This window comes from Kryptolebias marmoratus, linkage group LG12 (assembly GCF_001649575.2).
Source record: "Kryptolebias marmoratus isolate JLee-2015 linkage group LG12, ASM164957v2, whole genome shotgun sequence".
Lineage (NCBI taxonomy): Eukaryota > Metazoa > Chordata > Actinopteri > Cyprinodontiformes > Rivulidae > Kryptolebias > Kryptolebias marmoratus.
The window spans coordinates 7,953,071-8,236,583 of record NC_051441.1 but is presented as its reverse complement, the minus strand read 5'-3'; the positions used below and the strand labels follow the sequence as shown (position 1 = coordinate 8,236,583).

At 37.7% G+C, this 283,513-nt stretch overlaps 22 protein-coding genes across 39 annotated transcripts in view; 14 read left to right on the top strand and 8 right to left on the bottom strand.

Moving 5' to 3' along the window:
• The window catches only part of adgrl1a (adhesion G protein-coupled receptor L1a), an 85,811-nt gene extending 36,302 nt beyond the window's left edge, over positions 1–49,509 (bottom strand). For 4 of the 6 annotated variants that reach the window (XM_017425360.3, XM_037978812.1, XM_017425362.3 and 1 more), the window contains exons 1-4: positions 48,800–49,509; positions 13,572–13,757; positions 1,575–1,788; positions 258–367 (exon numbers count right to left, since the gene is read on the bottom strand). In XM_017425360.3, the coding sequence (XP_017280849.1) occupies positions 258–367; positions 1,575–1,788; positions 13,572–13,641 (394 nt within the window). In that variant the 5' untranslated portion in view covers positions 13,642–13,757; positions 48,800–49,509. The other 2 variants (XM_017425361.3, XM_017425363.2) reach the window with 2 other exon arrangements.
• A 53,198-nt stretch (positions 49,510–102,707) lies between these two features.
• LOC108241274 (adhesion G protein-coupled receptor E1) lies at positions 102,708–110,752 on the top strand. Its single transcript, XM_017425303.3, has 19 exons — positions 102,708–103,045; positions 104,474–104,554; positions 104,784–104,930; positions 105,017–105,169; positions 105,277–105,423; positions 106,081–106,203; positions 106,326–106,369; positions 106,462–106,566; positions 106,813–106,966; positions 107,165–107,287; positions 107,367–107,557; positions 107,656–107,820; positions 108,163–108,357; positions 108,578–108,795; positions 108,907–108,967; positions 109,061–109,152; positions 109,388–109,556; positions 109,641–109,736; positions 109,921–110,752. The coding sequence occupies exons 1-19, from the start codon at positions 103,015–103,017 to the stop codon at positions 109,960–109,962; spliced, it is 2,337 nt and encodes a 778-aa protein (XP_017280792.1). The 5' UTR covers positions 102,708–103,014; the 3' UTR covers positions 109,963–110,752.
• A 213-nt stretch (positions 110,753–110,965) lies between these two features.
• On the top strand, positions 110,966–114,953 carry ptger1c (prostaglandin E receptor 1c (subtype EP1)). Of its 3 annotated transcripts, none has more exons than XM_017425424.3 (4): positions 110,968–111,552; positions 112,371–112,422; positions 113,467–114,384; positions 114,536–114,953. In XM_017425424.3, the coding sequence occupies exons 3-4, from the start codon at positions 113,479–113,481 to the stop codon at positions 114,758–114,760; spliced, it is 1,131 nt and encodes a 376-aa protein (XP_017280913.1). In that variant the 5' UTR covers positions 110,968–111,552; positions 112,371–112,422; positions 113,467–113,478; the 3' UTR covers positions 114,761–114,953. The 3 variants fall into 3 exon arrangements, with proteins under 3 accessions (XP_024863617.1, XP_017280913.1, XP_017280912.1); XM_017425423.3 differs by having other exon boundaries at positions 110,970–111,552; positions 112,321–112,422; XM_025007849.2 differs by lacking the exon at positions 112,371–112,422 and having other exon boundaries at positions 110,966–111,552.
• A 203-nt stretch (positions 114,954–115,156) lies between these two features.
• Positions 115,157–123,788, top strand: slc27a1a (solute carrier family 27 member 1a). Of its 2 annotated transcripts, none has more exons than XM_037978589.1 (13): positions 115,157–115,554; positions 115,847–116,014; positions 116,109–116,503; positions 116,938–117,105; positions 120,655–120,724; positions 120,840–120,931; positions 121,026–121,135; positions 121,247–121,456; positions 121,541–121,667; positions 121,795–121,932; positions 122,291–122,403; positions 122,510–122,656; positions 122,774–123,788. In XM_037978589.1, exons 2-13 carry the CDS (start codon positions 115,848–115,850, stop codon positions 122,852–122,854), a joined length of 1,818 nt encoding a protein of 605 aa, XP_037834517.1. In that variant the 5' UTR covers positions 115,157–115,554; position 115,847; the 3' UTR covers positions 122,855–123,788. The 2 variants fall into 2 exon arrangements, with proteins under 2 accessions (XP_037834517.1, XP_017280910.1); XM_017425421.3 differs by having other exon boundaries at positions 115,164–115,554; positions 122,239–122,403.
• On the bottom strand, positions 123,785–126,584 carry trim35-13 (tripartite motif containing 35-13). Its single transcript, XM_017425422.3, has 6 exons — positions 126,131–126,584; positions 125,269–125,364; positions 124,945–125,175; positions 124,823–124,845; positions 124,614–124,732; positions 123,785–124,531 (listed from the first exon to the last, which is right to left on the bottom strand). The coding sequence occupies exons 1-6, from the start codon at positions 126,530–126,532 to the stop codon at positions 123,993–123,995; spliced, it is 1,410 nt and encodes a 469-aa protein (XP_017280911.1). The 5' UTR covers positions 126,533–126,584; the 3' UTR covers positions 123,785–123,992.
• A 1,794-nt stretch (positions 126,585–128,378) lies between these two features.
• vac14 (vac14 homolog (S. cerevisiae)) lies at positions 128,379–131,761 on the bottom strand. Its single transcript, XM_017425286.3, has one exon. It carries the CDS (start codon positions 131,588–131,590, stop codon positions 129,218–129,220), a length of 2,373 nt encoding a protein of 790 aa, XP_017280775.1. The 5' UTR covers positions 131,591–131,761; the 3' UTR covers positions 128,379–129,217.
• A 444-nt stretch (positions 131,762–132,205) lies between these two features.
• Positions 132,206–134,884, top strand: LOC108241313 (zinc finger and SCAN domain-containing protein 21-like). Its single transcript, XM_017425349.3, has 4 exons — positions 132,206–132,652; positions 132,758–132,876; positions 133,525–133,630; positions 133,715–134,884. Exons 1-4 carry the CDS (start codon positions 132,370–132,372, stop codon positions 134,692–134,694), a joined length of 1,488 nt encoding a protein of 495 aa, XP_017280838.1. The 5' UTR covers positions 132,206–132,369; the 3' UTR covers positions 134,695–134,884.
• A 356-nt stretch (positions 134,885–135,240) lies between these two features.
• On the bottom strand, positions 135,241–140,501 carry LOC108241291 (zinc finger protein 225). Its single transcript, XM_037978694.1, has 8 exons — positions 140,115–140,501; positions 139,916–140,009; positions 139,725–139,827; positions 138,900–139,580; positions 137,192–137,623; positions 136,769–136,896; positions 136,581–136,686; positions 135,241–136,495 (listed from the first exon to the last, which is right to left on the bottom strand). Exons 1-8 carry the CDS (start codon positions 140,405–140,407, stop codon positions 135,747–135,749), a joined length of 2,586 nt encoding a protein of 861 aa, XP_037834622.1. The 5' UTR covers positions 140,408–140,501; the 3' UTR covers positions 135,241–135,746.
• A 264-nt stretch (positions 140,502–140,765) lies between these two features.
• Positions 140,766–143,057, top strand: pgls (6-phosphogluconolactonase). The gene is made up of 6 exons (XM_017425342.3): positions 140,766–140,897; positions 141,186–141,456; positions 141,542–141,649; positions 141,736–141,837; positions 142,400–142,540; positions 142,779–143,057. Exons 2-6 carry the CDS (start codon positions 141,193–141,195, stop codon positions 142,923–142,925), a joined length of 762 nt encoding a protein of 253 aa, XP_017280831.1. The 5' UTR covers positions 140,766–140,897; positions 141,186–141,192; the 3' UTR covers positions 142,926–143,057.
• Positions 143,058–143,672: 615 nt separating this feature from the next.
• Positions 143,673–149,986, top strand: colgalt1a (collagen beta(1-O)galactosyltransferase 1a). The gene is made up of 12 exons (XM_017425298.3): positions 143,673–143,999; positions 145,890–146,000; positions 146,089–146,206; positions 146,723–146,857; positions 146,941–147,145; positions 147,229–147,348; positions 147,533–147,609; positions 147,734–147,840; positions 147,937–148,069; positions 148,150–148,277; positions 148,373–148,579; positions 148,672–149,986. Exons 1-12 carry the CDS (start codon positions 143,737–143,739, stop codon positions 148,937–148,939), a joined length of 1,872 nt encoding a protein of 623 aa, XP_017280787.1. The 5' UTR covers positions 143,673–143,736; the 3' UTR covers positions 148,940–149,986.
• A 361-nt stretch (positions 149,987–150,347) lies between these two features.
• On the top strand, positions 150,348–163,551 carry LOC108241353 (GEM interacting protein). 2 transcript variants are annotated; one of them, XM_017425428.3, is made up of 21 exons: positions 150,348–150,635; positions 151,947–152,037; positions 152,558–152,648; positions 152,783–152,822; positions 154,795–154,920; positions 156,455–156,519; positions 156,680–156,787; positions 156,889–156,969; positions 157,313–157,474; positions 157,632–157,769; positions 158,221–158,411; positions 158,625–158,716; positions 158,809–158,871; positions 158,992–159,075; positions 159,163–159,305; positions 159,388–159,564; positions 159,657–159,794; positions 159,937–160,136; positions 160,281–160,602; positions 161,050–161,152; positions 162,261–163,551. In XM_017425428.3, exons 1-21 carry the CDS (start codon positions 150,593–150,595, stop codon positions 162,878–162,880), a joined length of 3,078 nt encoding a protein of 1,025 aa, XP_017280917.1. In that variant the 5' UTR covers positions 150,348–150,592; the 3' UTR covers positions 162,881–163,551. The 2 variants fall into 2 exon arrangements, with proteins under 2 accessions (XP_017280917.1, XP_017280918.1); XM_017425429.3 differs by lacking the exons at positions 150,348–150,635; positions 151,947–152,037; positions 152,558–152,648; positions 152,783–152,822 and adding an exon at positions 153,584–154,553.
• A 79-nt stretch (positions 163,552–163,630) lies between these two features.
• lmx1al (LIM homeobox transcription factor 1, alpha-like) lies at positions 163,631–178,706 on the top strand. 2 transcript variants are annotated; one of them, XM_017425432.3, is made up of 9 exons: positions 163,631–164,097; positions 165,893–165,981; positions 166,628–166,817; positions 175,856–176,088; positions 176,678–176,841; positions 177,004–177,081; positions 177,175–177,295; positions 177,381–177,536; positions 177,698–178,706. In XM_017425432.3, exons 2-9 carry the CDS (start codon positions 165,921–165,923, stop codon positions 177,853–177,855), a joined length of 1,161 nt encoding a protein of 386 aa, XP_017280921.1. In that variant the 5' UTR covers positions 163,631–164,097; positions 165,893–165,920; the 3' UTR covers positions 177,856–178,706. The 2 variants fall into 2 exon arrangements, with proteins under 2 accessions (XP_017280921.1, XP_017280919.1); XM_017425430.3 differs by having other exon boundaries at positions 163,632–164,203.
• A 1,002-nt stretch (positions 178,707–179,708) lies between these two features.
• On the bottom strand, positions 179,709–180,930 carry LOC108241355 (coiled-coil-helix-coiled-coil-helix domain-containing protein 5). The gene is made up of 4 exons (XM_017425433.3): positions 180,798–180,930; positions 180,436–180,576; positions 180,180–180,331; positions 179,709–180,014 (listed from the first exon to the last, which is right to left on the bottom strand). Coding segments are annotated over exons 1-4 (324 nt in total). The 5' UTR covers positions 180,800–180,930; the 3' UTR covers positions 179,709–179,985.
• Positions 180,931–181,208: 278 nt separating this feature from the next.
• On the top strand, positions 181,209–190,940 carry atp13a1 (ATPase 13A1). The gene is made up of 25 exons (XM_017425246.3): positions 181,209–181,723; positions 182,706–182,795; positions 183,069–183,332; positions 183,434–183,589; positions 184,051–184,120; positions 184,225–184,331; positions 184,427–184,556; positions 184,696–184,751; positions 184,870–184,996; positions 185,142–185,279; positions 185,416–185,536; positions 185,688–185,845; positions 186,163–186,338; positions 186,418–186,528; positions 186,659–186,784; positions 186,873–186,981; positions 187,096–187,289; positions 187,525–187,621; positions 187,717–187,901; positions 188,352–188,466; positions 188,558–188,754; positions 188,884–189,026; positions 189,920–190,031; positions 190,136–190,279; positions 190,363–190,940. The coding sequence occupies exons 1-25, from the start codon at positions 181,370–181,372 to the stop codon at positions 190,471–190,473; spliced, it is 3,591 nt and encodes a 1,196-aa protein (XP_017280735.1). The 5' UTR covers positions 181,209–181,369; the 3' UTR covers positions 190,474–190,940.
• Positions 190,941–191,087: 147 nt separating this feature from the next.
• On the top strand, positions 191,088–196,628 carry LOC108241281 (kinetochore-associated protein DSN1 homolog). The gene is made up of 11 exons (XM_017425313.3): positions 191,088–192,990; positions 193,158–193,194; positions 193,285–193,543; positions 193,632–193,705; positions 194,010–194,082; positions 194,180–194,261; positions 194,361–194,417; positions 194,553–194,624; positions 194,727–194,874; positions 195,693–195,780; positions 195,883–196,628. The coding sequence occupies exons 1-11, from the start codon at positions 192,956–192,958 to the stop codon at positions 195,963–195,965; spliced, it is 1,008 nt and encodes a 335-aa protein (XP_017280802.1). The 5' UTR covers positions 191,088–192,955; the 3' UTR covers positions 195,966–196,628.
• A 1,729-nt stretch (positions 196,629–198,357) lies between these two features.
• pbx4 (pre-B-cell leukemia transcription factor 4) lies at positions 198,358–225,882 on the top strand. 2 transcript variants are annotated; one of them, XM_017425407.3, is made up of 9 exons: positions 198,358–199,168; positions 206,598–206,671; positions 218,026–218,270; positions 219,084–219,274; positions 219,424–219,559; positions 219,813–219,969; positions 221,261–221,331; positions 222,209–222,295; positions 222,826–225,882. In XM_017425407.3, exons 1-9 carry the CDS (start codon positions 198,984–198,986, stop codon positions 222,913–222,915), a joined length of 1,236 nt encoding a protein of 411 aa, XP_017280896.1. In that variant the 5' UTR covers positions 198,358–198,983; the 3' UTR covers positions 222,916–225,882. The 2 variants fall into 2 exon arrangements, with proteins under 2 accessions (XP_017280896.1, XP_017280895.1); XM_017425406.3 differs by lacking the exon at positions 221,261–221,331 and having other exon boundaries at positions 198,376–199,168.
• Positions 225,883–226,008: 126 nt separating this feature from the next.
• Positions 226,009–231,142, bottom strand: lpar2a (lysophosphatidic acid receptor 2a). Of its 2 annotated transcripts, none has more exons than XM_017425263.3 (4): positions 230,985–231,142; positions 228,773–229,525; positions 227,963–228,225; positions 226,009–226,124 (listed from the first exon to the last, which is right to left on the bottom strand). In XM_017425263.3, the coding sequence occupies exons 2-4, from the start codon at positions 229,521–229,523 to the stop codon at positions 226,098–226,100; spliced, it is 1,041 nt and encodes a 346-aa protein (XP_017280752.1). In that variant the 5' UTR covers positions 229,524–229,525; positions 230,985–231,142; the 3' UTR covers positions 226,009–226,097. The 2 variants fall into 2 exon arrangements, with proteins under 2 accessions (XP_017280752.1, XP_024863638.1); XM_025007870.2 differs by having other exon boundaries at positions 230,973–231,105.
• Positions 231,143–235,287: 4,145 nt separating this feature from the next.
• brd4 (bromodomain containing 4) lies at positions 235,288–253,564 on the bottom strand. Of its 5 annotated transcripts, none has more exons than XM_017425393.3 (19): positions 253,490–253,564; positions 245,661–246,054; positions 243,571–243,708; positions 243,339–243,474; positions 242,904–243,244; positions 242,368–242,751; positions 242,148–242,276; positions 241,514–241,744; positions 241,194–241,423; positions 240,374–240,705; positions 240,123–240,218; positions 239,634–240,017; positions 238,687–239,484; positions 238,487–238,587; positions 238,237–238,387; positions 238,007–238,137; positions 237,727–237,896; positions 236,963–237,215; positions 235,288–236,761 (listed from the first exon to the last, which is right to left on the bottom strand). In XM_017425393.3, exons 2-19 carry the CDS (start codon positions 245,886–245,888, stop codon positions 236,696–236,698), a joined length of 4,299 nt encoding a protein of 1,432 aa, XP_017280882.1. In that variant the 5' UTR covers positions 245,889–246,054; positions 253,490–253,564; the 3' UTR covers positions 235,288–236,695. The 5 variants fall into 5 exon arrangements, with proteins under 5 accessions (XP_017280882.1, XP_017280878.1, XP_017280879.1 ...); XM_017425389.3 differs by lacking the exon at positions 253,490–253,564 and adding an exon at positions 248,136–248,788; XM_017425390.3 differs by lacking the exon at positions 253,490–253,564 and adding an exon at positions 248,136–248,788 and having other exon boundaries at positions 238,237–238,384.
• A 932-nt stretch (positions 253,565–254,496) lies between these two features.
• On the top strand, positions 254,497–256,522 carry LOC108241282 (protein PET100 homolog, mitochondrial). The gene is made up of 4 exons (XM_017425314.3): positions 254,497–254,622; positions 254,823–254,909; positions 255,019–255,051; positions 255,448–256,522. Exons 1-4 carry the CDS (start codon positions 254,596–254,598, stop codon positions 255,535–255,537), a joined length of 237 nt encoding a protein of 78 aa, XP_017280803.1. The 5' UTR covers positions 254,497–254,595; the 3' UTR covers positions 255,538–256,522.
• Positions 256,523–258,527: 2,005 nt separating this feature from the next.
• On the top strand, positions 258,528–267,332 carry stxbp2 (syntaxin binding protein 2). Of its 2 annotated transcripts, none has more exons than XM_017425250.3 (19): positions 258,528–258,609; positions 260,617–260,666; positions 260,748–260,829; positions 261,334–261,410; positions 261,520–261,595; positions 261,736–261,839; positions 261,979–262,127; positions 262,225–262,309; positions 262,730–262,860; positions 263,023–263,130; positions 263,521–263,578; positions 263,677–263,742; positions 263,919–263,999; positions 265,004–265,145; positions 265,304–265,410; positions 265,525–265,623; positions 265,715–265,800; positions 266,421–266,578; positions 266,691–267,332. In XM_017425250.3, the coding sequence occupies exons 1-19, from the start codon at positions 258,573–258,575 to the stop codon at positions 266,747–266,749; spliced, it is 1,755 nt and encodes a 584-aa protein (XP_017280739.1). In that variant the 5' UTR covers positions 258,528–258,572; the 3' UTR covers positions 266,750–267,332. The 2 variants fall into 2 exon arrangements, with proteins under 2 accessions (XP_017280739.1, XP_017280738.1); XM_017425249.3 differs by having other exon boundaries at positions 266,418–266,578.
• A 240-nt stretch (positions 267,333–267,572) lies between these two features.
• Positions 267,573–274,926, top strand: LOC108241243. Its single transcript, XM_017425261.3, has 13 exons — positions 267,573–268,059; positions 268,723–268,800; positions 268,966–269,122; positions 269,295–269,449; positions 269,675–269,845; positions 269,939–270,077; positions 270,190–270,359; positions 270,450–270,599; positions 270,754–270,901; positions 270,979–271,067; positions 271,397–271,579; positions 271,736–271,774; positions 271,883–274,926. Exons 1-13 carry the CDS (start codon positions 268,009–268,011, stop codon positions 272,318–272,320), a joined length of 1,968 nt encoding a protein of 655 aa, XP_017280750.1. The 5' UTR covers positions 267,573–268,008; the 3' UTR covers positions 272,321–274,926.
• A 1,642-nt stretch (positions 274,927–276,568) lies between these two features.
• The window catches only part of LOC108241321 (myosin heavy chain, fast skeletal muscle), a 7,476-nt gene continuing 531 nt past the window's right edge, over positions 276,569–283,513 (bottom strand). The window contains exons 2-26 of the mRNA XM_017425359.1: positions 283,240–283,313; positions 283,068–283,155; positions 282,872–282,989; positions 282,663–282,786; positions 282,425–282,561; positions 281,971–282,226; positions 281,482–281,724; positions 281,201–281,377; positions 280,959–281,104; positions 280,766–280,856; positions 280,268–280,657; positions 280,047–280,173; positions 279,851–279,969; positions 279,579–279,775; positions 279,311–279,494; positions 279,052–279,217; positions 278,733–278,857; positions 278,290–278,598; positions 278,006–278,209; positions 277,793–277,918; positions 277,528–277,698; positions 277,319–277,423; positions 277,136–277,231; positions 276,884–277,015; positions 276,569–276,696 (exon numbers count right to left, since the gene is read on the bottom strand). Coding sequence (XP_017280848.1) covers positions 276,679–276,696; positions 276,884–277,015; positions 277,136–277,231; positions 277,319–277,423; positions 277,528–277,698; positions 277,793–277,918; positions 278,006–278,209; positions 278,290–278,598; positions 278,733–278,857; positions 279,052–279,217; positions 279,311–279,494; positions 279,579–279,775; positions 279,851–279,969; positions 280,047–280,173; positions 280,268–280,657; positions 280,766–280,856; positions 280,959–281,104; positions 281,201–281,377; positions 281,482–281,724; positions 281,971–282,226; positions 282,425–282,561; positions 282,663–282,786; positions 282,872–282,989; positions 283,068–283,155; positions 283,240–283,313 — 3,923 coding nt within the window. The 3' untranslated portion in view covers positions 276,569–276,678. The remainder of the gene's footprint in view (positions 276,697–276,883; positions 277,016–277,135; positions 277,232–277,318; positions 277,424–277,527; positions 277,699–277,792; positions 277,919–278,005; positions 278,210–278,289; positions 278,599–278,732; positions 278,858–279,051; positions 279,218–279,310; positions 279,495–279,578; positions 279,776–279,850; positions 279,970–280,046; positions 280,174–280,267; positions 280,658–280,765; positions 280,857–280,958; positions 281,105–281,200; positions 281,378–281,481; positions 281,725–281,970; positions 282,227–282,424; positions 282,562–282,662; positions 282,787–282,871; positions 282,990–283,067; positions 283,156–283,239; positions 283,314–283,513) is intronic.

The window sequence follows — 283,513 nt, the reverse complement described above, 5'->3', positions numbered from 1 at the left end:
CAGCCGGGAGTAAGAAGAGAAGGACAGGGACAGAGAGAGAAGGTGAAGATGAGTGTTTGTCTTGTTTTGTTCTTATTGTTTTGAGAAAACCACAAGAGCATCAGTGTGTACATGTGAGTGCAATGTCATTTCTTGAGGGTTTAGGGGAGTCAAAGAAGGGGTAAGAGGTTAAGATAGAGGCAGGGAAGGGGGAGAGGTGATGAATGGAGTGAGAGGATTGGGGAGGCCGGAGGAGGTGAAAGGGTCTCAGTACTCACTGTAGGGGACACACTCATACTGGATCTCCAAATACTTGTAGGTCCCTGGGCAGGGGTCTGGGAACACGTCCGACCCCGCGACCACCACACACTGAGTGCGATTATTACACCTGAGAGATGAGGGGAGGTGGGGAGAAAAGAGAGAGAGGAGGGGGGAGTAAGCGATAAAAAATGATGAGTGCCATTGTAAGAAAGACAAAGAGGAGTGGTTATAAAAGAAACATCTTCAGGCTCTGAAAGACAGAGGGAATGGTAGGAAAGGGAGTAATTTCACACTACACTAGATCATGTGACAGCTGCACCCGAGGGGAGGAGGGAAACAGGCAGGGAGGGAGAACATGGGGAAAAGGAGAGGGATCAAGGATAGAAAGAAGCAAGGAGGGAGGGAGGAGGCAGAGACTGGGTGAGTGACGTAAGAACCTCCCCTCCTGGGGGATTGTGAGTGGGAGCAATTAGAGGTGAGAGAACAGGGAAGGGCGAAGGGGGTGATGTGGGGTTTAAAGGCATATACTTTAAACTACACACTTTGGGAAACATTTACATACACATTACTTCTACTTTTAAACCACATTTCCGTATGCCATCTTATGTTTACAGACCCTGAGCAGCACATACACAGAGGAAACGATTCTCTTTCGCATCCATTCAGTCATTCTCAACATATTTCTTATCTAGCTTTGAGCTTTTCTCCCCTGTGCAGGCTTTGCCTCCCTTCGTATCTCAAATCTCTTCTGCATCCTCTATCATCCCATCCTTTCTGGAAGTCTTTCTCCTTCCTCTAGCCTCTCAATGCTCTCCTCCACCCCCTGCTGCTTCCCTCCCTTGCTTACTTGTGCTCTTCTCAAGCTAGTACCCTGAGCCTCCATTACATGTGTGATGGATAGCTGGGAGAGGGCTCCCATTGATCTGAGCTCTGAGGAAGAGGATGCTGAGCTTAAACATGGAGAGCAACAGCAGGAAGCCCTGCAAACGCAGCTGCAACAACCCCCAAGCATATGTGTCCTCATACACCCACACTTGCATGTATCACATACGTGGCTAGACTACTGTTAACATAAATGTTTTGCCAAAATTCAAAAGTATAATGCACAGAAAATATGTTCATTAACTAATTAGGAATAGCTTTTTTATAATTTATTGCTTGAGGGGCTGAATTTACTTCAAAAAATATAAATGTCCAAACAATACACTACAGATTAAAAAAGCAGGGAATTCTGGAGGGATTATGCTGTGAAATGGTATCTTCTTTCTTCTGCCAATAACAGGCTCTGACACTGCACAAACACATGCACAGGATCCAAACAGATCAATAGTTACCTCTGTGACATTATCTTGAAGGCGTCAGGCAGGTAGCACTGCACATTCTCCATCTGAAAAGGGTCTGCATCACAGATCTTGTCATCAGTGCGGCCGTAGTTGGCCGTCTCAATCATGATGACATCGCTTCCAGGGCAGCGCAGCTCGATTGGGTAGCCTTCACATGCCAGCTCCCGTCGCATCAAGCCGAAGGGCATCATTGACCGGCCCAGAGCTAGAAACGAAAGAAGGAGAGAAGGAAAGATATTGATTATTCAATAAACCCTAATACTTATAGGAGGCATTTTATTATTTAATCTAATTGCAAATATTAAATATAGTGTTGGGCAGGTGGAATGAGAGTGGTTTCCTTTGTTCTCATTTCAAGCACATATTGGCTTCTCTAATGATTTGTCTTCCCTGAGTAGTAAGATTTCCGTACTGTTGATGCACAGCCTGGCCATTCAGTTTCCTCATTGGAACATCACAGACCACATATTGGTATGAAGGATTTGCAGCCAAACCAGCTTCTCCAATGAGATATTGCACCACTTGTGAAACAAACTGTGAGAGTTTCAAATGTTAACAAACTCCTACACACAGCCAGGCAACAGCTTACGATACTCATCTGAACACCACAGAAGAACAACGTGTCCTTCCCACTATTCTTTGTCTATTCCACCTCAACAAGGCAACAGAACCGAACATTTGGATTCAGCCTTAGTGTGAGAGGAAGTACTAGTATAACAAAAAAAAAGAAAAGAAAACAAACAGAATTATTGTCTTTGCAAACTTTCACCTTTGCTTTGTACACCATTTGCATACTCATCACTAGCATTCAGCCCTCTGAGAGGAATGTCAATGTGCTGCTGTGGCTCTGTGAGGAGAAGGGTCGGCAGGGACAGAGAGGTACTCGGGGTTAATCGCTGAGCCAGACTGAGAGGCATGAAAGAGGGCTTCAGAGAGGTGCTGAGAGAGACACTCGTTGTCTCTTCAGCTCGCTGTATAACTGCTTGCGATGTAAGTGCTTTTGCATCCAGGCGCACACACAAAAAATAACAGAGTGGCTATGAACATCCTTTACAGTGCAGGTTTAAGCACAGGAGCAAAAATTGAATATAAGTAGAGACACTGAGTGATGTGGAAGTGAAGGTTGAAGAACAACAAGTTTTTTTTTTTTTTTTAGGTGAGTTTCATGCCAGAAACTGTGAGAGCTGCTGTCTGTGGTGCTGAAATGACTAAACTTGTTTGAGAAAATAAAATCTCAAGCATTGGAGCTGCATCTGAGACTGTTAGGTGTAGAGCTGTCCGCTGTGCTGAAAGACCAGAGGGCTTTGACTGAGATCTTCTTTGCAATGTCAGTAGGTAGGACGTGGAACACATTGGGCTGGCAGCGGGCACATTGTCAAATCCAGACAGTAAAGGCCTAGCTGCACTTTAATAAGGCAGAAGTTCTATATAAACTGGGCTTTTCAATGCACAGCACCTCCCCCAATGACACAGGCTCGGCAGCAGACAAGGACACTGAGTCAGCCCCCCTCTCCCCCATTACTGTTAGTGCTGAAATCCACAGAACGGTGCTAGTTTTCCTTCCTGAAACTGAGCTAACAGTGCTTAAGTTTCAGACACTGTCCAGTCAGGAGGAGCGTCCATCTGAGTTAATGTCAGTGTCAGTCATTTCAGACATGAAACTGTGCAACATGATTCACCGCCATTGGACTTGCTCATATTTCTAAATGCCAGTCATTTATGCAGTAGGGACTTCAGTTCAGTTGTGTAACTAATGCCATTAAGGCTGAATGACTAGCACAGAAAGACTTCAGATCTTTTATGCCTCGCCAGCATGCAGTGCTAGTGCCAAATCACAAAGGCCTTGATGCAAAATCGCATACTAATTAAAGCACACGGAGATGCAAACAGCAGGCGAGGCCAGACAAACAAGTCCACACTCAAATGCAAAAACCCACACAAGCAAATTAGCACATACACAGACATACTGGTGTGCATGTTCGCAAACAAATGCACACATACAGAGACAGGCACACTTACATGTACATACTGAATGGTGATATCACAGTGGGATTACAATGCGTAGTGCCAGTGTGTGGCCTTGTTCTCCTAACCACCCTGCAGTGTAAATACACAGCAGAGTAAAGCTGGCCAATGATTAGAACCATACAATGAGCCAAGAGGAGAGTAAAAGTGAAGAGGGCCACCAGGAGTGATCACTCTTAGTTCACTTATAATGCTAGTATTAGCTCATCAGTTGAAGCCTTAATATAGCATTTAAGCTCAAACTGTGAATATTGTATAATACATCTAATATATCTTATAATGACGTTACATATTTAACCATATATATTAAGCTACAACTGAGCACAAACATCAGTGAGCCACAGCAGTTCAAGGCAGCAGCAACCATAATAACTAGTCTATTTCTGGCACAGCTGCAAATCCCTGCTTCTGCCATATTGTATTGTGCTTCACACCTGCATATTTCACATCTAAGCAAACATCTCTTGACAACTTGCAGGACTAAGGTGGATTTCACACTGTAAATACAGTCAGATGCACCTTACATTTATGCAGCGATTTTTGAATTGTGTATCTGTAAAACAGGATGGAACTGAACTTGCAGAGATTCAGTGTTTGCATGTGTGTGTAAGTGTGTGCGCCTGTGTATGTGTGGGGGGGGTGCTTGTGCATTCGCGTGTGTGTACAGTGAGTGGCAGCCAGATGGCCTGAGGCCTAGCTGGAGCTGCGGCTGGCTCTGAGCTGAGATGAGATGAGCAGAGGATAAGCTTGGACTGGCCATGGGCTACGACTGTCCTTCACTCTGCAGGAATCCATTAAGGTTTCCGAGTCTCTTTAACCAACAGACACACTCACATACACACACTTGTAGCTATTTAGCATTGCCTGTCAGACACAGTAGTTGAATGACAAAGCCTTTTTTTCTCGGCGGGAGCCATTTGTATAGGTGAATATAATCACTTGCAGTGATACCATGACTCATCAGCATAAGTCATTAAATCCACAAGAAACAGTTACCAGTTGTCATACAGACAAATAAAATGAGGCAATTGAAAAGAGTAATCACACAAGCTGATTTGCATGAATGTGGTGGTGTGCATGAGGCAGAGGTCACGTGCACATTCACGCACACACCACTGATAGAAGCTGGGTGTCTCTCCAGGGCAGCCGGTGTGAGGGGTTGAAGTGGCTGGCTTCAAAATAGGGGCTCCATACAAATTAGGAGCAAGAGAGAGGACTGATTGGATTTAACTCATTATCCTCACACAGTAATTAAAGCCTAAGGCTCAATAGATGCTTGGACCATTAGACAAGAACATCATTTTGCTCAAGCCAGAGAAGTCTTTGTTCACTTTTTTATTTTACCATTGATGGTCTTTATGTGTTAATCTCATGCACACAGGTGCACACACACAAACATATGTGAAGAGTCTGTATAATTGATAAGAAAATGCTTGCATCAAAGAGCCTCCACCAACAAATACATTTTTTAAAAACTGTTTATTTAGTTGTTCATTATAGTGCCAGAGAAAAGTTTTTAAGCTCTTTTGAATTTTAATTTCTTTCTTTCTAGACAAAAACAGAACACATTTTGTGTTTTTTGATTTTATCAATAATAACGTAAGAAACTAAAATAACATTTTGACAAATATATTCACCAAACACTTGGTCAAAGAACTTTGGATGACAGCATCTGCCCCAAACCTTCTTGGAAAAAAAAAATCACAAAACTTGGTTCTCTTTTCCTTTGTTGGTTCATTTCTTTATTCCTGAAAAAAAAACATTGAATTGTAACCAGAACATTACTCCACAGCCAATTTTAGTTTTACCAAGGTGATCCAAAATGATTTGCTGGGTTTAGATCAAGACTACAGCACCATCGCATCCTTTTTTTTTTTTCAATTAACGCAATTTTGAAATTAAAAAAAAACAATGCAAATATGGGAAAAAAGAACAGAATAGATTTTGAGAAGAGCCTGAAACAAAATAAAATGTAGAAAATTGAAACAGTGAACATTTTGTGTTAACTCTGGATGTCAAGACTGAATAGAAAAGATGACATTTTTAATACTGATAAGTTTATAGCAGGAAAAGACAAAGATTTATCTTCACTGAAACATTACAAAAAAAAAACTTTATATCATCAGCTTTCAAGCACTAAAGCACCATATTTTCTACATCTTTTACAATCTGACCCAGGGCCACATCATGTTTGAGACTTTAGTGTGTAATCTTTGTTAGTATTGCAGGTTGCAAGAAACCTTGCAAAAGGAGACTGTACTTGTTGTACTTTATGATCCTGTGACTGACTTGCTAACAATCAGACTGTCTTTTGGGAGACAGTGTGATCAGCGCCTCTTAGCCTCTTTTCCAACAGTCTTCTCTTACTGCCAACCACTAGCACAGCAAGCAAACGCAGTACCAAAGATAATTTTCATTGAACAGTGTTGATGGCTAATACTTATATATTACTGATATAAATACTGATAGGTTGGGCTCAAATTCCTGCACTTTCAGCTAAGAAAAAATAGTAAAGAGTTTTTAATCTTCTATCCTCCTACATATAAGACTTAAATACAGAAACTACACTGCATATGTGTTCATATGACCTCATCATTAGCACTAGCTATGAAGCTAACTCCTCCCTGGCTTTCAGGTTTCTTTCTAAAGATGGCTAAGAAGAGGTTTCAGCTATGGGAATCCCTCTCTGGCTGAGAATCATCTAGACCAATTTCCACAACACTTTATCAGCTTAGCGCTGCATCTTAGCGACTCACTTAGCACTGCGAGTTAGTGTAATGACTCGCTGGAGCATGGCCTGTCACCACGGACAAGCTGAGGCGGTGCGGCCAGAACTGTCACATTCAGGCAGCCTTTAAGCTGAGAAATTGTGACAAAGTGACACTCTGAGATAAACCTAAAGGCCTGACATGACGGTGAAGGGGCTGGGGGCTGTTTGAGCTTGTGGGATACTGTGTGTACATGTGTGTATGTGTGTTTATGTCTGTGTGTACGGCTGGGACAGTGTAGCACTGGCCTCAAAGCTGGGATCCTATCTCATCTCTGACTCCTTTGCCTGTCTGCTACAGGCAAAGTAGAAGATGAGATGAGGAGTGACTGTGAGGGGAGTCACCAGCTTTGCTATAAGGTCAGAACACAAAGCAGCACCAAAATGACACATTTCCACTCTGATGGAGCTGAGTCAACCTAAACACACAGGGCAGAAGAAATGGAAACAAATGAGAAAGGGTAACAGTAGAAAAAAAGATAGAAACTGTCAGACAAGAAATTGGTGGAATATAAGAATAACACCGTTCTTTGTGAGTGCACAAGGTCATCATAATAAAATAATGGGACAGATAGATTGGTCCAAGTAAAGTCCTTTTATTGTTTGGCTTTTCTCAATACCAAAAGCTTCTTTATTTTTCTTTAATTAGCACAGCCCTCTAACTGAACTGATGTACAGAACAGCACACAACATTACACCATTCATGTAGGAGAAATAAACCCACTGGTAAAAAGTTTAAAAGTATAGACACACCCCAAATGCAAGCTATTCTCATTACATTTACAATTCTTGCAGGCATGTATGTGTGTATATATATATATATATATATATATATATATATATATATATATATATATATATAGAGAGAGAGAGAGAGAGAGAGAGAGAGTACAAGCCCTAAATCTCATCTATCCTCAACCTCAGAATTTCAGTGTGTGTTGACAAACTTTGCTCTGGGGGCAACTAGCGGCTAAAGCAAAGAGATTAAGATGGGCAGTTAAAAAGCCACTGAGACTTGGAACAACACACTCACACAAAGTTGAGTGGGAAGACGAGACTGGACGTGCTCATACTGTCAAACCAATTCATTGCTGGTTCTGGCATCTAATTATGCAATAAAATTGCCTCAATGGGGAAAAACAGCATAGCCATAAATAAAAATCAGCCTGCCTCAAAAGTAGGAGATCCACCCGGTGGAAAGTATTCTCTATTTCCCCTGGGAGGGAGATATGCTACAGGCCCTGCACAACTATGTTCTTTTCTCAGTTTCCAGCACATTTTACAGGAGGCAAGCCGGCAGACAGTGAGTCAGACCTAGATTCATATAGATTCATGTAAACATGGTGGTGGATGGTGGTGCAGGTGCTGCAAGGAAACAGCCATAGGGTTGGTAAAGAAACAGAGCAGAGGCAGAGAAGCAGACTGAAGAAAGTGAGGAACACAGTGAGACAATGAAAGAAACAAAGGTGATGAGAAAAGGAAGGAAAGTGAAAGATAAAGTGTGGAGAAAGAGAGTGGGATAGCAGTTAGGAAGATTTGTGTGCATATGGAAAGGTTGCAACTTGCATCCTGAGACTTGTTAGGAAAGATGAGTGTTGAAGCCCAGCCCAGCTGCTGCATTAAACACTTAATTAACCTTCTTATATACTAAGCAAGAGCTTTGGCAGTGTGGCCAGTTTGTACTTCTGAGTTTATTTTTATGTGCATGCAAGCCGATCAATCTTTTTTCTTTTGTTATGTGGTTATGTAAACTTCTTTCATTTTTTTCATAGGTATTAAATATAAATGTGTTCAGATGTTAAACCCCTCTCAATACCTTTGATGCTTGTATGGCATTTTATTCAGCCACAGCGCAATGAACTTTGTGTTTTGTCTTTTTCACCTCAGCACCATCCCTCAATCCCTCATCCAATTTGATCCACCTGCGAACGCTCTCATTTAGCCTCCCCAACCATCCTCTGTTCTTCCAATGTCTTAATATCTCTTTTCATTCAGACTCTTCAGTTTCACTTTGCCTATGCTGTACTCACTGTTTTACCAGCCTTACTATTCTGATCCATGCCTCTCTTTCTATTTTCCCTTCCCCTTCTCTGTACCCTCTTTGCCCTTGGCTGCCAGCTTCAAGCTGCTGCTGGTAATTATCAATCTACAGTTCACAAAAAAACATAACAGGCTATTGCACATTTTCTTAAGCACATGACATACTTAACACACACATATATATGCACACACATTCAGACTGATAGTCTCTGATACACACACAGTCCGTCATGACTACAAAGTCTCAGTTCCACAGCAAGATCAGGAGAGAAAATGCAGCAGCTATCACAGGGCTGCACAAACAGGAACACAGTCCCTATTTTTTTCTGTATGAGCTTGTTTGTGGTGCACAAATCAATGTATACAAACTAGCGTGCCCCTGCACATACACAACTACAAGCAAACACAAACAAAATGGACATACGCACACTCACACTAACACTGTGAACGAATGAATAAACAAGAAGAGCACAACCCATGTAGACAAGCACAGACACATGAGAGCGACCTGCGTCATCTTCAAAGGGAGGCGTTCAGAGAACACACCGCCACTCCACCCCAGCCTCTCCCTCCTTCAGCCCACCCACCCCCTACTCCCAATATATGTTCAAAGGCCATCCATTAACCTTTCACTCACGCAGGCCTCTCTGTGATCTACTGCTCCCAGCCAAGGGCTTTGAAGAGCACAGAAACCCCAAGCACTAGGGAGGTGGCAAACGAGGGATGAGAGAAGACTGTAAGAGGTAAAAGAGGGTGGGAGGAAAGAGAAAAATGACAATGACAAGAGAAGCTCGCTATTAACAGATGGTATGCAGGGGGTAAGGAAAGAAAAACAGAGCAGCTGGGAGGAGGCAGGGAGGTTGATCACAAGGAGGGAGGCTGAATAGAAGTGGGGTAAAGTGATAAGCTGGGGAGGGCTGGAAAAAGCTAAGCAAAAAATGGAGTTAGCAAAGATAGAAAGAAGCGCCACAAGAGAGATAGAAGGCCAGTGAAACGAGGGACTGGGGGGATATCTCAATGCAAAGAGGGGGAGTAATAGCTGAGGTGTTAAGGGAAGAAACAGCAGAGAGATTGGATGAAAATTAGAGGTGAGTGTTCGGAGTTGGAGAAGTGAGAAGCACTGACTGTTGCTAATGGGATGTGGAAGGAACAGAAGCTTGAAAACACACAAGAGGCAAGAGAGAAAAAAGAAAATTAAAGCTTTACAGCAGCTCTTTATTGCAAAATCCAGATGATTTGCAATATTCACAAGCCCCTTGATTGGTAATTAGTGTCTGTAAAGCCTTTTGGTTTCAGCTTATGAAAGGGAAATACCATAGTAAACTATATTTAAAGGTCAATTTTAGAACAAATGAAAGTTTATATATGTCTGCAAGAGCCTACATCCAGGCAGATATGTAAGCTTTTGTCTAAAAACAAAAAGAAATAAACTGGTTTGTATTGATTTAAGTTTTATCACTTGGTTCCAGTGTAAGCCATCTGCCATCTGATTGTACCATGTTATTTAATAAAAAGAAATTCAGTTTTTTAACAACTGTACTTACTATGTGAATTCAATACTCTGATAATGTCAAACAAATAATTTTTTAATTCTAAGATCAAATTATATAAAACTCATTAGAACATTTTTTTAAGCTAAATTAAAGGCCTAGCATTCCTCAAAAGAATGCACATTGCCTGCTTCTTTTTTTCAGAGTTTTAAACTAAAATCATCTCATGCTGAGAAGGGACAGAGTTGTAGGCATTTTTATTAAACCTTGTAACTGACAGCACAATATCATGCAACACTGAGATCTCATATAATGTTGGGGATGACTCTAAGCCACTACTACATCAAAACTCAGTTTCAGCAAAACTGACAGAGTTGATCAGTTAGCATTTAGAGTATGTGCTGGATGTTGGATTTTTATCAATGTACATCCATTGATTAGTTTCTGAGAATTTCACTAAAATACATCAACTGGTTCATGAGATATTCTGCTAACATTACAGACAAATAAATATACACAGACACAGGCAAAAACATTATCACCAGCTGGTGACAACAGCAACAGTGGCAGGTGCTGCAGGAAAGAAATGTGAGAAAAAAAAAGATGTTGACAAGTGATTTTTAGGCAAACACAGTTTGTCATAATCTTAACATCAGTGACTTATTTGAAATAATTGATTTTTTTTTGGCGTCATCTGATTCCGATCAACAAATGCCAGGAATTTGAGCGGTTTTACTGACATGCAGAGCAAAGAGAAATCTGCAGCAAGGAGTTCATGAATACCTACTGAGGTAATACAATATGCTGTTCAGTAAATTATACAACAAGAAACCAGGTGCATGTAGCAAAGCTTCAGGCATAACTGCTTTATCGGCTTTTCTGAAAATATTATAGCTACAAGCCTGCTGGAGATTCAGTTCTTATGCATTTGTGAGCAGGTCGCAGGTATGAAATGATAACTTTAGTATTATAGCATTCCAAGACTGATAGTTCTCTCTTTCTCTTCTTGATAAGATTCGATACTGAATGTTATTTTGGGTCAGCATTTTTCAGATCTTCTCTCTGAATTTTAAATCTACAGCTGAGCAGGCCTGCAAAGGCATAGTTAGTAACTCCTCATTTGGCCCTCTGTGACAAATAGCTGCCCATTCCTGCCTTATAGAGAGCAAAATAATATGTTGAGATCAGTCTGCATCCAGACATTATGTCACCATCCAAGGACAGTCGAGAGACTGGGCACTTTTTTGAGAAGATGTGTAAAAACAGCTAGTCTCCCTTCCTTAAATAATAGCTGCTGTTCAGGGAACAGGCACAGGAGGGGAAAAAAAAGCTGGAGAGAGGAGGGGCAGACAGATAAAAATGTCTGCCTGTGCACTTAAGGGCCAGGGGCCTTTCCACACGACTGATCTTGGAGCAAAGGCTTAAATACAGGAGAGATGAGAACAGATTCAACCAGTCAGCTGGCACTGGCATCAGTGTATGAGTGGCACGCACACAGCTGAACATGTGAGCATGTAAGTACTTAAACCCACAAACCTCTTGCATGTACATACAGTAGCACTACATCCTGAACGTGAACATATTCAGTTTTCTGAATACTGTAATCAGAAATCACAGAGTGAAAAAAGGGACCTACAAATAGCCTTGTAATGCTCTGGCTGCCTTCACTAGTGCACATAAATACAAACGCTAATGCTGTTGCTTTGCTAAATGAAAGTTCTGTGTCGGGACTTCATCACATACAGCACAGCTGCCTGCAAAGCCTGCCACATTAGGCAAGCCTAATGGGCTTTCAGATCAACAGCACAGTATATGAAGGAGGAGGAGGGGTATGTTCTTAGTTGGAATTCAGTTCGTCAAGGTATGTGTGTCACTCTCTGAGGAACTCTGTCAGAACACAGGGGTGAAGGGGGCTTGGGTATAGATACCACTGTGATTATGCGCTTTTTTTCTTATACTTAGATTAGTTTTTATCCATTAATGAAAAAGCATATTTTGCCTCCCAGAGCTCTTGCATTTCAAAGAAAAATAATGAATTACACACTTTTTAAGGGGATATATTTTCTGCATGTGAGACAAGGCTTATGGGAAAGAGCAGTGAAGAAGAATGTGTACTAAGCTCATGCTGATAAGGGATATTTGCACTAAAGAGCTGTTTTAAGAGGAGAATAAATGCGTGAGACTTGGGGGTAAATATTAGAATGTGCAGAGAGGGGTTAAAGCATGGCAGATTAGTCGGCACACCAAGGGAGAGCAGGAGTACACATTAGACAGTGAAGCCATGTGTGATGCTCATGTAGGTTTCCAAATGAGCTTTGATTAGTCTGAGACTGATTTCCGCAGTTCTCATCACATCAAAACCCAGCTCTCTTCCTTTAGGATCTATTTCCCTTGTCTTCTTTTCCATTCCTCTCCGCTTCTCTTTGTCACACTACAATAAAGAGAATGAATTTATGCCAAACTTCGACTGCCAAAATTAGGAGCACTAAAACAGTGTGGGTGTGCATCAGCATGTGTCGATGTTTATTAGAAAAGGAAAAGAAAAAAAATTAATTTCATCAAACCAAATGCTGTGCCTGTGCTTTGGGGATAAATACAGATAACAGTCAATTGATTATTAATGCATTATTAATAATCCCAAAGTGCCAGGTCACACAGATAGTTGTAGGCTTATCTTCGCATAAATACGCCAATAAAAACAATGCCAGCAGCCAATTATGTGGAGCAGAAGGTATGCTAAGAAATGCAGCCAAATTAAGATGTAAAGAACAGCATTTACTCAAATTAGAAATTAAGCCAAACACATTTTAATGTTTTCCTCTATTTTGCACATCCTTCAATTCATCCTTTGTCATCACCAGCCACTCCATGTGGTGATGTCTCACCGAAGCTCCTCCTCCTTATTCTAGCTGTCCATCACGCAGCAGATTGTTGGCACTGAGCTGACTGAGAGCATACAGCAGATGGTGTGCTGCTATCTGTGTGGCAGGCCACTAGCAGGACACTCAACAGCCCCTCCTTTTTCATCCTTCCTGCAATCACTGCTCCTTTGCTCATACACATCTACAAAGCGCATACACACACACCCACACACCCTCTAGCATCAGTTCAGCCCAACCAGGTCACCTGCTGCCAAGCTTACAACGGCCATCATACACAGAAAATGCAATATCTCATGGTACATGGCACATTCAAGGAGGTCACACATATGGCACCATTACATGCACGGATTCCCTCCTATTCGCTTGCCACGCTTCAACTAACATCAAGATGACAAGAAATTTTATTGACATTCTCACATGCACTTTCCACCTCACACCACACTTTCTCCCTCTGTCTACTATAAGAGACAGTTTGGTTAATCAAGTGCAGCATTTCTAGCTCGGTCAGCAAGTCAATATACTTACAACCTTCATCAAATAGCTAACATATAAATATTACATTCTCATTTGCAATAATCCAGTCAGAGCAGCTACAGGGAACAGTGAAACCAACAGAGGCTTATGCCCAACATTATGAGCTAGCTCAGTAAATCAATACGTAGTTATGCACATTAGAAATACAAATAGTGATGAATATATGCAGTATAGACTCTGAGTGCAGACAAACACAGTGGTTTTACTTCTTCATAAATATAGAAGCAACACAATGCATAAAAAAACCTACCCTGTGAGGACGGAGCAATGTTGCTAAAAGCCACAGCGCACGTGAAGATGATCCAGATCGTAAGAGCCATGTCTGAAGCTGAGCAGAGGGCAGAGCAAGGGATGGTGCTAAAGCTCAGAGGTGGTCAGCAGGCACAGGTGAGTGGACTGGCACTTTCCTCAGCTTACACCTTCCCTGAGGGTGACCCTGCAAGCAAAGTGGTTAGAAATAGCACAGAGGTTACGAACCATAAAAACTTAAAAGCAACTACGTAAATAAAAAAAGAGTTATTCTGGGGCTCTTTTATTTTCCCTTGCTTTCTCGGTGCTCAGAACCTGACTTTTACTGCATTTAACAGTACAATATCTGATAACTCTGCAATGCGCATAACTTCAAGGCTCAAAAATGCTATGGCATGGTCGACGTTATATCAAGGGAGAAGAAGAGAGAAGAGGAGAAAGGAGAAGCTCTTCTTATGACGGTCAAGTAGAATGATCAGGTGGCACATCTGAGGCCATTTTGTGCAGGATGTGAGGGAAACAGCTGTTGACACTACCAGCTCATCACTCTGAAGTGTTTGGATGCTTGATTCAATCAGACATGCTACATTTGTTGGGAGCTATTAACATAGCTTTATTCATGGAAAAAATACAAGTCTTTTGTGGGTGTTTATGAATGTGTTTGCAGGAATGGACACATAAGGATGTGAAACAATGAAAAGTGGTTTCTCAGTCCGCAGTGCTGTAGGACTCAAACATCTCATTTGCTTAATAACATAAATCACATTTTGAAACTTGAACTCTGATCCTTTGACAGTGGAACCAGCGGGGGTTAAACCACAGAAAACAGAGACAGTGTTGTTATAACTAACACTGCTCCTGCTGAGCTTAGAGATGAAACAGACAGATGAATCTGCATGTGTGTGTTTGGAGGTGAACTTGAGTATGTTCCTTTATTTAATTATACAGCATGAGGGTAAAAGATATGGTGCAGACATCCCCATACACATAAACACAAATGTGATTCATCTGAGTACAGACGGTTTGCTGTATAGCAAACTTATTGCATGAGTTATGTTCACAGTTTAAAATCTACAAATTTCTGCTAAATCTCATAAAATTATATAATTTGTATAAAAACAGAACACTTCAGTGCAAGGGAATCTACGGTAGTGCACAATTATTTAACCCTGAACCAAACATTACCTGCAATTTTTACTTTCAAATAAAGGAAGATCACATTTAATAGTATTTCACTAAGATCATTGTTTTTTAACCTATTAGAGGAATTGTTCCTACCACCTTCACAATTTAAATTGACTTCAGCATAGGTAATATTTTAATTAAAGTTGAATTTATACTGTTTGTTTGTTTGTTTTTGTTTCTGTGCTTAATCAATGTAGAAATCATTCATCAGTTATTACATTTTAATAAATAAGGCCTTGCAATTTAGTGAAAGACATCTGTTCACAAAGACTGCAATTTAATTAAAGCATGAAAACATAAAAAATAATTAGTAATCTTTCTGAGATCTTTTATATTATTGTAAAGTTACAGTGATACAGTTTTTACCAACATGTTCTGTTGCAGTGAGTACACAGGTTGTTGAGTTCTTATGTGAGCAAATATCTGTGTCTAAGTAATTTAGTAGATAACTTTATATAGAGATGCCTATTTAAATTTCCCGATTATTAGCAGTCCTCACTTTGGAGGAGGGATTGGTTTCTTTTACATTCATAGCATGATTTAAAAATTATTGCAGTGGTTCCCAAACATTTCATCTTTGGATCCATAAAATGATTAAAGTGGAAACTCACAACCTCATCTATTGCTGATTGAAGTTAAAAACACTGGAAACAAACCAGTTAAACAAGGGCAGATTTACATTTTTCAAACAAACAGCCTCAACAAATATTTGACTATTTTTATCTACAACTGTTTTTGACTTGTAACAATTGTGGCAAAATTATGCTATTAGCAATCGTTGTAAAAGTGAATTGGGTTCTGGAAATCATATCAAGACACCCACACATGGCTGTTTCCAGACCTCCAATTTTGGGAATCAGTGGATTATTGAATCCTTGTTTTGATTATTGATTGTACTCAGTAATTTACTGCATAACAAAAAGCAAATTATATTGTTCTTGTGACAAACTGTCACGATAATAAAAGAAAAAATAACAAAGTAGGGTCATGCAATGATCTGATTTTTGCTGGCAATTTGTACCGATTCACATGATATTCAGGAAGATAACCCCTCGTGCATATCAAAACAATATCTCAGTTAAATTTCAAGCAATGAGCAAATATGAACATTTCATAGTGAACTAGTAAAAATTTGGATCACATTCATCAATTCTTTTTTTTACAGTTTAATACCTAGAAGACACCACAGTGTACTTAAAAAAGTGAACTTGATGCAAGTTAGGTTGTTTTTAAAAGCCATTAAAATTCTTTGCTCAGTTTCAATGTTTCATACATGAATGGGTTAAAATCCAACTGTAAAAATATGTACCCAAAATATGTTTTTTGTACTTCATATAACTTTACTTTGCATTTGCAGTAGTGACTACATTTTCTTTCTGGCATAGCAAAGATGTTATTCCTGAATTACTGAGTGACTCTCCCCCAAATCTTTATCATCATCCCTGATTTGGCTTTCCCTCAACCTCTGCAGCCCCTCCTTTTTATGACCTTTTCTGATATTTAACCTCCTCCCCAGTGGCAATGCCAGCCTATATTCACCAACCTGCCTGGGTGTTACGGCATGAATTAGTACGTTGGATGTTGTAAAATACAAGCAAGACAGAAAGAGAAAGATGCAGACAGCAAACAGCAAAGAAGCAGAGAGAAGGAAAACTGAAGAACAAAGCAGACTGCAGCAGCTGTTCTTTGCATCAGCATTTATTTCTACGATATGCTCAACACAGACACACACACACAGAACCTCAGAACTGTCGAGCTTCTGCCGTAATTTCTGTTTGTTTGTGAATATTCCCTATGAACAACATCTGAAAGAAAAGGACATGCTAAGAGAAAGGAAAAGCATAAAAGCACTAAACAGACGTTTTCCTGTCACAGTCTTTACGCTAAGCTTACCTCTTCTCTCCACCCGATCTGGCTTTAATATGAGTGGTAAAAAGAGATTTATTCTTATGAAGTGACAGTCATTTTTTTTCTTCTATAACTTATGTGTTATTACGAATAAAAAATTTTTCTTTTTTCTTTTTTTCTTTCTTTATTTTTTTCTCTCCTTTCTTTTGACTGTTGTTCTCTGTACTTTTCAACAATAGCCCTCCTGTGGTCTCTAAAGATGAGGACAGTCAGGGAAAGACAGAGAGCAAGGGGGGGAAGGCAGGTTGGAAGCTGAAGGATGGGAAGGGGAAAAAAGTGCATGCTGGACAAATTGATCCTATTTTGTGACAAAACGCAAGCTGGCAGTACACAAGATTCAACTTCATAGTGGAAGGCTGTGAGAACAGGAGGAATGATGGGAGGGAGGAAAAGTGAAAAGGCCAAAGTGAAGGAAAAATGATAAACACAAATGTCAAGAGAAAGGAATGAGAAGAGGAAGAAATGAAAAATGAAGGAAGCACATGGGCGGCCCAAGTAACTAACAGACATGGAGCAAGAGGACCAAAGGTAGTAAATAACAATAAATGCAATGTAGGGGAGATATTCTGTGTGAAAAGAATAAATAGTCAAGAATGGAAGGTGAAATGGTCAAAAAAAGACAAGAGAGCAAAGCAAAAGAATGTTAAAAAAAACAGGAAGAAAGGGAGAAAGTATTTCTTTCTTTTTGTGTTTGTGAACCAGACTGCCTCTGGATGAAGAAGTCTCAAAGTTTAGGAATCTCTAGGGAGTGTGAGATGGGTGTCTTCGCCCTTCATGTTCTCCTCACTGGAGGATGTTGGATGCCTGAGGCCAGAGGGTGACCTTTTACAATGATCACATCCACTATTATTATCATCAATGTTTATCTTCTAATAGAGCAGAACGTCATATTCCTACCAGACTAGAGTCCACAAAATGTAGTATATGGAACTGTGATTTCACGGCGCCAGTGGAAAGGTGAAAAAGGGTGAGTGGGGGGCGAGGTGGGAGAAAGCCAAATGATGTCCTGTTGTATCAAGACAAAGAAAAACATGTGGTTGCCTAAATGGACTGGCAGCAGAGTAACAATCAGGGACATCAGTCTGTCATCTTGTTTCAAATGCTTTATTTTCTTGTGTTCGTCATCAATTTACAGGCTGCCTTGATCCAAAGCAAGTAACCTCATTATCCTTTTCTATTGGATCATTACGATAATCACCACAATCATTAGAATCTGTTTGCTTTAGCAGACATGCTTACTGAGAACAGAGTGTCACAAGTCCCTTTTTTAATGCAGGGTTTGTCTGAGGGGAGAGGGGTGTTGCTATGTGATGTGTGTATTTGTCATAAAAAGCACTTATGTTAACCTCATCACTTAAATCATTTCTGTGCAGAAGAAAAAGGCGTTTAGAAACATTAACCAAACAGAATCAAAAGCTAGAGAACAAGGACAGCTTTTGCTGCATAATTGGAAACACTGGTGCAACTCTCAGTGCTACAGCTTCAGGCTTTATTTCTTCATTTTCGCCACATTCTAGAAAGCCAAGACAAGTTCTGTTAAATGTGAGTTGACTTTGTTTATTCGTGTTGCTTGCTGTACTAACACTGCAGTTTTTAAAGTTAAAATTCTACAAACAACATCCCCGAAAATATTTTATAGTCATAAAATGCTTTGAAAATACTAACAACTTAATGAGCATTTTGGTGCATTTAAAAAGGAGAGTATGTTGTGAGAAATCATGCAGAGCAATGAGAGGCAGTGTGTGAATTAGGAAAACACAATCCCAAATGTATTCAGTTGAGAAAACACTTGATTTAAAGATTTGACAGTAATAAATTTTGACGGTCAGTTTCTTCACGCAAAAATAAGTCTTTGCATCTCACAAAGATGCGCCAGCACTTCCCATGTTATTAGGATTGATGTTTATGCCTCAGATGTTTCAACAACAAATAGTTGGTTCAGTAGCAAAGCTCCCGCTATGAAGGAAATGATTGCCTCCCAGCAACCGGCACAGTCAAGCATGCAAAACTGAATGGCAATCATTCACTTGCAAATCAGAAAGTCGTGCAAACTGCTGCATTAAATGTTTGTAATCAAGTAAAAAATTTCAATTTAAAAAGACCTGATCTTAAATTAGAACAAAATGAAAACAGCATTTTTTTTTAACTTTGCACAGTTAAGATTTGGTAGCAACCATGTTCCAGACAGATACTATTTCAGAGAAAAGTATTTATAGACTTAGTCAAGGAAAGGCTAGTAATATTGTGTCGAGTACAATGAAACAGCAGAGAATGACTAAAACCTTTGCTTTGCCTGGGGGCCTCTAAGTAATTCTCTCTCTGACTCATCAGTGCTGAAGCTTTGTCACACCTGATACTCTTTTGTTCTCTCAAGACTTAGGCAAGAGGGAGCAATACGAGAAAGTGTAACAATAAATGAGTAGGAGATAGAATAAATTAATTAGTTCTTCACCTCTATAAAAGTAATCACCCACAAAAGTGTATATAATTATCCTACTTTCCATTAGAAAAGTAGCAGACATATCATGAAATGTCATCACCATCATCGTCTAGAATCAAGGTTTGCTGAGTGGGAGGCTGTGTTTTTGCTGTCAAACTTGCGTTTCAGGATTCCAAGACATGACAATCACTCTTAAGAATTTAGTGATTATTTAAAATAGACTGATTGAGGATTTGAGCTTAACATAAATCAGTGTGTTGTGTTCATAAAGATGTGGATCATATCAAACAAATTAGTCTGGTAAGAAAAAAGTTGTTTGTTCATCACAGTTCTAATAATTAAGAGAAAATATAACAATAAACAGAACACAAAACCATTCTACTTTAGTTTGTAATGACATACAACTCAGAAGTTATGCTGCTGGCAAAAAGACTGAATTACTGACACTGCAGAAAAATATTTGAATCAACCTTGGATAAACTTGTGGCCTCACAACCCCATCACTGTTGTCCTCCAGTTTGCCCTGCCTATCGCTAATCTCCCTAATCCTTTTTTGTACGGCTATCGCTAGCAACAGCAACATAATAGCATTAGATATTATTCCCTCACAACAACCAGATTCTATTACATTTGCATTGATGCTCAGTGGCCCACACGGTCCGGGCCATAGTGAGAACAGATAGCCTGCTGTAATGCTAACACTAAAGGAGTCACTCAGGATGGATAATATTGTTAAGCTTGCAACAACTACAGAAGCACATTCAGGTCAGATCATCCCAACATTTCTCCATTTACTGGGGTAGGTCAGTTAAGGCCACAGCTCTGGTGTGGTAGTATCTTGCTGGCTGCAGCAGCAGGGCTGTTTAAATAATGACACCATTGTGCCGTCTCTGTGCAGATGGAACATCAGAGCTCTTGTAATGGCCTGTGTATTAGGGCCAATGTGTTTGATTACTGACTCAGGGAGAGCAGGGATAGGATGTATAGTCAATAGGGAATAAGGCTTCCTCCAAAAGAACAACCCAGGGAGAAAGACCTATTTGAAGAAACAGAAGGAAAAAGTGAAGAGACCAAAAAACAGGCAAAGACTTTAATGGAAGTGTGCTTTAAGTGAATGCAAATGAAATGAGGGAATCTGCAGAGCGGCAGAACACAGTGGAAGGATATCAAACAGGGAAAGGGTAGCTGCCAAAGAGGTAAAGGCAAAGGGAATAAGAAGGAAATGGAGAAAAAGCCACTCTCACTTTATTCAATAGACACTCTTGTACATTTTTTTTACTGCTTTGGTATCTGCCCTTGGATGCAGCTCTCCATAAACCCCAACCCACACAACTCCTCATCTCTAGAGTCTACTCTTTGACTACTGTTATCATTTCTGAAATAGTTGTAGCTCTTAAAAAAGTCATTGTACCAATAAAGCGGACAATAAAGAGCCTAAAATTCCTGAGTGACAGCTACACGTGCTAATCAAGCAGCTGACCACAAACGCTATAAAAACAGTACATGAACAATAAAGGTAGTGTGATCATAACTACTGAGCCAGTGAGAGCAGCAGATAGTATCCGGGTCTACAGAATCTCTAGTGTGGTCAGTGATTTATTGTGGCTGTGGAGAGCTTGTCAGTGTTCATTATTACTGATCCAACAGGAGGTAATGCCACCACCCATCAATGCTTGCCCTGTGATGCCTGCCACAGCTGCCAGAGGAAGTGACCTTAGCACCCACCTGTCTTTTCACACAAACGTTGGTTGCAGCCTTACTCTAATGAGCTCTAATGCCTTACAGGGATAAAACCTCTGACCCAACATTGCATTCATATCTTGCCCATTACAAACCAGTGGAAATCATAAATTAATTCACTGTATTTTTTCTAAATAGAACCAATAATGTTATTCCAAGTATAATAACTTAATGTTTCTTGGACTGGATTTTTTCTTTCTCTTCTCTTTTTGCCTAGTGCTCCTTAACCTCAGTAAGTTTAGATGCTCTCCATATCAGTCAACCTGTGCTGTCAACTTTGTCAGCATGAGCTGCGTCACAAATCAATGAAATGAAATGAATAATTCACCATGACCATTAAGCCTAAACAACAAGAGTGAGAACTGCCTGCTCTGACATTAATCTTATGAACCGCCAGCAATGGATTATGATACAACATGATAATGTTATGAAATTGTACTCTCCATTGAAGTTCCCTCCCACCCTTTGCACTGAGCTGTTCCCAGATGTCACTTGGCTGTGACTGGCAGGCTGCCACCCCATGAGCCTGTGCACCGCTAGGCCCAGCTAGATCCATCTTCATTAAGGACAGACGCACTGTGAGTTGTGTATGTTATTATCAGTGTCTATTAATCTGAAAGCTCCAGCAGGGCAACCCCTGTCTCACTGTTGCAGTACAGCGTGCAATAGCAAAACAAACACTACCCAGCACTCATCCTTTCCAGACATTTCTTTCTCTGATTTTGAGTACAAAAGCAGAACAAAAAATTTGGCCATAATGTAATGTCATTCTTAAGTAGAGACGACAGACACTAATTATGCGGAAAAAAACTAATTCATATCTGTTTAACTATCATTTGGATTCACTGGAGGCAAACTGTAAACACCACCTCCTAAGTGATGGTGTACACAGTGCTAAGATGCACATGATCATCGCTTGCAGCATTCATGCACAGACACACACACATGTACACACACTAAAGAGCCCACCGGGGCACCACATGTGATGTTGACCCAGTTTAGATCTGTGGCACAAAGTAGAGCAGGGATTCAGAACAAAAAGAGACAGTGACATTTAAAAATAGGATGACATTCTTTTCATCTCATTGCTAAAACTCTTACAATGGAGGTACCCATTTTTGTGTTAAAGGCAGGATCAACTAATTATTCAGTCATATCTTTAACTTGCCACTTTTGACACCAAGACCGTTTATACTCACATATCGGGTTTTTTTTTTTTTGTAATCTTAGTGAATGTGAATTAGTCAAAAGGAGCCCAGCCAAAGAATAGCAAAATTCCAATCTCAGTATTGCAGGATCCTTATGAGGTAGTTCTATTTTATAGTTCATAGAGTGTAAAAATAGTGAGTTTTTTCATCTTAGCCAATCTTTTGTTTGGTAGAAGGTACCAAACTTCTGATGTGTTTTCTTTTACAAGAAAATGTCAGTGTCTCATTTCTTTTTTCAGAAAGATAATTCACATAGTTTGAATTTATAACACAGTATCTCCAGTACTATTTTTAGCAACTCGAATGTCAGAGCCTTTTTCTAGAAAACTAGGTAGTGAATGATCCACATGTAGCTGAAGCCTTTAGATTGTTAGTGCATTATGATGATTCTTTGTGACCTTTAATTTGAAAGGGCATTAATTCAGTCTCTCACAAGTGTATCTGGACTTTACAGATTACCCTGTTTAGGCCAAGTTTAGCAATTCAGCTAAACACTAAAAAAGTGTAGTCTATTGACCTTTCACAGATTTCTTTGGAATAATTCAGACAATTTAGCTGTCTAATGCAGAAGTAAAGAGCAAACATGTCTATCATTTTTTAAAGAAATATGTCTGACTGACTTGTGTTCACCAAATGTGTGTGAGTGATGTATCTAATTTGATAGTACTGACCCCAATCTGCCTGCCAAGGTTATCCAGCTTTAGGATGCAGAGTGGCCAACTGACACAGCAACCCCAGATGATCTGCCCCGACTCAAAAACATGGTTGTCAGTTAGTCTTTTGCTCTACATTTCTGTCTACCTTGGTCAAACACACATTAATAATTTTGAACTCACTCCCTACCCCACCCCCACCCCTCCTTACTGCTCATACATACAGTATAGATGTGTAGCCATTTAATTTAACCTAATTGTGCTTCTAAAACTGAAACACACCAATGTATTCACTATTACATGTAACTTGAAAGCACTGGATCAGCAACAGAAAATGCAGTGAAACAAAACAGAAGTGGCAATAAAATACCTCCACTACATTTATACTATAAAATGTAATTAGGTATCAGATAATCAGCAAATGGCAGCTTCTGTGTTTTTCTGTTGCTCAGCTGCCTAGGAACAACACAGGTAAGACACATGTGTGAACAGTGAACTACAGTACACTCAGTGAACCTCAACATACAGGAAATTTGTAACATCGCTCCAGGAATAATTTAGAAATTTACTCAATTTTTACCCATCTGATTTGGCCTCCTTTTTCATATAATCAAGCAACACAACAATAGTTTTACTTGGCTTTTTACTGGTAGTGATCTGTGCTTGATTTACTTTTTATGTTTTTACAGTATATTTTTCTTTGTTGATAATCTTTGCTTCATTTTATAACTAATTTGTACATATAGCTTTTTTATATTTGATCTTTTTGTATAGAAACTTTTACATAAATTTATTTATTTTAGTTATATTCACTCCACCATCTTGACCAACAATCCCTGGAAGAAGAAATGCTCAGTCCCAATTGAACCTCTTTGGATAAATAAAGGAAAAATAAATACAAATAAATGAAATAGGTCACTGTTTTTTGAGACAGTTACAGACATGGAAAGCTGGATATTGTTGTATATTTGTTAAGCCAGCAGTGTAAACAAAGAAGAGAATCATCCATAGCACCTTGCATTCTTTCTGAGAGGACACACTGTGCTCCCTTGTTTGTTTCATTATAAATGTATAATGAGAAGTTGTCTTTGAAGCATTACAGCAGAGTCTGTGAAAGGTGCTGCAGACTGAAGCTGAGCTAGCATACACCCATGTGAACCCAGAAAACACACCCGCAAATTCACGCATGCATTCATTGCCCATACAAGTGTGTATTTCTGAGCTGACATGCATGCTAATGTAATGATTATACCTTGAGAATGTAACCCCCTTCACATATTTAAACAAAATAACATAACAAATACTGTTTTTTTTTCTACTTTTCCTTTTCAGTTTTTCTTCCTTTGAACTTTCATGTTTTTTTTTCCCCTTTTTTTTTCTTCATATCCCTGTAGGCCTTGGTACATCAGTTCATCGACACATTTTCTTGTGGTCGGTGGTCTCAGTGGAGCCTCCCATTTCATGTGACCTTTCTCCCTTTTCGCTCAGGGAGCCTCAAGCGTCTGGTCACTCTGAATCTCTTCCTCTGCTTGCTTTTGTTCTGGTAAAAAGATTCAGCAGGAACAGGGAATGGAGCACAAAAAGGAAGATGAATCAACACATCTCATGGCGCCCACTGCTGCTATCCAAGTGAAGGATGGTACTGTTTGTACTTACTCACCTTATCACCCCTCCCCCCTCTACATATCTTTCTTCAACCTTCTGCACCCCTCCCCCTGCCTCAGACTGCTCTCTATCCGTCTCTCCATAGTCCTCATCCTGTTTTCACATCATCATCATGAGATCCCAGTTTGCTTCATTCCCATCAATAATTAAAGCGTTTTTGACTGGGTGAAAATAAATAACGCTCAGCCAATCAAAGATGGACTCACAGGCATTCCACCAGCTGTTTTCACCAATGAGAATGAAGCTTTGGAGGCTCAACTGAAATAGGAAATGAATTTAGAGTCTTATCTTACTGAATGAAAGAGTAAATTATTCAGGTGGCACTTAACTTTTGCTGCAAATTCTTTCTAAACCAGCCCTGTTTTTGCTCTTTAGGGGAAACTAGTGCTTCAACAAAAACAATGTTTTTTTTTTTCCCCCAACACAGAGGAGGATTTAAATTGCAAATAGAAATTCACTGACAGCAGCACTCAGTCATAAAGTGAAACACCCTTAAAGATAACTAAACACATGCAAATGAGCTGATTAGCTGAGTATGCAAATTAATTCATTATTTCTAGCAGGCATTTATATGTTAATTGATACAGTGGTTTACTGCAGATTAATCATATATATTATACACTGAGTATAGAAATAATCAACTGTAATGATGTAGATGAAAAGATGAAAATAACAATTAGATGCCTTTAAAAGTCTCTCTCTATCTTACTGATCTGACACACGGCACTGACCCAAATTACAAGTTAAAGAAATCTCATTCTAATGCTCATGTGACTCTGATCAGAGTTTGTCTCAATACCCACACCAAAGCTGAGCACTGGTTCTGCATTCAGAGCAGATGGGTGTGGAGGGAGAGCTGCTAGCTGTAAGCTCTGCAGATTTCACTCCCCTCTTCTTCTCTTCTACTGTCTCTCAGCCCCATTGTCTTTTGGCCTTCTGACCTGTGTAGGTCTCACGTTCCTGACTCTTCTCTCAGCAAGCAGCCGATCGATAGATGGCTCTGACTTTACCCTGACTCAATAACCTTTCATGCACATTCTCTTCCTCAAAGGAGGGAGTGTTCTTCTGTGTGTTTCAGAGTAGGTTCCAGTAGGAGGAGGCAATGTCTCTGCCTGTGCTAGTTTGTGCTTGTGAGGCATGGTTTGGGGCTTTTTGTTGGCAGAGCTTTTGATGTGTGTGAATGTGTGTGTATGTCTGCCAGCTTCAGTCTCTCACCCCAGGGCCTAGAAGTCACGGCAGTGAGAAAACAGATTGATTTCTCCTCTCCTATGCACAAACAATTAACTACACAGCGCTCAATTAGACACATGCTGCAGATGCCTCTAGCCCTTGCCTTGACCTGGGATCTGTATCCTGCAAACCAACCTATAGTACTTTATCCCACCAACAAAGCTTTAAAGGTGTGGAGAGAAGGAGCCAGCCAGGTATGTGTTTATTTGCCTGGCTTTAGCAAAATGAGCTCATTCTCTTCATTTTGTCATCCTAGGATTGTGTGTCCGAGCACAAAATGTGCCAAGATTATCTTTAATGATGTCGATGGTGTGCTGTTTCATTATCACTGGCTGTTCACACATTGCTACACAGCTTGCGTTGCTAGCTGAGTAAGCAGAGTTAAGATGCTAATTTAAAAGCAGGGGAATTCCAGTGGAGCGTGGAACTTTCTGTATCAGCCGCCCCATGTCCACCTTGGGGAGCCATATTCACGTAACACATGTTGATCATCCAGTATAGGACAAACAAGGTTGTCATCCCCCCGTCAGCTTTCTGTCACTTCTCATTTTGCCATGTGAAACACTCCAGTGAGCCTGCCTTTCTCTGAATTGCTCTCTCCTTTTCCTTGAGCCCAGACATTTGTCAGAATTTTAACCGTGTCCTCCTCCTGCATCAGTAAACCCAACACTGTTAGTCTGATGCCTCAAAAAAGATGCCTTTTGGCTATGTCTATCCAAGGAACATAATGTATGCTCTGTTTAGCATTTTTGAGTCTAATCCTAGGGTCTGACTAATCCAAGTCTTATAAATGCCATATTTTAATTTTAGTTTACCCTTTCAGCAAAAAAAAAAAAAAAATCAACCCCAAAACAAAACAAATAAAAAAACAGTCAACAACACATTGAATGATTTTTTTGTCATGTCTAGCTTAAATGTCTTAAGGCCTTTGTCTCGTTGTAAAGCCCACTCTGTAGGGATAACTGGTTAACCAACTAATTGGATAAGTATAAGAGGGATAGAAGGTGGAATTAACTAGTTATAGTGATCACAACAACCCATCACTACTTTTATTTGGTGAAATCATGTGTCCAAACTAAGAGACTTGCTTTAAAATTTTAGGCAAGTTTGATTCTTTTTCTAGACAATATGTTTGACATCACTGTATAATATTATCACTTATTGCATCGTCATCACAAATGGGCTTCTTTCAAGAGCTTGCTAGGGCTAGGAGATAAACAATATAACCAAAGAGGTAAGATTTGCTGATAGGAAATTCAGCAAGTGTGTTCTGTTTCCTGTCTGATGCCCTGCAGAAGGTCTTTTGGTAGTGACACTCATTCTATATGACCTCTCTCTTTCTGTTACCCATCTACCCACCATCCCTCTGCCCTGCAAACGAAAAGTGATGTGAAATCTGGGAACACTACTTCTGTGGGTCAGGGTCATGGTGACACTCTGGGCAGCTGAGACCTGGCTTGCAGTCTTGGAGACTGTTTAACAATAGAAACTCATTCAAATGGAGAAAAAACTGACAAAGCTGTCAATCAACTGGATATAGTGTACTCATCTCCCAACTCGATGTCTACCAACTCAATGCCCCCATCTACTAGGTGAAACAAAGAGAGAAATTCTACATTTCTCTACTGAACATTTTCACTATAAACTCCTTAACCAAAAGCTATAGATACTAGACTATTAAACCACAAAGAAAAAAGTTGCTTTTATATAAGCCAACAAAGCCTGCTTGTCAAGAAAGAAGCACAACCACAACACTTCTCTTATCTAAAGGCACACAAATCCTGACAGCCTGGTTTCAGTTACAGAGCATTCTCGTCTCCAGCACAGTTCAAAAGCCAAGAACATCATAATCGGCTGACGCTTAAATAGCTGTGGCCACGTAGTATGCACAGACACTGCTTCACCCGTACAGAGGTCCAATGTGATTCATGGCATTTACTTGTCCCAGCTTCCATGAAACCCAGATCTCTTTTGTAATGTCATCACAGTCAGGGCCCTGATTGGTCACCAGATGGCTGCCCTGATTGGATTCTAGCCCAAACTGTGCAGACTGAATCACTGGCTCAGTGCTACTCTGGATGCTGATCCAGCCCACCTGCACTGCCCAGCAAACATGCAATGTGCACAAGACACAGTCTTTGCAATCGTGAACACGTACACAAAAGCAAAGACATACTCGCAGAACAAGTATAAATTATGTTCAATTAAACATGTCCATTCATAAAAATGACTCACTTAACTGCCAATAAATACACCTTTCACCACTCAGTTCATCTTTACCTTTATAATGCCTTGTCAATTGATTTTAAATCACCCCTTTTTGAAGATTATGGCCCTTTAAAATCTAAGTGCCCTTGTTTAACTTAGCTTAAATGACTTTTCCTTTTTGCTTCGTGGGTTAGGCCCTATTTCAAGAATTCTGAGCACTGTCCTGGGAGACATAAAGCGTATAGAAAAGCAAGGGCATTCAGAGAGAGAGAGAGTAAAATGCTGGCTGGGCTATGTGTTTATCTCTAAGTGTATCAAAGCTTTTAAGAATGTATCTACTTTCAGTCATTGCTTTTGTTTGGCTACATGAAGCAATCACCAACTCTTAAGTGCAGGAATTCTCTTTTAAATATCGCACAATGCATGTTAGCTTCTACTCAAGCCTTGAGAGGCAACCCTGTGTCTCTCTGATTGAGACGTGAAACCAGAGCTGTCTTTATTCCCTCCCCTTTCTGCATTCCCAAAGGGATGCCTGCCGTGTGCTTCTCTAAAGATACACATACACACCAAACACAGTTCCCTTGGGACAGCTGGAGGCATTTTGTTGTGTCCAGCTATACAAGATCTCCATTCCACTTCTGGTTAGATCCAGAGGTGTTTAACATTTTTTTGAACAGTGGTATTGCTCTGGTGTGTTATTCCAACCAAAAAAAATCTTCATATAAATTTCAATTCACTGTTTGATTTATGTATCTTTTATCTTTTTTTTCACAAACTTCTCAGTTGTATTGGCAGACTGGTCAAACACTTGCATCTGCAGCTTTATCAAGCTGTCCAGAAGTGAGGAAAAGAGATGCCTAACCTTCTCATAAGCCCAGAGAAATAGAAGCACAACATTTGGCAGTTGGACAGACTCCCTACTGCACCTGTGCCTGTTCAGGCAGCTCAGTGTTTAGCTGAGGCTGCCTGCTGCCCCAGGGACAATGAGAGAGGGTGGAAGGATGAACCGAGGATTTGAGAAGAAGACTTGGACACTGTTTTCCACCCTCCGTGCCAGCACTACGGGTCGAGTGGACCAAATGTCTGCTCCCTGGCACTAACAGACAGCTGTTTGGTAAGCTGCCTTTGGGCCAGCTCCACAAAAACATACAGTATATCAATGAATGTGAAGAGGAACGTTTTGTCTTACATATCCATCAACTCTTTTTCTCTTGACTTTAAAAGAGACAGTGTAAAATGATGGGTTGTACAAAGGAAGGCTTAATTCAATTTATGGCCCTAGATAGTTGTATAAACTATGTAAAAAAGCATAAAGTATAATAAACTGTAACTGTTATTTGCATGTGTTTTGGAAAAGTATATCCATATACATCATCTGGCTTTACACTTCAGTGCATGCTGCTGCGGCTTCCGGTCCTCATCACACTCATTCCCCAATGTTGTCATTACAACATTACAAGCATCGAAATTTTGAGAGAGACTGTCCCTCCAGGTGCCAAACACCCTCTTACTCTACCCTCAAATATTTGAGAAAGCTGGTGATCACACCTGTTCCCGCTTCATCTTTGGATGTGGTAGTCACGATGAAGGGAATAGCACTGAATGTGTTATCTGCTTAGGAGCTGTGATGCTGTGTTTCTATGGCAACCCTCCACCCGATGTTACAGTCATTTTCATTTTGCTGTTTTTTGTGTTTTTTCCCTACTGCCTATTCTACAAAACAGTCTGGGTCCTGATAAAAGGACAAAAACAAGAATGAACTGTAGAAATCAAGCCTATAATTGAGCCAAATCAAGTAAAAAAAAAGTCTAATAATAAAAAATCAACTCTCTGATTCAGGCACCTGATATTGTTCTGTAAATGTAGCCTATAATTTTTCCAAGTTTTTTTATTTAGTTGTTAGAAACAACAATGACTTTGATAATGGTTATGGGCTCTTCAATACTTGTGTTTAGAGCACATTATTCACAAAGCAAAATTTATTACACAAATCCATTCTCCTATGACTAACAGCTATGTTTACCTAATTATGCACAAAACAGACATTCATCAGGGTGGCATTTGTTTATGCCCATGTTTTATCTTGAATAAATGAATAAAAGAGCTGGTGGTAAGACAGTAACACCCTCCCTATGGAGCACAAGGCCCTGAAGGTGACAAATTATTGCTCTGATCAATGCAACACATTATTGATTTCCTAATGACAATCTCCCTTTATATGATGATCTGCTTGTCTATATCATTATTGCAACAAGTGGCATTAATGAGCTCTGATGTTCCTGTTATCTTGACCCACATATACTTTTAATCTTTAGCACCTTTGAATTTTGCACCTTAATGCACAGCAAGCTCTCACGCCCAAAAAGGGAGATTCCATGCATGATGTTCCATTAACTTAATTCGATCATTAAATGTGGAAAAAAAAATAACAACAGCAAAAGGCAAAAGTATATGTAGTATCATATGCATGGTTACAGAAAAGGAAGACTTGTTAGTGTGGAATCTGTGGAAGAATGATAAACTTGCTGACATTCCATACAGGGGGGATATGTTGAGCAGCAGAAGGAGAGTCAAGATGAGATGGGACATAAAAAAATTGTACACTATGCATATCACTTTCCTTCACTTCCCTTCAGGCTCTGGGGGCTTTGCAAAAGAGAAGTGAAGGAGAAAGAAAAAGTGGATGAGAGTTAGAGATGTGAGTCTGGCCAAACTCTGAGGCTACAGAGGGCTGAGGGGGCGCCTGGGTGCAGACAATTACCATACAAACTCCTCTTTTTTTTGTTCGTTATAACTCCACCATTGCATGGAAACACAGATACAGAGATACTGAGGATGTAAAACACTGAGTAATGGAGACATGAGGATTAAAGAAAAGAAAGAGAGCAACACAGAAGGGAGGCTGATGGGAAAAGGTAAAGTGGAGGAAAGGAAAAAAGGGGTGAGGCTGGCAAATGAGTGCATAAAAGAGTTGTAATTAGCCTAACGAAAGCAGAGAGTGACAGATAGAAGAAAATAGGAGTGTTGAGGGGAGGAGGAAAATTTTGGTCCCAAGAGCTAGTTTGTGCACCAAAATAGATTGAAGGAGAAACAGAGCGTACATGGACAATGGAAGGTCAGAGATACAAATGTAAAAAGAGACAGAAAACAGAAAGTGGGAACTGTATGAGAGTTATAGGGCTTATGGGCCTTGAGAAATAACTGAGGGGAGATGGCAACACAAAGAAAAGGTGGAGCTGATGAAGATGGAGACAGGGTGGGGAGAGTGGTCTTTAATCAAAATGTTTTTCAATTAATTTTACAATTAAGGCGCTGCTCATTAGCTTTGGCACACACAAGAGATGGCACTGCAGTGCTACGCATGTCATTAATATAATGATGACAGATTGGTTGTCCTATGGGACTGCTTTGCTCTGAGGCAGTTGGGTCCTCCAAACATCATCACCTGACAGGCATGACATCACCTAACCTCACTCAATATGGCTGCCAGTGGTACTAGGAACTTAACCACTGAACAACAGCTACTGCTCACCTAGTTGGATACCCCCCCCCCCTTTTTTTATCATGCAAACTAAAATATACATCTAAAAAAGCAGTAAATAAGAAAAAATGGGAATAAAGCCCACACTTTTAGGGAAAAGTGTTCAAGGTTCACATGTGTTATAGAATCATACTGCTTTTTGTCCTCCAGACAATCAATCAACTGAGGACCATGGATTGTGCACATAAATTCACACACACATACCACACACTCTGCTGGAGCCTTACTCTCTTATACACTGTTGTCATGGAAACCCCATTAAGGGAGGACAGTCAGGCAACAACTCTGGTAAAATCAGCCTGTCTCTCTTTTACCTCTCTCTCACTCGTTCTTTCACACATATACACACACCATCCTTTTCTTTCTCTGCCAGCCATTTCTATTTGTCTCCCTCCATTACTCTCTCTTCCTCACCCATTGTCCTTCCCCTCTTCTCCTTGCACCACCCTTGACGCACCTCTGTCCATGTCCCTCCATTACTAAACTGTCTTTTCCTCTTCTTCTGCCTTCATGCCTTCCATTTCTTATGGTTAATGTAAATATTCCATCTTGCCTATCAAACCTTCAGTGTGTTTACATCTAACTTTTGCTTGGTCATCATCTATGGACATCCCTGTCAGTCTCTCTTTTACTTTTTTTCTCTTTCACCTAACCAGCTTTAAAGTCATAGAATAAATTTGTGATTGAGGCAGCACCTTTCTTTTTGTGCCCTCTCCAATTAAAGGGGAGATTTACAGGGAAGCCAGTCAGAGGGCACCCTTGGAGGACAGCTTTAATAAGGGCTCTGTGCTGCACAACGCTTTTTTCCATGTTCTCTCACCTTCTTTTTTAAGAGTATGCCTTGCCATTTAGCACTTGCAGGGACAGGAGACAGGAGAAATGGGTCACATGATAACCTCTCCCTAACAGGAGCATTAGCGACCCAAACAGTAGAAGCAAACCAACCAAAAATGATCAATGTTGAGTATCTGGGACCACAATACACTTAAAATACTCAACTAAAAACCTTCAAGTTCATGAACTGTGACTGAGCTGCCACATTTGTTCCAGCAGCCATCACATTTATTTAGTTTACTAACTGTTCTGGACCCACTTAAAAGTTTTACAATTTCATTAAGTTGATGACAGGCCCTAACAAGTGATGGCTTGTTGTTTCTATGCCCAGTTCAGATCATAGAAACACCACCATCCTCCCTTACTTATTGCTGTAAGCGCTTGTCTCCCTGGGCCACTTGTTTACCTCAAGTTAGAGCATCAAGCTGTATCCCTCAAAATTCTTGATCCACTCCAAGCCACTTGATGAGCCAGATAACACAGTATGGTGGAGAGCATACACTGAATCCCCCCCAGAGAAATAACCTGCAGATATGAGTATATATGGGAGGAAAGCAGCAGGCCTCTGGGCTAGCAGTTCTCCTGCATGATGGGAGTGAAAACTAAAGGAAGAGAAAATGAGAATTTGAAACACTACTGGGAAAGCCAGGAAAGCATATGCCTCAAAAAAATGAAAGGATGGAAAGAGCAATTGGACGGGTAAATTTTATTAAAGGAGGTAGAAAAAGAAAACAAGCAAGAGAGAAAGTGGGTGGAAGGATGTTTGGTGATGAAAGTAGAGAAGGAGAAACCAAAAAAAAAAGAATCTGTCTCTACTTTACATGAATGTTTCCTGGGAGAGACATACCTTAAGCTCTCTCACAGAAAGATTTTTCTAAAGTCTCATGATAATTTGTAAGTTCAGAAAAGTTCAGATGCATTTATGTTCTTAATAGTCTTTATATGTATTATATACTGACAGAGCTTGTGCCTAATTATAACACTGAGATGTCCTTGCTTTAGTTTGCTTTTACTCCTGTAGTAAGCTTGTGGTTGTGCTCAGCCTTTGGTGAGATGGAGGGTGGGTAGTGGACACAAAGATGATGGAAAACTAAAAGTAGGTTTTATATTTAGCTCCACATACAATCATTTGGGAGACCACTGAACATTCAAAAGCACTGCTTAATACTACCGGTGCGTACTATTCATATGCACAAAGTAGTTGACTCCGGGCACAGATACGGTGTTCAGGCCAGCAGCAGCTACAGCATGAGAATTGCCTCTCAAAATGGAGGGGAGCAGAGTGCTCTGTGTTGCAGCATGGCTGTTATGAATATTTGAAGCAGCCATATCACTAGGCTCCTGGTTGTTGCTCGAGGGGGAAACATGGACGCGGGAATAGAGTGGTTGGCAGTAAAGAGAGGCCGAGTTGGAGCTGAGGGGGGTGGGGGGTGGCAGGCAGTGGCAGAGGCAGCGGCCCATCCTGAGGCTGGCAGCAGGCAGCTCAGTGAATGAAAGCAGGGCAGGTCATGTGTGGGTGGGGAGGCGGGACTCTCCTGCTGCTGAGACAGATGCCACGGTTGTTAGGCTTAATTTCTTCTGCCAAGCACCACCCAGCACTGGCCAAAAACAAACTCAAATGCTTGTGGCCAGTGTGAGTGTCTGTATGTGACTGTGTGTGTGTCACTAGAGAAGGAGCACTGTTTGATTCGGTATCAGGCTCTAACAGAAGCACACACAAGCAGAGTGGTAATCGTTTACTGTTCAATTCCGACCACCTTCTTCCTCTGTTTTCTGAGTCGCTTTCTTAGTCCTATCTCCATTTCTCACCATCAATCTTCCTGACTGTTTCTACTCTGTCTTTCTCTCTCCATCTTTACTCCATCTTTTCTTCTGCAGCAAAGCAGGCTCCCGCTGCAGTGAAAATAAATAAATAAATAAAAATCAACTGACTGGATAGGGGCACAGAGACTGGGAAAAAGAAACACAAGTGGAAGATAAAGAAAGAGTGGTGTGGTCTTCAGCTCAGTGTTGCATTATTGTCTTCGGTTGATCTGATCTGAGCAGATTACAGGAATGCAATACTCACAAATCAACGTTCTGCCTCTTGAGACTCACACCCTGTCAGTCGAATGCATACACACCACACAAATGTGAATGCTCACACACAGGCGCACAGCCTAACTTGAGTTGACACCTGCACCTGTGGCCCATCTAGTGTTTCTATAATCACTACTCTTTTTACTTAATGCTGCATCTACCTCCAACTGTTGTGTGCTCCTTGTCAAGAGACAATGCCCATGCAGCAAGACGTAATTACCTCTTAGCTAATAAGTTGTCAAATTAATCCAGCAGTTGAAAAAGACAAACTCTAAAAGCTCAATTCATTCTGCTCATTTTCATTTTTTCTTTGCACTCCTTTCTTGTCTTTCCTCAGCCCATCTGGGCTCAATTATGATAGGATGTGGTCAAAGCTTAAGCCAAGGCCACTGTGATATTTTTTGCCACTTTACTTACACAATAATTCAAAAATTGATTATGTCCCTGGTAAACATAAAGAAAAAGACAGCAGGGAAATCAGAAAATAAAACACAAAACATTATTCATCTGAAACCCCTAATGCCACTCAGGAAACAAACACACACACACACTTCTCAACTCCCAAGGACAAATGCATCATACATACATTCTTATACAGCTAAGGACAAATTCAAGGCATCGCTTAAGCTTTCAAACCATGCTTTACTTACACACAAACACATACACAACCACCACCACCACCACATTCATTTCATGTACTGCACAGCAGGTCTAGGATGCCGATCCATAAACATTGATTCACACTTCAACAGTTCTTATTCATTTATCTATTTACTCATTCATTCACTTATAAGTTTCATGTCAAAGAAGTTTCAGCTGCTGTGGCTGACGTCTGATAATTGATTGACTGGAGCAGTATTTTTATTCTTATTTATTTTTAACTTATTGGACACAAAAATGTATTCTACTTCTTGTAGAAAAGCTTACTTTTTCTAGCATCAATCAAAAACAGTCACCATCTCCTGCTGTATAATGTACTGAGATACTGATATTTTTCAGTCTGAGAGATGCCAGTGTAAGACTTTCTTTAATAAATCTAAGCAAAACTCTGGAACAATGGAAATACAAAGCCTTAAAAAGTTTTTTTTTTTTGTATCACATGCACATCACATGACAAGTTCTACGATTGCCACCACACAAACAATTGAAATCTCCCTCTATTACACACACACACACAGTGTTAAAAGCACAACCCAAGCTAGTCATGCCGTCTGGGTGGTAGACAGGCGACAATGGTGAAAATTAAATTCTATTTAGAGCTAATTCCATTTCCAACCTCTGCTGCGTCTCAGTGCTATTGTGACGGTCAAAGAAATCTGTCCCAACTGCTCCATTGCGGGAATTGATGGTGAAACACGATGCAGCATAAATAATGAAGCTTGATCACCAAGAGACATACCCTAAAAGAGACTACAACAGGGTCAAACAGGACCGCTGAAGCCAAAGATGGCAAAGAGGAGGTGAGAGAGACAGGCAAGCAGCAAAAAAGTGAAAGGCTGGTAGAAAAGAAGCGACAGTGAACAATGTTTGTGCATTCATGCCATGCAAATTCTTCTGACATTTCATGGGCAGTATTGTTTTGCTGCTAACGTTACACGAGGGTGAGTTGGGGTTAAGTGTACCACAGGCTGTACGGGACAGACAACAGCAGCATCATAAATGTCCGCACATAAACCCACTACCACTGTCAAAAACACACACACACAAACACACATTAACAAGTGAATATATCATTCTTGGAATTGAAAGTAAATTAGTCAATGGAATTCTTAAAAAAGCAGATATGAATCCTCTTTTTATTCTCTATCAACAGCTCCTTTTTAATAAAGCAATAAGATTATTTTTTGCTCCTTGTCTTATGACAGTAAATATACTTATCTATTACAAAACAAAAAACAGCTCCTTTTTTAACAAGTACAAGGTAAAAGGTATGGACAATTTTTAAGAGTTCAGTCTGAAGTAATATTATTACTCTGAATTTTGTCAATGAGTGATAACATGAGGCAAGGATAGAAGACCTTCCCTGAAAAATGTCACAAGATAAACCTACTTGCTATAATTGCACAGTTTAGGAAATGAGGTATTCAAATAGAGAAGTTTTTATGTGCTAAAGAGACTAGAGAGAAGATACATCCAAAATGATGCAGAAAAGACAACATACTGACACACAGAAATAAATATGCAAACACCATCCACCTACTTTTCCTATTTACATTAATTTCACATCCAACACAAAATTCACATCCAATTTTACCGTCAGTTCACGTCCAAGCTGGCACTTAGATTTAGCCACTTGTGCATGCAGTTTGTATTCACAGGTCAGTGTGGTTAAAGCTGACACTTTCTGTCAACACACCCATCACTAACCCTCATTACTCACTCACTTAGTCTCCTCCATCATGCCTCACTCATTCATTTGCCGGCTCACTCACATGTGCACCATGCCCACACAATCTGCATGCACATGCAAAACTACACAGTGATCACCCACTCGTTTGCTTCACAGTTTGTTCATTTGTTCAGGCCTTCAGTTGCTTACAATATTCTTAGTCATTAATTTGACATTTTTTGACTGACCCATCCGCTTGTGTTCTCATCTGACCCTCTGATTTTTGCCACCACTCCTTAGTCACACGTGTGCTCTTTCATCCTTGAGTTCCCTCAACTTGCTTTTTGATAACCATTACACACTTTATTTTTCAGTTTCTTCCTTTTTTGCTTATTTCTGTCACACACATTTTCTCCTGTTTATACCACCCACTAATTAACCCTTTGGTTGACACCGTCCCTCACTTCTCTGTTCGCCCTCCATAACTCTCTCCGGCCAAGACGGCTGTCTCCCTCTCTGTATAGATTGTTTCCATTCCAATAGACGATTTAAGAGCTCCTTTAAGTGCTAATCAGGTTGTCATCCGTGCAGCCAAAATCAGAGGCTTGATAAATAAAAGCTTGTTTCTGTTGGCTACCCGCTCACTGTGTTTAAATAGGTGACACTGGAGTGCATTCTAAGCACACCAGATCGATGCCAGAACCCCTGGGGTCCCATGAAACAGCGAACAGAGACAAAGCTTAGCGCTCAATAATAACGCAAGGGTAGGCTGCTTGCCCCCTGTTTTGAGAGGATGTCTCACTTGGCCAATACTTCATTCTCTCACTTTTTTGTTGTTGTCTCCTCATCACGACAGGCAATTTCAACCCAACAGTTATCCAAATTGCTAACTGGTGGTAAACAAAGAGACCTAAACCCTTTATTTTTCCACATTACACAGAAGATTAAGCTGTTGTGCTGATGGAATCAGCAACCATTCTCATCTTCTCTTCCTAACCAGCACACATTTTACTTTCCATTTATCCCATCACATCCCACTACAGCCAGGTTGTTACTAATCTCTCTTTTGCAGTAAAAGTACTTGCCATCACCTGAAACAGCTTCTCACTTTACCAAACCATCATCCACCAGGCATGCCATGTCACCAAAGCTTGCACTACAGCATTCACCACATCAGCAAACACACACTAACACTGACCCATGCATCCAAACACAATGCCCTTTTAACTCTCTTCAGCACTCTTTCTCATCTCACCTTCTGCCCACTTACAGTTCTTTTCATGAAAGCTCTACAACTTGCAATGACAGTATAAAGGTCCATTGCTTCCTCTGTGGCTCTTTTCCCTCACTTTGATTTTCTGTCCATCAAGGGGGCGTGGATTAGTGCTCTCTTGTTTATCTGCTCGTCAGTTTTATCTATCTATCACTAAGCCATCCACAGTGCGGCAGCGGCCTCAGCACTGCATTAATCCCCTATCAGCCAGCCAGCCATCCATCACCCTGCTGTCTATAATGTCAGATCCATCATCTGCCCATCTGTCTCACACTGCCCATCCTTTGAGTTGATCTCCTCGGAGAGCCCCACCAGCAAGTCACAGAGGGTGGAAGGAACAGCCAGGCAGGAGGAAATTAGAGGAAAGTGCAAAAAACACAAAAGAGGGGAGAGACTAAGTGAAGATTATACATCTCTCTTCCTTCCTTCTCCCTCACTCAGCCAGTATCCTGCTGAAAGCACTCTCTTCATGTCAATACATGCTTATTAGATGTTGTATTTGTTTCCTCGTAATTTGTTTGTTTTCTTCGCTTGCTAATTCTACCCAGTGGGAAAAGAGCCAGTGGTGGGAGAGATCGCTGCAAGGGACGAGGGTCATAAATCCCATATAAAACCTTGATGTTGTGAGAAACCCAGCCCCCCCTCCCTCTCCAGCATGTTGGAGCAAAGAAGGGATATTGTTTAAAGCCTCGGGCTTTAAAACAACTCAATATCTGGGTTCATCTGGGGTCATTTGTATTTCCATCCATATCTGCTTGCATCAAAAGGTGAGTGAGGGTGGGCACATGAGTAGGGAGAAGGTGAGTGTAGGCCAAATGTAAGTACATTGGCAGAGGAAGAGAAGTCTTCACAGGTGCATGTAAGAGCAGGGTGCAGGGGCAAGAGAGTGTAAACAGGAACATATTAGAAGCATCAGTGAGTACATAGACATTAAGGTCTGTAAACTGCAAATGGTAGTCAAGTAAACAGGTATGTATGAGGGCTGTGAACCATAATTATTTAGACTAGCTAAAATAGTCTTTGAGACCAGTGCAAATTGCTTAAAGATTAAAAGATAAAAAACAGAAATGCATTTAGTGTTCATCCATTCCAAATATTATTACAAAGAATCCACATCCAACTTTTTTGAAAGGGGAGGTTAAAAATTAAACATATAAGTTACAAAAAAAATACATTTAGGTAACTTTATCTGAAACGGTTAGTCAAAAAAACATTATAACCTATTTAGTGCAACAAACCACCCACATCGGATTATACACAGTTTGCAGCTAGTCCTACTGTTCAAATGATTTATATGATGTAAAGCAGTAAAGCAAAACAGATCAAGGAAATTGAACAAACTTTGTATCAGTTTTTTTGTGATGAGTACAGAGCCACACAACAGGCTCTGTCACTTCAAGCTAAAACACAAAAGCCAGTTTGCAGTCGCCAACAACAAATGTGTTTTCCTATCTTTTTCTTGATTTTTCGACAATAGTTAAGTGTTTGTTTTGTGCAAAAAGACACTGCTGTTGTGGGAGAAAAAAGGTTAATAGTATTGTTATGTTCATGTGTGCAGAGTGAAGAGAGATTAAGAGTTTTGTTATTGCCAGGAGAACACTGTACCAAAACAGTCTTGATAACAAGGAGTGTTGTGTGAAATGTTATCACTCCACCCGGACAGCTGGACCAAGCTGATCTAGTGAGAATGTCCGGGATACTTTCCAGAACTCTTAGGAAAGTTTAGAAATAGGTGTCAGATGATTATGTAAGTCATGGAATGATCAGGATTGGGTGGAATTCTCACATATACACCAATGCAATGACTGTCTTTAAAAATGTTCCGTCAGAATCCGACTGTGGGATTTTTGAGAATGTGTGAGTACTTGACTTTCTCTGAAATGAATCCCCCGTGTTGGCTGGAGAAGAGAAATCTGTGTCTGCCTCATTATTTCTTTATAATACTTTGCGTCTGCTGAACCTCCCCTTCACACTGTACAAAAAATTTTAAAATAAAATGTTTAAACCAGCGTATATTGCAAAAATTGTTTTTTAATTGATAAAGTTTCTGTTGTTATTTTTTTACATGGTTGAGTTTTCTCACAATTAATACGTTTCTGCTGTCTTGACTTTGCTTCTAGAATTTATAAAAGCTTGAAAGATCTTGTGAAGCACACAGAAAAACAGTGCTACAGTGGTGCTGACCATTAATAATTTATAACTGATAATCTTCTTGTTTTTAAATCTAATAATGTTGCAGAGTTGTGCTATATCTAAGGTTGTGTCATAACATTCACAGGTTTTATTTATTTATTTCTTATCCCAACTTTTGGGCATTTTGAACTTTCATCTACATGCAAAGACTACAGTATTTCATGCTACTAAATTATCAAGCAATTTTGGAAAATTAGAATGAATCAATGACTCTGAAAGCAATGATGACATGTAGAGGTGAAAAAACTAATAAAAATGTCTGAAACAAGAACAACGAAAAGCTTAGAATTTTTGCAAATGTTTTCTTTTGGAGCAACCAGAATTCTCAGAAGAATGTGTTTTATTTGGAAGGTTTTTATACCCTGACCTCATTTCAGTTGTAAGCAAATAGAACAAAAAATAAACTCAACTTTCCTTCGGTGTCTGATGCATTTAACTTGACTGCTAGACTCTCCAGTCCCCTTGATCTGACTTTTTGGCCTGTTAAAATGGGAAAACGTTCTTTTTGTGACAGTTTTAAAAAATGCTGTGAAACGATATGCCTGTAAGTGGCTATTTTCATGTTCATGTTCAGCTGTGTCCTAAAACACAAATCAATTTAATACTCCTTGTGACAGTTTAATGTCACAGCATTTTTTTGTAAACAGAACAATTGCCATATTGTACATGGACACACCAGTGCCCAACTGTGGTTTAGCAACTTTGAAGGTCCTTTATTAGTGTGAAGTTTAAACTTTTATCCAAGCAAATGCTCCTCAACTAGAAGCAGTTGAATCAGAAGAGACAGCTGTCAAAATGTATCCATATTCATTTTGAGTTAGTTCTAATTAGAAAACGTCTCTCCCTCTTTTTGCCCAATTTTGCAGATACTGCTCAATAACCACGCTCCACTCTTACATTATACAACAAGCAATTACAGCACTTGTAGCTGGTACAAAGTGACAACTCAAGTGACACTCATTCATGCACAGTCACCATGCATGCACATAATGTCATTACAATGTATCTTTGTGTACATTTGTGCATGCATGCAGGCTTATGTGTGTTTTAATGTTGAACATTTATTTGCTGAGACTGCATGGGATTTTTCATTTTAGAACACACAGTAGCAGAATTGTATGTGCAAAAAATAAGAGGTATAAATTCTAATTTCAGCAATTCCAATAACTGGGTGACAGGTTTGGACCATAACAGATGTGCAACCAGTAAAGCAAATACACAGAAAGAGATAGATACACAAATAAAAACACCTGCACAGTCTCATAAACACATGCCTACCATTTTTAGCAAGCACTGAATTAATCAGCTCTTAGACAAATAGCTGAATAAATACTGAAGATAAGCAGATCAATATTGTAAACTCAATTCATTTGAGTTCACAGAGATGTCAAATTCCACATAGTTCCATAGCACACTGATTAAACTGGCACCACATTAATTCAGTAAATCAATAAAACCAATCTGTCAAATAAATCAAGTCGCATGGATGACTGCAGCCAATTGGAGGGCAAGAACACATTAAAATTCCCTTGCTCCAACTGCATATCTATGTCAAGCAGGCAGCACACTGATTTGCTGTGTGGATTCCACAATTTGTTGAATGAAAATGATTAATCCAAGAAACAATAACCAGGGTGCCAAGAAGCCACATGGTAATTCTATAATGATCAAAGTCTCAATTAAATCCTCTCCCATTCTGCTCACTAAAAGCCTCTGTGGCAGCAGAAAATGTGCACGCATATTTTTGGTGGGCAATTTATGATGTGGTTGGTGTCTTCTGATTTTTCTTGGAACTGCGAGGGGACTGAATTAAGTTGGTTTTAGGTGTGCTTTGTGGTCAAATGACATTATAACTTGGAGTTCATGTTTTTACACTGATAGCACTAAAGGAGTGTGTGAAAAGTAATCATTTTTAGATTATAAGCACATTTATTTTGAAGAAAAATGTGCTAGTGTATTCTGTAATGTGGCTTTTCCCATCCACCATCTATTTAGGCTTTCATGGTTATTAAGACAATTTTTAAACATTCTACTTTTTAAACTTGAAAAGCACTTAAAAGATAAAAAAATTCTACAGGGTTTCAAATTTAAAGAAACCATATATCTACAGAAGGTTAGGTAAACGCAATAGATAATTTATGCAGCAATTACCTATCAGTTACTGTCAAAACACTAAGTCAGTGAAAATAGCTGCCTGTTTTAACTAAAAAAACAAAAAGAATTGTCCATTTACTGTAGTGAGATGGGATATGAAAGCATTCCTATTTCTACATTGGAAGAAAAAAATTTATAATTCCTATCTCTTTAGCTCCCCAACACTGCATGGTACACTGTATGTACCATGCAGTGTTGTATAATATTAACGAAAGGAGTGTGCATTGTTTAACAGCTAAAAACTGAGTGGATTTTATCTAGTTGTCGGAAACACATCAAATAAATGCAAAAAGGTTTAAATCACCTTTATACAGTTACATTATGTCATTGTTTATAGTTTGTTCTAAGCTGACAGGTGTAAATGATAAATTACACAATTGCTTTTCATAACCAATACCACACTGACTTGATTTCATCAAGCAAATATTAAGATTTTTCTACCAGACTCTGGTCCCTAATCTGCTTCTCCCTCATGACGGAGCTTATTGTGCTGTGTAGCGCAGAACACAGATTCATTTGATGCATTTGCTGCACAAGTACCAAGGCTGACATTAGGAGAATGATACTGTGGACTGAATAAAATAACAGCAGCAAAGGGCTAATGTGTTGTTACATTCATTTACTTATGTGCACCGTGTTAGAGAGGTGATTCTATGATATGGTATGTGTGAGTGGTATTTTCCTGTGGCCTGTGTCCATATGAGCAGAGGAGCAGAGGGCATGAGGATTTGAGAGGTGCAGCACTGTGTAGTCTCAGGTGAGATGTGCAAAGTCCCAACATAATTATAATCCTTAATTAATCCAACCCGGATGTGCTCTTTCTTTTTCTCTCTTCAAGTTTATTGCTTACAGTATTTATGGACTTCTTCCATGATAGTGCACCTCCTCCTTGTCTAATCTGGCATCTGTCTACTTTATACAGAATGCTCTAGGTGTTTTTTGCAGCTGTTTACGAATATACGTGCTCTTTTCCACCTCTTGCTTGGAACTCCATATCCCCTCCCCTCCTCCTCCTCCTCTACCTCATCTCTCTTTTTTCTGTCTGCATCCTTATAACTCCCATCTTGGCAAAGAAGAAAACAAGCAGCTTCTTTTGGTCCCACACCTCTTCTCACACCTCACAGCATGGAACAAAAGATGCACAAACACAAACATGCACACACCAGTCCAACACCATATACTCCAAGGAGGTGCTGCTGACACAAATTTGAACCCACTGGAGCCATCCTCGGCGGGATGACACAGGTGAGTTTCAGGTCAACATCGCTGTTTATAGACACATCTCCAAGTCTACTGCCTGACCAGATATGCTGATAGACAAAAAGTAATTAAATAATTGAGTCCGGGGCTCTGTAACAGGCATATAGAAAGATTGTACAAGTAGAGGTGTAATAAAGAAACATTTTTGTCCTGAAGCAGCTGATGAAAAGTCTGCACATAGCTCTAAGCTGGAGGTAATGAGGATAAAGGTGTCAGTATTGACACTGGTAAAATGAGAGCACCAGGTGTAAGGAGAAGTGATGGCTACCGCTGCCATTAACACTCAGCCTCCTGCTCTGTCCATTTTGGACGAGCCAATTAGAGGGGTTCATTCACCACTCCCGTCTGCACCCTCAATCACGCTATCAGAAAAACATAAGGATTGATTGGGCAAGCTATTAGGTCAATTGATCCCTGCTTCCTTTCATCTGTGTGCTCCTCCCTTTTTAGATGGACAGGTTGAATGTGGAAAGCAGTTCCAATTACCTGAAGACAGAGCTTTAGGTTCCTTCTCCTCATCTTTTTCTTTATGCAAAGTACCTTTTACTCTCCCTTCCACCCCTTACAGAGTTCACTACCTGTAAAATAGTTTTAAAAGTTTTTCAGTTGTTGCTCATTTCCCATGAATATTTTAGTTGTCTGCATGATTGCATTTATTGTCAATTTATGGAGACTGGAATTATCTCATGGATTTAAAAGCACCGTGCCATCACACACCTTTTCTTGAAACTGCCATAAGAGATTTCCTAAAATGCCATACAACCTCCTCAGCAAGATTACACTGATTTGTGATCATTATCCTTTAAGTGCCTTAAAAGTCCAATCTTGCCATTGGGGCTTGAAAACCTCTTAAATACATGTTAAAAATGAAGATGGGCAAACAAAGCGAGCTGGTAACTGGATTTTCAAGTTGCTTTTATAACATTAATAAAAAATGAGACAGGCTCAAGTAGGTTATCAAAGCAAACCATTAAAAACACCCTCAAAGATAACTGGTTAACAGATTTGTTCCACATAGACTTTCTCTGCTGTGCCTATAATACAAAGACCAAGAGATCATTTTGTAAAGTAAAATGTAGACTTTTATGATTTGATTGTTAAATCTACAATGAGAATTTTTGAAAACTACCACAGTCCCATTTTCCTGAAAACTCTGTGTAAAACTGAATGAAATGGTGGCGAGGCTGATTGGGCACATTGATTGAGCATAGCTGCATCTTTTCACTGCTGTACACCAAGTTGTCTCTCAGTCAATAGACACAACCCAAATACAGCCGGCACTCAATCCAGTGTGTTGCTACATGGGCCAATCCAGTTAATTTAACACCCACTCCATTTATGAAAAAGAGTCCTCATCGATTTTTTTCTGTGCATGTGCTCTTGTTGCCCCTGTTCATTTTCGCCATCCCGGCGCCTACACACGCTCAAGGTTGGCAGCATTGAATTGAATTAGCATGTGGTAGAGTTCCTGTAAAACTGTCTTCAAAAAACCCACACCTTCAGACCTTCTCCGAAAGCAACGGAGACCACAGAGCTGATAAGCTACAGATACAGACTTCTGCATGAGTGGATGACTACATTAACATAGGAATCTACAGCACAAAGGCTATGAGCTGCAAAATGGGCGTGCATTGGCCATTGCTTTTACACCTCATTGCCACAGAAAAGACAGTTTCTGCTAGGTGTCCAGACCTCTCCGTTCTGCTACTGCACTCTCTTCTCTTCGTCCTTCTATTTTTTTTCCTCTTCTTAGTCTTTTATTTCCAACCCATTACATATTTGTGCTACCAACATGCAATCTAGCATTTAAAGGGAAAACAGCCAACACATTACAAATAGCCTTGGTAAACATAATTGGGTATTTTTGATTGCAATAATGAGTCCAGCAGTGGCTGTTAAAAACCATTTCCAGTGTGTTTTGTTAGTGGTGGTAAAACAGAGAATCACAATAACTGTCATTATAATCATAATGGCTTTTCAGTAAGGACGAGTCTTATCATACTGGTGACAACTACAGAACCGCCAGTGCCAGGTAAACAATGCTGCCAACAAAGAGAAGGAGTGAGGAAAAGCTACCGGGCACAACACAATAACAAGCTTTTGGGTCAGTCGGAAAAAAAAAGAAAAAGAAAGAAAGAAAAACTTCCCGGCAGAGACAGAGCATTTTGACATTACAAAAAAGGGCACAAAAGATCGCTCTATGCCCAGGCACTAGAGATATTCAGGTACACACTATCTCATGGGATATTACAAAAATAGTCATGCGACCCACCACTGCCACTTTTTTCACTGCATACCTCCGCCCAAATGAGATGGAATAGGCTGAATCGACCTCTCTAATCACAAACTGCAATGATACCACAACAGACATTTGAGGGATTTTGTGTGCTATGTAGAAATTAGATTAGGAATAAAGGTCAAAAATACCCACTGAGGTACAATTCAATCTTGCAAAGGTTTGTTTTTCAATAATACTCTTCAGTTATGATGAATCTATATGGACCATGGGCATGATAACTCACTATGGACTATAATATAATACAGGCAGACTGGCATGCCAGGCTTGTAGATCTAATCGGATATTAAATCTGGAAACCTTTCATCATCAAAAGGCAACTGGAGATTAAGTCAACAAACAGAATATACTGTAGTGTGGCTGCAGAAATCCTCTGTTCGGTACTGTTACAAAATATCCCCTAATCAGCCCGTCCAGGAGAATGGAGATAATATAAAGGCAGAATGTGTATGTAGTAGAGGGTGTGTGGATGTTAAGATCACATCTTATAAACTTGAATGAACTAATATTTGCTGATGAGTATGTGCAAAAAAAAAAAGTTGAACTGAAATCACTCCATGCAAAACGTTTGCAGGCTTGAGTAATTGACGATTTTCATGTTGTGTAATATTTTCTGGAAGAAATTGCTGTTTTTCATCATGCGCAGGCAGTATTTATTTGCCAAATCAGATTTACCAAAGCGCAATTTTTTTGTACAAATTCTTTATTTTTGTCATTTCTAAAATTTTCTTTTTTAATGAAGACTGAAACGATAACATTTTAACTGCTTGGTGATTGGAGGGACAAAATAAAAATTTATTTTAAAAGTACGATATACAGATTTCATGAACTCACAAAATCATGAATTACCTTTTCTCCTCATCTTTGATATCATTTGCTTACTACAGCCAGCTCTAACCCTTATGAAGCTACAAAATACCACACATTCACGAATCAAAATCACAAATCTTTACGTAGAATTAAAAACCAACAATTTTCTGGCTTGTGGTATTCAATACATGTTGCTATGGTCAACAGCAATGGAGTAAAGAAGCACATTTTGAGTGTCAAAATGGTACTGAAATAATTTTACGTTTAAGTGAATGGTAACATTTTAGAACAAGCACAGATATGCAGAGAGTGTAAAACTTTATAGGTGTCCTTCTGACACTCATATCAGCGCCTTGTCTCTCTGCTTATTTTCTGTTACCTAAGTAATTTTGTCTGCCTTGTCAAAAAGCAGTAGGGGGCACATAAATATTCCATTAAAAAGAAAGCAACAAAATGAAAAGTAAAATGCAACAAAGAGTATTTGTGTGTCCCTTTTTGCTTCCATGTGTGCATTTTACACACATAGTACTGTACGTGAATATACATCTGCACTGAGAACGTATTTCCTAAGACTAAACAATGAAAAATCTAAATAGTTGTTTTTTATGTGTACAAAGGTCATCTGAAAGGTTTCGAGTACAGCATTTTTCCCCAAATGGCTCTTTTTGTATACAAGTCATTATTAAATCCTGACTACAACTCTGAAGAGCCTCCAAACACACCCACTAAAATAAATCAAATTATGATTAGTAACTTGTAAGATATCTGATGATCATTAATGCCATGTTAATATATGACAATTATTCAACCGCTGAAAGGCGAGAATAATTTTTCTGATGGTGATGTGACACACAGACAAGGGGGAAATAAATCCTTCTGTCTTCCTGGGGAGTGTGTTTGGCAGTAAACCAATTCCAAGCCTGCCTTCTTGAATGCCCAGATAACACAATCAGACAGTTGCAATATTGCTGTTTTACCACCTGAAGAATTTGAATTTCATTCAGCCCCTTCAGAATAGCAGACATGCCAATTTTTTCCCCAAAATTGGCAGGACAAACACAATGCACCCCAGTGAAATGAGGAAAAAAAGCCTTATAGGCTGAAAATAACTGTTTTCAGAGTCTGTGCAATTTTATCATGATGGCACACAAAGACAAATGTTCAATTTCATAACCACCACACAATACAGGTAGTTGTTGCCTTTTTATTACGCATTTATTATTAAATTGGGAATTAGTTCAGCATAGTAATATTCTAATGGCGACTCAGTTTTCATAATATGAACCCAAAATGAATATGGAGTCACCTTTGATCAAATTTAGATGTATTAGGATGTTTCTCCAGGCGTGGTTTTAATTTTGTGGAGAAGAGATATGAAGAATGAAGCTATCAAAATGGCTTTTTTTTTGGACACATATTCTCTATTTTTGATTTCAGAAAAGTTTGAAGGCTTTAAATACTTCTGGGGCTTTTTTCAGAAAGGTCTGCTCTCTGAAAAGAAGCCAGCCTACAGGTAATGATTTGTAGAGGTGCCGAATTATTGGTGTGGGATTGAACACAGCAGTTCACTGTGGGACTGTACACTTCGCTCTGCTGCGTTTATTCCTCTAAAGCTCAATGAGATGCTTAATTTCTTTCTCTATCTGAAGGATCCTGTGCTCTCATAAAAATAAATTGAGATAATAAAACGACAAGTGTGCAGATTTTTTTTTTCTTTTTTTAAATCTAGTTTTACCATCCCGGATATTTCAATCTTTTCTTTTTCTGATATGGATGAAGGAGTTTATCAGTAATAATTAGAGCTACTGCAGGAATAATCCGCATGTGTTTTGGTCAGCAGCGTCTTTAGGACAGGCTGACTGTCCTTTCTAATCCTAAAAAACTATATATTTCAATAGAATCGTCAAAATCGTGTTTCAGTGCCGATGCGCAATGAATGGGCTCACAAGCGACTTTATTCCTATTTTGGACATCCAGTGCGCATTTTAAATACGAAGCGAGTGCAGTCGACGCGCAAAAAGCATGAACTCCATAACTGTCAAACCATAAATTATTAAATAAATAAATGGGATTACACGCCTGAACACCTCACGGAGGCTGATAGGGGACACATGGTCGGTTGGTGCAGAGTTCGTGTTGTTATTGTCGCTGTTGGTACAACATAATGCAGGCTATGAAAGAGCGCATAAAATTAAAAAATAAAAAACTGTCGCTCGGTCTTACCTCGATTCCTCCAATCTCCTTCTCCTTTGCTGCTCAGTGTGTCTCATTCATTCTCGTTTCCCTCCTCAATCGTCTCCTTTTCTTCCCCTTCGGTTTTCACTCGTTTTCTCCTTTCTGGTGCCGTCTTCATGCGGATGCATAAGAATTAAAAATTTAACAGGCTGTTATCTTACAGTCAAACCGAAAAGAAAAAAAAATACAGAAAACAAAAAGGATCCACCTGACTAAAAAATACGACAAAAGCAGTGGCGGAAAATCCTTAAGGACAGGACCAATTGTGACGAAAAAGCGCCCGTCTGGGCATCAGGATAAATAACAGCGACGACGCCATCGTCCTGGTTGGAAACAACGATGACAGTTACAAGTTACAGCAACACTGACGACGACTGAAATGTTAAACTACAGAGGAGCATTCACTAAACCGAAGTAGTAACCGTGCTGTCCGTCCGTGGCTGGTTACAAGGTGTGCGTGTGAGCAAACGTGCCACCCTCGCAAAATGTCTGCATGCAATGCAAATCAGACTCTTCAGCGTCTGATGTGCGTCTCTTCATGCTTTTTCTCCAAACTGTCCACTCGTCACCTGTCTCTGGCTCGACGGTTTGAGATCACCCGTTTAAATTAGGGTACTACACGGGTCATATGCGGTTGTCTTGTGCGTCCTGACGCACAGAGCAGCTCACTGGTCTCTTTCCCCTCTTTTGTCAGCAGGCAGCGCACGCTCTCATCAGGACCGTTCACATGGTATGTTCAACCTCAGCAGGTCTACGTGAGGCCTATTACAAATATGACATTATGTCTTGTATTTCACTGAACTAAAAGCGTAAAGATGATTTCGAAACAGCTTCTCAGTCAAAGTTGAAGCCTGATGCGCCACCATTACCTGTTTACAAGTTAAAAAGTAGGGTTTTTTTGTTTGTTTTTGTCACGTGGTTTGTCAAGTTGCTCAGGAACAGAACGCAAAACGCCTATATTATCGGTGACAATTTTACTAATGCTTTCTCATTACTTTTGCACGTCTCTCCTCAAAAATAAATAATTAACAACTGCAATTTTAAATGAAATGTAGTCTGTACTCTAACGCAACAAGTTGGTTTTGCAGCGTCATATTCAACATTTCACTTTGTTTCCTAAAAAGTATCCATACCATAAAAAATAACATTATTTTCCTTGTGCCTGCACCAAATATGGAAAAGCTGGAAGCTATTAAGCTTGATACAAAGACGGAGTGCAATACTCAGAGTCTGAGGGTTCATTTCTGTGAGCAGAGAAAAATTGTTTTACCAAATCCAATCATTTTTGTACTGCAGACTCTGTGAATTAAGAAGTCAGAAATCAGCCAGTTTACTACAGTTAGGGAGTCATCTAATTGCAATCATTTAACAACAGTTAATTGTAATTAGACCTGCAGATTCTCCAGCATATAACATGAATTTACATCTAACTGGCTTCCTTAGTTTTATTTTACCTGCTATATGTAGTGTTTCACTTCAGAAGCACACTTGCTAATGAAGTGCTATGAAATACTGCAGATAACATTTCAGGCTAATGTCAAAGGGCTCCCACTAAGAATGAGCAATGTCTTAAACACCACAGTTTTCTGCGCTCTCCACTGTCACAGGTGGATTTTTCAAAAGATCATTTTTCTGTTTCCTCCCAAAGAGACACGAGTGGTTGAAAAATCAAGACAGATTGCTGCACTCTGCTGAAGTAGTGGCATAAGTTCAGCTGATCTCCAGGATGTTTTACAGGTGAGATCAACACAATATAGTCATTTGCGTAGTAAAACACTGCAAACAAACTAAAACTCTACTTTAAAACATGATTCAGCTTTGTGCCAAATGGAAGACAAGTGAGTTATGAAAGTTGGAATTTCTTGTACTGGACATGTTTCTTTTCAGCCTGTCGAACAACTTTCTAAGTTGTTAGTTTTCTCACTTACAGAAGCAGCGTTTGTCTTATTTTGTGCTAAAATGAAATGACAATTTAGATTGATGCTATGGCTCAAATTCACTAATAAGTCAGTCAGCTTGCTGCATTTGTTGGTAAAGTAAAGCTAATATTGTTTTGTTTGTTTTGTTTTTTCTAAAAACAAAGTGCAGATACATTAAATTATCCACAAACTGCAAATAACATAAAATTACACAAGAAAAATTCTAAAAATTTATGAAACTGCATGTCCTAAGTTCTTATTTCACCATTTGTTATTCCTTGTATCACATTATATATTTCTATATGCTGCCATACTTAAAGTATTTATAACATCAGTTGACATCAGCATTATGGCACAAAAAAGATTACAAAAGTGAGTAGTTTAAGTGTAAAGAATTATACTGTTTTAACCTGCAGTGATGCATACAGATGGAGAACATTATGAATACATGTAGTACAAGATGTTTTATTGCAACATATAACAAATATGAACCAGTTAAAGCAAAACTATGCAATTTCTGACTGAGGTAAATGTAAAATGGATTGAATTAGCAACAAAAAAGTGTGTGGTTTCAGTCAGTAGTAGGATTTAGTAATGTAGGCTTTTATGAGATGTGTGTGTGTGTGTCCAGTAGTTTATGAAAATAAATTGAAGCTAAATTATTCAAACTAGCTTCAGATAGGTGTTACTGAGAATGAGATGAACCTGCAGACTTAAAGAGTCATCTCTGTAATGTTTTACTGTTGCCTCACACTTCCAGACAATCACAACAAGAAGTTGATGTAGATGTTCCACATATCACATATGGAGTCTTTCAGAGAACCCGCTTTTGTGCTGATGTCCTACACCAACTGATGAATAAAAAAATGTAAGTAGTTATTGTCCAGTAACCTCTGTTTAGGAAAGTTTCCTCAGTCTCACTTCGAGGTGAATTTCTGCTTTGAATCTGTGTAAACATTTAAGAGCACAGTTTTAGTGTTACATGGTTTAAATCTGTAAGTTTAAGTCAATACAAATGATTTGTTTAAAAATTTCATTTCAAATCAGCGTAATGATCATTTTGAATGAATCCAGACAGTCTTTTGTCTCCAGGTGAACAAAGGGTAAGCTACGCTGCCAGATGAAATTATTTAACTTCCATATCACATGCAATTATTGCACCAGTGCGCAGAGCATGTTGCAGTTTTTCTTTCCACTCTGAAAATGATTTTGTCAGTTTCTATTATGATAGGTAATGTTATGTTCTACTGAATAGGTCCTACATGCCTTTGCCACTTGGCCCTCTGTCACGCAGCAGCTACTCTGTTTTACTGCTCGCAAATTTAGCCAATTGACCTTCATGGCTGTCTTAGTCATGGTGTCAATAAACAGGTAGCATAATGGCATAATGTAGTTTGTGCTGCATGCAGTTCTCACAATCTACTGATATTTCTTTTTAGTATCAGAGGTAATTCAAGCAAAATCAAAGTGCACTCTTAACAAACTTCATCACTCACTGGACACTCTGGACCATAAATAAATAAAATTTGAACTGATTTTAAACCTTCTAGTCATGTAAAGTCAGAGGAGTTGTTCATCGTTGCCCTGGTCTCTTAGCAACAACAGCAGTGACTACAAATGAGCTCATTGGCCTACTAAACATGAGCATGGAAGCTTTGCAAACACTGCACCCTCACTATTTAAAATGCTTTACTCACAAAGAGGCATATCAAATAAGCTTAAAAGTAAATAAACTTCAATAATGATTTCTTATTAGAAAGAATTGTTTGAAAGCGGATACTGCATTTTTACTTATAACTTTCTCATTGTCTGAAGAAGTTATAATAAACAGATTAATTTACAAAGCAGCAGATACCTAAGTTCAGCTGTTTTCAAAAAGAAAATAGAATTCCTTTTCAAGGCACTACATCATAATTACTTTCCTGCTTTTGCTAAAATAAAAAGATTGTGTGTTTAAAATAGTCTGTGTAGTCTTGTCCTGTGAATGAAGAACTAAATAAAATTATTCGGCATTAACCATGACATGAAAATTGCAGACGCAGATAAATGCCTTTTTGTTCATTTGTGTTTCAAGTTGCATTTATATTCTGAGTACACCGATGTCCTGCATGATAAGGCAGAGTTGATCAACAAAGCATCGGTGGGCTTGGTTGGCTGAATATTTCTTTTCCTCTGAAATGGAAAATGGATTCATACAGCTGGCTTATTCTAATTTGTTCTAGCTCATGTTTGATTAATGCCATTTTTTTCTAGTCAGAGCAGCTCATGTTTATGCGGCATCATTATTCACGTTACACCTTACCATATTTGTAAATAGCTCCAATTTTCAGTTATACAGCTTTTTGTTTCGTACTGATTGACAAATTACCTCCTTTACCACAAAACACAAAACCAAATCTTTCTTTTTTCAAGACTTCTTTTGAATTATATTGCAGAGAATATATGGCAGAATTATATTTGCATGATTTGTAGTTGAGATGCAAATATAATTTCATGTGAAACACCAACTTATACTAAAATTTGGAATGCATTACTTTAAAGTCTATTTGTTTCACACAAAGCAATGAGCCCCATGTGTTAACCCATTACCTGCATGTTCTGCATTTACAGTAGAAGGCCTGTAGGTGTAGATATTAAACACAAAAGCAGAAAAGAGAAACATGCAGCATTCCCAGCTCTGAAATGGGATGAAACCAATATAAGGGGTTAAGAGTACAGCAAAACCAAACAGATATCCTCATTTGGGGCCTGCAAAGTGTTGTTGCAACAAATCTGCTTTTATAGCAACCTGTGACCACCAGAGCGTTCTTCTCGTCACTCTGTCTCCATCACGATGTTCGGAGTAAATGCAAAATTTCAACATTTTCAAAAACCGCATGCATAAAGAAACCCCCACCACTTTACTCCCTTTCTCCCCTTTTCCCTCTCTCTTACTCTTAATCTTTTTTTTTTTCTTTTTTGCCGGCTCCAGCTCCGCTTCTCTCTTTTCATTTTGCAATATGACATAGTCCATTATCTGCTCTTAGTACTAATTGGTGTATTAACGCCATGCTGTGGGTGACACAGTGAGACACAGGAAGAGAGAGCATGTTAGAGAGACAGAAAAAGAGAGAGAAAGGCAGACGCAGGATGAATATGGATGAGGCAGGAGCAGGGTGGGAGAGAGGCTCTCGGGGAAGCAGGCAAACAGTGAGAGAGAGAGAATGGGAGGCCAAGGTAAATCTTTTCAGCTGCACAAGTGGTTAAGAGCAGCACGGCAAAATGACGAGTGAAGGGAAAAAAAGAGTCCATCCTGTAATGGCTTGTTTTGTTTTTTTTTCTGTTGGCCTTCTCTGTATCCCTTTCTATCCTGCTCTCACAGTCACCACTTTCAACCCAATTATCCACTCTCTGCCTGGCGCCACTGGCAGCATATGGAAATGTAAATTACAGGCAAGATTTTTTTTGAAAGATGTGGAAGGTAAGCAGCTCTTGAGGATGGGAAGAGTAGGAGGAAGAAATTGAAGAGATGACAAGCAACTGAAACTGAGTGTCCGTCTTTAGACCCAATAGCTTGTTAGTATTGCTAGAATGCAGTTACCCAAAGTCACCCACTGTAAAAAAAATAAAAATAAAATAGTATACTAAAGGAGATTCACTTACTGCAAGAGATGAAATTGTAAGCAGTTTAAATGTAAAATTCCTAATAATTAACAATAAAGTTTCACATTTATTAATATTGAAACCGTATTTGACTTCTACACTTTAAAACCTTCAGAATAAGCAGTCAGCCACTGCCAAAGTTAGCAATAGTCTACCAGACGTGTTGGCTTCTTTTGAGTCAAAAAATGTAGGTGGAGGCAGCATTTCTGCTTTTTAGATGTTGAAATATAATACTTCTAAGGGAAACTTTGTCAAAGATGCTCACCCTGTTGGGAAAAAGTCCAAAAAGAAAATGTTTTCATGACTGCTACTCGTAATGAAAAAGAAAACTAACTAAATGCACAAAACGCCAACTTCTGAATGTTGGAAAATGTCATTTAAGTCGCTAACAGCTTGTATGTACCATAAGGTGAAGCTTTTCTTGTTACACGCTCTTATAAATGTGCTACATGTTCTTCAGCTGCTAAACAGTCTGTCTCAGCAGACATTGTTTATTTTGTTCAGACAACTGTATGTTTTTTGTTTAAAATTCCAGCAACAATTTTTTAATTACACTGTTGTTGTAATATGTCCTACCTGCAATTCAGTGTAAACATTTAAACAGTCCAGTTTGTGGCTCAGTGTTACTATGAATAGATTAGAGGGGATTTATAAATTGTGTCCTGCTTTTACCTCTTTCTTCTTGGTTAAACTGTTATTCAACTAGATTTTTGCGCTCCAGCACAATAAAAAAAAAAAAAAGATTTGAAACTTGAGGAATTGCCTCTGCAGATTCCTTAACGGTAAACATTTTATCTCCTCACTGAACACAAAGTAACTTGTCAACTGTAGTTGTGGCTTTGGTAATATTAAGACTTTTAGATCCCATTCAGATAATAAAAACAAATAGTTTGTGGTTAGATCACCTCTCGTGTATTGAGGGAGGTAAAATTATGAGTAATTGCATATAAATATTCTGAAATAGCATTTGAAGTGACAATACTGCCAATAAAGTACAATAAAGTGTTTACAGATTTACAACATTCTTTACTACTGAAACTCAGCCAGAAACTCTAAAGTAATTTTGAGGATTTGCATTTTTATGTGGGTGTGAGTGTGGGGTACATGGATGTGTGTGTCGCAGTTCTGGGCTTAAGGTGATCTGCTTTCTCCAGTGTGTACAATTAAACAAAAGAGGAACAATATTTGTATATATTTTTTTTTTTACTTTATTTTTCACAAATAAATAATTCCTTTTAGTGCTTTAAAATCTCACCCTCAGTCTTATAATGTGAGGGTGAACTTAAACAAATTACTACAAAAAAAATGACGTAAAAATGTTCAAACAATTATATACTCCAAATACATAACTTTATGTCAGCTGCTGAAGTCATTCCAGTCATTTTTACTCATGTGATAACAGACTTGTAAACTGTGAACTAGTTCATTATTTGCATATAAATTGTAACTAAACAGGTCTATGCAAATATAACTGTACATAGTTATATTTGTTACAACTGTTATTTGTGCAGAGTACATAGAGTACAAGCTCTGTCCATGGAAGTGCAGTTTTTAAATTTGGGCTTCTTCACTTTATTTACAAATAAAAATATAAATGATAAGTTTTGAAATTGAATGAAAAAATAACATACAGATATTTGTGAAGCATATTTTAAACAGATTTGAATGAAAACATATTTGTTTCATTCAACACAAAGTTTAATAAAAAGACTTTTTAGAATGTGCATCTGACATTTTATGAATTTCAGGACATCTTAAGCCTGCTGTTATAGTGCTGTTGGCCATGATCGAAATTGGTTATCATAATTGAAATATGAATGTGTGTTTTTAGGTCTTTTTATTGTATATGATGCAAGTGGGGCATAATTTTGCAATAAATACCTTCACGTAGTCAGGTATTTACATTAAGGAATGTAATTTTATCTTTGACTAACACATCATTTTTAGGACGCAGCATTTTTTATCAGATTTTCAAAAAAAAAAAATGCTTCATACATAAACACACTTTGATTCTCGGGGTCACACTTACGCAGGCTCAGTGCCAAATTCACACATTTAACTCTATGCAGTGACCCCAGCATCCGACTTGCACCACAGTGGCGCACTCTCTCTGTGCTTGAGGGGCTTTTGAGTGCAGTGCCAGGATGTATGCCCTCCGGCTGGTGAATAGCTGCTGAAGCTCAGGATACAGAGATCAAAGCTGCTCGTCTTCTCTCACACATGTGACATTGAGACATGTACAGGCTGATTATTCAGATAAGCAGATCCTCGGGGGTGTAGGCAAAATAGAGATGAGTGTTTTGTTCATTATCATTAAGATCTCTCTTTTTCTCTGTTCACCTCTCCTCTCTCCACATGCTCATATTCCACCCCCGCAGAGCTGATGAATCCAACTTCTCAAATCTGCAATTTGCTCAATTATTTTCAATTATCCCGCCATTGCTGTTTCTATCATTCCCCTTGGTTCAATTTTGAACCGAAATCACTTGTTGATTGGCAGCAAAGCCTCATTAGAGGCAGGGGGAAAACTTTAACCTTTGTGGTAATTACTGCTGATTCGTGTCATCATACAGATATTTTACAAGACCTCTCCACAGAAGTTTAAACTCTATGTTGATTTATGTTCAGTTTCACTGCAAAGTTACTTGTCTTATCCACTACATTTAAAATGAAATCCAACGCAGGTTGTTACCGTTTACAGAACGATATACCAATATATACCTTCCGATTTCAAAACATCCCCATAGCTTAATCACACTTTCAAAGACAGTGTTGAGAAACAGGATGATTTTCTATCTACCAAGTGGCTCTTATCTGTGTGCCTTTAGCACATTACCTTCAAGGTAGCTCTGTCTCAAGGCTTTAGAAAAACTCATTAGCAATGGGCACAGGAATCAATGATGAACTGCTATTGACAACGACAAAGAGACTCACAAACTCAATATACCTTCAGCTGTTTTGCTGTTCTATTTTGTTAAACCTTTCACAGTAGCTCAATGCAGAGTGGTGCAGATAAAATTAGCTTCCACTTATATTTTCATTCTGCTGTGAATCCATGGTTATTATGTTTTAGTTTTGCGTATATTGATCAATTAATTTGTTTATTTGGCAGCAAGTAATGGAAATTTAAAATGTGACCATGCTACAACTTCTTAGAAATATTTTTTAACACTCTTACAATACACATATAGTAACTTGCACATCATGATAGCTCTGCAAAATAATTCAAAGTGACACATTTGATCCTGTTACAGGAATACTTTAATATAGTTTTATCTTAAGGAACATTGACATCTTAGAAAAATGCACCTATTTTGGCTGTGTCTGTATCACATACACTTGTCAGCATGCTAGTGTGCTTCAAATATTTGAGATTAAATACAAAACCTAAGAAATAATGTTCTTGTTACTATCCACTTTTTACTATCCATTAAAGTCCAGTAAATTCATTTCAGGTCATTATATAAAATGTTTAAAATTACATAATTTTAATAAAAGTACAATGGTTTTGTGCAAATTTGTGAATATTTAGTTTAAAAAGGTTATCTACAGATTTTTCCAGGTGTAGCCTACTTAATTTTGTGACTTTTCAAACATTGTTAACAGATTTAAACTCAAATCTTTTTCAACAATAGAAATCACATTTAAAAAAACGGGTCACAATTCAAACAAAATTTCATGTAGTTTTATGCAGTAAAGAACATGTCAACAGCTGTGAATATTCCATTTTTGGAAGCAGTATCACTATGAATAAAGAACTATGTAAAGTTTCGTTTCTAACATATAATCATAGTTAGCAATTTTGATCAAGATTCTTATATTTAGCTGTTCTCACAGATGTGAAGCTGAAAATTGCTTTTCTCTACCTAAAGTTTCAGCATCTGGTGGGAAAAAAATGTTGATTCTTTACACTCCTTACTTTATCTCCTTACTTTAATATCATTTTGTCATAGACTGTTGATGTGGAACAGAGCCATTGACTTGCTTTGTTGTTTGTGATAAGTGGGCTGCCTATGCAAGTGGTGGTTACTCAAGACTCCCCTAACGACGTTATAGACCTAATGAGTTTTAATTGGGAGAAGATCTTAACTTGAAGACCTAATTGCATCTGATTAAAGACAATATTAGTTTTGCTGCTGGCAAATTGGTTAGGGAGGATGGGTAAAGGGGTTTTGGAGGGGATCACTGGTGTCCTTTTGGAAATTGTGACTGTAGCTAAAAACGTAATAAAGGGATGCAGAAAGAAAAGGCCAGGTAAACAAATATTCAACAGCGACAGACAATAAATTGATGCTAAAGAATGGGATGAAGGAGAAGTCAAAAGATGAGGAGGAGCAAGGTTAACAACTGGTGGAGAGCATGGACCTGACCAACAGATTTCTCTGGAGTGGCACACTTCTGATCATTGAAGAGAATTTGTAGTAGAATTTATGTAAATTTCAGCAGTCAAAGCAACATATGAAAACTTGAGCTGCTATTCAAAACTATGAACCGGTGTTCTCATCTACTAAGCCATCTATCTTTGCAGACTTGAGATGTAATACCTAAATTAGCTTTATTTCCTCCATAGCTTTCTGGCCTAATTCTAAAAATATGGTCATATCTCCAGTGAATTACATTAGCCAGCGTTTCTATCTCAGCTAAGTTGGCCTTTTTGTCCTTTAATGCTGGAGGACTTGGCAAGATGTTTCTCTACAGAATCAGACTGAAGCGCTTCAACATCACAACAAAAACTCCCATGTTGTTGAGGAAGGTTTTTTTTTTCCACTGTCAGAACATACTCTTGGTCTTTAAAGTGAGATTTTAAAAAATGTAAAGTTTTCATTTAGATGGCTGATTAAAAATTGTAAATAAATGCACCAATCCGAATTACATAACCGTACATTTTGCACTCCACCATACAAATGGAAAAAGTACTTGCGCTCATATCCTTGCAACCAAATATTGATGCAAATAAATACTGAAAAACACACACACTGCATATTCCCTCTTCAACATGCCCTGTATCGATGGTGATTTAAAGCTTGACTCAAGAGAGAACAGTAAATTATGCGTGTATGAGGCTTCATTTCCTGCTCTTCTTAAGCACTTTCTTAATTGCCATTCTCACCTGAGCAATTGTATAATTTCCTTTATTTTTCTCCTCCTCTGCCCAGAATATGAGTCTATAATGAGCTGTGGGTGTCCCACAAAGCTAAGCTCGGCGCCTTGAAATAGGTTTTACTAATTTACCAATTAGTCATAAGATACAATTAGTGAGCAAGTTCCCTAAGTCCATGACTGCCCCCACCACTGGCCTCCCCACTTTGATTGTTCTATCTCTGCAGTGATCATCACTCCATCACTTGGCTCGTCCTCTCGTCCTGCTTTGTTCAGCTTTGCTACAAAAGCGAGGTCCCACCTGCACTTTGGATATTACTCTAACCCTATGCGCCTCAAAGGGAATCGGTGAGGGAGTGGGAGTGTGTGAATGTGTCTACGTCCGCAGCTCTGGGTTTCTGTTTAAGTGCAGCTGGGACCGGCTCCACTGACCAAGAGGATGAGAGTTAAAGGAGGGAGGGGGGTGTCTGGAGACAGGAAAACTTATGAGAACTGAGATAAGTTACCAAGTAGCAGAGTGAAAGTTTGCTGGAGGTGCAAATCTAATTTATGGTTGGAGAATAGTGTGTTGTTTCTCTCCTCTATTCACTCAACTGTTAGAACTAAACCTGAGGACAAAAAGAATAGATATATATAACAACAACAACAACAACAACAAATTTCTACTCTGAAGTCCTGTTTGGTTGGTATTATGCTGTGTGTAAAGCTCTGGGTACACAGCGTTCAATATCCAAGGGGTCATTTGTCAGTGTCTTTCTCTGTATGAGGAGAGTTAATTTTTTTATTGATGTCAACAAGCCATCCTATATGGGATTTCTAATATCTGCAGTGAATTCCTTCCCATTTTCATCATATTAGTGTTGGTTGTTTGCATACATAGCTGTGAGTGAGTAGGTGCAAGGTAAAATAAAATTACTGATCGCTTACAGGGGAAATGGGCTAGATAAACTGTAATGTAACGGCTAGGACATACTAATTATTTAATGTAATGCCATAATTACATTTATTTAAAAAAAAAGAAGTCTAAAGATAATTTCAACTTTTATCAAAGTCCAGAAGCGCAAACTAAATGGTTGTATTATTTGACATCTAAAATGTATGAATATTGTGAAAAAAAATGTTAAAAATAGCAAAACAAAAATATTTAAAAGAAAAAACATGATTCATTAGGTTTACTGGGATACATACACAATTGTACTACTCATAAAGGATCCAGTGTACACAAAACTGTGATCAGGTTTTCACTCCTGCACCTTCTCAGTTACCAAAGAATGAGGCTGGAGCTTTTGTGTTGATTGCTATTGGCATGGAGGGACACTTAAAGTGCGATCACACTAAGCGTGTTTGGAACACCTTATTGAATCTGTGAAACATTTTCTCTGGGCAGAAATATTGGAATTTCATCTCCAAATAACAAATATTTGTACTGAGATTGTGGAAAGGCTTAGGAACAGTTTAAACGAGACAATATCTTATTTATACACACACAACGACTCAACAAGAACGTGGTTTCATTTTTGAGTTTAAGGAGCAGATTATTTCTGGAAGTTTATATGTGGGAATTTCTGCTGATTGCCACATCTTTATTTACTTCATTGTCTTGAGGAAATGTTTCAAAAACAGATCCATCCATCCATCCATCCATCCATCCATCCATCCATCCATCCATCCATCCATCCATCCATCCATCCATCCATCCATCCATCCATCCATCCATCCATCCATCCATCCATCCATCCATCCATCCATCCATCCATCCATCCATCCATCCATCCATCCATCCAATTTTTGACCCAATTAATCCTGTTCAGGGTCCCAGTGTACCTGATGCTTATCCCAGCAGTCAAAGGTCTCGAAGCAGGTACACCCTGAACTGGTCTCAGTCCATCTATACAGACAACCACACACACACACAAACACACACACTCACACCAATTTAGAATCTCTGTTATAATTTGCATGTTTTATGAATGTGGGAGGAAATCGGACTGCCCAGAAATAAAAGAAATACTTTGTTCTTAGTGTGACTGTTTCACAACAACAGCCACCTCATACTTTGTTATTTAAAATATATAAAGTCACATATTGTATATTGTAAAAATATGAAACAGTACCAAAGGAAAATGTTTGTTTAAAATATCTGAAAATAATATGAATTCCAAAAAACAAAACAAAACAAAAAAAAATATTAGATAAAATAAAAGTATGCGCAAGAAAATAATTTGTTATAATTTCTTACATTATTTCTGAGAACATCTTAACTCTATGAATCCAGTGTGGGATGCTGCTTCACAAGCACATTTATGTAGAAAGTATAGAAAATGCAAACATATGAAAGATTTTTGGTAATAAATAAGCACTTCATTAGTAGTATCATAAATTGTGCTACTCTTCATTTAAAAAATTAGCAGGGAGTAGTCATAGAATCTCATTAGAAAATACAATTTAGAAATGAATCAGGCACCTTGGAAGTAGCTTAAAATATGCCAGAAATCTTCATTTTCATCCATATCATTTTATTGTATTTCATAAATGAATTAGACATTAAAGAAAAAACTTGAGTTATTGGCCTTCTTAGTGTTTGGTTTGAGATTTTTGTTTCTTTTGAGAAAAGAAGTGCTGCAAATGAAATGTTAAACTTATGAAAAAAACAGATCTTTCTCAATAGGAATGATTTTTTTGGTTGTTTGTTTGTTTGTTGTTTTTTACCAGGATGACATGGTACTTTGTTACATGATACATTTTCCTTTAATTTATCACCCATCTTTAGACTTGCATAGTTCTTTATGTATTTAAATTTAGCAGATTCTAGTGTTGGTTTGGTAAATTCTCCACACCTACAGCTTTTTTTAACCTGATCAAAAATGCATTTTTATGTTATTTTATTTTTATATTTAACGTAAAGGTTTGCCAAGACATTATTTTTTTTCAAGGACTTCAGTCCAGCTCCTTCAGTTTGAGAAAGCATAGCATTAGCTGCACTTTCATGTCAGTTTCACTCCTGATCAACACATTTAATGTAATTCTATATGAAGTCTTCAGACTCAAGAAGTCCCAGAGCTGTCTTCTTCAATTGGAACTTAAATAAGCATTTTCCAACTTTATTTTGATAAAGGAAGACAGCTGGGTGTTGCTGGCATGCTACAATTACAGTTTGGCTAGTTTTACAATATCAATGTTACTGTCTGCTTATTTTTTGTAACACTTTTCTGCTCAACACGAGCCTCAGAAATAGAAAAAGTAAATTTAGTGAGGGCTGTTTAAAGTTGTGAAAAACTCAGAAGGAACCTGAAATCTCTAAGATGTAATAATTGCAGATAGTTTAGTCAGAAGAGTTTAAAGGAAAAAAATAAAAGTTATTTCATCGATGCATACTAAGTGTGTGCAGTTATTTACTTATTTGTCTGAGTTTTTAGCACAATTCTTTTTCAGCTTTTCTCTCTCTCCTTCTTTGTACCTTCCTCTCTCACTCACTTCCTCTCAGAGGTTCATTCCCCTCATGCTAATGGACAACTACCCGCAACCCCCCTCCCTCCATGTCTATCTAATCAAAAATCAATTAAAAACACCTCGCCGCCAAGTCTCCAGAGCCAAGCCTTGGTCGAGGGTGGAATAGAAACGATTCCCGCACCTCTTTCTCTCCCTTTCACAATCTCTCGTCTCTCTTACTCGCTTCCTCTCCCTCCCTCCTCCACCTATGGTCTCCCGATCTCTCCCCCAAAGCTCCGCCCTCCTGTCTACTGGAAGTTGGCAACATGATTTACGAGAACGGAGAACTTAATTTATATATTTTTTTCCTCTTGCATCCTCTCATTTATTTATTAGATTTTTCTCCCAGCCGCCTCTTCCTGTCTCTGGTGTGGAGGGGAGGAGGAGGAGGATGGAGGGAGAGAGAGGATAGGATTAGATGGAGAGCGGTCTCGAGGCAGACCAGTAGACTGGCAGGCCTGCAGACATGGAACAGATCTGTCCCACACTTAATGGCATTAGTGCCGTCCCTGAAAGGGGGAGGGGTGGCCAGCAGGGAGACAGGCTAACATATTAAAACTGCTTCTATACCAGACGTTTGTCTACTCCACTCAGACTTCAACTTTCACTCCAACTCTCTTGCTTTCTGGGTGCATTTGTGTGTCCATTTCTTTGTCAAAGCAAAGTGCTCAGCTGAGATGTGCTGCTCTTTGTACAAGCCAAATTAATCTGTAATTTTTCTATTTTCACATACAAAACACATGGATCCAGGCAGAAAAACTTTCCTCTTTGTGTCAGATGCAAATGGACGTTAGCTCAAAAGCTAAAAGGCCTCACAATGAAAGCTACACATTTGTCTCTGTGTGGATAAAACTGCAATCCCTTCTTCCTCTGCACTATCCCCTCACCTCATTTACACTTACCCTTTTCCCACCAGGACGTTACACATCCTCCCAATCTGTGAGACTTGTGTGTGATTAGTGAAGGATTGCTGACTGTCAGCACACCTTCAAACACTGAATTCAAGCAGTGAGGCAGACTTAGAGCCTAAAATTACCCTCTAAAACCTATTTTGGTGTAGCACTCTCTTGTTACTTCTGTTGCTGGGGCTTTGGGGAAATGTGTACAGGTGTTGGACAAGAGCTTAAAGGAAGACAAATACAGTAAAAGGTGGAAAGTCTGAGTCAGCATTAAAACACCATAGACAGAAAAGAGAGTCAAGGCAAAGAAGAAAGCACTCTCCTTAAACATGCAGATATCAAGTGCAGCGGCTAGGGAAGAGGAAGTTGCACAAGAATGCAAGAGGACACTGACAGACAGGTGGAGCCAACATGCTGTGTCTTTTGATGGATGAAGCACTGAGTTAGTAAATATACATGGGCCCCGCCCTCCGGCTTGTTCAGCTGTTTCAGCACAGCCCCGCGAGGATAAACGCGGGGGGATTTTTCCTCGCTTTTAAGAAAGGTTAAGCCACAACAATATTGTTGTGGATCATGAAAATATAAAGAATACGTCCCTCTGTCAAGCGAGTTTGATTTATCCATCTTCCCTTCAGCCAGATGAGGAGGAGGAGGAGGAAAAGCAGGGACATGAACAGATTGGCAGACACTAACAGCCCGGGGAGTGTTTTCTCTTTATCTCCATGTCACAAAGGCCACCCCAGGTACTGCAGATGTGTCTGGGAACAGCTTTAGAAAGAGCTATTGATCCTACTGAGTACTCCAACTGTATATAGCTGAGCTTTGCCCACATCCCTGCACCCTGAGGAAAATTATTCAGGAACAGGCCGTGCTAAAGGTCACCCTCTGATGGAGATGGGGAGCTACAACTTGCTGTACATACCTATGTGGTTTCTTAACAAGCCCACATTATTATTAAATCAATCCACCTACTTTTATTGTAAAAAATCAAATAGAAGTGTTCACATTATCATGAAAAATGGATGAGAACAACAATAATCACGATTACATTATAATAATTGTTGCTTTAAAAAATACAAACAGGAAGTTACTTGCAGAACTCAGCAATTATCAGCGTGATTTATCACTTTTACAGCCACCAATTTTATTTTATGTATTACCAAATTCTACCTGTCTTCTTTTCAGACTTTCACATTTTTCTACATCAATTTTATGCTAACATGGAATACATTGATTCTGAATAATAAAAAAATACTGTTTCTTCTATTATTTGCTTTTTCTGGGTCTCAGCAGCAAAAGATTAATACCATCTGTATGTATTATACAATGTAAGATTTTAAATTTGATTTGTATGCATGAAAAAACTTTTTCATTTACATTTACTATCTAACAAGATTCACCGAGGTACTATAAACTGTCATCAGCATATCTCTACAAAATTTCATAAAAGTTTCTTTTTTTTTTTTTTTGAAAATTGGCCCTTGTTGAGTAAATACATTTTATCTCACATAGATGACAAGGAAGGATGTTTTCGTTATCGCATCATAAAAATACTTTAAAATTTATTATGAAAATTGTAAGTTATTTTATTTATCTTCCTTGTTTCTAAGTCATTACTTTTAACACTGGACACTGAAATGTTTTATTAGATGCTGTTTTATGAGCAGCTGTATGTGTTTAGCCTGCAGTTAATTCCGGATGGGAGTGAATGTCCATTAAATGTAATCTAGTTTTTCAGTGCAGTGCTCAAACCGCAACTTCAGAGAATTGGCCACCGATGAAGACATCATCCATCATCCCACATACACGCTGCCAGAACACTTGGAGATAAATATGGAGGCTTTTCAAGTTGTACCTGTCTTGGTGAAACCACACAATCATAAACCCACATAGAGTTAGCATTTACAGACCCGTAATTTTCATCTATTTCTACAAATCAAAAGTATAACAAAAATCTTTTTATGGCTTTTCATCAAGCAGTTTCCAGCTCTGTCAGCAGAAGCTTTTATCCTGGGACTATTTCACATCTTGAAAGCTACTGTGACATGTCTATTTGTGTGCATGTATGCAAGCATCTCCACCCTGTTTCACCTCTTCAAAATATAAAAAAAACCCAAAATGATTCACACAGAAATTTGAGTTCTTGGTTTGTAGAAATAGTGCTTTTAGAGTTGATCTGGCCAGTACAGTAGAACACTTATCCCAGCATCAACAGGGCTGCAGAAAAGGAACCGCCTTAATTGAATTGCTGAAGCTCTAAAAGGTTTTTTGCACATGGGTTCCTCTGCAGGCTGCTCGGCTCCAGGGCCAGACTGGCACTGAGGCCTGACTGCCAGGCGGACTGGCTGGACCGACTGATAAAGTTCAGATACTCTTTGGTGTCTTTGTTAGCCGCCACGAGTCTACGGGTAAGATGATACTAAGAGGCTTTGAATATGTGATTGAATCAGTAAATACAATTGACAGACAGAAGCAGAAGCTCACAGATATACAACACCCACACCTTTTTCAGTCTAAAATGATACAGTATGCAGATAATCTGCCATGTGTACTTACACACACATGCACTTTTAGAAGCTGATTTGATTTTTTTTTCTTTTTTACTAAGTGTACACCTACACACAAGTCCTTGGACTCACAAAGAGGATTCATCTATCAGTGGTTTGCTGTCCCCTGAAGCAAGTGAGAGCTGCAGCAGACATTGATCAAACTGACTTCTAACATGAAGAAGTTCAAAATCACACTTTTCAAATCCCTTTACTGCCAAAAACCTTCCACTGCTGAAATAAAACCAGGCCCACATGCACATTATCACAGTCTGCACACACACACACAAATGCAAAAAAAAAAAATTCTATGCACACATTTATAAACTGTGAGTATGTAAAACATAATTCTTTCATTTTTTTAGCTTATACTTTTACAACAATGGCATGTTTCTTACACATTCAAAGGATGAGTAAATGGGGAAAATAAATTCAGTGATTACAATTTTTTATTTATTTATTTATTTTTTTCAGAAACAGCAAAATCAACCAATTTTCTCAGTTTGGAAGCTGAAACCAAACACCCTTTTAGCTGCTTTTTGGATAAAAGCATTTGAACGCTCAAAAAATATAAAAATTGTGCTGAAATGTAAAAACTAGTTTCAAATTTAACCTGATATGTTGGCCTTTGGAGCACAAACCTTTTCCCCATTGTACCGAAAAACTCTAATAATTTCAAAAGCAAACAAAAATGTTTCTCTTCCAAACAATGACTGTTTGTCTAATACCAAATTCAAGGAAGTATAGCATATTTTTGCACAACAGCTCCAGAGTTATTAGCCTTTGTTCAAACTGTTTTGCATATTCAGCCTCCCTTCCAGCCCACATAGATGTTAATGCACTCCCACACAAACAGATCGGTGTGAACAGGGCAAACATATTTTCCATTTTTCTTTCTGTATTTCTCTCTCTCTCTTTTCTCTCTCTCTCTCATACACACACAGTCTTTCACTGCTAAAACTTGCTCATATCACACACAGCTAGGCATGCATATGTCCATACACATAAAAAAGTGCTCAAAGTCAGTTTTGTTGTTTTTTCTTCCTTTTTTGTGTGTGTCACTCGCAACCACCTCTCAGTGTGCTGGATCAGCTGAAATAGGATCCATCTCTCAGATCCCTCTGTACTTTTTGCCCATACTGATGTAGTCTGATCTCCTGTCAGTGAGACGGCCTGCAGGGAGAGAGTCAGGGGCTTATAGCTCGGCCTCCAGAGACCATCTCAGCCAGATGCTCAAAGAGCTGGAAAGCAAGAAAACAACAGCCACTACAGACAGTCAGGGATATCATGCGACTAGGGATGCTACGCTGTATACTCCTGCTGCTTAAGGCGGCTTTAAATGACATCTCCACATGGCTCACATCTGGCAAGTCACCAGTGTTTTGACATGAGGCCAATGTAGTATAGTGACATGCCTTGGGACAAGGGTGCATGCTTGCAAACACAAGTTTGAATAGACATGCATGTTTTTAGTTCTTTTTGGCAAAGGTGTCAAAAACAGCAGGCTGTAAACAGACTATTGTCTAAGCAAATCTACTATACACTGACCGACTGTTGCTGCATGAGTCATGGTCTGTGTAGTTTCTGTGTCTAGTTTAGTTACCTTTATAATTGTATATGTATTTATGCAGTTTATACTTAAGTTTTTGTTTTGAATTAGCTAATCTTTAGCCCTAGATCATTTGGTTTTTCAGTTGCTTGTGTTTCATGTTTGACTCCCAGATTTGTTCCTTCACATACCTGGTTTTAGTTCATAATCAGCTGGTTTGTGGTTCCCATTATCTCATAAAAGGCAAGTGGACAGTTATATTTTTACCTGTGGCTGTTTGTCTGTTACCAAAATATCTCATGAACTGCTGGACAAATGTTTATGTAACTTCCGGAAAGTAATCATTGAATGTACATTTGCAACTGGTTAACATCTGGAGTCAGTTCAGTACAAGATGGACACCAAAGCTTATTGATGTTACCCAATACAATATCTATAACTCAGTCAACTGTGCTCCAATTTAATGTGGTTGTAGCATACACTGAGCGTGACATCTCGCAATATTGCTTGATATTGGGCTTAACGTTATTTTCAGGGTTTGACCAAAACAACTACAACTTGAACATTTCTCAATAAAAGAGGATCTTAATCTAAATCTCTGGCATTAAAGGCAGCGGGTGATATGCATTCCTTTGAGAAATGCTAGGCCTTTAATTTAATGGTAGTTTTCAATTACTTTTCCTTGCCTGCTGCCTTTGCATTTGTTTCTGTCTTTTTAATAACGTTCAAAGGAAACTATAGCTGCAGCTTTTACTCTGTAGCAGCTGGCTAGCAGGATGTGTCCCTCAAAATGTAAAGTCTTTACAGCCTCATTTTAACACTTGTATTATATAAACTGTGTTTTGAATAACTTAGTGGTAAAAGGTTTGGATACACCAATTCTATCACAAAGGTGAGCTTGTGTGTTTATATCTTCAACATGCTTGTTATTGGATTAAATGGGTCTACTGCAATCCTGTAACCTCCAAATGTTTATAAAAGGAAATAAACAATGTGGAATATTTTATTACAGAACAGAGGTCGAACAGCTGGTGAGATGGTGCGAAGACAACAATCTGTCCCTAAATGTCAACAAAACTAAAGAGTTGATTGTAAACTTCGGGAAACAAAAGGCTGAACTTCGCTCTGTGGAGAGGGTCAGCAGCACAAAACTTTCTTGAGTTTACAGCACTGGAGATGTTTCTTGGACTCTCAGCGCCTCACGCTCAGACAAGAAAGCTCAGCAGAGGATGAACTTCCTTAGGAAGCTGAAGTGAGCGAGAATTCCCCCCTCCATCTTCACCACCTTTTCCTGAGGCACTAATGAGAGCATCCTGACAGGCTGCATCACTTGTTGGTACGGTAACTTAATTGACAGGAAGACTCTGCAGTGTGTGGTGGGAATGGCTGAGTGAGTCATTTGGGTCTCACTCCCCACATTGAAAACCATTTTCAAGGAGGGATACAAGAATAAAGCCCTTGGTGTTGTGAGAGATCCCTCTCACCCCAATATCTAGATATCACTCAGTCACACCAAGAACCAGACTGTGCAACAGTTTTATTCCACAGGGATTGAGGCTATGTTTCTAAGTAACATAAACAATACTTTTTGATCTTTTTTTAGTTTTGTTTTAATAGATGTTATACATGAAATTGACAAAACAAAAATACTTTGCACAAGACTTGATTGATACTTGACTAAAATATTCAACAATATATGACAATTTTTGGAAGTGAAACAACAGCTAATATGATTGCAAAAAAATGCAAGTTTGTTTTTCCTTTTTATACAGAGGGCATAGCAGAAGAGACATTTTCTATCATGACAATGTTGCATAAATTTCGTCCTGCTCCCATGTTTTGATTTGTTTTGTTTTTCTTCAGGAGAGAGGTACTCTTTTTCTAAGGGGGCTTCATTTTCCTCTTTTTTGGCCCAATTTTACAACTTCTTCCATGAGAATGTGTAAATATAGAATTATGGTAAAATTGATTGTTGCTCTCTTCTGTCCAGCGTGGCCTTCCTCCCATTAATCTCCTATGCTTGCAGAAGTAGCTTAAAAATCCATCTGGGGCCATCGCTGCAGACAATTGTCTGAAAGACTCATTCTATCCAAATTGAATTAAGATCAATGTGGAGCATACACAAGCAAGAGCATCATTAGATCAAGAGATGTAAGCAAAGAGAGGGACAGTGAATGAGAAGGAGACAAATTGCAGCTGATTACGCTACTCTTTTTCAGACCATCAAAGGAGAGCCATGTGAATCCTTTTTCTTTTAAATCTATTTGTAAAATGGTTTTTTTGCCACATGTGCATGTTGTTGGCTTTTCTCACGTTTTATACAAAAGCACGAGCTACAAATTTGCATCAAAACTTTCACAGATTTCCAAGAGCCTATTGAGCCCTGCCTTGCACCTTCACAGTCTTGATATATGCACCACTTTCTCTTTGCAGAGCAGAAGATGGCAGAACAAAGTAAGAGCAGGAAGATGGAGGAAGTGACTGTGAGGCGCATGCAAAGACACAGCTGGTGTGACTGGGCTGCCTGAGTGAGAGAAAGATGAAAGGAAGAAGGAAAGGTGCATTACAGGAAAGCTAAAAGCAGGTCAGTGACAAATGAAAGCACAAGGTGACCGGTAAGTCTGTCAGAGTTGTAAAAGGTAGAAATGTGTATAAGAAAAACATACTCCAAAGCCTAATGAGGAGTCAGTGGAAGATTGTAGGTGTTAACGAGAGTTGGTGGACAGGAGATGGAGAGGAAATACCTCGGAGAAAGCAAAGCTAAAAAACAGCAAGGACAGGGTAGGCGAGCGATTTAAGTAATTTTGAAACTGATACAGTTTGTGGGCAGAGGAGAGTTGTGTGAGGGGGTTGAGCAGGGGGAGAAGAGATATGGTGTGAAAAAGAGATACAGAGAGTAAGATATGAGAGAGCGTGAGATAGAGATAGATAGGACGGCCTGGAGTGAGACAGTTATCGGCCATGATCGATCAGGCCGGCTGATGCCAAATGGGGGGTGTAATGATGGGTAATGATATGAGCCTGAAGAGCAAGCACAGTGTGTGCCTATGAGTGTGTGAGTGTGTATTGGATCCATCACTACACAGCATCTCACACTTTCATTAATAGATCCAATTCATCGCACCTTGCAGAGATGGTTTAATACAATCCCCCGCAAAACTCTAAGTATGCTGCACATACATGTCACAACTACATTTTCACATACTTCAAGATTTCTTTTTATCTGTCATTGTCTCTTTTCTGAACAAAACTATAGACTCACTCACTTTTAGCTCTGTGTTTCTTGCCACTTTTAATGTGCCACCGCACCCCCTCATCATCATCATCATCTGTCACTTTCTTCTCTCTCCATCATTACTTGTGTATTTCTCTTTCATCCAGCATGAATCTCTGTGAATCGTTTTTTATCTGTTGTTGGGTTTTTTGTTGTTGTTGTTTGTTTCAAAGCAGCCCATAAACACATATTTCTTCAAAGGACTGCGGCATTCCAACTGTTAATGCACACACTATGCCAAGCTATGCAAACATGTACACAAGCATACACAATAGCATATTTTTCTGTACACTCTTGTAGACCTACTGACTCTGAAACTGTTTCCCCAGCAACATGAAGTGAGTAAGGAAAATGTATTCTGTTATAACTGCAGATGATTAACATTATCGTGTTCTGTTCTAACATCAATATCTAACTCATCTCACACTCTTTTAAAGGCAGATCAGAACTGACTGTGATCTGCTCAATAAAATAATTCAGAAGCCACTGGATGAACTTTGATTAAAATAAGCAACACATTTGCTTGAACAGTAGTTTTAGATGGATGTCATGCAAAGCTACACTGACCAACTGAATATTTATATAAATTCATGACCACTGGCTTCATTCACTGAATGAACAAGTCTGTGGCCATTGCTATAGAAACCAAATCCAATGCAATTCAGAAATTTTGCCCAAGATAACTTCTTTCGGTGCCAGCTATTTTCAGAAGATAACATTTACTAACTGTACTGACAGTTCCTTAAAATCAGGCTGAACCAGTAAATAAAAAAGAGTAGAAAAGCTGCTCCATCTTTATTTGCATCTTCATTCAGCACAGCTTTACTGAAACAGATTCAGCTGAGAGTGATTAAATACCTTTTTTGCTGTTGTTGTTGTTGTTTTAATGTTAGACCGATGAAGTTTAATTAATTCAGGTGAAGTAAATAAACTAACCAGTTATTTTTCATACCTTTATGTGAGATGTTAATCTTTCACCTACCATAACCTATTTTCAAAAAAATGTGAAGAGTAAAACGTTATAAATAAAATATATGAAATGATTCAATAAGGACTAAGGTATGGTTCAATGTATGCTCCGCTTTACGCACACCATGTCACAGTTTTCTAATTGTTATATACCTTTTCTGTGCCGTTCATCACCATCTGTTATACAGTTCCTAATTTTCAGTTGTGTTTTACGAGCTCATTGTCCTGTGTCATGTGTTGTCATGACATCTTGTCTCATGTCATGTTTTAAGTCTTGTCATGTTCAGCTTGTCTATCTGGATTTTATGTTTATGGACATTTTGCCTTGCAGCAAAACTCTTGTTTGTTTGTTTTTTTTAATAAAATCATTTTCCTTTACTGAACTGCCTCCAGGATTATGCCAGCTTTTGAGTCTTCCACGAGCATACAAGTGCTATTTTCTTTCTTGAATATACAGTAGTTGGACAAATAACTTAATAACAGTGGTCTTACTGCTCAGTTTGCTATTAAGCTGTCAAATGACAGTCATAAGCACTCGTGTTTTTGAAACAAAGACTGTGAATAAACAGTTATTTGTAAGTCTTATTAGGAAAACAACACACATGTAGCCAGAGTATGTTACCTTTTGACAGACTGCAGGAAATAAGTGTGTATTCCACTGGGTGTTCAAATTTTTTTGGGGTGCTTAAAAATGTAATTTCAAGACAAAGACTGGAACTCAAAGTGACTCAAGAGAATAACACTTTGCAGATTTAGTGGTATAATATAGTGGCAGTAACTTATCTGTACTTCTAACAAATAATACATATATTTTATATTACTTTGTGGCCCGTGTTCTATTATTTTTATTTTTATTTTTTGGATTGATACATCTGAACCTAACAGCTAAAAGAAATTCAGATCTCATTTATCAAACCAGTTGCTAAAAACTGTTATTTGTTTGTCTCAGATATTTTTCACGCAGACCCATCTGTCAGTTTGAACAACTAAATTTTCAGTCATATTATATAACGTGATTTGTTGCAGATATTTTACAGCTGATAATTCAAATGATGATGACTTTTAGATGACAGCCTGCCGAGGACTGAACACCAAGCATCGGTCCATTATCTTTTCTCTAACTCCACCTCAAAACTTCGCAAACTGTGACTACAAAAAACACTCATGTGGACAAGCTGGCAGGGTGTGAGGACGAGGAAAATAAATGAGAGGGAAAGTACGGTTAATGAGAAATGCTATTTTTACTGTTTTGATGTCCCCATCCACATAAGAACACAGCTCAGACAAAAACAAATTAGAGATGTTGACTGCATCCAAAAGACATTAAAAACATATTAGCACAACAACCATTTGAGACTGTGTCAATACACATGCACATGAGGTGTTCGTGTGTCTGCATTTCAAATTCAGGAAAAGTATTTTCAGTGTTTTTCTGAGCACTTGTCCACACTAACTGGCATTATGCATACAGTATCACTGAGAGCCATTGCCCCTTATGGCTAATATTAGACAAAATATCAACATAATGATATCACAGTTTCTGCATGGCTAGATGACTCAGAGGCATGGTACTATGATTCATTTCCTTGCTGAAAGATGTATAAAATACAGATAAACCATGTTGACATGGTGATTAATGCATGCAGAAAGATCCAAAGGCACTTTGCCTAACTTTTGAAAGTGATAGTCATTGTCTTACAATGCACTCCTCAGGTAATATCTGTCCTCTCATAATACAATAACTGCTGGTTGGGAAATGGATGGAGAAACAGAATCCTGTGGGAAGATTAAAATGCAAAAAACATAAAACATCAATACTCACAAAAAGGAAAAAGCTTCAAAAATTGTCCAATTACAACATTCTTACATGAACCACAAAACCACAATGATTCCATCTTGCTGCAACACCTTTGTCTCTTCTTGCTTGTCACTGCAGTTGTGCAGAAAGATGGAATTTTTAGCAAACTTTGCTTGTTAGAAACTGTTGAATAAATAAGCAACCACCACTCTGCCTCTATATTTGCATGGTTTTGTAGCAACACTTCAATTTTGTTTTTTTGCAGCTGGGGTCATACAAAAAAAAGGAAACCCAGAAACTTACTGATTCACTCCTACACTGATTCCACATCTGGTCAGAAAAATTATTTCAAAAATCTGTGATTTCTCACAACAGCCTCCAAAAATTTTACTTTTTCGGATTAATATATTTTTTTTCAATACACTTTAACTAAATCTTTTGACAAGGAGCCCAATATTAATTCTAATTTAATGTAATTTGTTTGCAGCATAGCTTTTTTGTTGCTGTTTTGTAAAAAAAAAAAAAAATTAATAATTTTTAAAATGTTTTTATTTTCATTATTTTCATAAAATATTATAACAATAATTATGATGTGTCTTAAGTGCTCTATTAATACATATTTGTGATGAGTTGCATTTGGTCAGTACTTAGTTAATCTGTTGTTGTTGATGTAGCCTAAAATAAGACAAGTGCTTTCTGATCAAACCATATTGGATGTGAATTTATTTTCATAACACATATTACAGCTCAGTCATTAAGCATTTAAAAATATCATCACTTCTGTCACTGTTTTATCTGATTAATTTGAGATTAATTAATTAAACAGTTCCAGCAGTATATCTAATGATTATTTTCTGAGACTTTTAATAAAATTTGTCCAGTGGTTTATCTATGTGCTATTTAGCCAACAGACAGATAAACAAACCTATGCACACACAGACACAAGCAAAAGCATTATTGTCCTTTCACGTTCCACAGCGGGCAATAATTATGGAGGGATAAATATATGGAAGAATCCTATAACACAAAGTGGAAAAAGAAGCATGCAAACAAGAGAAAAGAAGAACGGCAAAGGAACAAAGGAGAATGGCTGCATGGTATTTATAACATTAAGAGTATGGTGACAATAAGCACTTAAACTGTGTTTTATTGGAGAAAATAGGAGACAGAAGAAATTGCTAAAGATTGGATAAAATGAGGAAAACAGAAATGGCTGTGATAACTGACCACTGACTCTGGACCACAGTCAATATATCTAAGTGGATTTTAGAGGTTCCGTGAAACGAGAAAGGCTCCGGCATGCCCACAATAGACTCACACAAAGACACACACACATGCAAACACGCACACACCAAAACAAACAAACTCTGAATTGGTTTAATTCTACCGGCTGGGTTTGAATGTGAGAATAGAAAGTGACATAATACTCACAGTGCTACAGTTTCACACCTGCCTGCAGCTTCATTGGGTAGGTGGGGGCAGCAAGGTTGCAGGCTGCAATATTAAACCATCAATCACCCCCTAAATTAGGCATTTTACATCACACAAGCACTTACAGCTCTCCCTCCCTCTCTCCCACAGGTGGGGCCCAAGCCAAGGGAAAAGAGATTACATCACAAAAGCAATGATGGTGCAGCAAGACCCATGAATATATTACACCATCATATACATGCACAGCATGGGGGAAAGTAGCAAAATAATAAATCACAATGAATATTATTGAATCAAGAAGTTATTTCTTTACTCTAAGGTACATGATGTATAGATATGTGCTGAAATCTTAAGAACAGCATATAATCGTTGCAGGTGGATTTAGACTAATCATAGAAAAATAGGAGCAAGTGATTTGCATTAGCAGTTGCTCACATCTCATTGCACAATCCATTTGTTTTCTTTGTTGACCTTAAACTCGTACAGAAAACTGCTCATTTCAATCAACCATGGCGGACGAGACAGCATCTTGTCCACTTTGCTGTTAATGTTTTAATTACAAAAAACATCTGGTGTAACAATGAGGCGGGAAGCTTATTAACAAGCATGAAGAACAAGCAAAGAGATCAACAGAGGACAGAGTGGAGGGGAAACATGAGGTTAAAGCAGAAATGAAGGAGGATGAAGAATACGGGAGGGGGAGCAGGCAAAAAGAAACAGAGGGTGAGGGTAAATGAAGCATGGAGTTGCATTTATTCCAATTAACTACTGCTGGGGTCTTGGGTGTGAAGGTAGAAAGTGTCCACCCCCATTAACCGTGTTTACTAACATGCCTGCTGATTACAAGCTGGGGAGAGAAAGTAATTGCATATCTCTGCTCTCTTTGCAAACATGAAAAAGAAAACTCACGCAGAGAACCACAGAAAATCAGAATATTTTATCTCTAGCTCCCTCCAGCCCACTCCACATCTTGTTGTCTCTTACCAACCTTTTTTTTAGGGCTTCCTAACTCTCTCTCACCAGATGGCCAACATCTGCAAGTTTAAGGTAGAATCATCCCATTATTAGATTATCAGTCAACTTCTCGCCTTCCTTGTCTGACTTGCCCTGTGTTTGGTAGCAGTAGTAATAGAGGTAATTACCCTGGCTCCATTTCGGTTCCACAGCACAGCAGGCTGTGGCAACATGATGAACTCTGCTGCTTGGCCACAATCTCCGATGCTGCAAAGAATCAAACTTTAAGGTCTTGCACAACTCGGACAGCACAGAATAAGATGGTATTTGTCTGCACTTTTGAATGGACTGAAGAAAAAAAATCCTATATGCAAAGAAGTGATAGAAAGCCTCTGGATATTTTTCTGCTGTAATTTTCACTTTGTGTTCATTCTGCAAGTGTTTTCCCAAGATCGTATATATAATGTGGTTTCAATGGGATTTGCTGGAATCTAGTCTTATGGCATTGCTGAGATAAGCTGCCCGTGGGCGAACATACTGCTGCTCCTCTGACCCTCCAATACAAAATGATGTAACCTCTGCAACCCAGGATTGCAGCTAACACAAGGCAATAGAAGAGCAAACAATCAAAAGCATGGGGCAAATGTTAGTTTCTTCCAGCGATGGAGAAGGACAAATAGAAAAATAGGGCAGCATATCTTCACAAAACCAGAAAGACAGAGAAAGAGAGAGTTCATTTGTTAGAACAAAAGGCCCCAAGCAAGTGAAAAGAGATGATAAATACCAAATATAGAGTTCATATGAATGAATGAACAGATGACAGGGAGACTTTTCTTTCACTAGAGAATGAACAAACATTTAATCTTTAAACAAAGAGTCTGTAATTTGCGAGTGAAAGTTGCATATTCTGCATTTTTACATCTCAAGTTGAGAAAACAGGTGACAGGAGTGCAACTAAGTAGTACAAAGCAGTTGATACATTTTGGTAGCAGGGGACGCACTCACATCTCTGTACAAATAAGAAAATTAAGAAAGGCTGAAGACCTGGTAGAGTTATCCTTGCTTCTTTCATTTTCTTTGTTTTTCCATCCTCTTTTCTGGCTCTAACCTCTTTCAGCCCCTCTGTACTTCTGTCAAAATCAACACAGCGTTCTAACTCATCTGAAGAGAGACACCTAGTGGTGCAGAAGGAAACTCTGATCTGCACTGACCCTGCACAACACTTTAAATCCCAACTAACTTTACCTCATATCATCACCATTATGCTTTCTCCTCTCTTAGGACCCTCGACAAGGCCAAATTAATCAAATCAAACTGAAAACATGGGGAGAGGGAGTTAAGAAAAATTGAAAACAATTATAGATTAGGTGCTAAGTTTTTGTGGCTGATCACGTTGGTGTGTGCAGTAAATAGAAGACTCAAATTACTGGGTAAGGATGATTAAAAAGCCCCCCTCAGGCAGGTGGGGTAATTATAAATCAATTACAGTCAGATTGCAAAAAATACTTTTGGAGATGTCTAATAATGACAGGACTCAAAATTATGTGTTTTCATCTCTGTTGTTTCTTGTTAAATAGAAACAAAAAAAAAGTTTATTGGTGTAAAGTAATTTCAGCTTCAGATAAATGATTTTAACATTTCAAAGAACTTTATATCACATGAACAGTTAGAATTAAAGGCCTTGCATTTCTTGAAGAAATACATTTTGTGCGCAGCTTTTCACAGTAGGATTATAGACTAAGCTCATCTTGATGATGTCGCTTTAGTTAATTTGTGCAAACCTTGGAAATAATAATAATATGTGCACGCTCCTGAAACATCTCATGTAATCTATTACCTCTTGGAGTATGTGCTGTAAATGAGTACAACCACATCAAATTTCAGCTCAATGTCAATAAAATTTATTGTGGTTTAGCCATTTTGTGTAGGGTAAAATCAGTTAGCTGTGGCAGCCATTTTGAATTGGGTTGAGTCCAGAAGTTATTCAATTGTAGATGTACAGCCAATAGTTATGTACTGAAAGTTTTACTGAAATCCATCAAGTGGTTTATAATATAGTTTGCTAACTATACTGAGACCAACAATTAATGCCATGTTTTTAAACAAAGATGTTGCACAATGTGTTGCACTAAGAGTATTTGTTGTGAAGAATGCTCAGCTACTACCACAGCAGCAGGCAATAATTGGATTAGTAAAGGGTCTCTTGAATGCCTAATAACACTACTAAAAATGTGTAGGTTATCACTGGATCCTTTCCTGTACTTGTCTTAGCTAAAAGATGTTACAGAAAATCAGTTGAAGTGATAATCAAGCCATTCATTCCCAGTCAAAAATAAAAAGACAATCTGCCATGACTTCTCAGTGGACTTCTCTGATAAAGCCAGACAAGGTGGTATTACAATAGTGAACCCCATTCAAAATGGCTGCAGTCAATCCATCATGGTGTTATCTCAGAGGAAGGGGTGTATTAACCAGGGCCCAGACAACTATAGGCATGCGTGGATGTATAGGGTGGATAGCAGAGCTGGCTGTCATCCCTCTGGGCTGATTAATGAGGAGCTCTGCCCAGTGTTTAATGTGTTTAATATGGGCCGCTGACGAGGCCGTCACACTGACGGAACCCACCCGTCGTGACTGATGAAGTCACATGCATCTCTCCTTTTCTGGGTTTATTTTACAGGTTCAATAAAATTGAAACACATTAAAAGACAAAACCACGCCTCTTTTGCCTTTCAGAAACTCTACCCTATTCATCAACATGCAAGATGCACTTTATGAACATGTGTCAGTCAAAAAAGGCTGTTGCTGTTTTGTTTAGATGCATTCAGATGTATTAGGTGCACAGCATGTGAACACACACAGGCTAGTTGCCACATACAGGACTGTGAACCTGCTTTGATTCTTATAGGAGTGGAAATTTGGGCCAACTAGAGATCTCAATGCATGGAGTATTCTAGGAAACAGAGCTTTCTAATTGAAGATTGAAGATACTTTTCTTGGTGGAAAGCTTGCTATTTGTTGTAAAACCCTTAATAATCTCCCACTTTCTATCAGATCCTTCTCATCCTCCACCTTTCTGCTTTTTGTCTGTTTCTTTCAGCCAACCTTAATATATACATATATAAATTTATTTTTTTTTATTTCAGCTATCCAACTCCCACCTGCTAATTTTCACTTCTTTCTGTCTTTCTCTCTCCCTCTCTATCCAATGCCTTCCCACTTCTTCTCAGCACAACTCCATCTCTTTTTTCATCTATCACCTCCTCTGCAATGTTCTCATTTAATCATCCCCTCAAGAAATACATTCACTTGTGAACAGCCGAGCTCCTATTAGATCACATATTCTGTTGTTACAGCTGTTATCATGGCCAATTTAGCGCTCTCAGGGAGTCCAGGGGCTGCCACGTACACAACAGTTCCCTTCAGGAAATGCACACAAAGATGAAGGGAGGCTACAGCCAAATGCATGCAAGCAAAACGGTAGCATGGAGCAGCAAATAGCCAAAACAGAACCATATGTGTTTACTTTTTCATCAAAGCAACACGGTGCATACAGTTGCTTCTATACACTTTTCAGAGCTTAGGCCTAAAAAATTTTTACCAGGTAGCATTTAGGTTCACTCATAATTATAACTGGCCTGGTTAAGAATATTTTAACTTATGTTTACCAATGTATAAAAGACTAACATATAAAAGGACATATAAAAGGAACTAACATGTTTTGAGAGGTGTTATCTGTGGGGCTAAAATGCTGCCTGTGTAAATTTACATCATTGTGTGAGTAAGACTAAAAATGCTATTTCATATTTGAGACAGAATGGCTTATGTTCACAGAGGAGAGGGTTAAACTTCAGACGAGGCAGGTCCAGATCAAGTGGGAGCTTGATGGAGGTGGGGCAGGCTAAAGGGTGGGGAGAAACTCAGTCTCTGAAGATGGAAACAATGAATTATGAGCTCTCTGAGAGATTTCATTTGTCTTGAGGTGTTTAACTAGAGAGCAGTTTATGTCAGGATATAGGTTTTATTTGTGTTCCTTTTTGTATTTAAGGTTGTGTTTTTTGTGTGTGTGTTTCTGGTTTGGGTTTATTGTTTCTTTTATTTTGTCATTTGGTTGTCTTCATGTTTAGTTTTGTTTTTGTTCCTTGTGTCTTTGTAATCCTGTCATCATTCACTTGTCCTCAGCTTATCTCTTGTTTGCCTGTCACGCCCATCTACACCTGCCCCAAGTTTTGTAATCACTCACCTATGCCCACTTCCCCTAATTACCTTCTGCCTTTAAATCCTGGTCATCTCTTCCACTTACTCCCTGGTCTGTTGTCACTTTAATGTGCTGTCTGGTTTCCCCTCGTGTCTCGCATTCGTGTCTTTGCCATCTTGCTGTTTGGACTTTGTTAATGTTTTGTCTTTAGTTTTGGTTTGCTGCCTTGTCAGCTTTTGTATTTTTTGATGTTCTTTTTATAATAAATGAGTTTTTGCCTGAAGCTCATCGTGAGTCATGGGTTCTCTCCACCACACCTTACAGTTTAAAGTCCTTATGAACAGAATCCTAAAGATTCTGGTCCCAGTCCTCCTATTAAAAGCCATAAAATTTTAACTATGTTTGGGTCTTTTTAAATTAGCTACATTTTGATACACATCCTTTGCACTGCGAGTAAATTGAAAGACAGGCAAATCATACCTACTGCTCAGTGTTCTAGCCATCAAAACCTCATCTGTACATTTATTTAAATTAAATACCAAACACACACATGCAGAGAAAATAGCAACAAATGCACACAATCATAACATCATACAATTATGTACAGTTGTATGTGAAAGTGCAAAGTAGCATAATTAAATCAAATAAAAAGAATAACATTTTTTAGAGGCAATACATATTCCAGTACATGGTTTATAAGTGACTAAACCATACAAGTACATGGTTGAGCAAAGACTGTTTTGTCCTCAGTTCCCAAATGATGTATCATAACAATAATCACTGTCAGGTCCAGAATGAAGGTGTTTCTTTCAGAGAGAAGGATGAAGGTGAAACTCTGGTAATTATGCAGCTGTAATGGAGTTGGTGCTGAGTGAAAGCCTAATGAGCTTACTGAGTCTACCATTGAGAATTGATTCCTGGGAAGAGGAAAAAGGTAAAAAAAAATGCTCGCTTGCAACAGGGAGCCACTGGAGGTGAGCATGTCTTTATTGTTGTGCACTTTATTGACATGGAGCTAACGTGTGCTAAAATTCTCCTAGAGCAATTAATAATTAAAGGCCCACAAATCTTTCTCATGAAATATCCTGATCCAAACCTTTCATCGTACTGTCACCTTCCAAGAAGAAGGGGTCTAATCACACTCTCAATGCATGTTTGTGTGTGTGTGTGTGTCGGAGGGGGCTGCTGCCCGCCCGTGTGTCTGAGTATCTCACTTTGGAAGCACTGCCTTATGGTACAAAATAAGACAGAACTGTCCTTATCATTAGTGTGAACCTAGTCTGCAGCAGCTGTCATGAAGCTGCAGCAGAAGAGGATGAGAGGCACTTAACCCTGAGAGCAATGTAAATTAATCTGACCTCTCTTGCTGCCCTAAGACACATGAAGTCTTTTGTTGTGTGCACATGCGCTGTATTTGTTTGTGCCACAGTTACAGATCTGTGTATGGGTTAAGGTCAATGTCTTTGTATTTATTCTGAGTTTTTCTGAAATTAGAGTCTAATACTCATTCAGCAGCAGTACATTTTGCATAAAGAACCAACTCCTTATTTTTATTATCTTTTAGAAATGCATGTAAAAGTTGTAACATCACCTTTTCTTTTTCACCTCCAAAATTTTTGACAAGTATTTTAGTGTGGTATTTGAGCTTTCTTTCAAATTTCCAGCCAACTGTAGACAAAGCTTTCAGAGTAAATTCTCAGGCACACTTTATTCACTAAGTGATCTCAGTATTTTGCCATTTTCTTTTAGTTTTTTTTCCCTTGGTCCCATCCTATTTGCCTCACACCAACAATGTTTATCCAATTTACTTACAATTAGAGAAGGAAAAATGAAAATATTTGTTTTGATTAAAAAACTATGCAATGAAGGGAGTGATTCCGGATGGCAATGACCATATGGACTCTAGTAATACAATTTTGCCAAGTAGGCTAGTAACAGATGCCACAGACCAGTTTATTTACCCTGGAAGTAAAGATCCAAAGAAAACTTGGTCCATTCTTGTAGAAATTAGCTCAAATTTGAGAGACAAGGGAAAAAAATCAAATTTTTTTCAAGTTTTTTTTCTTATTATGCGTTTATGAAGGATGACTAATTTTCATGGCTTAATTAGTGCAGTCTTAATGCTACAGTATATTGACAAAGCTGGCCATAAATGGTTTTAGATCAATAAGGAATCAATGATTATTCTCTTTGGTGTTGTGAATTCTGGCTTTTAAATATTACTCAGCTAATTCCCTGTCTGCTTGTCCTCTTTTAAAACACAAGCCCTCTTGTTACGTGTTACTTGTTACAAAATAACAAAAAATAAATGGAGCTACAGGGATAGGGAACAGTATTTTAAATTTTGCTTTCACATTTCAGTTACAAAGACTTAAAAACCCTGTTCTCAAGCCAAAAAAAAAAAAAGAAAAAAGCTAATGACACAGCACTATTAGTTTTCACTGTTTTGTATTTTGCATGGTGATGTATTACCTATTTACAGGCTACTTCTGTTGGATATCTAGTCTAATTATCCACCTTATTCATCTCACTTGTGAATGTACTGTGGAGCTTCGTTGTTTATTTTAGTTACAGACTGCTGTGAATCAAAGGAGTGGGAGCACTTGGGGGAGGGAAGTGTGTTGATTGTGTGGGAGAAGATGGGTTTTGTAATGTTGTGGTTGCCAACAGAGGTCATAGTTTATTTAAAAAGACCTTTAAATCAGCCCTCTGTTGCCTGAGGAAGAAAAACTATTTACCATTATACTGTGCAGTTCTTTTTGCTGTCTCCATATGAGCTTTTTTTTGATAGGGTTGCTATTGTAAATGTGCATTAAGAAATGAGACTGAGACACAAAAATACAAATTAGCTTTTGCATAAGCAGTCCCAATGTCAGAATGAAGTGACATCACTGTGGCAGCACCTCAGGCACAATGGAGTAGAGTGTTATTTCTGTTAAGAAGTGTAGAAACACTTGAGGATGGAGGCCATCAGAAAGCCTGCAGAGCCTAGTTCACACATTGAAACATGGAGCCACAGAGGCGTGTTGCTATAGAAGCAAGGGCAGATTTTACAAAGGGACATTACACATCTACACACTAAAGAACTGTTCACTTAATGTGCTCCTCAGGGACTGGTTCACTTCTGCACATTCTATTTACCCCATCCTTCTCTCCTTTTCAATCTTTGTCCTAACCTGTCTATTCTCTTTTCCTCTATTTTGAGGGAGCAGGTGTCTAAATCTGTGGAATAAAACTGCCTCTGGTGCTTAGGTGTTGAATATTTCATAGCCTTTTTCAGTGTGAACATTTAAAAAAATGTTTACAATGTCATTCACTTTCTTTTATTCTTACATATGGATATTTATTTATCCCATTTCAGTGGATGTGCAATGTTACTTGCAAGAATTTACTGTAAATATACAAATTGACCTTAATAAATGGCAAACAACACAATTTTCCTCACCTATCCAAAGAAACCACTTCAGCAGCAGAACTGGAGAGTGACAACATGAACCGTGACATTCACAGTGTTTCAAATTTACATTGAGGTTATTTAATAGTTTATTTACAAAACACAGACCATTAAGGTTTTCGATGTGGGTGTGCCAGGGCAAAACATTTATAATGACAAGAATGATTAAATGAACAGAGACACAATGAATATTAATCAGAAAGGGAGCAGGATGAAACAGCATTAACAGTCTACCCCCATGCTGCTTTAAGAAAGCAAAAATATACCAATCAAATAAAAAGCCTTTTTGAAAATGCAATTAAACAGTGGCCAAGGCTTAATTAGGTTGCCTGTAGATACCATTGGATTTCATTAAGGATTTTATTGAATCTATCCTGCATTCTCAGTTAGACCGTGACCATGTGAAAATAGGCAGTTTAACCCACAGTTTAACCCGTGAGTCAAAATGCTATTCATGTGCCATTTCATTTCACCATTTACAGAACCGCTTTGCCTCTTCAGGTGTACTACACTCAAGCTCTTGGATTCGATTCCATCTAGCAACTTCCATTAGGGCAGCGCAGGGGGAGGAGAGAAACGACAGCAAAGACAGGAAAGAAGGATGAGGTCTGTTTGATTCAAAAGACCTCATCCTTCCTGTTTGAGTCAGACAGGCCCAAAAATTTCCAGCCATGCATCATGGCAACCAATAGGACCTCTGTGATTGAGATCTGAATGAGACAAAAGGGTCATGGGGTGTAGCCAATCTCACACAAGGCTCTGGGTCACTCATTGCTCATTGATTGGTCAGCAGGAGCTGCAGCGCCATTTTACAAAGAATATATATATATATACTATATAACAAACAAAATCCTGCCGAAAACAGAAAAAAAATACATAATTACATTTTAAATAAATTTTTAGTGGAAATATATTTTTATCTGTAAAAGTGCAATATTAATGTTTTTTCATTCAATAATTTACCACAATACTATTGTTTATTTCTTTGTAATAATGTGCAAACATCCATCCATTTTCTTTACCCGCTTCTCCTTTCTGGGTCACAGAAAGCTGGTCCTTATCTCCATCAGTCTGCAAACATTAGTATTATTTTATTTATTTATTTTTAATTCTGATACTGGAGATACAGGATCGGAACAAATGACAAGAACTAAATTCTGGTGTGTTTCAAAAACAAAGAAGAAAAAACACTAACTCATTTCTCATTAAAAGGCAATCAAAGATTAATGAGGCATTTAGCCTAAATCAAGCCTGATGAAGATATAGCCAACTCTTTGAGCATAATATTACCAGAATTAATACAGTTATCATTATCTTTTCAGGGTATATTTGCTCTGTTTTTTAAATGAAATAAAGTCACACCATATTTAAGCAGGTACAAAGAAAATGTTATAATAAAGAAACACTTGTGTGTTTCATAAATTTTTGTGCAGTTAATTTTATTGCTACTAAACCCTTAGTGAATTTTATTGCTTTGCAGTTTAAAAGCTTTTTTATGACAAGGTGACACATATTTAACATAAGCAGTTTTTCCTCAGACCCATAGTGCATCACCTGTGCCCTTTACATGGTTAATTATACTTATGGTAAGTAAGACAAATTAAATGACGTTGCTTTCATTGCTCCATACTAATTACTTTAGTAAGCCAGATGCTAATTAGTCTGATTACAACCCATATGGTTAGTTTTAATTCATCACAAAGCTGGCATGTATGGTAATCAAATTCAATATGACAAGAAATTATGTTTTATAAGTACAATACCTGCTTCCATTAACCACAGCAGACACAAACCTGCACATTTAGAATGCCTGAAACAACACTTCTGATTCAATCAAATTAAATTTGATTCAGGTCACAACAACAGTTCTCTGCAACTCCAAGAGGTGAAAGAAATCAGACAGACCCAAACAGGAATCTTTAAAAGCACACAACCTGCAGAGACAGAGGTCAGCCATGTTAACTGGATTTTAGGAAGGAAGACCGGATTTATACCCTGCAGGCACACCACAAGACCACCAGCTGTGGCAGCACTCAAGAAGTAACAGCAAACACCACAGGAAAACACAAAACAATATAGAGCCAAGGACTGCCCTACTTTTTGAACTAAGTTAGATGTAAACTGACTGAACAACAAGTGAATTATTGAACAATTAATAATAAATTAATCATTCCATCACTGCAGTGAAATTATTTTTACGTGCTTTATGTGAATATCTTCTTTGAAATCTTCTTATTAGTAAGACAATAGTGCTAACCACGAGACCACCAAAGCTACATGCTGAACTAAAAAAAATCTGTAGAAAACAAATACAGCATGCAAGTCCTGAACTCCTATTTTCTTTACATTTTACTTAAATTTTACTTCTTTAGTTTTTAAAAGTGATATAGAGCAATTTTTTCCCAGTTTGTTGAATGTTTTTTTAGTTTGTCTTTGGACATTGACTGCTTTTTCAGTCCATTTTCAGCCTATTTATTTCAGCCTTTGTAACTACATTAACTTAACAAACAACTTTACACTGACCATATAAAAATCTTTCAAGCATAAAAAGGCACCTAACCAAACTGATGGAGCTGTGTTTTTGAGCAGCATGATATAGGCTCATTGGAGGCAACCCAAATAGGTGGGTCAGTGACACATCTATGATGTCTCAACATTTCTCAAACGTAAGTGTCCCAATAATAACTTTTAGGCCTCCAGGTTTACACTGTAAGTGGAAATGTTTTCAATAGCCAGGTAACGTGCTGCCTCCTGTTCAAGCAGAATGACCTGAAACACAGAAGACTGACAAATAGTAGTTGTGGAAATACTCTGAATTATTAATTAACCAAATAGCTTTAGCAGTTATTTTGGTGTGCATTGGTTTAACCTTTAATGAATTGTTGCACTAACCATCATCGCCAGAAGCAGAAACAACTAAACTAATGATTGGTGCTTGAAAGTAAAATGTAGTCACCTGATTTTACATAAAAAATTATTGATTATTTAAGCTCTGTTCAGAATGTAATGCAAATGAGTATTGTAAAATAATGGCATCATGCAATGCTAACTTTACTCATGGGGGAGGACAGAGATAAGTGGAGCAAAATGAGAGTCGAGCCACCTTGGACTTCAGGGCTAAAGCTTAGTCCTCGATGAAATCAGGCCAAATTAGGCAGTAGATGGTGCAATCAGGAAGGCTCTAAGGGGCCCTGGTTTGAGGCTCTGGTTCATTTCCCTGCCTGAGCCTCAGTTCTGAACACCATAGCTCTAATTAATGTTATGCAGATGCCTCCACATTTCAGACAGAGAGCAGGGCAAGACATGAGGGATACATGAGTAAGGAACCTCTATAATTACTGGGTTTTAATGTGTAGTATGCAAACACTGATTATGTGTGCTAACCTATGTTGAAAAAAAAATGGACATCAGAATTTTTTTGGACATTTAATTCGTATTCATCACTTTTAAATTCTTTGTATTTAGTGTTTAGCATGTTATTTTGTCCAGCAGTCATACTTGACAGTCACCTATACCAAAACTATTCTGATGATCAGTTTTCTATAAATCTCAGTCAATTTAAATGATTCCTAACATAAAGCATTCAGGTTTCTGCTGTGTCACGGTCGCAGTGTATTCATTTTTTTTTCTTATGAAGCCATGGGAGTGTAAAAGTAGTTGCCTTTTCAGGGTTTAAGGTGCCTGTTAATCCCCTGCCTCTGTGGTTATGGAGGTAAAACACATTTTCGTGCTCATGCTCTGTAGCAGGCTGCACTGGTGTGTAGCTCAAGCTACAAGCAACAGGGAAGGGAAGATTCAGCTATTTTTTTCCTTGGAAGTGATTTTTTTCAGTATTGTGCTGTTGGATGCGTGTATTTTGGGGATTAGTGACTTAATCGACCTTGTAATGGGGAGATCAGGGTGGCATGCAGGCATGGAGAGAAGTGCACGCACACATGCTTTTACTCATATATATATTGTACTCTCTCATGCACAGAGTCTTATTCAGGCAAACACAGTTAAGCACAAAAATCTGTGCATTCTTACTTTATTAAAACACACACACTCACAAACACATGCTATCCTTTATTTCATAGACCACCACACCACTCGAAACTAACTACAACATCTTCCTATTAAAAGGAAATATATACTTCACACATACACACACATTCACACTAATGACCTCATACGTCTCCCCAACAGCCCTAAAATGTACATGTACGCCACATAGTGTACCAGAGCGTATTGGATTCCTTATCACTGCTTCTCCCCACTGCTCCCTCTGTTAATATGCTGTGGCTGTACGGGTACATTGTACTGCAGACCGAGGGCTCTCCGGGGGGTCAGTGTATTGTCTCAGTGAACAATGAGCACTCTGGCTAATGCTTCTGTGGACTCCAGAGGTCAGACGTGTGAGTCACTCCCTCCATCTATGAATTTCCTACACTATATGTCCATCACTCTCTCTCGTTCTCTCTCTAACTCATTCTCTCTCTCTCTTTCTCTTTTCCCTGGAGGGTTTGTTGGTTCTGACTGGTGTGGTGGTTGGTGTTTAGGGAGTGGAGGGCCAAAGGTATGGGAGTAATCTGTGTGTTATCTCATATCAGTGGCAGACATGGAATCCAGTGCAGCACAGCTGATAAGAAGAACAAACAGTTGAGATCATTAGAGCGAAGACATTGTGTAATCACCACTTTAATCTCCCTCTAATCCCAACATCTCCAACCAGCCAGGGGCTCCAAAGCACACGGGCCCATGCAGCTGTCCAAAACCCAGGCATACACACAAAAACTCCCTACACACTTCCATACGTACGCAACAAACTCATACATACACAAGTGGTATCACTGAGGTAACAAGAACTCTCACAAAGAGGAAACCCAGTCAAACAGTACTAGCGAGCTCGCACACACAAGCATACACACACTCACACACAAGCCAACCATTCCATTTTTTTTTTTTTGTTTCTAAACTAATAACAAGCTGGGCGCACATGGCCAACCCAGAGGAAAAAATCAATACTCTCTCAGACAAAATCAAGATTTCTTTCATCCTTCTATTTTTTTTCTTTTCCTTTCTCCCATCACTCTGTTTCCTTCTCCCCCACCCCCCACCCCAACTCTCCTCTTTCAAAATCGACATCTGCTCCTTCTTGATCTCGATGGAAGTCCTTGGAGCACCAGGCACTAGATACTCCACAGGCAGAACTTTGGTGATACTCAACCTCCAAGGCTGATCGATTAAAATAATAAGATATTTTCCCAGGATGCTCATCGTGTCTCTATGACCCACATCTTTGCCCTGGCCAAGTCATTTCCCAGTTCATCTGCGTATAACAAAGCAAATTGTTGCAACAACAGGTCCAGCCTCTATATGTGCTTCAGAGGAGCTTCTACATCAGCATCAGATTGCTCAATGCTCAAGAAGAAAGGACACTACAACAAATGATTGGCTGGGACTAATGCTTACAGACGGTGATAAAATACTCAGACCTGCTGCATAGCCCGTACTTGCAAATGCATACAGTGGACAAAACAGAAAAGCACAAGGGGCTTTAATGGGAGAAAAAAAGTAAATAGGATAGAGAAGAGAATCAAGAGCTTTAGACAGGCTGAAATCCATCCACGCTGGTGCATTTTCATCTCTAATAGGACAAATAAATGGAATATCTCTGTTTTAGAGCTTTTACAGATGGACAATAAAAGAAATATACCCAAGCAGATCGTGATTTTTTTTTCTTTGGCTGAGAAAGATGTACAAGAAAGATGGAGATAGTTTGTGTTTTCTGCTGGCTGCATTGACTTCATTCTGGCAGAAAAAGAGAGGGGATACACTAGGGCTGGGAAGCAAAGAAGACAGGCAGATATAATCCAGCATGTTATTTTTCTGTTTTTCTCCAGAGCTTTGGCACTATCAAAATGCCTTAGTAATGCCAGCAAAGCCTGTTTGAAATTAATTTAACTGACAGAGGTAGCCAGTGAGACTAAGATGGGGAACAGTGTCAGAAAGGTGTCAGGACAGGGAAAAGGAAAACCCAGTACAACTACGGTTTTTAAAATATATAGATCCCTCATTTTGTTTCTGCAGTTTGTTTTATTTATTTGAAGTTAGAGGCTTAATGAGATCCCAGCGGTACTCCAATAGCTAAGCATGAAAAGAAGGAGAGAGAATGCAGGCAAGCAAATGAAATGGAGAGAAGAGGGTCTATGAATCAGATTATTAGAGAAGGTACTGGTAAAAGAGAGAAAAAAAATCTCACAACAGTGTGAAGCTTGTTGTAAAGTGTGTTACTGCTTTTCTGTAAAGTTGCTTTGTCTTTGTTATATGCTCGTTCTGATAGATGTACATCAAGTCTTGGGAAAAGACAAGCAGATGCTCAGCCAGGCTGTTGTATGCTCCAATGTAATGAAGCCCAGTGCAGATTGCATACCTCAACACTGGCTGAAAGAGATTGGCCACAGCGGCACGGCACCCAGCCAGCTCTTTGTGCCTAGTGAAGGAATGAAAAACAGATGCCCCATAAAATGCCCTGGCAGGAGGGCTGTGTATTGATGTATTTGCTGTATTTTCTGTCTCTAAACAATGCTGTATTACTTAAATATGCACTATGTTTGCATAATCATAAACTGGTTAAAGAGAAAGAGTGAAAGAGTGTTTGTGTGTTATATGATGTGTATCTAAGCTTCCACGTCTATGTGCAAATACTGTTCAAAAACCATGCAGTACTTGAAAAGGCTTTTTTAAGCCTTGCTGCAGGTTTTAAGTGTGTATGATCAAACTCCATGTAGTTAATTTTTAAGGATTTGCAGGTATTTCTTGATTAATTAAAAAAAAAAAAACGATAATCCTTTACTTCTGCTTGGCAACCACTTATCTGAAGTACAGAATGCAGGTGAGGTGTGCTGAAGAGACATCAACATTGGATTAAAATCCGAGTAAGACTTGCAATGACTCATAAAGTCAATTTGTTTACATTTTCAAGTCAAGTTTTACTCTGTGGAAGTGTATGCCTTTTTGCTATATGTCTTTTAATCTCTTTTTTTCTCTCAAGTACCAAACATTTAATTCTTAGATAACATCCTTCTCTTTTTTCTTATTTTTTCCTTCCATGCGCTCATTCCCTTCACCATCACCATGTTTCTTTGCAGTCACATAAATGTCAAGTTCTCAATTTCTGCAGGCTTCTGTTAAATTTCCTATACTTCATATTGTTAACAAGTGAGTGGAGAAAATGGTGGAGATCTTTCTGTATGTTTTAATTTGTGTTTGTTTATTTATTTATTTGTAGCCATGGTAGGCGGGGGCACAAGGGATAGTGAAACAGTAAGTGTGACGAATTGAGGGAAAGGTTGAGGAGGCAAGCTGTGTGTCGATGACGAGAGGAGAGGAGATGAGGGCAAAGCAGAGGGGGGGACAGTCTGTGAAAAAATGCAGAGTCGAAGGGTTAGGAAGAGCAGAATCAGCACTTATGCAAACACTCTGAGAAGCTTGTCACACACACTGCCACACACACACTCGCCTGTACACAGCCATCCAAGGAGTTCTGCTGTAACGCTGTTATGAATACCTTCCATATCAGGATGTCATACTGGGCAGAGTTGGCTCTTAGAACACCGACTCCCTGTTGCGCTGGGAGGCTATTACATGGTCTACCGGAGCTCGACTAATAACATGGACCGGATCAGCCACTTCCCACTTCCTCTTCAGATCATCACGTATCACAGAAGCTGGGGCATTTTACCACCCACTCATGCCAGAGACCTTTCTCAACCTTAATCCCACAGACAGAAACACATACATCTGCACAAGAGAACTAGTCTTTTTCTTGAGTGAATCGCTTAACCTTACTTACAATGTATTCCATAAAACATAAATCAACTGTTGCCATCAGTTAGTTGGCGATCATCCACTGTCAGAGTTTTGTAGGGCTTTGTTTGCCTGTTTGTTTCTGTTAATCTGTTTGAATAGCTGTAGGGGGCTTTCCAAAAGCACTTCCCATTGAATTTACTGTCTTGGTGGCTGAGCACACATCTGTCTTTTCCTCAAACAGAATTCACACCCAAATTCATGGTCCAAATCCTTTGTGCATAAACAGCTTTAAAACCCCTATCCCCGAATCTTTGTTTAATAATTGTGTGGGTATTCATGTTTGTGTGACTCAGGGTGTGAGCTGTTTGCTACTGTCAGCGAGATATTGTATTTGCCACTGAAATAGTGAAATGGTTTTTCTGTTTGTGTTTTAGGCTGTGCTGCACATCAAATTGTTCTATTGACTGAGCTGAGCAATTAAAAGTGATTAAACATGAAAATCATGTTTAAAGCAGTGTGGTTTTATCAACACTCATGATTTTGCAATTGTATCTCACTTTTACGTCTCTGATTAATTTTCATATAAGAGGTGCATTTACCATCAGTTTTAAACATGATTATCATAGTTTACTTGAGTAAACATAAACTTAAAATGGAGTAGAGAAAAAAAAATCACATAAAGGTGGTGATTTGCCTGTTGTCTGCAAGATGAATGTAAAAATCTGTATTAGAGATTAATAAAAGTACAAATGGTTAACAAACAAAATCTTGGTTGTAGGGACAGAGGAAACCGACTGCAGCCTGAGACTGGATGTACAGAAAAAGTACCTCAGAAAGACAGTAATCGCACACCATTAAAGGTGTCACAAGCACCAAGCTGTATGGCGTTGTTGCAAACGGTGGTGCACTTACTGTCAAATGCATTTTTACTGGGATTGAGCGTTTTAAATGAAACACATTCGTGGGCACAATGTCTGTCACTCTGCCTGTCTGTCTGTCTGTCTTTCTCTACGTCTCACACACTGAGACACTGAAGCATATACACACATATTCCTGTCAAGCCCCTCCCAAGCCTCAGTCTTCCATTTTTTCCCTCCATCAATTCAGTGACATCCAGCAGTGGGCCATGACATTACAGAAAAACAAAGAAAGTGAAAGAGAGAGAGGGTGTTAAGAAGAGGGGGAGAATAGGGGGACATAGCAGTAAAGAGGGAAGAGGGAAAAGTTTAAAGACAGGGTTAGGAGGGCAGGGGCTTAAAGAAAAAGACTGAGAAGGAACAAGTGGTGGACTCATTGAGATGTAAGTAAGGGACTTGTGAGTGATTTCCTCAATGTCATGAGGCAACATGATGGCTGCTGCAGCCTCGGGTGAAGGAGCGGTGAAGCAAACTTGATGGCCTACAAATCTGATGGGGAGAACTGGTCCCCTTGAAAGAAAGAGCTCAATAATTTAATGGAAGGTGGAAAAAGACAGAGTGTTGGAAAAGCAAATGACAGAATCTGAGCTGCTGGTAGACAGGTATTTAGAATATCGTGTATACTATATAAAGCATGACTGTTAATCGCCCACACGTTTTAAATTATCAATCATCACGAGCACCACTCATGCGCATATGGATGTCAGATGTGCCAGGAAACGCCTGCAGATATGCCAATGCTGGTGGTCCAGAGGCAGAATTTCTGGCCCAATTACAGTGCAATGAAATCTGTCAGGCTTTGTTCCCAGGTAGGCTTTTTGTGCTGGACATCACTTTGGAGCAATTCATTCACACTGGCAGCAACGCAGTATGGCCACAATCAAAGCTGTCATCAACCTGCAGTGCAGACACAACCAAAGGAATTATGCCCTTACAAAGACCATGTGGGGGCAATTCAGAGCCCCAAACCTCAAAGCACATCTCCATTCAGGACAGAAAACATTATGTGCTTTTTCTCAGCCAACACAGTGATCAAAATTAAAGTGAATAAAATTTGCAGCAGGTTAATCATAGTGAACTTTTATTAGGCTTGGAAGAGGTTAATACACCCAGAACTTGGGTGACGCTGTAAGAAAAAGGAATGAAGAAATATTAATTCAGAGATTTTGCTCTTAGCTAAATTAATGTTGAGTACGATGAGAATTTAAAAAAAAGGTCACAGTGGCTGAGGCTGTGTCAAGAAGACACAGATTAGAGAGGTTTTTTCATAATGCAGTAGCTTCAAGTTTATTTCTAGGGGCCAGATTCTATTCTCATAATGCTGAAAAGTTTTAGAATCCAGGAATTGTTCCTAAGTTAGATGATAATAGCCGAACTAATTAGAAGCTGGCTTCAATTAAGTATTAAGCAATAAGATAATCTCAGCTATTTCTCCAACCTCTAATTTGAGTGCAGATATTCATTTATGTGAAAAATGGTATTAATTTTCCCGCATACACAAATATTCTTCCTAGACTCACAGTAATAGTGTTTTTCAGCTTGATAGTTTTCCCAACATTAATGTTGGCGCATGATGGAGCTGCAGTGCATCCTGCTGGTTGAGCAAAAATACAACAAGCTCCACATCGTTTCTTAATGTGCAACTTGGCCAGCTTCTGCTCAATCTACAGTTTTTATTTGCAGCCAAGGGTTTTTGCAAACTTCTTCCTGTTTGAAGCGAAAGTAGTTCACAGATATTTAAGCAGCACTGACAAAAATCTGAAGTTTCTTTATTACTTCCTGACTAAGTGAATGATTTTGATCAATGCCTCGCATAGCCTCTAAATTATCGTAGATATCAAAATGTGTCATGTTTTTGCTGCAGCAGTCTGGGATGAAACATACTGAGAAGACTTACATAGTGTTGTTTGTCAGACAAATTCATTAGACATTCACAGACAAGAGTTGATGTTTGAATAAATTATATGCACAGACATGTGCAAACAGTGTTTGCATAGTAGATGGCACACACTGAAACAAATTTAAAAGCATAAAAGTAGAAGATGCAGGTTCAAAGGATATTTTTTCCATTTTTAACTTTAACACTTTGCAAATGCGACTTCCAAGCAGAGATTTGGAATCTGGGACTGCAACTGCTTGCACTAATTAAAAATCTTGTTTGGTGATGAAACAAATCTAATGTTTAAAAAACGGATTCAAACAAAACCGTTTCAGTTGCACTGGCTGCCACAATCAATCCTAATAAATGGGTCATACATTTTCATAGTGAGATCTGTCATTGCACTCTTTCACACTATTTTTATACTATTTCATAGTTTCTGACTCAACTATATTTGCATCTTACTTCAGTTTTTAGAGCGTAAGCAGAAAATCTTATCCCAAGCAGTCTTGTGGATCTTAACACTTTTGCATTTATGACTCTTAAACGACCTAAGGGTGCAACTCTGATTTCCCCTTTACACATGAATATGTTATCTATGAGGTTATAAGGTTACAAACACAAGTGAAGATGGTGCAATGCAATAATCTTGTAGTTATTACATTACAGCGTAGAGTAATGCAAAATTCCTGCAACCTCCCTGCAGCTTTTGGCTTTTTTGTTTTTTAAGCAAAAATGCACTCACTTTTAGATTCTAATCATTTGGAATCAAAAATACACCAACCTCACGTGTTTAATGCAATATAAAACACATCTTTCTGTAATTAATAAGTTAATGATTAGCTGGTCTCAGTCGGACGTATTTGAGACAAATAGACAGTCTAGTACTTATTGAGGGTAAACCATGCTAGTTTAAGAAAAATGTGTAATTAATGAATACCATATTTTGTTGCTTGTGATTACAATACTTTTATAGTAGTTTTGCAGCGCATTTCACACTATGTACTATGACAAATATAAAATGAAACACAAAAAGCGTTTCATTCACATTAGATACTCACGTTGCTTCCCTGTAGTGTGCAGCTGACAAAACTCACATTTTATTCTGCCCACTATAATGCAATACTTATTTGCATACATCCCCAGTAACAAAACCATAATAATATAATGATCACAATTAGGTTATTTGTGATAATTTGCTCTGCAATTTTCACAGAATCTTGCAACTCCTAACAATAATTTCTTCAAAAGCTTCACCCTCTACTCAAAGCACCACTGTACTAACAGATTAGTGAAAAATATGCACTTGGCTCAGTAAGACTGCGAATATCCTCATTAAAATAAAATAAACTACAATCATTCAACCTCTGTGAATCAATAGGCCGTTATATGTGCATGTCTCTAAGGTAATCTATAGCTAATTTTCTTTCAGACTGAAATATATTCATAAATATATGGTAATACATTAAGCTGTGTATAAAATGCACAATTGGGTGCAGAAACCCAATTTTTGAACTTTAAAAAAACTTGTTAGAATGTCTAAGCTTATTAGAATTGATATGATAAGTTTTAATAAAAGCAACACACACTAACAGGAAATATTACACTTCATGTCTAAAATCTGAAAAACGAATCTTATTAGAAGAGTTGATGAGAAAAGGATGGCAAATTTGTTTATGAAAATATTGATTCACTGAAATAACTGCCATTTTTTTCTGTGTTACAAGATTTTGTAAACAAGATATTATACTTTATAACTTTCACCTGCTCTGTATTATCAATTTTATTGGCTATTGGTCTCATTTGTTCTGTTGTTGGAATGCTATTTGGTGAAGTTTAAGCTTATTAGTCTGCAATATTTAGAGCAAAAATACTGTGATAAAGCTCCAGATTTACAGGGCACATTCTCATACAGTCCTGCCCTGCATTAATAAAAATCATACAACAACTTTTAGAGATGGCTGCAAGGATGATAAGAGACGAGTTCAGCTCATTTCCTCTGAAGGGAACAGAAGTGGCATGTGACACTGTGAACATGATAAGCTATTTAAACAAAAGCAAAAAAATACTTTCTTTCAATATGAATTCAAATGCATGTTGAGTTACTTTTGACAGGAAGTGTTACTTTGATATACAGTAAAATACATTGTTTTTGGGACTAAATTTCCCTCTTAGCTTTATGATCTTTTCAGAATACAGGCAAAATGGAAAAAAAAGGCAAACAAATATGATCATCAGTAAGTAGAAAGCTTGCTACTTATGTTTTGGTTTGCATTTGTCTGAATTTCTTTTATGCATTTTGTTCAGCAAATTCCTCACAACTAGTCTCAGGTTTAAATTTAATGCCTGTTTATTTTTGCTGCACTTTATAAGAATTGTGATGGCAATATTTTGATTTTACCAAAACTGTAAATAGTCTGTTTAATACAGAAGAATGTCACTTGTTCTATCTTATAATTTACTTCAATTAAAACTAACAAATCTAAAAAATTTGAATTAAAAATTCAAAAAATGTTTTTGAAGCTGGGAGAATAAAGATGGTGTTGCAGTGCAAGTGTTTTTCTGTTAACATGAAACATGTTTGATCATTTGCCCAAAAGCAGCCCTCTGGCTTTAGTAGTGTTCATAGAAACCAGCATCTTGTTGAAAAGGCTCATGTCAGCAGCTTTACAAGTTTCCCTAAAACTTGCTGAATTTGCTGAGTTTTTAGCTTGACCCTAATTTCCAATCCAATAACATGAAGTAAACTGTTGTTCTATACCCCAAATGACTGATTCTTAGGACTGAAAAACATCAAGTATTTGCACCACCAGCAAAGGTTTTCTGTTTTCTTTTGATATGGATACAAACCCACACAAAACAGAAGCATTATTGCATATACAGCACTGCCACTTTAAAGAAGAAAAGCACTTGCTTCCTGTTAACAAGGTTTAATATATTCTTTTCTCCACTAGGTTGTTCAGTTTTACCGTCAAAATATTAAAGTAAGTGGCGTCACACCATTTTTTTTTATCAACTTGAGCAAAATGTTTGCTTCTTTGACTCATGAAGTTGCCAAACACAGTTATTTTGAAAATTAAATGTACTTGACATCAATTAACCAGAAAGGCTATTAGGGTGTTAACACTTCTTTCTCAATACAACAACAGTTTACAAACCGCAACTGCCTCTTTCTCCAAACCTACTGATATTTCCCCTTTTACTCAGTTTGGGTGCTTTAACATGTTATTTATTTATTTATTCACGTGTTTTTTTTGTTTGTTCATTTATTGTAACTTACTTGCTTTAAAGATTTACACCTGAAGGACATCACACAAAACAGGAGACATTCAAACACAATTAAGATCATAAAATTTTAAGAACAAATTTCAAGCAGCAAAAGAAAAAAAGAAAATAAAACATTTGATTCAGTGTGATCTCAGCATAAAAGGTTATCTTGAAGGTGTGAAGGAGGGGAGACCACATGACCACACTTCCTCTAAATGCTTGAGAACTTTTTGTTCACAACTAAATGGGGGAAATGTCATTTTGCACATACTGAAACAAGGCACATTGCAGGCAGGGGTGTGAAAGTCAGATTCAAACGCTAAAAAGGGGATTTCTGGTGCCCTTTTGAATGACATTCAAGGTTTATTTTTATCAGAAAGCCAGCTGTGTTTTAAGTTAGTGTAAATATATCTATTGCATCTTAAACAATTTTTCTACTAGATGCTCTTTATTAGATAAAACTTATAATTATGTTTCTGAAAATACTTAGACCTGTATAAAAATGTAAATTAAAAACAGAAAGCAATGATTTGTATTGATCTAAAAAAGACTATAATGTGATGCTAGAAGCTTATTTTGGGATTCTTCACCAATATTGTTAAATAATCAGTTAAATTAACAAGCTAAATATTTTTAAAGACAAACATTTGTTGTTTCACCAAGAGTAAAAACATTTAAACATCAAGCTGCCTTGAGTTTGTGAAACTCAGCATGGTGTTGAAAAAAGTCAGAGGTTAACCTCTGCTGATTGCACACAGGAAAAGAATAAATAGGTTCTGGTTTTGGTAATCGAAACTATTACTTCTGAGTCATTGGTTATTAAATGTGTTCTCTTGTTCATTGTTTGAAGAATAATCATGTTTGTATTTTAAAAGATAGTTAATACAGACAGCTAAAAGCCAATAATTTCTATTTTGTAATTCCTTGCAAAAAAGGGAAGATTTATGTGCACCAATACATGAAATGTCAGTAATAGACAAATTAGAATGAAGACAAAATGTTGGATTTTTTTCTTTTCTTGCTATTTGGCTTTTCTTTCTCTCCACCCATACTTACATAAGACTTAAACAATGGGTCAGTGAGCTTTCATACCTCTGTCAGCAATATCCCTCTGTGGTTTGTGAAGTCAAAAGCCAGCAGTTTGCTTAACCACAATCCAACTCCTCTACAGTGAAAGTTTCACACATGAAGTGGAAGGGTAGCACTTTCCAGCATCAACTCACCAGACATTTCCAAAACAGTTTGAGAAGTTTTTTTTTTAAAACAAAACAACAACAACAGCAAAAGTGAACCTTATGGCTACTGGTGTAAGCAATGCATAAAATGTCAGTCATTATAAAAAAGTTGAACATCAACTGCATGCAAGAAACACTGAACACTGCAGTAGCCATACTGTCTTCTGTGTCTGTTTTGGAAATGTGCATCGATGCAACTCACAGTAGAAAATAGAAAACTGAGTTGAGTCATCTGTGTAAGACAAATACACAAGCAGTTAGACACGATTTTCTAGTCTGACCTTTTTGTTATTGATTTGACAGGAAGTAGTTGAGACAGCCAGGCTGCATAGAGGGCCCTCTTTATTGTTTGAGAATGCAGGGGGAAAAAAGCCTAAAATGAAAACAAACACAGTCGACACAAAACACCAAAACTCTATATGCATTCTCTCTTTTTATGGTCAGGAAGACGGTCATGAGATAACAGGATAGGCCCTGGAGGCTTGCCATGATCACACTGGAAATCACTCTTTGAAAAAGGACTGCAAGAAAGTCAGCCAACTCAAGTAAATACCTAAATGTACAAGGAGAATGTGCAGAGGTAATACTTGAGCTCTGACCCATTACTTTTTGAAAAATGTGATCTTTGTCCAGCTGAGTCATCATTATCCACAGAGCATCACTCTGTTTTTAATTTGGATTGCTACATTAAACTGGGTTAGGCCGTACAATGCTGCTCAAAGAATGTGACATCCAGAAATTGAAAAGAGACAATCACACACACACACACTCATACACACATATATAGAAAACGAAACTGCCAGATCACCCATATTTATCCACATGTGCGGTTCCACTTCACTTAAGGGTTGTGAAAAGTATCTTAGCCATTTCTAGATCTTTGATGTTGTTCCTGAGTTCTGCTGGAGCCACTCTTCCAGTTTGGGAGTGCTCCGATGAGCACTGGCATCACTGAGGCCTTGACTTTTCATAACCTGGATGTGTACAGAAGTGTTTAAACCAGCAAGATGGCAGAAACGTTAGTTATGTTGTGGATTTTCTAGTATAATTTTGAAATTTCTGGGTGAAAAGAAAAAGGACATTTCCTAGCAGAAGGTGGTAATAACCATTACCTCTTGCAACAAATAGTTTTCAGCTCAACTAAAGCTGTCACTGGGCAATGTTTTCAAGCTTTATAGTATATTGCATGCTCTTAAGGTGTATTTTTAGCTCTTTGAAAAAGCAGAAGTGTCTTGTTCCAAAATGTTAATTTTCTCTTTCAGTTTACTCTAAACATGCTGTCTCTCTTTAGAAATAAGGTATGAGCAGAAAAAGTAAAAGTTTTTGAAAAATAGTTGCGATAAAAGAAAAGAAAACTAAAAAAGTATTTTTATATTATAATATTTTTTGGGGGGATATGTATAGTTTAACCTAGCATTTGTAGAAAAGCGTGAGGTAAGAGCAAGTTTTTATCTTCTGGTCATCTGCTTCTTGTTTCTGTGTTTTTGTTTGTTTTTAGTCAAAGGAAAGACTCATCTTTAATTATTTTCTGAATCCAACATCAACAGCATAAATATAACATGCAGCACATCCATCCATCCATCCATCCATCATACCATCCATCCACTTATTCAGTTTCTTTACTCATTGTACTGTACATGTTTTCTATTTTTATGGTAACAGAATGTTTTGAAAACGTAGTTTGAGGTTGTTGTTTTGTTTTGTTTTGTTTGTGATATTTCCTATAATATTTCAGATCTGACTTCTTTAGTTCAGGATGATTGAACGTCTATTGCTTTGCAAATTATGTTTAATGGTAAAATGTGAAACTTGAAAATTTTTTAATAGACTCCATTCGCACATATATACAGGCAGTTTTTTGTAGACTGTTTTTTTGTTTGTTTTTTTTGTTTTTTTAAGTTCCCTTTATGGGCCTCCTGTGTTGTTCACCACTAGTCCCTAGAGATCTGCTATTTGTCATCTCCATTTTTGCTAGAATGACAAAGTCTACCTCATCGTTTTTAATGTGTGAAATATTTCTAAAACCACCCTGTTGGCTCTGTGTGGTGAATTCATCCATAAAATAACCTTTTTGTTAAGTTGGAAAAAAGAAATGTGGTACATATTTCACAGTGGGGGTTTTTTTCCCACAGAACAAAACATGCATGTCTGGTTAATTGGTAAATTGTCCCTAGATATGAGTGAGAGTGTAAATGGTTGTTTGTCACATGGTTGTATATGGCCCTGTGATGGACGTCCAGGGTGTACCCTGCCTTTAGAATGACTGCTGGAGATAGGCATCAGCTCCCTGCAACCTGGAAACCTAGTATGGAGAAGTGCATGAATAAACTGAACTAAGAGCAGTTTTTGAAAATAATGTCTAAAAGATACTTTCTCGCTTTTTACAAACAGTTTTTTTTGTTGTCCCTTTGTTTTTTCTGTCTCTCCCGTGTTACTTTATTTTCAGTTTTTCTTGATCTGTTTGCAAGGAACCAAAACAAACCAGCTCAGAGGTTTCAAGCTTTCAAACAAATTCCTGTAAAAACTGAAGAATTTATTCCTGTACATTCAGCTCAGAGACACTTTCAGTCAAAACCTTTTTTGCTGCAGAGCATCGTCTTCTTCGTGGGTGTGCGTGCATGAATCAGTGAGGAATAATTTATAGTTACAGCACACTTCAAGTGAGATCCATCCCATACTACTCTATTGGTGGGTTTCAAAACAATCATCATTAGACATGAAATGCAAAATGTTTTTGTAAAAACATTTAATGACGTTTTGTTCAATTGACAGAATGTTTTTAAGTTTTATCTATATTTTACATAATGTCGTACACATCAGTTGATATTATTAATACTTGATTAGTATTTGTAATATCTTGTACAACTTGACAGTATGGAGTTGGAGTGTGCGGCCCTTTTTTTTGTTTTTGCTTTTATTATCAGGGATTAACACCTTATAGTCCTTGGTGTGCAACACTTTCCACTACCAGAAGTGGATCATTACCACAGTGTTGCAAAAAAATAGAACACTATATGGTTTCTTTATTTAGTTTTTTATTTTTTTCCTAAATGAAGTCCAACATTGCTACTATTGTCACATTGTTTTAATCAGAAGCAGGCTAAAGGCTAAAGCTATATATATGTCATCGTCATAGTCAGCAGGCTTTATCCCTTTGTGAGAGTATGCCAGACGGGGACTCTTCAGAACAATGAACAGTTTAAAAGTCTAAACTCTGTTTAACCCTGGATGTCCCATAATGTCTGCCAACAAAAGAGATAAATGAGAGAGAGACTGACAAAGTACCAAGAGAGAAACATTCATTACCTGTGTAAAAACACTGCTGATGCCTTTCTGTCAAACATTTAGATTTCAGTGAGCTGTCATAACTTCCTCTCACTGTCACCCCACCCCAACAAGAACATTAGTTCCTGAAAACTTGCTAGTTGAAAAAAAACTCTGAGGCAGAGACGTGTTTTAGTGAGAGAGAGAGAGAGAGAGAGAGAGAGAGAGAGAGAGAGAGAGAGAGAGAGAGAGAGAGAGAGAGAGAGAGAAGGGGGGGAGGAAAACTCCCACTAAATGTTCTAATAATCCCAGCACATCAGATGACTTGACAGAGCAGACTAAGATTAGAAGAAGACAGAGACACACAGTCAGGGAGGGACATTTTTTCTAAGAAATTCTCGATAAAAGAAGATTGATAAAGTCACAACAACTTGTGAGATTGGCAAAAATGTAGCGATTTTTTTAGTTTCACATTCAGGGTTTTTTTGTTTTTTCATTTTTCAGATACTGGGAAATTGTATGAAAAATTGGAGACAGAAAGAAAAGATCTCCTGATTATCTGAATGTGACTAATTCTCAAGTTGTTTCAACTTTAAAAATACAGATTTGGACATTCTGCGTTTTCACCATGGTAGGCAAGTGGACCCTCCTAATGCTGGGTGAGTCACATCTGTCATCCATTTGCACAGTAGCTTGAATGGAAAATCATCTGTTTAAAAGATAGTTTTTTCAAAAAACTTTATAGTTGTACACAGGAAGTGATAAATAAAGCAGTCTACTAACCTGGGAAACTAGATGTTGATGTCTTTTGTGTAGCTATCCAGTATATGTTGACTAAAAGTAAACTAATGTCTAATAATAACAATCAAATCATGAACTGTCTGTTTCAGATTTTCTGCTTCAAAACTTTGTTTAGTAATTTTCCATAGAGGAAAAGTTAGCCATCAGATTTAGAGTTACACTGGTGATATGTTATAAAATGTTAAAAATATTCACAGCTGTGTCACAGAATAAGCCTGGGAAAGAGCTCAAGCTACAAGAGCAGAAAAAAAAGTGAACACTGCAGCTTTTCTTTAAATAATCTGTTAGGGTGACAGCAGCAAACAGAGGACCTTTGTTCGATTTACTTTAAAGCAGTATTTATACACTATGAGCTCATCTCTCAGTACCCACATTACTGCTTACCATAGTGACCGCATTTACCGCTCAGCTAACCTCAGGAGGACTGTTTCCATGCCACCAACAACAAGAAGCAACACTAACACGATATGACTTCTGAAAACCATTGAACATTTTTAGAAGTGGTTTAATTAGAATCCAGGATAGCGAAATATTTCCTCTCCACTGTCATAGCAACAGCGTACAGTCCTGTATGTTGTCCCATTATCAGCTCTGTGTTCATCTAAAATCACTATTGTTTTTGTTTTTAAATTGTTTAAGTTTTAAATACATATATTGTTAATTCTGCCTACAGCTAAACTATTAGTAAAGTTCTCGTACAACACCAAATTGTTACATAGGTACTAGTTTTTTACAAGCATCTAAAAATCTTCTAAAAAAGAAATACTATTAGTGAAAATGAGAGCAATAAATCGACCAATTAACAATAGAGGCATTATTTAGGTTTATTCTGAACTCAAGAGATCGATCAGTATAAAATACTTTCTTCCTGTTTCATGCTGTGTATTACACCCATCTGCTCATTCAGGAAACCCCAGATAACTGGTTTTATACTCTAAAAGGCTTTACTTGCAAAGTGTTATTCTGTTCTAGCTCATGTTTCCTCACACAGAGGAAACCAGGCTCACCAAAAACAGACATGTGGAACTTTTTGAATGCCATTGCAGGTGGTGTTGGAACAATCTGAGGAAAGAAAGACCAGAAATATGTGGCTTTTGCATTTTCATCAGGAACTTTCTAAAACTCATCATAATTCTGGCTTTAATAATTTTGTCAAAATAATCTTTTGATTTTCTTGGAACACAAACATACGCAAGCTTATAATGATAAAAAATAATTTTGATTATAGTGAATGGTCGAGAATGTTTAGGATGAAGTGTAACAACATTGTTCTGTTTGCTTTTCAGTTTGGCTCCTGCCTATTTTCATGGCCCAGAACATACGGTCCTGCCCCTTGGGGTTTTCTTCCCAGCCGTCAGGATGTGTTGGTATGGAAAACAAACTACCAGTCATAAAAAAACAAACATGTTTCAGAATGTGTGCTTCTTCCTTTTAAAAAAATTCAAACACTGAATATCTGAAGTTTATGATGTTAGCTAAAATATTTTGTAAAAATAAAAAAGTTTACCTTTTTTTTCTACACATCATTGATAAAAGTATGTTTATTCAAACACCTAGTATGGTCATTTCTGACACATTCCTGTTTCCTTAATTAAGATGTCAATGAATGTGATCCTACTCCATGTGGAAATAATTCACAATGTTTTAACACAAACGCAAGCTACTACTGCCAGTGTAAAAAAGGTTTTGAATCATCAACAAAGATGGAGAATTTTACAATAATGTCAATAGCAACATGTATAGGTAAGTTGTTTTTAATAAGTAATGACAGAAATGTTTATTCTCCTGTTACTACAACATGCATGAGTGTTCTTTCTTTTTCTCTCAAGATATAAATGAATGTCTGAAGATTGAAGACATCTGTGGAGCTCATGCTTTTTGCAACAATACAATTTCCAGTTACAACTGCTCTTGTAAAAAGGGATTCATCTCTTCTACTGGAGTAAAAACTTTTCATGGCGATGACGGTGTTACATGCAGAGGTAACAGGATGATCAGTGTTTTATGTGCTTTCTTATCTGTTTAGCAATAACTAAGGGTGAGTTTACTTCCTCGAGTAGTTTTACATCTCTTCTTCCTCCTTGTACAGATATAGATGAATGTAAAGAGGAAAAGGTCTGCGGTCTGAATTCATTGTGCATCAACACACAAGGCAGTTATAACTGTGTCTGCAAAACTGGCTTTGAACTGAAATCTGGCAAATCTAGTTACACTGGAGAAGTGGAACAATGTGAAGGTGAGTTTTGATATGAAGATTTGCACATACATAATCAGTATATCAGTATACATAATCATATCTTGTAGATATTTAATATTTTCAGTGTCAGGTTGGGTGGCGATAGAGACAAGCCCAATACACAAACTCATGACTGAGAGTTCCAAGAGTAATTTATTTTCAATAAAAAGAAAACCCAAAACAAAAGCTGACGTGGCAGCAAAGACAAAACTAAATACAAAACATAACAAAATCCAAACTGTAGCAGAAACGAGGGGCAAGACATGGAACCAGACATCGCATGAAGGGACAATGGCCCAGTGAGTAAGTGGAGGAGATGATCAGGTTTTAAAGACAGAGGGTAATTAGGGGAAGTGGGCACAGGTGAGTGATTACAACTTAGACCAGGTGAACAAGTGATAAACTGAAGAGAAGTGAATGATGACAGGAGTACAAAAACACAAGGAGCAAAAACTGAACTAAGACCAGACTAAACAAAAAGACAACTAAATAACAAAATAAAAAGAAACAATAAACCCAAACTGAAACATGAATCAGAAACACGAAAAACAAATCCTGACAGTCAGTGTTTCTTACTGTTTTAATTATGATCATGTATCACCGTGATGACATTTAAAATCAGACCACAACTTGTTCTGTAATTTGTTTCTAATTCAGACATGTGTAAGCTTGATAAGACATACTGTGGACATGGAACCTGCCACAGTGGACCCAGTGGACATTACTGTGCGTGTCATGAAGGTTTCACTAACTATGGCAACAAAAAGTCTCGCTGCATTGGTAAATACATATCACCTTTCATATGTTTCTAGCAGCCATTATAAAATTGGTGTTTGTATGTTATAAAAAGAGGACATTTTTAAAAAGCACAATAAATGTTCTTTGTTTTTCCTTTTTTCAAGCACTGGATTGTGGTGTTTTTAAAAACGTGAAAAATCTGACAAAGGTAAATTCCAGTCAGAATGTGTTTGATTCCCATATTTTCACATCTGCAGTCACACACTTCATTTTCATCTTTCCAAATGTTTTTTTTCTCAGACATCACACATTGTAGAGGATCATGTGAAGCAACTGAGTAAAAGTTGCCTGGAGATCACAGAAGTCGAGGATCCAAAGAAGCTGGATGGAGAGGGCCTTCTCAAGGTACAAGTGATTATTAGAACCAATGTCTTTTTTTAAACTTAAAAAAGGTTCAAATTTCTCCAGCTTCTACAGAAACAGGAAATTCCATCCCCTTCAAGCTCTATCAGATGGTGTTTAGATATTTGCTGCACAACCCTGTATATTGTTTATGCAATGGAATTCTGGTCTTTCTCTATTTTTTTTTTGTTTGTTTCACTCTACATCCACTTATATAGCTCTGTTTCCTCTCCTTTTCTGTGGCTTTAGACTCTGCAGTTGATTATCGACAATCTTTTGTCGAGTAAAGCCCTGAATGATAACAGGAAAGTCTCCACCTTTCTGGACTTGGTGGAGGGAGCTCTGGGGCTCATTGGACCTTTTGTAACAACCCGTCGGACAAAAAGTTCCTCCCCTCACACAGGTTAAATAGAAATTATTGTACATCAGCTGACATAAGTTGACTCTTTTCAGACAACTATTCAAACTAAGTCTTTTGTCCAGTATTAAAACAATCTGGTTCTGCAACATAAGTGCTTCTATACTTATAGACTTTACTTTAATTCACTAAACTACTGATTTTGTACAACTATATGTTTACTAAAATCTTCTCCACTACCAGAACTGGAGCTGCTGGTACACAATGGCTCAGTCAAACCTCAAGAAACAAAGACTTTATCTTCAAAACATGCTCAACTGGACATCAAGATGGAGGTAGCTGCTGGAAATCTCTCCCAATATCCTGGTAATGATGATACTGCTAAATATTATATTTAAAACTATATGATTTTTAACACTAACCCTGTGTAATCCTGGTATCAAAGGGTTTACGGTGGTGTCCTTACTAAGTTATTCAAACCTGGAAGAATCTGCTGGTGGCTTCTTTAGTGGCATGAAACAAGAGGAGAACCAGATCTTTGGGATAAACTCCAAAGTTGTGACTGTCACTGTTAGTAATACAGACACAAATCACCTCAAAGAGACAGTCAACATAACTTTGTACCACCTTGATCAGGTAAAAGTAAACTCCATTTGATTTTATTGTAGTCAACTTTTAAATGTATTAACCTAAGATCATTCTTTTTTTTCCTCATGTATTAATTTGTTTTACAGTCAAATGAAACCTCCCACACCTGTGTGTTCTGGGATTCTTCAACGGATGGGGGGACGTGGTCACCTCGAGGTTGCAGTGTTGTGGAATCAAACCCAAAATACACTGTGTGTTCCTGTAACCACCTGAGCAGCTTTGCTGTGCTTATGGCCCTCTATGAAATAGAGGTTAACACTTTTTTTTTTTAATTTATAAACATGAATGTGCTATACAAAATCTGTTTTCTGCATTTGACCCGTCACACATGTGAGATACACACAAACGGAGCAGTGGGCAGCTATTTAGGTACCCAGGGAGCAGTTAGGGATTAGGTGTCTTACTCAAGGATACCATGACATTTGGACATAGCAGGGAATGAAACCTTCAACTTCCCAGCCCTAAAATGGCTGCCCTACTACTACTCCACAGCTACCCTTAATGATATTGATGATAAATGTTATGCTCAAATTCTAGATCATAATGTTTAGGCTCCAGTCCATATGTGCTGACATAATTATTTCTTTCATCAGGACCATTTTGAGCTGCAGCTGATCACCTGGGTGGGCCTCTCTCTTTCTCTAATTTGTCTGTTCTTCTGCATCCTGACATTCTCAACGATCCGTTCCATCCAAAGCCCAAGAACTACCATCCACCTGCACCTCTGCATCAGCCTCTTCATCGCTATCATTATCTTTCTTGCAGGCATCACACAGACAGAGAACAAGGTAAACATTATAACAGCTTGTTGCTAAAAAAGTTCATTAAAGGTTTCTACTACTTACAAATACTGGGAAGGCATAAATATCAAATTAAAGTGCAGCTACTGCATGATTTATGCAAGTGGTAGGGATTATCTCATGAAGCAGTCCCTCCTCAGTCTTTTTATCCTGCATAAAGTCAGTTTTCACAGCCATCAGTGCTGATTTTCATCTCTCTCCTCCTTAGGTTGGATGTGCAGTTGTAGCAGGGATGCTGCACTTCTTCTACCTGGCAGCGTTTTGCTGGATGTGTCTGGAAGGCATACAGCTCTTCAGGATGGTAGTTTTGGTCTTTAACACCAGCTTTAATACAATCTACATGATGGCAGGTGGTTATGGAGTCCCGGCTGTAATTGTTGCTGTCTCTGCATTAGTTAATGCCAAGGGATATGGAACTAAGAGATAGTAAGTTTTCCTGTATTATTTCAGCTAATTCATACTCATTCTTTTTTTCTTTGGTAATCAAGTGTTAGGTCTAAATAAACCCTTCTAAAATAATCTTAACATATCTTTTAGTTGCTGGCTAAACCTGGATTCCATTTGGAGTTTCTTTGGTCCTGCGTGTGTCATTATCATTGTAAGATTCTAAGCATAAATAGATATTTTACTTCATTACAATCTTGAAAATTGACCTCATTTCTTTTTAAAACTTTGTGATGTTGTCTTCCAGGTAAACATTTTCTTCTTTCTGATCACTGCGTGGAAATTGGCACAGAAGTTTTCAAGCCTAAACCCGGATATGGACAGCTTGCAGAAAATAAAGTAAGTTCTCACTGACCCACAAGCTGGCTGCAGTAATCAAAAGTACAGTGAATATGTATGCAAACTATATTTTCCAATGTGGGGAAGTAAAAGCCTAACTTTTGTATATTCTTTTTTTGCCTTTTTCACAAAATAAAAGAAGTGTGATCATGGTCTCCCCAACACAAATTTCATAAAATGTTGGAGTGTTTAAAAGCCCTAGAAATGATATGTGTGCATTTGTTGCCTCCTGCAGGGCGTTCATCATTACTGCAGTGGCTCAGCTGTGCATTCTTGGCACCATGTGGATCTTTGGGTGTTTCCAGTTTGAGAAGGGCACTATAGTCATGTCTTATCTGTTCACAATTTTTGGCAGCTTTCAAGGAGTTATGCTCTTTGTTATGCACTGTCTGTTTTCTAAACAGGTTGGTTTCAATGTTGTTAACAAAAATGATACTAGCTCTGCTATCTTTTCAGACATCAGAACTCAATTTGCATTCTGATTTCAGGTGAGAGAGGAATATGCAAACATTCTGACTCATTTTTGTGCACCTCGAAAGAGGAAATATTCCGAGTTCAGTTACTCGCACTCCAGCAAAGCACAAGTAAGCAAAATCTCATTTTTACTGCTGTGTTTTTTTAAAGGTTTTAAGTCAGTGAGGTGTAAAATGACATATACTGTATTTTTAGAGATACAGCAAAGCTTTGCCTTATAATAAAGGTGCATTTTTATTTGCACAAACTATTTTTTATCACCGGTTTAACTACTTCTCTGTTTTTTATACTCAGGGATCCAAAAGTACCCAGGACACAGGAGAGTCTCACATTTAAGGAAGCTAACCAAGACTTGGGGCAAAAGTCCAGTTTTACCAAACATTTCAAGATTCAGTTTGCAACTGGATCTTTCTGTAACCAACACCATTTTCCTGATCACCAACATACTGTAAATAGTGACTGAGTCTATATATTTTTGAAGATTATCTGTTCTGAAATTTTGTCAAATAGTAAATTCTGCAGTTTTTTTTTATAAAATAAATTGAGAAAACACCAAATATTTCATATTCAGAAAAAAACATGAATGCACTGATTTTGAACCACATTTGAATCAATATTCTGAGGACCTGTTTTATCAGGTACAATACATTTTTTCATCCAGGTACTTAATTCAATCAGACTGGACATTCCAAGATGTATTTCTCCTTTAAGCAATCTTTAAACTGTTGACATAAATATGACTCAAAATATACAAGGACAGTATTTATTACAAATTTATTTTCATAATGTATGCTTGTCTATAAGTTGCTGGACACTTTAGCTTGCATGTTTGAATGCCATCTGCTATATATATATATATATATATATATATATATATATATATTATATTTAAAGGGTTTGTTTATTTACTAAGCTTTCATAGAATCTGATTATAAAAAAATGTATAAAATTACTTTAGTTGATGTCCTGTGGAACATTAGTACTGCTGTAAAACATGGTTTATTGCACATTTGGACTTTCACATTGATATTTGCAGTTGATATTTTATCTTTTTATGTGTGAGACTATTTAAAATTATATTTTTGCCTGTCGTTATGTTTTGGTCAAATAAATGTAATGCACCTTATTCTTAATGCCTCTGGTGGTTTTTCATGTCTTTTCTCACCGTTGGGTTGACACAGTTTCGAACTTGCGGAGGAAATGAATCACTTCCGTCTTCATTCCTGTTCATGTGGGCCTAAAGATGTGATTCTCTAAAGAAAAACCTGAACTAGGAACTGGCTTTTTCATTCTAAGAAGGGTTAGTAAATCTCACAGAATCCCTACATCTAAGAATCTTGTTGTAGTTTGGGTTATTTTCAAGTATATTTTCTGTGTATTTAAAGGTTAGTGTGATCATATGCCAGAGAAGTCTTAAAGCAGCAATTTTGCAATATGCTTGAAGATGTTCAGTGTCTGCCAAATGATCTGTAATTTCTTTGTTGTTGAGGTTTTTTTAGTTAGAAAATAAAAACTAAAAATGTAAATGGGGGGAGAGAATAACTTTTAATAGCTAAATCTGTTTATGACTGTTCAGCCATTTAGCAAGCAGTTAATCAATACTTTGGTCCAAAAAAATCGGTAGAACTAATCCATGAATGAAGGAACACATTCAACAGGGGAGGAGAGTGGAAAATGCAGGTCTAGACAGTAGCAATAAAAGAGCACTGCACCAGAGTGAGAGAGAGAGGAAGCAGGGCCGGGCAGAATGTAAACTGCCAGAAATGCTAAACAAAAACAAAGGGAGGGGAACAAAAATCAAATGGTTGCAGGAAATAGTGATAACTGACTGAGCACACAGGGCAGCTTTGATAAGAGACGTAGTCATCCTCGCTCGCTCTCTTATTCTGCACTATCTCAAAACTGTTCATCCAGTGTCGTCTGAAGGTAAGTTTTATTCATAATTCATAACATTTATTAGTGATTCACATCACTAACGTCGGTGCATTCCTTTCTCCAAAGATAACTGTTGAGATAGTTGTGAAACTGGCATACACGTAAAGAACAGGCTTCTACATGTCTCTTGAGGGAAAACTATGAAATAGGTACGCTGTCATTATTCTTCTTAAACAGCGCTAGAATTTGGAAAGAAATTCAAATGTCCTAATTATTTAGGTGTTAAAACAATATGAAGTAGGAAAAGTGCTTTACCTATTTCCACTAGAGCTTTTTATTTGCTTGAATTGTTTTGCCTCTCTAAAGAATACCATATTTAGTAGTAGAAACATAAAACCAGACATTCAAAGCCTTGAAAATTGGGAGAAATGTATGGTATCTGGTGTCTGTTTAAAGAACTTCTAGAGTTAATTAGTAAACAATTTATGTTCTTCCACTTCTGTATATAATCCCTGAACTCCATGAAATTATAAAGTCACTCTGTGGTTTCAGAGAAATTGCTTCCTTTTACGTAGGTGCATGACAAGTGACTGCCACAAAGATATTCAGATAGTAAGAAGTGAGTTATTGTGAAGACACAAGTAGAAGCCTTCATTTGTCTTTCCTAAGATATCCTTTGGTTTTAACTTTTTATAATTTAAAGAGATGCATCCTCATTAAAAGTGAAAACGAAACAGATTCAGACAGTCAAAACCATGGAAATGAACTAGTTGAACTATTATCTGCAGTTTTAATCTTTATTTTTATATTTCTTTCAAGGCAAATCACAATTTGTGGAATTTTGACTTTGATCTGCATTTTCTAATCAGACTCCACATCAAGTCTGTCAGCATTGTTGCTTTGAGGCAGCTCCGTTGGAAGGTATGATTTTCTCATGGAAAGAAATGAAGACTATTGTGAAACATCAAACAATGTTTTGTTGCATTGTGGCTAACAATAATGTTGAAATTCTTATCTTGCCTGTGTTTAATCGTTTATGGAAAAACCACATGAACTTCACATATAAAAATCAAATATTTTCACGTTTTGCACGTTTCCCACGTTAATTTGGATCAAAAAACACAAACTTTCTGTTAACACATACGTTTTCATGTGAACGTGCCTTAAATTAACATGTAAAACTTGTGTTTTGTATGTTTCTCAGGTGATTTTAAAGTTTTCAACATGTTTATGTGATCACGTGTGAAGAAAAAAATTTAATTCCTTGTGTTTCTTTTTTCTGTAAGGGGTGATATCAGAAATCTTTTGTTGTAGATTTTCAGTCATCCAGGTCAAGGCATCAAATATTATTTTCAAAAACCATGACATGAAAAATCAATAAGGCCCCAGCACATCATGATATGTGATAATAAAACAAAATCTACCTGAAATATTACAGTTGAATTCAGCAGAACCAAAAGAAAAAAAAAACTGGAGAAAATAGTGAGACACTGTCAAGTAAAAGGTTGTTGAACAGAAATGATGGTGAGTCTCAAGAGTGAGTAGAAAAGTGAGTTTATAAAAGCTGTGGTCTGATGAGTAATACTAAATGTGTGAAAATGACTGAAATTACACCACAAGAAACAGAATAATCCAGTGCATGGCCTGAAAGCATGATGTGCAAATCAATAAAAATTAAACCATTACAATGGCATGTTTTAATTCTTAACTAATCATAAATATTCTGTGCTCTCAGCATGCAGTGTTTGTTTTGCTGTGGTGAAGATGAACTCACTTTAAATTAGCTGCACACATGAATCATTTGAGCTCTTTGTAGTTTTGCACAAACGAATCTGTTGTCTCAGCATCATTTACATTTGAGAAACCTTTAAAAGGACATAACAAATTTCAATAAAGCACAAGGGAAAAGTTTATAATCAGTAAATTTGCACTAATGCTTATTTTCAAACTTCTAATTTTTCACAGATCACATTAAAGATGATGACTACACCTGTACCTGTGACCTCATTTATTCCTCACTTAACAATACAGTTTAATTGGAGCAACTCCACAAGCAACTCCACAAGCAACTCCACGAGCCACTCCACAAGCAACTCCACTTCCCCTCCACTTTCAGATTTACTGATGTCCTGCTTCACCATGATATTTGGTACCATCTCCAACCTCACTGCTTTGGGAATCCTGGCTATGTCTCGTAGCAGATTCCGAGGCCAGTCCAATCTACCATTTCTTCTGCTGACAGTGGCTTTACTTTTGGCTGACCTGGGAGGTCATTTCATCCTAGGTGCCTTTGCATTGTATGGACACATAAGTGCAAGGTATAAAATGCCATCCTTGAAATCCAGCGTGGCCTTCTGCAAAATCTTTGGTGCGAGTATGGTGTTTTTTGGCTTGTGCCCTTTGCTGTTGGGTTGTGCCATGGCAGTTGAGCGCTGGGTGGCAATCAGTCGACCCTTTCTTCATGTTTACATTACAGTGGCTCATGTGAAGAGAGTGGTGTTAATTTTTATCTCTTCTGCACTTGTGCTGGCTTTGTTACCTATTTTCTATGTGGGGAAATATACAACTCAATTTCCAGACACATGGTGTTTTTTGCCTATTCAAGATTCACCTTCTACAGCTGACAAAAATCTAGTTCTGGCTTTCTCATGTCTGGGCCTCATTGCACTCATTTTGTCCCTGCTCTGCAACGTCCTGAGTGGCCTGCCTTTGCTGAAAGCCAAGTTAAAGTCAAGAAACTGTTATACAAAACCTTCAGCTCAAGGTTCTTCTCGGGCATCATCTACATCAACTTCCACCATCTTTTGTTCGTTGGAAGTGGAAATGTTGGTGCAACTGGCAGGAGTCACTGTGGTGTCCTGTGTCTGCTGGGGCCCCTTTCTTGTGTGTACTACTCTTTTAATTTGCAGAATTTGTTTCAATAAATATTTATATTAACAGATATGCTTTGCATAGTTAGATTTGCAGTTAGGTTCAACAATTAGATGTGCTAATTGAATGTGAGTGAATGTTGTATGTTCCTTTTACATTGCAGATCAACATTTTCATGAAGCAGTTCAACCGGGATCCCAAAGGCCAGGAAGATAGGTTTACTCTTCAGAGCTTACGCATGGTCACCTGGAATCAAATCTTGGACCCCTGGGTGTACATCTTAATAAGAAGGACAATGCTTTCAAAGCTGTGCTGTGGACTCCACAATCAAAGCTTCATGACACCAAATCCGTCCTTTACAGACAGTCGCAGAGAGACCTTTATGTAATGGCCCTGTGTCATTGCAGAGAGAAAGCTTTTCACTATTTTTTATGTGTTTAGTTAAAAATATATACAAGCATGTACATTTTTTTTTCATTGTTTTTTGTTTGTTTTGTTTTGTTTTTGGGGAGCTTGACTGTACATATTTAGCATGCCTGGAGTTTAAACAGTTGTGTGGACTGAATATGTAATGGCACTCGAAACTACATTTCACAACGTTTAGTTAGTAGTCTGAGCCGGTGTCCTGCGGATTTGTCCTACATTCAGTAGCAGCCACCTACAAATTGGTTGGTTGAGAAGTTGGGCAGGGATAATATAGACCAATCAAAATTGAGAAACGTTTGACAGACTCTAGATTTAACCAATGGCTGAGCTGCTTCTAGAAGGCTCACGCCCGGGACGGGCGGGGTTCTGAAGACAGTTGCACTCTTCAACATGGAGTACAGAAAATAGCCTGAATCACACCGAATCTTACAGTTTTCTTTAGGGTTGTTGTTATTTTTGCTATTCAAGTTGTAATTATTAGGGCTACCTTGTAAATGCCAGCCTATTTGAATCGCTAACCCATAATACAGTTTAAATATTGTAAACTCTTAACAACTTGACCGCTACGGCGCAGAAAACTAACTGTTCTAACATTTCAAAAGTCTTGGTTTCACCCAAAAGCCTGCTTATTGTTATTCGACGCTTTCTCCAGCGGGAGGACAATTTCAAAGCTTGAAAGTAAGAAAGTAACTAATTTTGCCTACCGTCGGGGTTATTGGGTGAGAGGTGACATCGTGTGAAAATATTGACTCATAGGTAAGTTGTGTACATAATTTACTGTAAATTAGCGATAAGAGCTAATGTAATCTAGCGTGGCAGCTGTTAACATTCACTACTCGAGTTTGTTATGAGTGTAGTAATAACAAAATAGACGCTCTGTTTTTATGGGATTTATGTTGTAAAGTTATAAACTTAAAAGTCTTTATGCGTACTTGTGTGTACCAGTCTGCACTTCAGTCCACTAAGTGGAACCCATGTAGGCTTTATGTCAAGCCCATTATTGTGTAAAATCCCATCCTTTCTTTTTCTTCCTTCGCTCTGTGACAAGAATGCACAATGCAGCGAGTGTGTCAGCCTCTCTGGGGTCTGTGGGATTGCTGCGTCTGGTTGGGGTGTCCTGGTCCTGGAGTCTGGCAGCAGGCTTAGGGGTATATCTGGGCACAAGAAGTTGGAAATACTTCTATATTGCAGCACGAACTGCCAAGAGAGATCTCAAGTAAGTCAACTTTGGTCAAATAAAGTTGCGATACTTATGGCTCTGCATCTTTGTGTACTTAGATGTGTTCTCCTCTTCTCCCACTTTTGGTCAGTGGCCTGTATGTGCTGTTGAGGGTGAAGCTGGCGTTATGGCGTTACATGCGTAACGGAAGCAATATTCCTTCCATTTTCGCCCAGACAGTAAAACTCTACCCGAATAAACCAGCACTGATCTATGAGGCCACAGGGGAAACGTGGACCTTTACCCAGCTGGATGAGCTCTCTAATGCAGTAGCCCACTGGGCAAGAGGTCAAGGATGGGTCCCTGGAGATATCGTGGCCCTCTTCTTGGAAAGCAGGCCTTTGTATGTGGCACTCTGGCTGGGCTTGGCCAAAGTCGGGGTGGAAGCAGCCCTTATAAACTTCAGTCTCCGCTGTGATTCTCTCCTGCACTGCCTGTCAGTTTCAGGGTCACGGGCGATTGTGTTTGGAGCTGAGCTTGCTGATGGTAAGAATGTGCTAAACATGGCAACGACAGTTGCAGAGAAATAACGGTTCATGTTTTAATTCCCTATGAAGACAATAGATCGCATTGAATTTCTGTATCAGAGAATAAGGTGATTATATCACCATTGCAGACAAACTACTGACCTCCACAAGTTGCATATTTTTCGTCAAAATGGTCTGTTGGTCAGCCTTACGTGAATTAACGTTCAGTCAGTATGTGAAACTATGATATTCACTATGTCTAACATGCCTAGGCCCGCTGTGTGATCACATCACCTTAGGAATTCCTGATGTGGCATCTAAAAGTAGATAATATTACAACTCCACAAACATGCAAAACTCCTTTTGTTTTGATTTAGCTGTATACGAAAAAGGTCACAAAAATAGTATTTACTGCTTTAAAATAATAACTTGTGTTCTCTCCTCCTGTCTAAGCTATGTTGGAGATCAATTCGTCCATCAGCCAGACAATGGTGCGGTTTTGTGCAGGAGACCTCATTGCAGAACATCTGGCCAGTCTGAGGGCTCAGCCTCTGGATCCACTTTTAGCTACTGCATCTAGACATCCTCCGGCACCTTGTGTTCCCCACAAAGGCATGAGTGGTGAGTAGGGATCAAAGCATGGTGTCATGTTGCAGCAAATTCTGTAAAATATGCCTCATTAGATTATACATGTTACTTAGCACATTTTTAATCTGTAGTTGGAATCTGGTTCAGGCAGCTGTTTTACTCTGTATTTTCTTATTGTTCATATTTTATTTGAATATATGCAATTATTGTTAAGGTTGTGTGGTTAAGTGCTGCAGCACATCTCTTGAAACCAGGTAACATTTCACTGCTTTCTTGCAGCATAGAGGAAACAAAGGGTTCCTCATCTGCAAATCTATGATCAAAGGGTCTATTTGCCCATCGGTAGTTCAAGCACAGAAAGAAAAAAATATATTAATAACATTTCCACACTTTAGTTATGCGGACAGGTTTGACAATGCACAGCCTTCTAAGATTTACTGTATTAGTAGGTTGCCATCTTGAAGATTTGTAACTTTACATGTATGCTGTACATGTATGTCAAAAGATCTGTGACTGCAATATTACATGGTTACTCAGCATTATTACAACACATAAAATGGTACAATATATAGTTTTTTTATGTAGATGTTAGAATCACTTGTCAAAGTTTTGTTTGGTGTTTTATAGAACCAAACTTTTAAGTTATATTTATTCTACAAATTACTAATCCCTTGAATCTATTAAAAACCTATCACAGTACACCTCTTTTTCTCACACTTTTTTCCTTTTTTTTTCTACAAGACTTGTTTCGATTGACTCACACAACTTGTCTTTACTGGCCTGTTTTTAACGGCAACTTATTACAGTAACCATCAACATCATGCTTGCAACTCAAAACCCTTTGTACTGTGACATCAGAGCCTGGTTTCTATTACAGATATTTGAAACTTTTTGCATTATTATCGTTTTTGTTTTACCTGACCATAAAATATAAACAAATACAGCCCATTTTGTATCACCAGCTACGATTGCATGTTTTTGCTGGCATAAGGTAGGCTTACCAGATTAAGATTTAAATGTGTTTTTCAACTCATAATCTAAATGATAAGTTGTTAATTCAACATTAATTTCTGGTCAGAAGGACTGATTATTGGATCAAGTTGAAATATATGATGGACTGACTATTTAATAGATTAAATTAGGTTCAGGTGATACAGGGAAATAGCTATCACAAAATCATTAAATATAATGATCAATTCTAATTTTATATTGCTGTCAGCGTGCAAATGTGTGGGTGAAGGGTTAAGTTTCATCTATATTTGTATGTACTATCTACAGTTATATATAGATGGCACATAGTTGCATAAGCAACAGAATACTTTCCAAGTATCTGTATGACTAACATTCACATCTTTGTCAGCTGATGGGCGTTTTTACTCACAAATTACACTGCAGTCAAGTCAGTTGTAATGCTAGTTGGTAAAATTAGCTGCATTCCCATTTGAAGCATCGCCTTGTATTAATTATAATTTTATAATGCAGTAGTATGATTTTTTTACTCATTTTTATTATTTGCTCTAATTCCTTACTTTGGAAATAGTGCTGTATTTATCTGCTGCTATAAATTTTATAAAGTCTCTCACAAAAATCTTGCTTGAAGTGTATGAAACATTAAATGTTGCAGCAAAAGCCCTCTGGCAGCAACAGTGTAACTGACAAGAGTTTGTGTGGCAGATGAAACCACTCATTTGTCACTTACAGAAAGAACACATCGCTCCTTACAGTGCAGTTAGCTCTATAGTAAAACAACACGCCACTCTTTCAAATACTAAAAAGGAAAGATAGTTTAAACAGTGTTTTGCTGAAATGAATTGGTGTGTATGTGAAGCAGTGGTTAGAGCTGTCACCTCAACAACAAGAAGGTTGCAGGTTTACTTGTTTGCTTGTTCTGTCTGTGCATGTGTGGGTTTTCTTTGGGTGCTCCGGTTCCCTCCCACAGATAAAAAAGATGCATGTTAGGTTACTTGGTAACCCTAAATTGCCACTAGGTGTGAGTGAGAGCGTGAATTGTTGTCTGTCTTGTTTGTCTGTGGCTCTGTGAAAGACTTGCAACCTGTCCAGGGTGTACCCCACCTCTCCCACAGGGACTGCTGGAGAGAAGTGCCAGCTCTTCTGTGATCCTGCATAGAAAAAAAAAGGGTAAAGAACATGGACAGATGGTCATAATTGTAAAGATATTGGGTTTTGCTACATTTGTTTGTGATTTTAAAATAGGTTATTTATTCTTTAGATTTATTAGCTGAAGGTCTCTAATCATTGTGATCACTTTAGCTGCATTCTTTTGAGTGTTTTATTGAGTAATTTGATCTGGACATGTCCTCAGTAGCATCATTCAGACCTGGCGAAGGTGTCCTGCCTGATCGGATAACAAATTAATAGCTCAAAACATGAGTGATCAGACCTGGCAGTAAAATATGTCCTTAGTGATCAGATCTCGGTTATCGGCTCTGCATTCAAAGAAATATGTTGCTGACATGACAGAGTCAGCTGTCAGCAGACCAACAAAAGTGAACTTCAGCAAGTCTACTAATGCTTCTGTAAAAGTCACAAATGCCTTCAGTCACATGAACTGTTGTCATTATTCAAACGTGCATATTTCATACTTAAATGAGTGGCAGTAATGGCAATTATTTGCAAAAGTTTATATAAGTTTAACTGTGTAGCCTAACAGATGTGAAGGGAAAGAAACAAAGGGCCATAAAATAATAAATAGTTGCCTGATTTGTGTTGGTGCAACATTGCTGATAGAAACACTGAAGCTTTTAAACCCTTAAATGGTAAATGGCCTGCACGCCTTATTAAGTCTGAGGAGTCCAAAGCGATTTACACTACAATCAGTCATCCACACATTCACACACTGATGGTGGTGAGATGCATTGTAGCCACAGCTGCCCTGGGGCAGACTGACAGAAGTGAGGCTGCCATTCTACCGGTGACCTCTGACCACCACCAGTAGTCCAGGCAAATGAAGTGTCTTACCCAAGGACACAATGGCTGAGACAGACAGAGGGGGAGTTTGAACCAGCAACCCACCGGTTACAGGATGAACCCCTACCTCCTGAGCCACTGTCACCTTAAAACTCAGATGGCTCGCTTGCAGGCTGTCAGCTGTTTTTATGCAACTTTGCTGAACATGAGCACTGTGTATTAAAGATGCATGTTTGACTTCTAACTAGAAAGCTAGGATTCTGTTATGAACAGTCTCTGTGCACAAATATACTTTGACTTTCTCTCACACAAGAGCCTTAAGTATTGATTTCCTAAATAATGCAGTCAGTTTTTTTTTAATTGGCAGTAAAATAATAGTATAAATATTGTGAAAATGCTCAATCTTAAATCCCACTATTGCTTGGGGGAAACAAGCTATTGTTACACATCTTAGATGAACAAACAGAAATGTATATTTAAAGGGAGATGCAAACTATGCTAAGCCTGTTATAAGCAAAAAGCATAAGGTTGAGATTGAGGACAGTATTATTTTCTGTCATTCTTTTGCTTCATTCTAACATTTACTAAATTCTGTAAAGACATTTAAAAACTGCAAAATAAAATTGTGATGTTGTACTGTATTCTGTTGTGCAGATCATCTGTTTTATATTTACACCTCTGGAACCACAGGACTGCCCAAAGCTGCCATTGTGGTACACAGTCGGTACGTTTTATGGAACAGCCACTGCCTAAAAAGTAAAGAGTTGTTACAGTTACTGTGCAGCCAATGAAAGTGTCTGAAAATCTCTTTTACGAAAATCTAATCTTTCTTACGACAGATACTACAGAATTGCAGCTTTTGGGCATTTTGCCTTTCGCATGCGCTCTGATGACATTCTCTATGACTGCCTGCCCCTCTATCATTCAGCAGGTAAGCATTGCTCACCCGCTGATTTTGAATGATATATTTTTAGTCCCTGAGTTAGATTTGATTGAAATAAATTCAAGCTTTCTCTTTTTTCCAGGTAATATTATTGGAGTTGGTCAGTGTCTAATCCATGGCCTCACTGTGGTGGTGAAGAAGAAATTCTCTGCCAGCCGCTTCTGGGATGACTGCATTAAGTACAACTGTACTGTAAGAGTTAAAGTTTAACCAATATTCAGAGGTGCCATATTTGATTAGTTTGTGTCAGAAACTCTGATGAAATAATGAGGCTTTTTTTTGTTTTTTTCCCTCTCTTCATAGGTGGTGCAGTATATCGGGGAAATCTGCAGGTACCTACTATCTCAGCCAGTCCGACCAGCTGAGAAGAGCCACAAAGTTCGTCTGGCAGTTGGGAATGGATTGCGCCCCAGTGTGTGGGAAGCCTTCGTGGAGCGATTTGGCGTGGCGCAGATTGGCGAGTTCTATGGAGCAACTGAATGCAACTGCAGCATTGCTAACATGGATGGAAAAGTTGGAATTCATTGTTCTCTATCTTTGCAAATAAGCAGAAAAAAAATGATTTGGATATAAGCTTACCTGATTGTGTTCTGCCAGGTGGGAGCCTGTGGATTCAACAGTCGCATTATTCCCACTGTGTACCCCATTCGCCTGGTGAAAGTGAATGAAGAAACAATGGAACTTATTCGGGACAGTCAGGGCCTCTGTGTGCCTTGCCGCCCTGGTAATTATTATGGTTTATTGCATGAGGATTTTGCTTGATGTAGTTTGGGAGTCTTTATATTTTGTATTATGTTGATCGTCTGAAAGATGAATAAAGAAGATGAATTTGAGTCTTGTCTGCTTCGCAGGAGAACCGGGGCTTCTGGTAGGCCGGATCAATCAGCAGGATCCATTACGGCGGTTCGATGGATATGCTAACCAGGATGCTACAAAGAAGAAGATCGCTCACAATGTCTTCAAGAAAAATGATTCAGCATATTTATCAGGTTGACAATCTCTCTTTTTTTATATTCTCATTTATGTTCTTTTAGTAATGCTTATAATTTTTAATTTAAATATGTATATTAGCTTGAGTTCATTAAGTGTTTAAAATAAAGTTAATATATTCTTTAAAAAACATAGAAGTTGAGACAAAAGGTTTCAAATAAATGCACTGTTAAATTGACAGATTTTATTTGATAGTACTCAGCAGAGTCAGTGTGACATAACTTTAGCTACACCTAAACTTTTTGCAGTCTGTGTTTATTTTTTGGTTCAATTTTGGAAGCTAACTCGCTTTACGTTCACTGAAGGTGACGTACTAGTGATGGATGAACTTGGTTACATGTACTTCCGTGACCGCAGTGGAGACACCTACCGATGGCGAGGGGAAAACGTCTCTACCACAGAGGTGGAGGGCATACTCAGCAATCTTCTTGATCAAACTGATGTGGCTGTGTATGGTGTGGCAGTGCCAGGTGATAGTCTTTTTACTGAGCTCGACAAGTTCCTTTAGGATCATTTGGAGCTATTACTGTAATTTCCTTTTTCATGCTTAATATTTATCACTGTATTATGTTCCAGGTGTGGAAGGTAAGGCAGGCATGGCTGCCATTGCAGATGCTACAGGGAGTTTTGACTGCAACAGTTTCTTGCAGAATATCCAGCGAGTGCTTCCTTCCTACGCACGCCCAGTGTTCCTGCGAATCTCCCCACAAGTGGACACCACAGGTGAAGTCATTAACTAATTTATGTCATTTAAATGAGAAATACATACCATATGATTGCTTAAAATGTAATATGAATGAAATATAATTTGTTTTTATGTATGAAAATATTTCTGTTTAGGTACATTTAAAATCCAGAAAACCCGGCTGCAGAAGGAGGGTTATGACCCACGTCTCACAACTGATCAGATCTACTTTTTGAACAGTAGATCTGCACAATATGAGGCCATGGACGAGAAGCTCTACAACACTATACTGGAAGGAAGAATGTCATTATGATGTGGGGGGGCATAGCAGTAAAGCACAAGTGCCTCAGTTAAACAGATAAAGCAGGTGATGTGGAGAGAGAGAGAGAGTGAAATATGCATACATTTATGTCTGCATCAGTAAGTCTTGGGGTACTTCTGGATTTTAAGCATTCAGTGAACAGATCTGAGAAGACTATTTACAGAGTACTGTTACAGATGGCATGTCAACACTGTTTAATTAACACATTAGGATGGGATATGAGGGCATTTGATCCCTTTATTAATTTTTTTTAATTATTAATTGAACACCTCATAAAGCCTTAGAGCGTCCCACACAGAGTGGACCTCTTCCACAGTTAATTACAAATAGGATACATGCTATTAATGTTTTTAGAATACAAATAGTAACATCAAGTCAGAAGTTTTGTTACAGAAAATACTGTGAGCTGCTAGAATAATGTGTGGATTTAAATGTTAGTATTGTGTTACTCCTACCTGTTTTAAAGAGAGTGAGAGACTTAATTTAAATATGCAGAATAAACAACTTCTAGTTCAAAAACATAATGAACTTAAGCTAACAAGAAGATCTTTAATTTCATTGAGTGCCATGCAAAAACATATCCAATTTGTTTGATCCTTCAAACAACACTAGCATAGGTTTGTGCACAGTATTACTGTATGTGCCTTTTTTAAAACTCCAAACGTGTTTCATATTTTTAACCCTTTTTATGAAAAAGGAGTTTAGATAAATATAAAAATCATTAAAAAAGCTAACATACATTTTATGACTGTCATTTTATGTAACAAATCTCATAGGTGTTAGGTGTTGTGATTTACAACTTCAGCTACTGTCTTGTTGTAACTCAAATTAAACAAATTCGAAATGCATTTGTTTAATGTGATTTATTTAAACCAGTTTACAAGATGTAAGCAGTTTCTTTCTAACTTTCATTTTTATGTGCATACTATCATGTGACCATGCTACAATCATCTCATGAACACAAGAAAACAATCTTCTTAAACTGCAAATTGACATTTTTAATATTTTCATTCATTTACAAAATACAATTGAAATTCTGTCTCCAAGTTAAGCTATCGGTCTGTTGACAAATATATTTTTGTTGGCAGGATTTTTAAGGGATGCTCTTTACAAGCAGTACAGAAGTAGGGAAAGGCTCTGAGTGTTATGATGTTTTCAAAGGTGTAAAGGGGGGTTCTCTGTCTGGGGTCATAAAATGTCACCTTGCCTCGGTCCATATCCAAAACCACTCGTATAATTTCTGGCTTCTTACTCATGTTGAGCGGCTCCCATGGTGCAGTACAGGCTTTATGCTCTCCATTACGATATCTTATAGTCCAGAATCCCTCTGCTGGTGTCAGCACGTGCTTGCCCTTCCTGATGATGGACTCGCTGGCTACTCCTACAACCCAGTAGGTGTTGTCGTTCACCTCCACTTCCCAGCTATGACGACCAGAGGAATAGCCCTCAGCAGCAAGCATCTCGGCACTAACGTCAAAACGCTCTGGGTTGTCTGGCAGCTTGAAAATCTGAGTAGAGTTCTGCACAACTGTGAGATCTTCCGAGAGGATAAAGCAGCTAGCTGCTGTATTGGGATCCAGAATCACTGGAGCTTAAGAAAAAAAACAAAGAAGTTACTCATGTATTTAAAAAAAATAAAACATGCTTACATGTAAATTACTCATGAAACTTACTGTAATTAATAATTTTCTTCATATTCTCCCATACTTTATATTTCAGAGAGCCCAAGTGCTTGGCCACATCAATCAGAGCCCCTGACATCATTTGTGGGTCAAGAGGACTTTGCCAAGTTCTGAAAAGATACTGGTGATGTTAGTTTTTGAAAATTATTCTGTAAAGTTGTGTTATCTTAGAGGGTACCAAACATGGTTAATAGTTGTACCTTCTAATTGTTTCCTTGTAATTCTGAAAAAATAAAATAAAAGAACAACTTATTATAGCTTCTTATGAATGTATATTACAATACACACTATATACATTAAGTTATGGTAGTGTTTTATGTACTTTAAGAAATGGAATATCGTGGCTTTTCATTTCTTGTTCCACTATTTTGATAGTGTTAGAAAGAGACGCCATTTCATTGCTCATTTCCTCTATCCTCTGATCAATCATTAGGTTCTTCTGATCCTCTTCAGCCTTTAAATCAGCAAGTCTTGCAGCCTCCTGCTCTTCCAGGAAATGATGAAGGGCTTTAAATTCCTCTTTAATCTGTGATTCAGTGTGTTTAGTTTGGTTCTGGAAAGAAACATGATTGATTGGTGTTACTTGCTTTCACACTTTAACTCCTACTGTATATCTGTTCAAGGAAAGATTTGGGATTGACAGTACCTTCACGTGTTCTGTCATTTCCTCACACATGATTTTTGCTCTCTTGTACAGCTGTAACTTCTCTTTCAAGGGCAGCAGAGCGCTCTTCAGTTCCTCCTGAAATATCAGCGACAGGGCATCAACTCTACAACAAGATCAGTCTGGCAGGTGGCCAAGCTGTCAGCACAGTGGGGCTTTCAGCTGTCACATAGTCCACTGCAGCATTCCATGGAAATGCAAAGCATTACAAAACAGTGGTATCAAGAGAACAAATCTAAAGATCATCATCAGAACTGAGATTGTGCTGACATTCCAGGCATTTGTGCAATGCAACAAGCAGTAGAATAATTGTACATTAGTGCTTCATGTTTTCTGGCCTCTTGGGAAGACAGGATTAGAATGAATGTAGCATCACTAAAACCTTGTAGGAGTCGAGTTTCAGTTCTTTCGGGATCTGAATAGCAGCAGGAAACCAAATATATAAATCTATAATTAGAATGTTAATAAACTCTGCCCAAAACCCCTCACACAGTGGTTCAGCATATCAAACTGAGAAGTGCATAAGTAGTTTAAAAAAATAGTACATTTTCCAAATAATGGCAAACTTATAATAAAATAATATGTTTAGGTACACACAAAAAACTTATTTTAGTCAGTGGGGATCTACAGCTAACTTAATATTAACCCAATATTCAAACACTGTGGCAGATATTCTAACAAAAATTCTGACAGTTTTTCTTCCAGGTGGAATAATCAGCATGAAACTGGGGAACTGAATTGTTATTCCAATATATTGTAAGTACAGTAATTTATATCAATATTCAACTGCAATTAAAAGAGTGAAACAGTGATTTGACCAGCCTTGTGATAATACCATGCCTACCTTACAGTCATGAGCACCTTCCCCAACTGGATAGAGCCTGTGTCCCTTGTGTGGAGCTCCTTTGCCACACACACCACAAATTGGCTCCAAATCCTCCAAACAGAAGAGTGTGAGCTTTTCTCCATGTTCTTTACAAACATCCGGATCGTTCTTGCTCCTGTCTTCTCTAAAGGATTCACAGGCCTTCTCCAGCACGGTGTTGACTACTATTTGATCCATTGAGGAACGTCGCCAGCACAGAGGACAGTTGTGGGAATCTTTGCTGTCTTGTGTATCCCAGCTGTCTTTTAAACAGGCTTTACAAAACCTGTGCCTGCAAGTGAGGACAACTGGCTGACTGAGAATATGTCCACAAATTGGACAGGAAAGGTCATCTTCGGAACGAGCGTGTCTGGTGGCCATATTTTGTCCCAGCACTTTGATGAAAAGGCAGGCTCTAAGCCCCACCCTCCTATCTGGCAGACTACCTCATCTTAACCTCGGAGATAAGTGTTAATACTTCAGCTCCCAAAGGCATATCTCATGTAATCGTATGTTTTGTTGAAATGGCCAGTGATAATTGCACGTTCTCAAATAAACACCCGTCTAAATAAAATAAATCTCACTTAACACACAAGAGATTGTGTTTCTGTAGCTCAGCAGAAATATGATAAATCTAAAGAAGGCAGAAAAGACTAAGCTGGAAGTTTTAATCTTTGTTATAACTCGTCTAGTTGTTAAAAATACAACCAATCACAGCCTAACAAAAGAGAAAAAAAGCAATCCATATTTCAGAGTAAAAGTAAAAAGAGGTGATTTCTGGCATTTCATTGACAAAAGGTTTTGCTTTATGCATCATCTTTTCTTTTTGTGGAGTGGTAGGGGGAGGGGGGCTCAAACTACCCCTGGTTTAAGACAAGAGACAGTTCATTTAATGCTTTAACTAATGTCAAAGTGCACTCACAGTAGCGTGGCCTTGTTGAAGGTTAATTTGTTAATGTCAAAGGTATTTAACAGTAATCTGAGCTTGTTTGTCCTGTAACCCAGTATTTGGTTGTGCTGGCTAGGTTACTAGAATGAATTCTGCACAAAAATAGTTTGTGTTGGTGGAGTAAAAGCCCAGGGAGCACACACTCTTGCATGAAAAGACTTTAAATCAGTGTTGTAGCATTATTATTGCCCAAGCACATTCTCTGGTAAGATTCACAGCCTGCTAGGCACCAAATTGTACATGTCAGGTTTTTTTTTTATTTAATTGACCTGATTAATAATTTTTAGATAAATTAATCTTGAATCATATTGAGTGATAAAGATAGCCTGTGAAAAATGAATATCATTGTAAAACTAACCACAAACCAAGCTTGTCTTTTTTGAGTGCACGTGTATTTTCTTATAAAAACTGAAAAGGTCAGAACAAACATGGCATTATTCTATTTGCAGAGGAGCATAAGCAAAGCTGTTATTTTTTTTTTTTTTCTCACCTTATGATCCCTGAAGGCCTCCTTTAAAGGATGCACTCTGTGGGTCATATGCAGGCCTGATTTGCTACAAATACAGCAGATCGGCTCTGGGTCAGCTACACAAAAGAGAACCATTCTCTCACCATGTGCATCACATGATTCATGTGGAAGTCTAAGACTCCCTTTTTACAGCAGAGAGGACACTCTTTAGAACAGAGTTGTGTCCAAACAATAATTACAGAAACCACAAGCACAGTTTTTACAGCTGAAGACAAATGGAGGTAGGAAGGTTTCTCCACACACAGCGCAACAGGACTCATCCACATCCTGACAAGAAATTTCAGCCTCCATCTGTAAAATTCAATGCAGCACTGATGGTTCTTTTTTTAAATATCTTATTAGCATGCAGCCTGGTTGTTTAAGTGTGGATAGTCTTGCAGCAGAGAGGGAGAGACCCAGCCTCTTTAGTTTCACCCTCAATCACTACGTTCATGAGAGAAAAGTTTTCAACAAGGCTGAGAACAAACTAGAAAGTCTATTATTATTCTTAAGTATTTCTTTCATACAAGGGCAACTATTCTTGGAATGTAAAACTGCTATATTTTTAATTAAAAATATTTTTGTCTAGACTGTATTTTCAATGCATAAACCCACGTTTCAGCTTTGATTAGGTACACAGGTGAAGTCTCATAATAGTAAAACTTTTGCATTTACTGCTGTGTCACTTGATTTTATGGTTAACACAAGCTCAAAATAAACATTTATTTCTAAAACAAATAAACACAAAATCATAAATACAACTAACTGATTTTTTACACTTTGTTAAGGAGAGGACTGGTTTTAGATCATCATACCAGTGGAAATTTTAATAAGATAATGTAATACTACAATCTGATCATTCAAATTTTCAAAAAAAAGTAAATTAGAGGAAGTGACAATATTTTGTCAGGTGTCTTATTCTCCCACTTCTCACAAACACTTTCACCACTTAAACTTCTTTTAGATGATTAGAGTAACTATAAGAGAAAAGCTTTTCTATTACACGGTCTACTTTATTTATTTTTATATATGAATGACAAGAGTGCAAAACAAACATCACAAAGCATAAAACAGTGCAAACAAAAAAGCTGTTGAATACATAAGCAACAAAATTAAAAGCGGAAGTTGTGTAAGGTAAAACTTCTGGTCTGTACCAACACGAGTCTACACAAAATTCATACCAGAGTCAACACTTTATATAATTGTCTTTTCTGACATGAGATAATGAGGACCCCAAACACACATTTACAATTAGTGCTGCTTCACAAGATGTACTATGAAAATACTAAACTTAGTTTCCATGCAAGCCACTGTAGTTTATGATTTGTTACACATTTTTAATTTACATAGAGAGAAGTATTAGTTTATCTTTTTTACAGTGTTAAGTTTAATACATAATTTCAATTTAAAATATTATTTCAAACATTTTCTTCTTAAGGAGGAATGCCAAAACAAAACAGCTGTTTTTGTATCGCCGGAGCTTATATGTATTTAATACTTTATCAGCTTGATAACATTAACTCTTTTCAATTTATTATTATTCCTGTCATACAGTTATAGTCTTCTGTTACTGTTCCCAAAAACCAAAGGTCTCTATGGCACAAAAGCTTCAAAACAGCTTTCTGTCGTGGTGATCAGAAGCTCGCCCAGAACGTTGGTGTCTGACCTCCAGGTGTTTGCTTTGCACACGGTCAAAATGCTGGAGCAGCTCACTGTAATCCACCTGACTGTGAGAGGCACGTTTAGAGGTCGCCTGCTGTTTGGAGTCCATATACTTGGATTCATCCACAGTCCTCATGAGCTCTGGGTTGGGAACACACTTTAAGCGGTGGGAGAGCAGCTGGAAGGCTTGGCTCTGTGGCAGCAGCATCAGCAGACCATACAATGCCTTAATCAGGTATGGGTTGTTCTCCACATCTAGAAGCTGCAGCCGCAGGTAGGTAAAAATGGGGCTTTCAATGAGCTGAACCAGCTTGTCAACCTCCATCAGAAAGTCTACAGTCACCTCCAGGTTTCCAAACTTCTGGATGAGATCGTAGGCATGCTTGTAGTTCTGTGTGAGGAAGCAGAGTGACACAGTGGCCACAGGGTTGTGGCACCAGGAACGATACAGACAGCAAAACAAAACACAGCTTTCCTGAGTATGCAGGTCTTTTAGCTGATTGCGCAACTGGAAGAGCTCAGCAGAGGTGAGCAGGATGGTGTTGAGGGTCTGAACCATAGTGGAGGCAAATTTCAGGTCCTCCTCTTTCAGTAAGATGTCGGCCATGGAGTGGAAGATGTTCTCAGCATGAAGCAACAAGCACAGCTGCCTGATGATGAAAGCTCCTCTGTTCTCCAGAAGCTTCCTCTCCAGGCTGAAACGCTTCAGCAAATTGATCATGAACTTATAAAAATATGAGTTCATACTGGGAGTGGAGGGGGAGGAGTCTGCAGCTTTGATTCCTGTGGCAGGCTGCTGTCCTGTCTTGGGACCCTCCGGCACCTTGAGGACCAGTTTGTTGTCAGTGCAGTCACAAGAGGAGGCTTGGTCTGTTTGGCCAGCAGGAGATGATGCTATTTCAGCTAACACCTCCAGATCTTTGAGTATCACCTCATCAGACTCGTCAGACAGTGTTTTAAGCAGAATGGGGAAAAGACTGTCAGTATGACGGAACATTTTGCGTGGTGTCTTAATGTAGAGATGATAAAGCCATTTGAGGACAGCTATCCGAGTCATCATGCCAGTAGACGAGTCATGGAGGTGGCGGCCCAGAACCTGTACAATGCCATCTAGGTCCAGAGTTACCTGAGGCCTGTCAGCACTTGCTGGGGTGAAGAAACTGATATTACTAAAACCTACAGATTCCTGTGATGCATTCAGCATGTCATTGCTGTCTCCCTCCATTTTGGGCTGGCCCTCTCCTGTGGATGGTGATCCAGTGCTTCCACTTATTTCCTCCTCATTGTCCTCATCATCCTCAGAAGTCACCAGCTTCATCAGACTGTGATTACATGCACTAGCTGCTTCTTTAGTATTCTTCTTTCTGTCATCATAGGAAAGGCAAGGAAGCACTGCAGTTAGGATGCCAGAGGAATAAGGGAGCACCACTCTGCCAGCAAGCTGGATAAACTCCCTCATCCATGTCATAGCTGTCAGCTGGATCAGATCATTTGTGAGTTTGGCTTCATCTGGAACTTGACAGTGAATAACGAGGATGTTGGCCATCTCAGCAAACTTCACACTAGAGGACGATTTCTTAATCTCCTTCAGAAACTCTCCCAGGACCACCTCGCATGTCCTACGGATCTCCTTGCTGTTATCACCCAGGATCTGAAACAGCCCATCCAGAATCTCTGGGAGGTAGTCTAACAAGTTAATGTCTGGCACAGACTCCAGCACATGGATCCAAGAAATGATAAACTGCCTGGCATACTGATTATTGGAGTAGATCCTCTCCCTCAGGAGAGGAACAAATGCCACCAAATCAAATGTGTTGCTTTCTGTAACTATGTCTTTGAGCAGCCTGTCCAGGAGTTCAGATCCACTTTTCACATTGGGGTCTGGATCTGCTGCAAGCTTGCTGAGACCATCAAAGAGCAGGTTAAAGTGTGGCAGCACGGCTCCCCTGGCCACCTTGACGATATTATAGAGGGCCTCACAGGCATAGTAGCGCAGACGGCTGTCTGAGTCATTGAAGCACGTGAGTACAGGCTCAATAAGCTCCTTCAGATACAGACCTGAGTCCTTTCCCAGTGCGATAGAGCAAGCTGCGAGTCCAATGAGACCCCCTTTCCGACTGTGTGGGTGCTGGGAAAGAGCAAACTCCGATGCCAAAATCTGGATCACATGTCTGATTTGAGTGGAATTGTTCTGAGCAACAAACTCCCGGACCAGCTTCTCTATTTCTAGAGCAGCGACTTTCCTCTTCTCGTACAGTTTATCATTCAGAGCCCTTACAATGTTGGGCGTCAGAGGCGAAAAGTCCTTCTCGGTGTTCATATTCACAACTGCGACTGTCAAGGATCGCGTCTACTTACGTCTCTGTTGATACGCAAGGAATCGGGTGGCATTTAGGTTAAAATTCAGAAGAAAAAGCCGCCAGTTTATGGTTTCATTCGCTAACCAGGAAGCGCTGTCACAAAACGCAGCTGACCAGTTACATCCGCTGGTGTTGTGCCGAAAAACGTAATACCCCGTGAAAACCAACCCAGTCACAGGAAGCGTATTTAAAAGCGCTTATTTTTTATTATTACACTATTTACTGAAAGCTGTAAATAAACAGCATATACAGTGTATGATGTATACTAATATTAATCTCTTAACTATACATAAAAACTGATTATATATTTGGAGTAACGGATATAAATAGTGTTACACATCATGGCTGTCTAGCTTGTGCTAAAAAGCACCTTGTGTAGCCTACATACGAGTGTCAAAATTAAATTACTGTAGAAAGGTGACTTTTAAGGGAAACACAAGTTTGTTACTTGTTAACCCTTATCGAATTTACCAGTGAATAAAACAGCGATTCTCGTGACATGTCGCTTTTTACGCCATGGGTGCTTTTTTCGGCACAACACCTGTACCGGAAGTACGCAACTAGTGCAACTTTTATTTGGGTCCCGCTTTTCCAGTACCGTTAACTCAAATTAGCTTCATCAGCTACCTGTTCCACAAATTAATGTTTTTGATTTTATATTAAGTAACGTATTTGCATTTGTGTTTTAATTTTCTTTATTTAGCTTGGGAAGGAACGTTTGGTCTAACACCAGTCTACGATGGCGAGCCGCCGTTCTTTGCACTCTCAGCTCTCGTCCATCATGGAGACGATGGCAAAGTCTGTCGTGGGTCAGGTCTGCAAACTGGTGGATGAGGACTCGGCTGAACTACGGTTGGAGCTCTCCCAGCTTCTGTTTGCAAATTCAGCATTGGCAGAGAAAGTAAACAGCCTCGAATGTGAGCTAACAATTGTAAGAAGCAACTCCTCCAAGATGTGTAAAAGTCATCGAAGCATAGCTGTCCAAACTGTCTGCTGCAGAGATGAGGAGAATGATCCTGATGGTATATCTGTTTAAAAGAAATAAAAAAGAAAACTGCAGATCCCAAAACATTTTGTTTAAACTATATATCTTATTTGCTTTTATTTTATTTTATTTTTCTTCTCAGTTCCTGCTCCTCCTACTATTGATGAGATCTTTGGAAAAGACTGGTGCATGAATCTGTGGAAAGACAGAGATCCTTACAGTCTGCAGAAATGCACAGATTCACCTCAGTCCCCTGAGAAGGTGAGAGGAAGTTACACACAGGGGAACAAAAAACTGCATCAAAACAAACAAAAAAATGTGTTTACAATTATGTGCTACAGCAGGCAATTATGAAGTTAGATATACCCAAATCTAAATGCATTAACAGTTATATGTTATTATCACAGTGCTGCAGTAAATAATTTAGTTAAGAGATAATTTAGCTCCCATACAGCTAGCATCTAGAATTAAACATGCATGATGTATGCTGCTTTTGTAATAAATGTGTGTACTGTAGATGTAAGTATATATAGACATCTAACATTTGTTAATGTTTTACATATTTTTGTTGTTACTTTGGGACTAATCTAAAAATGTAATAACATATTTATACATAATTGCAGGCCTTATATTATCTATCTATCTATCTATCTATCTATCTATCTATCTATCTATCTATCTATCTATCTATCTATCTATCTATCTGTCTGTCTGTCTGTCTGTCTGTCTGTCTGTCTGTCTATCAACAAAGCTTTCTATGATAAGTTACATAAATATTATTAAAATTGTAACAACCTTTCAAACACAAGACAAAACTGCTAAAGTACTGCTGATACAATAAATATTAGTGTACTGAACTGTAGTTCAATGTTTCATTTTCATTGTATTTTTTTCTTTTCTGTGTAACAGTCTGTAGAGACGCTCCCTGACCAAATTACAGTTACTGACATCAAAGAGGAGGCGAGTATGCAAGATGCTGCTACTTTCTCCCAGCAGGAAACTCTCAGCCCTAAAGGTAAAATCAGGAGAAGGGACTAGAATGGGGTAATATGCAGGTCAGATTCATTAGCTTTACCTTTCTTTACCTTTTATACAACAGATCATGAAGAAAGCATGGTTGAGGAATCGGAGCAGCTGTCAGTGGATTACTCAGTGGATGGCAGCAGCACTTGTAGCTTGTCATTTGATAAGGCTGGAGAGCAAATTGTGTCAACAGGGGGTACTGAAGAAACAACTGTTCAAATGATATCTATCAACGATACAGATGAGACCTTCAGCAGTCATATCATTCCAATAGAAGTAGAAGAGGAGGTGGAGGAGCAGGACGAGGATGATGATGATGATGATGATGACGATGATGATGATGATGATGATGATGATGATGATGATGATTGCGATTGTGATGATGATGATGATGTCCAGTTTGTTCAGGCAAGCCAACAGGAGACAGCAAAGAACTCTGCAGCTGGGTCCAGTCATGACAAACAGCAACTGTCACCATCAAACACTGAAAACCAGGCAGCTTCAGAGAAAGATTCACATGCTGATGTCAGTGTGCCTAATGTACAAAGCAACAGAGCTTCAACTATAGGCACCTTTAAATGTCAAATATGTAACAGGACATTCTTTCACAAGGGCACTTTGACAAACCACATGAAGTCACACAAGTCAAACTTCTGCAGCATTTGTAAGCAGCATTTTCCTCACAGAAACAAGTTAAACTCACACAGCTGTGTGCCTCCTGTTCCCTCGCAGAGCCTCAGCAAGTCATGTGAGTTATGCGGCAAGACCTTTGCTAACCCATCAGCTCTGAGGATTCATTATGTTGTCCACACAGGAGAAAAACCCTACAGGTGCAGCTTATGCGGAAAACGGTTTACCCAGAAAGGCAACCTAAAATGTCATGTGCGTATCCATACTGGCGAGAGGCCTTTCAACTGTGTTAAATGTGGGAAGACCTTCACGCAAAAAGTGAACCTGAATCATCATTTGATGTCACACTTAAATCGTGAGATTGTTGGAGAAAGGCCAAATAGTCAGAAACAAGTCAAAAACTTTGTGGCAGAAACCTGTCAGTGACTGGCTATAGGACAAGATTGTTAGTTTTATTTTTATAATGCATTGTTCCAGTTTTTACTCTAGTGTGATTTCATGTTTGTAATTTGTAGTTTGTAGTATCATACTGAAAAAACTGTGTGAAACAAAGACTTTTTAAAGCTACATTAGTTTGGTTCAGTGTTGTCTGTTTAATAAAATAGCCATAAATGTTCGTGTTGTGATTTTAGTTTTATTTTATTATAAATCATGAAGGACCTTTTTACTAAACAAAGTCTAAGCTGCAAGAATCGTCTCTGGAGTCTTTACATATTTAACTTGAATCCTCCAAACAAACCAGATCTCACAACAGAGCTCATGACTGCAGTTTTTGACAGGAATAGTTCACTCAGCTGCCTGTTCAGAAATACTTTACAGGCAAACTTTGACTTTTGTACAAATCATTTCTGTTTATGCATCAGGACTGGAAAAGATAATAAAACTAGGTCCACTGCATGTTGACAAAAGAAATCCTCTTTAAATATGTATGACGCAACCATAAAAACAGAATGACTTAAACAACATCATATAGGCAATAACAGCGCTTGGAATTTATTTAAATATATTACGAAGACACAAACATTTTTACAACAGTTCTGTTCTTTAAAGGAGGCAGGCCTCCACACTCAGTTTAGTGCCAAACAAAATGAGGCATGGCATATTAAAAGTACAGAGCAGTGGTGATACCTGGGCAATAAAACAGAGTTGTTGTATTTTTACTTTGTTGCAAAGAGGTAGTTTTAAAAGTCAGCCAGGAGGACCTGTCAAGGTTAACTATTTTGGCATTTTTCTGGGACAGGGCTTTGGTGGCCTGAGATATGAGGTACATACATGTGAAGGAAATGGAGGTTCGACCTTATCCTCGTAGCAGCTGTGTTTCTTGCAAGTGGATGACAGTTAGATTTTATAATATGTAAACTCAATCTGACATGAACAAATGGTCTGTTAAGGATAATGTCCTTTTTACTGCTGCACCATTTGTTTCTGCAATAAAGCTAAAAAAACATGTCAGACAGCAGCAAAATTAGCTATAGGCATTACAAGTTACCTTTCTTTGTTTCAAATAAATTCATCTCATCCATGCTTGAGGTTTGTATGGACATACTGCCACATGTTATGTCATTCTGAGCAGTACTGAGGGCACCACCATCAAATACTTCTGGTTTGATCATCCAGTTGAAACACTGGTGGTGATTTAAGCCATATTTATATGCATAACATTTACCACAATCCATACAGCTGTAAGGTTTTTCACCCGTGTGTGTTCGGAGATGTATATTCAGAGAGCTTTTCTGGGAAAAACTTTTGCCACAGTCTGGACAGCTGTAAGGCTTTTCACCTGAGTGCACTCTCTGGTGCAGTTTCAGGTATGTTTTCTGAGCAAAACGCTTGCCACACACCGAGCAGCTAAAAGGCTTCTCTCCGGAGTGTCGTCTGATGTGGACTTTCAAACTGCTCAAATAGTTAAAGATTTTTCCACAGAATAAACACTCAAACCGCTTTGCTGGCTTAACGGGTTTTGGCAGAAAGGAGAGTTCTTTGGTTGCGTTCGTCTGGATACTGTTGGCGTAGTCCAAGTTTTCCACAGCGGCTGAAGGAGGATTTGTGTTTTCAGCCAGACTGCTCATTGTTGCATTATCTATTAATCTGTCTGCAATTGTTGGCTGTGTGCGTTGTTGCATTTGACTTTCAGACATCATGGGGAAACTGTTCAATTCTCCCGAGTGAAGCTGAAGTTCATCAACAGATCTATGAAGCATACTGTCGTCCTCGAACATCCCAACAACTGTAAAATGAAAATAAATGCACGTAAATCATAGAAAACACCAGGATTGTAAAGATCCGTGTTTGGTTTTTCAGTCGACACTTACTTTTCTGGCTGTCAGTAAGACCCATCTGCTGACCAATGGGGTGATCATCATACGTCTCCTCCTTAACAAAGATGAGATCAGGTTCTCTTCCCATCATGTCAGTTACCTACAAGCAAAAGAAGCAGCCATAAAATCAGCCCACTCCATGACTCAGCAGCAAAACCTACGTATAGAAGGCAGATTTGTACTTCTATGTTTGTCATCGCAGCGGTCTCCATCGGCTCTCTTCTGTGAGGCTGCTTCTCTTCTCTCCACAGGTCCATGCACCAGTCTTTTCCAAACACTCCATCGATGGCTGGAGTAGATTGGTGCTGGTCTAGAAGAGAAGGCAGATTAAGGCTTTTGCACACACACACACACACACATATATACATACATATATATATATATATATACATACATATATATATATATATATATATATATATATATATATATATATATATATGCATTTTTTAAAATAGAACAAATCAGATCAGGGAAAAAGGCACATAGATGAAAACAAACAGAATTCTCTACCGTATGTATATGTTATATATTGTGCTGGGGGTGGGGGGTGTAAATAACCAATGGTGTGGCTGTCTAGAGAACCTTTTGTCCAGCTATCTGACCTGGAAGTTGCCTGCGGTTCAGACTGTTGTTGACATGTCCAGGGTAACACTGTCCCTCCCTGGCTGCTCTCAGCTGAACCTCCAGTGAGTAACACCTCTTCTTCAGCGCCTCGTTTTCCGTCTTGTGCAGAGATATCTCGGTATGAAGGACGGAGGAGCACTCATCAGCCAGATTGCTGATTTCAGCCAAAGCCGCCTTTGTTAGCTTGTCCAGGATCACGGCCAACTGTGTCCGAAAACTCCTGTTTGTGGTGTCGCACATCATATCGTCAGAGAGCCTGAAGATTTGGGAATGTTGGCTCGATTCCCACCGCTGTAACGTTGCTCCTTTAATCAAAAAATCTGATACAGCTCGACAGCAAAGGATTATGGGAAAACGGAATGCTCGCCGAGTTAAAAAAAAAAAAAAAAAAAAAACTGTCTCAGGCTCAGCTGTAGAAAGAAGTGTGCAGAAATTACATAAAACAATGCACAAAAATTAATTAGTAAGCCTTTTATTGCAATATTGTTTTTATCAGTTTGTAACTGTTTACTAATCCGGTTATTTTGTAACATTTAACTCAAACCCTGTGAATCTGGCCAGCATAGTATTACACATATTTGTTTTGTTTTGTTTTACTTTAGCGTCTGGGGATCATGAGTGCCTATCAAAAATATGTAATAAATATGAAAATAAATGGGGATAAAGTTCATTCTTAAGCAAAAAGGAATCTGCCAAACTGCTTTGTTACCAACACACAAAATAGTGCATTGCTGTTTAATTACTGTCGAAATAAAATGATTATTTTTAATGGTAATATTACAAAACGACAAAAAAAAAAATTAAAAAGGGAATTAAAGATTTTTTAAAACACTTTGTTACTGACGTTACATTAAGAGTCGCTACTGCCATCTAGTGGTGATTGTATGGAATGACAGGATTTTCTGTTGAATTCAAGTCTGAACAAGGTCTGTCTACCCTGGAGGTGCTTAGTCCTGTTTATGGAGGACCACTATCCTGCATGTTTTAGTTATCTCTGTTTTGACACACATGATTTGAACGTACGAGTGATTAACAGGCTTCTGCAGAGCTTGAAGACATCCTGAAGAGCAGCAAAACAACTAAAACATGCAGTACAGTGGCCCTCCAAGAGCAGAATCGGGCACCACTGGTCTACCTTAATGCTTGTTTTATAGTCATTTTCATTTTTTCTTGTCTGTATTATTTTGTTGCTGCTGTGGCATGTGAATTTCCCCTACTGAGGATCAGTAAAGTGCTATTCTATCATTCCTATAAAAATTTAGACCATTTATATCTAATTATATGTCTCATTTGTTTCTAAATTATAATCAGTACATGAAAAACTATCAAGGAAAGGTTTGCAGAAATGAACATTAACATGATGTTAGATAGTTTTAAAAATACTTTTAACAATATTTGAAGTGAAGATACAACTCATTCTGCTGACTTTTACTAATTGGCATTTTATAATGTATGTGAGTTTCTGCACAATGCCCTGAGATGACTTTTGTTGTGAATTTGCATGATATACGTAAACTGAATTTAAAATTTATTTGAATTTTAGATTTTTTAACATTTAAATGTTAAAAATGTGACACAAACAAACATCTTAAACAAAAACAACTTTATTGTATATTTTAACAAAAAGTTTGAACCAAAAATAAAACAAGAGCAATGAGATGTGGTGCTGCTTGGTGGTTTATGTGGTTTCGTTTGGAAACGTTCCACTGAATGACGGTGCACTGGATTCACTACTGTAAATGTTCAAACTTGGATCTACGTGTACAGCAAGGTGTTTTTTCAGATTACAGTTCTTTGTAAAACCTTTGCCACAATTGATACACACAAAAGGTTTTTCTCCCGTGTGCGTGCGCTGATGCATATCAAGGGTGCACTTCTGAATGAAGCCCTTTCCACAAATAGGACACCGATAGGGCTTTTCTCCAGTGTGTGTGCGCTGGTGTGTGTACAGGTGCCCTTTTTGGGCATATCGCTTTCCACATAGTGTGCATCTAAATGGCTTTTCTCCTGTATGACTTCTCTGGTGAATTTCAAGCTGACTAAAGCACCTGAAACTCTTGCCACACTGCAAGCAGCCAAACTTCTTTGCAGCCGAGTTTCTAAAATTGTGAAGCTTCATATTTCTGAGCACATTAACGCTTTGGGAGGCAACATTTTGAGCCACACTCTTCCCAACCTCGAGGGTTGTGTTTGCAGGTGTTAATTGCGCATTCCAGTGCATTTCTCCTCTTCCTGCTTCATCAGCCGACTGCCGGGTGCTCAGAGTCACAAATCTGTTGCTGAAAGGAGGCTGTTGAGGTTCTGCAGTGGGTTTCGGATGATGTATCACATTTGGACTCTTCTGGGTGTTTGTGACTGCCTCTCCTCCTGTTGACAGCAGATAAATACAGTACGAGTCAAATAATATTTGGTTTAGATGAGCCTTATTCTCTTAAAACATTTTTATTGGAACAATTCTGATGAGAACGGACGTAATAAAGCAATGCAGTTACAAACAAATGATAAACTCACTGTTTTCACTAGTTTTATCTTGTGCAGTGTTTCCACTGCCCATCTCTGATGGCTCCGCTTTTACTACTATCAATTCTGACTGCTCCTTCAGTAGGTTTGGCATCTAATGACAAGAAGAAATAATTAATTGCACCAGTTACATATGCAAAAACAGAGCAGAATATTTGGTAAAAAGAAATGACAAGACTTACTTCAGTTAAAGCATGCTCTTCACCTTGATGCAAACTGCTCATCTCGGTAGAGGAAGATATGTTTTCCCACAAGGTTTCACTAGGATGCAGTGCACAACAGAGGTCGAAGGTAACCAGTGTTATAAATGAGATGAAGAATTGGCAGCATAACACAAAGACTGCATCGACCTACTGGACACATAGCTGTCAACAAACCTACCTTTTTATGACAGGTCTTATTCTGTCATGCGCCAAAAGTTCGTCGTTTTCTGTCGCTTCTCTCATCACGGAGGCTGCTGCATCCTGACTGCGCCCCTGTGCCATGTAAAGTAACTTCTCCATCAGCTGCAGTTTCTCTGTGAGCGAGGCGATTTCATTTCGACCTCGGGTTATCTCTATTTTCAACATCTTCGATTCGATCTCTACAAGTTTGCTTATTTCCATTACAGCTGTTTTGGACAACGCGTCCATAATGGAGACGAGCTGTGCCTGGAAAGAAAAAGCTGTGGACATGTTTCTTTGGGCTCCTAAACACCCCACAAACGCAAACCTAGTTGTTATAACACTGAGTCTTCCTGGTACCTGCAAAATGTTGTTACAACCTTAACTCAAGAGGGGGAAAATGATGAGACGCCATCTTCCGGCGGGGCGGAAGTATCACACAACTAATATAATAACATTAACAACTAATATATAAATATATCGTAATATTTAGCTGTACAGTTTTACTTCAGTTGATAATAACATCAGTCGTGGATCTCAACTAAAACTCTGCTTTACGTTTATATTTCTAATTTTAACTTGTAAGAGCAACGGTGCTGGTTTCCCGAGGACTACAGTGACCAGAATGCATCGCGGCATTCCAGAAACTGTGATTGGCTGATAAAACGTCGTTTGAGGAAGTAGTGTGTCGAATTAAATTTACCCATTTGCCGACTGAAAATCGTCTTCTACTGTTGATATTTGTCTCTGCGAGACACGAAAAGTTTCTTATTTATACAAGGTAAGTATACACTCTAAAGTTCGTTTGTTTTATGTTCTAAAACACCCGTGTAAGCATGCTTTTTCTTATCCTGCTGAGGTTGGCAGTCTCCATTCTTCAATACAATTACCAATTTATCTGTACCCTAGCAAGTTAAATGCTGTTAAAGCATGCCTTTAACATACAGAAACAAGAAGTTTGATTTATTAGAAGACTTAATAAGGAGCATTTGCAGACACATCATTATTTGCGATACCGTTTGGTAACTTCCTTTTGTTTTGTAATGTTCCTATTTTTCATGTCACATAGTGCTCTCATGGCTGGTAGAAGAGTCGTGGTCTTTCCCTCCTCAGCAGAGCTGGGTCCTGCACTGGCCCAACTTGTCATTTCACGGGCTGAGAAGGCCATCTCCTCCCATGGCAGGTTCACCTTGGGCCTCTCTGGTGGAAGCCTCATCTTTATGCTCAGCAAAGAGCTTCTCGCCCTGCCAGAACTGGACTGCAGCAAGTGGGTGGTTGGCTTCTGCGACGAGCGACTGGTTTCCTTCGATGATCCAGAGAGCACCTATGGTCTCTACAAGGTGCAGTGTCCTCAATTGTGTTCATATTGATATATGATTATGCAGTTACATTTGGATAAAGTGCAACACTTTAATTCTTTTCCAGAGTCATTTGTTTTCCAAAATCAACATCCCTGAAAGTGGGATCCTAGCCATTGACTCCTCTCTGCCAGTTACTGAGTGTGCTGAGGATTACACCCGCAAACTGAAGGAGGTGCAGATCAATCACGAGGTTTTAGAACATGGAGAAAGAATATTGAGAAATCCTATTGCATTGATAAGTCACTTTCATAATCGCAGGCCTTCCCAGGTGACAGATTCCCTGTATTTGACCTGTTACTGCTTGGTATGGGACCCGATGGGCACACGTGTTCCCTTTTTCCAGATCATCCTCTTCTAGAGGTGAGCGCAGTTCCTCAGTAAACCTATTTCTTGTATAGTTACAGTATGTCTATATGCCTGTGTATTAAAAATTTCTAGGATGTTAAGGTCATTCTTAGATGTTGTTTTCTGATTTGTTGTTTTAATGTGCCATTATGTGTTGCTTTCAAGTCTTCCCCTTAACTATTTATCGATTGTTGGTTTTATTTCTACAGATGCTTTGTTTGTACTATATGCAAAAATTGTCCCAAACATTTCCACCACAACAATAATTAAATTATTAGCCACTGGCACTAAGAAATTGTTGTTTCCATCCTCCCTACTAATGTAGACCTACCGTAACTCAAACCAGCAATTCATACAGAGCATCCCTCTCATTGTGTTTGTTAAACTAAATCAAGCAAGTATTGACCCTCCCTGATTAATGGCCTTAATGAATTAGAAGTATAAAAATATCAATGGAAGTCTGTTAAATATGTGCCATGTTATGCTATTAAAGAGAGACATTTGTCAGTGATTGTAGTTCACGTTGTGTTGTTTTTAATTTAATAAATGATCTGGTTTGTCTGTGTCCTAAATGCAGGAAACAGAGAAGATAGTGGCCCCTATCAGTGATTCTCCCAAACCGCCACTACAGCGTGTGACTATGACTTTTCCAGTGGTGAACTCTGCACGCTGTGTTGCTTTTGTAACTACAGGTGGAAGCAAAGCTCCTGTTTTGAAGGTAACACTTAAACTTTTGCTATTTACACAACAACAAAGGAGAACTTTATCAATGTTTCCTAAAAAGAACGATTAGATGAAGAAAAAACAACAATCCAGACATTTGAGGAAAACCCTGATGATAATTAGCACCATTTTTTTTCAGTTGGAGGACTAAAATTATTTTTTTCACTTTTGACCAACTTGCACATTAGAAATAGTGCAGTTGTATTACAAAACAGTGCTCATTGTTTTCACAGGAAGTCCTGGAAGGTAGAGAAGGTCCAGCATTTCCAGCAGCCCGTGTTGTCCCAACCAACGGTGAGCTGTTTTGGCTCATTGACGATCCTGCAGCTGCTTCCTTGACCATTCAGGTAGAGAGGCTAGGCTCGGGGGCCAAACTGTAGAGCTATCAGTGTACAAAAGCAGGATGTCAACACTGTGTAGATGGGGAAGGAAAATGTACATGATTACAGTGAGGTAATTAGAAATCAGTGACCACATTAACAATAAAATTAATATTTTTGCAGTTTATTGCATATGGGGTGTTTGTGTGTGCATTTTTTGTATGTGTATGGTATGTGTGATAGGACTAATGTGAGATGCCAAAGGTAGCCTTATTCAAGCATATTAGTTACTGTGAAATACATTTGTTTACTGCAAAATTTTGTAAGTGCAAATCATAACAGTTAAATGTAATTATTATTTACCTGTGCAGCAAACCGATGCAAAAGGTGATGTAGAAACTCAAAACATGCAAAAACAGAATTAATTTCTCAGTCAAGTGAAAAAAGGTTGTACTTTTTCAGACCAAATATTCAAAGTATTTTTCTGCTTTAAAATCTGACTGAAAACTATCTCTAAATTAGCATTTTCTTGTCCAGTTTTACAAAACTGTAACCTTACCAACCAGACGAAGATGCTATGTAATAGATGTTGTAGCCTAAGTGTCTTCTGAAAAGTTGTTTGTCCTGGGCGGGTGGGAATGATTTGTAAAATGTCAAATAAAGTAATTTACTTTCGATGCTACAAACTAATATTTTTATTGTTTTTAAATTAATTTATTCGTATAAAAGAATGATTCAATTCTGTAGTGAAAGTTGTGGTCCATCCCCTTTAAGACCACAGCACATCCCACCCCTTTAAAGCGCAACTTGTGCAGCTGCTCTGCTGTCCTGATGGTCTTGAGGAGTGGAGGGGCATTTTTTTCACAGTTTTATGCGAGCCCCGACCCCAGTTTATCTACGCTATAAAGCATCATTTCTTGCCACGATGCTGGAGGTGTCCGTCCTCCTGCTCCTGTCCGCCTGCTGCTGCCCTGCCCGGGGATACTTTGCGGAGGAGCGCTGGAGCCCCGAGTCTCCGCTCCTCGCTCCGCGGGTTCTCCTCGCTCTGGTTTGCAGAAACTCCGAGCACTCTCTGCCGTATTTCCTGGGCACTATTGAGCGCCTCGACTATCCTAAAGACCGTATGGCTCTCTGGTAAGTTGCCACTGGAGAATGTTAACTTTTGCAAACTGTTGAACCAGCTGATGTAGTTGAATGGTTTCATATTTTGGTAATGCTTCTTCCTAACACATAATGTCCGCGTTATGATGATTTTTAGGAAGAATAATAAAGTGGGTGGACCCGCAGAGATTGACCATCAAAAATGTGTTGAGAGCTAAAGAAAATCATATGAATATGAACATTCACCATCAGAGATGTTTATCTGCAGGCTGGCATTGATTGAACTTTTAAAATCAGACCTGCAGAAAGAGGTGAACGGATATGGACACTTTATTAAAGTTTACAGTTATCTGTAAACGTGGAGGGGAGGAGACGGGAAGAATCTGACCACTGGAGGCGCTGTTTGGGTTTTAACATTCCAACTCTTCACCAGCCTTCATTTCCCCAAGCTGACTTTTAATAGTTGCAATAGATTTAACAGGATTTACAAAACAATGTGCACTTTTTGTGAAATTAATTTTCACATTTCAAATTGAAGTGTGAAGAAAAACTTGGGTTTTCTCACACGTGGCAGCTAGTAAGGTTAAATGTTTAATCATGTCTCTGTATAAGTTTACTTCAGGCCATTTTAAGTGACTACTAAACTGTATCTGCGATTCTGCGCCCTGCTGATTGTAAGACACCAACTCTCTAAACAACTAATGGTTGTGCAAACTAAACATCCGTCAACCATGTCTAAGTGAAAAAACTGAAGTAAGTGAAAGGGTGGTGTTTCTCACATAAAGTAAATAGCATGTTTTAACAGCCCACCCACAGTTGTATCCGCAGATCTGAGCAGTTTACGTGACTTCACTGAGGACTCGAGAGGTGTGATCCTCACTGAGTAACTCAATGAAGTCATTTAACTTCACAGAGAAGCCTTGTAAAAAGGACATAATTGTTTTTTATGTTGAAGATGAGAATCTTATGCTTATTTGGAAGTAATGTTTGCAGAAAAAGCAGCTCAGTTTTCTGTGTTCTCGGGGCATATTAAGTTACATGTGAGAAATGCAAACAAGTTTGTACTGCTATAAACACCCCATATTCTATGAATTTTACTGGGTGTTCTTGCAACTGTTTGTAAGCATGCCAAAAGCATCAGAATCAGAATTGCCAAGCCATCATTTAAATCTTTGTTGTCTGCAATTAGGCCTGCATTCTGCTCCGCAGCAGTAAAAGTAAAAATAGACCAGATTAAGAGAGAGGCGTCGCTCACTGATGTCTGTTAAAAGCTCAAAAACTGCATATATCAGGACTAAACTTGTTCAGTTCGAGCATAAACGGGGAAACCTAAAGTAACAAAAAAGACTTGAATAACTTTAAGGATGTATAGCAAAAATTAAAATTGATTCAGTAACATGAAAGAAATGTGCTGTAGCATTATTCCAAACTTTTTTGACAGCCATGTGGATAAAATATTGGGGTTTCGTTCTTCAGGACATCATTAAACCTGTAGATTGTCTAACTTGGATTCATTTGCTTCACAGATAGCCTAAGTTCAAATCTTGTCCTTCCGTTCTAAGCGATTACAGATAGAAGTTTCACTTCTGCAATGTTTCTTATCCTTTTTACATTTCCTTTATGCAAGTTTCTTTTAAAATGCTAACCTAGCAAGATGTCAGCTAGTTGTGCTTGTTGTGTACTGTTGGTATCAGTAACACTTGTGTCAGTTCCCACAGCTGCAGACAATACGATTCTAAAAAGTGAACACAAAACTATTGTTATTTGAGTCGAGGTTTCTCCTTTCAGTGCTGGTTGTTGCTTGAATCAAGTTTGTCATTTTTGCTACACTTAACCATTGTTAACAGTGTGTTTATCAAGTTTAAGCACAGTGGTTTTGAATACAATACATTTTGTTAATTTGCTCTTGTTCTTTATTGACAGGGTAGCAACTGACCACAACAGTGACAACACCACAGTGATTCTACGTGACTGGCTTTTAAAAGTGCAGAAACTTTACCATAATGTGGAGTGGAGGCCAAAAGAAGAACCTAGGTTTGTTTTCTTACAGTTTCTGGTGAATTTGATAAACAAACAAACAAAAAAAGAATCTGTCCAGTTAACATCACAATGTCTTTTTAAGACGTTATAGGGATGAAGATGGCCCGAAACACTGGACAGATCTCCGTTATGAGCATGTTATGAAACTTCGGCAAGTAGCACTGGAGTCTGCTCGTGAAATGTGGGCAGACTACTTTATGGTAGGTCAATAAGATTTTCCAGAGTAAAAGAAAGAGTACAAAAAGACTGAAAATGCACTGAGACAGCTGTTAAACCCCTGCTGTTTTTATCATTTGCTCATAACAACTAAAGGATAAGTACAGAACCAAACACAAGCATGACCACAAATGGAAATGAAGAGGAACGCAGGCTGTTGAAGTTGATCTGCTTATGCTTTGTTTACAAGAGTTTATATTTTAGCTTAGTTCGTCTACATAATTTCTATACAGCGCTGTGCAGATTCATATTTGTAATTTAAAGCCCAACCCACATTGCTTAGCTTTAGTGGAGTATAAGTTTGAAGTGACATTTATACAGAATTGATTGCAATCATTTTGTCCTTGTAGCATTGCTTCTTAGCTTCCTCTTTTTAAGACAGAATTGAAATGAACAGGGGAGTAAATACCCAGTTTTTTTTTCAATACTTGACAATGTACATAGCCTTCTTTGACTCTTTATAAACATGTTTCACAGTCTCACCTCTCTTCTCCGTACAGTTGGTGGACTGCGATAACCTCCTCACCAATCCCAATGTGCTCTGGAAGCTCATGAAACAGAATAAGACTATTATCGCTCCGATGCTTGAATCCCGAGCAGCCTATTCAAATTTCTGGTGTGGAATGACTTCCCAGGTATGAAAACTGGTTGTATCTGCTTGTGTGTTAAGGCAAACACTCATTATGAATTCAAACGTTAATTGAGTTCTTTTTGTCAGGGTTACTATAAGAGGACACCTGCCTACATACCCATCAGGAAGAAAGTGCGGAAGGGCTGTTTTGCTGTTCCGATGGTTCACTCCACATTCCTGATAGACCTCAGAAAAGAGGCATCGAGGCAGCTGGCTTTTCACCCACCACATCCAGATTACAGCTGGGCTTTTGATGACATTATTGTGTTTGCGTTCTCTGCTCGGATGGCAGGTACTTTACTAGTGCTTATATGCAAGTCTAAACATGTTACTGATTTGACATTCATTTTTCCATCCTGTGTTTTTTTTTAACAGATGTTCAAATGTTTGTATGTAACAAGGAGACCTATGGTTACTTTCCTGTGCCACTGCGCTCTCACAATACTTTACAAGATGAAGCTGACAACTTCCTGCATTCCCTGTTGGAAGTTAATGGTGAGCGTTTTGCTTTTAGAATTTTTTTTTTGCACCCAAATTCTCTTTGTTTTGGACGGCTTTAAGGTCTTTATTCTAATCTTTGCTGCCATATCTGTCCAGTACCAGCTTACAGCATGCGAAATATCATATATAATATATCAAATATACCATTTCTGCATCCATCTTCCCTCTTACTGTGTAGTACGAAATTCTGCAGTGATGCCTTCCAAATACATACGTGTTCCTAGAAAACAACCTGACAAAATGGGCTTTGATGAGGTGAGTAAAGAGCGATATGAAGATGGAATAATGCAAAAATGGCCCTCTATGTATTTCTTTTCTGAAAGCTTCCCCCTTCTGTTGAAATTTATAATATCACTGGCTGGTTTCAACGTATGTGCAGGTGTTCATGATAAACCTAGAGAGGCGGACAGATCGCAGAGAACGTATGCTGACGGCCCTGTATGAGCAGGAAATCGCATGTAAGGTCACTGCAGCGGTAGATGGAAAGTAGGTGCACCATATAGAATGAATCTTATTGTTCAGTACCTGTTGATCATCACAGTGTGCATTTTTTCTTATTTGTGTCACATTTCTTCATTTTAGAGCTATGAATGTCAGTAAAGTTCATGCTATGGGGATCCATATGCTCCCTGGATACAGCGACCCTTACCATGATCGACCACTGACAAAGGGAGAGCTGGGCTGCTTTCTTTCCCACTATAACGTCTGGAAAGAGGTGCATCTTTAAAGCCAAGCATTTGGGTATTTTTGAAACCTGCAGATGGGGGATATTTTAATGAATGTGTCTGTCTTTAGATTGTAGAGAGGGGTCTGCAGACTTCTCTGGTGATTGAAGATGACCTGCGCTTTGACATTTTCTTCAAACGTCGCTTGATGAACTTGATGAGTGAGGTTGAGAATGAAGGACTTGATTGGGATCTCATGTGAGTTTGCTCTTCCACGATAGTCTTCAATTCTATCACAGCTTTCTTAAGTCAGCAGTTTCTTCTCACCTCTCCTCTTTGTTCCTTTTATCTAGCTATATTGGTCGGAAGAGAATGCAAGTGGATCATCCCGAGAAAGCAGTGCCACGCATACACAACCTAGTGGAGGCAGACTATTCATACTGGACGCTAGGTTATATGATGTCATTACAGGGTGCTGAGAAGCTTTTAAAAGCAGAACCTTTAAAGAAGATTTTACCAGTGGATGAGTTTCTTCCTATCATGTACAATAAACATCCAGTGTAAGTATTTATATCTACAAGGAAAAGTACTCTCACATAAACATCTGCTTAACATTTTTTTTCCTTCTTTGGCTTTGGCTTCTGATTCACAGCTCTGATTATATGGAACAGTTTGAAAACAGGGACCTGAAGGCGTTTTCTGCAGAGCCTCTCCTTGTGTATCCAACTCACTACACAGGCGACCCAGGCTACATCAGTGACACTGAGACCTCCACTGTGTGGGACAATGATAAGGTCCGTACAGACTGGGACAGAGCACGCTCAGGAAAAACTCGGGAGCAGGCAGAGATCAGCAGTGAGGCCCAAAACTCAGATGTGCTCCAGTCCCCTTTGGACAGTGCAGTGCGGGATGAACTTTGAGAAGAAATGAGTGAGAGTCTAAAATGTAAAGGTTCTTGGGACAAATAATAGTTTTTTTTGTTGTGTCTTCCTTAGTCATTTTTGATGTGGCATCACAGCAGGAATGTGATATCAAAACTTGTAGAATGATCAAATTTGTCAACTTTGACATGTTAAAAAGGGATCAGGGGCATTTTGTGTTTATGCTTTACTTTGATGGGGCACTAGACTTGCCATTTTAAATGACATTTGCAGTCCTTGGCTTGTGTCTGTCATACAGAAAATAACAAATAGATTAACAAAGAATCAAAGTGGGCTGGTACATTTCAGTTTTCACAGTCAACCAAACTTTACATTACACTGTGAAATGTTTTCTGTTGTCTTAAAAGTAATGTTAAATTAGGCAACAAACAGACTTTTTTTCTATAAACAACAAGATGAAAAGCAGGCATTTAAGTCTTTGGTCAACTTTATGAATTTTTTTTTCTTTTAGTATTTTTTATTTTAAATTGCATTATTTTAGCAAATCATCAGACAGCGTTCTAGTAATGTATAGATGTTAAAGTAAGAAAATAAAACAAGCAAAACAACAGTTCCTGGTAACTTGCAATAACAAAATTGCAATAATATTAAAGCAGAATTACTAACAGTGCAGTTTTTTCCTCTTGTGTTATTGCTGATGCTGTTTAATTGTTTCCAGACTGACACCACAAACTTGCTCTCAGTGTTATTATAAAACAAACCACGTTAAACACTGTTACTGTAATATAAAAAGCACATGGTTACGTGTTCCCTTTTACTAGCTTCAGAAAGAAATTGAATGATGTTTTTCAACATTTTCAGATCAGATGAATCAGAATTTGAGGAATTTGCAGGACTTTATTTGACATTATGAAATTGGAAATGTATGAAGTCTGAATTGTGTTCATTTTCTAATTATTTATTATTTGCAGGTTTCCTATTACTAGGGAAGATCTCACATAAAAGTCTGTTCACTGTGCACTAAGAGTTGCTGGTGCAATGTGCCAGAAACTAACTAAATAAAATGTCTTGTTTTTAAAAACTGAATTTCTGATTTTTGACATATTATTATCTGTCTTATTATTGTAGATAATTCAAACCTAACTTGAACATTATTGGCATTGAAGAGTTAACAAAAGTAACTAACATTTTTTTTTGTGGGGATTTACTATGACATCAGTTGCTCAGTAAGTAAACAACCCAATTTTCTAATTATGTATTCTGAAGTAAAGTTGGAAACATGAGCTGTCATATCATAATCTGCTATTAATTCACATATATGTGAGAGCTCAGAAAATTTCCTATTAAGACTAACTTAAAGTGTCACCTTCTCGCTTATGTATGGTGAGATAGTGTGGGTAGGGCTTACTGTGACACAAAGACACACTTCCTCTTCCCTTGATGGTGAAAACATTGGCCAACCTCCACTCTGCCAGAAAAAGATTTTTTTTGAGAGGTTAAACCGTAGCAAGCTCAGAGCTGAGTGCTGATAATTTATTACAAGTGTGGCACTGCTCGTACACGCTCTGGTTGAACTTTTCTACAATTTCAGCGATACTGGTTTTTATCGGTGTATTGTTGAGTGACCCAGGTGCAGAAGATGTGCGAGCGTTGTGTTTAAGTTCTGGCTGCTGGTACGGTGCAAGTGGAGAAATGGAAGAAGCAGGGTCAAACAAGGAATCCTCTCAAGGCACAGGTGAGCCCAAAGGAAGGAACCTTCAGGAGTAGATTTGAGTTAGTCATGCTTTACACTCCGCATATTTGGTTTCCCATCAAGCCCACATGCTTATGATTTCTTTTTTCCTGTTTTTAGTTTACTATCGATATGCATTAAATACATGTTAAAAAGTTTAAAAGTGGCAAAAATACCTTTTTTTGTGGTTACTGAAACTCTGCTGCAGTAGTGCCATAACGACATAGGTTAGGCTTGTGGGTGCATGCACAAAATGCCATGACAGCATGCACGTCAGAGAGTCGGTGGTGCTGTAAAGCATCCTACTTGTCAAAGGAAGGTTAGTGAACTTCCTGAACGCGCTTCATTTTGACACATTCTAGTTCTGTCTTTTTGTTTGACTTCTGACTATCTATTGAACATTACATGATTACTATCAGTCCTTGCAAAAGCAAACAGTATTGTGGGGACTGCTAATTTACATTTTAGTAGAATTTTTTGTCATTTAAATGAGAGTGTTTCTTCTCAGTGATCTGGCACAATGTGTCTTACTTTTATCAATGTAAAATTGCTTTAAAGATATTGAAAGTATTCAGCAAACAGAACTTTCTCCCATGTTTTGTGCAGTTTATATTAAAAATGACTTTGAATTTTGCTGAAACATCTTTCTCTTGCTTCACATTTTTAACTGAAACACCAGTGGCGTGAAAAACAAGGACTCTGTGTGCATTATAGGACGTGACACAAATTGTGAGCAGGATGTGGTTGACCAAGATAGATGTTTCTCTGAGAGAGGGAGATTTCGTTTTCTTATTTGTTGCATCTGTTGTAATCTGTTGGGTTTTAACATTTTTGGTAAGTGAGGAGGTGAGACAGCAGTTGAAGAGTATGAGCACAAAAGTTTGATCTTTCACTAACAAAATGTATCATGTTGTTTTGCACTGTATTTTTTTCACTTTTAGTCAAAAACTATTTTTTTCAGAAAGTTTAGGGAAATGCTGTTATAGTTCAGAAGAGGAACTAAGCTTGAATTTTTTTTAGCACTGTCAATCTTGATGTGAGTTTTCTGTGTGAATGTAAGTGTATTATCATTAAGTGCAGAGGCAAAATGTTTATCACCTATGAAATTGTGTTATATGAATAAAATATATAATACTGGAATCATATAAACTCTGTTCGCATAGATTAAAAAACTAAATAAGAACAACTAACCCTTCTGTGCAGATTGTGGTTCGTGGTCAGGATTGCACATTTAAATTCAAATTTGTAATGGTTTATGTGATGAATGTAGAAAGATCATTTTGTTCATGTTAGTTTTTCCATTTAATTTTCCAGATGTGAAGAAAGTGCCTCATAAGTCTGAAACCAAGCGATACAGTGAGATCTTTAGAGATTTTGATAACCTCGATTTATCATTTTTCCCTTCGTAAGTATTACATATTTTCAAAAGATTCAACTACATGTTTGATGTCTTTATCTCATCATTCTGTCTAATCATATTGATCTAAATTCTGCCACAGAAAAGCACAGTGGTTAATGATTTTTTTTTTGATAAATAAGATTGGTTCAGCTGATCATTAAAGATAAAACATTTCACATGCAGTATATTTGTGAGCTAAAGTCAAAATCCCCTAACATGAACTCATCCTTTTATGCACAGTTTTCTTTTAAAATTCACAATTTCTTTTTGAACTTGTACATTTTCAGCATTCTGTATCTCATAATCTTCTTTGATTCATGTTTTATTTACTTTTTATTACTTTCTTAGTTTTGGAACAAAGCAGATTTTTCTCAAGAGACACAAAACAAACAATAAAAATATAGTAAAGTAGTAAAGCAGAAATGTAAATGAATAGGAACATAAATCTAGTCTTAAAAACTAATTTGTAAAAACTAGTCTGCCTTAGGGTTATTTTCTCACTTAATACATTTTCTTCTCTGTTCAGTGAAGAGGAGGATTTGGTGATAGAAAGTGACTCATTCCCAAAGACCATCTCTACAGAAGGAGCTGAGATCATAGAGCAAAACAATGCACATGTAAGCTTTAAATTCCTTGTGATTTGTTGCTGAAATTGCGGATTTCACTGACACAAGAAAAAGATCATGTATTTTGGCAAATAACTTAAGTTGGACTTTGAATGAATTGTTTTTTTTATGTGTTTTATTTACAGACTCGTGCTGAGGCTGGTGAAGTGGATGGCAACCAAACAGGTAAGATTTGTGAGTCAGAGTGAGGGGAAAAAACAGGATGTGATGGTGTATGACAGTAGGTTGACTCTCTGGTGTGGGTCATGGCGTCATATAAAGCTTGATGCCCTGCTCACAGTGAGCAAGTTTCCTGTACATCAACACCTACTGGAGTCTTGTTTTAGTGTTTGTGGTCACTAGTTTAGTTGTTGTTTACCCTAATATAAACTATATGTGCCTGATATGTGTCATTCCAAGCTTATTAAAAGCAGCACAAGCTGCTGTAAGCAACACTTACAAGTGTCTATTTCAGTCTTTAGTTATTTTCATGTACTTAGCTGTGAGTTACAGCTGCCGTGCTGTAACAGGATTAGGCTAAAGGGAGAGGATTTAGGCAGGGCGCAGATGCTCTAAGAAGAGATAGAAAGAGGAAATGTCAGTGTTACAGAGTTTGAGGGGAAAGAAACAGAGGAAATAAAGAAAGGAATAGCACTTAGTCACTCATAAAGTTGCTGCTGTGTGCACCAGCTTCTGTTTGACTCAAACTATGCATCACAGCACATCATACAGGATGGGGAAGAAGAGACAGACCGTGTGTTGACAATAAAGATGACACAAACAACAACAACAAAAAAAAACTAATATCAAATTAAATGTAACTAAATCTAGGACACCCCCCACCCACCCCCCACCCCCACCTGCTCAATCACACAGCAGGGGGTAAACCTGATTCACTGCTCCTCTAGGATCTGTCACTCTGCAATCTGGACCAGACTAGGATAATCTTCAATCCCAGATCTGAAGACTGTAGTCATGTGACAGCACAGATTTTATACTGGGATTGCTTCCTGAAAATATTTAGAATTCTCCTTATTACACATAACAGTCATGAATTACAAAGTCATCAAATTAACAACTACATAATTCTTCTGGAACTGCCTGGCCTTTTTTATTTTTATTCTGACTGAAAATTAGGAATAGGAAAGAAAATATTTCCCTGGTAAGATATCTGAGTCACACTCCAACTAGATTTGGTGTCATTATCCAAAGACTGATGTTAATAGAATCTGCATGTGTGAGTCAGGAACTTTAGAGAGAATTTGTTGCTCTCTTTCTGGTTGTGTGTGCTTACTTGTTGAAAATTACTGCACCATGTGGACTGCTAGGAGAAGTGAAAGTTTTCTAAGTGCATTAGTACTTTGTTTAACTAAGTTTTAATATTTATTGTTTGTGTTGAATAGAGCGATAAGTGTGAAGATAAAAGTGGTGTGGTAAACTTAATGAAGTCCATGTGATTGTCAAGCACACATCATCTAGCCTGTGTTGGATTTGAGCCACATAGAAAGGAGAGAGGCTCCTGTATTAACACCTTGTCAGCCTGACCGCAGTAAAGCGGTGACATGTTGGTGTCTGATACTGTACTCTGGCTCCGAGTTGTGTGTCTGCTATCACAGTGAGGCTTGTCTCTTTGTAACTGACCAGTATTAAACAGGTGTGGGGGGGAGGGGACAGGAAAAGAGAGGAAGAGAGAGAAGTAGGGAAGTTAGTTAGCGAGATCAGTTTGTCTTTGGCGACAGAAAGCCTCCTCTCTTAGATCACGTCCTCATTTTGTTAGGCAGATAGCTGTAGGATACATGAATTGTGTTTGCTTGCAAGAAATTCTTACAATCTATTGAGACCTCCTGGAAACCACAAGATTTTTACTCTGAGGAACAGCTATGACTTCTCATTTGCAGTCACTAATTCCAGTACTGGGTTTGTGTACATTTTTTAAGCTTCATTTCATTTTTTATAATTAGCTGTATCTAGTATGATTCAGTGTGGAAGCTTGGAGTTGGCACCATAAAATAAAAAAGGTGTTTCTTTGAGGTTAGGGGCTGGTTGAGTTCTGCAGAACAGAAAGGTTGTTGGGTGTAGCCAAGAGGACTCAATGTCATCCCTGGATACAGCTCCAAGTGTGCAGAGCCTACAGTGATGCTGATGTACTCCTTCACAGCCCAGGACGCAGACTTGGCCCTCTTTCGCTGTGAGGATGGAGTGGAGACGGCACTGCAGTACGCCAAGATGTGGTGCCGCTATGCCAAAGACCTTTTAGTCTGGATGGAGAAAAGAATCTGCTTGGGTGAGTACACATCTAGCTGAGTAAAGGAAGTAGCAGAGTAACATGCAAATGATTGGGATGTCATGAAGGTTGCATATTTGACTATAACATACACACACAGGCAGAAATATAAGGGTTGTTTACAAAATATAAATCTGCTGTTATCCACCATGCAGGAACTGGTTTTACAAAAGCAGCACTGTTTATTGGATTAGAGTTTGGAGATATTTTACATGTTAGTCAAAAATAGATCAATAATAGATGTGACTTTCACCAAATTCTTTTAAGTTTAAGCAGCTATACTGCCAGTGTTTTAGAGAAAAGCTGAAGCTTGCCTTTCAATGACCTATCAAGAGAGCAAAACAATATTTAGAATTATAATACATATATGTGTGTGTGTATTATCAACTGTAGTGTAACAGCAAATTATTTTCTGCATTAATTTACCCACTGAGGGTTTATGGTGGCGTGCACTCACACCAGTGAACAACACACAGAGAAAAAGGATTAAAGATTATCTGATAGGAGGAGGGTAATAAAGGAGAGGGGGGTTATTTGGAGCACATAGACAGTGATTACCCTTCTGTCAGCCTGAACAAGTGCCTGTGTCCAGAAAAGGATATAAAGATTACAAGTCTTTTGGGAGCAGTCAAAATGCAGTCATCCAATTCTGCTGGGTTTTGAGCAATATAAGGCAACAGCAACTGATGAGTAATGCTAGGTGGAGCTCAACACAATATATTGATTACAAAGAATAGATCAACACTGTGAGGTACCTAATGGCAACAATATAGTGTCCATTTTACAAAAAAGGCCATAAAATATGATTAATACTAACTAAGATGGAATTAATCAGGGACTAATTACTGGTTAATTACATAGTGATGAATTCCTGGTCACATTTTGTTAAACAGACAATGATTAGATTACAGTAATTTAAAGGTCAGTTACACGTGAAGACATTTGTTGCTCTCTTACTTCTTTTGTACCTGATCATTAACCAAGCATTACCTAATCATTAGCTATTATATGGAGTTTATAATTAGTTGATGCTTCATCAGCATTAAGTCCCTGATTTATTCCTCTCTCATTTCAAACTGACTATTAATTTATCACTGCTTAATCATTAATAATTAGTCCATAATTTAATCCTCATTAGTTGCTATGCAGTTGAGCAAATGTTGTGGTTCCAACTGTAAAATGTTACCTGAGTCAGGTTACAAACTTTCTTGTATTTCTTGTGTCAAACTATAACTTGTACAGAGCAGTCAGGTAATATACTTTTAATTGTTCTTTCACTTAGTAATAGTTAGACTAAACCAGGCATTAGAAAAATTCAGTCTTCAGATAAAAATCAAAACAGAAAAATATATTATCAGCTTCAGAAAAATTTCATTATTACTTTTAGAGAATGGTGGGTTATCTTATTGATTATAGAGGCTAACTGATATCATAATGTTTCACACAAATTAACATTAAATGGGAATACATACAAGTATCAATGTAACAGTAACAGAAGCTGGTGAAAACTTACACGTGATTTTTTTGTTAACAGAGCAAGAATTTGCAAAAAGTGTGATAAAGGCAGCTGAAGCAGCAAAGATCAATGTGGCACAGCAGGTATGGCTTTGTTAATATGCCAAAAGCATATATGTTTGTTTTGTATGATTATCACAATGTGTTGGAATAAGTTGTAACAAAACTTAGTCTGCAGACTTTGACCTTAGTTGGACAGCACATTTCACAGAAATGCTATATAAGTTTGTTCTTGTCTGTACAGGAGATGATGCCACTACAGTACATCTACACAATGGCTTTGGAGCAAGACATCAAGAACAGTGTGACCTCTAGAAGGACTTATGAACTACTGCAAAACCGTTGCTACCAGGTACAGAAGTCCACATACACCCCTATAGAAATATATGTTTCATTAAACCCTTTTTATATTTTAGACGTTGTTATGCTTACTCCTTTATTTCTGTTATAAAGGCTTTGGCTGCTAAGAGGAATGAGATTGATAAGTGGCGCAGAGAATTTAAAGAACAATGGGCAAGGGAACAAAGGAAGATGGTGAGTCAATTAGGCTTCTTTTTATTGACTGAAATGGAGATCTATTAGTTGACACATATCTCTTAAAATTCAAGTCACTACTACTATCTGAATGCTTTTAAAAGTGTTTATAGCAAAATACTGGTAACATAGGACCTCGCTAAAGTCTATAAAAGATAGATTGCACCTGGCACATGATCTATTTCTTAATTCTCTCTACATGCTTTGATTCAATTCACTGTGTAAGAATTTATGAGCATGCATGTCTTAATGCAATGTTTAAGCTGAATTTTGTATTGGAATGTTTAAATGTGTCCAAAACACTAATGTTTGGTTATTCTTTTGTTGTATATAACCTTTTCAGAATGAAGCAGTGTCAACTCTTAAAAAGGCCAAACAACAATACTTCCAGCGCTGTGATGAACTAGAAAAAGCTAAAGCAAGTTCTGCTAAAGCTGCAGATGACACGGTTGGAGTTAAAACACTTGATAAGAGGAGGAAGTCCAAGGATGACGCACAGACAAAGGTTAAGGTCTTGTCATTGCACTGCATCAATAAGTCACAAATTAGTTACTCAAATATTCTGTTTAGCTCTAACTGTGGTACATATACACACTGGCAATGTTTCAATAAGCTATGATCTATAGTCAATTTCAAATCATTTATCATGCATTCCTGTCCAGGTCATGGAGATGGAGTTTCTCTACAAACAGTGTGTGAGTGATGCCAATATTCACCAAGATGAGTTGGTGAAGGTCAAAGAAAGAATTATTTCTCATATTCGGAAGCTCATCTGTCAAGGAGACACTGTGCTCAAGGAGGTTGGTATAAAATAAAATAAAATAACTTGTCTTTGTGTCAATGTGTGTTTTAAATGTAGAAGATCAGGTACTGGCAAATTTTCTGCCTTGGTCACCTGCTGTACACAGTATACTACTGTAGTATGTGTATATTTATAGCAAATCTCACAAATGTTCTGTCTCTGAAGAGATGTTATATTGTCATTAAGTAGTGTGAATAATCTACACTGCAGGATATTTTGTTGTTTAACTGAGTATATTGGTGTTTTGCAACCTATACTATAACTAAAAACTGTTTGTATGGATTTTTAGCACAGATATAGGTTTTACTAGGTTAAAGAGCAATTTTATCATTTTATTTTGTGCCAAAATTAATTAACTTGATGAAAACATGAAAAGAAAATTTCTTTGAAAAACCATCTATTTTTTTGACAAAATCCCTACCTAACCTCACATTTTCTTCTTGCATCAGGCCACAGTCAACATGTTCTACTACCAGCGGCAGCAGACAGATCCCATTCCCCTTGGTTACCACAACCTGGAGGTGACATGCAGAACTGTGGAGCCTGGAGAGCCTTACCTGCTTTACATCCTCAGCAAGCGTCGCCCTGAGCAGCCTCTCCAAACCTTCACTTTCCAAGAGTACGCTCCTCATGGAAAAGGGTAAAATTAACTCATCCTTCTTCTATTATTATGACATATTTAAAACATTTATGGAAATTTTTTATTTTAAAAAGTTCTTTATCATTTGAGTATTTATAAAATTCTGATTAAATAAAAACAATAGATTGAATTCAACTAAATTTATAATTTATGTGCGCTTCTTCTAGAAATTTTCCCATCAAAATAATTATCTCAAACCTTTTCATTCGATAGCAACAAACGAAAAACCGGCACCATTCTCAGCCCTTTGCAGGACTCGTCTCTTCTGACAGATGATCATTTATTCAGAAGATCCAGTGATGGGAGTAAGATTTCCATAAGATTATGACTTCCATTATGACTTCTGTAACAAACAAGTCTTCCTTTTTTATTTAATTTCTGTCTTGATGCACTTTAGGGAAAACAGGACACAGTGACAATGAAAGTATCGGAGGCAGTTTGGAATCCCTGTCTAGCCCTGGTAGAAAAAAATTAGCTCTTTTTTCCATGAATAATTTTTACATGCAAATCAAAATTTTGCAAAGTGTAACATTTTTCCCTGTATTGTGTTTTTTTTCTCTGTGGAAATTCAAATTTTAAGCACACAGGAGGCTTCCCAAAACAGGATCAACTTTGACAGTGTCGTCAGATGACCTGGATGACCGAGATGCTGTGTTAGAATCAGGTTGGTTCCATCCCTCGACTCATCCATGAGTTATTTATCAGCAATGATAGTAAATCTCATAAAACTGTCCTCTGTCTCTCCCTGCAGAGTGTACTGATAGCCAGTCTGTAAAAACACGAATGTTTTCTCGAGCTGCCCTAACGCACCGACTCAGAAAAACAAAAAGCAAGATGGTTAAATGCAAGCAGTGTGATAACTATATTGTTGTCAGTGGGGTTGAATGTGAGGAGGTATGAGCCTACATTTGCAAAATTAAATATTATGTACAACAACATATAACTGGTATCTGTTCTTTTCCTCTCATGCATTCAGTGTGGGCTGGCTTTCCACAGGAAGTGTATGGAGGTGTGTCAGTTAGAGTGTGAGAATAAGAAGGGGACAGTGTTTGGAGTAGACCTATCTGTGCTTTTACGAGACATACCAGATGAAGTGCCATTTGTGGTAGTACACTGCACATCTGAAATAGAGAACCGTGCTCTTTCTGTTCAGGTATTGATTACTGTTGCAGAAGTCAAAAGGTGCACAGTGGCCTGTCAGGTTTGAACTGCTGTCTAATATTTTATCTGCTTTTGTTTTCTGAGGGGGTATATCGTGTGAGTGGATCAAAGCCTCGCATTCAGAAGCTCTGTCAGAGCTTTGAGACTCAAAAGGAGCAAGTGGACCTCTCTGACCTGTCGCCACATGACATTACATCTATTCTTAAGCACTTCTTCAAAGAGGTATTTTAAGTTGCTTTTGTAAAACAGGACAGAAAATTATGCATGTGTTCTATTTACTTTCAAAAGTAATATGTTGAGAATTTTAGTGTGCCTTAATGGTTGGTTGCAGCATTTTTCTAATAATACACATTATTTCTTTCAGCTCCCCGAGCCTTTACTAACTTTTGACCTGTACAATGACTTTATTGCTGTGGGAAGGATCATTCAGCACCTGAATGAAAAGGAAACATCACCTGACCCTAAAGAGATCTTGGACATTATTCATAACCTGCAAAAGCTGCTGCAGAAGCTTCCTTTATATTGCTACAAGACGCTGCAGCACCTTATTTCTCACCTGCAAAAGTGAGCCTGCTGCACAGTGACAAAATTTTTGTAACACTTAACTTTTTTCATTCATTTCATTTTTAATATTTCCTGGAGCTAAATATCCCTTTAATTATTTTTTTCTGACTTTGTTTATGCTTGCTTATGCTTTTTACTCGACAGAGTTTCAGAGAACTTCGACAACAAGATGTCTCCTAGCAATCTGGGTATTGTGTTTGGACCAACATTATTGCGCCCTCTAGTGTCTACAGACATGTCAATGATTGCCCTTTTGGAAACGAGCTACCAGGCTGTACTTGTTGAGTTCCTCATCACGCACCATGACAAGATATTTGGCCTGGAGCAGAGCACCAATACATCCCCTCCCCCACCCCCCACAGCACCTCTTCCAAATACCCCTCCTAGAGCTTCGTGTCCTCTGGATGGAGTTGATGCTGACTTGGAACAAGACATTTCCACCAGAGAGCGTCCACGCTCACTAGAAGTAAGTACTCTAGCATTAAAAGAATAAGTTGCAGATGGCTGGCATCTCTCTTTATGCAAATGTTGCACTTATTTGATGTTTCAAAGGCTTTAGGTCTTCAACCTCACGCTTTTTTACAAGGTTAATGAGCTGGACAGCGGCTGTATTTCTGCTCAAACTCTGTCTTGCATAGTATCTTTTCAAATTTCAGTTTTTGTCGCACTGCTTACATTTTATAAGAGAAAAGCTGTATGCTCCACTGTAGACATTTATTGTGGATGTAAGAAATGGCTCATGAGCCACAAGGATACAAAAATTAATACTACTCAACATGATGGCTCCAAATTTCCGTTTGTGCCCAGTGTAGTTATTTCCTTATTAGAAATTACTGTATCCGAATGTAGTGCTAGAGGATTAGACATGCTCAGAAGACAGAAATCCACCAATCAACTTGTGTCATTCCAACAGAGCCGAGCTTTCAAGAGAGACTCGAGCGAGGGTTATATATCTGACAAGTCTTCATCCAGTGAGGCAGTGGACCAGCTTGGCCCTGAAGCCAATGAGAGAGCAGGTAGGCAGATGTGGCTATAGAGTAGTCACTTCTGATGAAATATATAAAAAGTTGGGGGCAGTGGTTAGAGCTACTGCTTCAGAACAAGAAGGCTGTAGGTTCACCTCCTTACTGAGCCTTTCTGTCTAGAGTTTGCATGTTCTCCCCAGGCATTCAGGGGTTTTCTCTGAGTTTGCCAGAGAAAAAAAGCATGCATCTTAGTTTAATTGGTCACTAGGTGTGAGTGAAAGTGTGGATGCTTGTCCGTCTTATTTGTCTTTTTTTAGCCCTGTGATGGAGTTGCAACTTGTCCAGGGTGTACCCCGCCTCTCACACAATGACTGCTGGAGTTAGGCACCAGCTCCCTTACGATCCTGCATAGTAAAGCGGGTAAAGAAAATGGATGGATGGTGTCTTGTGTAGTTTATGAATGTTGGAGTTTCTATTTGCCAGTCTAATAAGGTAGATAGCATGTTTTAATAGGGCTCAAGCTTTCTGACATTTTTAAGGTTTTTAAGGTTCATTTAATTTTCCACTGAGAGGTTTTTGAATCTAGACTTACACAGTATCTTTCTAACCACTAGATAATGTGGGTGTAGTGTCACAGGGTCTGTTGTTATTTCTGTCAGCACTCTATACATTTCCTCTAGTTATTTTTAGAACTAAACTTCCCTTTGATAGCACACACTTTAGTTCTGTTTAACTGATGTAGATAGCTTGGCTTTTCTTAAGAATCTTGTTAAAGGAACAATGAGGAAAACATTGGAATTAAACATCATACCGATAATTTGGTAGGTTGGGTTAGAAATTCTGGTGCAGCTCTTGATTCAGACGGTGATTTTGAGAATGAAGAATTAATTAAGAGTACTTTGATTTTTACTGTATAAGACGCTGGCTTCATTCTTTCTGTGTTCCTCATCTTTGTGGCTTCAACCGCTAGCAGCTTTGATGCTTCAACTCACAACTGAACATGTACATTCTCATGTCAGCTTCTAATTGTACCACTTTAAAAATCATTTACTTCCTTTTAGAATTAATTTTGAGCTAAGTTCTAAAATAATCAATAATTTGTGTTTGCAATGACTTGCTTTGTAAATTACATGGTTGTCCATCCTTTTTTTTGCCCTAGTCCTGGCTGTGAGAGCAGCGTCAGGTAATCCCCGCGGTGCGTCAGTGACTGAATCAGCCTCTGACTTAGGCACCCAACCACACTATCGCTTCACAAGACAGCCTGTGAAGTACTACCGACATCATAACGCAGGAACTCAACTCGCTAACCCACACTGTGCAAAAAGACTAGCAGCTCATCCAAAGAGGCGCTCTCAAGAGAGTGTGGACAGCAGTCCCTCTCCAGAGAGACGTTCACAAAACTCAGATCGCCACTGGAACAACACTCAGCAGCCCCACCAGGTTACGACTACAGCTAAGGGTATAAAGGATGCCTCGCTAAGCCCTCGGGAGGTTGTGGAGTACATGCTGGGACTGGACTCAACAGTTACATCTCCTGCAGCTGAAATGTCATCCAGTACAACACAGAGGTCTACTCAAGAGGTGGAAACATGGTGGAAAGGGGACCAGAACAAAAATATGAACAATAACCGACACCTCACTGGACAGATTCACATTCTCAGTTCGTCACCAAAGAACATTCCTTTTGAGTACAACTCGACCTCACCAGCTCAGAAGATCCTGTCTGGCCTGAAGCTGAGACGCAGTCACTCAGGGAAGGAAGAGCAGCTCTTTGTCTAAGGAAAGACAACAATTCTAGACTCTGCAGTGCATTTACATACACCAGAAGCCTGCAATTATAACACTGATTTTTAGATTTGTGTATATATACATGACATCCCATATTTAGTGCACATCAATCGCCTCATTTATAAAACATTATTTTAATGGTTTAAATTCTTAGAAAAGTTGCATCTTTCAAACTTGTATTCAAAACACTGGAAATAGTTTCTAGGCTTATTTGAATTCCCCAACCATCATATAAAAGTATTCTTTTCTTTAATCAGTTTGATCTGTCCGCCATTCAGTTATATGATGTAAATACCAGCCAAGACATGTTCATGTCTGAATATGCAGTATTTGAATGTACAAAACAAGTGGCTGACGTTTGGAGGTAAAGAGACGCAAACTAGCGCAAAAACATCAAGTCTTTTTCTTGTAAAAAGCTGTAAAAAATGTTAGATTTATCTTTAAGGTATTTTATTTTCTAAATGTTGTTTTTATATACTTTTGTTTTTGTTTCAAGGAACAAAATGTATGTAAACAAATTTTGCCTTCATGAGTGGAATTTGAGCAGTGCACCTTTCCTGTTTAGACGCAAGAGGGCGATATTTTGGTGTGAGAAAAAAAAAACATGAAAACCTGTAAAACCTTTATAGTAAAGGGGGAAATAAACCTTTTTATTTCTTTTTGCAGCGCCGTATTTTTATGTAGCATATTTTTCTTGTCACATAAACCATTTTTATCTCTTTATCTGTGTTTGTTCAGAATGAAATGTGAAAGGAAGCAATATTTTCTAATATTTAAATGCCAGAGCTCATCTTCATTTGCCTTTGTTCTTTGGACATTCATCCCCAGAATTAAGAAGTTAAAGTATGAGATAAAATGCTAGGACTATGACAGATTTTTGTGGGGAGACATTAAGTCACCACAAGTTATATTTCATTTCAGCTGTGCCCTTATAAGTATGTACCTAACCTTGAACACAAAATGCAAGCGATCCTCCCAATCTGAGTTATCAATAGGCTGCATTATCGCTCATCTTCCCTCATCATTTTCCGCACCTTCTCCCTCCCTCCTTGCCTGTCTATCTCCTCCCTCTGCCTCTTTTTACGCACAAAACAAGTGAAAGCGCGCACACGGCTGCCGGAGAAAACAGCAGACACAATAGACGGCGCTTTGGGTCACCATGGTGTTGGAATTTTTCACCTTCAGCAGCACACACGCCGAACTGTGAGGTACATGTGGACGATCGTCTGCGGCGCCTGTTCATACGAGCCGAAAGTTTCTGCAGGTTTTAATGTTACCCACGGAGATTTCAGGAGGAGTGTGTTTCACCTCAAGGTAGGACTCCGGAACTCAGGAACAGGTTGGCACGAGAAGCAGCCGAGTGATGAGATGAGCGACTTGAAGTGTTTTAAACGAGGTTCTTCTTGCAACGAGATGACAGTCTGCTGCTGGTTTTACAAACAGGCAGGTCAAATATAATAAAGCGCGTGACTTTTCATGGAAATTGGGTTTTTCGATTTAAAAACAAGTGGGCTGCAAAAAAAGCTGTTTTGCGAAAATTCTTTTGCTTTTTACTGAAAATTGCTGACTAAATATTTTTTAGTTTGCAGTTTTGAGTGCGGCAATTAGGTCAAGCTATAAAACAAATATAGATAATGATAGTAATTTATTATTAGTAGTAATAATATTTATTAGAATTTAGAGTGTTTAAATCATTGAAGCGCCTAACCTAATGTGTTTTCAAATAGCAAGTTGGTAATAGTATTTCTGTGTGACAGACACATTTATTTCAACTGTGAGTCCATTTCACCCACAGGAACTTTGATTAAACCTAAACAAAAACACACACACACAAACAAAAAAAGAATTTGATAATCATCAGGATATAGGCTGACAGCTAATTAGCACAAATATGTCATTTTGTTCAACCCACTTAGGAAAACTGCCAAATCAGGATAACTTCATTTACATAATTTGTTTCTTTTGATTTTTTTTTTATAATTATAATTCTATTTAATACCAATAATCCCATCTCCGTGACTTCTTGCTCTCCTTTTAATGGTACATTTCACAGGTTCACCCACTGAGGGACCAAAAGTAAAAAAGTAAAATCCAGATTTATTCTTTTTTTTTTTTTTAGTAAACATCCTGATGAGACTGGCTCAGAGAATCTGAATTTATGTTTCATATCACATTGAAATAAACAGTCGATTATTACCTTTGTCTCTTTTTGAATTCTGATTGCAGTTTCCAAACATTAAAATAAAATAAAATATTTAAAATTCGGCTTGGTTTAATCATTTTCCGGCTTAAGATGCTAAATTATTTGATCCATCATGCTTTATATAAAACATACTTTCGAATTATTATGAGCCAATTGGAACAAATAGAAATTATCCTTGTAGTTTTTGAAAGTAAATTTGCAAAAACAAATAAAGACAGTTAATTTTAAATCCTCAAAAAGCAATAAATACATTTTATCAACATCTTAAAATTTAAAAAGTGAAAATTAAAGAAGAAAATATAAAATATGCTGTTTATGTTTTTACTATTTATTTGTTTATATTCACCTTAACTATTTAGTTCCTTCTGTCATATTACATTTTAAAGACCAAACACAGTATTTTTTATTTTGATGTCTGCCTTCCATGTTTTGAGCCCTTCAGCACATTTAGTGCTCCGATTTAAACACTGAACTAAAATCATGGCTAATATATGACACCCAGATTTTGATCCGGAAATTACATTTTTATTATTATTATTTGTTTTGTTTACTCTTTCTTAAATTAAATTGTTTTTACATTTGCGAATTTAAACCACATCCATATGTATGTTGGAGTAAAACACCGTTTTTAATCTCCAGTGTGGGTTCGCTGCACAAATTGTTACATAAAATATTGTATTGACTGATTTTTTTAATCTTCCAGGGACATGCCTATTTTCAACTTTGTAGCTTATATACTAGAGGTTATGCTATAATTTTATACAAACCATTGAGATAATTTTTTTTTCTTCTTTCTTTAGCGATCACACTGAGGCAAGGAGAGAAGGAATGAAAACAGAGGAGAACCAGCAGTCCTGTCTGCAGCAGCCTCCATCCTCCACGCCTTTTGGTCAGTGTTCACATGTTGCACATGAGAACCACACGAGTCAATACGTGTTTACCAACACACAGAAACATCATAAGAAAGCTTAATGACTTCATGTCTTCAAGCATTCTAGCACAAAACCTTCCACACCGCCAGTGCACCAATCCTTCCCTCCCTGTGTGAACTTATTAACAGGAAAAGAAAAAGAAAGTAGAGGGAAAAAAATCCGATTTTAGGGGCAAAAATATTATGAGAAATATTAAAATGTTTATATGGCCGAAATAAATAATACAAACATTCCTCCTTACGCCTACATTTATAAACACAGCTTTTTATGCGTTTAACTTTATGCTACTTTTGTTTTTTAATTGACCAAAAACAAACCTTTTTCACGCTCTCAAAAGTTAAATATCGTGATGTATGAAGCAACACATAATAGTAGTTTAATAATGGAATAAATCACTTGTCATTTTGAAATACGAACATTTATGTCACGAAATAGTTTAGCCACAAACTTACTGTCGGAATAATGGCGCATTTTTGTTTCTTTCCCCCTTTTTTAAAAAGAATGGGACAATAGTTGAATTGTACCAGATGACTTTGGATTCTTATTTTAATACGCAGAGCTGACTTTGGCCTTCGTATCTGCGCACTGATTTGCTTCTGCCAGGTCCAGATTACAGAGGAGGGGGAGAGGTGTGCGCGGGCTGCGAGTCTCCCATCGCCGACCGCTTCCTGCTGCGCGTGAACGAGCGCTCCTGGCACGAGACCTGCGTCAAATGCGCCGTGTGTTTGAGCGCGCTCAGCGGGACCTGTTACTGCAGGGACCGCCTGCTGTACTGCAAGCACGACTATGAAAAGTAAGATTCGTTTTCTAACAGACCGAGGTAAAATAATCAAGCTTTCTTGTGAATATGGTGCCATGCTCCTTTTACAACAGGTGGGGTTGAGGTTAATGGAAGTCAGCAAAATGTCATTTACCTGCACTCAGTGTGTGTGTGTGTGTGTGTGTGTGTGTGTGTGTGAGGGTTCATAATGTTGTAAAAATTCAAGTAATCGTTTTCATTCAGTAGAAAAAAGCTGAAAGGGTGTTGTCCTCCCTCCAGATAGCATTTAAGCCATCTTGTTTGTTGTTTCTTATTATTGTTTATTGAAAATTTGAGGAAGTGAAGTGAAGTAAAATTTATTTATATAGCACTTTTCCGTCACACCTGTTCACCTCTCCAACTAAACTTAAAATAAATGCTCAATGTCACGAGTCAGTTATTCTGCAGAAGGAATGGAAGCACTGGTCAAAGCTACACATTTTTATTTACAAGTACAGAGAATAGTAATGCTTTACATTTTAATGAATTTGGGGGATTTTAAGTGAATATGTACAGAAAGAGACACATTGATTCATTCAGGACTGAAAATTGGGACTGAAAGTATAATTTTTAAAACTTTAACAGCCATCTTTAAAAGATATATCTTGTGGTCAATGTTTTTTTTTTACTCTGAAGCAGTTCCCAACACTATTTCCAAAAGGTAATTTGTCAAAGACAATACCAGTGTAATGGCTGAAAGCATATATTTACTGGTCTGGATCAGTGGTTCCCAAAGTTGGGGCTGGGAACCAACTGTGGGTCATGAAACATCGAGTGGTGGGTCTTGAGAGGTTCTGGAATGGATAATAACTTTAAAATGATTTCTAAAAGCGTAATTAGACTAAATGGTTACTAAAAGATAAAAACAGTGGTCATTAATGGATGATTTTTGTTTATGTGTATAAAGAAGTTGATGAGGTTCTTTGTTAATCAGCTTATTTGTACACATTAACCAGCAACAGTCTGGGTTACAAGTCTGTAACTTTTCTGTCTTGAGTTGCAAATTTAAAAGTTTTAAAACCACTGATCTATGAAGATTATGCTTATTAATGCTTTCCAGATTTATATGTTTCTGTTCACAATCTTGACACTGCTGCTTTGCTCCTTTGTGGATTTTAATGCAATGTCTAACACAGCACAGCATAAAAGAATAACTCAAAGCCAGTTGGTTTTTTTAAAATGGAAAATAATGTGTTTAATGGTTCATCTCTGTGTAGATTTCTGAGTCCAAGGGATGTTATTCCTTTGTAGTTTGGTCTCTGGATGTGCTTGCAGTGGGAGCTCTTGGGATGGACAGTTTAAAGACAAGCCTGCAGCTTGTTATCATTGTTTTGAAAAGTGTCAGACGGCATCCAGCAGCATAGACTCTCCCACTGTACCTGACATCTGGAGGAGAGAGAGTGAGAAAGAGGGAGATGAAAGCCCCATTGTGTGACGTTCAACTGGAAAAATGAGTGGGAAAAGTGGAGGCCAAACCACTTTTTGTGTTATAGTTTTGTGAAGGAAAGAAAAAGGGGTATTTGCTCTCCTTGCATAATGAATATAACTGCAGATCCAAATCAAAAGCCAGCAGCTCTTTCACTGAGGTGTTGATTTAGTTCTCTATACGTTGCACATGCCTGCCTTGTGTGAGTTGGTGCCAGACTTGGCACACAGTTATGTCTGTGACCTTCAGCGAATCAGCAACAATGTCTCCTTGTTTTCCCTGTAGTCTGTCCATCAGCGCCTTACACTACACACTCCCTCATCCAGAGCAGGTGTGTGCATTGTAACAGATTATCTGGTCCAGGAATTTGGAATGTGCAGAAGAATTTTAGGGGAATTCATACATTTATTAACGCACAGATATTTCTCTTTTGACCTCATACCTGTGGCTCTGTTATAACGGAGCTCCATCTGCCTCAGTAAAGCAAAGTCAGATCCTTCGCCTGATGTCTGACTCATGAGTTGTGTTTGCATGTTTGAAATTAAATTAAGTGAAATATTGGAATATGCATGGAAAACACACGTTCATGTTAAGTCAGCATCTTGCAGGCTTTTCAACCCATACAGAAATATTTTGCTCATAATGAGATACTTGATTTTTTTGTAAAGCAGCATCTCAGGCTTGTCCAAATATTGTTTAATTCCCTCTTGGCTGGCTTGATTACATCACCCAGCACAAAGACAGACAGAGCTTCAGAGCTTTACTCCCTAACTCCTTCTCCTTCACAACATACAGTAAGCTAAAGCACATTCTGTTCAGCACTGTTACCCGATCAATTTTGTTCTTTCTTTGAATGGAAAAAAATTCAAAACTGAAGAAATTGATGGGGGAGGCATAAACCTCTTTTAGAAAACATGTCTAACATCTAACAGTCCAAATTACAAAAGTAATCTAATATTGAAATATGACCCATCCCCCACCCAATTGGTCTAGACTACACTGCCTGCAAGGCAAAGGTTAATTCAACATTTGCATGTTTAATAGTTTTGAATGATACGCTACTTGATAATTATTTTAAATCAACCACTTTAAAACTCAGAAATACAATGAAATGCTCTTTCATATCTTTGAATCTTTGGTTAAACTTAATCAAGTCCAATAGTTTAAAATAGGGTATAATTAAAATTGCGAGTGGATTTCAAAATTATTCTATGAAGCTTCAAAAATTAAACAATTACCTTGTTTCCACTCATTGAAAAAATGTTTGGTTTTTGGTTAAATAATGAGTTTGGGTTTTCAGGATTGCTTATAAGCTTGAGTTTGTGTAAAAAATGAAAAAATTGAAACTAAATAAACTCAAGTGCACTTTGTGAAATTTTTGTTATGGGTTTATTTTTGGTTGTACAATTACACGTTTTACATTGTGCAGTTCATCCATTTTTACGACAAGTTGGTACTGTAATGCAAAATTAATTTAAGAAAATGTTGTAAATATCACAGACAGACATTTTAGACAATAATGAGCCATGTTTTTCTCAAGGTCACATTAAAACACAAGTTATTTTTTAGGACAGAACAACCAAAAGTTAAGTACTCCAGCTGTATACTAATGCCGCTTATTATAAACTGAAAAGATATTTTGTTTCCGTTTTATTAAAAATAAAAACAGTTTCTGTAGAGCTGTTAAACAGATGAACAAGAATGAATAACACACACTTCAGAGTCCTGCACGTTTTTGTTAAAGTTATTGAGTTTAACTAGATATCTAATATACCAAACTGATCAATCTATATCCAGTGTTCCCAGCTAAATAAGACTGAACCAGAAAGAATAAAGGTTAGTCTGCTTGTGCAGAGCCTGGAAAGCTCTTGTAAGCCCATAAGAGCAGTTTCTGCTTATGAAAACCAGGTCACCAGGGTGGTCATTAACTAAACTTTGTCTTTTAATGCCTCATGTGTGGAGGAGGGCACATGGTCAGAATCAAAGTTTACAAAGTCTCTCACTTCGGAAAGAAAAAGTGAGATCCCACTACCACAAATACGGAATCATCCTCCAGATACATATAGTGTCTGAGCTTATATTCAGCAACATAAATGGAGTATCTGCTCTGTGCAATTAAATGTGTGAACTTCTGAGTCTGAGAAGAAATGCATCTTGTACAGGACTCCTTTTCTCTTTCATACCTCCACCCTACCATCCATTCCTCTCCCTGTCTCTCGATCCATTGCCTCATTCATCACTGTCTGCTTTGTAATAATATTTCTGTATACAAAACCTCATTTCCTTCTTGTTGAGATTGATAGCAGTGATGACACCAAACAGTTTATCTCCCCGTTTATCCCTTGTTTTGTCTTAATCGCCTCACCACCCGCACCCTACTCAGAGCGTCTTTGTGTCTCGGAAGAGGAATGAGAGAGTTGGTGGGGAGGCTGACTGGGTGCAGCGCTAATTGCCAGGATCTCTGGCTGTCCTAAAATGACAGATCTGACTTTGGGCTGCTCAGAAATGATATTATAGAGAATTGCGCAATGTGTCAAATTCATCACAAAGCCTTATTCCCATCAACTCCCCCTTAACTCATGAACACCGATCCCATTCTTTTTAATGAATTACTGTTAGTAAAAATAGTTAGTAAAACATATCAATCAAACAGCAAAAAACAAATTCACTGTTAATTTGTTGCAGTCTATGACGATGCAAATACCTTTGAAAAATGCCCTGAAGGAGAATATGGAAAATATAAAAAGGTTAAATTCGAAAATCCATCTAAGATACACCTAAGGAACATATTTTTAGAAACCAATTTCTGTTCTTTAATTAATCCAAGGGACAGGATACAAAACCTCTTGCAGAATGTGTTGAGATCAAAAGAGAAAACTCTGAGACTGCTTTTTATGAACTAAAAAAAAAACAAGAAATCAGCTTCTAAAACATACCGGAAAATTAATGGGGTGTTTGAAGTTCAACAGTACAGGTAAATCGTGACTCTACAAGATTGCCAAATCTATACTTCAGTTTGAGGCTCCACATATTGCCTCTATCGACATTCAAAAATATTTCTGCACCATATTCCTGCCTTAACTACACCTGCAGCTCAACGGATGATTGTTGAAGGTGCACCAGATGAAAAAAGTGGGCACTGGGGAAATTTCTGTTTTGATTATGTTCTGTTGAAAAATACCAAATTTGATTAAACAAGTAAAAGAACAAAAAGAAAAGCTTGCAGCAATGGAGAGTGGAATAAACAAAGTCAGAATGAGGTGTTTTAGAGTTTTAGGAAGGGACGACCATACATAGGGGTTGATTTTTATCTGGAACATCAATGTGTGTATGTGTGGGGGTAATATTGCCACTAATTTTGCATAATCTGAGATGAGACCCCGTCATCTTTCCTCCCCCACAACAATTTTATAACAGACAGCTAATAAATGTTTCATGGCAGAACAAGCTGCTCGCCTCTGCTTTATTAAATCTGAGATAATAAAAGCAGAGAGGGAGAAGGGAAAAAAAGGGTGAGAATAGGGGGTTGCATCAGAGAGGGAGAGATAGGGAGATTGGCATAGACTTTTCTCAAATCAACCTGCTGTATCTCCTGTTTCTGAGGTAACGGCCGGGCCCCGTTGTCCCCCGCCACCCCCTCCCTGCTGCTTCCCGCTCCGCCAGAGTCAGACAGGAAATGAGAAACGGGCAGACAGGATATTGCGTTCTGGTGGCCTGGGGATTAACTGTTTTATCTAAACTAACACACACCCTCTCACTCACACTCACAAACACACATCTATATCCTGACACATAGCATTCATTCTTGGTGCCATTAGGTATAGATCACACACAACCAGAGACACATATCATGCAGACCATGCGCATCAGCTTTTGGTGGCTATCTTACACAGGGTAGGAGTTGAATATTTAAAGCATCAGTGCTGCTCCCCTACAGAGCTGGTTATTATTACTCGGGTGAACAGTTCAAAATAAGAGTCATGATGTGTAACTGTGTAACTGTGAGATGTCTCTGCAAAAATGCAAGATATATACCATAGCAACTGTTTTCACAGCCATTAGGTAGCAACATCTCCAAATGCTGGATAACACTCACTAAGAAAGAAGAAAGAAAGAAAATTCACAGGTGGATATGACGCACAGCTGACAGCATCTTTTAGTTTTTTAATGATGTTTGCAACCTCTAACCCTATCTGTATTTATACTATACCTTAATTATATATAATTGTGTTTATAAGTGCATTTATTAGTAATGTGATAAATGTCAATGTGTGTACGCAAGACAGTAGTATATGCATACATACATGTACATGCATATACATATAGACCCACAAACATACACACGTGTTTGTAATGTCTGTGTGAGTGAGTGGTGGCGGGGTTGCAAGTATCGTGGGGAATGCTGGGAGATTTTAATAACACAGAAGCAGCGCAGGGAGATTTAATAAAAGGAGATGATGTGATTACTGAACCCTGGCTCTGAGCCATTTTGCTCCACAGAGCAATATCCGCCAAAAGTGTGCACACATATGTACATACACACACACAAGAGCACACACACGCACATATCTAAGAAATACAAAACGAAATACAACTTAAAAGTAAGATTGATGCATATCATTTGTTTCTTTTGCATTTATTTTCTGAATCCTTTGTTGTATCTTCATTTTCAGGGAGCAACGTTTGTGTGTCACATTTTGCCATCATAAGAGTGAGGGAATCAAAAGATCAATATCTCAGCATATTGAGCTGTGATAATAAATAAATATATATATATATATATATATATATATATATATAGTTTTAAAATAATTGGTCAGGTTTCAAACCTAATGACAGTAATAAATGTTTGATGAGCCACAGTTTCACAGTTAGTCTTCTAAGCTCATTTATGACAAACCCAAATCAAGTGCAACCCAGACTTTGTGAAGCTAAACCCATACCTGTTTAAATATTGATCATGACTATACAGAGACGCAAAATGCTATAACTGCTCTGAGACACATACATCTTTATGGAATGATTGTTTTCCAGTCCAGACAATGTTAAACTTGTCAGAGCTCACAGGCAAAACAATGCCACATGACACAGCTTAGAAAGATGACAAAGCTTCTGTTATTCTGTTTGTATGCCTAAGATCTGCGGTAATACAAAAAGAAAATACATGTTTATATCAATACTATGCAATGCAGCATCCCTCTCTGCCTCTAAATTTGATTTGATCTCATAATCACTGAGCTTATAACCTCTAACCTCCCAAAATCCATGGCACTGAACATGAAATTGTCATCTTACAATCTTCCTCAACGTTTGCACATCACAGACTCTCAAGACTGATCTGCACCAGCATCTCTGTTTTTTGAAGTTGTCTACATGTACTGACAGTGAATATCATTTAATCAAAGGTCACAAGATTTAGTTGTTTTCTTTCAAAGATGAACATACTAGTCATTGCAAATATAACTTGAATAAGTTATAATTTTTATTTATTTTTTATTTTTCATTAAAAAAAATAAAATGACAAGCAAAAAAAATAACACAAAGCATTTATTTAAAGAGTCTTTGCATAAAACTGTTTAAATTGTGTAAAATGTTTTTAAATGAATAAATATTTGTGGCTTTACTGAAAGGCTTTCATAAAATAATAACTACTCCTAAAAAGAAGCATGTGAGCACTTATGCATAATTTTGGTGACGTTAAATTCAGACTACCTTCTCTCCAAACTGCACGGTTGCTTTTATCCATTAAGTTTGTGGTGATTTTTGTTAGCTGCACCCTGGACACAACCATGTGTGAATGATACTTCTATTAGAGGGATTAGACTGATCTACTTACAGACCCCCCTCTGTGGCAGTTACCCCAAGTTGTCTTCATGTGCCATGTTGAGTAAATTTCTATCGTGCTGTGTACACGCTGATTAGGGAGGTTGAGACTTAACCACCAACATCATCAGTCTTGTGTCAAGCAGCCCTGACAATTCTGATCTGTTGAGCATTGTTCACAGTGAAAGCAGCTATTTAAGATGCTGAAGTGTGTATTCAGATGGAAAGTGAGACTACACAAAGAAGGGTGATTGATTCTTCTTTTTTGTGGCAGATAGTTTAAATATCACACACTACAGCTAACATGTTGGCTTTTTTATAGAGAAATTACTTTTGATAGATGATTTGTAATACTTCTGATCAAAAGTAAATTAGGAAATTTAGTTAGTCACAAGGGTCTTTGGAATTAAACGTGTGTTGCTTATAAGAGTGCTGATGTTTGCTTTTTGATATCAAGTTGGTGACACTGTCATTTGGGGAATTTGGAGAGCGTTTGGCAGATGGATTGAGTAAGATTAGCTGCAGCAGCTGCGTTTGGGACAAAATCACAGATTAGGAGCTCTAATGTGCAGACCTGGCTCCATCTTTACACTCCAGATTTGGGCAGCAACACCTTCTTATCACTCAGGGAGCTTCAACATTACGGCCTCCGTCCTCTACTCTGCCTATTCCCTCCTTTTAATTTTCCCTCCTTACCAAGGTTTCGGTTTTATTGTGGTGATTTTTCTCTGTTAGTGTATCTTTATTTATTTGTCTGGCTGGTAGAAAGTTTCTCCTTTTGAACTGATGGTCTGACATTCTAGTTTGTCAAAGGCCTTTCCTAACCGCAGGTGTGTTACACTGGTATGACGATAGGTGTTGGTATGATAAATATAAAAACAGCCAACATCAGTATAAGTTAGAAATGTTCAATAGGTGCATGTGCGTGTGCGTGTATGTGTGAGTACCTGTGTTTGTGTGAGTGTTTTGTGTGCATAAGTGAGAGGAGGGAGATTAACCCCATGCTATCACCAATCCCTGGTTATGAGTTTACAGCGTCTGTCTGGCCATCTCACTGTTTAAACAACAATCTAATTAATCCTGTCTTTATTAGTTTCAGTGAACTGGGGAGGCAGGCTGGGAGGGCATGAGGGAAAACTGGGAATGCTGGCAGAAAATGCGGCGGAAGGGGGGGGAGTAAACCAAGTGCAAGAACAAGGATTTGAAAAGAATTTGAAGATAGAGACTGACTTGGACTCTGTGAATGGAAATAGGGATGTGAAGTGATTGTGATGCAGGAGAGAAACTGAAGGGTTATAACATCACACAGGATGAAATGAGAAAGCTTAAAAAAAAGAAAGTGGTCATGGGGAAAAGCAATAGATTTTAGACTTTGTAGGCTTTATTGATAAGGTTAAATATGTACTTTCAGATTATGGAAGGTATAAATCTAGGCTGGGATTTAAAAGTTCTAAACATTTAAGTGTTTAAGGAAAATACAAGCGATTATAAGCTCACTACTGCCATCTACTGTCGTGAGGGGAAAAAAGAACAAAATTAAATGGAAACGACTGTAACTCATCTTAACAGATGTTCACCTTGTTGCACTGTGAATTGGGTAATGCCTAGACAGCCTTTAATTAAGAGACTATTCTAATCTTCATTTTAATTGGAGCTGAGGGTAAATGGGTCAGAGCTCCTTGTTTATGCCTTTATCTTCAGTTACATCATCCTTTTCAGTTTTCTTGACATAAATAAATTTAAACATAAAGGAACATTTGTTTGTGTTTCTGTATTCTTCCAGGCTCTTTGTAAGGAAGTGCAGTGGCTGCCTGCAGGTCATTGGACGCTCTGAGCTGATAATGCGAGTCCTAGGCCAGGTGTACCACCTGGGCTGTTTCAGCTGCTGTGAGTGTGAACGCCGACTGCAGAGAGGTGATGAGTTTGTGCTGAAAGAAGGCCAGCTGCTCTGTCGCATGGACTATGAAAAGGAGAGGGAAATGTTAGCTGCTATTAGTCCCACACCTACTGAATCAGGTAAAATGTCTGTGACAAAAATATCTAAACCACAACATCTGGGCAAAATTACTTTGCTTCCTTAGAGAAATTCTCTCACATTAAATTTCATTGATATTTAGTTATCAGTACAGCTAATTTCTACCAATTACTTAGCAGCACCTTGGGTAAAAAATGATGGTTTAATTCTTAAGCTTATCTCACATCACTAAACAGCAAATATGTAGACAGGCTCTACAGGTTATTGGCCATTCAGGAAATAAATGGCAAAACAGTATCATAATGACAAAAGGCATTATGATGTGAAGAAGTGATTACACCTAAAATGACTTTTGATATGTAATTCCTGAATTTTAAATGAGGCTGTTAAATGTGTAGAACTGTGTGTTTCTGGTTTGTGAATATTCAGTTCAAAGGTGCCAAATAAACAACTTTTACATTTCAAATTGTTTCAAATACACACTGATCTTGTGTATCCAATAAGATTAGGCAACTGAATATAGTTTCATTAGTTCAGTTTTTTTTTCACTACTTACCAATTTACAGATCTCATTTTAAAGGCACACATTGAGATTAAAGTGTAGTTTTGTTATCTGCTTTTCTTGCTCAGTGAAAAGTGAGGATGAAGATGGTGGTGGAGGCTCTGGTGGTGGAAAAGGTGGTGATGAAGGCAAGGAGCACAAGCGTTCAAAACGTCCACGCACCATCCTGACCACACAGCAGCGGCGAGCTTTCAAGGCCTCCTTTGAAGTATCAGCTAAGCCATGCCGGAAGGTGGGTGGATCGGCTTCTTATCAGTGGAAACGCATGCCACGTAAAAAAAAAAGAAATGCGTCTTGACTCTCCTATCAAAGTTAATTGTTCTTTAAGCTCTCAGTCTGTAAAGTATTTAATCAAGTTTATTATTCAAAAGGAATGAAAATCTCTAACCTGTAGGTGAGGGAGACACTGGCTGCTGAGACTGGGCTGACAGTACGAGTTGTTCAGGTGTGGTTTCAAAACCAAAGAGCCAAGGTGGTTAGATTTTTATATAAGTTTAAAGACAAATGCTGCCTCGCATATTTGCACAAACAGAAAATTCCTAAATCATCTCATTTTGTCCCTCAGATGAAAAAGATTGCTCGTCGACAGCAGCAGCAGCAGCAGCAACAGCAGGAACAAGAGCAACTGGGCGGGACCAGGAGAGGACCAAGCAGAGGGGGCCGTCAAAGCAATGATGATAGTGAGGGTAAGAGAGAGAAAGAGAATCAAAAGAAGAGGAAAAACTATTAATAAAAAACTGTTGTAGTTAATAAGAATTATCCCATTCACAGATGGGTCTAGTACTCATGGCATGGATGGCTTGCTGGGGTATCCATCTCTGCCACGTCAGCAGCTCCTTGCTCTGGACCCCAACATCTACGGAGGAGAGCCATTTCGACATGGGCTTACACCACCTCAACTGAACAGTGAGCAACTCCACTCATATGGTGAGACAAATAATTAAAGCTACAAATTTGAAATCCTCTACTTTTTTTTGCTATCTTTCCATCTTCATTGATGTGGAATCTTGTTTTCGTTTTATATCCTTGGTGTTTACTCAACACACTTCTAGTCCAGATGTCCACGCTCTCATTCTTTGTCTCTGCAGACTCGGAGACAGTCTTCCATGATTTGGATAGCGACGGAAGCCTCAGTCACCTTGGCGACTGTCTCTTAGCAACAGGGGAAGGTGGTCTCTTAGCAGGGAGAGTGGGAAACCCCATCGACCGTCTCTACTCCATGCAGAACTCCTACTTCACCTCCTGACCCTTATAAAACTGTGACCCTTTCCCCTCCTGTTCCACCTTTCACCTCAGAGATGCAGCTAATGGAGTCTGTTCATCAACATGCCTGTGGGACTATTCTCAATTAAACAGGCTAGACCCTAACATACTTCCAAGCTTTTTTCACTGGCTACCATCATCCTGAGTTGTATTATCTCTATACTGATTGACATACTGTTCCCACTTGCTTTGCTGAATAAGAATCACATGCTGGAATTTCAGTCACTGTAAATGTTCAAGATAATGAACCTCAGTTTCTCCTGTAGTATTTGTGTCATATTCAATGTGATGCATTTCATGGCACTTTCTAATAAAAATCAAATTATGACAATTATACCTATCAATACACGAGTTAATTAAAGATAATAAAAAACCTATAGGTACTTTTTATTAGGTGTCTTGGTAGTTAGGCACAGCTCACAGGTCTAAATTGTGCTTTTGCAGAATTTCTTCTGTTTTGCCAAGACACTTTTTAATAATTGTAGATGAAAGACTGGGTTGTATACAGTGATGTATATGAATTGGACAACAATTTTGCTCTCAGGTTAGTGTGTATGTTTGTGTAACCTGAGCCTCTACTCAGGAAACTATGCTACATAGGATGACAATGTAATGTCCCACTGACATCTGGAACAGAAAACAACGCAAAAGAAACTCCAAATGATTATTTCAGACTACATTCTTAGTTTTGATGCATGTGGACCTTTTTTTTTATTGTAAAACAGATGACACTACATGGTCATTCAAAAAGCCTTATGCAGTAACAGGGTCATATAGGTGTTGATTGCTTTAATTTACTCTTTTATTATGTAATCAGTAGGAAACAGTGCAGTATATTACAACCAAAAGATGTACAATGCCCCAAATTTAGGACAATGAGTCCATGATGATGTTTTCCAAATGTAAATGTATGACTGTGTTACAATTGTTGAAATCACGCTCTGTAATAATTTCCTTGTCAAACATCATATTAGATACTGTTGGGTAGACATTTTGTATCTTCTGTGATAATCAGCAAATATTTAAACTATAGCATGATATTTATGTACCACAAAGTAGGTCTATAGAACTAGCCTCAGATTTTAATTTGGATAGCAAATGTTGCTGAAAGCTTCAGAATAGACTCATCCTGTGGTGCAGAATAAAATAGGATTAGGATGATACTCATCTCATTTAGATGCCGGTGATCAGCTACAGCCTGAAATACTCTTTTATGAAATTATATTTGATTCTGATAACTGACTCATTGTGTTTTTACAGTGATATTATTGTGAATGTAACTTATTTGTGTGGTATTAGATGAGTTAACTTACTATTTTGTTCAGTGACTGCAAGGTGATGTGCTTTGAATTTATTGTTGCTGTAACTTCAATACAAACTGCTGTTTTATCTTTGAAGTAAAATTGCCTTATTTGTCCCAAGTACAATAAATGATGATACTCTGATCACTTGCTTACATGGCATGAAACAATGATACACCTCAAAATAAAGGAATGCATTTCCCGTTGGTTACTTCCCCCCTAAAGTGTTAATAACTGAACCAGAAAGTGTTTGTTCTGCTTAGTGGTCACAGAGTTCATAACTCAACATCCTCCCTCTGTCTCTCTCAGTAGTCCAGCTGATTAGAGGTGAACAGCCTCCTCTTTTTCCTTTCTTCCCAGACTCCCTATTTCTCAGTCACTGAATAGTAGGTAGAGTTTGTGTGGGAACAATACATTCCAGTTTAATATTTGACTATGACTCAGACCTGGAGAAGGCAACAGTGGGGGGAATAGACATAAACAACATAAAAACAGCAGAGGATGTTAACATCAAATGTGTAACAGAAGGCTAAAATCAATGTAGTACACATAATTTATTATTAAAAAGGAAAGTACAAAATTTCCTATTCAATAACACCTCATAGAACAGAATGACAGAGTAAAATATTCCACTAAAATGTTACAGTCCTGTACGCACTTATATTTTACAGTTAAACATGGACATATTAAGCATGGAGAACAGATATTTAAACACTGTACATATAATGACATGGTGGAGTCATTGGATATGAAATCATCCGATCTGTTTTGCTGAGGACACAGATGAGATCTGATGATGCAATAGGTTGAATCTACGACTGCTGGTGTACTGGATTTGTGGCTGGAGAAAAAAAAAAAAATTGGTATGCTGACTGTTAGAGAAATGCATGTCTAAAAGTGTTCAGAATTTGATCCATTTTGAGAACATGACAGCTTTGTTTAAATACTGAGGTCACTTTTGATTTGTGACCTTGAAATGAGAATGCCATTTCCAGTAATAACTTACATACTCCTTTGAGGTCCACTGTTTCTGCACAGCCCAGAAAACGAGAAACGTGCGGTGAACAAGAGGTAGGTGTATCCTGGTTTTCTCTCAGACACTGTTCAAATTTCACAAACTCTTGGGAACAGTCTTGCCTGATCTTCTGGATCACTGGACTTTTAACATTTAGGGGTAAAGCACAAATTTAAACATGCATGAAAATGTGCCATGGTCATATTACTGCTTGAAAAAAAAAATGTGAAGAGATAAGTTGCCTTACTGTGAGGATGTACATTTTGCAACCTTCATTTTTAGTTCATTACACATATGCTGCCATTTCGATGGGTTTGAGGCTACGCATGACCCATATGCCTCCAGTTCTTTTTGGCAATACTTTGCCGAAATATCCATAGCAGCTTGCCTAAAAAAGTAACAGATTATATACAAACTGTGATTACAAACAAGTCCAATCAGTTTGTCTTTAATATCAACGCGATAAACGTGCTGCCGCTAAGTGACAGCGTAACAGAGTGCTTTTGTAAGTGAAGCAAAACATTTTCTTTACATTTTAGAGTGCTTCTATGACTACAGTAAAAATGTGATATAGGTATTACTTATATTAACTGCATTTAATACGCTTACATGTTTCTGTATGTAGCTTTGTCGAGCGAAGTAGCTTGTCAAACAGCGTTTACTATCTCTACTTCAGTGTGGAGCCATGTCCTTACGTGCAGGAGCTACAGTAGGTATATAGCCTTACGTGATTGGACAGAAATGGCACACTGTGATGACGTTATTTAATCTTATTGGTTAAAATTTTAGTCTGTCACATTTTTGGTTACAGCCCTTTTGTGACGTTTCTTTAAGCGGTATTATGTTTATTGGTTTAATCACACAACTTAAAAAAATAAGAAACTGCTTACTTTGTATTTCAGCAAATATTATTATTCGCAGTTGATATGAAGTTTAATTTAGGCATTAGGTTTTAATTTCGTTAACAAATAAAAAAAAAAAAGAAAAAAAATCTGTTTTTTCATTACGTGTCTTTACGTGTTACGTATGCGGAAGCTTGGGTCGGAGAACGGCGATACGGTAAACGGGCGCTGAAGGCAGGACAGCACACCGATTCGTGTGTAGAATCGTATTTTTACCGGCTACAGAACGACGGGGTGGCGGTAGATGATAGAGGGGGCCAAAGAAGCGAGTAGAAAACAATGAACGACACCAAGAAAGACGGGAGTATGGCTGCAGACGGAGTCCGAGGACCGGGCGAGCTGCAAATGGCCCCCTCTGTGAACCACCATCAGCATGACAGCGGCACCGGCGACGAGCTGGTGAGCTCCGTGACACTGTACAGACGAAGACCGCGACTGCTACATGGCACTGTCCTCCCGTTCCTGGCTGTTCTCTACCCGGGCTGGCTGTATGTGTGGTTGGGAGTGTACGGTGCCTCCGAGTATCCGGAGGCAGGCCTCCTTGCGTTAGCGGCTATCGGGATCGCGCACGTCCTCACAGCCCTCTCTGGTTATTGGTCCGTGCATGCGCACTGCTGGCTCACTTGTTCCAAGGTAAACAAAAGTAACAACAATTAATAACAATTATACTGTGATACTGTGCTGATGTCCCAAGGGGCACCACTGCTTCCCCCAGGCTGTATTTTTCCTTACATCTTTTACAAAGAGGTCAGGACACAATGGGCCCAGGTGCAGGGGTACAAGCAAATTAGGATCCATCAGATAATTGTGTGGCTCAAATGCACTAGAATCCTCTGTCTTCTGTATGCTGAGTAATTGCCTTTCTATACTTTGTCTTAAAAATATCAATGAGAATGTAGTAATGGTGGATTTCTGTTTTTACTTTAATAAGAGAGTGGAGAGAGAAGAAAAAGAACACCAAATGAAAATTATTTACACCTAACAAGTTACTCAGAATTTCAGTGAATATTCTCTGGGAAAAAATGCACGAGAAAAGCAATGTAATCAGTTTGAATCAGAGCTATTATCAGATACAAGATTTTGCACTCAGTGTAAACATTTAAAGTGCTATGTTTAACATTTAAACCTACTTACTGGAAGTAATTTCATGAAATGTTTCTTACTGCGTTTCCAGTAATATAGAGCAGCATTAGAAAAAGAATCATTGTGTAATCTTTATCTTAAAATGAGCAATGTGTGTTCAAAAATGCTGCAGGCCACCTATCTTGCTTGTCAGAATTGTTGCAACGCCTTATCGCCATGATTGTCCAGAAAAGAATTAACCAAACACTTCTTGTAAAGTAGATTTTCCATGTGTTTTTTTTTTAAATTAGTAGTGTATTTAGTTATTTGCATTTTGTATTAAAAACCAGTAGATTCTACTGCTACACACACAAATTAGTGTATTTTAATAATTGTTTTATGAATGGGCCTAATGTTTACACTAAACAGGTAGCAGTTTGTTACATCATGTCACGTTTAAGAAGAAAAAGGTTTGTAGATTGTTAAAAAAAAAAAAAAACCTGTGTCCTCCCTAAATTATGTGAATTTGTCATCTATTTATTTGTGATTACAGGAGCCAGACTCAAATGTGGCAACGTTGGCAAAGGTCATTCCCACCCCCAATAATGGTTCTGCTGAACTTGTCGCACTACAGAGGGACCAGGTCAAGTCACATTTTTACTGATGTAGTGCTTCATGTTTTCTTGATTGAAAAGATTTTGTTACGCTCACATTTTCTGCCTAAAATACAGTTGTGTGTAGGAGACAACAGCGCTGTTGCTCTTTCAGTGTCATTAATGCTTGAATCGATCATTTCTCGTGTCATTTCTTAAGTTAGGTTATTTTTTTAACTGCCACTACTTTTTCAAAAGTTTAGTTTTTAAATTTATTGCTAATACAACAATTTTTTTTTGTCTATCTCTTTTCTAATTAACAGGATGAGAATGGGGAAAGGATCCTATCTTTTGAATTTCAAAAGATTCGTTACACTTTTGACTTCAAAGAGAAGAAATGTTTCCTTCCAATTGCATTTCCTATCAGCAATCCTTTGGGCTACTTTCAGTCGTGGCGTGGCTATCAAGAAGAGAGTGAGCTCAGAGCAGCAGAAAAGCAATATGGGACCAATCGTGCTGAGATGGTGGTTCCAGATTTTCTGGAGCTTTTCAAAGAGAGGGCAACAGCTCCCTTTTTTGTTTTCCAGGTATGTGTGTGTGTTGATAATCAGTTAGAAAGATTAATTCAGTGAAATTAATAAAATGACACATATACAATTATCTGCTTTACTTTATCTACATTCATCAGGTGTTCTGTGTGGGGTTGTGGTGTCTGGACGAGTACTGGTACTACAGCGTTTTTACACTGTTCATGTTGGTGGCATTTGAGGCCTCCCTAGTTCAGCAGCAAATGAGGAATATGTCAGAAATACGACGCATGGGAAACAAACCTTACATGATCCAGGTGAGCTTGATCAAAAACAAATTAAAAAAAGTATTACTTACAATTTATTATAAAAAACTATTATTAATTTACACAGATTTACTAAAATCATCATTCATTTGTGAATGGTTAGGAAAAACATTCTAATGTTCCATAACATGTTATTTGCTTGTGCGAATCACAATTTAGTGAGCATTTATTGTTTTTTTATTTAGTGTGTTTTGTGTGTGTTAAATGGGAAGTTTTAAAGTCTTGAGTGACTTTGACATGGGCCACATCATGAAGGAAGTAAATGTCTGTGGATAACCTTTCTTGTACTAGATATTATGAGACACTTTTTAAGGCATTTTTGCTTTGAGGGATCAAATCCATTTTAGTATCAGGCAAGGGTCCAATAGAAGTCAGGGATGTCCCTTATATTCTGTTTTTAATCAGTGTGTTTTTTCAAGCGTACAAAAATAACTGGATGTACTTTGTGACAGGTATATCGCAACAGAAAGTGGAGACCTATTTCCAGCGATGAACTTGTCCCTGGAGACATTGTCTCAATAGGTAAGCATCTAGTCCATCTAGTCTAGATTTCATGTCTTCGTAAGGCAAACATCATCTTGACTTTTCGTGTGTTCAAAATTTGTAATATTTTTTTAATTTCGTAGGACGTTCACCCCAGGATAACTTGGTACCATGTGACGTGCTGCTACTCAGGGGTCGTTGTATTGTGGATGAGGCCATGCTGACTGGAGAGTCTGTGCCACAGATGAAGGTTAGTAAATACAATATATTTATGAAACACCGTTAGATTTAACTTTTTTTTCCCCCTTAAATGTGACACAAATACTGTTTCCATATTGTATGCAGGAGCCAATAGAAGACTTGGACCCAGAGCGAATTTTGGACCTTCAGTCAGACTCTCGTCTCCATGTCATCTCTGGTGGGACGAAAGTGGTCCAGCATAGTCCCCCTTTAAAGACCAGTGCTGGACTCAAGCGTAAGTGCAAATTCTTTATTTTATTTATATGTTAACAGGAACATGTATTTGCTGTTGAATTAGTGCATTTGATGATATGTCTATTTATATCTCATCTTTACAAAATGTGTCTATAAAGCTATTAAATCTTTATGTGCAGCTGTTGACAATGGCTGTGTGGCCTATGTGCTGAGAACAGGATTCTACACCTCTCAGGTAAAGAATTTGAATATTATTTCCATGTTCTTTTTCCTGTCAGTTTTTTTCTATGTGTCTAAACATTGTAAAGAGTACATTGAGTCAATAATATGTATCATGACCAACTTTCATCTAGGGTAAACTGTTAAGGACCATTCTCTTTGGAGTGAAGAGAGTGACAGCAAACAACCTAGAGACTTTTATCTTCATTCTCTTCCTGCTCGTGTTTGCCATTGCTGCTGCTGTCTATGTGTGGGTAGAAGGTGAGGCACACAGAACCAAGTTATTAAAATATGATTACTGTTTAAGAATGATCAACCCTTTGTCAAAATCACTGCTAATAAGTATAAATTAAGTGTTAACATATTACTGGAAAAAATGTGTTGGTGTTTTGTGTCACACCCTCAGGGACCAAAGATGTCAGCCGGAATCGCTACAAGCTCTTTCTAGAGTGCACACTTATCCTCACATCAGTGGTTCCACCAGAACTCCCTATAGAGCTTTCTCTAGCAGTTAACACATCTCTTATTGCCCTGGCTAAGCTTTGTAAGTATGTTTGTAAGTTTGTGCTTCTGTTCTGCTTGATTGCAGAATATTTATTACAAGAAGTGGAAGAAAATTCTTTGAGCACAAACCATGTAACGCCTGTGTTTCATTTAATTCTTTTTCTACTCCTGCTTAGATGTATTCTGCACAGAGCCCTTCAGGATACCATTTGCTGGGAAAGTAGAAGTTTGTTGTTTTGACAAAACAGGAACACTGACCAGTGACAGTCTCGTTGTTCGAGGGGTAGCTGGCCTCAGGTAAAACCTACTCACATGTTCCTCTTTTTGCTTAAACAACATAAGTTCAAAATCAGACATGTAGCATACTGTTCTCTGGTTTAGGTTAGTAAACATTTAGATTTATTTGCATTATATGAAGTATATTAATTGATGTTTGTGTTCATGACAGAGAGGGAAAAGAGGTGATGCCTGTCTCTGAGATCCCAGTTGAGACGCATCGTGTTGTGGCCACCTGTCATTCATTGGTTACTCTAGATGATGGACAACTGGTGGGAGATCCTCTAGAGAAGGCAATGCTGACAGCTGCTGACTGGACCCTTACAAAAGGTTCTTCCTAAACTCTCACTGCAAGGCAATGGCCTGTGTGTTAGGATGATGTGTATAATATGTGTTCATGTAGTTATTGACCAATTCATTGTGTTTCTCTCCTATATTTTACATGTGGCTAGTGTGATTTTAAGTACAATTTTTCAAGTAGCACCAAACTTACTGCACTTTTTTGGACCAGTGCATTTTAAAGTAGTATATTTCTTCAGATTCCTTGCATTTGATTGTAAATGTTACTAAATGTTAGTATTTGGGTGTTTATTTTTAAGGTAAAACCTAAAGTAGTCACCTCCAATGAATTTTGTTTCTTAAACCAGATGAAAAGGTGTTCCCACGAGGCATCAAAACCCAGGGCCTTAAAATCCACCAGCGTTTCCATTTTGCCAGTGCTCTGAAGAGGATGTCAGTCTTGGCCTCCTATGAGAAACTCGGATCCACTGAACTCTGCTACATCTCAACTGTCAAGGGTGCTCCAGAGACACTTAGAGGAATGGTACATTCTGGCTCAGTTTTTATAGATACTCTTGGGTTCTCTAGCTTAATTAAGTGTTTCCTAATATTACTGATTGTAGTTTACAGAATGTCCGGTATATTATGACGAAGTCCACAAAGAAATGTCTCGGGAAGGGGCTCGAGTCCTGGCCTTAGGTTACAAAGAAATTGGACACCTCAGTCATCAACAGGTTAAATTATTATTATTATTATTATTATTATTATTATTATTTTCTCCCCTAACAGCCAAGATTGTCTGATTTGCTGTGTTTGTGAACAGATCTTCATAAAACTGAGTGAAATGTTTTTTGGATCATGTAGGTCCGGGAGATGAGCCGTAATGCTCTGGAGTGTGATCTTCAGTTTGTGGGATTTATGGTTGTATCATGTCCACTCAAGAATGACAGCAAAACGGTCATCAGAGAGATCCAAGAAGCATCTCATCATGTAAGAATTTGACAGTGCTGAATTTTTCACATGTAGTCAGACAAGCAAGGCTTTATGAGATGTCTAATTCTGCAGTTTCCTTTTTCAGGTGGTTATGATCACAGGAGACAACCCTCTAACTGCATGTCACGTTGCAAGAGAGCTCCACTTTATCCAAAAAGAGCATACACTGATATTGCAGCCAAGCCCCAATCAGGGTAAGACTGGTATCTTTTTGCAAAATTACATATGTAACTCAATGCAGTGAGTGAATTGAGAAAAAAAACATTGACTAAACTGGAATTACATATAATTGTTATTTTGTTTTTCAGGCAAGTGGCACTGGGAATCCATTGACGGCAGTGTGTCTGTAACACTACCCCCTTCTTCTGTTTCTTCATTTGTGCGTCAGTTCGACTTGTGTGTAACAGGAGAAGGGCTGGCCAGATTGAGCTGTGATCCTCAGTTACTCCACACCTTGTTGCCACATATACGAGTGTTTGCTAGAGTCAGTCCAAAACAGAAGGTAGGTCCTAAAGCAGCAGCTGTATGTCAGTTTTGTTTTTGTTCTCTCTTTACACTTAAAATGCTTTTTAAAGTCAAGTATTAAAAAACAAACCTTTATAAACACAGTACTTGAAACAAACTTATGCATGTATCTTTTTTCCATTCTGGATGAATTAAAAAAGTACAAATTGCAGGATTATGGCAGTTGGACATTACTTTATGTAACAAAAATGTATTCCTCTAATGTGTTTTAGGAGTTTGTGATTACCAGTCTAAAGGGGTTGGGTTATGTGACACTGATGTGTGGTGATGGCACAAATGATGTAGGTGCTCTTAAACATGCTCACATAGGTAAGATCGATCAATTATAATAAATGAAAGTATTGAAATAAAATTTGCTTTAAATGACCAGAACAGTGAGAAATGATGGTTTTGTTTTTCGACAGGTGTGGCTCTCCTAGCCAATGCCCCTGAACGCTTGCCTGAAAAGAAGAAACGGGGGAGAGAAAAAGAGGCATCTACATCTGAACCCAGACCTTTACCTCCTGTTAGTTCAGGTGCCAAACTGAGCTCCAGGGCAGCCAGACAGCGGGCCATGGCTCAGAGAGAGGAGCAGCTTGCAGCACAAAAGGTGCATACTTTATGAACTGCTGAAAGTATACATACCTTTTACTTAAAACTCATTGCTTTTGTGGAGCGCAGCCTGCTGGACTGCCATCTTGTTTCACAAAGTGAAACCAGTAAATCTGTTTTATTGTGCAAGAGACATCAGAGTTGAACAGGGAGGGTAAATCAAGAGAGAAATGAGGGACAAACTATTATATTTGAAAAGCAGTCTCATAAACTTCAAAATAGCTAAAAAGATAAACCAACATAATCATGACTATAAAAACCTCACTATCACCTACACAGCTGAGAAAAAGCAGAGCCACTTCCCCCTTAATAAATTGGTCAATTACTTTTTAAAACATTTTCACAAATATTATGTATACCCTTTGTAACTAACATAGCCTGCAAGTTGCACTTTCAGTAAAAAGCAATGTTGTATTTTGCTCTAAACATCAGGATTTTTCTGTTACAGGAAAAGATCAGTCAGGTCCTACGAGAGCTCGAAGAGGATCAGGTACAAGTAGTTAAACTGGGTGATGCTTCCATTGCTGCCCCCTTCACCTCAAAACTCTCTTCCATACAGTGCAGTAAGTAACACATTTGACATTTGACATAATTTGCCAAAATCCAGACATGACTATTTCCCACACCTGAGAACTTTTTTTCTTAAATCTCCAGTCTGCCATGTAATAAAGCAAGGTCGTTGCACTCTGGTGACAACGCTTCAAATGTTTAAGATCTTGGCTCTCAACGCACTAGTTCTGGCCTACAGTCAGTCTGTTCTCTACCTCGAGGGAGTCAAGTTCAGTGATTTCCAGGCGACTCTGCAAGGTTTGCTTTTGGCAGGATGCTTCCTCTTCATTTCTAGATCAAAGGTGAGCATTTAAGTTTTTGAAAGCACAGACTGATCATTCTAAGAAAATGTTTAGTGCATGCTTTTCTTTCAACCTAATGTAACGTTTTAAAAACGTCAAATTAAGAACTTTTTTCTCCTGTTTACGCAGCCGCTGAAAACATTGTCCCGAGAAAGGCCCTTACCAAACATCTTCAATCTTTATACAGTGTTGACTGTGTTGCTGCAGTTTGCAGTTCACTTCTGTAGTCTTGTGTACCTTTACAAAGAGGCACAAAGCAGAAGTCCGCCCAGGTAAGTCTGAGAATGAGATAAAACACTGCAATTCTTCTTGTGAAACTGAATATTTACATTTTTAGCAACAAAATGGTGCCCATGCACTAGGACAACTAGATAATCCCAAGTGCTACAGCATAATGAGCTCATTTATTTGCTGTCTAGCGGATACATGTTTTACTTCTAAATTTAGATAAATTAGTTTATTTTAGCCAGAAGCACATTTTAATATCCATCCGTCTATTTTATGTACCTGCTTGGCCCTGTGCAGGGTTGCCAGTAGCTGGTGTCTATTTCCAGCAATCATTGGGCAAGAGGTGGGGTACACCCTTTAAGGGTTTCCAGTCCATAACAGGGTAACATAAAGTCAAACAACCAGACACCACACACACACATTAACACCTATGGCCAATTTAAAGTGCCAGTTACTATAACATTGACTATAAGAGGAAATCTAAGTACCTGGAGAAAATCCATGTATGCACAAGGAGAACATGCAAACTTCACACATAAAAACTACAGCCAAGTTTCAAACCTACAGCCTTTTTCCTGTGAGGCAACTGGCTTGTGGTGGCCATGTGTTCATTGAGATGTTGCTTTTTGATCATTTGATGTCATCTCTTCCTTATATTGTGAAACAGACTTTACCATGAGCTGAATTTCAACCTTTCCTCAAAAGACATTAATACTAACTTCATGTTGTCTAGAATAGATTTTGGTTATTCTTCCTTTAAGTAAATGCTTAATTACATCTGATTTATTTGTTGATTTACTTGACTTATACCAGATTTGTTATATTTCATAGTCCTTTATACTCCTACAAATGTTTTTATGGTTGAAGGTCCTTTTAATATTGTTTTTATTAAGAATTTATTACAACATTATAACATTCATTATATCCTTTCTTGCAGAGCGGAGCAGTTTGTTGATCTGTATAAAGAGTTTGAACCCAGTCTAATTAACAGCACTGTGTACATTATGTCAATGGCCATGCAGATGGCCACCTTTGCCATTAACTACAAGGTATTTTTTTAAGTGCTACTATTACCTGATATCTTTTATGGTTTAAAAAAAAATATATATATATATATATATTACACTAATTGCATTTTTTGTATCTCTAATAGGGCCATCCATTCATGGAATCTCTTAGCGAAAATCGACCATTACTGTGGAGTATTGCCCTTTCAGGTTTAGCGATTGTGGGACTTCTTAGTGGTTCCTCACCAGAATTCAACGAACAGTTTGCTCTTGTAGATATTCCAACTGAGGTGAGCCAGAGTTATTTCAATGTTTTGTTGTTTGGGTAGCCCTGTAGTAATGATATATTCACTTCCTATATTCTTCTTTGCAGTTCAAATTCATCATTGCCCAGGTTCTAGTGGTGGACTTTGTTGCCGCTCTGCTGGTGGACCGTGTCCTGCAGTTCTTATTGGGCAAAGGAACTCTCAGGCTGCCTTCTTGAACTCAGTGCCAACAGCAAATGCTGCCCTTATAAACCAAACTTTAAAGGGAAAAAGGACTTTGGAGGGGGGAGAGAATTACAGCTTTTGTGACAGCAGAGACAGTCATGGCATGTAGTACTGTTCACTCTGTGTATTCCTTTGTCCTGTTCTGTCCCTCTTGAACCTGTTTTTATTTTTTGTTTGTTTTACTGACTTTTGTCCAATTCTAATACTTTTTCATAACTCTATTCCCTCCCCTTCTATTGCTCCTTTTTTGTTTTTCCTCCCCACTCCTGCAAAAGGCCATGAAGACAGCAGTATTGAGTGGAGTTTGAGTTTGTGCCAGCCAGAGTGAAAACTACAGGCACAAATAGGGGCATTCTCCAAGAGAATTGCAATAGTGTATTGGATTTTTTCCCCTCTTTTGTTTTGTAAAAAAGTGAAAAAGATCTTTAACAGACTTATAAAGACTTAAACTTACAAATGATAAAGTCTGCCAAGTGTTTTGTCAAGTAAATGTAGTCTACTGATGGAAAATAAGTATGTCCATTTGGTTGTAGACTATCCTGTTTCTGGAAGCAGGTAAGTAAAATATGATCAAGATTTGACTATACTGTATAACTGTACATTGAAAGACAAAAAGACATTTTAATATCACACGCCTTTGGCCAAAACAAAAGTGCCATTTCATCAGCATTAGTTGATCAAATGTGACTAGATGCTTGTGAACCTTTTACTTGTCCACTGATCTAAACTACCAATGCAGATTCTAAAAGATCAGCTCCAAGTAACTGCCTATTCTTTCATATTAACTTTTATTCACATTTTTATATAAACCTTTGTATGATGAGCAAGGCAGAGTAACTTATCAAGCTTCAAATTATTTGGCTAATAATGCAATAACACTGTGAATAAAGATTAACATGGGGTCTCTCAACAGGCCATCAAATCCAAAAAAGTCCCTGTTTTTCTCCGTAATAAATATTACATTAAGTCAAAAATATACAGAAGGCTGTCATATCCAGATAAATTTCTGAGAAATTATTCTTTCGATAATTGTTGTGGTTGGTATTTACTGATTAATACAGTTTCTGACCTAAATTTTGGTACAAAAATTAAGCAAAGTATTTTCTAATTAAATGTAGTTCTGGAAAAATCACAAGGAGTTACTCATTAATTAGCAGACATATTTTCCTTTTCCTTGTTTTAAATCATCCAGTTGTCATCAGATTATTTTATATTTTTGTATATTTTAAAAGATGTGGGTAGAAGAAGTGTATTTCTTATACTGAATAGGACCTATGCACAAAAATATTATCAAAGAAAGATGTATTGGGCTAGATTTAGCACATTTTATTTGCATTTGCAGATCCCAGGCAGTTATATTTGACATTATATATCTAAATGTAATTACTAATCAAACTTTTCAAGTTATTTTAAGAAACATAAAGAAATATGAGATTTCTTAATTGTATACATTTTGTGATTGATGAATGATGAGTGTACATAGTTTCAATAAGAACAAAGTAAACAAAATAAGGCTTTCTATGAATAACAGGCTGTAGATTTATAAACTAAGGTACCTGTCAAAGTTCTTAATGATCAAGAAATGTGGAAAGCAGCACCACAACTGAAATGTTCAAAGCTCATAAAAGGAGAATATAACATTTAATCAAATGGTAAAATTATACTGATTATAGACCTATCAGTAAATTTTATTTTTCAGCGACATCCAAAATATCTGAGAAGGCAGCAGTTTAAAGTTAAATTCATATATTGAACAGAACTTGTTTCTGATTTATTGAAGTAGCATTTCTATAAATTCCAAAACATGAAATGATTCATAACTTATTGCTGGACAATATGCATGGGATGCAGTTTTGTTTGATATGGACATATAAAGTCTTGATCTAAAATTACAATCTGACAATTCCATAAAGAAGATCTGAATTGTAAAATGTCTAGAACTGTGAAGTCTGAAGTCTACAGCTGTATCAAGGAGCCAACTTTCCCTGTTAAAAGTAAATACTTTTTAAATAAAATAACAAAAAAAAGTGATATTTCTCAACTTGGCATGGAGAAATAAAAGCAATTAACCAGTGTTAAAAAGAATTGAGCCCTAAGCTTTTGAAACCGTCTATAGGCCAATCCATTTCTGAGTCATCATGGCCCACTTTTCAGACATCTGTTATTGCAGTTTTAATTTTGTTTCCATTAAGTTAAAATACTAAATTATCTTATTTATAATCAGTGTTTTTAGAATAGTTTAGTATTATCATTATTTTACCCCTTTATGGTAAAAAAGTGGATTTTTAATATGCACATTCCTTATGAAATTTAAAAACCAAAAGCCTTAAACCACATAAATAGTTTGTTTTTAAATGTTCCTTCATAACTATTTATTCTCAAGTTCACTCACAAGACTACATTTCCCATAATGCTTAGTTCAATGGGGTATGGCTTGTTGAGCGCGCGCATTGAAGAAAACTATTTGAAAATAAAATGGCGGAAAAGGAGGCAGTTGATGTGCAAGATCGGTCTGTATTGTGCTTTTTTTTAAAACTCGTATTAGTGCCAGTTCATTTTTAATAACTACGCTATGCTTGTCGAAATGTTGTTAATCATTTTTACAGCTTACATTAATATGTATGCTATATTTGTCCGGGTTACAACTTGTCTGATTATTTGTAAACATTCCTCACAGTCGTGAAGCTGTCATCGGAAATGATACTCCGATTAAGGTGAAACATCGAAACATTTCCTGCAGCTTGAAGCTTCTCCCTTTAAAGAGCTTTTCAGTCGATGTTCACTGGCTCTTGTCCTCTTCCCAGGTTAACTCGGAGGATCAGACATCGAAAAAACGCACCTCCGAAAGCCCTCGTTCAGCTCCCCCACAAAAATCTGCACGTATCGATTCTGCATCACCCACAACACAAACGGTAAATCCAGAAAACGAGCAGACAGAGACGCATAAACGAGAGATGCAGGCGGAAAGCACAGAAAGACCCACCAGCCCTACTCGCAGGAAATCCTGGAGAAGAGCCACCATAACCCGACGCTCTCTTCCTGCCCTTCCCAACCCATATCAGGGTGAGAGACTTGTTGCCTATTTCGGTCACCAGAGTATGATCCAAGAGAGTTTTTTAAGTGTAAATACATACTAATGAATCTAATTTAGCTTTGTGCAGGGGCATCAGTCCGTCTTTGCCACAAGAAGAGAGGCTAGAGAGACTATTGGAGGCTTCAATGAAGGTAAGTGGTAAAGCCATGTACCTGTGGTGATGAAACTGTAAACAGACTGAAGAAAAAATTGATTATCCAAGTACACCAGTGGGTATCTCAGCTCCTAATGGGCTAGCTAACAATTTGAAAAGGTTATAAAATGTAATTGTGCCAGAGATGCTGATTTTTGTTTAAAAACAAACCAAATTATGATATAGATTAACATTTCCGTAGTTGCTCTCAGCATCCATTGTGTACAGATGGTGTCAAACTGTGATACTAGATATACTGTAGCCATAATGAAGAGTGTTTTAATCACATTTCTTTTTCCCAGCTGGCATTGGAAAAAACTAAAAGTTCACTCCAGTCAGTTCCAGAGACTTCACTTGAATCTTTTCAAAAACAAGGTTAGTGATCCAATAACTGCACATTCCATTGAGCTATTTATTTTAACTTGTATTCAAATAGACATTTAAGCTTTTAATTAAATTTGTCTTGGTGTAGTTGAGCACATCCAGAGAAAATGGAGTTGCCTGGCCAAAGGCATACACACTGAACTACATAAACTCCCCTCGAGTACATCCAGGTATTGTAGCTTTTATGTTTTATATATTCTGTTCTAATTTGAATTGTTTTATGCATATTGATTTTTAACATTTCAATTATGTATATGTTTTCCCTCAAGTTCCAATGAGCCTGCGGTGGAAAAAGCCATGAAAAATGTCCAGAGAACTATCAACAGGCATGTTGTTTTTAAAATTTACTTTCCTGACATTTACATTAGAAAAGTACAGATGAGCCACAGAATAATTTCAAAATATTTAACAATTATTATTATTTTTCCTCTGTTTAAACACTACGTTGTGTTGGGCTTTAGGCTCCATGTTGAAAATGAGTCCTGGGAGGCACTGCTGAACAAACATCGAAGGAAAGCAGAGGAACTAGAAAGGTAAACAAGTTGATTGCCTTTTAGAAATTCATTGCAAATATTGTATTACTGTGTGTTTACATTGTCCACTCAATTTTGTGTCAATGTGTTCATTCCTTATAGGAAGGTGAAGAGAGGACAGGAGACGGGCATATCATTAAGCTCTACATCCATGGCCCAGTCCTCACAGTACCATGTCATACAGAGTAAACCTGACTATAAGGGACTCCTCTGTAGGCAGCGACCCAAGATGCATACTATGGCTATGATTGTATGTTGGAAATTATAATTTTTAATCATTATTAAAATTAGAAACATAGTTCTAGTTGAAAGGTCTCATGTACTTAGCATGGGCATTAATGTCACAGCAATAGTGGGGTTACAACAATTTCCTGTTTTAAATGTTCAGGGGTTAAAATGTTGTGCACAGCTTTTAATTTATTGGGGTTTTTTAATTACCTAAAATATATATAAACAAAGACTATGACCATTTATGCAGAAAGTTTTTAAATGTTATTTAAATATTTGAGGCCTGTGTTATTCTTAACAATAATGACAGACTGCATCTGGTAGCTTTCTAGTGCCAACATAAAATGGTTTTATTTTACAGCACTTAACTAAATTGAGCGACACACAGTAAAGTTTTTTGCAGACACGAGGGATATTTTCTGTAGTACTTTCCAAACATCTGCAGGGTGTTTGTTCATGTAAAGAAGGAGAACTACCTGAAAAATATTTAACTTAATACGACAAATTAACAGTGAATGAAAGAAGCACAGCTTGACTGAGAATGATGAGACAAAATGAATGTTATGACAGTAATTGAGTTAGTCAAATTTAGATTAAATTACTTAGTGTTATAACTCTTCTAGCTGCTGAGTGTTTGGATCTCAATTATGGGTATTCACATCGGTTTACCTCATTTAATCTCATAGTTGATTGCAATTTGAAAATAATACATTTTGTTAGAAAGCAAGAGCTTTTAAGTTTGTTGTTAAACACTGCTCAGTTGCTTAAGGACCAGAGTTTAAAACCAATATCTTCTGTACTGAATTACTTTTGATCTGCTTTGTTTGTTTTTGCCTGTAGATGGACACCCAGTGTAAGATGATAAGACAGCTGCTGTCCATTAAGGAACAATCACAGTTATTTGTGAAAGAGACCAGTGGCCGATTGGGTAATGATTTTTCTTGTCTTTAATCTTTTCTTCTGAAGTATTTGGCACTTTCAGTGATGGTCTAGCAAATTAACTTTTACACTGATTACTGTTTCCTACCAGCTGAAGAGGCAGGACTCTGGGATCTTTCATCGGACCTCCTCAGGAATCTCATGTCAGCACCTTTACCAACTACAACTACATAGACATTCTGTCCTCTAATGGGCCATGTCTCTGTAGGACTCGAATCTAAAGCTTGTATGTCTGTGTTTAGCATTCAGACCTTTTATTTCAGTTTTTTTTTGTTGCTTTACTTAAAAAAATAATAATTTTATATTTTAGTAAGATTGTGAATGACTGGTAGTGTTCATGTTAGACCAGCAGGGGGCAGTAGCTGGCCAAACTTAATTGATATATGTTTGGAAAATAACCTAAGTCAATTTTTCCAAAAAGCCTTAATTAAGTTCATACTTGGAAATCTTAAACTGTCTAGACCACAAGTCATTAGGAACCTGTCAGATGTTTCTGAAACTTTGCTGACACCCTTCAAAGATTTGTTGTTGGTCATTTATAAAGTAAACAGAATTTTATTGTCTCTTTGAATTGATAACCAGTCTGTGGTGGTTGGTATCAGACAGCAAAACTGATTTTGGCTATATAGAAAAAAATTAAGTCATGGAATGTATTTGATCTGACACAGTGTGGACAATTACTTCTTTGTAAATATCCTAAACAATAATTTGAAAAGCAGAATCCTGAAAATATTATCTGGGGTTATTTAGAAAAGTAAAAGCACTGCTTAAGTCATGAAGACATTTAACAATTTTTATGTGAAACTGGGTTGTATATTAAAGAAACCATAAGAGAAATGGGAACAAATTTAAATTGATATATTTTACATAGGGTTGTATTTGTACACGGAACTTTGTGCTTACCCTCGGTCACATTTGCTTTCTTTTGGTGCTGCATCTATTTCACTTCATCAGTGTCCCTTGACCATACAAGAGGAGCCCCCTCCCCCACAGTGACTCACCCCCCCATCTCTTGCTTGGCTTGGTTACTGATGCAGAACGAAGCTTTGACATTGTACCAGTCAGTCAAAGCTTTATTTGCCATTGCTTACATGTTTTGAACCTATTCACGCAATTACGTTTACATTTCATTTGTGCCTTCTCCCCTTTTTATTTTCCCCCTTCAACACATGAATCAACTTTTTCTGCTATCCATTTCTGATCACTAGTGTGGTATATGGTAAATTTTTACTTATAGTTGTATTCAGGGAAGTGAGTAGAGAGCAAAAGGACAAGCAAAGAGAAGACGTGTGGGGTTGTGACCATGAGAGTTGCGAGTAAGGGAAGATGGTGCACACCAGGAGAGATCGATTCTTATTTAGATGAAAATGAGGCTTGATGCTTGTGGGGTGAGAGGAGGGCAACTTTAGCATCCAAATGAGAAGAGGCTTCACAGAAATTGTCCTGAAATGGATCACCAACAATAAAACAAAAAGTTGTCAAAGCCACTGACAGACTTTAAAGAAAGATTGTCCCTGACAGTTTTGGGAAATTACCTTAAGGGCTTCTTTAAAATATCAATGCAAAGTTGCTTTATATAGCATTCAAGAGGTTATTTTTAAATATGGGATTAATGGATACTTAAAGCTACTAAAAATGTGTGTGTGTGTGGAAGTTCTGGCATGACAAGCATTTAAAAGGTAAAATGTCCTTGGTTAATACACAAGGGTTAAATTGATGAAAGCCTGAACTGTGACCTGTGGTGTATGCATGTGCATAGAGCAATTACTTTTTACTGTATTTGCTATTCTTGTTGTCTCCAACTTTAGATTGATTAGTTACAGATTGTAGTAGATGGATCGTTGGAGAGTCAGCATAAACCACTGCCAGTTTGGTCATACTCCCTCATGCACACTCATCATCTCCTCTCGGTGTAGCAGGGCTGGCTGCTGCTCTCCTCCACATCCATTCAGACAGCCATTCGTCTCGGAAAGCTGTCTCTGTGATCTGAGTGATAAACAATACCAGAATTGCTTAGTTTGCAAAAAAACAAAGACACTTGTTTTCAATCTGCTGTCAACGTTTCCATACTGAAAACTGATGGGATGTTTCATTCATCAGGGCTTTGGGACAGAATGATACTCTAAACCTGGGCTGTTTGGGGCTGAATATTGTACTTTTAAAGTGCCACACTGTGCTCACACATAAGTAACTTTGTACAGAACTTGTGCAGTGTTTTGGCACACACACTAAAGAAACACATTCCAATTCAATAATTTTAAGCTATTTTGTACACTTTAATGAGCAGGGTTAATATATTGTGGCTTTTTAAACATAAACACAGACTACACTATAGATCTTTATGAAACTATACAAGCCTTTTAGGCCTACTAGCATTCACTTCAAAGTTTCGCTCCAGAAGGAGATCTTGCTCAACTAATGGAAAAAATGCAGCAGTAGCATCTGGAACTCTGGATAAAAAAAAAAAAAGAAAAGAAAAATTAACCTCTTAATGGCGCTGCTAACAATTCAGAACTTAACATGAATATGTTGCCTTGGCGGCTGTCATTCTCGGAGCAGTTTGTTCATTTACCCACCCACCAGCTCGTGCTGTGTAGTACTATGAGCTTTAATGGTCAAAGGGAGCCACACCGCTCGCGCTGAGGAACATCTCACATACTCGCGCGACATCAACAACAATGGCAAACCGTCTTCTGTTATGGTAGATTTCTGATTGGAGCTACACGGCCACGATTTGGAAAAAAAAATTGCACCCATTTTCACCCCTTAGTTAGCGCGTTATATTTTAGGACGTTCGTGATTACATTTTCCCCCGTTGTGTTTTTTTTTTTTTTTTTTTCTCTTCCCCTGGAAAATGTGCGAGTCGCTCGCTCGGTCTGTGCATGTGTGTCCCTGCTGCTTTTCTGCTGGGCTGCTAACCTAGCTGCTTTTCAGACGGTGGTTAGCCAGCGTTAGCCTCGCTGCGTTCATCGACTAGTAAAAAGAAGAAACAAAGGCGAATGTGAAGCTTATTTTTTATTTTTTACTGTTAGATTTATGCGATCCGACCCGAACTAATCGCTAATTGTCGCTGTTGTGTGCGAAAAGAAGCGTTGTATGATTTGTCGTGGCAAACACTTTGCTGGCTAGCTGGAAGGCTAGCTGTTTGATTGTATTCTTCGACTGAGGAAAACGGCGAGTTTCTTTAAAAGTATGGATGATCAGACTAGGATGCTGACGGGTCTCGCCGGACTCAGTGGACTAACACAGCCCGATGTCGGTGACCCAGACTCGGTCAGGAAACAACAGTCCCTCGTTCAGCCGCAACAAGACATTGGGGATATTCTACAGCAAATAATGGCCATCACCGACGAAAGCCTGGACGAGGCACAGGCCAGGTAAGACACACGAAGAGCCCTTTTCTCCCCCTGCACATGATTGCTAAGCTAACACGTCTCATGTTCAGGTTCACACTTTTGTATAAGACGTTAAAATAAGGCATTTGCAACAATAATGCAACGTTGCAATGTTGTGTAATTTGCAGCTAAACTAATAACGTCAGTGAGCAATTTGAGCTAAAATGTTTCAGCAATCCACATTATATATATATATATATATATATATATATATATATATATATATATAGGTATAGATAATGTTTCTCCAAAGTGCAAATGTTGTTGTTTGTAAATTTGCTTCTAATAAAGTGTCTTGACCTCCGCCTTAATTGGTTTATCATTAATTTTTTAAAAAAAGAAAAAAAGTTTGACTTGTAGTTTCACAATTTCTTCAAAATTATTTTGCTATCAACGATATACTTGCATGGATATTTGACTAAAAAAGTATTGTTTAATGGCTCATACATGAGGAGGGGGAAAAAAACAACAAACTTTATCATGGTAGTTTCCCCTCATTACTGCAATGATCAAAATGGTCAGGTTTTGAAACGGGTACTTCAGTACTTGTTCAATTTGCTCCAGTAAAAGCATTCTTTGTAGGTCATATTGTCAACTGTCTTTTATACTAAAATGACAGGTATAGTAATATATATGTACACACACACACACACACTCATCCAGGGCAGGATTAAGACACTTGGGGGCCCTGGGCACAAACACTCAGTTCCCCCCTTCAGCCAATGCTAAACCATTTTGCTATGCTTTACTGAATTTCCTACAATATAACCAATCAAAAGTCTATTTTGTTTGATCACAATTTAACACTTTGTCAGACAATAAAAATCACTGTTGCACATACTTAAAAATCTTTTTATTTTTTTAAAAACTCAGATTGGACATTGACTTTGAGCATCTATCATATATTTTTTTACACTTTACAAAGGGCCCCTGGTCTATAACGTTAGATTTCAAAGTGCAAACGATTGGAAAATAAAGGAAAGGTTAAGGATACTCGGTTCTAAATAATGGCTAAAATGAGTATGTGATGTGTCAATTATGCATTTGTGCCTCTTCATAATGTTTTTATTAGAAGTGTCTCGCTTATCATTATAGGCAGCATGCGTTCCGCTGAGGGACTAACTCGCACTCATTTGCCATGTGGCTGAAGGAGCACAGGGTCAGTTTCAAATGAAGCGTCAGTATTTCAACAATAGACAACCGTCCACTGCAAGACTCTGGCCACAGTGTGATGTGTCATTAGCTAGTGATTTTCCACCCAACATTTGACCACCTGGTTCTCTTAATTAATTCACTCCTTTCACTCCCTCCCCTCTCTGGTGTTCATCCTTTTCATTGTGTGCTGGGTGCAATCAATTCTCCTATAATGTGTACGCAAGTGCAGCTGTCCGCAAATCGAGTTTCTATTAATGAGATGAGGGGGAGGGATGATGCTATACCAGCAGCCTATGAAGACGGGGATATTGCACTTTCTTTACGACTAGTTTTTAAGACTTAACCACATGGCTGATTTTGTGGCATAATTATTTTTGCTGAAAATATTTGTTCCTTATGTTTCATTAATTTTGTCTGTTTTATCTTTTATATTTAATTTGTGATTTGTGTTGACAGTTTGCAAAAGTTGAATTATGTGAACTCTTTAATGTAAATCTAGCATCTTTTGGGGTTAAAGAGACAGTTATAGTGCAGAAAGTTATAAATCTGTGAAATGCGATAGTGATTATGTTTTTGTATGCTTAAAATATGTTCCTATATTAAAATGTCTCTCCTTTAGAAGTAAATACTAAAAACAGAATGACATACTTACTCACAAGCAGTTGTGGTATTTACATTAATGTTCATCATTATATCCGACTATACCACCCACCTAAATTCCTAGAATGGTTTTTTGATATAATTGTGCATTTTCTTTATTTGTCATTTTTCTTATCCTGTTTACTTCAGATAAAAGACCCAAACCATAGCATGATAGTAGCCACAGATACTAGTATTAAAAACTTGGCATGACTTCATTTAGCAGTCCTTGTCTTCATTTTTGACTCTGACCATGTTTGACATCTACACATCAATCTTTTCTGTGACCATGACAATAAACAAATCAGTATTGAGGTGGCTTATATGGTAGCATGACAACCCTTTCATGCAGAGTGGCAGTGTGTTAGGATGGGGAGTGGTCAGCAGCCTAAGAACTTTGTGTGGCAGAATACACTTCCTGCTCACCATCCACTGTCATCCTCTCACCATGTCACCATATGTTGAGATACTGGCCAGATGAATCACTGATGAATTGGGTTATATTGGGCCATTCGTTTCCAGCACAGGTTGGTCCTGGACCCCATGTGCATCCTACTACTCTTCCTGCCATCTTGAATGATAGATTCCTCAGTACCGAGGCTTTCCTTAAACGTTAATCTGAAGTTCAAAAATCAACCATATTATAAAACTGGCTTTTTATCTTTTAAAAACATCTCAAAAGATAAACAGTTTGTATCAAAATCTGACTTTAAAAACTTAGTTCATGTGTTCATAACAAGTATGCTGATTCAAAGTTCTGCAGCCTGTTTTTTCAAACATACTATTAAGAAATTTGAACACATTATGCCTGATTATAGATCTAGGTACTGTTTACCTATTGAAAGACAAATCAATTTTAAAAGCCTACTGCTTGAATATAAAGCAAATGGTCTTTCTCAGACCACTCAGGTCTGCAGACTGTCCTAACGTAATCATGCCTTGTACTTTTTTTTTAATTTGGAGAAGCTGCTTTCTGTGTTTGTGCTCCAATGAAACGGAATCTGCTGTCTATAAATCTGAAAGAATCCTCTGCTGTAAATATTTTAAAGAAAAAGTTAAAAAACACTCTGTTTGTACAAGCATGTAATTAAGCTTTTATTGTTTGTTTATTGTATTAGCATGTTATTACTCTGCACTTGCTGCAAATTATATTTTGTTCTGGCTGGAAAACAGTTTGGTTTATTAGCATAAAATGTGCTTTACTAATAAAGTTTGTCTTGACTTTGGATCATGTTTTGTAACTGCACTATTTACTATAATAATAACAATATTAACATTAATTTAGGATTTTCATTTTTTTTCTTTTGCGTTTTAGTTATACATTTTTAAGTAACAAGTGGTGTTAGTTTGACTTTGATGTTTTTACCTTAACTCTTTTATTGCATTTTTCTTATTTTATATCAGATGATACTGGCATAACCTGTTTATATTTTCAGAAAGCAGCTGAAAACTGCCTGATGTATATTCTACAGTTCTCTGTGGAACACAAATACAGAAACTTGTATTTACTTGTTTGTTGAAAAAAACAAGCCTCGCTCAGAATATTAATGCAATGTTAGAAAATGTTATAACAGTATAACAAGCAAAAATCAAGTTTTGACGATCCAACTCACTCTTAAAGCACATTTGTGTCACCTCCCTTGTCTGGCCCTTCGTCTGACGCCATCAGGGCTCATATTTATACCTTCTAGTGCAGAATAACTGAATAATCAACAAATAAATGTGTTAATTATAGGAGTACTGTACATCCTTTAAGTTATTAATGTGTAGTCTACTTCAGTTGTTAATGAATTCACCTGTTAATATTTGAACATATTACTATTAGTATGTTCTTCTTTACCCCCGACCAAAAAAAAAAAAAAAATCTTATATTCTATATAGAGCCCTTTTTATTTCCCACTCATAAGCATGTTGGAGACAGTAGTGTCTTTCCCAAGGACACTTTAGGTTCAAACCTCCGTCGACCTTCCTACCAACTGGGCCAACAATAACACTATTTATTTCTTGACTCATTTTTTTGTCTAGGAGTCAATTTTGAAACAGGGTTAAGGTATAATATGTGGTAGTTTGATTTGTTTCTGAAGAGGATTCTGTCTACTTTAGCCTAAATTTGGCTGACTGACATCTCTGTGGCCTGAGAAGTGCGATCGGCTCTTGGACCCTTCCCAGCAAATCTCAGTTCTTTTTAAAATCCATAAAAAGAAAAATGCCTCCAATAACTTGACTAAAGAGTATCAACCAGGCTGTGTTGGCTGCATCGAGTCCCATAATTTTAGTTTTTGACAAGTCAAATGCTGTTTGCACAAATTGTTCATATTCCTCTGACTGCAGTTCAATTATTCTTCAAAACAGACAAAAACAAACAAATAACCCACTTCAAGTGATCTTATAAACTTTATTTAGAAGCATTAGTGATTTTTTTTATGCTTACTGTTTCTAGTCCCATTTTCTCATTACCATCATTTGAATTCAACTTAAAAACATGACTGAAGATGTGGGGAAAACAGAGTTAACACCTAAGACACTCAGCTATACTAAAACATGAGCTCTAACCAAGTATTTGTTGCATGGTTAATATCATGCATTTTTGTTATAATGGCTTTACAGCTGTAGTTGGGTATGGAAAAAAATACTGATATGCTTTCCTTAAGAGTGTATCTGTTTGTATATTCTTAATACAGTCTTAAAGTAGATGTGTTGTTGTATCCCAATATAGTATACAAAAAGGAAAAAAGAAACATTTCAAATAGCGGATTTTTCTTTCTTGAGTGCAGTATACAGTAGCTAGGCAGTATAGACATTTTAAAATCTTTTTTTTTTCAAGTTTTAAATCAGAAACCATTTATACTAAAATAATTTGATGTTGTTTTCATTGAAAATCCTTTTTTCCCCCTCTGTTTTGTGACCAGACTGACTCACAACTTCTCCTAGCAGAGATACTTTAAGACTTGCTATACAAACTGTGGCAATATTAGATCGAAGAGGGTCACCAAAAGTACCCTGTTAACATCAGTATGTCCTTTTCATTCACTAGTTTCTACTCTATAAAGAACAACCTGTTGACTGTGAACTAATGTTCTCACCGATTTTTATATGCAATTACAGTGGAATTCCAAACTCAGACATTAAAGCTTTTTGTTTTAGACAGTCTCTATTGATTTTACAAGAGGAACTTGGTAATATGTAGTTTTAATGAGCATCGTTTTACCATGCAGCTGTGTATTTTCAATTAGTGAAGGCCTGGTAATAGTAAAGTTTTATCTGCACAACCCTGTAGAAGGTCATGTATTTATTTTTGTATTTATTATGGACCATTTTGTCCATTTTTCACTTTCACCTTTTCACTGTATGGTAAATAGAAACCATATAGGAGAAGATACATTTATTTTTTTTAGCAAGAAAAATAAAGCTGATTTAAAAACTACTTTTATTTGAAAATTGAATTTTACATTATGTGACATTTAAATCAAATCATTGTAAAACTTTAAAAGGAACCCATATTATCCACCACCTTGCATGCCAAAGTTTTAAACAAAGACGTCACAAGTTTTGTTAGCACTCAGAATATGTACTGAGGGCGACTCTCTGCAAGTAACACTTCACAGTTTGGCTAAATATTTGAACACATTACTGTGTTATAGACCTTTTTGTATTTGCTAAGGTTGTTTAGCAATCTTGAATTGGGTTGACTCTTAAAGTTAATAATTTGTAGATGTTCAAGTCCATCCAAGGATTCACAAGATGTTTTGCTAACAGACAGACAAATGAAGTGGTATTAACTGTTGGAGTCAACCCAGTTTGTCTTTTAGCAAGATATCTCATGAACCATTGGACAGATTTTAATTAAACTCTAAGAAAGTTATCATTGGGTTCACATTAGAGCTGCACAATATATCGAAAATTTATTGTCGTTGCAGTATCAGTGATCACAATATCAATATCACAAAGGACTGCCTGGACTGCAGTAAATCAAAGGCCATTATATTTTAAGTACCATGCATTCATGCTCATCATGGTAATAAAAATTTGGTCAAACCTATAGACTCTTCCTTGATGCCCACACTTGGTTTAGATCACAGTGACGACAGAACCAGAAGTGGGGAATAAGAAAAATGTGGGTTTATCACAATGTATTATTGTCATCGTAATATAAAACAATAATATAACATGTGGCAAGTTTTTCTAATATTGTGCAGCCCTATTGTACATCTGCAACTCATTAACATTTGAAGTCAGTCCAATTCAAGATGGCTGCCACTGTGTTTTAGGAACTCCTAAATTGTATTTTTTGAATCTGGGTTTAAGAGTGAGGAAAGTCTTAAAAATGTCACAGTTTCATTCTTGTGTGGACAGCCTAACCCAAACCTTTTGAAAACAATGATGTCATAGTCTCACCTCCTGCTTAACGTACGACCCTAACACTGAGAGGGGAAAAAAACAACAGTAATATTGACATTACATCCTTGTGTTTATGTTGAAGACACCAGTTGCTTAACTTCAGCAAAACCTTTGTATACTGTTTTACTTCAACGAACAGACAAGACTGGAGAACGGTAATATTGCCTTGAATAGAGCAGACCAAAATCCCCTTTGTTACTACATCAATTAATCTACGGCTAACTTTTCTTTTTATCAGTTTATTGAATTGTCAAACAATACAAATAAACAAATGTTGCAGAAAAAAACTACAGTATCCATCAAGTATATAGTTAAAACAAAAATGTGGGAAATGGCATATAGAATGTATATAGAATTTACCCAGCTGTCCCTTTGGTTGCTCTGCCTGAAGTCATCCATTATGGCCATGTATTTGAACTGACATGGCTTCCAGTCAATAGTAGTTTAATGTGACACAAAGGAGAAGTTCCACTTTGTCGTCAGTTCTCAAAAAGGATCTGGTTTTTGCACTTGTATTCACCATCCTCCCGTTTTTCTTTTTGTGTTTACAGTTTGCAGCGTCTGCTCCATGTCTTCTTTCCTGTTTCTGGTGTATTTTCGTGGCAGCGATACCACAGTGTTTAAGTTGTTTTCTGTGTGGCTGAAAACATTTGTAGAAATGGTGCCATGTTTACAGGGAAAAACACAGTTTTGGAAAGATGGCGTTCTCACATAGATGAGGCCTAAGTGCTGTCATCCTATTTATCAAGAAAGGGAGTATATGTTGTGGTATCATTACATCTAAAATCCAGATAGGTTTGTCAACTCACCATCCACTTCCCTGCAATGACAGTTTCTTTAAGAGGTTGAAATTAGATAACGTGTATTACCTCTGAAATTAGGTTCTCGGTAATGATGACCTTGAGGTTTGGCATTATTACTTGTTCCATCATGCAAAGCATTCACATGACAACATTACTCTTGTTAGTGTGGATTGATGCATCAAGGATGTTTCTGGGCTCATAAAGGCATCTGCTTATTCAAAATGCCTCTAAACATCATGGCTCTGTTGTGTTTTTTGGCATTACCCACTCTAGAAATGATGTATGCATAGTACATACACGTCTTTTACCTCTTTAATGGGTTAAGAACTTGAAATGAGATGAAAATCTGTTTATTCTAATCTTCCCTACTCTCTCTCTCTCTCTCTCTCTCTCTCATTCCCGCTTCTTTCTTACAGAAAGCATGCCCTGAACTGTCACAGAATGAAACCAGCACTCTTCAGCGTTCTCTGTGAGATCAAAGAGAAGACAGGTGAGATTTTACTTCACTCCTATACTCCGGTGTGCACAAGTTGTAACTAACTAGTGAGACAGAGTGCCTTTCCTCCAGGTTCTTGTCGTAATTTGTTTATTTTTTTTTATTCTCTCATGAATCTAAGTTGAGTGAAGATGGTCTTTACTATTGAATGTATTTATTATATGTGTATACTTTAGATTAAGATCACTTTAAATAGACACCAGTTTCTTATTTGAGCAATTATTAATAGAAGCTCAGGCTATTTCTGGGTATTGTCCAGACCTGGGTATTGTCCTAATCATAGCCAATCAGTAGCTTTTTAGAAACTTAAGTCAGACAGCAGAACTCACAAACAGCTCTGAATTCACTTACTATATCATTGCAGTTTTGTTTCACAAATTGATCTCCATAACTCAAATGCAAAATGTGTGATTTTAAATTTTGTCAGTTTTCATTTCATATGATGAATAGTAATTTTTCAACCTGTATGAACAAATAGGTAAAGATTGGTAATATTTGCTTTATTAAAACGTGGCAGAAAAGACAAGTTTTTTTTCTTTACAGTCTAACTGTTAAGGTACTTTAGGACAAAAAAAATGCATTACTTTGCAACTGTTGTGAATTGCTATAGGTGCCAATGCAGTAACTTCATCCCTTCAAAATTTGAACCTGTTAAGATAAATTTCAATAAACACAATCTATTCTAGTCTTTCCTGTTCGGATGTCAATCTTCAGTGTAAACACTCAGTTGTGTTTTGTTACTGTTTAAGTCATGTTGGGTAAAATCAGGCATTATTATGTAAGGTAAATGAGGTGGTTGTGTTTGTTTGTTTTTACCTTTCTCTCCGCAATCTTTTCACCCTTCTGATGTTCTCTTCCTTTTTCTCCCACTGTCCTTATGTATTTTATAACAGTAAGCCTCTCTTGTTCAAATACAATTTGAAAATGCTGCACTGCTGCCTATTGTGGCCCTCTGTCAATAATGTATTATTGCTCTCCAGTGATTGGAGAAAAGTAAAGGCTAGGCTTGAGAGAGTGGGGCAGGGTATACTGTTTCCCAGGCAACCAGTGGTCTTATTTACCCTAATGCCATTCACTTTGATTTTCACATTTAGTCTCCCAACAAACTAGATAGAAGAAATGTGAGTACTTGTACTGTAACCACACAAGAAAAACAGACAAAAATGGGGTTAGATATACAGTATATTCATACTTGAGGCAAGTATTCCAACCATGGGTTGCGGAAATCTAAGCTTTGCCTGTACTCTGCTGGCCATCTGCCATATAGTTCCCTAACTGCACTGTGTACCTGCTTTGGTATTTCACTGCCACTGCCACCCCCCCCGCAGGCCCCATTGTCTATCTCTGCAATGTGAAATGACTTCTCTTCATTTTGGCTTGTGGAGAACCAGTCAGTAGTCATATAGTACCTCTGCAGATTTTATAGAGTATTTTGTCACTAGCAAACATGAACTTGTGTTAGCACCACCACATGCACAATATGTCGTCCTTGTGCATGTACACACAGATGCATGCACACACATACACAAACAGGGATAAAAGCAAACTCTGTCTTGGGTCTACTCCTTCTGCCTCAATCTTGTCCTCTCCCCCTCCTTCTCTGTACCTCGCTCCCATTCTTGAAAGAGAAGACTTGCTCTGAACTCGGGCCTTTGATATGGTAATGTAATGGTGGTGGAGGAGGAGGGGAGGTGGGGCATGGGGGAGGGGAGGTGAATTCCTTTGAGTGCTGCAGTTGGTTAGATTGTTTTCATTGTAAAAGAAATGTTCTGCGCAAATGTCAGTACCCAACCTCCCCCTGCTGCCATCACCCCAAAACACATCGTTTTACTAGTTTTTGTGCTGTCTTATGCTTTGAAATTAAACATGATTTCTAGGTGCATAAAATTTAATTCTTTAAAATTGATTTTAATAAAGATACTCTAAAAAATAAGGTAAATTATTCAAGTAGAGACTGAAATGGATTAAAATTCCTTTTTCCTTTACTCTCAAGGGTATCTGTAAAAATAGGTTTTGGTGCAATGGCTTATGTTAAAAACTCAAACCCACAGCCTTTTACTATTACAAGTTTTGCCTTTAGTTTAAACATATTTTTCCTTACTTTATTTTCCTTTGCTTTTCACATGTTAACACTACCTGTCATTCATTCTCTCCCGCCACCTTTATCAACTCCATCTTTTCAAGCCTGTTGTTTATTTTTGGAGGAGTTTTAAAAAAATATAAAATGGTGTCCCAACCAGTAGTTTAGGGCCATTAATATGTTGCTTTTTTAACTTGTAGACATCAAAGTTATTACAATACTTGTCCTCCTCCCCCTCATTTGGACAAGTTCACAGCCATCATCCTTCTCATCTTGGTAAGCTGTCTGATAAACAAGTCTGGGAAAATGCTACAAGTTGGCTAAGGAGAAATGATTAAACACTGACTGAATTCATACCTGTCTGAGATTAAAACGATTAGCTCTGTTTTTGTCTTTTGTATTTTCTAGTCTAATTGTTCTAAAGTTTAAAGGACATGTGTAATATGTCTATTTCTAATTGCCCAAAGCCAGTGTGATGCTAACTTTAGGTCGACACTGTTATTTAAATTTATGATTTGACTGTCCTATACAAATGTTAGATCAGATTGTTCAAATTTCTACTAAAATATTATAATTTTATTACTATTTAAATTATAATTGTGTCATTGCAGCCAGTTGATGGCCTGTCATCATGTCTTGTTGATATTTTGATAAGAATGCCTGAGCTTTGTGTTTTTTATAGCCATTTGTTAGTACATGTTATAGGAAAATTATATTTTATGCACTTTCAGTTGCGGTTGTCAAAACATTACAAACATTAATCAGTACAAAAAACCTAGCAACTAAATGTATATTAATTGGTGACATAATCAGTATGAACAGTGTCAAATTAGTCTTTACCAGTTCAATCAAAAATTCACACAGCATCTGCAATCACTGTTAAATGGATGAATACCAGTCAACTTTAACAACACTAAACTCTAGCTGTCATTAATCTAAATCTAATTTCATGTTTTTTATTGTTCTAATCATTATCAAGGCTTCAAAGTACAACCAATTAACCACATTTTCCTGTCTCTTTTAGAGAATAATTCACAACTATATGCATCAAAGCAAGTTGGAAATATACCTTGAGTGTTTCTTTTTCTTTTTTCTCTCCTTTATCATAAATTGTGAAACAACGGGAGGGGCTAATAAGATTGAGAGGTTTTGAAATTGGCAAGGGATATTGTTATTTAAGAAGCAATTCAAAAGGCATCAAGCAGTTCAGGCAGTAAAATATATTGTAAAAATACACATTTGTTATGTCTGCTCTCTGCTTTTTTAAAATAAATGATAAATCACTCTTTTTAGATCCAGCTTTTAAACTAGAAGCAATCAAAGAGGGTAAACCTCTGCAAAAGCCATAGCGTCATTAAAAAATAGTCCAGTCATTATCCAGATCACCACCAAAGTTTAATGAATTGTTTCTTGTGACAACCCCAACGTTTCCTGAAAATTTTTATCAAAATTTATTATTTAGTTTGTTTTTTTTTTTGGTAATTATGCTAACAGACAAATAATCAAACCAACCAACACTACCAAAAACACAATCTCCTTCGCAGAGGTAAATGGCAAGTTTGAAGCAATTGTTTGAAAAGCAGCAAAAAAGTAACATCGGTCAGCTTTTTTTAATGTCATGAAGTATGTAAACTAGGCTAATTAGTGTTGCAGTATACTGTATGATGTTAAAGTCTTGAGGAGGAACAACTGCAGTGGTCATCCAAAACAAAAGGGAAAGGGCTTGTTTTTACAAACCATTTCTTTCATGTCTTTGATATCTGGGATTATAAATCATAGGTGGCAAGATGCCTGTCAGACATATTATCTTACTTTGTGTTAGCTTATTCCTGAAACAGCTGGTGAATCATGTCATGCCATGTTAGGTTCAATTTGTAAAAGTTTCTATCCCCCCTAAGTCTTTTTTCTTTAGTTTCCTCTTCTTTTTTTTACCAACGTATTTTGAATACAAATGAAAAACAAAGTAGAAAACTCTGCTAGTGTTATACAACAGGGGGCACTTAATTTTTTATAATTAAAGCACCTATTAGCACAATATAGTCCAGTTTATTTAGGTGTCTCCATTCTGCAGACATGAAGTCTTGTGAATCACTTGCCTCGTTAAAGCAACCTAATTATTAGTTTTTAAAGAGCCCATTTTGGAACAGATTAATAAAATTTTATGAGTTAGAGACCTGAAGGAAGTATTTTGTTAAACTGTGTGAGGGGAACCATTCAATTAATTTTAAACAAAGTGTTGAGGTAAAAATAGTCTTGAGGAAACTACATAAACTAGATTAACATTGAGATATCAAGCCAACATTTTCAGTGTTACTGTCACCGAGGTTTACAGCATGCCCAAAAATAGGTTATTGATTTATCTTCACTCATCACTTATCGTTGGTTATGTCCTTTGGTTTACTGTGACAGTGTTTTTAATATGAACATGCACAAGATTATTTGAATGGCTTTTCAGGAATCTGTGTGGTTTGTGATGTCCTGCCACACTTTTTTTTTCTACTCTTTTGCAGATAAGGATGAGGGAAAAAGAGAGAGGGTGTTGAAGGGGGTGCAGGAATGATACAGAGATTGATGAGGCAGTAAGAGCAAGAGTAATTACTCGGTGTCCATTCCCCAAGCCAGATTGGCAGACGGCTAATATCACACAGACCCCTGGCCCTGACAGACACCCCCACACACACATTGAGACACACACCCCAACTCAAACTAAAGAACCAGAGCTCCCTAACTCTTAGTGTGGGCTTAATAGTGTGTGGGCCAATTGATTTCCCCATGTGGTATTATTCCTGAAGGAACTAGGCTTTTGTATATTAAAAAAGGATGTTTCACCAAGGACAATGAATTAGCTTTGCACTGACAGCATTTATAAGGAAGAAAATGAATGTTTGTTGTTTGAATACAAAAATACTGGGGGTAACTGATTAGCATATGATTTTTATTTAAATTTTATTATTTTTGTGTTTTGTGCATTTATTTTTAAAAAGATCTAAAAGATGGTAAACACTTCTCCATGAAGTGGTGTTAAACATTTCCCCTTTGACTTCCATTTAAATTAATAAGTTAATAAAGCATAAATAAAATTAAGCTACACTGTCAGTGTCATTTTAGATTATTTGTACCTGTGGGGTAACTAATTAAAAATATATAGCTTTTTTGCACAGTGCAATATTGACTAGCTTGTTTGTATTATTTATTACTTATGAAGAGGACTTGTACATTTCTTCTGCAATTTCTAGTATGTCTATACATCTCAAACTGCTTTTAGGTGGTGGTTTTAAAAGAAGTCAGCATCTCCTTAATTAAAGATATGTAAATTAGGTCTCAGCTGGATTGCACTAGTTTCGTGGCAGTGGGATGGGAGAGTCTCTGAGCTTGGCTCCTAATCCTGACTAATTAAGGATTAATTACAATTGATGGGTGTCTTCCACCCCTTAGCATTAATTCACATTGCTGTCCTAGACAATATGTTTGTCTGTTTCACATCATGTCATAAATACTAGAGAGAAATAGAAACATCAGGGCTGGGAGAGGGAGGGGTCATACAGCATCCCTGAGATTAGCAGTGTACATTGAACATAGTACGCTTCATTGGTGTAGAGGTTTTTTCTTACATATTTAAAAGCCGTAGTCTGAGAAGTGGTGAACATTTGTATAATGTAGACTGTGTTATATATTTGTACGAATAGATTCAGTATTCATGTTAGACACAGGTAATGGTAAAGTATTATCATTCCCAGCCATACATACTGTTGACACAAAGGTTTTATTCTTAACTTAGCAGGTACATATTTGAACTGTGCACACTAACCATGTCGCCTCAGTTCTCTCTGGCACCATCTGACTGTGTCATAATGCTTGTTCACTTGTTATAAATGGGCACCGCTCTTCTGATCTATGGCTTAATTGCCACCAAATTTGCATAACAGTGCAAATTAACGACCTCTCAAATGAGCGTTCATTTTTCACAAAGTCTTTAGGAGCTCCTTAAGAGTCTGTGCTAATGAGCACAGGAGGCAGCTGGCCTGATGAGAGTTGACTGAGGGAAGATCCTTGCAGTGCTGTAACAAGCCTCCTGCCTAGTAGGTGCTCCTCACCTTCTTGTGACATTTCAGATTCTTTTTTTATTGCATCGTTCTCTCCGTCTGTAGAAATTTTACCGGACTGGGGTTATTAGGGTAACATTTTAGCCACAGGTGCTTAACAGTGTTTGAAAGATCCCTTTCTTGTTTTAGTGCTTGTGATATTGACAATAGAATACAATAGATTTATTTCTTGGTCTCCTAACTCCACCTGATAAGTGATTTCTTTTTAGTTAGTCTGACAGTTTGCTCTACGCTCACTTGAATCAAATTTTATTCAAATGGCAGTTGAGCACCAGCTGGGAGCAAATACCATTTGTTTAATACAATTTGCGATCTCTCTGAGCTTGAAAGTTAAAGGGGCAAGACAACGTGTCGTTTTCTTAAAATCAATTGACTAAGTACAAACAACTATAGCAAGTTACATTGAGATTTTAGCTGACATTTTAACCACTTAAATCGGTCAATCCCCTGACATTTAATTAGATATTTTAATATTTTTTTCATTGAAATATATCTGAGAGGTGAAGTTTACCTCTAAGGCTGAATCTACTCATATGTACATAATGTGTGTATTAATGTACTCCTTTTTTGAAAGGTGGCTTAATACATAGAACATTTGCATTCAGTAAATGTTTTTTAATTGCTTTTTTCACATTAGTACTTTTTTATCTTTCTTATCAGTCATATACAGTATCATATCTAAAATTTAGATTTTGATATGTAGAAAATCTTTGAACTGGTAAAGCAAGAAAATTCTTTAAATGTTTAATTTTATTAAAAGAAATGATAGTCACAGGAAAAATTATGTATCATCTGATGTTTGTGTACGTATTGTAATGGCATAGTTGAGATATTTCCCCTTTGTGTTTATTTGTGTTGTTATCATTGCTTAAGTGTCCAAGCTTCTCGCTCCCTTTAGGTAATTAAGAGCTGATTAATGATGTGTTGGAGTGAAGTGTTGTTTGTCTAAGGTGTGAATTCTCCAATTTACACTTTTGTCAAAACACGCAGTGTTTATTCTGATTGTTTACCTCTCAGTGTGTTTGTTTGTGTCAGAGTGGGGGGCTGTGTGCAACAGGACTCTTGTGTACTACCCAAACAGATGCTTATTAGCGTGAGCTGCTTAGAGTAGGAATGAACATATGGATTGGGCTCATTTAGTTGACTCTCTTCTGCAAAAAAAATATTGATTTAAAGCATTATTAGGCAACCCATGCTCATAATAAATAGCAAACATTAGAATACCTAAATAAAACTAGCAAGCAATACTATCACAGTGTGACTGAGATGAAATTTGCATCTCCCTGCATCCAATAATTTTGATGCTCTTGTCATTTTTTGCTGCCCAAAACAGTTTTTCTGTCTTAAATTTTAAACTCTTTGTTTTTTTGATCTGATCTTAATTTCCATTATCTTATTTAAGATGGTGTGCCTTAATGTTTTGTAGATTATGAGAGTCAAAATCAAGCATGGATGTTTTCATGAATTATCTAATGTCAAACATTTTAAGAGTAAAAAATATGTAAAACAGAGTTTTGAAAGTGGTTTTGTTCAGCTTGGTTCATTGGTTCATTCAGTACTGTGGTTGTATTGTCTAGATGATGTTTTATTTCTTGCTCTTTCAGTTTATGAATTCAAATTTACCAGTTTTATTACCTTAGGTCAATTTAAAATTTTTGCTTTTGTCTTGTAGATTTGTGTAACATATTTTCACTGTAAAGAGACTGTAAATTTTGTGAATATGAGCCATTCTGTCTATTTTTGTATTGAGAGGGGAAACTCTGTTTTTACCATGTTTTCTTTCTCTTTGCTCGCTCTCTTACGTCTGTGCTCTGAATTCTGTGTTTCTGTTTCCTCTCTCTCTCTCTCTGTCCCTTTCTTTCTCGCTCACATATCTTCTCCTGTGACTCCTTTTTTTCAATTCTCCTTGGTTCTCCTTCTACCCTCTCTATCCTTACCTTTTTTTTTCCTTCCTTTTTTCCTTCTCTCTCCACCGATCCCTTGCTCTCTCCCAGTGAAAGGCTGAGAATACCCAAGGGAGCTGATGCAATTAAAATGCTAATCCTGTCTGTCTACAGAGAGAGGGAAAGGGGGGGGCTGACAGCATGAGGGATTGCGGCTCACATGGAGAACTCGACTGAAATGGAGAACAGGGGGTGGGGGGGCACTGGGGGAAATGTGTGTGTGTGTGTTGGGGGGTGCGCTGAAAGGGAGAAGGGGGAGGGGATGTGTGTTGGGGGAGACAGAGTGAAAAAGGGGATGCTAGTGAGGGAAAAGACAGACAAGGATAAAGCTTGTGCTGTGAGCTGAGCAATGATATACTGACTGCGTTTAAGCCTTATCTATGCCTATGTGTGGAAAGGATTGCAGTTAATGTACACCACTACACTATTGGTTGGGTTATTCACCTTTACCTGCACCACTTTATGTTTTGCGTGTTGTGTCTGCACAGCGCTGTGTTTCCACATTTGCTGTGCAGAAATGAGAATGATTATGTATGCAGTGAGAGCCCAGCTGGATACCCTGAATATTTCATAGTATATGTTTCTCGCTTAGTCTCTCAATGCCACACCGCCCAGCTTGGCTTGTAACATATGCATAATGGTGATTTCTAAAAGCTATAGATGTTGGCTGCGAGCCTAAAATCCTTTTTTCCTTAAAAGGAAGAAGAATTGAAAGTATCATTTCTTACAGTTCTCTTAAATTGTTTTCTCTTTGTTAGAGACTCAGTCTAATGGTAATGTCAGGGGGCAGTTGATTTAAAAAAAACCCAACAACACACGCTTAAATTCTGGAGAAAAAAAAACTTTCTTTCAGTTCTTTGATCTGCGAGTCCAAATGTTAAATTTCAGCTCTTAGTAATAGTGTGATTAGTATTTTTTTTTACATGTATATTATATGGTCTGTTTCTGTGCAATAGTTGTACTTATCTCAACAGCTGCTATGATATCACCAGGCCGCTAGACTGTGCATGAGTGCAATTCTGGGTAATCACAGCTTAATTGAAGTAATTAGGGGAATGTAGGGGCATTAGGCTACAGCTGGGGGCCATAATGAGTCACGGCAAAAAAGGAGAGGGTCGAGGTGAGAAGCTCCAAAAGCCACCTTTGCCCTCTTCTTGGTAGGTCATTTAAATGTCTCAGTGAATAGACCTGTACATTAAAATACATCTATGTATGATTAAAACCTGCAGCCTGATGATCCCAGACTTTCTTCGTTCAGTTTAATCACTATAATCATACTGTAAACAAATAATAATGTTCTTTGAGCAGTTTAAAAATACTATATGTTATCTAGCTAAAACGTGCAGAGATCATTCGAATTTTTGAAAGGGAAGAGAAAGAAAGGAGGGAAAAAGATGGGCGAATCAGGGTCATTAGTTCAGGCGACTGGGTCTGCTGCATTCCTAAGCCCTGAGATGGGGGAGCAACACAGCAGGAATGTGCCTTGGGTAGAAAAGAAACGTTAGCGGAGGGGAAAGAAAAGGGCAAGAAGAAACATGTAAAAAAAATAAGCGAACAAGAAGAAAAGGTGGACACTTTGTTACAAAAGATCTCTTTCAAAGGCTGAAAATATCAAATTGAAGAAAAAAGGAAAAGCAGCATTGTACTGATTTATATCTGTAACGCTACAGCACAGCCCTACTCATTTGCTGCCTCTGATTGTTTCACTACAGCAAATATGTTTTTATTGTGATTTACAATATTCATTTGCTGAGATGCTTTCAGCAAATAAAAATTAAAAAGAACTAAACAACAACAACAAAGGACTTGCACAAATAAGTTAACATGCTGCAAGGCTTTGGTGGGGAGTCTAAGTAGTATGACTCCTATTGAGGACATCATCCAGTTGTCATTATATTATCTGCCTCCTTCTGGCTTTCAATGGGTTCCCTGCTGTTAAATTTTTATTTTTCCTTTTTTATAATTTTATTCTAATGTTCAGTTTTAAAGATCAACATATGAGAATACACTTAGTTTGAACCAGTATTTGCACTTCTAATGCCACACTATTCAGTTCAGTATTTAAAAAAAATTTAGGCATGCAACTTAGTTCTACACTCATTGATTAATTTAAATATCAGTTACTTGCCTTTTTTGTGTCCAATAATTAGAATTTAATTTAAACAATTAGTGGAGAAAACATTAATTATGTACATCCTATAAACACCCATCCATAAAACATAAAATGGGTTGAGTATATTTTAAAAATAACAATCACCAAGGGTTCGTATCGTTGCTTAAAAATGCAATTATTTTAATGTCATTTCATCTGTTATAGAACATAACTTAAGTTTCTGTAAGTTTCTTGAAATTTGGCATTTTTTCTAATTAATGCTCATATTAATTCATTATAAAGCAAATGAAAGATCTTTTCCAATCAGCAATTATGTCTCATTTCTCACCGTTTATATTAATATTTTATACATTAGTAGTACCATAACTGTATGATGCATGCCTCCATAATTTTATAATAGAAGCAACTCTTGATGCTATGGTTATGATATTGAGTTGTGGTGGAAAAGAAACTACTTTTACTTTCTGAAGTTGAATGATAGAAAAGCAAAAAGGGCAAGGGGAAATTTAGTAAAGTGTTAAAAGCTGCAGGCTCTGAAAAAGATCATTGTCTAAAGCCAAAACTTCTGAAACAGAGTGGTGTCTGTAAGGGTGAGTGTGTGAGTGCATGTGTGAAAGAGAGAGAGATGAGAGCAAGGCTGCAGGCTGACAGAGGTCCTGGTATAATACAGTGGTGGAGAGCTGCGACTGATAACTATACTTATGGCCACTGGGGCTCATAGTGACAGCACATGCACTTCTATTACTGCTCTCATGCCTCATGCCCATATCTTTGGCAGCCTGCCACAGAGGTAACATACTGCCCTCTGCTGTTGATTTAGAAGGAGTTCAGACTTATTGAAAATTCAGTCAGATGTTGACAAGCATGACTCAGGGGAGAAACCTGACTGTGTTCTGACAGAGCTGCTTCTTTTTGAGTTTTAGCAGTGATAAAGTGTCTTTATCCACCACAGTTGAGGCTACAGAAATAGACCTCTTCATGTGTGGTTTGTCAGTTTAAAAGAAAAGAAACGTGTTAAATAACATTCTCAAAGGAATAAAAAAAATCAGACTACTATGGGAAATTTTTCATTACCTGTCTGAATCGTGTACATTTTTTATTCTGTTCAGTGCTGAGTATACGAGGTGTGCAGGAGGAGGACCCCCCAGATCCACAGATCATGCGGTTGGACAACATGCTGCTTGCAGAAGGTGTGTCAGGACCAGAGAAGGGTGGAGGATCAGCTGCAGCAGCTGCAGCTGCAGCAGCGGCAGGAGGCTCACCCACCGACAGCAGCATTGAACACTCCGACTACAGAGCCAAGCTTGCCCAGATCCGTCAGATATATCATTCTGAGCTGGAGAAATATGAACAGGTTTGTTCTGAGTAGACGAAAATGATGATATAGACCTCCTTTGGGAATTTTGTTTGGCTTAACAACACAATGCAAAAATGACATAATATACAGCACAAATGAAACATTTACTTTTTTTTCTGGCATATGTGTAGTTCATGCTTTTCAGAAATCCTGAATTTACCCAACTTGGTGAGATATGGACTCTAAACTGGCTTGTAGGACCTTACCTTAAGGGCCTTTAAACCATTCAACACAATGACTTATTACCTAAGCATTTGGGCTTATATATAAAGTGCTGTAGTAATGTTTGAAATAAAACTCACAACCATATGTAGGTAAACAAAGACGACTTTAAAAGTCATTCAGAAATCATAAGCTTTAAAATAATTTCTCATTGTCCAGTTAACAAACAGTAGATGACATAAAATGTTATTTTGTGTGCTAGAAAGCCTTTAATGATTCAAGTTGAAATATACTTTTCTTGATGTTAGTTGTGCATTTAAACATTAGAATAAAAAATAAAATCCATAACTTTGGCTTGTAATTAGTATGAATACTCTCTTGGGCATAAAAAAATTGATGTTACAATTTTTGTCTCACAATATAAAGTTTGCTAATTTCCTTTTTTTTTTGTTCAAATGGTACTAAGAATTCACAAACCTGATATCCCAATATTTCGCAGTCTTTCATGGCTAAGTGAAATCATCTGTCAGTAAAGAACTCAACCAGCGAGGCCTCATCAACACTCTGCACAGGACAGAACCTCTACTTTGCCCCATCTTTGACAATAGCATTTCACCCCTTTCTCTCTCTCTCATTTTTTTTCCCAAGGCCTGCAGTGAGTTCACCAACCATGTAATGAACCTGCTGAGGGAGCAGTCTCGCACACGGCCCATCTCTCCCAAGGAGATTGAGCGCATGGTGGCCATAATCCACCGCAAATTCAGCTCCATTCAGATGCAGCTCAAACAAAGCACCTGTGAGGCTGTCATGATTTTGCGTTCACGCTTCCTTGATGCCAGGTCTGTCTATGCGTGTTTGGCTGGTATTTCTATAATGATATACAAGATAGTCAATTTTAAAGCTGTACTTAATGGAGTACTTTGACTGTGTTTTGTCAGACGTGTACATATTAAAGGTTTATTAAAGGTTATCTCTTTCTGTGTGTCAGACGTAAGAGACGCAACTTCAACAAGCAAGCTACGGAAGTGCTGAATGAGTATTTCTACTCCCACTTGTCTAACCCTTACCCTAGTGAGGAAGCAAAAGAAGAACTGGCCAAAAAGTGTGGGATCACTGTGTCTCAGGTAAACTGCTTACATAGCCATTATCTAGAAAAGCAAACAATATTTTTGGTATGAAAAAGGTTATTTTGTTTATAAATGCTTCAGGTAATTAGCAGTCACGTTGGATACTTAATAGTACGTTTTAAAAGAAATTAATTTAAAAAATGAACATAAATAAATTATTCTAAAATACTGTTTTTAGCTGAGAGGAGCAGAGAAGCTAAATTACTGCAAATTAATCAGCGTTCAAATCTAAAATCCATCTGCTCCTTAGGTCTCTAATTGGTTTGGCAACAAGAGAATACGCTACAAGAAGAACATTGGTAAGTTCCAGGAGGAAGCAAACCTCTACGCAGTAAAGACAGCGGTGGATGCTGCCAATGTGTCCGCACAGGCAAGCCAGGCTAATTCTCCGGCAACGCCCAACTCAGGTACTTTTCAACACCACATTATCTCATCCTGTCGTGCTGCAGCAAGTTAGCTATTTGTTTTTGTGGGGTTTTTTTGCTTTTTTTTTTTTTTTTTTAAATTTTCCACTCTCAAGGTGAGCACAAACATTGTAAAAAAAAAAAAACAGAACATGTTGTGCTTTATTGTTCAAGTGTTTTTTGTTGTTGTTTCTAAGTGACATTGCTAAACTGGTTTTACTAGAGAGCACTTAATTCTGTTTTGTTTCCCAGTCATATTTGTTTTGCTAAATCTCATTTCTATGTGCAAAATATGTTTGCGTACAAACCAAATGAGCAGCAACGAGCTGCCCAGGTCTTTCTCTGACATTCTGTAATGTATTCTGTTCCTGTAATGATACCTATAATAATTCAGTTTCTTGTTCTGTTGTTGTTGTTGTCCTGAGGTAACTAAACCTTTATAGGCCTTACAGACCTTTTATATAACAAACTGTCTGACTTTTTAATAATTACACAGGGCTTGAAATTGTGTGAATAATTTAGAAGTAAATAATTACAGATAGAGTAGCTGGTGTAAGGCATGTAGCATTTTTTTTTTTCCCCCAAATGAAGTTTAATGACAGTAATTAAACTGCTTATGTAATTATCGCAAATGGACATTTGATTTAGATGAGGGGGAAAACTGTGAAACATCTGCTATAGCTGAATCCAGGATGAAAAAAATGACAGCAAATGACTTTATATGTTCAAAGGTTTTCCACCAAAAACTACTTGATATTGAAGTATATTAAATTATAGTTAAGGCAGAATATAAAATGGGTAATGGGCTGCAGCAGCAGTTGTGAATTTACACATCCTATAACCTTTAAACGTCCACAAAATTAAAAGCTTCACATCCTTTTTTTATTGCCTCTCAACCTCACCAAAAAATAACAAACACATCAGCTCCCGGGAAATGGTACGTGCTGGTCACTCTGTTCTCCAATTTAGATTACGCTCGAGAAGCTGATTATATAACCCACATGAAGGAGCAACCCAGTCAAGGCTGGAAAATGTGTTTAAAACTCATTGCAACTTATCAGACTACACTTTGTGAAAGTCTGTGCTTTACAGGATGTTAAACTACTTGTTATAAGAGTAACTGGTTTAAGGTTGTTTATTAAATGAGTTTAGTTTACATTTTTGACACAGTAATAATATTACCCTATTGTATTGTAGTTTATTTGACAATTGATTTTTTTATAAGTATATCCTAAAAATAGACACACACACTGAAGGGTCACAGCACAGGGGTCATACAGATTTTTTCACACAGGTGACACTTACCTTGGCCTGCGTTCCCTCAACGGTGAGGGTCTGAACTTCGCCCCCTCTCTACAGCCTCAGGTATGCAGTAAGGACAGCTGTAGAGTTGATCACAGTGGTGCTAACTTAATCACCAAGCATCCCTGTATACCTTCCCATAGCCTAGCTCCTTTTGACCTTTCCTTGGATTTTATCCCGTCCATACCTGTATTACCACCAGCTCTTGTCCCACACACTGCAAACTGACCATTTTTTGATCTGAGAACCTTGCAACACATAAAACTTCTTATGAAGAATTATTGTTCACTGCTATTTTAGTTTGTTCTCACAATCTTTTTGTATTTACATGTACACATTATTTATATGTAGTATAGCTTAGATAGGGTCTGACTTTGTTCAGAACCTGTTTAAGGGCATTAGTACTGTTCAGTACTATTTTAATGGACAGCATACAGCTGGAATAATCCCTCAGAGCAAAGTTGGAGTTCAAATCGGTAATCTTTTTCAATAATGGTCAGTTTATTTGCCCCTGGGTTTTCTGCTCCTCCAAAGATATTAAGGCCTCCTGTCTTTGTCAGTCCTTGTTTTCTCAAACTGAACCAAACATCCTGCATTATACCATATGTCCACCCCCTTTACCTATGTAGTCCATTAAGTTGTTGTTATTGGGTCTATTTGTGCTATTTTGGAAGAATCCACAGGTTTATGCTGTAATGTTTAAAAATGTATTTCAGTTTTTTATGTTTTGCGTAGAGTGTGAGGCTGATGAGTTTTCCAAAATATTTAAACCTCAGTTACTTAAAACAGATGGATGTATTATAGATTATCCCTTTTTTTAAATGCTGATGGATTTTCACATTCTTTTCCCCTTCGTTTGTGGATGCTGTCATCATGGTCTTTGGGTTAATACTCCAAATATGCTCATGCTTTTGTCCAAATGTTTTTTTTTTCCTGATAGGTGGATACCCTGCACCATGCTACACACCTGACGGGCGGTTATGAGGAGTTGTCGAGTAGGGGCCTCTTCATCCCTCATCATCTGGATGTTAGTACAAACTAAAACCAGACGTATCGTGCATTCATACTAGTTTGCTTTTAATGGTACTTATAATATAAAGTACTAGGGTACAGGAACTGATTTGTGAGTAAATGAAAATGAAGCAAACAGTTTGGGGAAGGAAATAAATCGGCAACTCAGCTATGTTAGGCCCTTTTTAACTTCTGGTTTGTTTTGAGAAAGAAACGGTCACTGTGACCCCTCCAGTTCCTCACATAGATAAGAAGTCATCAAGGGGTGATCTTGGCTTAAAATTGAAATCGTCATGAGCTACTTCTGTCAGATAAACTAGATCGTTTATAGAACTGGAATTTACTATAGCAAAAATCTTTATTTATTATGAAAGTAATTCATCAAGAAACAATTTGCATGTTTTAATTGGATTAAATCATTTGTCTGTAATCAGTCTGGTATCTTGAGGCTAAATCATTTTGGGTCTGGAGCCAATTAAAGTGGATTTAATTGGCTTACTATAAAAAAATTCTTTCCTAATGCTAAATTCCTTCTTCTGTCTGCAGGCTAACAGCTGGCAGGACACCACCAACCCCCCCTCGGTTACCTCCCCTCCTGGTCCTCCTGGCAGTGTCCACTCCGACACTTCCAACTGATTTGGTGGCTCTTCCCACCTTAACTTCATTCCCACTGAGGTCTTCTCTGATTACCATCTTTTTTTCCCTATTTTTGCATTTTTTTCTTGTCAACAAGCCACACAAAGTTGTAAACATATTTCATGCACACATGCTGTGCTGGAACAAAGGACAGCTGTACAGTAGTTAGGAGGATTTCTCCCTTCGGCTCTATTCCAGTGCTCCAGTCTTCATAAGTCACAATTAACGGGGAATGGAGTACACAGATACTAAGAAAATATCCTTACCATCAAGGACTTTTTGAAAACCACTGATCCAGCTGTGTAGATGATCATGATGTCTGTACATTATGTGTATATGCACGTTAACTTTACACAGTACTCTCACAGCTTGTTCATGTGCTGTTGACCTCTACATTCAACTCTTTGCTTTGGGAAACTGTGTGTAATTGCCCGTATCTGCTGAAGCCTTGGCATCTGACAGCCAAACTATGGATACGGACCACCAGGGAGCTCTGCTCACCTTGCTTGTACCAAAGTGCTGCCCCAGTGTTCCTCTGAGATTACCCTCTGCCAGCTCAACACAAGACACAATCGCATCTCCGTGTCCTTATAACTTGATGTGTCATCCTGTTAGGATTTCAAAATGAATAACTGCGATATGCACAAAGGTGCATGCAATGACCCGCCAAACACACATATCACTACTTTTCAGCTGTTTTCATATTAAGCTGACATAAAAGGTGTGTCAAGCACAAATGTTGGCATCCTTGTTATGGGCTTGTACCTCTTTTGAAAGGTAGTTAGGTGGATCACTTTCTAAACAGAGCAGGGCAAGTGATTACTGGGTTGACGAGAAGAGGAGAATAAGGCAGAGAGAGGAGAATATCTTTGGTTGAGTGGCTGTAACTAATAGCCCTTTTTGTTGCTAACCAATAGAGGGTGTTGGTAGATGGCTTGTAGAATTTACTTCATACTTTCATGTTCACTAGTTTATTTGATTGTAGGCTATTTTTTAATGCTGTTTCACCAAGAATGCACCAGCCACCACCAAAAATTAGTTCACTAAAGCATCTTAATGACAAGAAAAGAAGGGTGAAAAGATTGTGGGGCATCGATGTGTTATTGGGACAAACGTGACATGAATTTAGAAATGTGACTGTCTTCCATGCATGTAGGACTTCTAGGTGTGAAATTGTTTTCATTTAATCTTCCAAGTTTTTAGCTTAAGTTTTATTAACAAAAAAGGTAAAATTATTACAGTCAGACCAAAAATGATAAAGTGCATCATGTATTGCTATGATGTGTGTCTGTGTGGGCATGTGTACAGGGTTCAAGGGATGTCTTAGTCACACTGGCTGGTGCCCATTTGAACTTTGTAAGCATTATTTAGACTTGGTGCTTCCACCAGCTAATGGCGCACAAGATGGGGTTCAGCTGAGATTTCCTTCCCATCTTGTAACATTTAAGCTTGAGAGCCCAAGGCAACACATCACAACCTATTGTTGTACCAAAACCAAAAATACCAAGTTCAGAAATGTAATAATGCTATTCTGTCTCTTTAAAGTTGGCACACAGCCATCCTCTTAAGTTGGAGGAGCGGAGGGAATTATATTCGTATCTGTGTCTCTTTGTGGTGTTGTTATGCCTCATGTTGGTTTGATTTTTTTTTTTTTCTTTCTTTTTGTTCTGTTTTGTTCTGGGGCTTACATAAGTTTCTGGGTGGAGTGAACACATCACACCTGCAATTTGATTGTGAGCATAATAGAAATGTTCTCCCCTTTTATCTATCCTTTAATAACCTTTGGTAAAATAAACAAAACAAGCGTTTTTGTTCTGTAGCCAATTGGGCAAGGGCTTCTCTCCTCTGTTACCAAAAAAGGCAACACTGGGTGTAGAGACAAACCTTCAACATTTTGGGGATTTTCATGTTTTGGAGCTGTTTTATACATTAAGTGTTATTAGAATAACAAAGCATTTTGATAGTAAGGTAAAGCCTTATTAAGATTTTGTTCAAACATGTTATAGAACAAGACCTGAGCTTGAAAGCTAGTCACATAATATCACGTTAAATTTCTTGTTTTGTTACTCTCAGCAGTTTGTACAGCTGCATCGTATGAGTAATGTTGTCGCCACACCAAATTATCATGCGTGCCCCTTTTTCTACCTGTTGTAATGGATGTCACTGTACAGTTTGTGTAATGTTTCAGTATTTTTTTTTCTTTTTATAAAAAAGTTGAGATATATCTCACAAAATTCAATAACTCTGTATCACCTTTGAATATTATTTAGGTCTTTTGTTATGTAACCAAGTTGCAATGTAGGGTTGACAAATGTAACATGGTGCTGTGGAACTATTATAAAAGTCTCTCCTATGGACTTGTATTGGTTTGACCCCTCTTCTAGTTTGATTCCTTTCATTTACTCACTCATTCAACAAATAGGACACTTAATCTCAAGTCGTTAAAGCAACATCTACGCTTAAATACCAGATGTCAATATATCCTATTTGTGGCCCCATGCTTTTTGCAGCAGAGCTGTAATTCTAACATTTAAAAAACAGTATTTGTATACTGTCAAACATTTTGATTTAGCAAGTTATGAGTTCCACAGCACCAAATGGCTTTATGAACTTTTTTTTGATTTCTTTGTTTTTATTAGTATATTTGTATCTCCCTTTTCCCCTGTATTTACCCCTCTCTCTACCTCTGTCTTTCCATTTCTCTTGTATATAACCCCACTGTTTTCAGACTTGTGAGTCTGTATAAACTCCTTTTATACCTCAACTTTAGAATTGATCTAGAAAGAGTAAAACAAAAACGAAGAATATGACAAATTGTAGTGTTCTTAATAGAAAATCAAAAATAATTTAGTGTGTTTTTTTTTGTTTTTTTTCCTTTCAGTATTTCATTTTAGGAGTGTTTCATTTTATAATTTGTCACAAATGCTCTTGTGATAGTCAAATGTAATAAAAGGAGAGATTGCACCATTTGATGATTAAAGTGAATTTTTTTTCTACACAAAGACTGAAAAACCATCTTCCTGGTGCATCAGCAGAAATTCAAATTCAGGTTTTTGTAGCTCAAAAAAAAAAAAGTGACTGCTACGAAGTATGTCTCGAGTAACAATATATTTTATTTTTCCATCATACCACAGACATTGTCCATCAGTCATCTCTACCATCTGTGTCCTGAAGCTTGATCTTCAAATTTCGGGACAGTCAAAGTTTTTCTGTAAACAAATGAAAGAAAATTATACTCAGTTGGGTTAGCTGAATTTTCAAATAGCCTTTTTACAAGTTACTTTTTATTTACAATGACTTGGAACAGAAGGATTTGCAGTAGGTTGCAAAAGTAATCATTTCTCTTGTTCCCCCCACCCCCCAATTTGTTGCTTTACAGTCTAAATTGATTTTTAACTTCTTTGTAAGCAGTTCTGCAAAAAGAAAAAAAAATATTCCAGATTAATGAAGTTAAATGGGAGGGAAAAAAATGTTTTAAATAATTATGAAAAATTGTGTATGCATTCAGCTCCCAGAACTTAATACAGTGTAATCCACTTCTGCGGCAGTAAGTCTCTGGTCTCGGTCCATCTAACGCAGGAGTGTCAAACTCCAGGCCTCGAGGGCCACTTTCCTGGAAGTTTTAGTTTTTTTTTGTTTTTTTTTGCTCCAACACACCTGATTCAAATGGTTTAATTAGCTCCTCTCCAGAAGCATGTCCACAAGTCTTCCATTTAAACCAGGTGTTTTAAAGCAAGAACACATCTAAAACATGCAGGAGAGCGGCCCCCGAGGAGCGAAGTTTGACACTAACATCCTTCAGGTTGGGTGGGGCCTGATTGTGTCCAACCTTTAAATGAAACCAGAGATGCTCCAGGTGAACTGAGGTCTGGACCGTCCCAGAACATTTAACACGTTCTCCTTAAACCACTGGAGCGTTGCTTCATTTAGGGTCACTGTCCTGCTGGAGGGTAAACCTCAGTTTCCCTGTCCCTGCTGATGGAAAGACATCCTCACAACATGATGCTGCCACCACCATGCTTCTCTATCGGGATGGTGTTCTCAGCACATTGAGAGGTGGGAGATTTGTCTCTGACTTGGTGTTCTTGATAGGTTAAACGTTTAAGTTTAGTCTCATCTGATCACATCAACTTCTTACACATGTTTGGGGAAGAGATTCCAAACAGCCCAGTTTGTTTCCCATCTTTCAGCAGTAGCTTTTTTCCTGCCACTCTTTCATAAAGCCCAGCTGTGGACAGACCCACCCAGCTCCATCAGAGTTCTCTCTGGTCTCCTGGATGTTTTTCTGATTAAAACCCAGTTTGTGAGTTTTGGCAGGTTTGCTGTGGGGGCATCATCCTAATAATGATTTAATGGATTTAATGGTGCTCCGTGGGACATTCAGAGTTCTTGGATATTCATTTATAATCCAATTCTGATCTGCACTTCTCCAAAACTTTGTCTCTGACCCCTGTGGAGAGTTATTTGGTCTTCATGATATCTTTTGCTTGGTGGTAGCCCTTACTACTTGTTGTTGCACTGGAGCTGAATGTGGGGGCTGTTACAACAGGTGTGTATAATTTGACATTTAGCTTGTTTACAGGTGGATCTTACTTTAACTACATGACCTCTGACTGTAATGATTGGCTCTTTAAAGTGAAGGGGCTGAATACATATGTGCACCACTTATCAGTTTTATATATATTTTTAATCAGTTGAAACACTGTTTTCTCATTTTAACTTCCAGAATGTAAGATGACCAAACAGATTACTAAGAAGGACGAATACTTTTGCAAGGCACTGTAGATAAAACTATATTTCCTACATTCACACTCAAGAAAAATATCCTTAACTCCAGCTTTAACAGAGCAACAGGCAACATGTTTTATCAGAAATCAACAGCATGCAAGAAGTGTGAAGGCTGACTAGTCACAGGAAGTGTGATAATTATACATTTGAGGAGCTGTAAACAAAATGTGGAACTCTCACCCGCAGGACTTTATCTGATTGTTATCTACTGTTTCTGGTTACTCTTCTGTAGTGACAGAATACTTAAATTAAGAGTTACCTCCTTTAGTGATGATTTGAACTCAATGGGTGAAGACAGCTGCTGTCGATCCACACCTCTGTGACACAAACGGCACAGGATAAACTTGAACGTACTTCGCATCTCCTCGTCCCGCAGAGAATAAATGATTGGGTTGACCAGAGAGTTACACACTGCCATCACCAGGCAGTACTTCTCATATTTGTTGGCGTTGCTCTTTTTACCCAATATGCCATCCATTAGGAGAGTTATGAGGCCGGGTGTCCAGCAGATTACAAAGGCCCCTGGAGGAAGATGGATTTTTAGACAACAAAACACATGTAGACGAAAAACAAAAATGTGTACATTTTTCACTGAACCACTAATATAATGTGACACCAGCCTATTATTGTGTCCTCTATTGTTTAGCTCGACATTAACTGCCAGGTAGTACATTTTATCTGCCTAGAAATGAGTCACCTGTGCAGTCAAAAGGCAGATCGGGACAAGATTTTGGACATTCCGAACAAACCGTACAGGTAAAGCACAGTGTGTTCACGCATGGGAAGACAAAACAAAAGCTAAAAGAACTGGTTTGGGGAGAAATGTCAGCCAATCAGAAGATGCTTCTATTTAATGAGCTAAAGCACAAATACCTTTGAAGGCATTTACATAAAGATAGTCAGTGTGTCCTTAAATACATACAGGTACATTAAATTGCATCATTTAAGATAACTTACGTTTGATTTCATAGTTTGTAAACAGTACTTTTACATTTAATTCATTAAGTTTCTTTTGATGTAAAAGGCTGGCAACAAGTGTCACAGAGATGATGTAACTGGTGCTTCTCACCTAAAACCATGGAGATGGTTTTCATCAGGTTGACTACCGTCTGGTTGTGTCGCATCTCCGAGTTGTGCTGAGACACGTACAGACTCTTGTGCTTCACATAATAGAAAATACGAGCGTACATGGCCAACATAATGAAGAAAGTGATCAGGTTGAGAACTGCCCAGAAAATGAGAAAGCTGCGGCTGTAGAGGGGCGCAATTTTAGAGCAGTCCTTGAGATTACATTCACAGTTCCAAAGGATCGAGGGAACCAGACCCATGATGATTCCTATGACCCAGATGCCAACTACGAGCAGCGACACCCGCCGCTTGGTCATGTTGCTGTGTAGCTGCATGGTTATGATGGTCTGGTGGCGCTCCACAGCAACAGCTAGCAGGTTGGCTACAGAGGCAGTCAGGCTGATGTCAATTAAAGCTCCACGGATGTACCACTGACTTTTAGTAAGCATTTTAGTCCAAGGGCCTGTGTTCAACATCAGGTTAGCATAGGCGAGACCTGCAAACAGGTCTGCTGCTGCCATGTTACCCAGGAGGTAATAGATGGGGAAGTGGAAGCGGCGGTTCGTGAAGATGGCTACCATCACCATCAGGTTGGCCAGGACTACAATAGGACACAACGTCAACCCCAGTCCGATGACCATAATGTCCGGCGAGGTCCAATTTTTTTCGATTTCTTTGCCCACATAGTTGTAAAAGAAGCGGATGTTCTCATCGGTGAAGCAGGTGTTATTCACATTGTTTCCAGAGGCCATAACTGCAGACACAAGTAGGAAAAACCTAAGTCATAAAATCCAATTCACTCCCCTATCTGAAGTATTTTACAGCTTTATAAATAACATTATATTGCATATTGAACTTAGTGACTATATTATGACAAAGTAAGGGCCTTTTGGGGTTTAAAGTTAACATAAATGTGAACACCATATCATCATATTTAGATCTTTGAATTGTTCAAATACTGAATGTTCACTTGGTTGATTTCTTTGAATTCGTTTCATGCAGAAATATTGAGTATTTAAAATCCACCAACCTTCTGACATGTAACAACACTTTTGTGATTAAAGTAAGGACAAAGTTAGCCATTTGTATTCATTAGATAATTTTTTTGTCCATGTTGTGTCTTTGTTTATCTGTAGTGTTAGCAAAATATCTCATGAACCAAAACTTGGTGTGGTAGTAGCTGAGAGTCATTCATAACTGTGAGAGCGACACTACATGACATTGCTCATGATATTTTCAAGGTTTGATCAATCCAACTACAACTTCTCTTCTCAGTATAATGTGATCTTAGTTTAAAACTCGGCGGGCGACATGCATTCCTTCAAGGACTGCTAAAGCTTTGCAATTAAAAGCCCCGCAGATGTTCCCCTGCTTCTTAGTAAGCGTTTGAGTCCAGGTTTTGATTTGGACTTATTGTTCGGTTATAAAGTCAATTGTTTCAGTTTTAGTTTCATGATTATACATCCCTCCAGAAGGATTCATTTCCCCACACAGAAATAAACTTTAGTCAATCTTAATAATTGTGAAGCAATTTTTAAACCACAGCTGCTTTTTGTTCCACATCTCCCTTGACCGTAGACCTTGATACTGGTATGCCAACAGCTTTCAGTTCATGGCTTTCTCTGTGGGGTTCCATTAGTGCCAAAAATGTGTTTTTACGCGTCTTTGTAAGGTTTGTATGTAGCGTGCTGTGTATATATACGGTGATATGTTAGGTGATAGAGTGATTAGAGTCTTCATTTAGAATGGCTGTTGGTCAGCATACCACAACGCAGTACATAGGCATGTTACTATATATATATATATATATATATATATATATATATATATATATATATATATATACACACACATACACACACATCACCTAACATATACACAGCATGCTACATACACACATATTTTTGGCACCAATAGAATCCCACATTTCTCAGTTTGTTCCTTCTAAGTTCAAAAACTATACTTAAAAGTAAGCCTATTGAATGATTGTATATAAACCTAACACAAGTCAACCTTAGTTAATGGCCAAAGTTAGATATATATATATATATATATATATATATATATATATATCCTACAATGCAAAGTCATAGTTGTTTCTTCTGTGATAAAGTCTGTCTAACGCCTGTGCCTCAGATACTGAGACTTTCTCGTGTTTGGTACAGGTTTTTGACTGAAACAAGTGTTTACAAAAAACTTACCAAAAAACTTACCTTCGAGCTGACTCCAGAAGAAACAGAAAGTATTACTTTACAACGCTGTCCGACCATCCGTGTTGGCACACCTTCATGTCGACACCTGTCTGAATCATCCTCACTCGGATCAGCTGGACCTGAACTACAGGTAGCCGTGCTGCCTCCAAGTACCACCCAGAAAAATCGGACAAAACACAAACACCACCCAAAGGAGCGACAAGGAGACGGTGTTCTCAAAACCGGTAACGTCAAGTGAAAATACACGGAATATGATAAATAATTAAAAAAACAACAACAACAGCGAAGTGAAAGACAATAAGACAAACAAATATTTTATCGAAAAAAGGGAGGAAAGCAGAGGAAAAAATAAATTTGAAAAAAATAAAATTGTAGTATCTCGCATTATCAAACTTAAACAGCTGCCAACAATAATTTGTAATATTAAACTACTGGTACTACTACTACTACTACTACTAATAATAATAATAATAATATTAATAATAATATGTAGTAGTTGTAGTAACAAAGTTGAAGAAACCCCAGCAAAAACCCTCTGCTCAGTTGTCTAATCGTGCCCTCTAGTGGCCGCTTTCTGTAACTGCATTTTGACGTTAAACAATAAAACACGTTGATAAAAACAGGCCGTATTTTAATTTTTTTAAGCTGTCACATTTTTATTAACTAATCTTTATTATCTAGTTTAGCCTCAGTTTGCTAATAAGATCAAAAGGGGAAAGGAGCTCAAACTTTCTGAGAGCATTAAAGCAACAACACAAAAGTGGTTTTAAAGTCACTAGTAGAAAGTTTTTTTTTTTCTAAATAGATACAATAAATAACAACTTTTATTAAAATTCTAAAGATTGGTTTTAGTAAGTCATTACATTATTTTATCATTATAATATTTCATTTAGCTTTGGCATAAACAAACTCGATTTATCAAACAAGGTATTTTATTCCAATGGCTATTATAACAACTGTACTTTTTGTAGGATAAAAATAATTACAAAATAGCAAAATTTGGGCACGTTTGTTTTTTTAAAATTTTAGCTAAGTGCAACAAAAGCCGAAAATGTTTGAGGTTCATAGAACATACACACACGAAGGAGCTGCAGTGAAGGACACCACCCAGCTATCGTGAATAATTGGGTATTTCGAATGTATCCCTCTGTACAGTGGCAAGCGCTAAATGTCAACGATGTTATTAATTTAAGACCTGTTTACTACATAAAAACACTGCAGCTCATCATTGATGCAGTACGTCAATATGACCACGGGAGGGCGCAAAACGTATATGTTGATTTTGAATTCTCTCTAGTCACATCATTCAAAAAAAGTTAAAAAACAAAAACAACTGGACTTCTATTCTGTAGCTGAAGACGTTTCGCTTCTCATCCGAGGAGCTTTCTCAATTCAGAAATAGCTACAGAATAGAAGTCCAGTTGTTTTTGTTTTTTAACTTTTTTTGAATTTACCATGGCCTGGATGACTGAGAATCTACACCAGCATCTAGTCACATCATTGTTTAGCGTAATGTCAAAAAAATATTTATATGGTAAAACTGACCTTGTAAATTACTTGATAATTAAATTCAGTTTGATAAGTGAAGATATAAGAAGTTAGTTTGACATTATGTGTTAACATAATGTAAAACAATATTTTAAGTTCATTCGCCGTTCTTTTATTTTGAATACCGGAAGTGCAAAGGTTTAAGGATGTAGTTGCACAATATAACCACAAGAGGGTAGTAAGTAAACATGTTATTCCGAGGAGCTCACAAAATATTCGACTTTATACACATTTGTTTTAAATGTACCGCTGAACACAAGCCTTTTTTAATGAACAGTAATTTAATCAAAATAACAAACCCAAATTTGTAGCGATATGTTAAACAGATTTCCAAATCATAATTTATTGCAGTTGCCATACAGTTGCTCTAACATTTGTCTGAAATAAAATTTTCTTCATTTATTTATCATTATTGTTGACTGTGACCTTGTTTTATGGAAACAAAAACATCTATTTCTAAATGTTTAAATGTGTGGACTTTTAACTTTAAGCTAGGTCCTATGAAGCTAATTGTTGATGCAGTACATCCCCGTGACCACAAGAGGGGAAAACCGTCACACTCCGGTCACATGATTTTAGTGTAGTTCCTCATTATGACCACAAGAGGGCAGTAAACACATACAGTTCAAAACATTTGCCTGTAATCTTTAAAACATAATTTTTAGTAACTCGTTTCACTAACGAAGGTGATATAATGTTAGCGAGAAAGCCATCTATTGGGAGTACGTGGAGATTTAGTAGTTTGCAATTAAACACCGGCAAGTTTTGAGTTTCCAACATTTTAATCACTTTCTACTTGGATCGATGCGGCTGATTGTTTATGCAGTTCATCACTTTGACCACAAGAGGGCGGAAATCAATATAGACACTCTCGGACTACATTTTTTAATACCATAGATAAGTAAAAAAAAAATAACATACACAGAGCTACATTGAGCGACATTTTCAATAAATATGGATTCAGTTTCCTCCTCGTGGACGCAGATGAATCAAACTTTGAATACGCAACAAGTTGTCAACTAAGCTAAAAAAAGGTAGCGGGAAATAGATGTCGCAGTTAATTGCTGTGACCACTAGAGGGCAGCAGTCACATATTTCAAGCATAAATTCACACACAAAAACTGTAGCAAGACTTCCGGTGAGATTTTCAAAATAAGACAACTGAATGACAACGTCTATGAACATTTGTCTATTTTACTCAAAAATATTTTCAACTAGTTAGTTATATTATCTTGCGACTTGTCCAGGGTGTCTCGCACAATGTGCGTTGGAGAGAGGTACAATTACAACCAGATAAAATATAATAATAATAAAATAAATAATAGCCATCTCCATGACAATAACAAATAAAAAGGCTTAGAGAAAATGTTAATATTAGTTTCATTATTTGCTTCTCAAGTGTACTCAGTTATAAAGTTCATTTTATTTTTCTTTAATGCTGAAAAAAGTAACTTTATTGCATTTATCTATCACTCAAAACAGTTTTGACTATTGGCTTCTAAATTGAGTTGCAGCTCATTTTGTCATCCCCCTAGCAGGGCAATAACTCACTGACAACAAAAAGAGGACCTTAGAAATATTAAATGGATTGTCATAATGTGACTGATTGATGTCTGTGACAACACTCTTGACCAATGCTACAGCATATGCCTGAAGATAATCCTGAACAAGAAGTTTTTACCCCCCACAAAACAAAACAAAAAACACAGCTTCATTAATTGTTTTATTTTCTATAAAAGAGATGAGTTTATTCAATGATCATAACAGATTTAATCAGAGACCTCAAGCGACCACTCACATACCAAACAAAATTTGAGGAAAATGTTTTAACAAAACCCCCAAAACAGAAAAATGTAACACAATAAAATACCTGAATAAAGCAAACTCTGGGCTGAGCTGAACTTCAGCACATTCTCTGTAGAACTCATGGCACATTATGTCCAACAGTTATTGTGAGAAAGAAAAGCTAAAAGGAATGAGTCTTTTTCTTAACACTTTTGAACAAGTCTAATAATAACATTACATATTCATACATAGTGGACTTGATGGAAATTAAAAAAGTGAATTAAGCACTAAACAAGCTCTCCTGAATTACTGCTCATCTTTTTTTAGTCTCCTCAGCAACAAGTTTTATCTACATCGGTGAACATGCCTGCCAGCACCACACACTGAAAAACAAACAATAAAAAACAAAACTAAAACATACACACGTAATCACACAGCCTTTCAAATATACAGTCACACTCACAGACAAGACTCAAAACGCTAGTGTGGAAATGCTGAATCACATCTACTTAAAATTTGCTGTTAGAAGAAAATGAGAGTTGTCAGGTGTGTACACTCATAGAAGTCCATCTAAAACTAAATTTAAAACCCGAGTATTGACAACGGGCAAAATATAAAATGCTGTCTTTTCCGTTTTGTAATTACTTTTTTTTTCTCTTTAAAACACAAACTCTTTCAAAAGTCTCCCTCCCTTTTCAAATATTACACCCCCACTCTTGTTTTACCCCCTCCTAAATTCCCTGTGTGTAATAGAAGCCAACAAGAATTGCAATACAATACAGGCACTGGAGAAAAAACAAACAAAAAAGAAACACTATGAGATGAGTAGAGAGGACAAGACATGTTCAGGTTTTAACCCATCTCCACTCTGACAAAGTCTCCAAAAACAGAATTAAAACTCACATCCACTATTATTGAACAAGAACAAAGGTATAAATTAAAACTTATTTTCAGCCTTTTTTGTTTTGACTTTTGTGTTTTTTGTCTTTTCTTTTTTTTTTTCCATTTCTTTTGCACTGTCAACAGTGTCTCTCATGAATTATACGATGATTCAATGCAAAAACTAACTGGGAACTCCATACAGTTCCATTGATTTTTTTTTCTTTTCTTTTTTTCAGTTTTTTTTTTTTTTTTTTAAACAGATCTGTTTCAAGTATCGGCTACAGAAAGGTGTTAAGTGTGTTTGTCCAGATCGTTCCTTTTCAACCTCAAGTACTCTGCCCGATGTCATCAGACAAACAAATAAAACGCATCTGAAGGGAACAGCAAGAGGCTTAACTGATCCAGTAGTGTGACGAGCCAATTATATAAACTTTTCAACAGTATTTCTGAAGTATTACAAATAATGTCACAACGCTTGTAGTGAAATCCAACTAAAGCTCAGAACGGCTGGTCCGTTCACTTTTCTGTTAGCAATTTCTTTGTGGTTTAAAATGACAAATACAAGGAAAGATAAAAACTGATTCTGTCTTTGATAAATACTCACTGCAGGTATGATAATGCATATTTTCATCTTTCTGCCCTACTTCTATGTCTTAGAACAAGTAATTTAGCATAAAAGATATTGGGTTGTTTGGCATAGGTGTTGGAGTGTGTTGGTGTGAAGATTCAAAGAGCTAAAGTGGAAAGGAGAAAAATGCAAAACAAACAGTTCTTGTAGGATAAGAAAATACTTCTTTACAGTAGATACTAGATGATGGAAAAAAAAAGTCTGCACGGCTTCTGGTCCTGTCTGAAAATGTTATTCGTTTTTCCATGTGCACAGGCCACAGAACATACTCGACTATTTAGGAAAAAGATGTAAGGCAAACTGTACCTTCTCTGCTGAGAAATATACATGATTTACAGTATGGAAGTTGCCCCTCCCCTTCAACCCCAAAATAAAAATAAAAAAATGTGTTCACTTACAACAAAATAAACAGAACATATAAGACAATATCTTCACAATTTTCGACATCTGGCAGTTTCAAAATCCATCTGCGCAGTCTGTCAGTATATCAGAGCATATTTCATCATCACTGGGACTGGGGTGTCGTTACTCCTGCAGTTATTGCTGTGTCCATGCACAGTGTGAGAATCAAGCATGACGAAGGCAACTGTGCCGAAAGAGGTCCTCTTTTTCTCGTTTTGTGAGATCAGGCGAGAAATGCTATAATCCAACAAAATGACGTTCGAAACATTGAGACTACAACCGGAGTTCAGTCTGAGAGGCCAAAGCAAGCCGTAACCACGTGTCCAGCATTCGTATCAAGTCTCAACAGGGCTCATGTATCAAGTCTGTGGCCTTTTGTGGTACACTTTGCCAGAGGAAGCTCATCCTCATCCATTCACTTGTTTTCTTCTTCTTTTTTTGCTGTTTGTTTCAGTTGCTCATGTTCTTAAAAGCCCTCCTCAAAGATAGCCATTATGTCACTTTGAAAATTCATGTCAATAGTTGCTGCCATCTGTGGAGAGAAAAGAACAGCTCAGTATTTCTTTTGCATTGGTTACTCCACAAATTCTCACACTATATATGCAAATCAAACTTTTTGTTGCAAGCGTTTATGATTATGTTCTTATCCTGAGGTGTGCATCTTTTACAATTACTCCTCTTTCATCAAATTCTAAATAATAAACCTCAGAGAGAATTAAGACAATCATCTCACCGCTTCCCTCCTTCTCCTTTCCTGCTCTTTTAGGCGCGCTATCTCCCTATGTTGGTCGAGTGAGTTTTGTGTGGTGGGCTGAGGCGGAGTAGGAGGTTGAGGCGGCTGCTGAATGATGGCTGGCTGGGATTCTGGATGCATCTGCGGTTGTTGTGGCTGGGAAGGGGCTTGGACGTGCTGCGGCTCAAGACGTCCACGAGGCTCCTCGTGCACCCTTCTGGGAGGTTCAATCACATCCTCTTCATCCCGCCCTCTGGAAAACATAAAGAACAATAATTTATGCCCCCTTTTTATACACTACTGTAGGAAGGTTACAGAAGCAAAAATGACTTCCTTAAACATACAACTTGTGTCCTCCCTGAATATTCTACACAAAAAAAGAATTTACACAAAATTTAAAATACCAAAAAACATCATGATTACAACATGCAAGTTGTTCTCTTCAGTGGTGTTTTAGCCAAACAAATTGGTTTATTTATAAACAGGTTTATTCATGACAGTATGTCACAGACAGAAGAAATCATGTTAACCCTTTTTCAAGCTTTCTCTTTATTGTACAATTAAAAGAGAGGCTATATAAATGTTTTTTTTATGTTCAATTCTACTCTAGTTTCACATGTTTTATTTCTCTGAGTGGATCCACATGTCCACTCTGATGCCAGTACTGAGGTCTGACATGCAGGAAATTCAGAATATTTTATCATATCTGGATAAACTTTCACCACTTCTAATTGTGTGTTTTACACTTTGATTGAAAATCTTACCGTAGTTTGTCCTGCTCTCTCCGTAGCCTGTCTTTCTCTGCCTGCTCAGCCTGTGCCTTTAGGGCCTTTTCCCGGAACTGATCAAAACTGGATTTCACTCCAGATAAAGTCGTAGACGTCAACTTTTGCCCCAGGCTCGCCCATGAACCCATATTTCTAAATTTTGCATCCTGAGGAAACGCATACATGCAGATATAATAGAGTACTGCAAGGCACAATACTATACAAACCAGAAATAAAACAATACAACATGATTTTGTAAACTGATTACTGCACCAACCTGTCCCTTTTTAGGAGCAGTAGGAGTCTTGGACTCCTGTTTGAACTTATCCTTGTCCTGCAGAGAGGGTGGTGGTCCACTCGGTTCAGAAGAACGAATGACCGGCCGCGAGCTGTCCACAGACTTCACATCTGCTCAATACATATACACAAACTTAGTCAGCATCTTATGCAGTGTATTCTCCTAAGTGTTTCAGCCAGAGGAAAATCACAAAGTCAAAAAGTTCTCACTCTGTTGACTGTGGCTTGGTTGACTGGGCTTGTTTTCAGGATGTTTGTGACGGTCTGGTCTCATTGCAGGATTAAATTGATCTCCTCTCATCACTGGTGATGGAGGAAGTTTATCTTCCTTAATTGCGCCTTGGTTTCCAGAGGCCCTCTGCTGCACGGCAAGTAAATGAAGTCAAAGTGAGAAGCTGTGCTGGCCTTTTGCCCTCCCATCAAATATTTCCCAATTTAAGCAGATTTCTTTTTAATTTACCTTTTTAGGCTGCATGTTGTGAGATGGAGACTGATGAGAGACAAACTGGGGAAGTTGTGGGGAATGCATCATGAGAGGAGATGGGTTGTCCCTTAGTTGACCTGTCAAAAAAGAAAAGAAAATTAAGTGTGTTTCAGCACAATCAAATTCAATAACTGTGTTAGCTTCTACAAACACTTATTTTTTTTCCTCAGACGCACCAGTATTGTAAGGGTCACCTTTGATTGGGCGAGGTGAGGGCTGCTCTTGCTGCTGCTGGATGATCTGCTGTGCTTTGTTAGTCGGCATGGGTATATTGTGTTGTGACCCCTGGGGCTGACTGAGTCCAGTACCCTGATGGAAGTTCGTTTGCTGCAGTTGTGATTGCTGTTGTTGATGCTGAGTGTTTTGCATGTGATGGGGTTGGTGTAGGGATATTTGAGGAGGCGGGGCCTGAAGCAATGGAGTGGGCTGAGCCTGGGACTGAACAGGAAGTTGGGGAGGAGGCAGCGAAGTCTGATTGGAGAGTTGAGATTGTCCCTGGACAGACTGCAGGAGAGAAGGCTGTACTTGTTGTTGTTGTGGCTGCTGCTGCTGACGAACTTGTGTCTGAAGCGACTGCATGGTCTGCTGGGGCTGACGAACCTGTTGAAACTGCTGTAGGTATAACTGCACTTGATTTATAGATGTTGCAGAGCCTGGCTCTTCATCATCTTCCAACAGCATCTGGGGAGGCTGAGAAGACAGCAAGCCTTGAGGTGTAAATGTCGGTGGTGACATTGGCCTTTGGTGCAGGGGTTGAGATGGAGGGTGAAGTATCTGAGAGGAGAGCTGGTGCTGCGGTGGGGCTGCTGGCTGGGGTTGAAGCTGCTGCTGCTGCTGCTGTTGCTGCTGCTGCTGCTGCTGCAGGGTTGGCTGCTGCTGAAGTGGTGCTGGTTGCTGCTGAGGAGGTTTGGGATGAAGAGGTGCTGCCTTGTGACTGGGCCGAGATGGCTGCTGAGGCATGGAACTGTGTAGGGCTGAGAGTGAATAGTTTTTTTTTAATAATTTAAAGATATCTACAAAAAATAAAAATAATTAATTTAAAATATTGGGGGAAATCATTTTGCATGAACCAATTTGTCTGCATATGTTTTAATTAAAAAGAAAATTGTATACTAACTCTTACCTGGAGATGGGAGGACGGGATGCTGATTGAGGAAAGGGTGTGTCTCAGGGGACACTGGCCCAGCAGAATGTGCATTTAGATGTGGAGGTACAGGGGGAGAGTTGCCTGTGTGGTGGGGCATATGCATTATTGGCTGATGGCTGCTGAAAGGTGGCAGGGACTCGTAGCTCTCCAGTAAGTGAGAGGACTCCAGGGCTGCAACAGGAGGAGCCACAAAGGCTGCAGAAGAAGGCTGATGCTGCAGTTGTTTAATTTGACTGCTAGACTGAGGGCCAAGCGCTTGGGATGGAAGCCCAGTTTGAGCAGAGCCTGCCTGAACAAGAGGATGTGCCTTCTTCCCCTCCTTCACAGATTGGCTCTTCTTTTTCCTCTGTTTTATCATTCCTGAAAAACAAAAATATGATTAGGTGTTTTTTTTTCCTTGGAGAAGAGGAAGTGAGAATACAGACAGCTTATAGATTGTGAAAGAAAAAAATATCTGTAACTGACCTGTGATCTCAGCTTCACTGTCTGAACTTGAGCCACTACTTTCAGAAGAAGATCCAGTCTTTTTGGAAGTTGCCAAGAACTCAATATTCTTCTCAACTAAAAAAAACAACTATATGTTAATAAATTCTCTGAATGCAAAACCAAAATATAAAATGACTTACCGAAAGCAATCTTACATTTTCTGAAGTAGTTATTTTCTTTACTAGTAAATGAGAGACAGCTTCTCCTGCTTATTTCATCCAACATCTTACCTGGAACCTTTTTCTTCTTTCGGAGGCAGGAAGACACATATCCTTCCAGCTCACGCAGAGTGGAGGGCTTCAGTGTCTCAAAGTCAATCTCAATCTCATCAGGATTTGAGTTTTTGAGTGAGGGCTCTCTTGACTGGATTATATGAACTACACGGCCAAGCTTATCTCCAGGAAGCTTGTTGATGTCCAGGCTTAGCTGTCTCTTTTCTTCATAGGTCATAGGCTTGCACTTCTCCCCTGTTACTGATGATCCAGTTGCTCCATGATCATCTTCCAGGCTGGGAACTGGCTGGAGGTTAGGAGGGTGATTACTTTTCACACTTTCCTTTTTACTGTGGAGGCCAAACACAAAAGTTATTTTACAATATTACAATTATTTTACAAACTTATACTGTTAAAATTTTACAATTTACCACAACTGTAACTTGTAAACAAAGTTTGCAAAGACTTCTATACTACATACACCCCAAAGTTCTGTTGACCAAACTATGAGCTTTCATATAAAATATGATGATGCACCTCAATCCACAGAACCATGTGAAGGTGCACATAACTATGTTCATTCTAAGTCAGCAAGTTTACTGTAAATTAATAACTTTCTAAGAGACATTCATGAAAAAAACAACAACAACATCAGTATAGAACATGTCTTTATACAATTAAACCTCTAAGATCTCCAGATGAAAAGGCATGACAGAAACAATGACAAGTTTTCAGTCTGAAAGCTTGACAAAATGAATGAAAAAAACAGAATGTAGGACATTAATTTCAGATAAATACTAGTTTTCTTTTATTTGCCAAAAGGAAATCTAATACCCACCTGGGTTTCTTTTTTGTTACAATCTCCTTGCTGTTACTGGTAATAGGCTTGGGTTTCTTCGACAGCTGCGAAACAGGTGTAGCATCCTGGATCTCATCAACAAGGCAAGGCATACTACCTTTCTTTTTATGCTTATCTTTTTTCTTCTCTTTCTTTTCCTTTTCTTTTCTCTTTGGTTTGCTGGCTTGTGGTTGCGACAGGGCAGCCAGCTGTTCATGGACAGCCTTCAGCTGTTTGGAAAAATTGGACCAGTTTAGACAAAATGTTTATAAGAACTGGGAACAACATTATCATCATCCCAAATCCTCTTTATCACTGACCTGTTCCTGGAGCTCTGCTAACCTCTGGGCTCTCTCTTCTTCAGAGTCATCTGTGGAAGATTCAGACTCAGAGGATGAGTCACTGGAGCTGTCTGAAGACGAGGCAACGTGTGCCAAAGGAGGCTGAGGCTTAACAGGGGCAGGATGGTGAAGTATAGGAGCTGGGGCAGAAACCATTGGCTTACTCTCAGGTTCATCTGGCATCTTGGCAAAGCGCATTTCAAAGACATCCTGTTAAATAAAACCACTAGGTTATCACCATGTTTATTTACATTTTTAAGAACGTAATAAAACCCTTAACACAAAAAAATAATAAAACATTTGAAAATATATAATAAACAAACATTGCTAAAAACAATTACAAAATTCTTCTTAAGCAGTTAAAGAAATGTAAAAGTAGACTTCGGTTTTACATTTAAGAAAACATGGGAAAAGTATCTGTTATACTGTAATAACTCATTATTAATATTGAAACCTTTTTAGCCAATGTTGCATACAATAAACAAAAAAAAGATTCTTTGAAAAAACAAGTTAAAAGTCTTTTCTAAGATTAGCTGTTTTAAGACAAATAAAACTGCACACAGGCAAAACCTTCAAACCCATTTTCTAAAAAGAAACAATAACATGTATGTACCTGTAGCTTGCGTGCCATGGCTACAACTTCGTGGTCTGGTGGATTATATTTGTAGCAGTTAGAAAACATTAACCGCACATCAGCAGCAAACTCTTGGGGATCTTGATATTGCTTGTTCTCCAACTTAGCCTAACAAACAAATCAACGATTTCAATTACTACAAATTAACTCTCATCAATATTTCTGTGATTGTTGAGAAACAATCCCGTTTTCAACATACCTTGATGGTGCTGAGATCCATTGGATGTTTGATGATATCATGATAATCATGTAGTCCGAGTGCATCCACGTCAACAGGTTTGTAAAAAGGCCAAGCATAAGCAGCATGTTTCTTCGACAGCATCTCCCGAATCAAACCAGCACAATAACCCAGCTGATCCTGTGGTTTGGGACTAAGACCTCCACTTTGTCCACTTAGTCCTGTACCCATGCCTATGTGATGTTGAGAGTCTGGAGCCTCCTTCTTTATCAGTTTCGGGGGCCGGCTACTCTCTCGCTTAGGTAGTGTCTTCCCAGACTTGGATTCTGCAGGTGAAGACTCACTCAGCTGGTCATTTGCTGTGGGTGTTGTAGTGTCTGCTTTTCTTTTTTGACTCTTTCTTTGCTGGGTAGCAGAAAAAAAAAAATTAAAGTGAAAGGAAGGTAGGTAAGAGATTAAAGAAAAAACAGTGTATCAAACATTTATGACAGTCTAAAACATTGATTAAAAAATAAAAATATGTTGGTGCAGATTGGTATATTTTTTACCAAACTCACTTTGGTCAATGTTATAGGGGTCTGCAGCATGGGGGCAGTGCTCTGAACTGATACTGGAGGAAGAGAGGTCTGAGCAGGGTGAGGCACAGGAGTCATGATAGGAATTTGAGGAGCACAATCTGATGGAACCATGGAGTATGGGGCTCTGAGCTGTGGCACATGGCTGGGTATTGTTTGGGGCACATGTGATGGCAGGGCCTGCATCGAAGGATGGGGAGGTAGTGAAGGTGGGCCCTGCGTTGGTCCTCGAGACTGCAAAGCTGGTGAGGGGGTTGACAGACCAGGTGTTTGTGGAGTTGTGGCTGGCGAGTCAATGATTGTGCCTGGTTTCAAGTTTAGACCTTGACGACAGAGCAATACACTTAGATTATAATTCGGTTCCACAGAAGCCTGCCATATAACAACGAAATGTAAGTAAAAAACAAAAAACCATACCTCCATCTCTCCTGCCTCGGCCACGCCCCTTTCCTGTCATGACAGGAATCTCAATTTCCTCCTGAGGCATTTCTGCAACTTTCTGGAGGAAAACCTTTTCTAGAGACTCAGCCATTAGGACAATATCATCTCCAGGCTGTTGAAGAAGACAAACATTCTTAGTAAAAGTGGAAGCACAACAGAAACTTTGGTATGTAATAACAACAATGGCTCCAGTGTACAAGTATGTTACCTTGTTGTATATGTAGCAGTTGGTAAACATTGAGCTGAAGTCCTGGATACATTCTTGGGCATTCCAATAGTAGCTGTTCTCAAGTCTTTTCTTGATTGTTCCCATGTCCATAGGTGTTTTGATTATTGTGTAATAGTCCTAAAACAATATCAAAAACGAATGTCAGTAAAAACCACTAAACAGTTTTACTTTTTGTAGTTTTTTTTAAATTTTCTACATTTATGTGTGAACATGAGAAGAAACCTGATCAAATTCTCATATGTCCTGAAAGCAGGTAGAGAGAACCCCAAAAAACCCATTCAATCCCTCCATTTACTCTGATGACTATGTGACGTTCAAGATGATGACAGCAGAAAACAGTGTGAATACAGCAATATTCAAAAAGTGTCTTATTTTAAGTACAGATTGTTCTATTAAAAAGTATATATTTTACAGAGCTGTATGCGCAAAGGTTTTTTGAAAGGCACAAATGCAGAAATTTATTAGCTCAAGGGTGTGATGTAGTGATGACACTCTGCATGACCAGACAATCATAAGATTTTGAATGGACTATGTCCACAAACATTTGCATAATGTTTCACATCAACACAGCTGAGTTATACTCCACATGATCTATAATTTTGCAATGCCTGCTTCATTTATTTACAGTCATAGTACACATATGGTTTTAGATGCAGCCTAAAGAGGGGCTACCATCAAGGTTTTTACAACCATAGCACAAGGCAACAGAATCAATTTTTTACCTCATGACATTAATGGAGTGGGCTTCCATTCATATTGTGAGGTAAAAAAAGCAAAAAAATTGATTTTGTACATAAAAAAATAAGGGACTTCACTGTTGTTTTGATCAACAAAAGTGGTCACATGCATCAATTTAGAAGAGAGGATTATATACTCAGAGAATTGTGAACTCTGAGGTCCAGATTGTCTATTGAATGCTATCGGCTCTACTTTAGCTCCAAAATCTGCTCTCTCCATTTCTGCCTCGTATTTACAAAGCAAATACTGTAGCTCTAATAATTTGTTGGCACAAACACACCCATCAAGTTCAGCAGGTGTGAGCAGTTTACACTCATTTAGCATCAGAACTGCGAAGTTTGTTCTCACTGCACAATAAGCCGTAAAACATCAGGGACAAAATGGCAAAGAGCAAAAATTTTTCTCACATTGAGCTTCAGCTCTTATTGTAACAGATAAAGTACAGAAGGACTCCTAAAACAGGATGAACATTTTGTACGAAAATATACACAAAGAACACTTCTCACCGAATCTGTGGGTAATCACGTTTTTGATGGCATTTTTAAATCAATAAGTGACATTTTGGGCTTCTCAGATCATTACAGCCTCTTATTTTCACTTAATACATTTTAAGAAGAATCCCTCTGGACAACAAGGAGCATTCTGTGCACCCTCCCCATGGGGAAGGACCTTTATCACTAAAACAAAGGTTAAAAATACTTTCCTGAAATTCATGTACTTTTTTGTGAAGACAACAGATTGATGAACTGCGTCACTCTTTTCTTCAGAGACACATAACACAAGCTCTCAGGAAGAGGTAAATAGTTGACGCTACATCTATGTTGCAAACTGCGCTGAGCTTTGAGAATCAAACACTTTTACATATTATGATTTACATATAAATCATTAATGAATACGGACCCCGAGTCTTCTTTACTAATAATTAGTATTTATTCTCTCTTAATTTACATTAAAAACGCACACTAACATTTTACACCCCAGGCAGTGTCTATCAATGTTCAAGTTCTTGACTCACACACCATAATTCAGAAAATGCAATGCAAAAGTAAATGCTTCTTTATAACTTCCAACATGAGGAAAACTTTCTTTATTTGTTTGAGTACACTTGAATGTCATAGAATGTTAACATTTATTGCATGAATGAGAACGACAACCTGGCTCGTTTGCACACATTAGTAAATCACAACAATTTAACTTGGTTATAATGCAAATAAATAGCCAGAATATGTAGATGCTGAGAATCTTATGACAGCTCACATGAGATACCTTACATACCACAGTTTTTGTGCATGTACATTAATACTGTACACTAAAGTGCAGCTTGTACTCACAGGCAGGTTAAGCTTGACCGCATCCACCGGTGCATGAAAAGGCCAGGCATACTGGTGCTTCCACAGGGATTTCACCACCACCTTGAGCAGGTATTGCAGCTGATTGGTCTGGCGCTTTGGCCTGTTGGGATCAATATACTCTGGGGGTGGAGGATTGACACCATATAGGCTGTGCCCCTGGCTGCTGCTGCTGCCCGACATCTGTGCTGTGTCCAGGCCATCCCCCATCTTGACAGGGTTGGGTGTGGGCTCGTGCCCCGAAGTGGGAGCTGAAGCAGGAGTAGGGGCAGGGGCAGGAGCAGTGGTGCTGGCAGGACACCAGTTCAATCTTGGCCCCGGCACAGACTCCACTGACAGAGTACCACTGATCCCATTGCACTCCTCACTGGAATCTCTGGAGAGAGAATGAATGAGATTGTCATTAACTATAAACATATCTTTAACAGTCTAACAAAGTTATTGCACCCTCTTATGCAACTATGAAATATCAGCTAGCCATTCAGCCTGGTAAAATGAAATGTTATAACAGTTTGAGTTATTCCAAATAATAAGTGGTGGAAGAACAAAATCCTACCCAAAGGATCTCTTTTTATATTATAATTTTACTTTCTCTCAAAGTATTTTGAACTTAATATGACAGTGATAGAATATGAGCAGAGTATGTAACTTGTGACACAGTTCTGTGGAAATCACTACCGTAAGTAATTATTATGCGTTAAAATTATGTGGCCAACTACTTGAATTTATTGTGCACCACAAGCTTTGGTATTATAAAGTGATAATTATGTTGCAATTTATTACTAAGAGCTAATTTATCTTACACTGAACTGAAAATTTTACTGCTGGCCAGTTACATTACTGAAACAAATGCTGACAAGTGGACATTTTACATCATTGTTTACTAAAAAGGTAATGGTTCCCATTGAAGTTCAAAATTTAAACATATCGGAATTACCTTTGTTCTAAGCGTAATAACAAAATTGAACTATGAAACCATTAAATATTACAGAAGGCCCTAATATTGGTAATTTAAGATGTTCATTTGTTGTTGCCGAATCGTCTATGTTGCTCTCAGATTTGGAATAACAGTTGACTATTGACTGGAAATACAGCACAGTTGACAAGCTGTGAAATGTTTTCTGGGGAGAAAAAGTTTTTGGGTGACTAAGATTGGGGTTTAGATCATACAATCAAAAATACAGTCTTGCATGCGTCTTTAAGATTGTTTTACTTGAAAAAAGAAGGAAAACATTATAGCAAGAAATCTTTGTCACCTGTAATTGCAACCTATTAAAAATTTATGCAAAGGACAAGGGTTGGTTTCAGGGGAAAAAAAAAAACCTCTAGGCCTGGAGACTCCATTGGAGTCCCTTACTCGGTGTCAGAATGATGGCTGGCGTGTTACCTAAAAGCAGGTATATAAATAAATAATAGGCTATAGTGACAAGGCCAGAAACGTCGCTGCCTGCTTTTTCACCAGCCTTTTCTTTCTGTCATAAAAGTCAACCAGAAAAGTCTACTACGAAGTTACAGTGTCAACCACTATACAGCTATGTACCAATTCCACTGATATTTTATTTAAATGTTGTTGAATGTTTATTTTTTGCCATAATTTTAAACGTTTGACCTTAAAGTTTGAGACTAAATGTGAAATGCAATTGGGCTAAAGTCTGGACTTTAAAAAAATAATTAACATAAATTATACCTGTCCCTATAGCAAGGACAGAATATAGCTCAATAACAGTAAAAAAAAAAAAAAAGTAGGTGCAGTTCTTGTCATATGTCTCTAAGGTCCTGCTACGACAGCATGCTACATGACATAGCTGTGTGTATTTGTATTTATTCATGTCTTTTTTTTTTATCAATTTACCCAGAAATGATCAAATCTAATACATTTATGTTTCAATATTCCACTGCAAGGTTGCAAATGCATAGAAATTTCCCTGCTGTTGATTACAAGCATGTATTAAATACGTCAATCTGTGAGATCACGAGCCGACTCAAATAGACAAACTATGAGTCAGAAACATAACAGGAAAAGACAAGAATCACATTGGCTCTTAAGTTATACTTCCAGCTGGTTAGGACAAGCAAGCCAAAGCATTCCAGGAAGCAAAAGCCATTTCTACTACTTACACACACAATCCTACTCTCCCACTGAATCCACCCACCACCAATTCTCGCCAGGAGGTAAGTTTGTGGTTTTTGGCAGAAATTCGGATAATGATACTATTCTCAACACAACACTGAAGTTCTAAAATTGGTTTGTAGTGCTAAACCAAGTTAAACAAGAGATTGTGCTAACCACATGACAGTCCTAAGAATCCAAACTCCAGGCAATCTGCACCCCCCCCCCAATATAAACTTATTTACTGAATATTTACATAGAATAAAAAAAAATGGTAGTGAGGATGTCAATGACTCTATTAAACATCTGAAAAGTTTACAGGGAAGTTTCTCACCACATAACATTACCTTTTCACTGAGACTGAATGCGCAATTTTTTCCAGAAGGGCATCCAGTTTTTGGAAATCCAGTAAATCGTTTGACTTGGCATGCATCTTGTAATCCAATAATGTACTCCACTGAACAGAAACAGAAACCAAAACCCCGTCCAGGGCATGAAAGATTTACATAGGTTAGTTTTTTCTTTTTGTTATTCTAAACACAGATAGATATATTGCTCTACTCCATTATGTGTCCTAAAATCCACAGAAGACGGTGAGTAATCCTTAGTGTTGTCCAAACAAAGTTTGAGGGTGGTTGTTCCATGAATAAGTGCGCAGCCGGGAAATGGTATGTTCAGGCAGGAAAAAAAAGAGGCTGTTGGAAACCTACAGCCGGCAGGCTGTGTTAGCTGTGTGAACCGGTCCTCCCTCTACCCCATCCCCCTCTAAGCAGTACAACAGCCCAGTTGCCACAGGCTCTTCGCTCCATTGTGTATCCTCTTCAGGGCCTCCCCAAATAAAGTGGACACAAGCAGCTAGCAAAAGGTGTACCAAGAGGAGAGGCTAATTCAAGACAGGGGAAAGGGCTCCAATAAAATCCTGGAGAAGCACTTTATCCCTCTAGCTTCGCTTCCACTCTCTCTCTGACACTGGTAGACCAGCATGCAGTTACTAAACAGTAAATATGGCTCTGCCGCTTCCTCGTTCAGCGAGCCTCAGCCCACACACCCCTCCCCTTCCCTCCCTCCGTCCGTCCGTCCCTCCCACGCGTTTGCTCATTCCACCCCAGCTCCTTTCCCATCAATAGCTTGAGGTTCTTGAGAGTTACACCTTTAAACCCCACCCCCTTCCTGTCTTTTTCTCTGTCCATTTTGTTATGCCCGTCCCCCACACACACCATCTCTTGGAGTAATCTATGCCTTCCCTGACTAATTTAAGGATTCCCTTATCTCCCCTCTGGCCTTTCATCATCTATCACTTAGTCACATCTTATCACTCAGTAATATTATGGTTGACCAAAAATATTTATCTACAAATTCTATACAGACTTCAACAAAAAATACTAAACCAAAATGTCACAAACAAACTTCTTATAATTTACTACAAGAGAACTTCATATAAATGACAAAAATAATTACTGTATCAAAAAAGTTTCATCAATTTAAAAATATACAAGCAATCTGTAATAATCACAGATAAAGCAGTTTGTGACCCTACAATTTTTCAAGATCTCAAATAATTCAACTTAAATGTTAATCCTGTAACTTAGATTAGATCTTTTGCATAATCTTTTTGTATTCTTGGAAGAAAAATATTACTGATTTGCACACATTTAATGTGTAGTGCGTAGTAAGACTTTCTTGAAGGAATGCAGATCGCCCGCTGCCTTTCATGACATAGTTTTAAACTAAAATCAGACCCTCCAGGATTTTGCAATGTTGCGATCGCAACTATTAACGCAAAATCAAGCAGACCCCGTGAAATAGCAACTTTGTCCAAAACACCGCAACTTTAACCCCAAATAACTCACGAAGAAGAGATGTGACGTCACATCCTGTTAACATCAAAATGCCGGGAGCATGCGGGAGCATGCAGGAGCAGCGACCAAAGCGAGAATGTGCGCTAATGCTTCATATTTCAGCAAAGGACCGTGCAAAACACCGCAGTGAAGTTAGTTTTAAGTTGGATATTGGATATTCGCGCTCCGCGGAGTTAGCGGCGTCTAGCTCACGGCTGACCCAAAACAGGAACGCTAATGTCGGCCAGCCGTCCCTAAGTGAACCACCGCGCGTGAGAGAAGGGGCCGGCAGAGAACGGCTGGCCGACATTAGCATTCCTGTTTCGGATCAGCCGTGAGCTAGACGCCGCTAACTCCATGGAGCGTGAATATCCAACTTAAAACTAACTTCACTGCGGTCCCAAACTAGTTTCCTACCCAGCTGCACGAGAGTGGGGGGAAGCTGTTTTGCACGTCCTGCAGTGTAATCATCGAACATAAACGCAAGTCATCCATTGACAAACACTTTGTGTCTGCAAAACATATGAGGAGAGCTGCAGGCGAGGGACAATCCAGAAATGGTCATGAATGTCAGTTTATAAGCTATCAAAGTTCTCAAATAAAGCACCTTTTGAGAATGTCAATGTTTGTTGGTAATTATCTTACAAAACTAGTAAGTATTTTGGGTTTATATATTAAAAGTTATGGTTTTTATTGATTTTAGTAAAACAAAAATCGCAACTTTTTGGAAAATGCCCTGCGAAATCAGGCATTTTAGTCTGCAACAATCACAAAAAATCCCTGCGAAATCCTGGAGGGACTGTAAAATACTGAATTTTAGCTATATTGGTCAAACCTTGTGAATGACATTTTGCGCCATCTCATCCAATATTGTGAAATCTGGACGGATTTGGAAGGATGCCACTCAGAGAATCATGGTGATGACTGTCAGCTACCACCATACAAAATTTAACCGAATATCTGTAAAACTGACTGAGATACAGCCATTTTTGTGTTGTATGTCGATTAACTGTGGCTGACATCTTGAATTGGGTTGACTCCAAAAGTTAATCAGTTGTAAATGTACACACAATTGTTTTCTGAATGTTTTATTAAAATCAATCCAGTGTTTCGTTAGAATATTTTGCTATCAATTAGTGTTGACTACAATAGTAATGGCAAAGTTTTATAAACAGATCTCACTTTATAGTGTACAAATTGGAGATCGGTCTCAGCTTCTACCATACCAAATTTGTGCTTAGTTTCTGTAAAATTGACTGAGATATTATTATATTTCACCCTCTCTCTGACACCGGCAGACCAGAATGCAGTTTCTCAACAGGTTCCTTAGCTATGGTGGACATCTTGAATGGGATTGACTCCAAAAGTCAATCAATTGTAGATATTCAACCCGGTAATTACTTTTATGAAAGCTTCACTCAAATCCATCCACTGGTTCATAAGACATTTTGACAAAGGCGTAGACAAATGAACACACACACGTACACAGACATGGCCAAAAATATTATTGCTCTACCTTTGCGTTTGGTGGGAAGTGATAATGTACACTTACAAACTTTAGGACCGTTTGTAGAGCCCAGAGTGACTATTGATCAGAATAGGAGTAGAGATTGTGTCAACTTAAATGCAATAAGAGTTTCATATTTTTAAAAATGAATTGGCACTACAAGCGGTCATTCATCATTGTGACGAATTGCAGACAGACTGGACTTGCCGCACAGCTATTATTTTTGCAATACACAGTATAGCGAGTACTAGTGAGATTCCTGCAATCCGTTAACTTCCAAATGTATTCTCTCAAAACCATTTAATGGAAACATTGTTTTTTCAAAGGTTGAATTACCTGTTCATGTTCTCAAGATCTGCCGAAGGATGGTAATTACCCATGCATTTCAATCAATGTTGAAGAAAAGAAACACCTAAGACATGCAAGATAAGTCTAATTATGCCAACAATGTTTTTCTTTTTTTTTGTTGAATAACTTATCGTTTGTGCCTGCTGTTTATATTGCGCCAGATGAAAGTACAGTATAGCTTGTTATGACAAAATAACTGTACATATTATGCTATTGGAGCTAATACATCATCATTTTACTTGGTTCTGACCAGCAAGTTTATATTCCTAACACCAACTTCCCCGGATTTACAATGTATAGGCAACTGATAAAATAATCACATTGATTACTTGTTTTGTTTGTTTATTGAAAGATTTATTTTGTTTTAGTTACTTGAGGGAATAAATCTATCATTTCATAAGGGAAAATATGACATTGTTATTATAAATGCACTGAATCTCTTTATCTTAATTAGGTACATTTTCTAGATCTGTTGACACTGAAATCTTTAAAATCAGCCTTGAAAGGAGGCCATCATCTGCAGTAATACATAAGCAATTAAAATTTTTATCAGGTGAAGATGCAAAAGGAAATACAAGTTGACACAATCATAAACCGCTTGACATTATACTAAGGATTGATAAAGAAACACCGACCTTTATGACTAAAGACTACAAAACCGTGGATAGCATCAACATAGCAACTGAACAAGAGACAAAAGTCAAAAGTATGCATACATACAAATAAAACAAAGTGTCTGACATACTGACAGATTGTTACATTCTAGCAATTTAACTATATATTTTTTTTCCTTACAAACTTAGAATGTATTCATCAGATTTTACCCCACAAAATTTGCATCCACAACAGTCTCACAATGTCAACACTGACTTACTAATTGCTTAGTAACTGTATGCCCTTTGACTCAATACAACCCTCTTATTTGCACACTTAACTTGGAGTACACAGAACACTTTTCTTGCCTAACCAATGATAAATTAATCAAGAAACTGATGCATGTCCTTGAAACTAATTACATGCAGGGCAGAAAGACTAGCATAACCCTGCAGCCTTAAACTTCTCCAGAATGTACACCTTCAGGCTACGAGGTAGTTTACATCTGCATAAATGACTACATTAGACTATTATACAACGTGACTAGGTCAGCTATTAAACACATTTACCCTTTTCATTACGACACCACAGGTAAATCTAAGAAAACATCACCACAAGCCGAGAATATCTTGCTGGAGGGACATTATAAGTGACCTCCAGCAAGACTAATGATGGCAACAGGACGAAAGCCACTGATTCGTGTTCCTATAAGTATCATAAACAAAAAAGCAGAAATACATCCATCTATGACAGGGAAAAAGCAAACAATTGCAAGGTAATGACTGCTAGCGGGCGACCATCGTACAGAGGCAAGTCCCAAACGTTAGGCCGCAGGGCATAGACTATCGTTTAGGTTTTGTAATGACATCTGTGCCATGTACAGCAGAACAAAAAGGGGGTGATAGTGTTTCTTCTACTATCATTATGGCAATATACCACTGAATACACAACATTAGATATGTATTTTTGTTAACAACACAACTGACTGTATCCTTAGCCACCGGGCTCAGTCTGAGTGTGCGCCATCATCACCGTGACGGCGTCACCGTCTCCCACAACACAAGACTGTCGATGAGCAAACAAGCATTAGGTGTTCTAGACGGTGCTCATATCGTCACTCGTAGGACAATTTGAGGAATAATTGTGACCACTGGTGGGTGAGACAGACAATGGATGTCAGGGAAACACAAATTATTGGTGCGGTTATTGTGTCTTTTTGGTAGACAACTGCAAACTAGCTTTAGCTAGCAAGCTAGCTATCCAGAACAGGCCGCCATGCAAGAGAACGGTTTCTGTAGACGCCGGGCATCTTTGAGGCATTTACATCACTGTTGCCACTTCTCTTGCCCTTTATTCACTCTGTTCACTAAGGTAACATGACTGGCAAAAGAAGGTTGGAAACGACAGCGTTTACCTGGGTTTCTCAGATTGCCAGGGTGCGCGGGATCTTTCTCTCCGAGGATCCTGAACACCTCTCGTTGTCGGTGACGTCACACGTAAATCGGTACTTGAGGACGTAAAGAGCGTGTCACGATCATCGTCAACTGAGGACCAACTTTTAAGGAGGAATTGCACAAAAATGAAGGATATTACATCTAAGGGACAAGATTGCGTTACAGTATTATTTAAACATTATTTAAAACATTGGTTCAGCTAATTAAAGTACGATAAAATAATTTTATGTTAACAAATACTGCCTACTGCAATATGTACAAATCACAGAACCCTGAATTTTAACTAAAACATACATTTCTTTAATGTTGTATTTAAAGAAAAATAAAATAAATTAGCAGTTATTTTGGTGTACACCTACGCAACAGAGAACATTCAGATATTAATTAAAACAAAATAAAATAAGTAAAAAGCAATTACTTACAAAAAAGGCTGTTAATATATTTACATAAAATATAGGCTTTTTTCGTTTCACATCGAATCAGCACTTACTTAAATATTATTGTTTTGTTGAAGAAAACCATGGAAGATACAAATGGTTTAATAAAATAATATTTGTGTATTAAAAAACATGTATTTCTAAACTCTGTTTTCAACTCCTGCAACGTAATATGTTAAAGGTGGAGTAGTTTTGCTACGTGAAAGACATTTATAAAGGCTTCAAACAGTATTTATTTGACGACAATAAAAGAAAAAAAAGATTGTTCTTGTGTCTAAGCTTTAAAAATACAGAAGTTACAAGTATTGCAATGTGATAAACCTTAAAAGGTCGTTGATCTAGTGTATAGCAGAATATATATGTATTCAAGTCAGATTTGTAAATATTTTCCCAAAATTATTTGCTTGTAATTATAGCAAAAATAGAATAAATGAACAAAGACTTGGAATATGAACAAATTTAGTTGTCTGGCGCCCCGCAGTGGACACACCAAAAACAGCAAGCTGAGAGTTCAAGGACGCATGCGTCAAGACTTTTACTTGATTGGACCGTCTAGAAACCAGGAAGTATCCTGAAGGTCTTTCGTTATGGAAGTTTAGGTAATACTGTAGAAAGTATTTGATGTCAAAATGGGAGTTAAAATAGAGATATTCAGAGTGAGTATGCCATATTTTAAAATCTTGTCAGTTAGATTTTGATATGTATTAGTCTAAGGTTTAAAGTCTCTTCGTACGTTCTTTAATTTTTGATCTAGCGAATCATCGTTAGTAAATGTACAAGCACGCAGATATTTACTGTCATTAACTAGTTGGTTTGACGTTTTTCTTTTTGTTTGCTTGTTTTGATTTTTGTGCAGATGATGCTGTATCTGTCTTTTCCTGTGACAATGTTTTGGATCTCAAACCAGGCAGAGTACTTTGAGGAGTATATAATAAAGAGAAAGGTAAGTAGTTCTTCAAAAAAGTTCTTTTTATGCTGCACAGTAATGTTTTTATTATTGTTATTATTATTTTTTTGTCTGACATTCTTTTGCTGACATTTATGATATACAGAGAGAAATCTTCCCTGTTCATGAAGAAGCACAGGTAAGAGCTAATGTTTCTCAAGACATCCTTTTGATACATGGATTTAAAAAACTCAGTCTGCTAGACACATTTATTTTTAAGTCATTTAGTTTTCTTTTTAGATATGTAAAATATTGTCTATTTGTTGTATTCTATTCAAAAATATCTTGTAAGTCATAATAATGACTCAGCTATTTCATACTTATGACTATGAGATATTAGGTCATAATTATGAGATACTGTCTCAGTATCATTTTTGACTTACAGGTTTTTTCGTTCATCAGAGCTTTCATACATCTCTAAATAAAATTGTTTGTTTGATTGATAAAAATGTAGTTTTAAAAAGAAGGTTGTATAAGTATACTGATGAATAGCACAAATAAAATTAGTAACATTTGTGCTTTTTTATTTTTTCAGAGAAAAGAATTGGAAGCATTCAAAGAGCGAATGCGTCTTCGAAAAGAGGAGCGAATGTTAAAGAGCCTTTCTGTCAACTCAGAAAACTGAGGAATACATATTGAGAAAAGCATGTTGTAAAACCACCTGGCTGTAATTTTTTGAAACAATATCATATTTTTACCTGGATTAAATGCACATTGCATTGGAAATATCTACAAATTAACACCACCTGAAGATGTGCTAGGCAGTTTCTAAGAACATGCTCAGTATGCGTCATGCTGTTTCATCTATTCAGGAGATAGTTTCAAACAATATTTCTCAGTTTGTTTATTTTTTTGAATTGATGTGATTACGCTATCAACACAATTATTTACTTTATATTGTACATTCAGTTGTGTGTAGTATCACTATTTTATTTTGTGTGTCTGTAAAATGTGTAAAACTTCGAATTTTCTTCTTTTGTGTTTATTGTTTTACAAAATGGCACACAAAGCATGTGTTGGAAATTATCAATTATAGTAATGCACATAAGACACTGTGTTAAATGTTAATAAATCTATTTTAAGTTCAAATATGAAATATTTGTATTCTGAAGTGTTCACCCTCATAAAAACAATAATAATTATCAGAACTTGTGGCAACATTTTACTGCCTTGAGACTTAGTTAAAATTGTTAGGATAGCTTTGTCCAAATTGTTTCACTGGTAATGTTTTTTTTTTAAGGTACAGTGTACACAGATAAGTTTTGGTTCTTGATTTGTTAGAAACTGCAGTGTTTAACTTAATAATTCCCTGTCCTGCTGCTGATGAACAAACTCATAGGATAATGTTATCATCCAAAGGCCCAATTATAGCATTTTTCTGTTAATATCTTATTTCTTGAAAACCCTTAAGTGCCTCCCTTGTAAATGTACAGAATATTACATGTTACATATTTTGATTTTCTTATTTGTATAACATTTTGGGTTTTAAATCAACAGAGACAACAACACCAGAAAACACATAAGAAAAAACAAAACAAAAAAACAACAACATGTAATTAAATTAAATAGCTCATATGACACTGCATTTTGGGGGCATACAATAAAACACAAATGGAAGATGGCACCAATACAGTAAGGTAAGAGTATCAGATTTTTTCTGCTTACAGTCAGAATGACTGTTGTTTAGGCACTAATAGTTTGTTTTTTTTGGTTATGTTTAGTTTCCTTAGGACCAATAAAGAATATGTTAATATGTATTTGTTTTATAGCGAAATCTTCCATCCAAATATCAAATGGTTCTCATTTGATTGTTAATATGCTGCGTATCGTACCAGGTGGTAATACTTGTTTTAAGAGTTGCACATCCTTTAGAATAGTTTTGTAAATCATTTTAAGTTTAACATACTTATCTCAGAGAAAAATGCCATTGTAATGCCTCTTCTTCAATATGAATACATTTCAGAGGGAGTTTCCTTGGCCATGAATGCCTGAGTCTTGAATGCACGCTTACGATAATCAGCTGCTGATTATTTTATTATGACTGTGTTGACATGTGTTTCCTAAGTTTATTAGATGATACCCTCAAGTATATTTGGCAATGGGAAATGGCCAGCTGGATGCTTTTCAGTTTGTCTGGAGTGTGTATTTCCTTTTCATAGCTGTTTGTTTTTCATTGCTGTAATTCATTTTAAATGTTAGAAATAAATTTGATTCCATAATATAGTAATTGGATCTTTGTTTAGAGTACAAGTAATCGTAGTGATTTTGTGTGTGTGTTTTGATTTCCATTTATGAAACAGTTTAACTTTATGGAGCCCTGTAAGTGGCATGTAGTAAGAAAAGTTATTGCGTGCCCTCGCAAAAACATTTTGCGTTACCTTGCCATAACCTTATTTTTCCTGGTTATTTTACAAACACAATAATAGATCAGATGCAATAAAAAGCCAGGTACTTTACCTATGGAAAGGTTCGAAGATTTTTATTTTGAGTTAAACCTTCAGTATAAAGACATTCAATCAGTGCTTGGCAAAAGGCATGGATTTCACTTCAGTGAAAGACATTTGCAAAGTTTTAATTTACAGGGACACAGTCATCACAAGACTGATTCTGATCTAGGGATCCTGAGGATGCCAGGAGTTTGTGTTTTCTTGTTTGATGACACTTTCCAATCCATATCAAGTGGTGAACCTGTACATGCATCTAAGAGAGGCCATCAACACATCACCAACTATGGAAAACATCAAAACAAAACAAAACAAAAACAACAACAAAATAATAGAAAATGAGAAACAAACAATGTGATTAGCTATAATTACTAAATAATTACTTGTGTGTTCATGTGGTAAAGCTCCCTCCCAGATATTACAAAACTGTAAGGCAACATTGGTAACTTCTTGCCTCACACCTGTGTTCTCCAAGACTCCTTTCAGTTCAGTGAATTATCGACTGGGTCTTGCAAAGGCTTATCACAACATTCATAGCACTTCTCAAGGTTTTCTGTATGTTCTTACAATTTTGTTTTTGAAATTACTGTTTGCTATAATTTAATAAAGAACTAGAAAACTTGTTCTGCAAAACACGTTTCTAATCCTATCCCTCTTTGTCAATCCCAAGGAGAACCTCAACATCTTCAGCTCTGCCACTTCCAGTTCTGTCTTCTGTCTTTTTGTCAGTGTCACTGTTTCCAAACCATACAACATAGCTGGTCTCACCGCTGTCTTGTAAACCTTGCCTTTGTCCTTTGCTGCCACCCTATTTTCTGAATACAGAAAACAAATCAGTGTAGGGTGCAGCTATGAAGCATGAGCAGAATCTCAATAGTGTGCATGCCTTCAACTAGTCCACAATGAAACACATATCTCAAGTGAAACATGTCTTTAAACACTGTTTTTTTTAGAAACAAACATACCACATACATTTAAATGCAGATTTATGAATCAGTGTGGCAACACGGTTTGCTTGAGGAGAAGGATTTATTTACAGTAAACATCAATTGTGAATACCTGAGCTTAAACGTAGTACACATGAAATTGAAATGTGTATTTATTGAATAATTTTGCTTATACTGATAATGGGCTTTAGGGGGCAGTATTGTGCTTTTAAAAGTTGTTATGTTGAACCATAAGGAAGTGACTGACTGCCCAGGCGACTTCAGTCAAGATGGCACCGGGTGGGCTGAAAGCAGTGGTCGGAGATAGTAAGTGACAGATTGATTGTAACCTATAAGGTTTCCGAAGTTTATCAGAGTTGAATTATCAAGAAAGTGCGTCGTTTTCTATCTTGTAGAAGTTTTGAGACTTGATTCTCAAACTATGAACCGTGTTTGAAACGTTGATCTGTTTCTTCCTGTTTCACGCTCAAAATATGACAACGTAATCAAGAAAAATAACCTTTCCGCTTAACAAGACATGGATAAAACGTCTCACTGTTGTGTAGCTTAGTATTTTCTGGCAGAATACTTCGGTTAGTTTTGTGACATTTTGACTTAAAAAATTACGCGACGTCAGTGAATAAATTTGCGACAGCTAAAGCTGTAGGCTAACGATTGCTAGCTAATGTAAAAGGAAGTTTAGCAGCTTTGGTTGACACATAGACCTCAGCTTAAATAGAAGAAGGATGTAACAAATAAGCATCATAATAACGTTTGTTACTTTGATTCAGTCGTTTTTGTATAGTTTATTCAATAAGTTTGATCATTCTAGTTGGTGCAATGTCGCTTTGGACTTTTAAGTGGTGTTTTGGTTTTATTAACCAGTATTCAAGCCCATCGGCGAAGGTGATAATGTTTTTGCCAGTGTGCGTGTTCGTTTGTTCCAATAGCAAAATGTCTCAAGAACCAGTGTGTGGATTTTAATGACACACAAATATAACTCAATAACCTTTGGAGTCAGCCCCATTCAAGATGGCCGCCACAGCTAAGCAGCCTTAACAAACACAAAAATGTGTATAATTCATCCGGTTTTACAGATATTGATCTAACTGATTGTGCCAACTGATCCAGCAAGGTCTGTTTTTAAGACTTTGCCATTAACTATTACAGTCATCTCTGCCTGTCTTTTAGTTAAATATCTCATGAACCACTTGATGGATTTCAATGAAACTTTCAGAAAGTAATCATAGACCTATGTACATTTACAGTGCATTGACTTTTGGAGTCAACACAATTCACAAACTGGTATTAGCAAAAATACTAAAATAACTAAGTCATTCGATTTTACAGATTTTGAGCTAAATCAGCGGTAGTAGCTGAGAATCCTTCTCACTACGTACTTCAGGCTCTAATAGATCACGCAAGATCTTGATATATAAAACAAGATTGTTCATAACATCATTTACAAAGTTTGTCCAAAACAACTATAATTTCATCCCTTCTCATCATAAGATGATCTTAATTTAAAACTCTGTCATGAAAAGCAGCAGGCGATATGTATTTCTTCGGTTATTGCTAGGCCTTTAGTTGTTAAAATTTTTATATTCTAGCCTTTTTAAAATTCACTGTAATAAAGCTATAAATTGTATGGCTGTTGAGTAGTGTTTGAGGAATCCGTACGAGAGAGTGTGGCTTTCTTGTGACACTACTAGAAGCATCACTTGAAGGGAAATTATGTAAATCTGAGTTTTGCATCATTTGCACAGGGGCGTTACTGCTCTGTTAAGGTTAAAAAAGGAAGTAAAGAACATCACTGACATCAGTGTAGTTCTTCATTTCTTTTTTATATGTCCACACTTCTTTTGTGCACTGTAAAAAGACAGAGCTGTAAGTGTTAGAGGTTCTGTGACTCAGTTTTCATGAGGAAAATGTTTAGCAGTGGTAATAAGCCACCCACAACCTTTTGAAAATAAACTTTGTACTTTGTAATTTCCACAAGAGAACATGAGGAAGTTGCACTCAGCTTTGTAAATTTAAATACTAACTATGGTTGGTTTTCTTTCAATAAAGGTCTTAGTGTCTAAGTTGGACAGTTGAAAATTATAATCTTTTATAACATTGTTTCTCAATAGACAGCTGTTTCTCGTACTCTGGTATATATTTTCAATAAAAAAACTATAAGCGTCACAAAAAATGTGTAAGTTATCCTTTATTTGAAATTGGACCTGCTACTCTATTTTTAACAAATTATGAAAAAAAAGTAAGAATGAAAATTAGTGTTACATATACTGTATATATTGCATGACATACATTTGCAATTGTTCTCTTTGATAGAAATCCTCAGTGGGGTTATCAAGAGTGTAAAGAAAGATGGAGAATGGAAGGTAAGTTGCACATTAAGAAACTATATCCCATTTTATGCTTTTACAAACTGAATTTATGGTGTTTTGTATGTCACTCTATAGGTTTTAATTGTGGATCACATGAGCATGAGGATTCTGTCCTCTTGCTGCAAGATGTCTGACATTCTGGCAGAGGGCGTGACCAGTAAGTTGCATTTTTGTATCCTTTAGTGCTGTCTATATGCTTTCATTTATTACTGTTGTGTTTTTGTGGGGTCTTTTATTTATATTTCAGTTTTTTATGATAAACTTTATTATAAGTTTTATAAAGTGTTATTTAAATTAAACTTTTATTAAGACCTTAAACTGTGCAGTTTACAGTAACATTTAAAATGTATGGTAAGATATTTTTAAAATATTTTTATTATGCACTTATACTTTAACCCCTTTTATTTTTTTATCATTTTTTTAAGTAAGAGGATCTATAGTTATCAACAAGAAAAATATAACAATGTTACAGAATAAAGCAAGAACAAAATTTGCCAAAAAGTTTTTGTATTGCTGTCAACATGTACTACAATTTTATAAATGCCCTAAATTGTGTTACTCTATTTATTCTAACATGATGTTAATGACACAAATAATGACATTTGCAATGGCATTTGATGAAATTTGTCAAATTAAAAAGTTGCTCTTTTGTGCTTTCTAGTTGTAGAAGACATCAATAAACGCAGGGAGCCAATTTCCAGTTTGGAAGCCATTTATTTGATCACACCAGTGGAAAAGGTTACTTGTTTCTTGTTTTTTTTTTTCATTGTTAGATTTATGTTTTTAATATAATTAAATTCTTTTTTGTTAACAGTGCATTAGTATTTATTTTTATGTTCAATTACAGTCAGTTCGTGCCCTCATAGCTGACTTCAAAGATTCAACGTTTACATACAAAGCAGCACACATCTTCTTCACTGATAGTAAGTTGGAAGCAAATACAAAAAAAAAAAAAAAAACTTAACAAGAGTTAAGTTTAGGTGCATCATTAAAAGATCTTAAATGACAACACGTATAAAGATTTTAAATAAGCAATTGACATTGAGTTTTCTGTTTTCTGTAGCCTGCCCTGATGATCTCTTTGCTGAAATTGGAAAATCCAGAGTGGCCAAGGTTGCCAAGACTTTGAAAGAGATTAATGTGGCATTCCTGCCATATGAGTCTCAGGTCTCCTTTTTTTCCTCTTTTCAAATTTCAAGAAATTATCTAAGTTAAACAGACTTTATTGACATTTATATGTACAGCATGATTGTTTATTTCAATAGTGATGAACAGAAGTAAACTTCAATCCCTCTCATTTCTGTAGGTGTTTTCTCTGGATGACCCAGCTTCATTGTACTCATTCTACAGTTCCAAGACAAATGAAGGTAGAAACAAAATGATAGAGAATCTGGCAGAACAGATTGCAACACTGTGTGACACACTTAATGAGTACCCTGCAGTTCGATACCGCAAGTATGGAAGCCTTACTAGAACGTTTCTTTTGAAGTTAGAATAGATTGCTACTTAACTTGCATGGTGATTCAAAGTTGTGTAACACTGTATCTTTTAGGGGACCTGAGGAAAATGCTAAACTGGCTGATGAGGTCTACCAACGCCTTACTGCTCATAAGGCCGATAACCCAAAAATGGGAGAGGTTAGGATTTATTAACACTGCTTCACACAGCAAGTCCTAACCAACTTTTCAGTATCAGAGTACAACCTTTTTTATCTGCAGCTGTTCATTTTCACAGGTTGTAGATATTTCTGTGGTTTCTGGGTTTTATTTCTTATTTTTCTTCTGCTTTGCTAGTCTTTTTCCCTCTTTATCTTCTTCTTTTCTGTCTTTCTTAGCTGATAATTCCTTGCTACAGAGATGGGTCTTGACAGGCATGTATTATTGTTCTCCTTTTGCTTCCACATATAAACTGCATTGGCATGCCACTAAAATTCTCTAGATTTATTTTTGCTAATGTCAGAACTGCTAGGTTTTTAAATATTGTCTTGTGTTTCAACAGGTATTAAAATTACACTATCAAAAAAGAATTGAAGTTCATGACTACGTATTATTTTTTAGGGTCCAGATAAGGCACGATCTCAACTACTGATTGTTGATCGTGGGTTTGATCCCATCTCACCTATTCTACATGAGCTGACCTTACAAGCAATGGCTTATGACTTGCTCGATATCAAGCAAGACATCTATATGTAAGTGAATATCCTAATAAACAAATGCTGCTTTTTATTGACACTTGTTTATGTGCTGTCCTTGCAATAGTGTTTTCTCATTAGTGTTTCTGTCTTACAAGTTGTTTTGGATAAAATAATATTTTATATTAATGCTTTATGTGTGTGCTTATTAATGTTAAGTTACCAGACAACTGGCATTGGCAATGCAAAAGAGAGAGAGGTCTTACTGGATGAGGACGATGACCTCTGGGTTCAGCTCAGGCATATGCACATCGCAGATGTAACAAAGTGAGTTTATCATGGCTACACCTACATAAATGGATCCCATTATGACACTTTCTGGTGTCTTCTGATTAGTTGTTTTACCTCATGTGATTCTTACTTTTATGTAATTTATTACAAAAAGTGGTTAATAAAATGTTTAGTTGTTACATAGTTAGGATAATATATATTACATTAATTTGTCATGAAAATTATCTGTGCCAATCATAACTTTTAAAGTTCATTTTTGGTGTTAAATCTAAACAAATTGGATGGATTTATTTGCATCATATAGGCCATTAATATAAGAAATTCTGATGTCTGTTTTGTAATTAGATTATAATGTGATTACACAGTGGTACTCTAAATGTTTTCCTGTATTTGGTGACTACTCTTCCTCTAATTCCATTGTTGCAGGAAAGTGACAGAGCTTCTTCGCACCTTTTGTGAGAGCAAGAGAATGAGCACTGATAATGTAAGTATTATACTAGTGATTTCAGGTATTATAGATTTCCATGGTAGATTATACTAAATATTATGTTATACATTTGATTAACATTCTCTGCCTTTTAGGCCAACATCAAGGATCTTTCTCAGATGTTAAAGAAGATGCCGCAGTATCAGAAGGAGTTAAGCATGGTGAGTAAAAGGAACAGAACATTTTCATTTTTTAGTATCTTTATAATAAAAAAATAACATTATAATATAAAGAGTCATATTTAGGAGAGAAATACAGATTTATAGTTTTGATATTTTTAAATCAAAATTTAGAAAAAAAAAAAAGTAATAAATTTTCACACCATTTTTCTTCACAGTACTCTACTCATTTGCACTTAGCAGAAGCTTGTATGAAGAAATTCAAGACTTCTCTTGATAACGTTTGTGAAGTGGAGCAGGTCAGTATGGAGTGTGCTATACAAATTTGGCATTATTAAACAAATCTTCCCAAGTTTGACCCATTTTGTTTTAACAACCTTATCACTGTTTAAATATACACAGTTTATATTTATATTTAACAACAACAAAAAACTGAATTTATTTATTTATTTTTTCTGGGGTATGCTAACATACTATTGGTACTGTTTGGTGATATTTAATGACAAAACATAATTGGAATATTGCATAAGAAGCTTTGAAGCAGACATAAACATCCATATGTCTCCAGAAGTGCAAAGAAAGCTGTTATGTCATGACTGTGAGTTGAAAGGAAGTTAATACTCACGTACCACATGCTACTGTATTAATCTGGCCATCAGCTGAAGCATGGGATGAAGCCACAGTCCAGACCGCTGCCAAACCTCATTGTGTTGTTTGTTTGTGTGCCAGGCATGCTTCCAGAGGTGACATGCTTTTGCCACATTTAGTCTTGTGTCAGATGAATCTCAAGCACACAGAAAATGATGATCTAGGCATGCTTGTGAGTTGCAAGTGTTGATGGACTCTTTCTTTTTTTTATTATTAAATCACTCAACCACAGTAATGGATTGTCAGCACATCTGAAAGCTGCCTCTTTAATCCTGTGAGCATGTTTTGGCTCTAAGATGGATAGTGAGATCCAAATGGCAACAGTGCTTTCAGCTGTCATTTGGTCAAGTGTTTATACAGTTTAGGCAACCAGGAATAAATCCATGTATGTATTGTTGTTATTTTGAAGTATATACAAGCATTTTTCATTATGTTGACATAATTTATGGATTGGAAACGTGAAACTCTAGGTTTTTCTCTTCAATATAGGATAAATAAATACTTGACTGTCGGATCATTGTCTCATAAATGCAAAGTTCATTGAATAAAATCAACAAAAAACTCTTTGTGTGCCAGCTGCCATGTGATTTTGCTGCCAATTTGGTGATTGATATTTCAGTAGCAGCCAGTAGTTAACCAGGAATGTCTTCCACAGGACCTGGCAATGGGAGCAAATGCAGAGGGGGAACCTCTAAAGGATGCCATGAAGAGCATTGTTCCTGTACTCCTCAACAATGATATTGAGGCTTATGACAAAATCCGCATCATATTGCTGTTCATTTTCCATAAGAAAAAAGGTTTGTACTTATGTTAGCATTTTTTTAAATAAGCTCATTAATATAAAATCCTTTAGGGGTTAAAAAGCAAATGACTGTTTTGTTATGGAGTGAATAGCAGAGCATCTGAAATGTTTTAAAGGCCTTTACAAAGTTTACATATGAGTCATCATGTTTAGGTATCACAGAGGAGAACCTTGCCAAGCTCATCCAACATGCAAATATACGGGAAGACAGCAAAATCATCACCAACATGCAGAAACTGGGCTGTAACATTATAGCCGGCGTAAGTGTTTTGTTACAAGAAAGGTTATTAAACTGCTGTTAATATAAATGTCCTCCTTCACTATTTGTTGCATACATGTTTTTTTTGTTTGTTTGTTTCTTTTGGTTTTGTCAGGGCTGCAATGCTGGAAAAATGTTGCCAGACCGAAAGGAGAGAACAGAGAGTACATACCAACTCTCTAGATGGACACCCGTCATCAAGGATGTCATGGAGGTAATAATGCCAAAGTGAATTTCAAATTTTTGTTGTTTACCCACCTACATTTGTTTCAGGATTTGACACCATTTGAACTTTTGTTTTGCAGAATGCCATTGAAGACAAACTGGACAGGAAACAGTGGCCATTCATCTCTGATCCTGCGCCAATCAACACAACTCAGACTGCAGTCAGGTGGGTTTCGGAAACAGAAAAGTTTGTAAATGCACATTATTTTCTCAAGATTTTGGGTATAAAGAAAAAAATAGATTTTTTTTCTTTAATCATTTTGTATTTTGCTTGAATGAACCAAGTGGTACAGCAGGCAGATGATGTGGTCTGGTAAAAGCTTTTTTCCCTGTAATTAAGTTGGAGCCCATCTTTTGACAGAATAAGCTGGGGTCGGAAGGTGAAACTAATTTAGCTTTACTATGATTGCCTTCAATCCCAAAAGGAATTCTCATAGTGGTAATGGTGCCTGTACAAACCTTGGACCTTATTTGACATATAATCTGCATAATGCACAATGGTTGTCAGCTTGCTTTTAAGCAAAGTGCAGAATTAAAGAAGAGTAGTCATTAGTAGCAACCCTATGATGTCAGATGGTTGTGTAAAACCAGACATGACAGGTTGAATACTGTTAAATTTGACCTGTGGACCATTATGAGACAGATTAGCACAATGCAAAAATATACATTATATGTAACATGTTTGTAACCTTAGAAGGAAAAATCTAATTGATATTGAAAATTTCCTGAAACTGATAGTTTAGTAACTTGTTACCAAATAACAATGTTCCAAATCTTTTACAGCAGTGCACGATTTGGACACTGGCACAAAAATAAGTCTCCAACAGAATATCGCTCCGGCCCTCGGCTTATTATCTTTGTGATTAGTGGGGTGTCACACTCAGAGATGCGTTCTGCTTACGAAGTCACTCGAGCCACTGAAGGGAAATGGGAAGTTCTTATTGGTAAGCAATAGTTTTTTTTTTTATGAAGTCATGATTCTTAATTGTATGTCTGCCATAAATGTCTTTTTTTATCAGTCACTGAAAACCTTTTTTTTTTTTTTTTCTTTGACAGGGTCATCTCACATCTTGACTCCAACCAGCTTCCTTAATGACTTAAACGGTTTGGACTAAATTTCCAATCCTAAATCTTGCTCCCTAAGCAGGGAAGAGCACAAATGAATAGTTACAGTTTTTCATTAGTCTGGTCACTGGTATTCTGCCTTGTCTGTCATAATTACTTAACTGAAATATGAAGAGATGTATATGTAATCATTGAAAGTAACTACTGATTTTTTATTTTAGAATGGTCTTTTTATTGCTTTCGTGTCTTATTTAGGGTTTCTCGTTCTTCTGATTGAAGTTGTGTGAAAATATTTAAGTATATTTGTAGTAATTTGATTAACTATTCTTATCCAAAATCTTGTTGTTATATATTTGATTTGCCGAAATATGCACTCAGAAAACTAGATGATCTGAGATCATGTATGTAATGAAAATGTAACTTAATGGGACTGTATAAAATGATTTTCTTCCAGGGCATTTTGTCAAATCTGGGAATTGCTTTCTCAGACTATATGTGACAACTGCTACAATGAACTGTTTTCTTAATATTATAAAAAATGTACAAAAACCATGTACTTTAATATATACCTGGGAACTTATGGGGTGGATGTTTGTTTTTCCAGTCAATAAAATAAATTATAAATGAAATGCAGTTATTTCTAATTTTGTATTCTGTTTGTGCTCAAGATGATCTGTCTGTGCTTGGGAATAAAAGTTAAAGAATTTTCTTAAAATGTCATTCATTATTTTCAAACTGCATAAAAAAATCTTTAAGATATTTAATAGACTGTTCAGTCATCTCAGATTGGCTATCCTAATATTCTTGATCTATCCTATTTGTAGTTTGAAAGTCTGAAAAACAAAAGGCATTGCTCTCATAGTAAAAAGTCTATTATATTTGGACATTTGAGTAATCTCATGGGCTTATAGCATAATCATGATGGGGTCTTTAAAATGAACAAAGTTTAAGTAAAGCCTTAGGTCAAAAAGAAGAATATGTACATCTTAGTTAAAGGGATCATCCCTCTTCATGTTGAGGATTATGTTTTTATCTGGGATTACAAATGGTGATATTAACAAGAGGGCACTATCTTGGGTCTTAATAGCGATAGGTTAATACTCACGACTCAGAACTCTATTTAAAACCACTCTACCATATTGTAGCATCAGTTGGAATCATCTCTGTTTCACAAACAGCCGTACATCTAATGGAGATTCATCAGTTCATATGAAGTGTTTTGTTTTTTTTGTTTTGTTTCTTGCTAGTCTCATTTAGTGTTTAGCTTCAAACCTTTTGGATTGTTTTTTTGTTTTTCCTCTACATTTTTATGATGGCATCTGCTGGAGAGGATTGGTTAGCAGAAGCTGCTGATGAACAGGTGAAGTGAAATTATGTATTTGTGTCGTAATAATTACTGGTATTTTATTTAAATTTCAATAAAATGTTTGATTGTTCTTATGCTTCTCAGTGACATATAATACGCAGTTTGTTGATTATATCAACTGAACAATTATTTTGATGTTAGATATATGTTACACATTGATCTCAATCTTTTTTCCTGATTAAATAAGATTATCTATTACACATACAGTAATAAATAATTTTCATTTGACAGTAAGTTGTGACAGATTCAGAATAGTTGTGACAGATTCAGAAAAAAAAAAAGTGCAACAGTTTACACCAGTTCTTTTGTATTGAAATGGTGAAACAGATCCTGAATGTAACCAGTTCCTCACAGTGGCCACACATGAATGAACAGCATTGCACTTTGGGTCCCAATGTAACTAAATAATTGTACCAAAAGTCATGACAATGACTTACCATTTTGTGGACTGGTACATCACCGTTTTACTCCTGTTCTAGCAATAGATTCACAAACATTGAGAACACCTTAGTTTGAAGATACCGCTGCTATTTTTAACAGCCGAATACTTGACTAGAAATGATAAAAAGGAGAGTATATTCACCGGCACAAGTGGTGGATTATATAAATTACTATTTCGTGTATTTATTTTATTTTTTGTTGTTGTTGTTTTCAAAGGAACCTGAGATGGATAATACTCAGAATTTGAGTACTCCAGATGGAGACAGGAAGGATCTGTTGGCACCAGTCCATCAGGTACAAGTTCCTTCTCTGCATACCTGCTCCAATTCTTTATTGGTTCGTTCTGGCCAGTGGTGGCTGCAGATTTGTCAAACTCCTTCTATGTACTTGAGCATAATTACTGTTCATCTTTTCCTTACTTACGTTTTATTTTTATTTTTTTTAACAATTTATAAAAAGGAAGAACCACCTGGGGAGCAACAAAAGTTCAATAATATGATTGCTCATGATCAGCATGGACATACAGAAGAACAGGAATGTGTAGTGGATTCCTGCAGCAATGTTCCCTGCTCACCTGAACACACAGACAATCCAACCACAAATTCATTAAACATAGGTAAAAAAAAGAACAACAAAAAAACAAAAAACAATAGTGAAACTGTCAAAACTGAAGTGTCTCTGTCAGTCTGTTTTTATTTTTGTTTTTTGTTTTTTAAATCAAACACTTCTTTCTTATATGTGCATTTTCAGACAAACTGAATTTAATTTAAAGTTCAACTAACTTCTAGATCCTGAAATGTTCTTCAACTTTTTGGCCCTCACTCAAAGCCGAAGGCTCGATGATCAGCGACTATTTCTTCCATCATTACCAGGATTACAGAATGATAATAGCACTTCGAATGGGGACGCAAGCTACTTGTGTTATTTGGTCTCTAAAGTCCAGGTTGGTACATTTTTCTTAAAAGCAAATAAATAAATAAAAAATATCTGACTTTCAAATTCTTAGATAAATATTTCACAAAATGTGATTAAATAACACCAGTCTGTTTTAAAAGAAATCTGTTGTTATTTTTAAAAAAAATACCTTTTCAAATCTGTTATTGACTATGTGTTTTACTGTGGATACTAATCAGAAAATCATATTCTGTTTTTCTCCAATGCTTTTTAGGGCTCCAGAATGGATGACCAAAGGTGTTTCTTACCTCAAATTCAAACGTCCGAGTATTCACCAAAAATTAAAAAGTCTGCCTCTGGTCTTGGTCTTGTTCGCTCAGCCTCCTTCAGTGGAAGTTCAGATTTAGAACAACTAAAGAATAAAAATAAAGAATCTACTAAACAGGTTTGTGTTCAAGAGGCTCTTGTCATTTTTAACTGCAAGGGTCATCTGCTTTTACTCACCTGAATTTTTACTGTTTATAAACTTTCTATCTAGGTTTTCACACCAGCTGAAATTGAAGAAATTTTAACTTTAATGAATCATTTCCAACGAGGTCGGATGGATGAACAGCGATGTGTATTGAATCCCCAAGATACACCCAAAGACCACCTCAGTCTGAACACATTGCCACAAGGTTATAGCATATTTGCATGTTTTATTATATATCTGACATATTAAAATGACAACCATGTATTTAATCATATATATATATATGTATATGTTTTTCTTCACCATACAATGTTTAGATGCTGAAAAGCTCTTCACCTTGCTGGCAAACTTTCAGGGCCGTCGGCTTGACGACCAGCGAATGTTTCTCCCTTCATTACCAGGAATACAGAATGGAGGAACCTCCTTACCATTATCTCCTGCTGAGAGGAACGCACGCTATTTGTGTTACTTGGTTTCAAGGGCCCAGGTTGAACACAAATAAAGCATAATGAGTTTCACTTTTTTGAAATGTAGACATTTTTTATTCTAGACACCTAAATAACTTTTGTCTTCACAGGGCTCAAGAATGGATGAACAGAGATGCAATGCACCAGAAGTCCTCAAAAGTCTGTGCACTCCCTCTGCCCAGCACAAGAAACTCACATCAGACATGTCTGATGAACCTCACCAGGAGCCAGCCTTTTTAAAACCTGATAGACACTGGCAGGTCAGGTGTACTTCCATTCAATATACTAATATAGTCTATATATATAGTCTATATATAGTCTGACCTTTAATTTTCCTATTCCATTATTTTTGTTTAGGCCAATAAAAGGATGTCAATGACAATAGAAAAGCTCATAGTCTTTTGTTTCTTTTAGGACTTATCTGTAGACGAGCAGGAACAGTTCTTTGAGACAATAAGACATGCACAAAGTAGACGTATGGAAGAGCAACGGTGCTTTTTACAACCCAGCACACCTGCCACACCAATACACAATGGAGGAGTTTTAAATTTTGTCCCCGTAGGTCAGAAAAACACACAGACACATTTGACTTATGTTTATAAGATGTCATGAAAAACTATTTGATTTTTCTTTCCACAGGGGCAGGAGCTGATGCCTTTGTCAATATTTTCACTTCTAGTCAGGCAAAACCACTTAATGATCAGCACACTGCACCTCCTCAGCCAGAGGTAAGAGGAAACTTTAGATTGAATGAAAATACTAGAAATACAAAAGCTGCTATAAAGTACAAATTTATTTTGAATTATTAATAAATGTAGGCATTTTGAAATTTGTGTGTCCTAGTTTTACAATTTGAGCTAAACCTTTGCTGCTCCAAGTTAAGATTTAATTCCTTGAATAAAGAATGTGTGTTTTACGTGAAGAAGAAATGTATGTTGATCGTGAAATATTTGCCCAATAAACAATTTTACTCCTGTTTTACGTTTTGTTAAACTACAGTATTAATATGGACATACTTGAAAGCTTAACAACCCTTATTTAACATTCTTTTTACTAGGTCTCAGCACCACTTATCATGGTGGATGAAGGAACACCTGCCACACCGAGGAAGGACTATTGTAGATGTACCTCTCAGCTCCAAATGGCTTGTACAGATTCTGGCCCTACTTTGACCCTACCCAAATCTGCTTCGTTTACTCCTGAGACAGAATTTCAGAAAAATCAAGACTCAGAAGCACAGGTAAATAAAACAAGATAAATACATAATTTATTTGATTGGAAGTCTACAGTGATGACACATTGATATTTATTTATTTATTTATTTATTTATTTATTTATTCATTTATTCATTTATTCATTTATTCATTCATTCATTCATTCATTTACTCATACACAGATGAAGCTGAAAGTGTCAGTGAGCATAACACCACAGCCGGTAAGTTCTTCCTCAGCATACTGAAAATTTTAAGCTTGCTGAACTGAATTCTGAAAAGTTAATTAATTTATTTTTAAAGCGCTTATTTATTTTTGTGTGTATTTTCAGGGACTGAAAAATGACTTTCAGATTCCAGAAGTCTTTTTAACTCTTGGTGCTCCAGGAGATAATGTTGTGATTCCCCTGAGCCCAGTATTTGGCAGACCCCTATCCTTAGATTTAAATCTTGTCCCTAAAAAAGATGCTAAATCCAGTGACACAAGTCCCAGGAAAGATCATTCACAATCTTCATCTCCCTATCGTGGTAAAACACACCTTGTAACCTCATGCCCAGAAGAGAAAGAAAAGCTTCTGACCACCTCTGCCAGTCTAGATGAAGATTGCTCCTCCTCAAATGAAAAGATACACCACTCAGCTCAGATGCAAAAAGGAACTGCTCAAGGAGAAAAATGTAAAGGGGCTCCTGGAAAAGTAAAGGAAAAGGCAGAGCAAGGAAAGGGGAAGGGTGCTGGAAAGAAAGATAAGAAGAGTTGTATCATAAAGTAATTATTTATGTTGTACATTATGGAATCGATTAGAAAATTAATGTGAAATGCTATTAACTTGGAATTTGACATTGAAAAATGTTTTTGTTGTTTTCAAAAATCCACAAAGCTGTATCAGTTCCAAAAAGCAGAGAGTGTGAGGTTCAAGCTTTTAAACTGAGATATTATGCAAGCTAGGTTCACATGCAGATTACACTCACTCTTCTCACAATTGAGGTTCTATTAATTTCTCCAAACTGATAAGACAGCAGTCTACTGCAAGTAACATCCTGGTCATTCATAGCCTGACTACAGAAACCCTATCTAAAAAATAATTTTAAAAGTTTAGGACAACAACCTAAATAGTCCACAGGATGTACAGGAGGGTCAGTGTTAATGTATACAGTTTACTAGTCTGAAATATTTTATCAGTCTGTTAAAATTTCATAGGTCTTTTTGAGTAGGTTGAAATGACTTGTTATAATATGCTAGCACTAATGGAATTCCTAAGATTAATTGGGGTATACAAGGTGTTGGAGAGTGAAGCCCAAACTTGTGATTTGTGGGATGATAACTGTGTTGGGGATAAATTTTATGTTTTATTTGAATGTAAAAACACAAAAATTATTAAAAAATAGAAGAAGTATATACCAAAATATTATGTTAATTTCCCCTCTTTGTATAAACTGATTCTGCTTAGAATGTAAGAATAATTTTTAAACAAACATTCATGTTTAATAATTTAATCACAATATCCGCTGTAAGATTTTGTACCCAGAGACCAATCATTTGTCCACTAGAAGATATGTGTTCATACTAACGTTATGTTTATGTTTTTGGGTCTGCAATCAGGTGTTGTGGTTATTGTACTGTTGCCTCAAAGCGAGGGATCTGGTTCTTTCAGGTGTATAGGCCTTTATGTGTGGAGTTTGCAAGTTCTCCAAATGCATGAATGTAAAGTGTGGAGTCTAATTTGTCCTCAGGAGTGAGTATGAGCATGAATGGTTGGTTACCTTCCATGCTTCAATGTTGACCCTTTTAGAACTGGCGACATGTACGGAGTGTACCCTGCCTTTTGCCTGATAACAGCTGGGATTTATTCCAGCCCACCTGCCACCCTGAACAGCACAGTGTGAGTACAGGAAATAGATAGGTGGGTTTATGCTTTTTCATGAACATGCATGTCTATCAACTACATGTTTCATGAATAAAATAATCTTTTTTAATCCTTTTCAGTGAGGTAATAAAAGACAGCTGACTACATCATGACCCTGGCTGTGGTGCTGAAGAAGCATGTAAAATGTCAGTTAAAGTTGTACAGGAGATCAATCCCTCAGCTGTCTTGTCTGAAATTAAATAGGGCTGAGAACCATTCCACAGAGGCTGAGAAGGGATTATATGTCATCTTGGAATGGAAAGGAAGAACAGTTGCCTTCTAGGTTGGGATGACACCCAAAATAAGTTCTATGCCAGTAAACAAAATGTCAGAGATGCCAGACGTTAACAATTATCATGACAGTGAATGAAAACTGAATTCACAATCACAACTAAGAATTTATTGTTGTGATTGTGACAGCAAACACAGCAGTACTTTTCTGACTTCTTTTGGTGTTTTTGTAAACTACATTATCAAGCAAAGTATTTTATATTTACTTAACCGCCTTTCTCAAGTAATGTTGCTCATGATAGATGGACTAACATAGAAATATGGGGCTGGATTTTTTAAAAATGATAAAATATGACAAACATATGTGAAGAGGAGTCTGAGTAGGATTAAACAAGTATCAAGTATCACCAGGACAGGAGCATCAAGAACCAGACAAAACCCCTTTGTAAACTTTACAAAGTCATAAGCCATTCTGGTACTGATACTTAAATCAAATTTTGTTTTATACTTAAATAATCATGATTGTAGTGTTTTAACATAAGCTTTTTAACTTAGTATTGTTTTTGATGGCAAAAACCTGAAACAACCAAAAGTATGAGTGTTTAACACGTAGGGGATAAAAAGAATGAACAGTGTTATTTTCTTTAGTTTTAAGTATATAATTTTAGTAAGCCTAATAAACTATTGAAGGCATAAATGGCTTTGACGAAAGAAAGGACAGTTGCTCGAGTCTGTTATATGATACTGTCTTTCTGTCTTAGCAAAGGAGACTGCCTTCAACAAATGCCTTTATGGCACTCTCCTGCAGTTGTCTTCAGACTTCAAGCCAGTTCTAAAAATATCTTGGCAAGCTGATTTGCAACTTGTTAGTGTGAGATTGTTATCTGTAACCTAACCCTGTGTTTAGCAACAAACACAAGAGCACTTTTAAAGCTGTTAATAGTTCCGGGCACTTTCAGCCTTCAAACAGTGTGTGATTTTGTCCATGTCCTTCCGTTTGTACTAATTTTAATGTATCAAGAATCCTAGCTATACCACAAAAGCAAATTACTGAACGATAGTCAGATTTTGTACATGCCGAGATAGTGGAGGATTTTCATAATTGTTTGAAAAAACATTCTTATTATTATCTGTGCAGACCTTAGGCTTTAAACTTTAAACAGTAGCTTTGAACATGATTCCAAATTTATTTAAAATTTATGTAAAATGTCAAATTATTTTTTGTTTAAAATAATTGAATAAACAAAAGTGCTGTGAATAAAATGTTTATTTTGTACACATTACAACAAAATGTTTATATCATATAAACTTTGTGTTGTGGTCCTTGACATCTTTTTTTTTCAATATCCATATCAGTTTGCAACAATTGAGTTACTCCTAGTATTTCTGGCCTATATGACCCTTCGAAGTGAGCCAGGCTGCTTTTTAAATAAACCAGTCAACACTGTTCAAATGGGCTCTGCTGGCAATAAGAACAGATCATAAATTTAGCCTGTTGTTGGGATCCACTTAATTTATATTACTTGTCACATTGCATAACTCTCAGAGCAAAGGGCACTTGAACCAACAAGTAGCAACCAGGGAGTACTTGAATTCCTGCAATGGTTATTGGATTGTAATAGGCCAATTGTCATTCCACAGTAGTGTCTCACTTTTCTAAGCATTTACTGGCTTACTTATAAGCCCTAACATAAAGTGAAACATCCTCATGACAGGAGCTACAGCAGGGTAAGGTGCCTTATGGACTGTAAAGAATGGTAACAATTGTAATAAACACACAAAAAACAAAGGTCAGACTAGTTCATTGTAATGTTCTAAAAGTCATTTTTCATTTGGTAAATTAAAATGTTCCCAGGCTTGTGTGACAAGTCTACACAAGTAAAATATTTCCATTTGTGGATTGCTAAACAAGCCAACAAACAAATGAAAACAACTGGTCACTGGTTTATATATATATATATATATATATATATATATATATATATATATATATATATGTACCATTACAACCATTCATCATAGGTACGAGTAAATGTAAATTTTAGAGGAAATTACCTGCATGTATGTATGTATGTTAGAGGATTTTTATTTTTGCAAAAAGCAGCCACTTGTGGCTCAGTCTTCTAATAACTAACTGGAATGGCTAGCTAACCTGTTGACTAAATGTATTTTGTAGGGGGGAGGGTACGGGCTGTGATCAGAAATGGAAAGGCATTTCCAACTCAGGGCTCATGTGTCAGAGCAAATTTGCTTTGAAGACTCCTAGAGTTATTGGTGTTGTTTCCAGTGAGATGTTTTATGTCAGACATGTTGTCCAGATTAACATGTAATGATAGATTTCTTTATGTTCTTTATGACAATTTTATTTTATTCAGGTAACCACTGACTTAGAATATGTTACCCCTGACACTTAGTTTTACAGGGGTAAATATATTAGGCCTTCTTAACATTGCACAGTAAAAAATATTTCTAAATTATGTTGAAGCAATTTTTTTTTAATTTAATGTCAATTTATTTGGGTTATTTGATGTCAAACCCGAATGTTTTCAGCAAGAGGAAAGTAATTGGCCTTACTCTTCTATTACTTTAAAAGAGGAATGAATGTCTTTTTGCAGCTCTCTGACATGCATTTTTTTGAGAAGGTGAAAACATGAAATAAATAGCATAAAATGTAGACTGTTAAACTGTGATTGTAAAGTACTGAAGTGTTACTTTAAAATAAGATGACTTGAGGAAAATGCTTCTATTTTTTAGTCTGTCTTTTCTTTTTACAATATTCAGTATGGATTTTATAATTATTTTACAACTGTGCTTTAGCTCCAATTTTGGAGCTGAGGTGTTTGACAAACAAACAGTAAACAAAAAAACAACTCTTATACACCATTTCATTTTATGTAAATGCTTATTTATTGAAGTAGTAAATGGAAAAATAATTCAACAGTTGTTTCATATTTTATGAACTCTGTTGAACAGCTTCATTTAGATGTGGTCACTTATTCAGCAGACTCACCCTGAAAAACAAGACAAGAAAAAAAAATGGTGAAAGATTTGAAATCGTTTGAGTTATTACCTTACATACATGAATCAACACTTCTTGATTTCATTATCAAATTCAGCAGACATACTAAAACTTGTCTAAATTGCAGTAAGAAGCCCAAGTTAAACTTATGTTGAAGATATTTAGACACAAAATGTTACCTTTCCAGCATCACGGCTCTTGGCTCTGAGCTTGTTGACCTGGGACTCAGCGATGTCAGCACGCTCCTGAGCCTCCTCCATCTCATGCTGGACCTTCCTCAGCCTGGACATGTGGGTGTTGGCCTGCTCCTCCTGTATAGTATTTAGGGATACAGTATGATGTGTTATATTTTGTTATGAAAGTCAGGTTTCAGAATATAATTACCAATATGTATCACCTCTCCATAAAAGATAATGAACTATTTCACTTACAGCCTCCTCAGCTTGTCTCTTGTAAGCCTTGACTTTGAGCTGCAGCTTGTCCACCAGATCCTGAAGTCTGGACAAATTCTTCTTGTCCTCCTCAGTCTACACAGAGTTAAAACACAAAATATGACGTAAAACTAAGAAATACATTTATGCATTAAAAAATATTTTTAAGGAAAAACTAAGTACCTGGTAGGTCAGCTCCTTCACTCTCCTCTCATATTTGCGGACTCCTTTAACAGCATCAGCTCCACGTTTCTGCTCAGAATCAACTTCAGACTCCAGTTCCCGCACCTGTTACAAGTTGATAAATAAATAAATATTGATGTTTCAAGAACTATTTGTGGCATACACATATACACATTCTGTAATTAATCGCTGCACATATCAGTTCATACCCTCTGCTCCAGTTTCTGGAGCTGCTTCTTGCCACCCTTCATGGCGAGGTTCTCAGCTTCATCCAGACGGTGCTGCAGGTCCTTAACTGTGACCTCCAGGTTCTTCTTCATCCTTTCCAGGTGAGCGCTGGTGTCCTGCTCCTTCTTCAGCTCCTCAGCCATCATGGCAGCCTGTAATATGGAGCAATTTCAGGTTAGAACTTAAAAAGTGTTGGGATACTTAAGCAGGTGTTTGGTAGCAATTAAAGAGGAAAAGAGGGCTTACATCAGTGATGGCCTTCTTGGCTTTCTCTTCAGCGTTTCTTGCTTCCTGAACAGCATCGTCCACCTCACCCTGAACCTGGACAAGATCAGACTCCAGCTTCTTCTTGGTGTTCAGAAGGCTGGTGTTCTGAAAATTAAACAAATAAAACTTGTTGACGATGTGCCTTTTATATCTGTGATACCTTTAAGTTCATGTAGATTAATAAAACTCAACCTGAGAGTGAAGCAGTCCAACACGCTCACTGGCATCAACCAACTCCTGCTCAGCCACTTTGCGTGCTCTCTCTGTCTGCTCCAGAGCAGCTCTCAGCTCCTCAATCTCAGCCATCATCAGACCATTCCTGCGCTCCACCATGGCTACCTGCTCCTTCATGTCTTCCTGTCCTCTAACAGCCTCATCAAGGTGCAATTGGGCATCCTAACCACAGAAACAAATCAGTGAAAATGTTTTTTACACTGAAACTCTTGGATTTAATATCTGCTGTATGCCAAGCTCACCTTGAGCTGTCCCTGAACATTCCTCAGTTGTTTCTGGGACTCAGAAGCCTGCCTGTTGGCATGGCTCAGCTGAATCTCCATCTCATTCAGGTCTCCCTCCATCTTCTTCTTGACTCTCAGGGCATCATTCCTGCTCCTGACCTCAGCATCAAGAGTACTCTGCATGGAGTCCATCACCCTCTGGCTGTTTCTCTTGATCTGCTCCATTTCCTCATCCTTCTCAGCCAGCTTCCTATCAATCTCACCCTTGACCTGGTTGAGCTCAAGCTGGACACGAAGAATCTTGGCCTCCTCATGCTCCAGAGTGCCCTGAATTTTTATAAAAAGATACTCAATGTAGCTTTTGCAAAAAAAAAAGAAATATTTCATAAGCAACAAGCATGTGAAAATGTTTTCTGTGTTGTTGTTTTTTTTGCTTCAATAGACTGCAAACAATATTTTACCTCAGCTTCCTCTAGTGCAGCCTGAATTTCAGATTTCTCTGTCTCCACAGTCTTTTTGGCTTTCTCCAGCTCATGGATGCTCTTTCCAGTCTCCCCAATCTGTTCAGTCAGATCTGAGATCTCCTCTACAGAGCAAATGAACATATTAATACCTATTGTACCCATACTGGTAACTTTTTTTAAAAACTATATATAGAAAATGTTAAAAAGAAAAATGTTATTTTTAGGCAACACAAGGGCTACAATACAAACTGTTTTGGTTTTGTTTGTGAATTTATTTGTTGTAAGATTTTGTATATGTATTTGAAGATTGACATACGCTGCAGGTTCTTGTTCTCCCTCTTCATGGTCTCCAGCTGATCCAAGGCCTCCTCATATGAGTTCTTCATCTTGAACAGCTCAGTGCTCAGAGAACGAGCCTCCTTTTGGGCTCCCTCCAGCTCTGCCTGGCTCTCCTCATACTTCTGCTTCCATTCTGCCAGCACCTATTTTTGCATAGATTGAGAAAATAAGACTAGTTGTTCCTAGACATATGTTGCCTAGTTAAAAACATTTTAGATTTTGAAAGTTTATATTACCTTGTCAAAGTTCCTCTGCTTCTTGTCAAGGTTGGCAGCCAGAGCATTAGCTCTCTCCACATCAATCATGAGGTCCTCCACCTCACCCTGTAGCCTCTGCTTGGTCTTCTCCAAAGAGGCACACTTGGAGTTCACAGCCTCAATGGATTCCTCAGCCTCCTGCAGGCGCTGGGCAAGCTTTTTCCTTTGATCAAGTGGTGGTGAAATTGGTTAAAAGGAGACAAGAGAAACAAGTGACATTGTCAAAGACAAAATCTGAGTAACATACTTGGCCTCCTCCAGCTCCTCAGTGCGTTGGATGGCATCGGTCTCATATTTGCTTCTCCACTGAGCCACTTCACTGTTGGCCTTGGACATGCCTCTCTGCAGCTCAGCCTTGGCCTCCTGCTCCTCCTCAAACTGCTCCCTGAGCAGGTCGCAGTCATGGCGGGCAGACTGGACGCCATGGGCCAGGGCGTTCTTGGCCTGTAAAACACATAGTCAGAATTAGTTGGACTTGTTTATTGTCTTAAGAAAACAACTGATGGGGTGTTTTTATACCTTCACTTCCTCCTCCACGTGTCTCTTGAGCTCCTCAATCTGCTGAGTGAAAGCCTGCTTGCCTCTTGTCAGCTGAGAAACAAGAGCTTCTTTCTCCTCGAGCTGGCGAGCCAGTTCACCTGTGAAAGGTTCACATCTATAAGTGCTAGACTTTTTGAACATGATTCACAAATTGCTTTATTTTTCAGTCACTTACCATTCTCTGTCTGAAATCTTGCCTTCTGTGCATTAATGTCATTCAGTTGGCGAACATTCTCATCATTCTTGGCTTTGAGTTCACTCAGTTGGTCCTCAAGAGTTCTGCACATTTTCTCCAAGTTGCCCTACAACCACAAAACATTATTTTAAGTCTCCTGGCTAGTCTGTCATTGACATTATATCTTTCTGAGTATGGTGGAATGAAAACTGGTATCTCACCTTTGCTTTGGCAACAGCCTCCATGTTGCTTGAGAGGTCATCAATCTCCATCTTGTACTCGCTCTTCTCCTTCTCCAGCTTCTGCTTGACGCGCTGCAGGTTGTCGATCTGCTCTCCCAGCTCAGCAACGCTGTCGGCCTGCTTCTTGCGGAGAGCTGCTGCAGTGGCTTCATGCTGCAGGGTGGATTCTTCAAGATCACGACGCAGCTTCTGGAACTCAGCCTCACGCTTCTTGTTCATCTCAATCTGAGCAGCTGTTGCTCCACCAGCTTCCTCAAGCCTCTCACTGATCTCCTCAAGCTCCCTGGAGAGGTCAGCTCTCTGCTTCTCTACTTTAGCACGAGCAGCCCTCTCAGCTTCAATCTCCTCTTCCAGCTCCTCAATACGAGCCTAGATTTGGGTGTATGACAGTAGTGTTGAGTTACATAACTGGAAAGAACAGTTAAATGTTACATAATAATACACTTTTTTACAAGTATCAATTTCATCCAGTCTTACCTGGAGTTCCTTGATCTTCTTCTGAAGCTGAGCACCAAGTGACTGTTCATCCTCAATCTTGCTGAGAAGTTGGCTGATTTCAAAGTCCTTCCTGCATTTCAAAAGATGGTACTGTTCTTAGTTTTGAACACATATTTAATACTTCAGTACAGTACTTCTGTTCAGTTTTAGTAATACTGAATAATTCATTTACTTCTTGATTTTCTCATCAGATTGCTGCTTGTCATTCTCCAGATCCATTATGGACTCCTGGGCCAGTTTCAGATCTCCTTCAAGCTTTCTCTTGGCTCTCTCAAGGTCCATGCGGAGCTTCTTCTCTTGTTCCAGTGAGCCTTCAAGCTATGAAGTAATAATAGTCATCTTTAAGCATCAATATAATGAGTCATTTATACTTACACATATGATCTCCTACAGTCAAAGAAGCTGTTTTCTTACATCGTCCACTTGTTGTTCCAGCTTTGTCTTGGCCTTGGTCAGAGTGTTGACTTTATCTTCCTCTGCCTGGAGATCATCCAGTGTTTGTTGATGAGCCTCTTGGAGGGCTTTCTTCTCCTTGGTTAACTTGGCAATCGACTCATCCTGAGTAGCCATCTCCTCTGTCAGATTTTTCACCTAAATTTTGCATGAGAGATACACAAAAATATAATAGCATACACTGATTAAACACTGTAAGTGTAGATATTGAAGTCACACTTGTGCATGTTTCTAATATTAACCTTGTTTTCAGTGGCATGTTTCTCCTTCTCCACTTTGGCCAAAGTGAGCTCTAAGTCATCAATGTCCTTCTTCAGCTCAGAGCATTCATCCTCCAGCTTCCTCTTCTTGGCAGTCAACTCAGCATTGATTTCCTCTTCATCCTCAAGTCTCTCAGTTGTTTCTTTGAGTTTGGCCTCAAGCTGGATCTTGCTCTTGATGAGCCCTTCACACCTTTCCTCAGCATCTGAGAGATTCTCAACTTCCTATGATTTTTGTTAAGTAGAAAATAGTTGATTATTGTTCTCCGAAGAATAGTATATTTACTTAAATGTATAGCTATTCAATATTTAGTAAATGGCATAAGTGATAGTCATTTAATAATACCACTCACAAAAATAATTAATAACATTCTCTTTTTGTTTGCCAACATTATGTTTTAAAAATAGGACTAATTATTCATTATTTAAACATATTGTAGAGAAAAAAATGGGAAGAGTTTGTCTACTTACAGCAGACACTTGGAGCTGCAAGTCATTCTTCTCCTGCATCAGGGAAACCATTTTCTCCTCCAATTCCTTCTTCTTGGCCAGAGCAGTAGCCAGATCTGATTTCATCTTGTCATAGTTCTCCTTCATATTCTGCAGCTCCTTCTCAGTCTCAGCACTCTTCAGAAGAGGCTTGATCTTGAAGTACAGTTTCAGCCATGGCCAGTTCTTCACATTCATGAATGAACGAATGTTGTACTGGATTGAGTAGATAGACTCTCTGTAAAAAAAAAATTATAAACAAAATCTATAACATGTATAACTTGATATACAGTATGTGTAAAGATTTGAACACATGATGTATCATGAAGTATTTTGTAAGAATTACTTTTGTTTCTTTTCACCTGTCTCGAGAGCACTTAAATTGCTGCCTACATGAAATATTGAGAAATGTATTTGTATTTTCAAATTATCTTACCTCCTCTCCATCATCTTAACAAACTCTTTCCTCATCACATAACCTCTGCAAAGAGCCTGAGTCATGGTCACCAATGATGCCAGTTTCTCATCTCTCATCTCCTCAAGAGTACCCAGCAGGCCAGCTTTGAAGAACACCTATGTTGTCATATAAAAAGCATTTATCTCAGTACACAATAAAACCACTGGATATACATATTTTTGCCCAGAGGTTTTGATATCATCCCACTGAAACATACCTTTGTGTGTCCAAACCTATACTGAGTGTGGTCCACATCAATGGAGCCCAGCAGCTTCTCTGCAGCTTTCTTGTTGTCAATGAACTGTCCCTCAGGGATGACGCTGGCATTCAATACTTTGTATCTAAAAACATATAAAAATGCAATGTTTTAATTTTTGTATTGTCCACCTAAGGTAATTTTAAACTCAACACAAAAACAGTTTTCACCTCTGCTTGAAGTCACCATAGAGGATTCTGCTGGGGAATCCCTTTCTGCAAATTCTGATGCCCTCCAGCACACCATTACACCTCAGTTGATGAATGACCAAGAAGTTCTCCATAAGACCTAGTTGTTGTGGTTAGAATTATTATCAATGTCAATGTGTATGTTGTAGTGCAATAATTAGGACAATGGCCTTCTTACCTGGGGTCTTTGATTCATTGGGGATCAGGCAACGCACAAAGTGAGGATGAGTGCTCCTCAAGTTGCTCATCAGCTTAGCCAAGTTCTCCTGTGGATGACCATCATGAAATATTTCATCATTATTTGAACATTAGGTTCTCATTGGTTCTAAAAGTTACAAAACTTTACATACCCTGAAAAGAGCAGACACAGTCTGGAAGGAACCACCCTTCTTCTTACCACCCTTCTTTCCACTAGCGGCAGCCTCTGTTTTTCAAATAATGATTAAATGTTATACTTCTGATATCTATCAATATTCTTTACAGTGTATTTATGGTCTTTTACAACCTAAAGATTACAGTCTGACCATACATTAGTTTTATGAACATAATGCCTGCCACATGTTCATACAACTATTTATTACGATAAATTTATTGTTTGATACAGCATGTAAAAATTTACATCAC

Bases quoted from the DNA above. Each gene is read 5' to 3' on its own strand.
- LOC108241274 (XM_017425303.3), top strand. From the start codon at position 103,015: ATGGTAGGCAAGTGGACCCTCCTAATGCTGG. The intron at 107,821-108,162 runs GTTAACACTTTT...TTCTTTCATCAG, and splicing joins TGGCCCTCTATGAAATAGAG to GACCATTTTGAGCTGCAGCT. The intron at 108,796-108,906 runs GTAAGTTTTCCT...CATATCTTTTAG, and splicing joins GGATATGGAACTAAGAGATA to TTGCTGGCTAAACCTGGATT.
- ptger1c (XM_025007849.2), top strand. From the start codon at position 113,479: ATGATGACTACACCTGTACCTGTGACCTCATTTATTCCTCACTTAACA. The intron at 114,385-114,535 runs GTGTGTACTACT...TTTACATTGCAG, and splicing joins TCTGCTGGGGCCCCTTTCTT to ATCAACATTTTCATGAAGCA.
- slc27a1a (XM_017425421.3), top strand. From the start codon at position 115,848: ATGCACAATGCAGCGAGTGTGTCAGCCTCTCTGGGGTCTGTGGGATTG. The intron at 120,725-120,839 runs GTACGTTTTATG...TTCTTACGACAG, and splicing joins GCCATTGTGGTACACAGTCG to ATACTACAGAATTGCAGCTT. The intron at 120,932-121,025 runs GTAAGCATTGCT...TCTTTTTTCCAG, and splicing joins GCCCCTCTATCATTCAGCAG to GTAATATTATTGGAGTTGGT.
- trim35-13 (XM_017425422.3), bottom strand. From the start codon at position 126,532: ATGGCCACCAGACACGCTCGTTCCGAAGATGACCTTTCCTGTCCAATT. The intron at 125,365-126,130 runs GTAGGCATGGTA...CTGATATTTCAG, and splicing joins AAGGTGCTCATGACTGTAAG to GAGGAACTGAAGAGCGCTCT. The intron at 124,846-124,944 runs GTACATAAAACA...TTATTTTTTCAG, and splicing joins ACGATATTCCATTTCTTAAA to AATTACAAGGAAACAATTAG.
- vac14 (XM_017425286.3), bottom strand. From the start codon at position 131,590: ATGAACACCGAGAAGGACTTTTCGCCTCTGACGCCCAACATTGTAAGG.
- LOC108241313 (XM_017425349.3), top strand. From the start codon at position 132,370: ATGGCGAGCCGCCGTTCTTTGCACTCTCAGCTCTCGTCCATCATGGAG. The intron at 132,877-133,524 runs GTGAGAGGAAGT...TCTGTGTAACAG, and splicing joins CACCTCAGTCCCCTGAGAAG to TCTGTAGAGACGCTCCCTGA. The intron at 133,631-133,714 runs GTAAAATCAGGA...TTTATACAACAG, and splicing joins GGAAACTCTCAGCCCTAAAG to ATCATGAAGAAAGCATGGTT.
- LOC108241291 (XM_037978694.1), bottom strand. From the start codon at position 140,407: ATGTCCACAGCTTTTTCTTTCCAGGCACAGCTCGTCTCCATTATGGAC. The intron at 139,828-139,915 runs GTAAGTCTTGTC...TCTTGTCATTAG, and splicing joins AAGAGCATGCTTTAACTGAA to ATGCCAAACCTACTGAAGGA. The intron at 139,581-139,724 runs GTGAGTTTATCA...TGCTGTCAACAG, and splicing joins AGATAAAACTAGTGAAAACA to GAGGAGAGGCAGTCACAAAC.
- pgls (XM_017425342.3), top strand. From the start codon at position 141,193: ATGGCTGGTAGAAGAGTCGTGGTCTTTCCCTCCTCAGCAGAGCTGGGT. The intron at 141,457-141,541 runs GTGCAGTGTCCT...ATTCTTTTCCAG, and splicing joins GCACCTATGGTCTCTACAAG to AGTCATTTGTTTTCCAAAAT. The intron at 141,838-142,399 runs GTGAGCGCAGTT...TCCTAAATGCAG, and splicing joins CAGATCATCCTCTTCTAGAG to GAAACAGAGAAGATAGTGGC.
- colgalt1a (XM_017425298.3), top strand. From the start codon at position 143,737: ATGCGAGCCCCGACCCCAGTTTATCTACGCTATAAAGCATCATTTCTT. The intron at 146,207-146,722 runs GTAGGTCAATAA...TTCTCCGTACAG, and splicing joins TGTGGGCAGACTACTTTATG to TTGGTGGACTGCGATAACCT. The intron at 147,610-147,733 runs GTGAGTAAAGAG...ACGTATGTGCAG, and splicing joins ACAAAATGGGCTTTGATGAG to GTGTTCATGATAAACCTAGA.
- LOC108241353 (XM_017425428.3), top strand. From the start codon at position 150,593: ATGGAAGAAGCAGGGTCAAACAAGGAATCCTCTCAAGGCACAG. The intron at 154,921-156,454 runs GTGAGTACACAT...TTTTGTTAACAG, and splicing joins GGAGAAAAGAATCTGCTTGG to AGCAAGAATTTGCAAAAAGT. The intron at 156,520-156,679 runs GTATGGCTTTGT...TTGTCTGTACAG, and splicing joins AGATCAATGTGGCACAGCAG to GAGATGATGCCACTACAGTA.
- lmx1al (XM_017425430.3), top strand. From the start codon at position 164,160: ATGTTACCCACGGAGATTTCAGGAGGAGTGTGTTTCACCTCAAG. The intron at 164,204-165,892 runs GTAGGACTCCGG...TTCTTTCTTTAG, and splicing joins GGAGTGTGTTTCACCTCAAG to CGATCACACTGAGGCAAGGA. The intron at 176,842-177,003 runs GTGGGTGGATCG...TCTAACCTGTAG, and splicing joins CAGCTAAGCCATGCCGGAAG to GTGAGGGAGACACTGGCTGC.
- LOC108241355 (XM_017425433.3), bottom strand. The intron at 180,332-180,435 runs GTAAGGCAACTT...AAATGTTAAAAG, and splicing joins GCAAAATGTACATCCTCACA to TCCAGTGATCCAGAAGATCA. The intron at 180,015-180,179 runs GTAAGTTATTAC...TTTTTTCTCCAG, and splicing joins AGTGGACCTCAAAGGAGTAT to CCACAAATCCAGTACACCAG.
- atp13a1 (XM_017425246.3), top strand. From the start codon at position 181,370: ATGAACGACACCAAGAAAGACGGGAGTATGGCTGCAGACGGAGTCCGA. The intron at 184,121-184,224 runs GTAAGCATCTAG...TTAATTTCGTAG, and splicing joins TGGAGACATTGTCTCAATAG to GACGTTCACCCCAGGATAAC. The intron at 184,997-185,141 runs GTGAGGCACACA...TCACACCCTCAG, and splicing joins TGTCTATGTGTGGGTAGAAG to GGACCAAAGATGTCAGCCGG.
- LOC108241281 (XM_017425313.3), top strand. From the start codon at position 192,956: ATGGCGGAAAAGGAGGCAGTTGATGTGCAAGATCG. The intron at 194,083-194,179 runs GTTAGTGATCCA...GTCTTGGTGTAG, and splicing joins TGAATCTTTTCAAAAACAAG to TTGAGCACATCCAGAGAAAA. The intron at 194,262-194,360 runs GTATTGTAGCTT...TTTTCCCTCAAG, and splicing joins CTCCCCTCGAGTACATCCAG to TTCCAATGAGCCTGCGGTGG.
- pbx4 (XM_017425407.3), top strand. From the start codon at position 198,984: ATGGATGATCAGACTAGGATGCTGACGGGTCTCGCCGGACTCAGTGGA. The intron at 218,271-219,083 runs GTTTGTTCTGAG...TTTTTTCCCAAG, and splicing joins AGCTGGAGAAATATGAACAG to GCCTGCAGTGAGTTCACCAA. The intron at 219,970-221,260 runs GTACTTTTCAAC...TTTTTCACACAG, and splicing joins TCCGGCAACGCCCAACTCAG to GTGACACTTACCTTGGCCTG.
- lpar2a (XM_017425263.3), bottom strand. From the start codon at position 229,523: ATGGCCTCTGGAAACAATGTGAATAACACCTGCTTCACCGATGAGAAC. The intron at 228,226-228,772 runs GTGAGAAGCACC...ATCTTCCTCCAG, and splicing joins AACCATCTCCATGGTTTTAG to GGGCCTTTGTAATCTGCTGG. The intron at 226,125-227,962 runs GTAACTCTTAAT...ATTTGTTTACAG, and splicing joins TCAAATCATCACTAAAGGAG to AAAAACTTTGACTGTCCCGA.
- brd4 (XM_017425389.3), bottom strand. From the start codon at position 248,221: ATGCATGCCAAGTCAAACGATTTACTGGATTTCCAAAAACTGGATGCC. The intron at 246,055-248,135 runs GTAATGTTATGT...TTCTCTCTCCAG, and splicing joins CATTCAGTCTCAGTGAAAAG to AGATTCCAGTGAGGAGTGCA. The intron at 238,588-238,686 runs GTGCGTCTGAGG...CTTTTTTGACAG, and splicing joins AGGTGACCCTTACAATACTG to GTCAACTAAGGGACAACCCA.
- LOC108241282 (XM_017425314.3), top strand. From the start codon at position 254,596: ATGGGAGTTAAAATAGAGATATTCAGA. The intron at 254,623-254,822 runs GTGAGTATGCCA...ATTTTTGTGCAG, and splicing joins TTAAAATAGAGATATTCAGA to ATGATGCTGTATCTGTCTTT. The intron at 254,910-255,018 runs GTAAGTAGTTCT...TATGATATACAG, and splicing joins AGTATATAATAAAGAGAAAG to AGAGAAATCTTCCCTGTTCA.
- stxbp2 (XM_017425249.3), top strand. From the start codon at position 258,573: ATGGCACCGGGTGGGCTGAAAGCAGTGGTCGGAGATA. The intron at 261,411-261,519 runs GTTACTTGTTTC...GTTCAATTACAG, and splicing joins TGATCACACCAGTGGAAAAG to TCAGTTCGTGCCCTCATAGC. The intron at 261,840-261,978 runs GTCTCCTTTTTT...TCATTTCTGTAG, and splicing joins TCCTGCCATATGAGTCTCAG to GTGTTTTCTCTGGATGACCC.
- LOC108241243 (XM_017425261.3), top strand. From the start codon at position 268,009: ATGATGGCATCTGCTGGAGAGGATTGGTTAGCAGAAGCTGCTGATGAA. The intron at 270,360-270,449 runs GTTGAACACAAA...TTGTCTTCACAG, and splicing joins ACTTGGTTTCAAGGGCCCAG to GGCTCAAGAATGGATGAACA. The intron at 270,902-270,978 runs GTCAGAAAAACA...TTCTTTCCACAG, and splicing joins TTTAAATTTTGTCCCCGTAG to GGGCAGGAGCTGATGCCTTT.